We start from the raw sequence: 267464 nt of genomic DNA, 5'->3' as shown, positions 1-267464 counted from the left end.
TTGTAACCGTAAAAGCCTTGGTTTCGTGCATCTTAACATCAGAAGCCTCCTCCCAAAGTTTGTTTTATTCACTGCTTTAGCACATTCCGCCAACCCTGATGTCCTAGCCGTGTCTGAATCCTGGCTCAGGAAGGCCAACAAAAATTCTGAAATTTCCATCCCCAACTACAACAATTTCCATCAAGATAAAACTGCCGAGTTGCAATCTACTGCAGAGATAGTCTGCAGAGTTGTGTCATGCTATCCAGGTCTGTGCCCAAACAATTTGAGCTCCTACTTTTAAAAATCCACCTTTCCAGAAATAAGTCTCTCAATGTTGCCACTTGTTATAGACCCCAATCAGTCCTCAGCTGTGCCCTGGACACCATATGTGAATTGATTGCCACCCATTTATCTTCAGAGTGCGTACTGTTAGATGACCTAAACTGGGATATGCTTAACACCCCGGCCGTCCTACAATCTAAGATAGATGCCCTTAATCTCACAAAAATTATCAAGGAACCTACCAGGTACAACCCTAAATCCGTAAACACGGGCACTCTGATAGATATCATCCTGACCAACTTGCCCTCTAAATACAACTCTGCTGTCTCCAGGATCTCAGCAATCACTGCCTCATTGCCTGCTTCCGTAAATGGGTCCCCGGTAATTTGTAGATCTTTCAGTCGGCAGCCATCTGCACTGTCGAACAAGACCGTTCACTTCGCCTAGCCGAGTTCTGCTAGGACCATACCAAACCTAGTATGCAGACGCCTTAACCCCTACACTTACCCTTAACCATAACCCTCACCGTAACCATTTTAAATGTAAACTTCAACGACGTGATGTCAGAGTTGGACATTCCAAGGACCCCGGATAGCAGGACCCGACCGTTAGACCGATGACGTGTTTCTGCACATGAGCTTAAATAGGGCGGCAGGTAGCCTCACAGTTAGAGGGGCAAGCCAGAAACCGGAGGGTTGCCAGTTTGAATTACGGGTCCGACAGGGAAAAAGAAATATCAGGAAGTGAGCTGGAAACCGGAGGGTTGCTGGTATCAAATCTTAGATTTGTCTGCTATTATACCCTTGAGTAAGGCACTTAACCCCGAACAACAACAACTCCCAGGGTGTCCAATGTAGCAGCCCCTCGCACTGCTCCAAAACCTGTCTTTCGGATCTGTTAGGTTAAAAACGGAAGTCACATTTTGGTTGAAGACCTTATGTGCAATTGACCAATAAAGTGATCTTAAACATTGCCTACAAGTGTGAGCTAGGATTTATATTTAAGAAGCAGTTTCTATATATACAGAGCATTTGGAAAATACTCAGACCCCTTCCCTTTTTCCACAGTGTTACGTTACAGCCTCAATCCAAAATTGATTAAATAAATACCAATCCTAATTAATCTACATACAATAGCCCATAATGAAAAAGTGAAAACAGTTTTTTTTTTATTAAAAGAAAAATGTATTCAAAATAAAAAACATGAATACCTGGTGCATCCTGAATACCAGGTGCATCCTGTTTCCATTGATCATCCTTGAGATGTTTCTACAACTTGATTGGAGTCCACCTGTGGTAAATTCAACTGATTGGACATGATTTGGAAAGGCACACACCTGTCTATATAAGCTCCCACAGTTGACAGTACATGTCAGAGCAAAAACCAAGCAATGAGGTCGAAGGTATTGTCCATAGAGCTCCAAGACAGGATTGTGTCGAGGCATAGATCTGGGGAAGGGTACACAAACATTTATGTAGCATTCAAGGTTCCCAAGAACACAGTTGCTTCCATCATTCTTAAATGGAAAAAGTTTGGATCCACCAAGACACTTCCTAGAGCTGGCCACCCGGCAAAACTGAGCAATCGGGGGAGAAGGGGCTTGGTCAGGGAGGTGACCAAGATCTCGATGATCACTCTGACAAAGCTCCAGAGTTCCTCTGTGGCGATGGGAGAACCATCCAGAAGGACAACCATCTCTGCAGCACTCCACCAATCAGGACTTCATGGTAGTGGCCAAACGGAAGCCACTTCTCAGTAAAAGGCACATGACAGCCTGCATGGAGTTTACCATAAGGCACCTGAAGGACTCTCAGACCATGAGAAACAAGATTCTCTGGTCTGATGAAACCAAGATTGAACTCTTTGCCTGAATGCCAAGCATCACGTCTGGAGGAAACCTGACACCGTCCCTATGGTGAAGCATGGTGGAGGCAGCATCATACTGTAGGATGTTTTTCAGCGGCAGGGACTGGGAGACTAGTCAGGATCGAGGGAAAGATGAACAGAGAAAAAATAACTGTGCAGCGACGCTCCCCACCAACTTGACAGAGCTTGAGAGGATCTGCAGAGAAGAATAGGAGAAACTCTCCCAAATACAGGTGTGCCAAGCTTGTAGCATTATTCCCAAGAAGACTGGAGGCTGAAATTGCTGCCAACGGTGTTTCAACAAAGTACTGAGTAAAGGGTCTGAATACTTATGTAAATGTTATGCAACCTCCTTTGCACTCATTAGTCCTCTTTTCTGGCAGAAGCTTCTCTCCGCTTCACACAGTTGGAAGATTGGCTGTGCCTATCAGGGAAGAATATCGACAGAGCAATGTGCTGTGGGATGGCAAAGATATTTACAATCAAACAATAGCCTAAATGCATATACTGTACATTCTGATGGCTCCGTCTTGGCTTAAGTAATTAACAGTATACAGTAGTTTGATTGGACTATGAGTTGATAAGAGTTCCTACCTGAAGAGTGCAAGTGAGACAGCCACTGGTGTTTCTGGAGAGACCCACTGTCTTTCCATATTGTGTGCAATCAATTGACTTTACCACAGGTGTAAAAACATCCCAAGGATGATCAATGGAAACAGGATGCACCTGAGCTCAATTTCAAGTCTCATAGCAAAGCGTCTGAATACTTATGTAAATAAGGTATGTTTTATTTTTATAAATTAACACATCTGTTTTTGCTTTTATGGGGTATTGTGTGTGTAGGTTGAGGCACTTTCTTTATCCATTTTAGAATAAGGCTTTAAAGTAACAAAATGTGGGAAAAGGGGTCTAACTACTCTCAGAATGCCCTGTATGTGGTGCTACAGGTCACATTGGAAATTGAGATGAGATATGTTTTACTTCATGTTCTGTATTTGCATTGACTGCCATTGAAATATATTGGTAATAGGAAGACTGTAAAGTTGATATTGTGATGTAGCCTAAACAAGCTGACCCCAAATCTATCATGTCTTGTCCTGACCTATATAGCCTGAGTGAAGCAGAGAATGATCTGTGGGTAATCACTTCCAAAGCTTGTATTCTGCCTGGATACAGATGCAACTCTCAAACAAACTTCTATACTACACATTATAGCTATATACTGGAGTAATATACCGATAGGGATATAGACTACAACCAAACTGGACTGTTAAATGTGCATGTTCTGTGGTTGATTTGGTCTTTTAATATAGTACCACTTCTGATATCAACCGTCGCAAGTCATTTTTGTGATCTTTAAATGTTTTAATAAAAAATACAAATTACTATTGTATAGTACGAACCCATTCACAAATTACTGTCATATTTGTTACGGTTTCCTCTACACATATGTTACTCAGTATGTTATACGTTGTCTATTCTTAAATAATGTATGGCATAAAGTTGATACATAAAAAAACAGTTGACAAAATAAATTAGCAATTGATATTTAATCTGCCTGTTAGTGCCTTGGTGGTTGTGTAACATTACATAATATTGTCAAGCATTAGGGACTCATCTAGTTAGGAGCGGGGTCAGGAACTTTGAACTCATGTTCCATCATGGACCAGATAATAGTCCAGAAAAGCAGCATTTCAAGCATGACCAATTAATGAATGACCTAAAATCCTAAGAGATCATGTGGTCCAGACAGTCGTGAGCTCTCCCAAACTGGGTCACAATCTGAAGAGGAATATGCTGGGAAAAGGGGTCAATGGAAAGAGAATGTGTTCAACATCAAATAAAATAACACAAAATTCTAGTTTTCATAGCAAGTAAACATATGTAGCCTTTTCTCCATTTCAGAATCCAGAGTTGGAACTCAACTCTTCTTCTACTCCATTAAATTACAGTTTGAACAAATAAATATACACAGTGTACAAACCATGTCAGACTGACCAGGTGAATCCAGGTGAAAGCTATGATCCCTTATTGAGGTCACTTGTTAAATCCATTTAAATCAGTGTAGATGAAAGGGAGGAGACAGCTTAAAGAAGGATTTTTTTACTGTGACTGACTAGGTGCCGAATGTGTTCATTAATGAAATTAGTAGATGTGTAAATGAGTTACATTACAAGATGTGAAACTATGTGCCTACAGAACAGAGCTATACTAATAGGTCCTGTTGTGTAGTGTGCCTATGTGTTTATTGTCTAACTAACACATACATCATGTACCTCATATGTTATGCTTTCAACAGACTGCCCTTTCTATTATGTTCAGGATTGAGTTAGCTACATGACATATTGATCCCATAAACACACAGTGACACACTCAAAGCTCAGTGCACGTGACTGGGGTGAGACCATGAATCAAGAGGGTTGGGCCTAAACCGTGAGTCACAGCTTCTAACTGACTAAGGTATTGTTGTGATTGGCCAGAGTGAGTAGGGGGGCGTGGTAAATACAGGAAGCGGACAGCAGCCTGAGCACTGTGCTCCATCAGCAGGCAGTTGACTGCAGACAAGAAGTCCTCTGAGAGGGCTGGGGCCGACCTCGTCAGGCCCAGCTCCCCCAGCTCTGTGTCCTGTGTCTGTTTCTGTCCGTACAGCTGCACCACAGAGTCCCAAGGCACTATCTTGATGGAGGCCCTGATCCTCAGCTTCCTCAACAGCTCCCGGAAGGTCTCCTCTTTAACCACCCAGCCCTGGTCGCTTGACTCTGCCTCCACACACAGAAATATTCTCATTCTGGCATGGCGCCATCTGCTGGCCATGTTGAGGACACACGCCATCTGCAGCAGGAAAAGGCTGCACACGTCAACAGAGGCTGCTGAGGTGCTGCCCGGACGCAGCAGGTTGAGGGGCCACACGTCGATGATCCTCTCAGCCCCGTCCATCTTGGTCCCCATGCTCTCCCCCTGCAGCTGGAAGAAGTAGCGGCCCAGACACACGTTCTTACTCATCTTGATGGCATCAGAGATGATTCCCACATACTCCTCTGGCGTGAGCCAGCGTGGGCTCTCCACATGGCGAACTGGAGGGAAGTGGGCTTGCAGAGAGGGCAGATCTACACCAAAATCATCCCCTCCGGCCTCTTCTGACTCATAGAAGGCAGGGTCTTGGAGGAAGTAGTCCTCAGGGGTGCAACTGTCGTAGAACCCCAAGACCAGAGTGTTGGGCTTCATGCCGCCTTGAAGAGGTAAAGAGTGGAGGAGGATAATCAAATGGATTAAAGAGTACATTGCTTGACGGGTTAAACTGTTTTATGTTCCATTTTCCAAAGTAGTAATATTATTTTTAATACAGTATGTCATTGCTCTTTACGACACAGTTGTGTGTGAAGAGGAGGAAAACAACAAAGAATGATCCAGAATGGTGAATAGGAGGTTGTGTGACTCACCCAGGCCAGTGATGCGCAGCAGATGCTGTGTGCCCTGCCTCACAGAGGAGGACAGAGTCAGGTCCACAAAGGCCTTCACCCCCAGCTTATCCACCAGACTCAACCAGAAGTTATACTGCTGCTGGACAGGGTCAGAGGGCAGGGTGTCTGAAACAGAAGAGAGGCTGGAATGCCTGGATTCCCAAACAAGAGCAGAGCCAAACTAGTTTCCCTTAAATTTTCTATGGGGTCTGAAATGATTGACACACTTGATAAAGATGAGCAAAAATGACTGAATAAAACAAATAATTCATATTCCTACACTGAGTATACAAAACACCTCTTTCCATGACATAGACTGACCAGGTAAATCCAGGTGAAAACTATGATCCCTTATTGATGTCACTATTGGAGTCATATTTTAAGATATTACAAGGGTCATTTATACAGCTGAAACTTGTTTTAAAAATGCAAACAAAACACATTTTATGATTTTTAATAGGGGAAAAAAGTTGGTTGAAAATACACTTGCACTTACAAGCTTAGGTAGTTTTCAAATTATTCAGGTCTCTGCATATAAATACTTAGGGATATGGTTGGATGATAAACTGCCTTTTAAAATGCATATTGATGAACTTTGTAAACGGTTAAAAATCAAGCTAGGCTTCCTCTATAGAAACAGGACATGTTTGTCCTCTATAAATAGAAGACAAATTGTGCAAGCTACTTTTATGTCTGTTATAGATTATGGGGATATTATTTACATGCATTCTACGGCATCAACACTTAAATTGCTGGATGCTACTTATTATTGCGCACTTAGGTTTATTACGGGTGCTAGCTACAGTACTAACCACTGTGTTCTATATAAAAATGTGGGTTGGACTTCGCTGTCCGTGAGACGAGAACAACATGCTCTCGTGTTTTTCTATAAAGCACTTCATCATCACTCATCAATATTAGAATTAGAATTCCTAAAACCAGGTCTCAAGCATGGATTATTCTTGAGGCCCATGGGATTTCCACAGAGTTGGGTATGGCTGCCTTTTCCTGTTACGCTCCTTGCCCATGGAATAGCCTGCAGCCTAAAGTTAAACTTGAGACTCTTGTCCTCCTTGCCCATTTAAAATATTTATTGGAGGATTTTATTTTTGTATTGCTTGTAACTGTTTCAGGTAATACAAGTTCTTATGCTGTTAGGGGAATAACCTATGTAAATGTAATAATCTGTTTGTCTTGTTTAGTTTCTTAATCATTGTACCTAAACTGTATGTGTAAACAGGGCCCAGCTGTAAAAGAGACATTGGTCTCAGTCTGTGTTCCTCGTTGAAATAAAGGTATAATAACTTGTTAAATCCCATTCAAATCATTGTAGATGAAGGGGAGATAGGTTAAATAAGGATTTTTAAACCTCAAGACAATTGAGACATGGATTGTGTATGTGTGCCATTCAGAGGGTGAATGGGCATGATAACAGATTTAAGTGCCTTTAAACAGGGTATGATAGTAGGTGCCAGGCGCACCGGTTTGTGTCAAGGACTGAAATGCTGCTGGATTTTTGATGCTCAACAGATTCCTGTGTGTATGAAGAATGGTCCACCACCCAAAGGACATCAGCAAATTTGACACAACTGTGGGAAGCATTGGAGTCAACATGGGGCAGCATCCCTGTGGAACATTTTCGACACCTTGTAGAGTCCATGCCCTGACAAATTGAGGCTGTTCTCAGGGCAAAATGAGTTCCTAATATTTGGTATACTCAGTTTACATTTTATGCTCCCCAGAAAATTGGTAAATTATAGTATTTTAAACTAATGCAATTGCTCAGATGGTAGGCGTCAATATGATTGACACCACTTTTTTCAATGCCTGACCTTGTGACCTTTTCAATGAGCCTTTTCTCAAAATGTGTTATGAGCTGGAGAACACTTGGGAAGTGATCTTAGACCATTCCTCCATATAGAATCCTTCCAGATCATTGTTATCCTTCGTCTGTGCTTATGGACTCCCCTCTTCAATTCCAACCACAGGTTTCCAATGGGTTTCAAGTCTGGCGACTGAAAAGGCCATGGCAAAATGTTGATTTTGTGGTCAATTAACAATTTCTTTGTTAGGTACTGATGTGTGCTCTGGGTTATTGTCGTGCTGGAAGATCCGCAAGCGGTCAAGGTTCAGCCTCTGTCCTGGTACTGGGTAAAGTTTATGATGCCATTGACCTTAACAAGGGCCCCACAACCACATTTGAAAGTAGATATGGGTTTCTTTTCTGCTTATGCATTCTTATTATGAAGCCAAACCCACCACTAGTGTGCATGGCCTAAAAGCTCGATTTTTATGTCATCTGACTGTTTCCAATCCAAGTGCCAATGTCATTTAGCAAACTCCAGGTGTTTACATTTGTTGGATAACATAAAAATAGAGCAGCTCTTAGCATTAGTATAGAATATTTTTTTGGAGCATACAAAATCCAGTTTTTGGAGCATACAGTAGCTCAGTATTTGAACTATTGATTTTATACAGTATGTGTTGCACATCTTTTAGCAAGGGTGTCAATCATTTTGGACCCCAGAAATATCACACTCAGATTACTCCTTTTGTAATCAAATAGTGGAAGCTTTAGGTTTCATGCAGTCATGAAAATTACAAGCATTTATTGTAAGAATCATATGATACCACTGGTACCAGAACCCCAGTCACCGTCCCTATAATGTTACCCAGATCTCCCAGCTTCACGTGTCCCAGCACAAACAGGCCGCCCTTCTTCAGCTGATTGACAAAGTTGATGAGCTGGCAGGAGGAGCGAGGGTTGGCCACCATCAACAACACCTGGGGCCTCCAGAACTTCACATGGTCCTTCCTCACGTCCAGCATCAGCAGATACTTACGCACCTACAGGAGAGGGGGAATGGGGGAAAGTAGATTCAAAGCACCAAGAATGACAGCAGTGACACACCACAGGGTCCTGTTTAGTGGGGAACACCATAGCAAAATATTTTGCATCAGAAAACCTACATCTGTTTTCTAAACTGAACACCTTCAGATATTTTGAAACGGTGAAGAACTGTTTCCTCCCTGCTGAACATGACTCAGGAACTGGCCCATGAGCGCATGTTTGCTTTGGTACAAGTATATGCATGTGGTGTGTGTGCACACGTCGCCATGTGTGGGTACCTGATGGAAGATGAGAGCCTGGCTGATGTATCCCCAACTGCTGGTGGGTGATCTGTAGTGCAGGAAGAGCAACAGCAGCAAGAGGAGGATGATGCTGGCTGAAGAGTAGACAGGATTAATGACAAACATCATCACCAGACAGCTCAGAATGCCCAGCAGACATGTGTGCCAGGAGAACACCTGGAAGGTGGGCCTGGGGAGATAGAATGGCAAGGGAAACCGGGGAAAGGTGAAAGACAGGTAAAAACTAGACTGGACAATGATGGTCAAAAGAATTCCAGATAAACGCTACTTCACTAAGGACAATGACATCCAAACACAAAAAGAGGAACATCAGCGCAAGGTCATTGTCTTCTTTTTTAATTTATTTTTATCGGATTGTACAGCATGATACTAGGATCTGATTACCTGAAGTTGGGGGCGGATGCCCATTCCAGAGCCAGACAGGCCAAGTCGACAGCAGCATAGGCCAGCAGGTAGAACACGGTCACAAGGCCAGCTATTGCATTAAGTTGGCCTGCAAACACCACACACTACAACACAGTCACACCAAAGACACTGTCTCAGAGCCTGTTTAAAATGCCAAAAGTAGCACTCCACAGCTCAATACAATACACCCATGTCCTCTCATCACCTGTGCCAACCCCCAGGTGTACAGCACTGCCACCCATGGGTTACCAGAGCTGGAAGTGATAGCAGCAGGAGCCAATGGAAAACCTATGGGTAACATCAACATTACATCAACATTATGCTCCTTATTCTGTGTCAGGCCAACACATGTCCTTTACTCTGTTACACTTTGCGAAACAATTTCAACAACATCCTTACCAAACAGCTGGTCCAGTGCAAGGGCATGGAGGATCCGGGACGCCCCAATCAGAGAGCACATGGCTGCTGATAGGGCGGAACAGTAGATCCCAATGGTTACAAATGGCGGCCAGATGTTTATACTCTGGAAGAACCCGTAATCCTGAACCAACAGGGTCCTAAACAAAATACATGAATTAGTTAACTATTTGAAAGTATATAGTAGCTACAGTATGATGAATAGTCGGGCAGTCAATTATGAGCAAATTAGGGATGACACAGTTCCCACCACTCCCAGCCTCATCCATTCAGACCTTTCACATGTGGAGCTGGCCAGAATGAAGAGCAGGACATAGACTATGCAGGTGTAGAGGACTGCAATAATGGTGCCTTTGGGAATGGCAGCACTGGGGTTCTTCAGCTCTCCTACAGAGAACAGATTAAGGGAAAGATAGTTGAACATGTCAAGTTTGAGTCTGTATGTGAAGCTTAATAAGATGTTAACTAACGGAGCTAAAATATTCCATTAACTTTAGTCAGAATATATATGGCACAGGTAAAGTAACAGCTACACTGAGTATACAAAACTTTAAGAACTGCTCTTTCCATGACAGACTGACCAGGTTAATCCAGGTGTGATCCATTATTGAGGTCACTTGTTAAATCCACTTAAATCAGTGTAGATGAAGGGGAGGGAACAGCTTAAAGATTGACTTTCAAGGTTGTGTATGTGTGCCATTCAGAGGGTGAATGGGAAAGACAAAAGATTTAAGCGCCTTTGAACAGGGTATGATAGTAGGTGCCAGGTGCACCAGTTTGTGTCAAGAACTGCAACACTGCTGGGTTTCACCCTCAACAGTTTCCCGTCTGTATCAAGAATGGTCCACCACCCAAAGGACATCCAGCCAACTTGACACAACTGTGGGAAGCATTGGAGTCAACATAGGCCAGCATCCCTGTGGAATGCTTTAGACACCTTGTAGAGTCTATGCCCTAACGAATTGAGGCTGTTCTGAGGGAAAAAGGGGGGGTATATGATGCGTGTGGAGAGTACCTGACATGTTGGCTCCGGCCATGATTCCGGTACAGCTGGTGAACATGACAGCAAACACGGAAGCGAATGACATTTCTTTACCGGTGCTATAGTCCACAGTGTAGCTCGCTGAAGAGGAAAAAGAGGAAGAACACTGTTGCTATAACAGCTCTCTTTCAAACCATAAAACTAACGACTCTATACATGTACAGTTTCACCTCCCCATCAAGGCTTACTATGCCTATAATGCATCTGAAATATGACCCCAGCCAGACAGTACTCACAGCCCAGGTTGTCCCTCAGTGTTGTGCCGTTGAAGCCTGTGTAGCTGGCATTGTAGGTGAGGGTATGGTTGCCAGGGCCCTGGTGGGAGATGAGGAAGTTTAGGGGCGTGGTCAGTGCCAGGGGGCTGATGTAGATGGACAGCAAGGAGATGGTCACCACCAGCAGGATGAGAAAGGAGGTGCGGGCGAAGATGTGGGCGCCCACTAGGCACACCAACAGAACCAGCAGGAGAACTATGGAAGAGTACATCACTGTGTACCAGTATCCCTGGGGAAGCACCCGCAATGCAGAGGAGGACGCTAGAGTGGGAGGTGGACAAAGAGGACAAGATAAAACACTGGGTGGAATGGCTCATTTGAATGCATGTGGCACCAACATTCTAAGAAATATTATATATAATTTGTTTTCAGCAGAAGTACAAAATCTTGGCATGCATGCTTGGAATTTTAAGTATTAGGGCTTAAACTAGTAATTATAGAATGTCAAGACTAACCTGAATCCTGACCAAATATGTCAAGTATGGCCTCTACCAGACCAAGCACATACACTCCACACGCGCACACCTTGGCAAGGAAGAACATGAGGCCAATGCTTCCTCCAAACTCTGGGCCCAACGATCGACTGATCATGACTGGCAGACATTAGGTCAAGGGGTTAAATATCACTGATCTGGTGTGCTTCATTAATAAAGGTTAGCAAAGTCACTCTGCTCAGCTGGTTAAATCACATGATGCACACCAGCTGTTGTCATCAGTGTATTCAGATTCTGTAATCCAAATCTTCTATCTTTTTGACTACAAAACATAAACACCCGCTGGCACTATGATGATGTTAGGGTGGTTCTGGACATGATGAATATGGGGTTGAAAATGTATTAAATTTCCCGTTAGAGATATAAGGGCTAGAATTGTCTAAAAAATAATGTGGCATCAAGTTTGAATAGTAAGAACTTTTAAAAACTTCACTCATACTTCAGACCAATACACATTTGCAAAATACAATACCTTCAGAATGTATTCACACCTCTTGACTTTTTCGACATTGTTGTGTTACAGCCTGAATTTAAAATGGATTATATTGAGATTTTTTTTGTCAATGGCTACACACAATACCCCATAATGTCAAAGTGAAATTGTTTTTAGAAATGTTTACAAATGAATAAAAACTGAAAAGCTGAAATGTCTTGAGTCAATAAGTATTCAACCCCTTTGTTAGAGCAGTTCAGGAGTAAAAATTTGCTTAACAAAATAAGTTGCATGGACTGTGTGCAATAAGTGTTTAACGTAATTGTTTTATGACTGCCTCATCTCTGTACCCTACACATACAGATAATTCTAAGGTCCCTCTGTCGAGTAGTGAATTTCAAACACAGATTCAACCACAAAGACCAGGGTGGCTTTACAAGGCCTCGCAAAGGGCACCTATTGGTAGATGCCAAAAAAAATAAAAAAAAAAAGCAGACATTGAATATCCCTTTGAGAATGGTGAAGTTACACCTAGTTACACCTGAATACACCTAGTTACTACATAGATAAGGTCCCTACAAAGGTACACAAATTGCGCCGACAGAGGGCTGCCGTGCTTCTAGCGCTTATAAAAAAATCTAAATACTTTTCTGTGTTATTTCTTACATTATTATCCCAGATATATTTTGGTGTTATTGCATACAGTCGGGAAGAACTATTGGATATCAGAGCGGCGGTAACTCACCAGCACTACCAGAATTACGACCAGGAATACAACATTCCCGAATCGGGTACTCTGTTCGTAGACCCCAGGGCAATTGAACTGATTCCAGAGGCCGATCCAAAACACCGCTGGAGGAGGATAGGTACTCGGAGTGGTCTTCTAGTCCGACTAAGGAGGCGCACACACCACCCACCGCTTCCGAGTATATTACTCGCTAATGTTCAGTCTGGATAATAAAGAGCTCAGGGAGAGGATTTCTTTCCAGAGAGACATAAGGGATTGTAACACTCTTTTTCACGAAAACATGACTCTCTCGGGATATACTGTCCGAGTCCGTTCAGCCAGTTGGGTTCACAATTCATCGCGCAGACAGGAATAAATATCTCTCCAGGAAGAAGAAGGGTGGGGGTATATGTTTCAAGAAGAACTACTCATGGTGTGATTGTGATAACATACAGAAACACAAGTCATTTTGTTAACCCGACCTAGAATACTTCACAATCAAATGCCGACAGTATTATCGCCCAAGAGAATTCGCTTCAGTTATAGTCACAGCCGTGTATAACCCCCCCAAGCCGATACCACAAAGGCCCTCAAAGAACTTCACTGTATTTTATGCAAACTGGAAACCATATCCTGAACCCCCATTTATTGTAGCTGGGGATTTTAACAAAGCAAATTTGAGAAAAAGCCTGCCAAAGTTCTATCAACACATTGACTGTAGTACTCGCACTGCTCAAACAAGCAACCACTGCTACTCCAACTTCCGGGATGCCTACAAGGCCCTCCTTTCAGCAAATCTGATCACGACTCCATTTTGCTCCTCACTTACTATAGGTAGAAACTCAAAACAAGAAGTACCCATGCTAAGGACTATTCAACACTGGTCTGACCAATCGGAATTCACGCTTCAAGATTGTTTGATCACGCAGACTGGGATATGTTCCAGGTAGTCTCCGAGAACAATATTGACGAATGCACTGACGGTGACTGAGTTTATTAGGGAGTGTTTGTGAGATGTTGTACCCACTGTGACTAATAAAACGTACCCCAACCAGAAACCGTGGAGAGTTTGCAGCATTCACACAAAACTGAAAGCTCGAACCATCATATTTAACCATGGCAAGGTGACTGGGAATATGGCTGAATACAAACAGTGTAGTTATTCCCTCTGTAAGGCAATCAAACAGGCAAAACGTCAGTATAGAGACAAAGTGGAGTTGCAATTTCAATGGCTCAAACCTGAAACATATGTGGCAGGGTCTACAGAAAATCACGGACTACAAAAGGACACCGAAATCTTGCTTCCGGACAAGTTAACACCGGACAAGTTAACACCGCTTTGAGGATAACAGTGCCACCGATGAGGCCCGCTAACAAGGACTGTGGGCTCTCCTTCTCCGTGGCCGACGTGAGTAAGACATTTAAGCGTGTTAACCCTCGCAAGGCTGCCGGCCCAGATGGCATCCCTAGCCGTGTCCTCAGAGCATGCGCAGACCAACTGTTTACAAACATATTCAATCTCTCCATTTCCCAGTCTAGGGTCCCCACATTCTTCAAGATGTCCACCATTGTTCCTGTACCCAAGAAAGCTGTTCCTGTACCCCGTAGCACTCACTTCTGCCATCATGAAGTGATTTGAGAGACTAGTCAAGGATCATATCACCTTACCTGCTACCCTAGACCCACTTCAATTTGCTTACCACCCCAATAGATCCACAGACGATGCAATCGCAATCACACTGCACATTGCCCTGTCCCATCTGGACAAGAGGAATACCTATGTAAGAATGCTGTTCATTGACTATAGCTCAGCATTCAACACCATAGTACCCTCCAAACTCATCATTAAGCTTGAGACCCTGGGTCTCGACCCCACCCTGTGCAACTGGGTCCTGGACTTCCTGGCGGGCCGCCCCAGATGGTGAAAGTAGGAAACAACATCTCCACTCCGCTGATCCTTAACACTGGGGCCCCATAAGGGTGCGTTCTCAGCCCCCTCCTGTACTTCCTGTTCACCTACAACTGTGTGGCCATGCACGCCTCCAACTCAATCATCAAGTTTGCAGACGACACAACAGTGGTAGGCTTGATTACAAACAACGACGAGACACCTCCCTGTAGGCTGAGGGCCCTCGGAGTGTGGTGTCAGGAAAATAACATCTTACTCAATGTCAGCAAAACAAAAGAGATGATCGTGAACTTCAGGAAACAGCAAAGGGAACACCCCTCTATCCACAATGACAGGACAGCAGTGGAGAAGGTGGAAATGTAAGTTCCTCTGTGTTCATATCACAGACAAACTGAAATGGTCCACACAGACAGTGTGTTGAAGGCGGCGCAACAGAGCCTCTTCAACCTCAGGAAGCTGACAAAAATGTGGCTTGTCACAAAAAAACCTCACTAACTTTTACAGGTGCACAATTGAGAGCATCCTGTCGGGCTGTATCATCGCCTGGTATGGCAACTGCACCGCCCACAACCTCAAGGCTCTCCAGAGGGTTGTGCTGTCCGCACAACGCATCACCGGGGGCAAACTACCCACCCTCCAGGACACCTACAACACCTGATGTCACAGGAAGGCAAAAAGATCATCAAGGACAATAACCCCCCGAGCCACTGCCTGTTCCCCCCCGCTTCCATCCAGAAGGTGAGGTCAGTACAGATGCATCAAAGCTGAAAAACAGCTTCTATCGCAAGGCCATCAGATTGTTAGACAGCCATCACTAGCACAGAGGCGGCTGCCTACCTACAGACTTGATATAATTGGCCACTTTAATAAATGGAATACTAGTCACTTTAATAATGCCACGTTAAGAATGTTTACATATCTAACATTACTCATTTCATATGTATATAATGTACTGTATTCTTCACTATCCTTTCTATCTATTGCATCTTAGCCGCTCTGTCACTGCTCATCCATATATTTTATACCTATATATTCTTATCCCATTCCTTTACTAGATTGTGTGTATTAGGTTTTGTTGTGGAATTGATAGATATTACCTGTTAGATACTGTTGCATTGTCAGATCTAGAAGCATAAGCATTTTGCTACACTCGCAATAACATCTGCTAACCATGTGCATGTGACCAATAACATTTTATTTTATTTGATACACCTGGCTATGAGCGGAGCCTTGTCTGGCAGAAAAACAGTTCATTCAGCCTCATTTATTGCCTTAAAAAAAACATAGCTAATATAGCCGACTTTCTTAATAAACAAATGTGGTTTCTACTGACAATTGAGATGTACAAACTATGTCAGAAGGGGACAACAAGCAGATGAGGCAATCCGTAATTTCGATTAAGACAATGAGCGAGCTAGGACGGACGTAGTCAATATAACTATTTGTTCAGCACTTTTGAAATGTACAGCGACAGAATTCAGAACATGGGCCGTTCTTACAGTGTTCTCCCTGTACACAAAGTCAGAACCGTAGGATAAATAAAGGTGGAATATAAGCAGACAATGAAAGCTATTACAATATTTGATGATGACATTTCTCACAAACAGGTTGTAGGCTACATGTACACCACCAAGTCAGAACAGTAGGTGAAATGAAGAGGTGAAAATAGACCAAATTATTAGGGTGAGGCACAAGGGATACGAATAGTTTACTACACAACATACACTTTGTATTACTTTCTTAACTACAGTATACATATCTCCCTGACATATTACATCATTTTTGCGGCAGCATACAAGACATTTTTGGACTCAACTTGTTGTGCTGTGCTCACTTGAAAAGGAAGGTGGTGTGGCGGTCCTTCGTGGGCAAATTTTGTCATCAAAGTCTGGCATTCTCTGGATTTATGGTGCTTTCAAGACAACTAGGAACTCTGAGAAAAAAGTTGAACCATGATGATGTCAATGATCTTCAGGTCGTAGCTCTAGAAAGAAGCCCGGATTCCGATTTACAATTCCGAGTTGGATGAAAAATCAAAACATATTTTCCCAGTTGTAGCTCGTTTTTCCCCGAGTTCCCAGTTGTCTTGAACTCACTAAAGTCAAGCTTTGCAATTCCGAGTTAACAGTTGTTTTGAGTGCATCACAAATCATGCTTCATTGACAGCATGGCCAATGTTGAATGTTTATAATAGGAAAATATACCCTTAATCCTTGATTTGGGACAACACAGCCACTCCACTGTGAAAAGCTGGCTAATGATTGCGGCTCAACACTCCGTATTTTCTGCTGGCTTGCCCCACCACCACAGAAAGCACTGAGCTAGGCTGAAACACCTGCATGTTGGAGCTGCCTTACTCAGAAAACAAAAAAGAGACCATGTTTGTATGCAGGTATATTAACTATTATATATTTGTATTTGTTTTACATTGTTGGCAAACTGATGTGTGACACGTATTAATGCCAAAAGAACATGCAAAACAGGCAAGACCCCAAACATTTATTATTTATTTTAACAAAAAATGTGGGCCTATAACAGAGCCCCACCTGCCCTGAAAGACGGGTCGCCACTGCTCATCTCATATGTATATACTGAATTCTATCCAACTGTATCTTAGTCTATGCCGCTCTGACATTGCTCGCCCAAATATGTATATATTCTTAAATCCATTCCTTTACTTTAGATGTGTGTACTGTGAAATTGTTAGATATTGCGGTTAGATATTACTGCACTGTCAAAGCTAGAAACACAAGCATTTCGCTACACCTGCAATAACATCTGCTAAACACATGTACATGATAAATAAAATGTGATTTTAATTTGATTTACAGGCATCCTTCCTAACTCAGTTGCCAGAAAGGAAGGAAACCGCTCATGGATTTCACTGTAAGTCCAAATGGTGACTAAAACAGTTACAGAGTTGAATGGCTGTGACAGGAGAAAACTGAGGATGGATCAACAACATTGTTGTTACGCAACAATACTAACCTACTTGACAGAGTGAAAAGAAGGAATCCTGTACATAAAAATATTCAAAAAACATACATCCTGTTTGCAACAAGGCACTAAAGTAATACTGCAAAAAAAATGTGGCAAAGAAATTACGTTTTTGCACTGAATACAAAGTGTTATGTTTGGTCCAAATCCATACACTCCCCCATATTTTCAAGCATAGTGGTGGCTGCATCATGTTTTTGGTGTGCTTGTAATTGTTAAGGACTGGGGAATTTTTCAGGGGAAAAAAATTCACAGAATGGAGCGAAGCACATGCAAAATCATAGCGGAAAACCCGATTGAGTCTGCTTTCCATCAGACACTGGGAGATGAATTCACCTTTCAACAGGACAATAACCTAAAACACAAGGCCAAAATCTACATGGGAGTTGCTTACGAAGAAGACAGTGAATGTACCTGAGTGACCAAGTTATAGTTTTGACTTAAATCTGCTTTAAAATCTATGGCAAGACCTGAAAATGGTTGTTTAGCAATGATGGACAATGCATTTGACAGAGCATAAAATAATTTTGACAAGAATAAATGGGCAAATGTTGCACAATCCAGGTGTATAAAGCTCTTCGAGACGTACCCAGAAAGACTCACAGCTGAAATTGCTGCAAAGGTGCTTCTACAAAGTATTAACTCAGGGGTGTGACTACTTATAGTACCAGTCAAAAGTTTGGACACACCTAGTCATTCAAGGGTTTTTCTTTATTTTACTATATTGTAGAACAAAAGTGAAGACATCAAAGTTATGAAATAACACATATGGAATAATGTAGTAAGAAAAAAAGTGTTCAACAAATCAAAATATTTTAGATTCTTCAAAGTATCCACCCTCTGCCTTGATGACAGCTTTGCACACTCTTGGCATTCTCTCAACCAGGTTCACCTGGAATGCTTGTCCAACCGTCTTGATGGAGTTCCCACATATGCTGAGCACTTGTTGGCTGCTTTTCCTTCACTCTGCGGTCCAACTCATCCTAAACCATCTCAATTGGGTTGAGGTCAGGTGATTGTGGAGGCCAGGTCATCAGATGAAGCACTCCATCACTATCCTTCTTGGTCAAATATCCCTTACACAGCCTGGAGGTGTGTTGGGTCATTGTCCTGTTGAAAAACAAATGATAGTCCCAATAAGACCAAACCAGATGGGATGGCGTATCGCTGCAGAATGCTGTGGTAGCCATGCTGGTTAAGTGTGCCTTGAATTGTAAATAAACCATAGACAGTGTCACCAGCAAAGCACAACCACACCATCACACCTCCTCCTCCTCCATGCTTCACATTGGGAACCACACATGTGGAGATCATCCGTTCACCTACTTCGCGTCTCACAAAGACACGGCGGTTGGAACCAAAAATCTCAAATTTGGACTCATCAGACCAAAGGACAGATTTCCATCGGTCCAATGTCCTTTGCTCGTGTTTCTTTGCAGCAATTCAACCATGAAGGCCTGATTCACGGAGTCTCCTCCGATGTTGAGATGTGTCTGTTACTAGAACTCTGAAGCATTTATTTGGGCTGCAATTTCTTAGGCCGGTAACTCAAATGAACTTATCCTCTGCAGCAGAGGTAACTCTGGGTCTTCCTTTCCTGTGGCGGTCCTCATGAGAGCCAGTTTCATCATAGCACTTGATGTATTTTTGCAACTGCACTTGAAGAAACTTTCAAAGTTTTTGAAATTTTCCAGATTTACTGAACTGTCTTAAAACAATGATGGACTGTCGTTTCTCTTTGCTTATTTGAGCTGTTCTTACCATAATATGGACTTGGTCTTTTACCAAATAGGGCTATCTTCTGTATACCACCCCTACCTTGTCAGAACACAACTGATTGGCTTAAACGCAAGATGGAAAGAAATTCCACAAATTAACAAGAAACACATGTTAATTGAAACGCATTCCAGGTGACTACCTCATGAAAATGTTTGAGAGAATGCCAAGAGTGTGCAAAGCTGTCATCAATGAAGAATCTCAAATATTTTTGGTTACTACATGATTCCATGTGTTATTTCATATTTTTGATGTCTTTACTATAATTCTACAATGTAGAAAGTGGTAAAAATAAAGAAAAAACCTGGAATGAGTCAGTGTGTCCAAACTTTTAACTTGTACTGTATGTAAATTACATATTTCTGTAATTCATTTTTAATAAATTTGCAAACATTTATAAAAACATGTTTTCACTTTGTCATTGCGGGGGTATTATGTGTTGATGTGTGAGAGAAAAAAATCAATTGAACCTATTTTGAATTCAGGCTGTAACACAGCAAAATGTGGAATAAGTCAAGGGGTATGAATACTTTGAGGGCACTGTATATGTTTTTTTGTGGGGTGCGAAAGAACCAGAGTTAAGGATACAATAGGCCCCGCCTCCCTGCACAGCACCATTGGTGGAAATAGCACAGATGGATAAGATGGTGAGGGAGATAATGATGTAGGCTACAAGCAGCATCACAAGACCCTGCAAGAGCCCCGCATGACCAACCACAAACCCTATGGGGAAACATCATTATACAGTATTAGTATTGTTACAGGAACACAATACAGTAGACTAATGCATGTCTATGCAGTAGACATACACCTTCTTAAAAATATCTATCATAGCTTGGAGCCAACAGCAGCTTGACCATCAACAAGCATCACTGTATGTTGCATGGTGAATAATTCCACATTCACAGCCTATATTTGTAATTGTCTGTCATCGATGCTGCACTCACCAGTTCTGAGGAAGAGGACTATGCTGAACATGGAGAGGACGGTGGGCACTATCACCCCGAAGAATGTGTTGAGTTTTCGGGGTACAGCATTAGGAGTGCTGGCCTCCCCAGTGCCCTCTGACCCCCCCATGCCACATACTGCTGTGTCTACAGACAGACCACACACCCCATGGGCGAGGAGGGGTGCGTGTTCATTAGACATGGCCTTCGGGAGAAGCCTATTGTATATTTAGATGGTCTAGACGTCCTTTTTGGTAACCCTGTTAAAATGTTGACAATCTTTGTATAAATTAGATCATAAAAATAAGTTGGTAACAAAACTGACAATTTGACAGATTCCTGAAAACACAGTATAGCTTTATATTTACGAAAAATAGTAGGTTCTGCAAACAAAACAATAACGGGAGGGGGGAGGGTTTTACATTGGAAAAACATCTTCCGACTACGATCCAACAGAAAAAAAAAGTCAGGCATTCAAAATAAATAGCATACTTCAAGGACGCGCGAGTTAAAACACTTGACTACAACACATCATGCAACATCAACATACATCATATTGCATTTGTTACAATTTAACAAGAGTTGAGTTTACGTTTCTTTCATGTATCCAAAAAGGGGAAGTGGAGCTGGGACACAGGACGGTTTTTGGTGAGGTCATTCAACAATTCAAACTCGCAATTCCGTACACTTTGTGTTTGACTGATGATAACATTTTTGTTTACTTTGCAATCATGGCTATTGTAGCTATAGCCAGATGAAAACAGCCACTCACCTATTCTCCGTCAGTGGGAATAAGCGCGCGCACTTCCGGTTGTTAAACACTCACCGTCTGCATCTGGCTGCCTACTGTAGCCCACTGCTCCGTTATTTCAGTTTACAGCTGAATGATCTCTGCAAGTTATCACAAAGTAATATAAAAGCATACACAACTGTGCTTTGTTAGTTGATCTAACTAGATTAGAAAACTACTGGCTATAGTTAGCATAGGCTACAGATAAATTCTCCAATAGCTCATAAAAGGTAGCAATTATAATGCCGCAATCTGACCAGCTTTCATTCAAATCTACATGTGTATTCTCCCTATTACAATGAACATTGACCTACTTGCACACTCATCTAGTTACTTGCTATTTGTTATGTGCTGGTCACGGGACAGTAAAAACTGTTCATGTGACTGCCAAAAAGGGGAGGGTGAAAATCTGTCTGTAGCTAGGTTTCCATCCAATTGGCGACAGATTTTCATGCGAATATTCTAAACTGCGCATAAAAACAATATGCGCATTTTCCCACCAGAGATGTATTTCTATCAAATTGATAGAACATGTGCGTGATGACGTTGTGCACATACAAATACCATGTGCGGTTAAATGGGGTTTCCAACTCTACTGATGGTTTTCTCACAAACGTGCGCTCTAGCTAACAATTGCTGCTAACAAATAGCTAATCTGCACACTTTTGGCTAGAGCGCATGTGTAACCTACATGAGATTATTATGGCCAAAAGAGCGAGATTTTATATTTTTCTTAAACGGCAGCAAAACATCGATTATGTCACCAGAATACAATCATCACCTTCACCACCCTGTGAATGTCATCATCATGTATTTAATCTGTAGTGGTGGAAAAAGTACCCAATCTTCATACTTAAAAAAAAAAAAATGCCGACAGTAAAAGTCACCCAATAAAATACTACTCAGTAAAAGTCTAAAAGTATTACATTTTGAACATACTTAGGTATAAAAGTATAAATAATTTCAAATTCATTATATTAAGCAAAACAGACAGCAACATGTGTTTTTATTTTTACGGATAGTCAGGGGCACACTCCAAAATTCAGACATAATTTACAAACAAAGCATGTGTGTTTAGTGAGACCACCAGTCAATGGCAGTAGGGACGACCAGGGCTGTTCTCTTGGTAAGTGCGTGAATTGGACCATTTTCTTGTCCTGCTAAGCATTCAAAATGTAAAGAGTAGGCCTACTTTTGTGTGTCAGGGAAAATGTATGGAGTAAAAAGTACATCATTTTGTTTAGGAATCTAGTGAAGTAAAAGTTGTCAAAAACATAAATAGTAAAGTACTGATACCCCCAAAAATGACTTTAGTACTTTAAATGATTGTTACATTCACTATATATACAACATTATGTGGAGGAATAAGCAGCCTGTAAGGTACAAAAAGGGGAAGTGGAGCTGTGACGCAGAACGGTTTTTGGTGAGGTCATTCAACAATTCAAGCTCTCTGTATAGATTTACAATTACTTTATTTCCCCAAATGGTTTAATGTGAGTGATGTCAATTCAGGTACATACAAATCCATTGTGCTGATTTTACAATATCCTTTTAAGTGAAATACAGTAAATTTGATATTTTTTCCCACAGATGTGTGGTGTTGCCCAGTCCTCCACCTACCTGTTGGAGTTAAAGACCAGAGAGGTGAATAGCGCAGGTTGGTAGAGAGGAGAGGATGGGTTAGGGGTGCGTTTGACAGAGAGTCTGTCACATCCCACCCATGTGTCCTGTCAAGAGTGCTGATCCACATTGCACAAATAAGCCAAAGTCGGAGAGACACTGTCTGTCTTCAACACATTGCATTTGTTGCAGAGCAAAGATACAGTGCCTTGCAAAAGTTTTCATCCCAATTGGCATTTTTCCTATTTTGTTGCATTATAACCTGTAATTTAAATTGATTTTTATTTGGATTTCATGTAATGGACATACACAAAATAGTCCAGATTGGTGAAAAAAAATAACTTGTTTAAAATTATTATTTTTTTAAGTGGTGCGTGCACATGTATTCACCCCATTTGCTATGAAGCCCCTAAATTAGATCTGGTGTAACCAATTACCTTCAGAAGTCACATAATTTGTTAAATTAAGTCCACCTATGTGCAATCTAAATGTCCTGTCACATGATCTCAGTAATTATACACCTGTTCTGAAAGGCCCCAGAGTCTGCAACACCACTAAGCAAGGGGCACCACCAAGCAAGCGGCAACATGAAGACCAAGGAGCTCTCCAAACAGGTCAGGGACAAAGTTGTGGAGAAGTACAGATCAGGGTTGGGTTATAAAAAAATATCAGAAACTTTAAACATCCCACAGAGCACCATTAAATCCATTGTAAAAAATGGAAAGAATATGGCACCACAACAAAGCTGCAAAGAGAGGGCCACCCACCAAAACTCACGGAACAGGCAAGGAGAGCATTAACCAGAGAGGCAATAAAGAGAACAAAGAGACCAAAGATAACCCTGAAGGAGCTGCAAAGCTCCACAGCAGAGATGGGAGTATCTGTCCATAGGACCACTTTAATTCATACACTCCACAGAGCTGGGCTTTATGGAAGAGTGGCCAGAAAAATGCCATTGCTTAAAGAAAAAAATAAGCAGACATGTTTGGTGTTCCCCAAAAGGCATGTGAGAGACTCCCCAAAGATATGGAAGAAGGTACTCTGGTCAGATGAGACTAAAATGTAGCTTTTTGGCCATCAAGGAAAACGTTATGTCTGGCGCAAACCCAACACCTCTCATCACCCCGAGAACACCATCCCCACAGTGAAGCATGGTGGCAGCATCATGCTGTGGGGATGTGTCTCATCGGTAGGGACTGGGAAACTGGTCAGAATTGAAGGAATGATGGATGGCGCTAAATACAGGGAAATTCTTGAGGGAAAACTGTTTCAGTCTTCCAGAGATTTGAGACTGGGATGGAGGTTCACCTTCCAGCAGGACAATGACCATAAGCATACTACTAAAGCAACACTTGACTGGTTTAAGGGGAAACATTTAAATGTCTTGGAATGGCCTAGTCAAAGCCCAGAACTCAATCCAATTGAGAATCTGTGGTATGACCTGAGATTGCTGTACACCAGCGGAACCCATCCAACTGGAAGGAGCTGGAGCAGTTTTGCCTTGAAGAATGGGCAGAAATCCCAGTGTTTAGATGTGCCAAGCTTTTGAGACATACCTCAAGAGACTTGCAGCTGTAATTTCTGCAAAAGGTGGCTCTACAAAGTATTGACTTTTGAGGGGTGAATAGTTATGCATGCTCAAGTTTGTTTTTTTGTCTTATTTCTTTCACAATAAAAAATATTTTTAATCTTCAAAGTGGTAGACATGTTGTGTACATCAAATGATACAAACCCCACAAAAAATCATTTTAATTCCAGGTTGTAAGGCAACAAAATAGGAAAAATGCCAAGGGGGTGAATACTTTTGCAAGCCACTGTACATTTAAATAAGAGTTTAATAAATGTACTGTAGAGCATATGTGGGAAACAGGAGGGATAAATAAAAGGGTATTACAATCATATACCAAATACACTTCAAATTAGTGGATATTGCTAATTCAGCCACATGACAGGTGTATACAATCGAGCACACAGCAATGCAATCTCCAAAGACAAACAGTAGAATGGCCTTACTGAAGAGTTCAGTGACTTTCAATGTGGCACCATCATAGGATGCCACCTTCCCAAAAGTAATTTCATAAAATATCTGCCCTGCTAGAGCTGTCCCGGTCAATGGCAAGTGCTGTTATGGTGAAGTGGAAATGTCTAGGAGCAACAACGGAGCAGCCGCAAAGTGGCAGGCCACACAAGCTCACAGAACGGTTCCGCCAAATGCTGAAACGCATACAAATATTTTGTTCTCAGTAGCAACCATCACTACAGTTACAAACTGCCTCTGGAAGCAACGTCAGCACAATAACTGTTAATTGGGCGCTTAATGAAATGGGTTTCCATGGCAGAGCAGCTGCACATAAGCCCAAGGTCAACATGCGCAATGCCAAGCGTCAGCTGCAGCGGTGTAAAGCTCATTGCCATTGGGAAAGGGGGATACCTAGTCAGTTGTACAATTGAATGCCTTCAACTGAAATGTGTCTTCTGCATTTAACCCAACCCCTCTGAATCAGAGAGGTGCGGAGTGCTACCTTAATCGACATCCACATCTTTGGCGCCCGGGGAACAGTGAGTTAACTGTCTTGCTCAGGGTCAGAACAACATATTTTTTACCTTGTCAGCTCAGGGATTCGATCCAGCAACCTTTCGGTTACTGGCCCAACTCTCTAACCAATAGTCTCATTGTACTATGGAGCAGTGGAAACGCGTTCTTGGGAGTGAAGAATCAAGCTTCACCATATGGCAGTCCGACGGACAAATCTGGGTTTGGCGGATGCCAGGAGAACGCTACCTGCCCGAATGCATAGTGCCAACTGTAAAGTTTGGTGGAGGAGGAATAATGGTCTGGGGTTGTTTTTCATGGTTCAGTGTAGGCCCCTTAGTTCCAGTAAAAGGAAATCTTAACGCTACAGCATACAACGACATTCTAAACGATTCTGAGCTTCCAACTTTGTGGCAGAGTTTGGGGAAGGCCCTTTCCTGTTTCATCATGACAATGCACAAAGCGTGGTCCATACAGAAATGGTTTGTCGAAATCGGTGTGGAAGAACTTGACTTGCCTCCACAGAGCCCTGACCTCAACCCCATCGAACCCCTTTAGGATGAATTGGAGCGTCGACTGTGAGCCAGACCTAATCACCCAACATCAGTGCCTGACCTCACTAATGCTCTTGTGGCTGAATGAAAGCGAGTCCCCGCAGCAATGTTCCAAAATCTAGTGGAAAGCCTTCCCAGAAGAGTAGAGGCTGTTAAAGCAGCAAAGGGGGGACCAACTCCATATTAATGCCCATGATCTTGGAATGAGATGTTCGATGAGCAGGTGTCCACATACCTTTGGTCATATAACATACTTTACGCCACTGTTCATCTGTAGTCTAATAAACTGCACGCTTTAAAGACGAGTCGTAGTGGGAGGACCACACACCATATCAAGTTTACTTCGATATGATGGTTATTATATCAATATATGCACATAAAGGCTTTTCCACTGCCATTATTCGCATAATTAATTTTACCGACACATAAAGATCCTACTATGCTGAATAAACAAATGATCTGTCAGCATTTAGAAAATTGTACTAAAACGTCCTGTTTCCATCGCAGCTGTCGTGATTATTTTTTATATGGTATGACTTTACCTGCATAAAAACTGTGGATGGAAATGTGGTTTATGAAAACACAACAAATACACTACCAGTCAAAATTTGGACACACCTACTCATTCAAGAGTTTTTCTTTATTTTTTACAATTTTCTACTTTGTTGAATGATAGTGAAGACATCAACACTATGAAATAACACATATGGAATCATGTAGTACTCAATGAAGTGTTAAACAAATCAAAATATATTTTAGGCCTGATTCACAGTCGCCTCTGAACAGTTGATGTTGAGATGTGTCTGTTACTTGAACTCTGTGAAGCATTTATTTGGGCTGCAATCTGAGGTGCTGTTATCTCTAATAAACTTATCCTCTGCAGCTGAGGTAACTCTGGGTCTTCCTTTCCTGTGGCAGTCCTCATGGAGAGCTAGTTTCATCATAGTACTTGGTTTTTGCAACTGCACTTGAAGAAACTGTCAAAGTTTCAGGATTGACTATTTGTTTTTTTATTTAACTAGGCAAGTCAGTTAAGAACAAATTCTTATTTACAATGATGGCCTCGGAACAGTGAGTTAACTGCCTTGTTCAGGGGCAGAACAACAGATTTTTACCTTGTCAGCTCGGGGATTCGATCCAACCTTCAGGTCCAACTCTCTAACCACTAGGCTACCCGACTGACGTTTGTCTTAAAGTAATGATGGACTGTCGTTTCTCTTTGCTTATTTGAGCAGTTCTTGCAATAGTACGGAACTTGGTCTTTAACCAAATAGGACTATCTTCTGTATACCAACCCTACCTTGTCACAACACAACTGATTGGCTCAAATGCATAAGGGAAATAAATTCCACAAATTAACTTAAGGCACACCTGTTAATTGAAATGCATTCCAGGTGACTACCTCATGAAGCTGGTTGAGAGAATGCCAAGCATGTGCAAAGCTGTCATCAAGGCAAAGGGTGGCTACTTTGAATAATCTTTAATCTAAAATATACAGTGCCTTGCGAAAGTATTCGGCCCCCTTGAACTTTGCGACCTTTTGCCACATTTCAGGCTTCAAACATAAAGATATAAAACTGTATTTTTTTGTGAAGAATCAACAACAAGTGGGACACAATCATGAAGTGGAACGACATTTATTGGATATTTCAAACTTTTTTAACAAATCAAAAATGGAAAAATTGGGCGTGCAAAATTTTTAAAAAATACAGTTTTATATCTTTATGTTTGAAGCCTGAAATGTGGCAAAAGGTCGCAAAGTTCAAGGGGGCCGAATACTTTCGCAAGGCACTGTATTTTGATTTGTGTAACACTTTTTTGGTTACTACATGATTCCATGTGTTATTTCATAGTTGATGTCTTCACTATTATTCTACAATGGAGAAAAATCTTGGTGTTACATGATTGTACAAAACACAGGGCCCTAGATGAGCAATGCCAGACAGCAAGGACGGGTAGTATAGCTATCTGCGTTTTATGATGTGTAGAACATATTGTAATAACTATATTTTATCATGAATAAACTGTGTCTTGGGTAGTGTTTATGAAGTCATGTTTTACTGTAACAATATTAAACAAAATAATCCAATACCACTCTGAAAATGTGACTTTTTAGGTAAATCAAAAACATACAACACAAATTTGTTGCTGTTCAAAATGAACAGGCTAATGAAAACAATATACAACAGAAGCATCACTTTAAATACATATTTTCCCTTCAGTTTTGTCTTTATAATTATAGTGTTAAACTGTTGATAAAGATCTGCATGTAATACCAACTAAAATACACTATTAATTTCTGTATTGTGCTATCAACTCAACCAAAGTGTTCTGTATTTCCATTTTACCAGGTGTGTAGTTAACGAAAATCAACCCTCGATGCCAAACTGTTGTATAAACCTTTCCCGGCAGAATCTGCAGACCTGCTCATATCTGTGACTGCATAATGAACACCCTTTTATGCCAATTAAGAACATTGTGAAGAAGCAGTGATTATTATTATTATTATATTATTTACTTGTTTTTTTACCCTCCTTGCTCCCAAAATTTCAGGAGTGCGATGAGCACTAACCCGGACGACGCTGGGCCAATTGTGCGCCATCCTATGGGACTCCCGGGAATGAACCCGGGTCTGTAGTAACACCTCTAGCACCGCGATGCAGTGCCTTAGACCGCTGCGCCACTCGGGAGGCCCAGAAAGGGAAAGGGTAACTAACCACTAGCTTACCTGAAATATATGATTCTTACATGATCAGCTTGTGTACATTGTCAATTAAATAATATTAACTTTGATTAGGGTGAACTTAACACACAAAATTAGTACCATCATATCATGTTTACAAAATATGTTTGTATGAATGTGTGTACCAAATCCATCCTGATTAGGAATCCAGGGACTGTGAGTGGAGGTGTGGCCATGTATAGGAGGGCCCTGCTTGGAGTAGAGACAGTGCCACTACCGGGTGGGGTGTGGTGGGAGCAGGTGAGTGGGTCAGCCTGTGCTTCTTGAGCTGGCCTAGCTCCCTGAAACAGCAGCCACACTGGGCACAGCGGTAGGGCCTCTCCCCAGTGTGGATGCGCTGGTGCTTATGTAGACTGTCCAGGTGTCGGAAACGCTTCTCGCAATACCTGCAGGGATATGGCCGCTCACCCGTGTGAATGCGCTGGTGTGTCTTCAGGCAGTAGAAGCGGCGGAATCCCCGGCCACACACATTGCAGCGATGCACCTTATCCGAGCTCTCCCGTCGGACTTCAAAAGCCCCTAGAAGTCCAGCGTCCCCTGCAGAGGGTGGGACAGACCCCATGAAGTTACCATCATTGTCACCATCATTATCAATGTGAGCTGGCATCGGTGGCAGTTGTTGTGATGACCCAGGGAGGTGGGACTCCAGCATACTTGGGACCTCAGGGTCGTTTTCAATTTTAACTGTTCTTTTAACTTCATCCACCTCATCGAGCACCTGGATCAGGCCCAGGTCATTCACATTGCCTGCTGGGTGACTCTGGCCCATCTCCAACTCAAAGTTGGTAATAGAAGTTCTGTGAGGGTCTTCTGCTGCCACTGTTCCCCCCTCCTGCTCCTGTTGAATTATTCCAGAGTCCTCTCCTCCAGTTGCACGGACTTTGTACTCTGAGAGAGATAAATTATATCATCATGATCAGTAGGAGACTTTTCATTTGTTGAGTACGTGAAAATAGGGGAATTCCATGCCAGCATAGCCTGAATATATTTTTGGTATCTCAGATTGTTCTGACAATTATCACATATAAACTTAATTGGGAAGATGGATGTTTGATATGCTTTTTACATTTGTAATCATGATAAAAAAATAAAACATAAGTGGCAATTTTGGGCCCTTTTTAGACCTATACATGGACCCAATGATCCATGAACCGTACATGATACAGACAACAGCTTAATGTCGTTATACTCCTAATTAGAGTGCTCTAAAATATGGAGAATCGCTATATCATAAAATACAATTTTACACATGCATTTATTCAACATTAAAACTAATATTAATATTTCAAAAGTACCCTTTTTGATTTGGGACATTGTTTTAAACAATATACAAGTATGTCACATTTCCTGAGTGGGGACTGTTACTTTTAAAGTTCTGATAAATGTTATGAACAATACAGTGAATGAAAAAATGGATTCAAGGGGAACACAGTGGTCCTCTGTACCTCAGTTGGTAGAGCATGGCGCTTGTAATGTCAGGATAGTGGGTTAGATTCCCGGGACCACCAACATGTAAAATGTATGCACGCATGACTGCAGGGTGAATCGGATAACAGCATCTGCTAAATGGCATATATTATAACTCCCTCTGATGGTGATTTGCTGAATCCTACAGGAGGGTGGTGGTTGGTTAATGAACTATAATGTCAATTTCTATGTATAAAATGGATCATTTCTTCCAAAGTGGCAGAGCCCACTCTGGAAATGTGATGTGTTTGATGAGTATATTGTTGCAAACAATGTCTAAAAAACAAGCTAAATCAAAAAGAGCATCTTATGTTGAATACATTTGTGAATTTTTTTCTAAAGAATATAGCCACACTCCATATTTTAGAGCACACTATTGGGGAGTATAATGACACACAACATGTCTGAATCGTGTACGGTTCACAAATCATAGTCTTTCAGGAACCGTGTGTCATTTTTTTCTCAAATTGTTTGTGAAAAGGGTCAAACGCATGTGAAACATCCTTTCTCCCAATGAAGTTGTGAGAATTGACTATAAAATCTGAGATACCCTAAATATTTTTGGGCTGAGCTGGAGTGGAATCGCCCAGTATGTCTGTGTAGGGCGTAAGCCTACCTTTCTCTGCAACCCCATCGTCTGTAATGTAGAATTGACCCTCTGTATCCTCCTCAGTGTGATGAGATGAATTTCCAACCTCTAATTGTGGCACTTTGGATGTTTGTGAGGGATTGGTAGAAGAGACAGTGGAGGATGTCCGTATTCTCCTCAAGTTTTCGCTGCTCCTGGGCCATTCATGCTGCACTGTTGGTAAGCAAAGACCTACACTGGGGAGTGACTTAGAAAACTGTGATCGTGTGGATGAGGCTCGAAACGACTTGGGGCCACGGGTCGTGAGCATATTGGAAGGACTCCCCGAAGCAGTGGGGGGAAAGAGAAAATGAGACTCTTCCGAACCAGGTCCTAAAGCACCCGATCTAGGCTGGTTGTGATTAAGAAGTAAACACTGTTTGATGTTCTTCTCGGCTGCTGTCATGTAGTACCGTGTTGCTTTGAGTTCACCCTCAGATACGTCAAGTCTCTCTCTCAAACTTTGGTTCTCACGATGAGACTCAGCAGCAGCAGTCCGAGCTGCGGCCAGTTTGATACCGACTACTCTAGCAGTTTCCTTCAAAACGGCTTCTACTGCACACCTCACTGCCTGTTCGATGGTCGATGCAAGTTCATATTTGAGGAAAGAGACACTGGTCTCCATCGTCAAACTCATGGTAGTGATTAGCTTGATGTTATGTTATCAACAGTTCGAAAAAGTTTCAAATGCAAAATAACAGAAGCCTCGGGATTCAGTCCCTGTTGTTTGGTAAGCAAGGTAACTAACGTTAACTGGCCACCGTGTTAGCTATCTAACGTTGGTTCGATAGCAAGCCGTCTAGTTAGCATCTGGCCAGACAACATACTTACTGTTTGCAATTCTTAAGAAAATAGCTTTTAACTCAAACAAATAAACAGCTAAATGAGTCAACTTGTTTCTCAAACAATCTCACTCAAAAACGTGATTTTTTTTTCTTCCGCCAACTCACCTTCCCACGTATTAGTTTTTGAGTGTCGCATGGTTATGACGTCAAACGGTGTATTCTTCTTCTTTAACAGCGGTTGGCATCCAACGTTATGGTGCATTACCGCCACCTACTGTACTGGAGTGTGGGGCAGAGACAGGGAGAAACTAAATCTCACCTGCCGGCCCCGTTGCTATTAAAAAAAAGATAACAACATATTTGAGACTATATCTAATGACGTTCTACTCAATATACTTTTTAAACTAATTTCCTGTATCCCCTTCTCCCTCATACAAGATCTCAGCCTCTCTTTCCCTCTGATACTGCCCACACTGTAGCAATACATGCTCCACAGTATGTGTTTCATGGCAATAACCACACTTTCCTGTTGGATGCTTTCCTATCACATTTAAGGTGTTATTCAACCGGCTGTGTCCCACCCTTAATCTTGTAAAAATAGCCTCCTCTCTTCTGTCCCTTCCTGTCGTCCTCCCCTCCCCAACTTTCTTCTGTACTTGAAATAAATGCCTGCCCTTAGTATCTCTATTCCATTGCTCCTGTCATCTGTGCAGCATCACTGTCCATAACAGGCTTTTTTCCTCTGCCTTGCTCTTTGAAACTACTTTACTTTATTGACTTTATTGTCCCCATGGGGAAATTGTGTTGCAGTGTCATGCACACGTTTAAGGGGCGTTTAACAACATCAACATCCCCACTATTAAGTGCTTGTGCCCAAGAACACTAAGGTAACCTGTCTAAATGACTACCGACCCATAGCACTCATGTCTGTAGCCATGAAGTGCTTTGAAAGGCTGGTCATGGCTCACATCAACCCATAAACCCTAGACCCACTCCACCAATCAGATGGATCAACACCCTCCCTATCTTTCTGTAGTATCTCAAACACTTCTAGATCAAATACTAGCCATGTTGAATTTACAGGAATAGCTCCCGTTGGACTAAACTCCCTTCCATACAGTCCCATCTCCTTCGCTTAGGCATTACCAACCCACCCAAAACTTACAGTGCCTTGCGAAAGTATTCGGCCCCCTTGAACTTTGCGACCTTTTGCCACATTTCAGGCTTCAAACATAAAGATATAAAACTGTATTTTTTTGTGAAGAATCAACAACAAGTGGGACACAATCATGAAGTGGAACGACATTTATTGGATATTTCAAACTTTTTTAACAAATCAAAAACTGAAAAATTGGGCGTGCAAAATTATTCAGCCCCTTTACTTTCAGTGCAGCAAACTCTCTCCAGAAGTTCAGTGAGGATCTCTGAATGATCCAATGTTGACCTAAATGACTAATGATGATAAATACAATCCACCTGTGTGTAATCAAGTCTCCGTATAAATGCACCTGCACTGTGATAGTCTCAGAGGTCCGTTAAAAGAGCAGAGAGCATCATGAAGAACAAGGAACACACCAGGCAGGTCCGAGATACTGTTGTGAAGAAGTTTAAAGCCGGATTTGGATACAAAAAGATTTCCCAAGCTTTAAACATCCCAAGGAGCACTGTGCAAGCGATAATATTGAAATGGAAGGAGTATCAGACCACTGCAAATCTACCAAGACCTGGCCGTCCCTCTAAACTTTCAGCTCATACAAGGAGAAGACTGATCAGAGATGCAGCCAAGAGGCCCATGATCACTCTGGATGAACTGCAGAGATCTACAGCTGAGGTGGGAGACTCTGTCCATAGGACAACAATCAGTCGTATATTGCACAAATCTGGCCTTTATGGAAGAGTGGCAAGAAGAAAGCCATTTCTTAAAAAGATATACATAAAAAGTGTTGTTTAAAGTTTGCCACAAACCACCTGGGAGACACACCAAACATGTGGAAGAAGGTGCTCTGGTCAGATGAAACCAAAATTGAACTTTTTGGCAACAATGCAAAATGTTATGCTTGGCGTAAAAGCAACACAGCTGAACACACCATCCCCACTGTTAAACATGGTGGTGGCAGCATCATGGTTTGGGCCTGCTTTTCTTCAGCAGGGACAGGGAAGATGGTTAAAATTGATGGGAAGATGGATGGAGCCAAATACAGGACCATTCTGGAAGAAAACCTGATGGAGTCTGCAAAAGACCTGAGACTGGGACGGAGATTTGTCTTCCAACAAGACAATGATCCAAAAAATAAGGCAACATCTACAATGGAATGGTTCAAAAATAAGCATATCCAGGTGTTAGAATGGCCAAGTCAAAGTCCAGACCTGAATCCAATCGAGAATCTGTGGAAAGAACTGAAAATGGCTGTTCACAAATGCTCTCCATCCAACCTCACTGAGCTCGAGCTGTTTTGCAAGGAGGAATGGGAAAAAAATTCAGTCTCTCGATGTGCAAAACTGATAGAGACATACCCCAAGCGACTTACAGCTGTAATTGCAGCAAAAGGTGGCGCTACAAAGTATTAACTTAAGTGGGCTGAATAATTTTGCACGCCCAATTTTTCAGTTTTTGATTTGTTAAAAAAGTTTGAAATATCCAATAAATGTCGTTCCACTTCATGATTGTGTCCCACTTGTTGTTGATTCTTCACAAAAAAAATACAGTTTTATATCTTTAAGTTTGAAGCCTGAAATGCGGCAAAAGGTCGCAAAGTTCAAGGGGGCCGAATACTTTCGCAAGGCACTGTATGCAGCGACACTCCCAATTCAACCTGACGGAGCTTGAGAGGATCTGCAGAGATGAATGGGAGAAAATCCCCAAATACAGGTGTGCCAAGCTTGTGGAGTCACAACCAAGAAGGCTCGAGGCTGTAATCATTGCCAAAGGTGCTTCAACAAAGTGCTCAGTAAAGGGTCTGAATATTTATGTAAATGGAATATTTTTATTTATTTATTTTTTTAAATAAATCTGTTCACTTAACCTGGAAGCCAGCCGCACCAACGTGTCGGAGGAAGCATCATACAACTGGCGACCGTGTCAGTGTGCATGCGTCCAGACCACCACAGGAGTCACTAGGGCGCGATGGGACAAGGTAATCCCGGGCCTATCAAACTGCGATGCAGTGCTTGAAAATTAACCCAATAAAATAAAAAATAACGAGGCTATATAAAGGGGGTACCGGTACCAAGTCAATGTGCGGGGGTACTGGTTAGTCAAGGTAATTTGTACATGTAGTTAGGGGTAAAGTGACTATGCATAGATAATAAACAGTGAGTAGCAGCAGTGTAAAAAACAAACAAATAGTCTGGGTGGCTATTTGATTAATTGGCTTGGGGGTAGAAGCCGTTAAAACCTCTTAGGGCTAGGGGGCAGTGTTCGGAAGTTCGGATTAATGATTTGCCCAAAGTAAACTGCCTGTTACTCAGGCCCAGAAGCATATAATTGGCAACATTGGATAGAAAACACTCTGAAGTTTCTAGAATTGTTACAATAATGTCTGTGAGTATAACAGAACTGATATCGCAGGCGAAAACCGAAAGAAAATCCATCTGGAAAATTATTTTTTGAGGTCACAGTCCATTTCAATGCTTGTCTATGGGATATACAAATAAATAGCTCCACGATTGCAGTTCATATGGCTTCCACTAGATGTCAACAGTCTTTAGAAAGGGTTTCAGGCTTGTTTTTTGAAAAATGATTAAGTAGTTGTAGTTTTTCCAAGGTGTCTCTCATTAGAAATGTAGTTTTGTTGCGCGTGAATGAGGTGGACTCTCTTCGTTATTTATCTTCCCTATTGAAAATACTATTGTCCGTTTTAAGTTTGATTGTTTATTTAGATATTAGAGTACCTGAGTATTAATTAGAAACCTCATTTGACTTGTTTGGACGAACTTTACTAGTTACTTTTTGGATGCGTTTGTATGCATGTTGAAAGAGTGGTTTACTGAATCAAGCGCGCCAACTAAACTGACATTTTTGGGATATAAAGAAAGACTATCGAACAAAATTACCATTTGTTGTGTAGCTGGGACCCTTTTTGAAATCTGACAAAGCGGTTGGATTAACAAGAAGTTAGGCTTTTAAACGATGGAAGACACTTGTATTTTCATGAATGTTTAATATTACGATTTTGTCAATTGAATTTGGCGCGCTCCAGCTTAACCGGATGTTGTCGATTTTGATCCCGCTAGCGGGATCCGTGCGCTAAGAGGGGCCTTTTGGACCTAGACTTGCTTTGAGGTAGCAGAGAGAACAGTCTATGAATAGGGTGACTGGAGTTTTTGACAATCTTTTGGGCCTTCCTATATACAGTTGAAGTCGGAATTTTACATACACCTTAGCCAAATACATTCAAACTCAGTTTTTCTGACATTTAATCCTAGTAGAAATTCCCTGTCTTAGGTCAGTTAGGATCACCACTTTATTTTAAGAATGTGAAATGTCAGAAGAATAGTAGATATAATGATTTGTTTCCACTTTTATTTATTTCATCACATTCCCAGTTGGTCAGAAGTTTACGTACACTCGACTAATATTTGGTAGCATTGCCTTTAAATTGTTTAATTTGGGTCAAACATTTTGGGTAGCCTTCCACAAGCTTCCTACAATAGGTTGGGTGAATTTTGGCCCATTCCTCCTGACAGAGTTGGTGTAACTGAGTCAGGTTTGTAGGCCTCCTTCCTCACACACACTTTTTCAGTTCTGCCCACAAATGTTCTATAGGATTGAGGTCAGGGCTTTGTGATTGCCACTCCAATACCTTGACTTTGTTGTCCTTAAGCCATTTTCCACAACTTTGGAAGTATGCTTGGGGTCATTGTCCATTTGGAAGACCCATTTCCGACAAAGCTTTAACTTCCTGACTGATGTCTTGAGATGTTGCTTCCATATATCCACATCATTTTCCTACCTCATGATGCCATCTGTTTTGTGAAGTGCACCAGTCCCTCCTGCAGCAAAGCACCCCCACAACATGATGCTGCCACCCACTTGCTTTATGGTTGGGATGGTGTTCTTCGGCTTGCAAGCCTCCCCCTTTTTCCTCCAAAACATAACGATGGTCATTATGGCCAAACAGTTCTATTTTGTTTCATCAGACCATAAGACATGTCTCCAAAAAGTATGATCTTTGTCCCCATGTGCAGTTGCAAACCGTAGTCTGGCTTTTTTATGGCTGTTTTGGAGCAGTGGCTTCTTCCTTGCTGAGCGGCCTTTCAGGTCATGTCGATATAGGACTTGTTTTACTGTGGATATAGATACTTTTGTACCTGTTTCCCCCAGCATCTTCACAAGGTTCTTTGCTGTTGTTCTGAGATTGATTTGCACTTTTCGCAGCAAAGTACGTTAATCTCTAGGAGACAGAATGCGTCTCCTTCCTGAGCGGTATGACGGCTGCGTGGTCCCATGGTGTTTATATTTGTGTACTATTGTTTGTACAGATGAACGTGGTACCTTCATGCATTTGGAAATTGCTCCCAAGGATGAACCAGACTTGTGGAGGTCTACAATTTTTTTCTGAGGCCTTGGCGGATTTCTTTTGATTTTCCCATGGTGTCAAGCAAAGTGGCACAGAGTTTGAAGGTAGGCCTTGAAATACATCCTCAGGTACACCTCCAATTGACTCAAATTATGTTAATTAGCAGATCGGAAGCTTCTTAAGCCATGACATCATTTTCTGGAATTTTCCAAGCTGTTTAAAGGCACAATCAACTTAGTGTATGTAAACTTCTGACCCACTGGAATTGTGATACAGTGAATTATAAGTGAAATAATATGTCTGTAAACAATTGGTGGAAATATTACTTGTGCCATGCACAAAGTAGATGTCCTAACCGACTTGCCAAAACTATAGTTTGTTAACAAGAAATTTGTGGAGTGGTTGAAAAACAAGTTTTAATTACTCCAAATTAAGTGTATGTAACTTCCGACTTCAACTGTAGGTCCTTGTTGGCAGTTAGCTTAGTCACAGTGATGTACTGGGCCGTACACACTACCCTCTGTAGCGCCTTAAGGTCAGATGCCGAGCAGTTGCCATACCATGTCACATACACATGGTTAGCAGATGTTAATGCAAGTGTAGCGGAATGCTTGTGTTTCTAGTTCAACAATTCCCCAACAACTACCTAATACACACAACTCTAAAGGTGTGAATTAGAATGTGTACATGTAAGTTCATGGATGAGCGATGGCTGAGCGGTATTTACAAGGTGCAATAGATGGTCTAAAATATAGTATATACATGTGGTATGAGTAATGTAAGATATGTAAACATTATTGAAGTGGCATTATTTAGTGTGCATTATATAAAGTGACTAGTGATCCATTTATTAAAGTGGCTAGTGATTGGGTGCACCGGGGCCTCCCACTCCTCTTTCTATTCTGGTCACCTCCCTGACCAAGGCCCTTCTCCCCCAATTGCTCAGTTTGTCCAGGAGGACAGCTCTTGGAAGAGTCTTGGTGGTTCCAAACTTCTTCCATTTAAGAATGATGGATGCCACTGTGTTCTTGGGGACCTCCAATGCTGCAGAAATGTTTTGGTACTCTTCCCCAAATCTGTGCCATGACACAATCCTGTCTCAGAGCTCTACGGACAATTCCTTCAACCTTATGGCTTGGTTTTTGCTCTGACATGCACTGTCAACTGTGGGACCTTATATAGACAGGTGTGTGCCTCTCCAAATCATGTCAAATCAATTCAATTTATCAAGTGTTAGAAACATCTCAAGGATGTTTCATTTTTTTATATACATTTGCAAAAATGTCTAAAAACCTGTTTTCACTTTTTCATTAAGGGGTATTGTGTGTAGATTGAGTAAAAAATGCATGCAATCAATTTTAGAATAAGGCTGTAACGTAACAAAATATGGAAAAATGGAAGGGGTCTGAATACTTTCCGAATGCACTGTATATGGAATTGTTTTAAGTTGATTTTGAATTTTAAGACCTCTTGAGGCATAAAATAAATATATACAAAAATTATTTGATACATATTTTGGGTCCGTTACTGCTATTAGCCAAAGCAAACGCATTGAATAACAGATTCTCTACATTGAACAACAGATATCCCCCCAAAACAATCTAAAGGAAGTTTCTATCCTATATCTGATAGATATTAAAAAAAGATCAGGAAACTTTTTATTCATTTTTTTTTACATGTATGTAACCCCTTATTTTTTGCACAAAACAGTCTCCATAAATTTCCATATTTTTTTTGACTGGTACCGGGAGACCTTCAGACAACTGTACGTGTTCGTGAGAGAGTCTCACCTTTATACAGATGGGTCATTTTAGTGTGTAGTAGCCCAAACTGTTCGGCCGCTACAGGCAGAAGTTGGCAGATCGGCTGTACCAACTTCAGACAAGTCCCAAGACGCTTGTGGGGGTCGTAGACTTTAGAGCTGTTATGTAAAATGTATATATTTTTTATGCTTGATTATATGCAAAGTTCCATTTCTGAACCATAAATCATCTTTCCTGGTCAATTTCCAAAAGTACTGTACTTATGTATTTCTTCTTCTTAGAATTAGTTCTCGCCCCTATAACACGGATGCCACTTCAAGGGGCCAAGGGGTCGAATACAAGTAAGTGAAGCATTATTCATGACAAAATCCATTGGAGGATGTATTCTCTCCTGCTAAGTACTGAATGAATTTCAGAGGTGAAACAAGCCCCTTTATTGTAATCATTCTTTCAATTAGGACAAGCATCATATTCCCCAGCATCATATTCACCACAGCAGCATGTGGAGGACAGCCATGTATGTAATTCATTCACTTTTCCCAGATCACTTATCCTATCTGTTCTTTTGTGCACAGTATTTCATTTCAATGTACTGTTTCAAACAGGGCCTACATTGAGACACTTCAATGTGCCAAATGATGGCGGTAGACATGAAGGTAAGAACATGAAAGAAAACAGAAAGAAAACAGAGCCCTTAGGGAAGAAGTTAAGGTGTTAAGGAGTGGGCAATCAGGTGAGAACATAACTTGCATATCTATTTTTGGTGTATAATTGTTTTTAGGGGTGTGACAGTGATTTAAGTGCTTATTTTTTTCTATAGGTCCGGGTGGTATCGGACCGATGGGCCAATGGGTCGGTAGGAGATTTGTCCTTGCCTGAAGATTTCAATCTCCCGATGGGGGACCGACAAGGACTGGAGTTGCTGGAGACCAGGCTGAGCCAGGACACCGAGCTCCAGGAGAGACTGTGTGCTCAGAAATGTATATAGCCATTGCTTTTTCCGGGAAGGAGCAAGAGACGTTCAACTTTGACCCTGTTGTTGCGACCGTTGTCTCGGATTTACACATACTATGTTACTTCTACCCCTAAGTCCAGGTTGGAAATGCACATTTGTGACTGCACTGGGCCATTAAGGGTAGGTTTAGTGTAGCTTAATTTCTCCCAGTGAGAAGTAATTGGTAGCTTGGTAAACTATATTTTCAGAGTAGCTTCACCAGCACTGTTCCTATCCTACTCTTACAGTCAGTGTCCTTAGGAACTGGGCTTCATATTGATGTGACCCAACAATGTATCCAAGGACTTCATGGCCATAGTAGGTGACATTCTCATAAAATAGGAATACATTGCATTTTATGAAAATGATGGTCTCTGTTTTGTTGAATGTTCACTGCCACCCACTGTTTAAGCAAAGAACTGAGCATCGAATCAGCATCAGCCTCTCTTGCTTGCAAAAAAAATGGAGAGCGAAATGCACCATTGTGTTTATCTAAAGGTTTAATCAAAGTTTTATGGTGAAAAGATAAGAGCGGTCACCTGGTTTTGGAATTGAATCCAGTTAACAATGCCCTTTTAAGTAAAGCATATTAAATGTGGACTTTGCTCTGATTAGGGTAGACCCTATTGGAACAAAAACATCTGATCATTTATGCTTATGTGTAGTTAAGGAAGAGATTTTTAGTGGCGTGTATAATATTTGCATGCATGTGTATTTTCAATCTGTGGATGTATGGCTCCTTGTGTCCATCTCTTTGCTCAAGCCCTTGCTGTTGCTAGGCAACCTATCCTCATTTACTACAGTCCCTTATGGCCTGCAGAGGGACAGGGCAGGTGGGATATACCATTGCCTTACTTTGTGTAGGGGAAGGATGCTTGTCCCTGCCTATAATATTGCAGCCTCGCTGTTTCACTTCCTTGGATGTCCAAGCCCTATCACCCCTTTGTCTGACAGAGTGCACTGCAGCCAGATCCAGAGATGGTAGAGTCTACTTTATTCTGTTGAACTTCAAAGTACACCTTTCGACTTTTCCAATGACCTTTTGCAATACACTGACACACAGAGTGTCAACAAGAGCAAATAATGCATTCTCTTTAGATGTGTGTTGATCATTTACCTATCCACAGACTATGGCAGATCCTGACTCCCATTCAACCAAAACCAGTCACTAGATTTCTGGGGTCAGCCCCCCAAATCAGATTATGAGTTAGCTTTTTTTGACTGATCGAGGGCCTAGGTAATCCCCCACCCTAGGGCCATTATTATAAATTATCATTAATGGTATGTTTGGTTAAACAATGGTCTGCTCTAGTCAAACCATGGGAATATATTTCTCAGGCCCATATGGCCATTTAGTACCAGCTGCTTGGTTCTGGTTTACTCCTGTCTTACAAATGCATTAAAATATAAGAATATAATTATGATGTATATATTGTGTGTGTGTGTTATGTGTGTCTCTAAGTTTAATGACAGTTTAATGACAGTTTAAAAATGCATTAGATATAAGAATACTGATTATGCATACTATGTAGTGTGTGTGTGTGTGTGTGTGTGTGTGTGTGTGTGTGTGTGTGTGTGTGTGTGTGTGTGTGTGTGTGTGTGTGTGTGTGTGTGGTCACACTGTAACCTTCACACAGTCTTTTGACAGTAAATAAAGACCAAGGTTTTAAAAAATCTGGACAGACAGAGGATTTAGAAATGAGCGGATTACTCACTATCATGAATATAAAACCATGGCTTGATAAAAACCCATCTCTCACCAGCCTATGGCCTTGCTCTCTCACACCCACATCTGCTAATTATAAAATAATCCTTAGGTGTATAGCCTACATCTCCTGGGATAATACAGTGCTTCGGAGTAATTAGTCTACTATGAGGTATTAATTACACAAGTAGTTTAATCAAAACGTGAAGGGGACGAAGTAAGAAATCTGCTATGAGTGATGAATTGAGGCCGATTGGAGCCACTTCAACAGTTCTTTTTTTCTAGGTGGGTGGGCTCTTGTAGTAATTTTCCTACATTGGAAGTAGTTAACGCTATAAGTGCACACTGTACTGTGAGATATAGTCGTAGGCCTAATCAATAACCAAGACACGAAAAGGGTTCTCATAAAGGAGACAAATGCGGCCCTGTGATGTTCAAGATCTGCAGTAGATCGAGGACCATCTGAGAGTCATCCCACCCGTAGCCTATCGAGTAGACATCAGGGGGGGGTTCTAAAATGGTACAGTCTCTCCGAAATGGGTGTGGTTGAATCGTGTTTACGAGATCTAACGTTAGCAAGCGCAGACCGGGTGATTTAATCTGAAACTACGTTATTTTATTATAATACTGCAATTCAGAGCTTTGAATACAAAAACACCTCATGCGAATATGCATTAGGCCTATTGCATGTTTAAAAAAAAAATTGTGTACCAATGGGTGGGTTTCCTGCTCCTCCGGCAAGATAGCCCAGTCGCTTTTAAATTATAATTTAAAATTTTCTCTCAAGAGTTTAAGCCTCTGTGTTTGGCAATTTATTTAATAATTCATTTTTTGACGAGGAGGCGACGGTCATTACGAAGCGAGGGAGTGAGGGGAGAGAAGGAGGAGGAAGATATCCGCGAACTAGCAGAGGAGGAAGGAAGCGAGGATCACGAAAAAACACAATCAAGAGAAAAACTGAGTCACAAAAAAGCTATTTACTAATTTCATATGGTTCAATGCATTTTCTTTGATGCGTGGACAGCTTGCAATTGTGTTCAATCCGCTCCAACAAAGATGTTTTCGAGTTTATGAAGGTCTCGGGCGTAGAAAGGCAAACCATTCTGAAGAGGAAACGGGAACACAACAGCAGAACTCATCTTTTCAAGGGGTCCAGTCAAACGGAGATATGGTGTCTCTGTACTTCGATCTAATATTTATTTGATGTGTAGCCTACATTGGAGATTCACTGAGCAAAAATCTAGAGAAGACAAGGAGCCGAGAGGATATTGAAAATATCTGCATATTTCTGTCCCTATATTGTTTTATTTTCTAAGGAAAAAGGGGCCAATAAACATCCCCAGCCTTTTTGAAACATTAAATCCCGACTGTATTCGAGAAAGACTACCAACCTCATCGGAAACATTACCTAACAGGTAGCCAGCCATCCATTATAAAATGCTGTCAGAATTGTCATGGATGTAAGATGGCTGGATGATGTAGCCTACCAGTGATGGGCCTATTCATGACTAGGCTCATCATTTCGCTGAAATTATATTTCAACTGTATGTTTTGGTAGCCTAAATATAGACATATGGACGAACCTCCCCACTGTACCAAATGTTGTTCTATTTGCATATAGCATAGCTTGCTGTACATTCTTGCGATAACCTATATTAACACAGGCAACCCCGTAAAGTGTTTGCATATTGAGCGGCTTGGAAAAATTACACGGTTGCCAGGGTGTCAGTGCCATTAACCACGAATGCCAGGGGTTTACTGCTATAATCGTGGAATTATGGCCTTAAATTCATCAAGTAGCCTAACAGCTACCTATATCAAGTAGCCTCCATACATTTGTGGGTACTGGGTAGGCTACTGTTGCTTGTAGTGAGGGAGTAGCCTAGCCGTCTGAGCTGCGCCCCAAGGCCGATGTAAGCAACCTATTTGTTGATGAGGGAGGGCTATTCTACAGTGTCAATGCTGCAATTTGACCTTAAAATGGATTTGACATTTTATGCAAGGAATTTATTTAGAATTCTATTATAGAAAATGATGCTGTAATGCACTCAATCCAATAAGGTTAATATAATGTGCTTATTACTTTAGCACTCTTGGTTCGCTGTGAAATGTCAACCGAATAGACCAAGCAGGCTATCGTTTGCTGAGCATGAACATAAGGGGTGGGGCCACACTGTATTTTGCATTAATTTTTTCCAAATGAGAAGCAAGTCTTTGACCTATAGTTTAGGTAGCTTCTGTCTGTCAGTGGTCATGGGTAATATATTGTCTTTGACCTATAGTTTAGGTAGCTACTGTCTGTCAGTTGTCATGGGTAATATATTGTCTTTGACCTATAGTTTAGGTAGCTTCTGTCTGTCAGTTGTCATGGGTAATATATTGTCTTTGACCGACAGTTTAGGTAGCTTCTGTCTGTCAGTTGTCATGGGTAATATATTGTCTTTGACCTATAGTTTAGGTAGCTTCTGTCTGTCAGTTGTCATGGGTAATATATTGTCTTTGACCGATAGTTTAGGTAGCTTCTGTCTGTCAGTTGTCATGGATAATATATTGTCTTGGAGAAAATGCTTAATAAGCTATTATGGTGACATTGATGGCCACCTATTCAGCACAGGACATGTGTTGAGGTCCACAACCACGTATAGTCAATAAGGATCATTTACATTCAGCCCTGCATTGTGTTTTGCATCATTTTATACATCTTTCAAAATGATTTTACTAGTGGACAAACACTTCTTGAACCAATTGTACCAGAAATGCTCCCTTAAAATGATGTTCTTGAGGGAGGGTTAGGAACTGGAACGTGTGTCCAGACAACAACGGAATGGGTTGGTGACTGCCTGACAAGGTGGATTGCATTGCACATACTGTCCAGAAAGCATTGGGGAAAGGAGGAAACCAAAAAAGGGCCATTTCATGATGTCAGTGGGCGATGGTGTATCATCCCATCCCATCCCATGATGCCCAGTCCTCTCCTCTCCCACCCTGGTATCTGATGGTGATGCACCACCACCAACCCCTCAGTGCTTTATTGGCTAAATGAGCAGCTGTGCCAGGAGACTGGGACGCACCAATTTCCCCTGGTCGCCTTCCATTAGTGCTGTGTGATCCATCTGGTTGGAGGTTCCCACCGGGAACAATGACCCAGTTAATTTCTCCTCTCCCTAGCCTAGTAGATGGTGATGATGTGGATGTTCCTGTTTGTTTGTGTATGTGGAGTTGGAGGCCTTTAATAACATGGCACATGTGATGTGAGTGTTAGGTAATGTTAACATTGAGGCACTGGGATTAGAGGAAATATGGAAAATGTGAACACTAAATGTGATATTACCTGACACTGCTGCATGGGCAGTGTACCTGTCTGTGAATGCATTTTATTTTTTTAATATGTGTTTTTTTACAAGTACCGGTACATCGCCACCGAAAGAGGTACAGTATCCACAGTGATGCAAATCGAATGTGCAAAGCAGAGTACAATGGTCAGAGGTGTTTCATCTGTGTCTTAACGGATTTGAATAGGCCCACAAACTCATGCAAATACTAGTGGCAATTTTTGAGTAGGATTTGAATGTGAAACCTCTCTCTCTTCGAATTCCCTGTGCATGTGATTAAAAACACGTCTGTAGTGCTAATCATGTTGATATGGAAGTGTATGGTACAACAAATACTGTTTTGGTGAATTTAAATAATACAAATAGGCCTACCATAGTATTTTCAGTCACATTCAACTGTGACGGTAACAATCGAGGTCTAGCGGGGGGAAAAGGTAGTAATTTGGAAATGTAGTTTGTGATAATGCTAGTGTCAGCCATTTTCAGTGTATTTCACTAGATGATCGAGATCTTGCTATAAAATAGTTTTAATTCGTTTTGATACTGCAGGTTGAACAATGACATTTTGTGTCCACTAGAATCGACCATAATCGCAGCAATGTTGAATCATTAACAAGTCCTTGTTAAAACATAGTAATAGCAAGATAATAACATAGTAATTATGCAAATATCCCACTGGCAAATTCCAAATTTAATGATAGCTATGCTAAATAGAGATTCAAAATGTCATTTTTAACATTTTTATTTTTTCAAGTAGGCAAGTCAGTTAAGAACAAATTCTTATTTATAATGGCGGCCTACCCCAGCCAAACCCTAACCCAGACGACGCTGGGCCAATTGTGCGCTGCCCTATGGGACTCCCAATCACATCTGGTTGTGATACAGCCTAGAATCGAACCAGGGTCTAGTGACACCTAGCACTGAGATACTGTGATTTAGACCGCTGCGCCACCCGGGAGCCCCCTTTTAGAACACAACACAAACACGCATACATTTTGTTCAATGTGCTTGTAATGAATGATAAATGCCTGCCTGCCTGCCTGCAGTAATCCTAATCTTGTTTCTGTGCATTAAGTGGTTCGTGGATATCAGAGAGAGCCCATTAAATGATGAAGCTCTCTCTCAGATTATACCAGATTAGAGATTATTCTCCACAGTTAAACCAGACAAGGCTGTACTAGCATAAATATACAGATTACAGAGCTTTACGTATTTTAGATGTGCTATGTTAGTAAACCGTGCACTTACAATTCTGAATTAAGTATTATTTTATATGCCCAATTTACTCTGATTCTAGCTGCCGCTCTGCAGCCATGTTTGTGATGGTGTTAAACAACTAGCCTCCAGGTGAAATATGCCAAAATGATTAGGATCAGATCAAACCCATTGATCAGGTTGAGACCAGCAGAGGACCACGAGACCTCTGATGTAGTTGGAGTCGATTACTCACCATGATAACACTGCAATCAAATCATGCAATCTGATACGCATGCCATGTACAAACATAGCGCATATTACATTACAAGCAGATTGGTTTGTTCTGACGCAGGCACTGTCCATCATTCTAATTGGACATTTCTGCTCTTAGATGGAGTCCTAATTTTGAACTTGATATCTCAGTCTGGGCGATCTACATGAATGTTTTAAGTTTAAATTCTCATGCTGTTTTTCCATCCTTTGTCCCCACCAGGTGACTGACTGAGTGACAGAGGACTTCGACGAGGCCAGGGACCAATCCAAAATGAGCGAGCTGGAGCAGCTGCGTCAGGAGGCGGAGCAACTTAGGAACCAGATAAGAGTATGTGTGTCAGAGAATGTTACTGATCTGGGCACACATTTACAAAGAGTCCCAAAGGCTAGGCATGCTGATCTAGGATCAGTTTTGCCTTTTCGATTACAGGATATATCCTAGATCAGCAATCCTACTCTGAAACGCTTTATGATCTCAATGAAAGCAGTAAAACCATTGGGTCTAGAAGAGAAGGGGCTTGGTGGAAAAGGGAGTAGGTCTAACACACCATATTGAGGGGTGGGATATTTGCCTGGGTGAGATTGAGAGAGATTGCTGATGCTTGTCTAACCACTCTCTGTCTCTTAGGATGCCAGGAAAGCATGTGGGGACTCAACCCTGACACAGGTATGTATCACAGATACCCACATAAAGGAGAGTATGGCTGTGTTTTGACAGCCAGCCCAATCCTCATCTTTTTTTCACTAATTGATATTTTGCCCAATCAGATCAGCTCTGTAAAAGATCTGATGTGAAAAGATCTGATGTGCGAAAAAAGATCAGAATACCATGCACTACATTGACACAGTAACCCTGTGATGAACTTGTCTTCTTTACATTGCTTTTCTGTGTGTTTGTGTGTCAACCAGATAACGTCAGGTCTGGATCCCGTGGGGAGGATTCAGATGCGGACGAGGCGCACTCTCCGTGGCCACCTGGCTAAGATCTATGCCATGCACTGGGGCACAGACTCTAGGTGGGTGTAACGTTATGCCAACCCATGAGGGGGCTTCTCCCTCTCTTCACACTCTCTCACTCATATACCACACATGGCGGTACAAGTGGTGCTTTTTTTGATGAGGCATAACACAATGGCTCTACCTCTTTGTCTCCGCAGGCTCCTGGTCAGCGCCTCTCAAGATGGAAAACTGATAATCTGGGACAGCTACACCACTAACAAGGTGAGAGCTGCACCCAAATAACAACATCTCCCCTGGTCTCACCAAGGGGCCTGGAAAGGTTGACTCACTCAGCAAACTAGGCAGCCTTCAGGGATTGGAAATGAAATGGGAGCCGACTGTGTGCTTTGACTCATCTCATACTTCTACTTACATCATAACCTACCAGAGTCACTTTGCCATTCAAACATTGTAAATTATATTATGCAATGGCTCCCCCTGAAAAGATCCCACAAATTCAATATAGAGGAAGCACAATGAACTACTATTCTGCTCCTGCTCTGTCTGGATGTGGACTTGGCTCTGGACTCCTGCCTGGCCCCGTTTACGATACTACGCTCTCCTTGTCCATGGCCATGCCTTTATTCTGTGACACACAGTGACCAACTCTTATCCCCCCCTCCAGATGCATGCTATCCCCCTGCGCTCCTCCTGGGTGATGACCTGTGCGTATGCCCCCTCTGGTAACTACGTGGCCTGTGGAGGTCTGGACAACATCTGTTCCATCTACTGCTTGAAGACCCGCGAGGGCAACGTCAGGGTCAGCAGGGAATTACCCGGACACACAGGTGAAGAATAATTACTACACACAAATACCTATGTGACTAAGCTTGAGTCATTTTGTGTTCATTTCTATTGAGAAATCATGGAAGTGTCTTAGCTAGGTTATGTGAGTTTATTTGATCCTCCCTGATTCTAACTTCCCCAGTGACACTGCATATGGTTGTGTATGCAGTTCAGTTGAGTATTCCTACCTGTTTCCTGTCCCACTGGGATCCCCAGGTCCCAAACCCCTAAACAAGGAAGACTTTAATTCACATGGCTAATTAGTCACAGGGCAACACAATTATAACGAGCTGAGACATCAGCCAGAAAACCTAGTGAGTCCCTTAGCTGTGTTACAGCGCTAGCTCACCTGGGGCTTTTAAATTACTCACATTCGGGAGGACGGGTATTGTTGAAATGAAGTCTTCCTCCTCGATCACACCTACAGCATCATTTCGCAAAATGGTACGCAGCATCATCTGGATATGTGTGCAACAAACGTTCCAACATTCACGTTCTGCTACCATTTCTGTCAAGCCGTCTACGCATAGTCTGACGCACGCACACGTTCAATAAATCCAACGTATGCACAGCACAGAACGCACTGCAACTGCCTCTGCAACTCAATGCTGCAAGGCAAACGCAGCATTCCATTGGAAATGAATGTACTTCTGGTGTACTAAAATGTAATGAAGCTGTTGGTGTGATGGAGGCGTTAGTAGGAGCACCATACATTGATATGGTGTGGTCAGTGTTCTACTAGATGTTTTTATTTGTGCTACAGGTTACCTGTCCTGTTGCCGTTTCATTGATGACAACCAAATCATCACAAGCTCAGGAGACACTACCTGGTGAGTCCTGATGGATCGGTAACCAAGGCTGATGGAGAATGCAAATATAAATATACTACAGTATATTGTCTATACGTAACTAGCTATGAGCTAGCCTAACCTTACACTCAAAATGATCTGATAGCAGTTGTTAAATCCAGTGGGTCGCTCTTCTGTTCTCTTACCCAGTGCACTGTGGGACATCGAGACAAGCCAGCAGACCACTGTGTTTTCGGGCCACAGCGGTGACGTCATGAGCCTGTCCCTGTCTCCAGACTTCCGCACCTTTGTGTCCGGAGCCTGTGACGCCTCCATTAAGCTGTGGGACATCAGGGACAGCATGTGCCGACAGACGTTCACGGGCCATGAGTCTGATATCAACGCAGTCTGTGTGAGTGTGCTGACCTGCTTTCTGTTTCATGTCATGGCAGTAAGCCAGGAAACCATACTCTAAGACATGTCACCTTTCCCAAAGTCCTTCATGTTAGCTGCACTAGCTAATTCTGAGTGTCTAATGTACCTAATGCTAGCTGATATAACCCATGGCTGTCACTCCCTCTCTCTCTCCTCTACAGTTCTTTCCCAACGGCAGCGCCTTTGCCACCGGCTCCGACGACGCCACCTGCAGGCTGTTTGACCTGCGCGCCGACCAGGAGCTCAGCCTGTACTCTCACGACAACATCATCTGTGGCATCACCTCCGTGGCCTTCTCCCGCTCCGGACGGCTGCTGCTGGCCGGCTACGACGACTTCAACTGCAACATCTGGGATGCCATGAAGGGAGATCGAGCAGGTCAGTGGGGTGTGGTGGGGTGGAGTAGGAGCGAGTGGCTGTCATTTAGCTGGCAGCCATTGTTGTATAGTTGTGTCTGGCTATGCATCAGACCCGTGACTGAAAACAACTGATAAGTTCAGTTCAGGGGTATTTCAAGATGGTGGATTGATGAGATAACATATGGTGTCCTGGTTAGCTAACACTTGTTTGTTTGTCCCTCTCTGTGTCAGGAGTGTTAGCCGGCCATGACAATCGCGTGAGCTGTCTAGGTGTGACTGATGATGGCATGGCGGTGGCCACTGGGTCCTGGGACAGCTTCCTCAAGATCTGGAACTGACAAGTTACCTGAGCCATGCACACACACACATTACACACACACACATAGACACATACATACAGACACACACATAGACACACACACACACACATACCCACACGCAAACACAATATTGATCATACAAAGTATTCACATCTCACATTTTGGTACACATAGTTTGCACACTGTATTCACACTGTACGTAAAGATGTACACATACACACATACACATTAAAACATTGTACATAATATATATATATAACGCCAATTAGGTATGAGTTTACACAGACACACAAATGCCACTTGCAATTGTACATGTTACCAATCACATTGTATGCAGGAAGAGTCCACCAAAATTACAAACAAATGCCCACACTACCCACAACAGATATATAGGTACACAATACACACACACAGTTATAATACATTTGTAATTGGAACTACCATTAAAGACGTGACCAAATTCAATAAAATCCTGACATATGCTAAACTAAAACACGCATTTGAAATGTCACAATTTACCAGATTTTTCAACACAAATGTGTTCACACACACAAACTTTAAGTGCATGCACACATACATGTGCACACAAACATACAAAAATATATACATGCACACACATCTACAGTACATGTTTATTTCTGAGCGAAACTCCAACTCTTGAGCTAAATGGGGGAGACAATTCTGTTTTTCGTTTGTTTACTCTGAAGTCCCAAATATCCTTAAATCTGATTTTCTGTGCTACAGTAGGTTTGTGTCTCTCTGTAACAGGGTGAAAAAAGTCACAGTTGAAGGAATAGAGAGTGATGGGCTGGAAAAGCATGGTAATAAGTGAATCCAATAACACTCAAGACACTACAGACAGGGAGATAGAGAGCAGAAAGAATGCCCAACTTTCCACAGTGACACTGTTAAAGGAAAATCAAGATAAACCATCAATTCTTAAAGTTTCTTCTGGCTCAAACAAAATGCTATCATGTAGTTACTGTTTTTATAGATATGTACACCCACATATATAAGTAAATATATGATAGTTTTGATTTTGATGTTTTTGTTGTATTAATTTTTTACGCCTATTTTATTCATGTTTTCCCTGTGTGCCTCAGATACACTTTAAGGATAATTAATAGAGAATAATGATGAAATTAAACTAAATGAAATCAATAAAATGAGAGATTCATAAGGTGAGCGAGATTATCAAGAGACAACTCTCAAATAAGCAGGGGGCAATATTCATACTTTGACTTTGTCAATATATTATGTCAACTTTATGATGGTATACATTGTACATACTATTAATAAATACATGTAGCCTCTCTTGCCAGTTTTGGCCAGTTGTGTACTTCTTTTTTAACATGGTAATTTCTGTTTAAAACCATGCATGGTAGTTTTCAAGGGAGATATATGGGGATCCTGTTCAGCACACAACTTCAACATAAACAGTGAATTGTACATGCTTTGATGACCCAATTTAACCTTGATGAAACCTACCTGATGTCCAGATTTCTGCTCTAATTTCTCAACACACTACTTACTATAGACTGATTAATGATATAAATAGTTACTGGTCATTTTTAAGAATGCTCAGATAATGTATTCATGTTGCGTTCCGATTCTTTACCCTTTTTCCAGAAGTGTGCACCCGTTCCCTCCCCCACATGGGGATTGGATTGGTGCATACTAAGACCAGAGGGAGTTCCCAACAATAGTTTATATGTACACTAGATGATAACCTGTTTTGAAGCCACTGTTCCTCCATCTTGGCACACCCAACCGTTGTAAAACATATTTTGGAAGCTAAAGAAATGCATTTATTTAAACGTCTAAATTTGTATTGACAAGTTTATTATATTAGACGCTTTAATGCATACTTATATGTGAGCTAAACATACAAATAAAAAAAATATTCAAACGTTTTCCTTAAAGTATAATTGTTTAAAGTTCTAATGTTACTGTCCCCCACTACAACATGATTTAAATACATGTCATTTTGTCCTTGAAACATTTGATTGAAATACTGTAGAATTCCATTCATTAATTTGGACTGCTTCATCCGGAGTGCCAATATGGCCGACCGCTGGCGTCAAAGCATCTCATTCGCCAATACATAGCATCAGCAATCCAGGGTTTATATACATCATTGGTTTCCACCATGTTCTTTAAACCAGTCTATTCCTTTTAATTCCACAAGGTGGAGTATAAATCCACACTTCAGGGAAATGGTTGAACATTGGACAGCAAGCATGATAAATGTGTCTGTTGGAGTGAAGTCCTGCATGATGGTGGTTGGGAACTGGAGGCCATTTATACAACACATGCTTAGCCCATTCTCTCATTGGATTCATTGTTCCTCATGCTTTACACCCAATCTATGAATACGGATACTATTATAGACCGTTTAAGATGAGATCAATATAGTTTTATTTTTCAAACAATTCTTCATCAAGACTTTTACAGACTCATGAGTTCATTCAACACAATCTTTTAAAATATTAAAGTTCATCAGTCTATTTAATACAATCTGAAGTTAACCACTCAAAACAGAAACACTAAACAAACGTGGTAAAAGACATTTCATTTCTCAAAAACAAGAGATTGAAAAAAAAAAAAAAAAAAAAAGTAGAAGAGATTATAGACCCATCCAAAGAAATCAGCCGTTTCAGCTTTCAGACTTTCACCTGTACTGGTTCCCACAAGCACCTATTAAAAATCACAAATCCATTCATACTTTAATCTTATTCTACAAGATCCAAGATTATGTTGTACAGCAGGGATTCCCAAACTCGGTCCTGGGGCACATTTTGGTTTTTGCCCTAGCAGTACAGAGCTGATTCAAATAACCAAACCATCAAGCTTTGATTATTTGAATCAGATGTGGTAGTACTAGGGCAAAAGCCCTGTTGTACAGTATTACTATATAATATATGTGAATGGAGTGTCTGATTAGTGTGTGACTACATTGGGTGGAGCAGGTAGCAAGAGGCAGGTAATAAAACACTACACAGAAGCAGGAAACCCACCCAACTGATTATCATGTATTATAATTTATCATTCATTTATTCATCCTCCTCATAAAGGCAATTACTGGATAAACGCATCAATGCAAAACTAGCATCACAACTGTTGATGTTTGTGTATTATGCCAACTGTGGATTACAAAGTAGATTTTCTTGGGATTAAGACAAAAAAACAGATTAAGCAGTGTATGGGTATCTCTCAATTATGAGACACAAACAAACAGTCCATCTTACATTCAGTTTGCTAAAGGCCACGATAAACACCCTCCCACCAAAGTCACACAGACAGAGACAGCAGAGAATTCAATTTAACACTCATATTGCTTATGAAGGAGAAGTGTCAACGTTTGATATGGCAAGGACAGCCTTCGTGATATGCCTCTGTTTTGTGGGGCTGAAAAATTGGATTTGTGTAACAAAGCCCATTGTACTGTTACAACTTTGTCGTAACACTACACTTGACTGATACTTTATATTTAGGATTGACAATAGAAATGTTGCTATACAAAAATTAGAAGGCTCACTTGATGACAAATTGTTGACCCTCTCCATCCACCCACCTTTCTGTCTCAGCTGGCTACTCCTGCATCGAACAGTACATGTCCTCAATAGACTGGTCACTCCTAACTAGTAGTCATAGCATGACTACTAGTTAGGCTGTATCAAGAGGAATCTGTACTTCACCTGGAAAGACACGCAGCTCAGCCATCACTCTCATGCATCTGTCACACCCCCCAAAACAGTCCAAACATTCAGTCTTAAGGTACACACCCACATTCATAGCTTTCCCCTCACTACTGTAGATTAGAATACATTGTGCTTAGATGAATTAATATACCAGACAGTAAAGTATGTTATAGAAATCTGTTTTATAGACATACATTCATTTATTTAAATCTCTCAATATAATTTACATATCCTTTAATAAAATAGTCCTTTCAGAATATATTAAGTTGGTTACTTTCCCACTGCATCTCAGCCAGTCCACACACTTGACCACCAGCAAAAACCTGCTTCTTTATCGCCATGTCTCTAGCCCCTCTAACACCACACAACAAAACCCAGGTCACTGGCTTCAGTTTCATTTGAACATATGAAATACTATTAAACTATTCGCAACAAATGTGAAGTAGCATATGGCTTTTCTATGGTATTTTGGCCCCCCTCCCACCGTCTAGAGAACCATCAAAACAAGAGATGCATTTTTATAGGCATATCATTTTCTACATTCCAAATTGGTTTGCTGACATCAACTGCACATTCTCCCTGTGCCTATATTCTAGTCACATGAATGTGTCATACAAGCAGATTGTATGCATTGAATGAAATTGCATGAAATGAACGATGGTTGAAATTCTCTAGAGAACGTTTCCTCTTCCACATGGTGGCAACAGATACAATCCCTGTGAGTCCATTCAATGCTTAAAGAGCAGTAGGTAAACATTGCAGTTATTATGACAGAATGAAATATATAATCATTGACAATGTAAAACATTAAAAGTTGTTGAAACATATTGGGACGTTCTGGTTTCTATTTAAGTGCACTTAATTGGCACAGAACACCATTCTTAACAAGGGAGGCAACTATTGATTATGTTGTTCCGTCTGTCAGTAACACCTCTTCTTCATGAAGTTCAGCGTTAGAAGACTGAGTGGGGGGTCATATTCACCCCTCCCCCAACACCCATCTCCCAGTCTCTTCCCTACTCCAAGGCACTGCTTAAACTGTAAACATGGCAGTTTGGCTAACTAAGATATGAGGACTTTTTCACAGCTGCCAGGGGTACTTGCTGAGTGTGTGTAAAATGTGACATTTGCGATATCAGTCACAAATGGCACACAGCTGATATTGAATGCACTAGGCTGGCGAGAAACTCATCTAAGAATTGATACGGAATTGTGATACAGGATAAATGGCTCAGATATGTGCATGCAAGCATGCTCACATAAGAGTAAAATAGACAAATTGTAACTGAACTAAAAAGTGTGTCAATCGATTCTGTTCTTTACTTCCTTATATATTTTAATATATATTTAATGTTATAATATATATAACATTAATTTAGCATAAACTACATAACATACCCACAGCTTAAGCATTTCCCCTGATCGCTAAAAGAATCAAAGCAGATTCATGTATGTCCAGAGGACAATTGGGAACTTTGGTAGGGAAAACAATAGCAATTACACTATATTCAACAACTTGTTGCCTTACAACTAGTTTAGTAAGATGATAAATTAAAGTGCCCAATGAGTTTGAGTCCTCTGGTTCAGTATTGCAGAGACAAATATGACACAAAACTGGGCCTGGAAAACATCAGTGAGTGGATTTCAACACTGGCTCAAGAATCACACAGCTATTGCTTGGAACCACACTGATAGCGCAGTATTATCCACTGCAGCCCTATCCCTACAAACCAACATCTGAGTACAAACGTAACAAGATCCATACCAATGAACATAAAATACATCAATAACAGAGGTTACAGACAGAGTAGATCTAGCAAGAGGGAACTATTTTTCACTGGATTACAGCCACCAGATGAGAGCCTGAACCCCAGCACTATCCCCCCAGGTAAGGATCATGGAGACCTGCTGCCATTATAATATTCTAACAAGCACATCACTCGCTCACCCAATTCCTATGTCCTCTATATTACGGTCACATCAAAACCTTCATACTTCATCACCCCTCGACCCCCACATCTTAAGTCACCTCACTGCCTACCTCTGGTACAATTTACACACAACAAATTAATTCAACCTAAACTCCCCTCTCGGAACAAGAACTGCACTAGAACAGCATATATATTGCAATATAACGGCAATATAACAGTAGAGAGTAAAAGTAAGAATGCCAGTTAGGCTAATACCAAATACAGAAACAGTACAGATAATAGTGATATTGTTTAAATTCTTAACAAGAGAAAAGTTTAATATCATAAGTCTGTTCGATAGGCTCCTACAATGGTAAATAGCTCCATCCCCGATATGAAACAAGGGGAGATAAAGACATATGAAAGCATGATGCGTGAACACAGCAATATGTTCCATTTTACCAGGGACTAGAATGTTACTATGTTCACATATTGGATAGTCTGTCTTCCGAGGAGTAAAAAAAAAACTCCTTCCAAAAAAAACTCCATCAAAATAAAAACATGAAATCAAGTTTTAATCAAATACCTATTTCTCTTTTTGAATGATGAGTTGAATAATTAAACCATAGGGAATCTGAAGCATTTTGAGTGTTGCAACAATACCTTAGGGTGTGCCAGTGCAGTATATATATCAGGTCAGTGGCCACACCCTGAATGGAGGCGTTATATACACGTCTGCCGGTGACTTCAATCTACCCATGTTCTCTTCCATTTAAACATGTTAGATACCGTCTATTTACAATTCAATCTGGACTTATATTGGTTGAATCTTGCTTTCTTTAAAATGTATTTCACCAGGAAGGAATGTTTTTAACATACCCCTAATAAGAAGGAACTAACTACGGTAGTTTACAACTAAAACACAGGCGCACCAACTGACTGAGGTACAACAATACAGGACAAGTATATACAGTACAAAGTAGAGGTACTACATTAGAAGCCTGTAGTGATGTCTCATAGGTAGCTACCATTCCAGAGGGAGATCAATCAGACCAGGGGAGTCAGAAGATGGCAGGTGAGATGGACTCATTGTCGTGAAGATTTAGGCTGGAATGGATTTACAGTATGCTTGTGTGTTGGCGAGCCGCGCGTGCGTGCGTGTATATATATGTGTATGAGTGTTTTGTGTCTGTGTATGGGACTATGTTGCTTCACCAGTTCATGATGCAGTTCCTGTTCAGGGTCATGAAGTAGACCTGGCTGCTGCCTCCGGAGCGCACAGAGGCAAAGAACACCTGAGACACACATTAACAAGACATGAAGCTTATTACTCATATTCAATGAGACTCCAGTGCCTACAGCTGTACGTACCGGAGGCATAAACATAGATCACTTAAGTAATATTTTGAATACCAATGTGTCTGTGACCCACCTTGTCATTCCTCTCACAGAGGAACTTGAGCCTCTGGGCTCTCTTGTGCATGAAGACTCCGTCCAAGTGGCCTGTCTCTACAGCACGGATCTCAATGGCCTTTTCTCCCCAGCCCATGATCTGGTTAGAGCAGATATGTGCTGCACACAGGGAGAGAGAGAGAGAGAGAACTCAGAACATGCCAATTTCAAGAGAAAGAAGTGTGTGTGCCTGTGACTGCGTGCAGGTACACATGTGCCATACCAACAGAGGTGGGCATCTCGCCCCACTGCAGCACCACATCTTTGATGATGCGTCCGTAGGTGTTGACGTAGACTCCCTCGTCCTCGTAGCACAGCAGCATCTCCATGCCGTCTGAGCTGGGCAGGAACACGATGGCATGTGGCATTATCTGGATCTGGATCTGGGGACACACACAGGGGCGAAGGACTAGAATCTTGTTTTACCTAACAGTTGAATGCACTGATTCTACGTCGCTCTGAATAAGAGTGAAGTGACTAAAATATTAAATATATGTACATCTTGAAAGAAAGTGTTAGAATCTGTGAGGTTTTCACATCAATACCTTTCAGGTCTGGGCATCTAATCAACGAAACGTATCATTATTCATGTTCTATAGATATTTTAGGTGTGAATTAATTCCAAAGCTTTATTTGATTTGGAAGAATTTGTCTGCGTGCGTCTTGTTCCATGAGGAACTCCTCCACTCACATGCACTGGGATGTAGATGTCATAGTTGTTCCCAGAGTCGACATCGATAGCGTGGAAGCCAGCACTGGAGCCGTAGATGACCTTCAACCTCTGTCCTTCCTCCACTGTGAGGTCAACCAACTGGGGCCTGTGGGGCAGGTCACCAAAGGACTAGAGGAGAGTGAGAGAGGCAAAGAGAGAGGAGAACATGGGGTGTTTTGAATGTTGTTCTGGTCGACTGGTTGAGTGGAAATAGAACTCCTGGCATTTAGAACAATGAGGCAGGAAAGGTGAGACCTACCTTGAAGGCCATGAATTTGTGATAAGGCTTGGGAGCCCAGGCGTATACCTCCACCGCGTTCTTCATAGCTATCACCAGGAACTTGATCCTCTCATATTTCACTAGACACATACAAAGCGGGATTAGAGCCATTATGTGCCACTATAAATAAACAGTGCCAAAAAGGCAAAACCAAATGTGTAAATATACATTGTTAAAAAAACAGAATGCATTGATAATAGATACACGGTTCAATAATGGGTCACATCACTGTTACTCCGTCTCCTCCCTTCCTTTACTCACCCACTTTGTAGTGGACACATCCCTCCATCTCCCCTACAGTGGTCCAGCCCTGCTTCTTCTCCACCTCCGGGTCATTGTGAAGGATCTTGTTCCTCAGCCAGGCCAGGTAGTACACACGCACCTTGTTCTTCTTACCTGGGATGGACACACACACAGTTATATAGTGGATAAAGGGCGTAGTAGCAACAGATGGAGTTTGTGATGCACAGGTCCTTTTCCACAGGTTTATTAAATGAAGTGAAACGTTCAGAACGTTGCAGATAGAAATGCTCAAGTCAGAATCCTGTTAGCTCTAGCTGAAGGTTTTGTGACGTTGCACTCTCCCAAACAGACCCCAGGTGAGTGCAGAGCAGTACTAATCAATCACCTGATATGGTGATGAGCAGGTTGAGTCCCTCCAGGACGTCCATCTGTTGGAACCTGCGGGAGTTGATGAGGGAGTAGACCTTCCCCTGACCACTACGGTCCAGCAGCTTCAGACCGTTCTCCGTCCCTACCAGCAGGTTCACACCTAGGGACCACACACACTTAGATACAAATATCCCCCTTAATGCAATCAATCAGGACGTACAATGTGTGAAAAATGTGATATTCAAGCTGGGTGGAACAAAGCATGTTACATGTGGTCATTGAAATGCATATCATTCTATATTTCATTTGAATTCTGTGGCTCATATGATTAGAGTGTGGGCTATAGCCAAGACCAGTGTGCCGTCTGTCTCACCCCAGAGAGCAGCACAGAGGATCTCAGAGTTGAACCTCTTCTTGTACTTGCGGATCTCGGGGGTGTCGCTGTGGGGGCGTGTGTTGGTGGGGTTTACATTCACCATGGAGCCTTTCCTCACCTCCATTTTCAGCTGCTCAAACCTGGAGCCCAGGCCTGGACACAGCAGGAGCAGAGTTTAGAGGGAGGAGAGAAACACAAGCCGTAGTTCTCTATGAATGCTAAAACTTCCTTAAGGGAATGATAATATTGAATCAAGCTACTGTGGGCAACTGCTGCCCTCCTGCTTGTGAGACATTTCCATGAGTTAGATTAACCAACAGCAGTAAGTAAGAGATGCTGATGATTGTGAGCCGAGTACTGAAAATAGAGGGACTAGAATAGGAAACTAGGTAAGGGAAGGTATATAGGGGAACCTCATTTAACCCCTTATGATAATGACCAGTTCTATTGTCTGTACTTACTGCCCACAGAGATGGCATCCACAGGGCCTGGTGGTTGATACATGCCCAGGTCGACAAAGGTGGTGAAGGAGGACTTGCCACTTGACGCCTTGACTAGACCCCTGGACTGATACTGGGGGAAACAAGAAGGGAGTAAGAAATACCACTGGGAATGGGGTTTATGGCAGAGAAACATGTACATGGAGAGACAGATTAACAGTCAGAGACATACAGAGAGACAGTCAGAGACAGACAAATGGTCAGACAGACTTACATCATAGACAGAGTCTTTCCCAGGGGAGGAGTGCGAGGCGGAGTCAGTGGGGGAGTGGGAGGGCTGCACCACGTCAGGCAGGTTGGTGTATCCATTGTGGCTCCGCTTCTCTGGTGTCTGCCAGGCAATGGGGACAAACCAGTCAAACTCCCAACACAACCGCTACATAAGAGTAAGCTAACCACCCACACACCCCCCCCCCCACGTCAGTCCTATAGGTGTGTGTTTAATGCAGATTAGTCCAGTAGGCTACTTCCTGAGAGACTACTTCCTGAGAGACAGATGACTCACCCTCTGCACCAGCATGGTCTGGTCCCCGTAGCCTCCAGCCTGCCCCTCCTCCCCCTCCTCCTCATGAACCACCATGGTGTTGACTGAGTCAGAGTCTGCATCCCGGGGACTAAAGAAAGACAGGAGAGGAAGCCAGGGAGGAAGACGGGAAGGAAACAGAGGAAGGTGACAGAGCAGAGGGCAGTGGAGGATATAGAGTGGACAGGAAAATAAAAAGACAAGGAATGGTCAGGGTGGCGGTAAAAGTGGACAATGGGCTTTCAATAACATTAAGTAGCTATGTCTCTAAAAAGCAGTTCCTTTTTTCTTCTTCCTGTTTGTCTGTGTGCCTCTCCCACCCTGGTACTGACCGGTCTGTGGGGCTGTCCTCCTCCTCATTCCCCTCTCCACTCTCACTCTCCTCACTGCTCTCACTGCCTTCGGAGGATGAAGAGTAGTCGTTGGCCTTCACCGGAGGTCTGGGCTGCTCCTCAGGGCGCTCCTTAGCATACAGCCCATGGTCCTGAACACAAACAGGCACACACGCAGACGACACAGACACGCAACAGACATTAGGGAATCATAGAGCTGGGCGTTTCCTCAATAGTTAACGTACTTTGCCAGCATACCAGTACTATGGCAGGCTTGTGTAACTTTTAACACAGCAGCCTGACATAGTGGAAGCAAAAACATATCACAGCACACACAGAGATACTAACCTCTCCTATTGCTCTCTTGTAACTCTGTGCATTGGAAGAAGCAGTGGACAAACAGGGAAGTGAGTGCAGAGGAAAGGGTGTGATCAACAGGTACAGAAAATAGGATCATAAAAAGAGAGCAACTGTTAGTGCAGGTGTCAATATCCAGGTGTAGGGATTGGGAGTGAGTGCAGATATTACAATAGTGCAGAATAGTCAGTGAAGAGAGCAATATAGATTTCTACAAGTGATAAGTATAAAAGAAGATGAGTGTGATAAGGGTGTATAAAGTGTTGTCTGATTATCCATCACGCAGTGTTCAGAGTGGGGGGGGTTACAGGTGAGGGGTACTTACAGCAGGGCGACTGGGGCGGGACGAGGTGCGAGACTCCCCTGGCTTGTGCCCCTTCATGCGCCCGTCATGGCCTAGTATGGGGGAGTCCATTTTGGAGGAGCCTGAAACCAACACATTAATATCACATCATTGTTGGGGTTTGCTTTCATTTTGTAAGAGGGATCAAGAGATGGAGAGAAAAGCAGAGTCAGCAACAGTGTGATTTACTCACTGAGTATGCGGTGCCTCTCCAGAGAGCCAGTCTGGGGCAGATTGGATACAAGGTGCATGCTATCTCCTCTCTCCCAGCGGTCGTTGCGGCTGAGGTCTGGGTTGCTGTTAAGGAAGACACCAAATCAGTTATCTGGCCTCAGCAGTCAATATCATGACTGTGTCATGATCTACCACCATTCATGTGTCATTATTAGAATCAGAGAAATCTACCCTGACATGCATCTAAAGGTAAATCTGTGAGAAAGGGAGTAAAACAGTTTCTGATGGGTGTGTTGGAACACCGTCAGCTGATTATTTTGATGAATCACGATAAACCAGACGTGTTGCTTAGAGTGGGAACAGGGATTTTAGCCACAAAATATTTTTGTGGAAAATGTCAGATTACCTACCTCCATGTTGTCAGCATGCAGCAAAAAATATGAATAAACATAGGTGGACTTTCTGGAGAAGGAAGGAGGGACTGGGCTTTGGCAGAGGGAGGCACGGGCTTTGTTGAGACAGATTGGGAAGTGTTCTCCTCCAGAACCTAAATCAAGTAGTGGGAACTTGTGCGTTCTTGACACCGAGATTAGACAACAGTAGCTCAAATGTGTCCGCCTGAGTTACCTGGCTCTGACTGGATGCCTGATGCCAGACGAAAGGTTGGTGTTGAGAGCTGTGGCAATGGAGGCTGTCCTCTGGGGAATCTGGGAAAGATACAGTGAAATACCACATTAACATATAGATCTATATACCCTTTAGAGAGCTCCAGACTGTGACCATTTAGTACCATTTTGTGACCCCTCGACTTGGCTGTGCGAGTACATTTTTTTATTCTACATGGTCGCTTCTCTCAAAACGTCTAAACCCATGATTTGGTCAAACAGTAAAGCACATTATCCTTATGATTCCTCTCATTAAAGTGTCTGCCTGCCCCTGTAAACTGGGGCCTGCTGCTGTGTCGAGGGGGGAAAAAATGCTGCGGGATAATTTTTCTTTCGGATTGTATAAGATTTCAAAATCCAATTGCGGGGAAAACACAGCTATCCGGTTGTCACGGTCAAAGAGGTGGTTCTGAGCTTTCTGTAGTATAATTTATATAAACAAGAGATAAAAGTAACAAGTAATTAATGAGCAGCAGTAAAAAGTAACAATATATACAGGGGGGGGCACAGAGTCAATGTGCAGGGACACCGGTTAGTTGAGGTAGTATGTACATGTAGGTAGAGTTAATTAAAGTGACTATGAATAGATCACAGCAGAGAGTGGCAGTGGTGTGGAGAGGGTGGGCAATGTAAATAGTCTGGGTAGCCATTTGACTAGATGTTCAGGAGTCTTATGGCTTGGGGGTAGAAGCTGTTTAGAAGCCTCTTGGATCTAGACTTGGTGGTCTGGTACAGCTTGCCATGCGGTAGCAGAGATAACAGTCTATGACTTGGGTGACTGGTGTCTGACAATTTTTAGGGCCTTCCTCGAACACCGCCTGGTATAGAGGTCCTGGATGGCAGGAAGCTTGGCCCCAGTGATGTACTGGGCCATTTGCACTACCCTCTGTAGTGGCTTGCGGTCGAAGACTGAGCAGTTGCCATACCAGGCAGTGATGCAACCAGATGCTCTCGATGGTGCAGCTGTAGACATTTTTGAGGATCTGAGAACCCATGACAAATCTTTTCAGTCTCCTGAGGGGGAATAGGTTTTGTCGTGCCCGCTTCACGACTGTCATGGTGTGCTTGGACCATGTTAGTTTGTTGGTGATGTGGACACCAAGGAACTTGAAGCTCTGCTCTCAACCTGCTCCACTCATCCGTCGATGAGAATGGGGGAGTGCTCGGTCCTCTTTTTCCTGTAGTCCACCATAAACTCCTTTGTCTTGATCACGTTGAGGGAGAGGTTGTTGTCCTGGCACCACACAACCAGGTCACTGACCTCAGCCTGTAGGGAGGTCTCGTTGAAGTCGGTGATCAGGCCCACCACTGTTGTGTCATCGGCAAATGTAATGATGGTGTTGGAGTCGTGCCTGGCCGTGCAGTCATGAGTGAACAAGGAGTACAGGAGGGGGCTGAGCATGCACCTCTGAGGGGCCCCCGTGTTGAGGATCAGCGTGGCGGATGTATTGTTACCTACCCTTACCACATCCTTAGCTTAGTGATGAGCTTTGAGGGCACTATGGTGTTGAACGCTGAGCTGTAGTCAATGAATAGCATTCTCACATAGGTGTTCATTTTGCTCTGGTGGGAAAGGGCAGTGTGGAGTGCAATAGAGATAGCATCATCTGTGGATCTGTTTGGGCGGTATGTAAATTGGAGTGGGTCTAGGGTTTCTGGGATGATGGTGTTGATGTGAGCCATGACTAGCCTTTCAAAGCACTTCATGGCTACAGACGTGAGTGCTACGGGTCGGTAGTCATTTAGGCAGGTTACCTTAGTGTTCTTGGGCACAGGCACTATGGAGGTCTGCTTAAAATATCTTGGTATTAGACTTGGACAAGGAGAGGTTGAAAATGTCAGTGAAGACACTTGCTAGTTGGTCAGCGCATGCTCGCAGTACACGTCCTGGTAATCCGTCTGGCAATGCGGCCTTGTGAATGTTGACCTGTTTAAAGAGCGTGATCACAGTCTTCCGGTACAGCTGGTGCTCTCATGCATGTTTTAGTGTTATTTGCCTCGAAGCGAGCATAGATGTAGTTCAGCTCATCTGGTAGTCTCGTGTCACTGGGCAACTCTAGGCTGTGCTTCCCTTTGTAGTCTGTAATGGGTTGCAGGCCCTGCCACATCTGACAAACGTCAGAGCCTGTGTAGTACGACTCGATCTTAGTCCTGTATTGACGCTTTGCCTGTTTGATATGGCTTTGAGATACGGAGCGCAGGAGATGCGCATAGGCCACTGCGATTGCACAGGCCTTATGTTTATTGGGACATTAACATTAGATTATTATGTGGCTACTAGCAGTGGATATTATATTTAGAGTTAACGATCTAGCTAATGTGTTTTGAGTTTCCACTTACTCAGGCAGTGAACTAGCCCCAAATAAATTAAAATATTGATAATTCTGTAGCCCTGTTTTAACAGTAAAATATAACAATAGCTTAATTGTCAACCCAAAATGCATGACAATCACTGGATTAGGTTGCACATTAAAATATTTTGAATCAAAACATGAAAAGATGACGAAAAAGTATTTATTGAATACTGTCTCAGTAGTCTATTACACTTAAATAACGCACTGAGAGTGACTTTATAAGATGATCAAAAGATATATATTACATAACGCTGTGAAAAATTGGTGTGACCAAATCCTGGGCTGGTGCCACCAACTGAAAAATGTAGTGGCACAAGCGCCACCAGGGAAAATGTTAGTCTGGAGCGCTGTCTTTAGTCAACATCTAAAGACTAAAACCCAGCAGGTGGTCTCTGACCTTGGGCGGCTGCTCCATCTCTGGCAGGCGGATCCAGGGGCCGCGGTCCTCCCTTGTGCGAGGCTGTGGGGCGGGGCTCTCGGAGGTGGGGTCGGAGTTCTGTCGGACCAGCTCCCTGGAGTGGACAGGGCGGGGGGTGGGGGTAGGGGATAGGTCCTGGGTGGGGAAGGCGGACATGGTCTTAGTGGGCTGGTCACACAGGGACTGGGAGCGGGGGACAGGGGCAGCGTAGGGCTTCAGCGGAACCAAGTGGGCCATCTGGAACTGCAAGGGGGCAGCGGTGAGGAAGGAGGGAAGGGAGTGTGAAGGTGGAGGAGCGGGCAGGGTAAGGCAGTGAGAGCAGGCAGGATAGAGTGGGACAGGATTGTGCATGTTGAGGATTGAGGATTGTGCATGTTTTAAGATGGGGAATAGAGGGATTTTTGCCATTTTATGAAATGGCAATGAAACAATATGAAAGCAATAAGAAGGGGAGAGGGTGGGTCCAGGAGGAGAAGGGAGAAAAGGAAGGTAAATAAGACTGGAAATAAATAAAGTTCAAAGAAGCATTATTAGACAAGGGGTAATGCAGCTCAAGAAAGAAAGACAACGCAGTCGCCACTGTGCTAAACCATTATTTGACCAAAATGTCTGCAATGTTGTAACACGGGAAAACATACAAATAAAGTACACACTGACTAATACATTTCCAGATGAACACCAACACACCTTGCCCTGTCCCCCCTGAGGTTCAACAGGCCGCTGCATAGGCGGGGTCTGAGTAGCCTGGCCCCCTCCGGATTGGCTGATGGAGTCGGAGCGTGATTGGATGGCAGTGTCAGAGACAGTGGTGCAGATTTTGGGTGAGCCCTGCCTGTTGAGCTTACTGCGCTCCTCCACCTGAGACAAAGGGAGAGAAGGGAGGCAAAGACGGGGGACAGGAGACAGGGAGAGGGAGGAAGAGAGCATATCACACAGAGATGTCGATTCAGACTAACTTCCAGGAAAAAAAGATGACACCTAAGGTGATACTACATAACTGCTTGTATATGCTAGCTTGTTACAGGGAAATCGCTAAATGTATTCCACTGGTATTACTCCAGGTTATAAAACACTATGTAATGAAAGGTGTGGTTCCTAGGGTTATCTAAGGAAGTAAGAGCATGTTCCACTGTTCCTGTCTGTGTGGTTATTGTACCTCTCGGGCCCAGGCGGGCTTGTTGTTGGGCTCCAGGTTCTTGCTGTAGTGGTATAGGGGCTGGGGCTTCTTGTCCTGTTGCTGCTGCTGCAGAGACACCAGGTAGGCATGCTCCTGCTGCAGCTGCCTCTGCAGACGCTCAGACTGCCTCTGCTCCTCGAGCTGCTTACGTTTGTACTCCTGCACACACACCATGATACGGTCAAAGCAGACTTACTAAGGACTGAGCATGGCTAGTACACAATACACAACGCTTTGACATGCCCCCAAAACAGACACAATCCCACATACAAAGATGGGGACATCATGCAGGGTATACATAGACAAGGGCTGATTCTCCAGTTCTCTCAAGAAACGTTCTCATCAAGTAAAAAGCAACATACAGAACATGGAGTGTTTGATGCCTCTAGTGGTGAGAGGTGTGAAGTGCCAGTAGGAGGAGGAGGGTAAGGTAAGCCCTGCAGGCAGAGGTAGGGGTAGACTAGGGCTGAGGAGAGGAGGTGACTGCAGGATAAAGGAAGGAAGAGAGTTACCATGAGCAGTGCCTGCTCCTGAAGCAGCTGCTGCTGAAGGATTTCTAACTGCCGCTGTTCCTCCTCTAACTTATGTCTTATGAACTCCTGAAGAGAGGTGGAGGAGGGGTGAAGAGGGAAAGACAATGGAGAAGAGGATAGATATAAATAGACCACGATGTAGAGGGGGGGGGGGGGGGGGGGGGTTTATGACTGTCATACACTAGTTAGTATACAGCCCTAGTGATTTGTCGTGGCTTTAAAGTTATACATTCACACTAAAAGCTAAAATGGTATTAGCTATTTTCTATTGAATATCTACTGTAAAGACTACAATACAGTTCCATATAGGCATCACGTCTATCAGTACTAGATGCAGGTTAGTTATTGTGAAGAAACGGGCCATGGTAGGAGAGGTTGGAGAAAAGAAGACTAGGAGAGTAGATTATAAAACGTAGGTTGACTGTGATATAATGCCAGTCACTGTGTGGTAGAGGTAGAGCGGAAACAGAGCAGCAGAAACTGAGCTCTTGCACAGAAAACACACTAATTTAGATCCCGGCTGCCATGGCAACCAGCACACGGACATTCCACAGCTAGAATGGCTTGCAGTAGGCTGCAGTGTAGGCTACACCCACACCTCTCCCCAATTGGCTGATTGTGCTCCTGTGCTTCTCGTGGTTGGTTACCTGCTCCCTCTCAGCCAGCCTCCTATCCTCCTCCCTCCGTATATCGTCAAGTCTCCGATGGGGGCCCTTTTCTTGCTGTCTCACCATCTCTCGCTCTTTTCTCTGTTGCTGAGAGGGATGACAGGAGAGAGAAATTTGTGTGGAGGCCACATTTTTTTTTACATTAGTTGTGGTTATAATGGATGCCTTGCTTAAACCTTTAGTTTTTTTCCCCCTCCACCGCGAGAGGAAATGGAAAGAAAGAGAGAGGAAATGGAGAGCGAGAGAGAGCAAAAGTAAAGAGAGCGAGAGAGAGCAAAAAAAGAGCGAGAGACAGCGAGAGAGCAAAAGAGTGAGCGAGTGTGAAAGAGAGAAAGAGCATGTTAGTTGTGAGTCACTGCCAGCCCCCGTTACCAACAGCCACTGCAGCCCTGCTCCTCTGCTGAGACCGCACAGCTCCCTGATTCAAACAATTGGCCAGTTGTTCTTTTAATTGTTATCACCCTGAATAGTTAAGCCGCCTTCTGAAAAGACACTCCCTATTAAAACAACTCCCTTAAGAGAGGATGCCTCTTAGAATTAAGATAACACTTGCTAATGACACGTTTTACATTTAAATGTCCGTCTTCTCTTTTGTTGTTGAGAATTAATGATTAACAATCGAGACAATATTGAGCTATCATTTTTAGTTCTCTCCCTGACGCTAAGTTGCTTCCTGACCTTGTGATAATCAATTCCCATCTACTCCACACTGTATGCAGGTAATCCAACATTAATTGAGATTTAAATCCAGTGGAAGTATTTTAATTGGCACAGAAATTGTGCGCAATTATTCATAATTATCATTAATAAAAAATGTATTATAGATATCGTCAAACTGTTGGTGTTACCAACTTGCTAAATTAGCTAGCTTCATATCCTGCTGTATTACGGTATCTCCCTAAACAGTGGTAATGTACATAACAGCTTAGTACAATCCCAGTAAACCTGTCTACTGTGAAAGCCTTAACTTGGAGTGACATAAATAGCTAGATAAAAGGCTTGTGATGATTCATTCTTTGTAAGGTGGGATCAAGTCAGCTGAACCATGTTGGTCACAGGTTTTACCTCAAAGGGTAAAAACGTGGTTTGATTAAGCAAGCTAAAGAACACAAACTGCAGTTGATAAGGTTGTCAGTGAGTGTGTGTGTATGTATGTATGTATGTATGTATGTATGTATGTATGTATGTGTGTGTGTATGTGTGTGTGTATGTGTGTGTATGTGTGTGTGTATGTGTGTGTGTGTGTGTGTGTGTGTATTAGAGGTCGGCCGATTAATTAGGGACGATTTCAAGTTCATATAACAATTGGAAATCTGAATTTTTGGACACCAATTTGGCCGTTTTTTTTTTTTTTTTACACCTTTATTTAATCTTTATTTAACGAGGCAAGTCAGTTAAGAACACATTCTTATTATCAATGACGGCCTAGGAACGATGGGTTAACTGCTTCGTTCAGGGGCAGAACGACAGATTTTCACCTTGTCAGCTCGGGGGATTTAATGTTGCAACCTTACAGTTAACTAGTCCAACGCTCTAACCACCTGCCTCTCACTGCACTCCACGAGGAGATTGCCTGTTACGCGAATGCAGTAGAAGCCAAGGTAAGTTGCTAGCTAGCATTAAACTTAACTTATAAAAAACAATCAATCATAATCACTAGTTAACTACACATTGTTGATGATATTACTAGTTTATCTAGCGTTGCATATAATCGATGCGGTGCGTATCATTGCTCCAATGTGTACCTAACCATAAACATCAATGCCTTTCTTAAAATCAATACACAGAAGTATATATTTTTAAACCTGCATATTTAGCTAAAAGAAATCCAGGTTAGCAGGCAATATTAACCAGGTGAAATTGTGTCACTTTTCTTGCATTCATTGCATGCAGAGTCAGTGTATATGCTACAGTTTGGGCAGCCTAATTTGCCAGAATTTTACGTAATTATGACAAAACATTTAAGGTTGTGCAATGTAACAGGAGTATTTCGACAAATGGATGCCACCCCTTAGATAAAATACGGAACGGTTCCGTATTTCACTGAAAGAATAAACGTCTTGTTTTCGAGATGATCGTTTCCAGATTCAACCATATTAATGACGTACGGCTCTTATTTCTGTGTGTTATTATGTTATAACTAAGTCTATGATTTGAGAGAGCAGTCTGAGCAGTGGTAGGCACCAGCAGGATCGTAAGCATTCATTCAAACAGCACTTTCGTGCGTTTTGCCAGCAGCTCTTCGCTGTACGTCAAGCATTGCGCTGTTTATGACTTCAAGCCTATCAACTTCAGAGATTAGGCTTGTGTCACCAATGTGAAATGGCTAGCTAGTTAGCGGGGTGCACGCTAATAGCGTTTCAAACGTCACTCGCTCTGAGACTTGGAGTAGTTGTTCCCCTTGCTCTGCATGGGTAACGCTGCTTCGAGGGTGGCTGTTGTCGTTGTGTTCCTGGTTCGAGCTCAGGGAGGAGCGAGGAGAGGGACGGAAGCTATACTGTTACACTGGCAATACTAAAGTGCCGATAAGAACATCCAATAGTCAAAGGTTAATGAAATACAAATGGTATAGAGAGAAATAGTCCTATAATAACTACAACCTTTAAACTTCTTACCAGGGAATATTGAAGACTCATGTTAAAAGGAACCACCAGCTTTCCTATGTTCTCATGTTCTGAGCAAGGAACTTAAACGTTAGCTTTCTTACATGGCACATATTGCACTTTTACTTTCTTCTTCTCCACTTTATTTTTGAATTATGTAAACCAAATGGAACAGGTTTCATTATTTATTTGAGGCTAAATTGATTTTATTGATGTGTTAGATTAAGTTAAAATAAGTGTTAATTCAGTATTGTTGTAATTGTCATTATTATATATAAATAAATAAATAAATAAATAAATGCCGATTAATCGGTATCGGCTTTTTTTGGTCTCCAATAATCGGTATCGGTGTTGAAAAATCACAATCGGTCAACCTCTGTGTGTGTGTGTGTGTGTGTGTGTGTGTGTGTGTGTGTGTGTGTGTGTGTGTATGTATGTATGTATGTATGTATATATATATATATATATATATATATATATACACATATACATATATACACACACACACACACACAGTGGAGCAAAAAAGTATTTAGTCAGCCACCAATTGTGCAAGTTCTCCCACTTAAAAAGATGAGAGAGGACTGTAATTTTCATCATAGATACACTTCAACTATGACAGACAAAATGAGAAAAAAATCCATAAAATCACATTGTAGGATTTTTTATGAATTTATTTGCAAATTATGGTGGAAAATAAGTATTTGGTCACCTACAAACAAGCAAGATTTCTGGCTCTCACAGACCTGTAACTTCTTTAAGAGGCTCCTCTGTCCTCCACTCGTTACCTGTATTAATGGCACCTGTTTGAACTTGTTATCAGTATAAAAGACACCTGTCCACAACCTCAAGCAATCACACTACAAACTCCACTATGGCCAAGACCAAAGAGCTGTCAAAGGACACCAGAAACAAAATTGTAGACCTGCACCAGGCTGGGAAGACTGAATCTGCAATAGGTAAGCAGTTTGGTTTGAAGAAATCAACTCTGGGAGCAATTATTAGGAAATGGAAGACATACAAGACCCACTGATAATCTCCCTCGATCTGGGGCTCCACGCAAGATCTCACCCCGTGGGGTCAAAATGATCAAAAGAACGGTGAGCAAAAATCCCAGAACCACACGGGGGGACCTAGTGAATGACCTGCAGAGAGCTGGGACCAAAGTAACAAAGCCTACCATCAGTAACACACTACGCCGCCAGGGACTCAAATCCTGCAGTGCCAGACGTGTCCCCCTGCTTAAGCCAGTACATGTCCAGGCCCATCTGAAGTTTGCTAGAGAGCATTTGGATGATCCAGAAGAAGATTGGGAGAATGTCATATGGTCAGATGAAACCAAAATATAACTTTTTGGTAAAAACTCAACTCGTCGTGTTTGGAGGACAAAGAATGCTGAGTTGCATCCAAAGAACACCATACCTACTGTGAAGCATGGGGGTGGAAACATCATGCAAAGGGACCAGGACGACTGATCCGTGTAAAGGAAAGAATTAATGGGGCCATGTACCGTGAGATTTTGAGTGAAAACCTCCTTCCATCAGCAAGGGCATTGAATATGAAACGTGGCTGGGTCTTTCAGCATGACAGTGATCCCAAACACACTGCCCGGGCAACGAAGGAGTGGCTTCGTAAGAAGCATTTCAAGTTCCTGGAGTGGCCTAGCTAGTCTCCAGATCTCAACCCCATAGAATTTTTTTGGAGAGAGTTAAGTCCGTGTTGCCCAGCAACTGCCCCAAAACATCACTGCTCTAGAGGAGATCTGCATGGAGGAATGGGACAAAATACCAGCAACAGTGTGTGAAAACCTTGTGAACACTTATAGAAAACTTTTGACCTCTGTCATTGTTATATATACCCTTTGTTGGCAAAGTATTGAGATAAACTTTTGTTATTGACCAAATACTTATTTTCCACCATAATGTGATTTTATGGATTTTTTTCTCTCTCATTTTGTCTGTCATAGTTGAAGTGTACCTATGATGAAAATTACAGGCCTCTCTCATCTTTTTAAGTGGGAGAACTTGCACAATTGGTGGCTGACTAAATACTTTTTTGCCCCACTGTATGTGTGTGTGTGTGTGTGTGTGTGTGTGTGTGTGTGTGTGTGTGTGTATGAGTGAGTATGTGTGTATTACCTCTTCCAGGCGGCGGCGCTGTTCTTTCTGCTCCTCGATGCGTTTCTGTCGGTCGTGCAGCAGCTGTCTCTTGTGTTCCTCTGGGTCTCTACGCTGGGCAGCCAGCTGGGCCTGCTGTCTCTTCAGAGCCTCCGAGCGCTCCTTGTTCTCTTGCTGAAGACGCAAGAAGTCCCGCCTCAACGTCGACTCACCCGGCACATTCAGGATGGAGGTACTGGAGGAGAGAGAGGTGGAAGGGTTAGAAAGGAGGATTTAGATATGGAGGAATATAGCAGGATGAGGTGATGAGAGATCATAGTAGAGAATCAGGAGATTGTGTCATTAATCTCAGGACACTATATTATTATCTTACGGGGGTAGTAATGTTATATGGGTAGTGTTGTGTTACCTGGACTCCCTGTCTTCCCCACGGTTCTCATCCTCCTCATCACTGCCACTGTATTCATACTCTGTCTCCTCTGAGACAAAGGGAGTGAGAGAAAGAATTAACAGAAATGAGAAAGTATATCATATAGCAGTGAAAACATACTAGGTAACTGCCAAAAAGGAAACACATGAGTAAATGAGGGATACAAAGTATATTGAAAGCAGGTGCTTCAACACAGGTGTGGTTCCTGAGTTAATTAAGCAATTAAAATCCCATCATGATTAGTCATGTATAAAAATGTCCAGTTGCCCATTATTTTGGCTACTATGGCTAGAAGAGATGTCAGTGACTTTGAAAGAAGATCCTTAAAGGACCGCAGGGGGTTTAAAGGGTGTGTGGTTGTGTCTCAGTCACCAGATCTCAACCCAAATTAACACTTTGGAGCGGTGCCTGAGACAGCATTTTCCACCACCCTCAACAAAACACCAAATTATGGAATTTCTTGTGGAAGAATGACATCGCATCCCTCCAATAGAATTGCAGACACTTGTAGAATCTATGCCAAGGCGCATTGAAGCTGTTGTGGCCCAATGACCTATTAAAGACACTATTTTGGTGCTTCCTTTATTTTGGCCGTTATCTGTATGTACATATAATTACAATAATCCACCCAATCTTCTCAGTCAACCTCAACCCTCCAACCATTATGCACACAGACATGTGCAAAACACAATATTTCATGCCCAACCCAAACAGGCCTCAGTCGGGCCCAGGCCAGCCCTTCCCTCGCTCACCCTTCTCGCCCCTCTTCTTGCGTGTGCGGTCGATGTGGTCTTTGAGCTGGATGCGGACCTGGCGCTCCGTGGGCTGGTCCCGGATGAACGAGTGCTTCAGGAGCTGCTCTGTGGTTGGCCGGCTGGTGTACGTCTTCACCAGGCAGCCCTCTATAAAGTCTATAAACTTCTTAGACCTGGAGGTGGGGTGGGTGGGTCAGGTGAGGAAGAGGGAAGTGTTGAGTAAAAGGTGTTTGGTGGAGAGAGATGGGAGAGCTGGTGTGAGTGGGAATTTTAGGAGGCCTGGTATCTCCTGTAGTTCGCATGTATTTGGGAATGAAAACTATTTCAAGATGAGTGTTCAGAAAGAAAGGAGAAGAACAGGGAAGGTCTGTGTGCGTGGGAGTGAAAGAGAGACAAAAAGACAGTCCGAGTATCCATACATTAAATGTACAACAGTGCCTCTATCGGTAGATTTTTCACTGCTATTTTCATTAGGATGTACTTGGGTGTATCATTTGCAGTAGTTGTCCACATGACTTGTCTGGAGGCCAATAGCTATCACTAAGGTATGTACTATAGGTCAACCAAATGAAACATGTGCATTGAGCAACAACTTCATTCAATACATTCTTGTCTTAGTCATTGAATAATTTGTATGAGTAGTTTAAATACGTGATTTGCAGATGACTCGCTTGTTTGAGGTCTAAGAATGTCTTCCTACATGCCTGGTTTGTCAGGGAAAGAATAATGCAAGTAAAAAACAGGCTACGTTAAAGTTAGGGCTGTTGTGGTGACCGTATTACCGCCACACCGGCGGTCACAAGTCAGGAAGGCAGTCAAATTCTACATGACCGTTTGGTCGCGGTAATTAGGCTTCTCCAAGAACTGATGCTGGTCATTAGTAGCCTACCAAACTTACTAACTTCCTGGCACTCAGCACTATTGTCCCTCTAAAATCATTTCAAATTTTATTTGTCACATGCGAATACAAAAAAGGTGTAGACCTTACCGTGAAATGCTTACTTACAAGGCCCTTAACTCCATTTATTGAACTGCATTTTTGGTTAAGAAAATATTAACAAAATAATGTACATTTAAATTAAAAAAGTAAAAGAAAATTACATAACGAGGCTATATACAGGCGGTATCGAGCCAATGTATGGGGGTACAGGTTAGTAGAGGTAATTTATAAATTGACTATGCATAGATAAACCGCGGGTAGCAGCAGTGTAAAAACAAGGGGGAGGGGGGGGGGGTCAATGTAAATAGTCCAAGTGTTAATTTCATTAATTGTTCAGCAGTATTATGTCTTGGGCGTAGAAGCTGTTAAGGTCCCAAACTTGACTCTCCGGTACCGGTTGTAATGCAGTAGCAGAGAGAACAGTCTATGACTTAGGTGACTGGTGTCTTTGATTTTTTGGGACTTCCTCTGACACCGCCTTGTATAGAGTTCCTGGATGTCAGGAGGCTTGGCCCCAGTGATGTACTGGGCCGTACGCATACCTTACGGACAGATGCCAAGCAGTTGCCATAACAGACAGTGATGCAAACAGTCAGGATGCTCTCGATGGTGCAGCTGTAGAACTTCTTGAGGATCTGGGGATCCATGCCAAATCCTTTCAGTCTCTTGAGGGGAAAAGGTGTTGTCGTGCCCTCTTCACGAGGCGGTATGCAAATTGGAGATGGGTCTAAGATTTCTGGGATAATGGTGTTGTGAGCCATGACCAGCCTTTCAAAGCACTTATTGATGAAGCCAGTGACTCCTCAATGCCATGGGAAGAAACCCAGAACATATTCCAGTCTGTGCTAGCAAAACAGTCCTGTAGCTTAGCATCTGCGTCATCTGACCACTTTTTTATAGACCTGGTGCTTCCTGCTTAATTTTTGCTTGTAAGCAGGAATCAGGAGGATATAAATATGGTCAGATTTGCCAAATGGAGGGAGAGATTTGCATGTGTGTGGAGTTAAGGTGGTCCAGAGTTTTTTCCCTCTGGTTGCACATGCTGGTCGAAATTAGGTAAAACAAATTTAAGTTTCCCTGCATTAAAGTCCCCGGCCACTAGGAGCGCTGCCTCCGGAACAGCATTTTCCTGTTTGCTTGTGGCCGTATACAGCTCGTTGAGCACGGGTATTAGTTCCAGCATCAGTCTGTGGTGGTAAACAGACAGCTACGAAGAATATGATAAACTCTCTAGGTAGATAGTGTGGTCTACAGCTTATCATGAGATGCACGCCTGAGGTAGAGTAAAACCTTGAGTCTTCCTTAGATATCGTGCACCAGCTGTTGTTTACAAATATACATAGACCGCCACCCCTTGTATTACCAGATGCTGATGTTCTATCCTGCCGGTACAGTGTAAAACCCGCCAGCTCTATGTTTTTCATGTCGTCGTTCAGCCACGACTCAGTGAAACATAAGATTACAGCTTTTAATGTCCAGTTGGTAGGATATAGGTGCTTTTAGTTTGTCCACTTTATTATCCAGCGATTGTACGTTGGCCAATAGTATCAAAGGCAAAGACAGATTAGACACTCGTCACCGGATCCTCACAAGGAACCCTGATCTCCTTCCGCATAACCTCTCTTTCTCCTGTGAATGACGGGGATGAGGGCCTGTTCAAGTGTCTGGAGTAAATGCCTCTCGTCCGACTCATTAAAGAAAAATTATTTGTCCTGTTCAAGGCGAGTAATCACTGTTCTGATGTCCAGAAGCAATTTTCAGTCATACGAGACGGTAGCAGCAACATTATATACAAAATAAGTTAAACAATGCAATATATATATATTTTTTTGCACGGTTGGTTAAGAGCCCATAAAACGGCGCCAATACACATTACACTTCACAACGGTCTTAGTGTATTTGAACCATGAGACCTATAGTCCACGATCAATGCAAATGTATTTGAAAATATAAAATCAAACAATGAATGAGAGCCCATGAGCTCATGTTGCGGAGCATTTCTATCCCATCAGTTTTCTATAGACTAGGCCATATTTATCTCTCAGCTTTCCTAATATTAAGCACATTACTTATATTTACAACAGGAGTACAGCCTACCTGGCTGGCAGGAAGAAAAAAGAAACAGGGAAAAGCATCCTCCATTCGCTATTTAAGTACATAGATGACATGTATTTTTCACGCTGACTGTTTCGATGCAGGTGCTTGATAATGGTCCCTTATAAATCAAAAGTGACATATTATTTAGTATATGTGAAGACAAGATTAAACAAGTGTAGTCTGATGGGTGATAATATTAGCCTATTACTTGTGAATTATATATTATCACTTGAGAATGATGCCCAGCATAAGAAACACTGCCTTTTTCTTTGTCACTTGTTTGAATCATAGCCCATTAGGCCAGACTGTTCTAACAAGGTATGTAGCACAACTAAGGTGGTCAAATAACTTCTTAGAATTAAGCAGATTAAGCCGCTTTACAAGGGTTGTAGAGCCTAACTGGCATATATAACAAATACTTATATCTTGCACAGAATAGGTTGACTTTTGTACTATGGGGGACAGTGGATTGACATAGGCTAGTGCTTTTGCTGTTCGTTAGGCCTACTCATCTTGTTGGCTGATGAAAAGTACATTTTGGATAGTTCTTCCAATATCTTAAATATGCACTTCGGAATTGGATGAGGACGCGGGCAGTTGTGTCCCAGATGTGCCTGTCTTAATTTATAGCCTATGAGAAAGACCCGATCAGGTGATGGAGAACCGTGCGAGTGAGAAATGCTTCGGATTGGGCAGCACACTCAGGGAGAATGGCACAACCTTTCTAGGGAGTTTTTCCTAGCCACCGTGCTTCTACACCTGCATTGCTTGCTGTTTGGGGTTTTAGGCTGGGTTTCTGTACAGCACTTTGAGATATCAGCTGATGTACGAAGGGCTATATAAATAAATTTGATTTGACAACGCAGCACTCCGGGCCGCAAAAGGAATGGATTTGTTTAGGGTGCATTACAGCCACAAAGGAGATGCCACCGTGAAATTCGAGGCATTATCAAGTGCTTGTCAAATTGTGAATGGAAGACTATTGGAGTGTGTACAGCCTGCGCAAAAAAACTAAGCAGAGCTCATGCCTTTCAAGAGACTTTTTTCAAATCATCATTAGAGTCGCATCATGCAGCCTTACAATGTATTAAAAATCAAAACATATAGCCCAACGTTTGTAGAACAACTAAAGTTACAATAATAACTAAATTAAGCACATAGGAGTACCTAAACTCAGCAAAAAAAAGAAACGTCCTCTCACTGTCAACTGCGTTTATTTTCAGCAAACTTAACATATGTAAATATTTGTATGAACATAATGTTCAACAACTGAGACATAAACTGAACAGGTTTCACAGACAAGGGGGGGGGGGGGGTCAAAATAAAAAGTAACAGTCAGTATCTGGTGTGGCCACCAGCTGCAATAAGTACTGCAGTGCATCTCCTCCTCATGGACTTCTCCAGATTTGCCAATTCTTGCTGTTTGTTACGCTACTCTTCCACCAAGGCACCGGCAAGTTCCCGGACATTTCTGGGGGGAATGGCTCTAGCCCTCACCCTCCGATCCAACAGGTCCCAGACGTGCTCAATGGGATTGAGATCTGGGCTCTTCGCTGGCCATGACAGAACACTGACATTCCTGTCTTGCAGGAAATCACGCACAGAACGAGCAGTATGGCTGGTGACATTGTCATGCTGGAGGGTCATGTCAGGATGAGCCTGCAGGAAGGGTACCACATGAGGGAGGAGGAAGTCTTCACAGCGTTGAGATTGGACTGAGCTTGTCATTGCAGGCAATGATGCTGTGACACACCGCCCCAGACCATGACGGAACCTCCATCTCCAAATCGATCACGCTCCAGAGTACAGGCCTCGGTGTAAAGCTCATTCCTTCGACGATAAACGCGAATCCGACCATCACCCCTGGTGAGTCAAAACTGCGTCTCGTCAGTGAAGAGCACTTTTTGCCAGTCCTGTCTGGTCCAGCAACGGTGGTTTTGTGCACATAGGCGACGTTGTTGCCGGTGATGTCTGGTGAGGACCTGCCTTACAACAAGTCTACAAGCCCTCAGTCCAGCGCCTCTCAGCCTATAGCGGACAGTCTGAGCCCTGATGGAGGGATTGTGCGTTCCTGGTGTATCTCGGGCAGTTGTTGTTGCCATCCTGTACCTGTCCCGCAGGTGTGATGTTCGGATGTACCGATCCTGTGCAGGTGTTGTTACACGTGGTCTGCCACTGCGAGGACGATCAGCTGCCCGTCCTGTCTCCCTGTAGCGCTGTCTTATGCGTCTCACAGTATGGACATTGCAATTTATTGCCATGGCCACATCTGCAGTCCTCATGCCTCCTTGCAGCATGCCTAAGGCACGTTCACGCAGATGAGCAGGGATCCTGAGCATCTTTCTTTTGGTGTTTTTCCAGAGTCAGTAGAAAGGCATCTTTAGTGTCCTAACTTTTCATAACTGACCGTAATTGCCTACCGTCTGTAAGCTGTTAGTGTCTTAACGACCGTTCCACAGGTGCATGTTCATTAATTTTTTATGGTTCATTGAACAAGCATTCCTTTTTTGCTGAGTTTACTTCTTTGATAACTGCTCAACACAGAATAGTTGCATGTGCGCACGCCCTCAAATCATTGAGAAAATATTTATATTTTATTCAACTTTGTTCAGTTGTAATCGTCATACTATAAAATAATGCCACAGAATTATAGCAAATATTGTCTGCTAAATGAACTAGTGTAGCCCACAGCTATTTGTCATAGCCACATCAGGACCTAACACGGACAACTCAGAGTATGCTATTCTGTTTTCTTCATATCATGCTTCTTTAGAACTGTCTAAAATAAATAATGGATTCATTGTGAAGGTGTAGGCTATATCACATGGATTTATTATGTGTGGAAACTAGGAGATGCTAAATGTGTTTATGTTAATTAACTGTCAACTACCTTAAGATCGACAGTTACTTGCTTGACAATCACCAGCTGATGAAATTTCGTGACCACCACAGCCCTAGTGATAACATTTCTGTCATGCCACTGTACCATGGCCAGCTGGTGTTGGACGTAAATAGCTCAGTAAAACACAGCAGGGCTATGGTAAGGAAGGAATCTTATCACTACAAAGGGAGGGCAATAGAGGGTGGGGAGCCAAGAGAAAATAGCTATGTCCTAAAATAAAACTGAAGTTTTAAGAAAAACAACAGCAGAAACCAAACCGCACACTCACCACTTCTTGGACTTAAGTTTGGGAGGGGGGTTCCTCGGGATGAGGAATAGAGCTCTCATAGGGTGCATGTCACACAGAGCTGGGGGGAGAGAGAGAGGGAGATAATGATGGATTGGTACAAAGCATTTCAATCAAAAGAGCATTTAAATATTGCTTGTAGACTACTATACAGTATAAACATGTAATGATCACATAATCCTTATGCATACAACTGTAGTCCCAATCAATAGAATGTGCTCTTGATAAACCAGATCCTTATCCTTTCTTTGTTGCCTCACACCAATTGCTCCATTGTCTTGTTTGAGCAACACGTACGTATTGTCTTCCAAGCATAGCGAGCTTAACCTGTCTGGTTAGGTTATCAGCACAACAATAAAATGCCCTTTGTTAGGACGAATACATTGACGTTAGTTCTGATACTGCCCAAGGCATTCAGTACTTTCAGTGACTACATGTGGACTTCAGGAAACAGCAAAGGGAGCACCCCCCTATCCACATCGACGGGACAGTAGTGGAGAAGGAGGAAAGTTAAGTTCCTCGGCGTATACACCATGGACAAACTGAAATGGTCCACCCACACAGACAGCGTGGTAAAGAAGGTGCAACAGCGCCTCTTCAACCTCAGGAGGCTGAAGAAATTTGGCTTGTCACCAAAAACACTCAAACTTTTACAGGCTGCATCACCGCCTGGTACGGCAACTGCTCCGCCCACAACCGCAATGCTCTCCAGAGGGTAGTGAGGTCTGCACAACGCATCACCGGGGGCAAACTACCTGCCCTCCAGGACACCTACACCACCTGATGTCACAGGAAGGACAAAAAGATCATCAAGGACAACAACCACCCGAGCCACTGCCTGTTCACCCCGCTATCATCCAGAAGGCGAGGTCCGTACAGGTGCATCAAAGCTGGGACCAAGACTGAAAAACAGCTTCTATCTCAAGGCCATCCGACTGTTAAACAGCCATCACTAACATTGAGTGTCTGCTGCCAACATACTGACTCAAATCTGTAGCCACTTAATAATTAAAAATTGGATGAAATAAATGTATCACTAGTCACTTTAAACAATGTTTACATACCCTACATTACTCATCTCATATGTATATACTGTACTCTATACCATCTACATCTATATTCATCTTGCCTATGCCGTTCGGCCATCCCTCATCCATATATTTATATGTACATATTCTAATTAATTCCTTTACACTTGTGTGTGTATAAGGTAGGTGTTGTGAAATTGTTAGACATTACTGCACGGTCGGAACTAGAAGCACAAGCATTTTGCTACACTCACATTAACATCTGCTAACCGTGTGTGTGTGACCAATAAAATTTGATACATGGTGATTACACGACCAGTTTAAGTATGTCATTCTTGACAATGTTTGTGAAGTATAAAAACAGTTTATGTGCATCTGTGGGAACTTTTTATGGGGATACATGTACCAACGTGCACACTTCACCATTTAGTCACATGAGTTAAATCAGTCTGCTCATGTCAGACCAGAGGGTGGTTTTATCAGGTTTTGAAAAACAACAGCAATGCTAGCTAACAATTAGCCAGTAGCCTCCCAGTCACCAGTAGAAACTCAGTGTTGGTGAGAATGTGAGAAAGTCCGTATTGCATAATTAATTGACAACAGGCATCTGACGACAACAGGCATCTGACGACAACAGCCCTCGACAGTCTGCCTGTCTGGGCTGTGTCACGCATACTGGGTGGGTACAGCAACAGCAGGAGCTCCAGGGAGAGAATCCCTTCTCCAGGCAGGCATCCCACTTCAAAGCTGCCTACGGTGGGAGCAGTGTGCAGTGATATGTGCTTGTGTTATGCGGTTTGATATAGAGAAGGCTCTCTAACACCACAGATCAATAGCCCCCTCACCTCGTATCTTACATGAGCAGCACAGTGGTGAATGAGACATCTCAAACACATGGCTTGATTTATGAGCCAGTGACGAGACAGGAGTTTCATAATGTGGGAGATGATTAAATCTCTCCACTGCAGGCTTATGTTATGCAGAATGTGCTTTTGAGAGTTTAGGAGATAAATATCAGCTGTTTGAGTGTGTGGGTGGGTGTGGATGAAAAGGGTAATAAAGTGGAGATAGATACGTGTGGGTGGGTGTGGATGAAAAGGGTAATAAAGTGGAGATAGATACGTGTGGGTGGGTGTGGATGAAAAGGGTAATAAAGTGGAGATAGATGCGTGTGGGTGGGTGTGGATGAAAAGGGTAATAAAGTGGAGATAGATGGGTGTGGGTGGGTGTGGATGAAAAGGGTAATAAAGTGGAGATAGATACGTGTGGGTGGGTGTGGATGAAAAGGGTAATAAAGTGGAGATAGATGCGTGTGGGTGGGTGTGGATGAAAAGGGTAATAAAGTGGAGATGGATGTGTGTGGGTGGGTGTGGATGAAAAGGGTAATAAAGTGGAGATAGATGCGTGTGGGTGGGTGTGGATGAAAAGGGTAATAAAGTGGAGATAGATGTGTGTGGGTGGGTGTGGATGAAAAGGGTAATAAAGTGGAGATAGATGTGTGTGGGTGGGTGCACTGAGCTGTACTTACGAGGAGCTCCCTCTGCTGTCTCTATGGCTGTGATCCCCAGGGACCAGATATCGCTCTGTGGAGACATGTGAGATTTACTACCCACTCTCACACACAGACAGACACGTTAGGATGGAAAGGGGGTCATTACCCTGTAGTCATAGGTAGAGTCTGGGTTCTCGTCACAGGCGATGACCTCAGGGGCCATCCAATAAGGTGTGCCAATGAAGGTGTTCCTGCGCCCCACGGTCCTGTCCAGTTGAGCACTCACCCCAAAGTCCACTGCACACAGTAGAGGACAGAGACTCAGTATTACTGGCTACATTTACATTTTTCAAGTCTTGATTAAGTTAAGTTGTAGATAAAACCATAATACAAATATGCAGTGTGCTTGATGGTGAGACAATTGAGCACTTTATTCAGACTTAGGGAAGCTGCTATAAAACACAGACTGGAAGATTACATATGGAAACAAAGAGCAGGAATACATATTCATCACAACCAGGGGTTGGACCCGGTTCAGGGAACAGAACCAAAATTTAACTAAAATGTTTGAGGAACAGTAACAGAACTGGGAACGAAAGTGATCTCTAGTGTTCTGGAAGAGAACCGTTATTTTAAAATCTTGAGAACCGATTAATAATGTAATTTTTTTGGTACAAAAATATTCCTGTCTAGTATATAATTGTCATTTGGTGTAGTTATAATACTAGTAATAGCTTAAACACAGTCCAGTTCAAACGACGTCATGATGTTCAGCGCATCAAGCCAAGCCCCCTCCATGTCCACCCCACTCCCTCTCGAGCTCTCCCCACCAGTGAAATTCCAATTGCATCTTGCGTCTGCACTTTTCTGACCAATTAAACGTGTAAACAACTAGCTTACGCGTTCCATAGAAAGCTTCTCTATCTGTGCTAATGGGTCAAGTAAATTAATGAGCCATTTTGTAAAAACGATGTTGATTTCACAGGTTCAAAAAAAGAATGAAAATGTGCTATGAACAGTCACGTTCTCTTGGTTTGAACCAATTTTATAAATGTATTTTCTGTCCGGAAACACTGGAACGGAAAACATACAAATGTTTGATTACAACAAGCCCACACACAGTACAGAAACACATGTAAACAACAAGCAGCAGCAGAGCAAACACATTAACAGTTTAGAATCAATCATCTCACCGAGTTTGACCTCTGCGTTCTCTGTCAACAGCACGTTCTGGCCCTTGATGTCTCTGTGGATGACCTTGTGTTGGTGGAGGTGCGAGAGGCCCTGGGTATTAGAGGGGGGTCAGAGTTCAGTCAGGGGTTTGAGGCCCTCTGGAGGGCGTTTGTAATGGCACTTTTCCAATGCAGGGATTTACACTGGTGCTTGACCTAAAGACTGTTTTGTAATGGTTCTATAGTGGGTGCACTGTGGTTCCTCACCCTGAGGATCTCTCTGCAGATGTAAGCGATCCAGTCCTCCTTCAGAGAGTTGCCCTTGGTATTCTTTACCAGGTCTGTCACTGAGCCCGCCCCACAGAACTCCATCACCAGCTATACACAGACAGGAAGGAACTTAGCACACATAAATACAATGTTCAGTGTGTCTGTAATAAATAATATATGCTGCATGCAATAACCCTAATCTAGTTTCTATGCATTATGGGGTTCATGGATATCAGAGAGAGCCCTATAAATGATGAAGCTCTCTCTCAGATTATACCACCAGACAGGGACATAATCCATCAGACTGACCCAGAGCTGGTCATCATGTCCAGGTGGGCTCTTCTTGACGAAGGCTCCGTAGTAGGTGGCAATATTGCGGTGATGGCTGTACTTCTTCAGCATGTTGATCTCAGCCTTGATCTCTTCCTCTTCCTCCTCAGTCACGTCCATCACCTTGATTGCAGCCAACTGGCCTGTCTTCACGTGACGCCCCTGATTAAAGGCAGAGCAGACTTGATCATCTTATCTGGTCAATCGAAAACGAGAAAATTAAGTGAGTACAAGAGATGTCAGCTCTAAAAAATATATCCTACATTTGAGCCAAAAATCTCTAATAGTTCAACAAACTCCTACCCTGGTTTAATCTGTTTTGAGAGTTATGCTGTGTTTCACCACGTCATTTACTCTTCTTCTCTCCCCTCTCTCCATATTATCTCATTACCACTACCCGTCTCCTGGGCTCCTCCAACTGACAGCCTTAGCGTGGTCCTGCACAGGTGCACTAATCTGGCCTAATCTCAGATTTACTACCACAGCTGGAGTTGGAGACACTCAGGGGAGTAACTCAGACAGCCTCAATCTGAGTTTCAACCAGCTCAGTGGTTCATCTGACTCATCCCCTCAGTGTCTCAACTGGGTCGCTGGCCTAAACTGGGTCGCTGGCCCAAACTCATCTTACCTTGTACACCTGTCCATAGGTCCCATTTCCCACCACCTCCACCAGCTCAAAGATCCCTGCTGGGTCCTTGAAGAAAGAGTGATAGATTCATTAAGATTGGTTGCTCTCTGGCAGACTGAGACCAGAACACCAGGCCAGACAGACTGGGAGACAAGATGCTGAGACAGACATGGTACATTTAAAGAGACTGGCAAATATATAGGCCTAGACCACACAAGCAAGGAGGCCTGAGCGCTATTGAGATGTTCTGAGACACATAGAAGCTCTAGACATCCATCCACCACTTATGTTATAGAACAATTTGCAAGAATGTTTCTATTTTTCCCCACCATAAGATAAAACCACAGGTGATGTTCATAATGGCTACTTCTAGCTAAATGCTAAAATTAGCCATTGCTTTTTTCCCTGGATAGGGCAAAAAGACACCCAGTTCCACTTTCACAGTGTGATTCATTATGGTCTGTGTAGGATCTGTGGGCGTTGGGGCTGCTTTGGGATGGAAGCATACAGCGTGACCATCCTGCTTTCATCTGGTTCCAATAATGGGTCTGTCTCCTGACTTATTCAAGTGTTTGTCTTTAACAGAGAACGCATTTAAGGAGAGGAGAGAGGTGTACAAGAGAATGAGGCATAGATAGATGTGAGCATTAGGGCTAAGGGGGTTGAGAGAGAAATGAAATAAACATAATGGGAATGACAAATCGTCCAATTAGTGCATCTATGCTGTGTGTAAGAGGAGCACAGAGCAGGAGAAGCAGGATCAAACTGACAAAAGGGTTGGAGTAAAAGCACTGGAGTACAAGTGTACAAAATAGAGAGAAAGAATGAGATGACAGGGGTGAGGGGGGGGGGGGGTAAACGATGGTATAGAGGAGGCTAATGCAATTATCCAGGGGGAAGAGAGATGGCAGCATCGCCCACGTCCAACGCAGAGAGGGAAGGAAGAAAGAGATGAAGGTGGGGTGTGGAAGCTAGGGAGTGTGGAGCGCTGTACCAGCAACAAAACTGTCAACATTGATCAGAAAGTGCATGAGAGGAATACACACTGTGGACCTGTTAACGTCACTTCAGTCAACTTAACTTGGGTGCAGAAGTGCAAACTCCACCCATTAATAATGCTGTTGGATCTTTGTGTCTGTCAGAAGACTCCCCCTAATGTCTGTACTTACCTAAAGAAAAACAGTTTTTCCTCTCTCCCTCGACAAATAGGCCTATCAAATTCACAAATCATTTGGCCTTTAGACTCACTGTCTACTATCAAAAACTAAACCATAACAGAAACCATTAAAAAAATGTCAAATCGAGAAAAACAACTGTCTGCAAAGGGGTCGGTCGCTCAAGAAATAGCCTAGAACAGATTTGGAAGTTGGAAGGTAAGCGTTGATTCAATGTGTGTTGACACTTGTCCTACCACCTGACATTTGTTGATATGGGGACTCAAAGAATCCAAGGCATCCCCAAAAAAATCCATTACACAAAGCCTGTTCTACTAGCTAAGTCTTCCACAGAAAACAGTCATGCACTAGTACTATCCTAGATTGTACTTGTAGGCTATGTGAGTATATGTGTGTGTTTATGTGTAGCAGGCAGAGTGGGTGTTATATAGGACAGCCATCAAACAATGAGCTCTAGTGAATCATCCCTCTCAGAGCTCTCGCTCTCATCCCTCTTCTCTCAGAACGGAAAATTAAATAGCATTGCCTGGAGAGGTCTGGCCTGTAACTCGCTGTACTGAAATCACAAAAGTGTGTAGGTGAGATATACCGGTAGATATTAAATCTCCCTTTCTCAAACTAAAGTGCCTCTACTCTGTTGTTACATGCCACTAGTCTTTGTTTTGATGATATAGTGACACTGGATCATGGTATCAGAACGGTCAACCTCCATGACGGTTCACATTACAAATAGATAACTTGAATGTCTATGGTCCTGGAGAATGAGCTCCCAGGTCTGGGTTTATTAATTATTTTTGTTCAACTTCTAATTTTGATGGTTTTGGAATATGCAAAACGGGAGTTTCACAATACACTTGTGGACCATTGTGTGCATTTCAGAGAGAGAGAGTGCAGTCAAAAACTCAGTTGAGTTTTTGAATTCCCACAAATCTATTTCAAATCATGTATTGATAGCTCTTGGAAGAACTGTTTGAGATTACGTTTGTATTACTTCTAATGATACAAAAAAGAAAAGCCTAGAGGAAGTCTTGTAGCACACCACACTGTGGTAAATACACTTGTCAACACCTGTGTGTTGTGGTCTGTGAAGTTGTATGATAATATACGGGTAAAAAGTACACAAGATACAGTTCAACCGTTTGATAGATAGACTAGAAATCGATCAATGTGGGCTAGTTTTAAAATAATAAATGCAACGTATATACAGGCCTGTTTTAAAAGCCATCGATCAAACGAATCAGGCCTTCATCCTACTCACCCAAGCATTTACAAAAATGGACTCAGATTGACCAAGGTGATATGGAAAAAAGCAAGATAGTGGAGTCAGTAGTGACACCCAATAGACTCAAATCTCGCAACCCTCTCTGTGCGTAACCCACAACTAGCCATTTACCTAAATATAACATTAGGTAGCTAACGTTAGTTAGCTCAAGCAAGCACCTCAAAACGTACAGCTCTCGTTGCAAGTTTCCAAAAAATGTATCATCAGTTTACTTTTGTCACGCGCATTGTGACAACTGGCTGCAGCTTTGAACTAACCTAGCGAACTAGATGTACAGTAGCCACTTACCCTCAAAGCTGCGAGGTCTATGTCATCCAAGCTTCGTGTGGTGGCGTTTTCAGACATGCTGGCAAAAGTCGTAGCTAACGTTAGTTAGCTAATAATTTAGCTACAAAATAAAAGCAGCAGCCAGTAGAAAATCCAGGTGGCCCAATGTTTAACTTAACTGTGTCCTGAGCTGTCAAGTCCCGCTCAGAACATCAATCCCTGATGAGACTCGACTTGCTAACTTAACTAGCTAACATAAACAAATGGTTGCAAAAATGGCAAGGTAAAACGCAGTTATCTAGCTAGTATACTAAGTTCAATTGCGTTACAGAGACCCAATCGTGTGCGGCACTCTCTTACTGCGTTCATTCTGGCAATAACGTCACTGCGTATATGCTGTTTGAAGGTCGTCGACAGATCATTTGAATGCTTATAACTACAAATACAATGTAATTGTAATGTTAATGTTTGTGAGATTAAACAAGTAGATAGCTAGCTTGCCAAGTTAGCAGGCTAGATAATAACAGCGTAATACAAAGGTGGTCCGCAGCAGAGCTGTCACTTTTCAGTCTGCCACAACATGAACGCTATTCGCTAGCTAGCTAGCTACCCACGCACAAATCAAAAATAAGATTTATTGTACTTAAACATGGATTTTAACTACTCGCAATTCCCATCCTACAAATACTTAAAATGTTCCACAAATGAAGTAGCAAATGGCGAGCCGCACGATCAATGTGGAATGTACGGCTAGCCACGTCAAATGATCGACATCCGTACACAAACTTTCATTCCTTTCGCGTTGACAGTGATCGCGCCTTGCACTGCCAGTACCGACCGTGAAAAAACAGTTTCTGTGCAGTCCCAATTGACCCTCGATCGATAAGCGTCATGGAGCTGTCTCGTACTTCTACAATAGATACTTTAGCTAGAATAGTTGGTACCAATAATTAGGCAATTAATTTTCCGACAAATATAGTGCATAAACTTATTTCCTCGCCATGTTTTGGTATGGCCCATATGGATAATCAGAGAACTCAACATTGTATATGTTCTATGGCGTCTGTGATCGCATGGGCAGTGCATTCTTCTTCTATGGTATTATGGGGGTCCGTAAACAAATGTTAGAGGTGCATGCCGCCGCCAACTGGACGGAAATACACAAAAGAAAAGGAAATTCGTTACAGGGAATGGGGAAAAAAACATGTATCTCTAAAAAAAAACTACCCAACAATGATCATCAACAAAAATATTCCCACTCCTTCAGATAACTCATTCTTCCCTACTCAGGCTCTAGGGCCTGAGAGGGTGGGACTGCTCGAGACAGTACTCCAAGCAGCTCTTCAGATGTAAAATATTTTAATATTTTCCACTAAGCTATATGGTATTGTTTTAAATCATTTTGCTATTTGATTTGGAATTTTAAGACCCCTTGACGTTTCCATTTATATGTATATATATATATACACACACTATCGTTCAAAAGTTTGGGGTCACTTAGAAATGTCCTTGTTTCTTAAAGAAAAGCACATTTTTTGTCCATTAAATTAACATCAAATTGATCAGAAATACATTGTAGAATTTGTTAATGTTGTAAATGACTATTGTAGCTGGAAACACTCCTGTGTTCCAATGCTACATTGTGTTAGCTAATCCAAGCTTATAATTTTAAAAGGCTAATTGATCATTGGAAAACCCTTTTGCGATGATGTTAGCACAGCTGAAAACTGTTGTTCTGATTAAAGAAGCAAAAAACTGGCCTTTAGACTGGTTGAGTATCTGGAGCATCAGCATTTGTGGGTTCGATTACAGGCTCAAAATGGCCAGAAACAAAGGACTTTCTTCTGAAACTCTATTCTTGTTCTGAGAAATGAAGGCTATTCCATTTCAGAAATTGCCAAGAAACTGAAGATCTTGTACAACACTGTGTACTACTCCCTTCACAGAACATAGCAAACTGGCTCTAACCAGAATATAAATAGGAGTTGGAGTCCTCAGTGCACAACTGAGCAAGAGGACAAGTACACTAGAGTGTCTAGTTTGAGAAACAGATGCCTCACAAGTCCTCAACTGGCAGCTTCATTAAATAGTACTCGCAAAACACTAGTCTCAACGTCAACAGTGAAGAGGCGACTCCGGGATGCTGGCCTTCTAGGCAGAGTTCCTCTGTCTAGTGTCTGTGTTATTTTGCCCATCTTCATCTTTTCTTTTTTATTGGCAAGTCTGAGATATGGCTTTTTCTTTGCAACTCTGCCTGTTATATTCGGCGCATGTGACAAATACAATTTGATTTGATTTGATTTGATTCACACAGTCTCCTCTGAACAGTTGATGTTGAGATGTGTCTGCTACTTGAACTCTGTGAAGCATTTATTTGGGCTGCAAATTCTGAGGCTGGTAACTGAAATCCTCCTTTGCAGCAGTGGTAACTCTGAGTCTTCCTTTCCTGTGGCGGTCCTCATGAGAGCCAGTTTCATCATAGTGCTTGATGGTAGAAGTAGTATCAAATTAACTTTTAACAAGGCACACCAGTTAATTGAAATGCATTCCAGGTGACTACCTCATGAAGCTGATTGAGAGAATGCCAAGTGTGCAACACTGTCATCAAGGCAAAGGGTGGCCACTTTGAATAATCTCAAATACAACATACATTTTGATTTGTGTAACACTTTTTTGGTTACTACATGATTCCATATGTATTATTTCATAGTTTTGATGTCTTCACTATTATTGTAGAAAACAGTAAAATAAAGAAAACCCCTTGAATGAGTTGGTGTGTCCAAACGTTTGACTGGTACTGTACGTGTTCGTCTCATCTTTACACATCGGGGTGTGGTCCAAACTGTTTGGACGCTACAGACAGAAGTTGGCAGATCGGCTGTGCTTTTCCCATTCTTTTAGACAATTGTCCATTCCTCCTTGTTTCCACCGCCATAAGATTTAAGTTCACCATCTGCTTCCGCCATCCACCTCCCATAGTCCTCTACTCCGGAAACCGTCATCCTCCCTCCACATGGGCAGTGCCAATGAGGCCATCTCCATTTTGAAGTAGTCAATGTTCTTCCTCCACTACTTCTATGAGTTGGTTAACAATCTGAAAGGGTGCATACTGCCACCTGGAGTGTGTTGTTTGAACAGTCATAAAGCCAAGGTTGGCGATTTACTGCTACCTGCAGTTATGGAATGTTTTCTCATGAGTGTAATTCACTGGCTGACCCCTCCTGATGACCTGGATGGAATTATGTGATCCTTCATTAACACAAAAATAGCCCCACCCAGTTGAATATTTCAAAATGGTGAAAGTGCTCAATGGCAATGCCCTGCCCAAATGTGCATTTGGGCACTAAAATTCCTCTATCGCTGTTGTACAGCCCTTTTCATCTGTGTTGTCGGCTATTTCATCCCTTTCCAGCAAGTGTGTATACAACACCTTTTCTACTCTTTTATTTGTTCTCTCTTCCCACTCCCCTCTGCCTACTGAAGAGTTCTATGGTACACCATCGGGGACAAATTATCTGAGAGGTGATCAGTAATGCATACTAGTGCGTTGTTCCTGTAGGCCCAGGTAGCCTACTGTTTACCTAGCTGACTAGAAAAATCAGATTGACATGAGACTTCAAAGTCAAAACCAGAGGCAAGTTAACTAATACTGTTCATAATAAAACTTTAAATGTTTAAATGTTAGGATGTTTATTAAATGTTACAAAGATACATTCTCACAGAAGATCATTGAAAAAAATAAAAGCAGAGGCTATAACCTAGTTATTATAATAATTAGGCGATACATACGTGATGCACATTAAAAGGTTTTAAAACATAGTGAAAGGTAGGCCTACACTGTTTAAAAGCAGACAGGTTTGTGAATAGACAGTGAATCTTTAACATTACCATCTATAAATGGGGTTAAGACTCAGCATAAAGTATGAATGAATATAATAACCATTGATAGAGTTGAGAAATGATACATTTTATTTGGTGAAATGAAAATATGAAACCAATGCCAAAATCTAAAACAAAATTAGTAGTAGTTGTAGTAGGCATAGTATCATCAAATTAAATCAAATGTTATTGGTCACATAGATATATTTAGCAGATGAAACAGTAGCAGTAGTAGGAGGAGGAGGAAGAGGAGAAGTAGTAGTGGTGATAGATTAAGTAGTGGTAGAAGCAGTATCACTAAATAAACATTACCATTTCAGTTAGTCTAAATAACTTGGTAAAATAAATTGGTTAAGCCTAATAATTTGATTATGCTGAGATAGGGACAACATGCTAGAATTCAGCATGCACATGAGACTATCAATGGAAACATAAACCTGTTACATGCATATAAACACTATGGCATAAAATAGAACATCCCTGCTCCTTGTTCACCTGTCACTTGATTCCTCCCATCCCAGATTAGAAACGGTGCTTTACAAAAACACTATTTCCTTGCTCCCCTAGCTCAAAATGAAGTGGAATGTTCTGGACCACTGACAACCGGGTAAGTAATGTAACAATAATGTACTTGGTTGCCATGGTGACAGCAAAAATACGCAACAATTAAAGCACGCCAGGTGCACCCCCTGAATATCTTTTTCCTCATTCCCCTCTATTCACTCCATGACTCTCTTATGGTCCTTTGCCTTCCTCTTTTGCCATGGGCTCTCTCTCACATCCATGTCTTCCATATCACCTTCAATCTTTTCATAAACCTGTTTGATTCAGTCCATAGCTCATCGTACTCTGCCCCTGTTTAGCTCTCCTTTCCTCTTTGGCCACAATCTAGTCAGCTCTTTGTAACCGTCACCATAACAACCACAAATGTTCTGACAGATTTGCTGGTACTGCATTGAGAGGATAAGAGAGAGAGAGGCAGAGACAGAAAGAAAGAGGCAGAGAGAGAGAAAGAGGCAGTGAGAGAGAAAGAGGCAGTGAGAGAGAGGAGAGCTATCCACCCACAACCTTGCAACAACACATGTACTCGATGTTCTTCAATCATCTGAGACTCTTGACTTCTGATCTCCATTCCTCCCCCTGCCTATCATACACTGGCATCCTGTTCCTGTTGTGTTCTATAATTGCAGACCCATACCTAAGCCCTTTGAAAAAAGAAATACTCAGGTTCAGTATTATATCAACAAACACATTTGGTCAGTTGAGTATAGCAATGATCCAACATCATAAAAATGTACTTTTAACATTACAAGAGTGGTAATCCTTCAAATAGCTATGTCTCAAAGTCACTTGGAGCACATACAAGGCTCATAATGCATTAGTATAGATTATCATCTAGTGTTTAATTTTTTCTTCCTCCATTTTAACAGAGTTCAAATTCACTCTGTATCATCTACAGTGCCTTGCAAAAGTATTCGGCCCCCTTGAACTTTGCGACCTTTTGCCACATTTCTGGCTTCAAACATAAAGATATAAAATTGTATTTTTTTGTGAAGAATCAACAACAAGTGGGACACAATCATGAAGTGGAACGACATTTATTGGATATTTCAAACTCTTTTAACAAATCAAAAACTGAAAAATTGGGCGTGCAAAATTATTCAGCCCCTTTACTTTCAGTGCAGCAAACTCTCTCCAGAAGTTCAGTGAGGATCTCTGAATGATCCAATGTTGACCTAAATGACTAATGATGATAAATACAATCCACCTGTGTAATCAAGTCTCCGTATAAATGCACCTGCACTGTGATAGTCTCAGAGGTCCGTTAAAAGCGCAGAGAGCATCATGAAGAACAAGGAACACACCAGGCAGGTCCGAGATACTGTTGTGAAGAAGTTTAAAGCCGGATTTGGATACAAAGAGATTTCCCAAGCTTTAAACATCCCAAGGAGCACTGTGCAAGCGATAATATTGAAATGGAAGGAGTATCAGACCACTGCAAATCTACCAAGACCTGGCCGTCCCTCTTAACTTTCAGCTCATACAAGGAGAAGACTGATCAGAGATGCAGCCAAGAGGCCCATGATCACTCTGGATGAACTGCAGAGATCTACAGCTGAGGTGGGAGACTCTGTCCATAGGACAACAATCAGTCGTATATTGCACAAATCTGACCTTTATGGAAGAGTGGCAAGAAGAAAGCCATTTCTTAAAGATATCCATAAAAAGTGTTGTTTAAAGTTTGCCACAAGCCACCTGGGAGACACACCAAACATGTGGAAGAAGGTGCTCTGGTCAGATGAAACCAAAATTGAACTTTTTGGCAACAATGCAAAACGTTATGTTTGGCGTAAAAGCAACACAGCTGAACACACCATCCCCACTGTCAAACATGGTGGTGGCATGATCATGGTTTGGGCCTGCTTTTCTTCAGCAGGGACAGGGAAGATGGTTAAAATTGATGGGAAGATGGATGGAGCCAAATACAGGACCATTCTGGAAGAAAACCTGATGGAGTCTGCAAAAGACCTGAGACTGGGACGGAGATTTGTCTTCCAACAAGACAATGATCCAAAACATAAAGCAAAATCTACAATGGAATGGTTCAAAAATAAACATATCCAGGTGTTAGAATGGCCAAGTCAAAGTCCAGACCTGAATCCAATCGAGAATCTGTGGAAAGAACTGAAAACTGCTGTTCACAAATGCTCTCCATCCAACCTCACTGAGCTCGAGCTGTTTTGCAAGGAGGAATGGGAAAAAAATTCAGTCTCTCGATGTGCAAAACTGATAGAGACATACCCCAAGCGACTTACAGCTGTAATCGCAGCAAAAGGTGGCGCTACAAAGTATTAACTTAAGGGGGCTGAATAATTTTGCACGCCCAATTTTTCAGTTTTTGATTTGTTAAAAAAGTTTGAAATATCCAATAAATGTCGTTCCACTTCATGATTGTGTCCCACTTGTTGTTGATTCTTCACAAAAAAATACAGTTTTATATCTTTATGTTTGAAGCCTGAAATGTGGCAAAAGGTCGCAAAGTTCAAGGGGGCCGAATACTTTCGCATGGCACTGTATGTAAACATCCTAAATGCCTTGCATTTATTTGCATTCTTCAAAGACACATCAGTTAGTGTTTTCTAGCTAGGTGAGTTGAGTATACATTTTGTTCCAATCTTTTGATTTACAATGGAGTGGAATCTGGTCAATGCGATACAAATCTATAATGCTCTTTCCTGCTGGACTGGGCTTTTCCAGTGTCATCTTGGTCCTTGTGGCTGGTAGCCTGGTACTCTTATGTCCAGAGTTCTGTTGGAGCCATGCCCTCCTTGCTGCCCAGTGGGGGGAGCAGATTCTCCTCAGACAGGAAGTTGAGGGGGAAGTGGACCAGTAGCCCCCTGACGGCCTCCAGCTCCTCTTTAGCCTGCTGGGGGTGTTTGTCACACAGGCGCTCCAGGCCTGAATGCTCCTTCAGCTCCCTCATGTTGTGGACAGAGTTGCACGGGAGGCAGCGGAAGACCTGTTCCGGGTAAAGGGAAGGTGAGCAGCAGAGAGGACAGGGAGAAGGGAAAGAGAGAGTGGATGTCATTGAGGATGCACATAAAAGAGAACAAAAATAGCTTTTAGTTCTATTCATACCTTGTCATAAATCTTAGCATTCAGTTTTGCCGTCGTGTTCCACCCCACAAAGAAGAACAGGTCACTGATTGGGTCATCGATGTCGATCTGGGGTTCAGAATCGGCTCCTAAAAGCACCCTGGGAAGTACATGCACATAGAGTTGTAAGTCAGTTACTGCCAAGCAGCTATGTTAACTGCACATTCAAATTGTTGCTAGAGTGACAGTTCGTATTACAGTATCTGAGTAGAGGTTGATGCAAAAATTCATAGAAAAAAAAATAAAAAATATATTTCCTTCATACAGGGAATGATGACCACGCCTGCGCAAAATTGTCGTCTGAGATGGTTCCCTTGGAAACTAGAGGATATACTTGGTAGCTGCTGATTTGAAATGAATAGCTCTGCTGGCATAATAGGCTGCAGACAAGCTCTGTGAGAAGTATGCATATTCTGTCTAGGATCTTTAGGGACAGTGTCAGTGCATCACAAATGCCATCAATTGCTAATCAATAGATTCATCCACTAGCAGTGGAGTCAGCATTATTCGTATGTCAGTGCAGGGACCTTGGTTACAACCTCCCTCGCTAATATAAGGACGGCTATGTGAGAGTGGTTCATCTCATTAGAAACCTTTCATGTCCAAACACCCCAGATTCAACACAGACACACTACATGACCAAAAGTATGTAGACACATGCTTGTTGAACATCTCATTCCAAAATCATGGCCAATAAAATTGATTTGGTCCCCCCTTTGCTGCCATAACAGCCTCCACTCTTCTGGGAAGGCTTTCCACTAGGTGTTGGAGCATTGCTGTGGAGACATTAGTGAAGTCGGGCACTGATGTTGAGAAATTAGGCCTGGTTCGCAGTCGGCATTCCAATACATCCCAAAGGTGTTCGATGGGGTTGATGACTGGCCTGCACAGAACCCTGACAAGTTCTTCCACACCGATCTCGACAAACCATTTCTGTATGGACTTCGCTTTGTGCACGGGGGAATTGTCATGATGAAACAGGAAAGGGCCTTCCCCAAACTGTTGCCACAAAATTGGAAGCACAGAATCATCTAGAATGTCATTGTACGCTGTAGCATTAAGATTTCCCTTCACTGGAACTAAGGGGCCCAAACCATGAAAAACAGCCCCAGAGCATTATTCCTCCTCCACCATACGTTACAGTTGGCACTATGCACTGGGGCAGGTAGCGTTCTCCTGGCATCCGCCAAACCCAGCTTAGTCCGTCGGTCTGCCAGATGGTGAAGTGTGTTTCATCACTCCAGAGAAAGCATTTCCACTGTTGCAGAGTCTGAGCAGTTGTTGCTCCTAGACATTTCCACTTCACAATAACAGCACTTACAGTTGACCGGGGCTGCTCTAGCAGGGCAGAAATTTGAGGAACTGACTTGTTGGAAAGGTGGCATCCTATGACGGTGCCACGTTGAAAGTCACTGAGCTCTTCAGTAAGGCTATAACGAGTGCGCTGAGAGTCGGGAAGCAAGTTCAGGGAGTGAGTGTTTTAATAAATAAAAGAACCACAAACCACGTAACACAAACAACGCACCGACATGAGAACAGAGTGAATAACACCTGAGGAAAGAACCAAGGGGAGTGACAGATATAGGGAAGATAATCAAGGAGGTGATGGAGTCCAGTTGAGTGTCATGAGGCGCAGGTGAGCGAGACGATGGTGACAGGTGTCCGAGATAATCAGCAGCCTGATGACCTAGAGGCCGGAGAGGGAGTATATGTGACAAAGGCCATTCTACTGCCAATGTTTGTCTATGGAGATCACATGGCTGTGTGCTTGATTTTATACACCTGTCAGCAACGAGTGTGGCTGAAATAAACACATCCACAAATTTGAAGGGGTGTCCACATACCTTTGCATATATAGTGTATATCATTCCCATACCACTCAACGTCAGTAAACCTCTCTATCAGTGAACTGCCATACAACTCTCCGTCCGTGGCCTCCAACGGCTCTTAAACGCAAATAAAACTAAATGCATGCTATTCAACCGATCATTGCCCGCACCTGCCCGCCCATCCAGCATCACTACTCTGGACGGCTCTGACTTAGAATACGTGGATAACTACAAATACCTAGGTGTCTGGCTAGACTGTAAACTCTCTTTCCAGATTCACATTAAGCATCTCCAATCAAAAATTAAATCTAGAATCGGCTTACTATTTCACAACAAAGCTTCCTTCACTCATGCTGCCAAACATACCTTCGTAAAACTGACCATTCTACCGATCCTTGACTTCGGCGATGTCATCTATAAAATAACCTCCAACACTCTACTCAGCAAACTGGATGTTGTCTATCACATTGCCATCCGTTTTGTCACCAAAGCCCCTTATACTACCCACCACTGCGACCTGTGCGCTCCCGTTGGCTGGCCCTCGCCAAACCCACTGGCTACAGGTTATCTACAAGTCTTTGCTAGGTAAAGCTCCGCCCTATCTCAGCTCGCTGGTCACCATAGCAGCACCCACTTGTAGCACACGCTCCAGCAGGTATATCTCACTGGTCACCCCCAAAGCCAATTCCTCCTTTGGTCGGCTTTCCTTCCAGTTCTCTGCTGCCACTGACTGGAACGAACTGCAAAAATCACTGAAGCTGGAGATTCCCACCTCCCTCACTAGCTTTAAGATCACTGCACCTGCTCATAGCCCATCTGTATACAGCCCATCTATCTACCTAATTCCCATACTGTATTTATTTATTCTGCTCCTTTTGCACCACAGTATCTCTACTTGCACATCCATCTTTTGCACATCTCCCATCCAGTGTTTAATTGCCATATTGTGATTACTCCGCCACCATGGCCTCTTTATTGCCTTAACTCCCTTATTTGACCTTATTTGCACTCACTGTATATAGACTTTGTTTTCTTTTTTTCTACTGTATTATTGAGACTCTGTTTTGTTCATTCCATGTTTAACTCTGTGTTGTTGTATGTGTCGAACTGCTATGCTTTGTCTTGGCCAGGTCGCAAATGAGAACTTGTTCTCAACTAGCTTACCTGGTTAAATAAAGGTGAAATTTAAAAATAATTTTAAAAAATAAGCGAATTTAATGTAAAATCACAGACAGTGCAGAAGTGCATGGACTCTTTTCCTGAGTCCGAACCTGAAACACTCTTTGCGCAGGGCCAGAGTGAGGGGTCCAGCCTGGTACTCCTCTCCCCCCATAATGGAGGGGATCCTCTCCTCATCCTCCACCAGCACAGCCAGCTCACTGTCTCGGCTCCCCAGCATACTGCGGTCATTGATGTTAGCTGAGCCTGGATGGAGGGAGCACAGAGAGAGTGGAGGGAATAGAAACCGGAGGAGAGAAAAAGAGAGACAGAGCCAGAGACAGAAAGAGAGTTGTGGCACTAATATCAGTGACGATGGCCATAGATGCTGCAGCGACTTGCTTACAACAAAGTATATGAGTTGGTAGCAGCAAACTTTCTTAATACCAAGACAGAGAAGATAGAAGGTTAACAAAAAACATTGTTTATAAAACACCTTTCCTGTGTTTCAAGGACTCATCCTTATCTAGCTGACAGAAGCATCATAATTACTGTACCCTACCCAGTCCCAGTGTAATCATAATAATATCATAGCATGGAGCCAAGCAAGCGCAAGAGTTTCAGTTGGTTGTACCTACATTACACAGTGTGGAGTGCATGTTTTTCTATAACGATTCCAATACAATCTACCTCGGGAAAAAATGCATTCATCTTCAATGAGGGGGGTGCCGTTTAAGTTCCCCTTCCCTCCCTCCCCTAAAGTCCAGTATGTTTCTATAGCTGAATATTTTATTAGCTCTGCATATCATTCACCTTGTGATTATTATGCAGAGACAGTAATTAGCAGCCTGTGATTGATCCCAGTGATGTCACAGTCACAAGCTGCGTTGGAAATGGAACCCTATTGCCTATATACACTACTTTTGGCGAGAGCAAAGGTAGTGTACTACAGTATATAGGGAATAGGGGGCCATTTTGGAAACAGCCACAGCCATCCCGTCTCATCTGTAAGTGTGGCTGTGATGACAGTGGCTCACCGATGATGTAGCGGCGGTCGTCAGCTATGAGGGTCTTGCTGTGTACGTAGATGAGCTCTGTGACCAGGGACTGGGAGAGCTGGGAGTGTGTGCGCAGGCCACACAGGGTGATGTACTCGCTCCACTGGTCCTCAACTGGGGGTAGGGAGACACTGGTTGGCTGACACACTGGCATAGAGCTGAAGCCAATGAATAAATGAACGCTAACGAAACAGGACCACAATTTAAACATGAGAAGACAGATGGGCGTTATAGGAAAAGAGGATGAAATGATTAAGTATGGGGAGAATGGAGAAGTATACTATAGATAATATAGATAGTAAAGTTAGATACCTAGTATGAGCCTTCAGTTAGCGGAAGGGTAAGCCATACACAGGAGAGAAAGAAAAGCAGAAATATTATCAGAGATGAGACAGACAGACGGACAGTAATTCCAGATATTAGGTTGAATTGGAAATAAGGAAACAAAACTCACGTTCTCTCAGTCTCATCAGTATGGAGTACTCTCCACGGCACATGGTCCTGTCGTGAAAAATACATATTACTTACACCATCAAATCGACAACAATCTTTAAAGTTGTTTTCTTAAAACACAAATCTCTACACAAAATGTATGTTTTAAAATTATGCAGTATGATACTGTAAGTGATTGTGTGCTACTTTTTACTGTGTGTGTGTGTGTGTGTGTGTATGTAGGCCCATAAGGGATGGTTCTGACCTGTAGGTGAAGTGTAATATGGCCTGGATGGCTTTCCCACCCCCCTCGCTGATATCTCCTTCAAACCCAGGAAGCAGGGGCACCACCACAAACACCCTGTACTTCTTCTGCTCACTGAGGAACAGCAATAGAGTTAGGGAATGTGGTAGAAGAGGAGAGGGGGTTATATATAATTTAATTCAACATTGTTTTCAGGGAATATTCCATGAGTATGGAAATCAGCTCTCCATCATGGCAGGGATAGTAGTGATCTTAATCCTTATCGACCCATTTCAAGGCTCCGCGTCTGGCGAAGATTCTTGAATCCTGGGTAAATGTACAATTTATCTTTTTTTTTTATCTGCGAAATGTATTTTAAATGTAAACCAATCAGGGTTTAAGCCTGGGCACAGCACTATTAAAGAAACAGCTTTAGTTGTTAATGATCTTTTCAATGCTTTCGACACTAAAATGAAATGTGCTACTTTGTTTGTGGACCTGTCAAAAGCTTTTGATACTCTTGCCTGAGCTCTGACGCAGGGTTCATAGTGTCACGATTATCTCAGTGAAAGAACTCAGGCCATCGTGATACAATACCAGTCAGAAATTCAGACACACCAACTAATTCCAGGGTTTTTCTTTATTTTTACTGTTTTCTACATTGTAGAAAAATCAAAACTATTGAAAAAAACACAGACGGAATCGTGTATTAAGCAAAAAAGTGTCAAACCTTTTTTTAGATTTGAGATTCTTCAAAGGAGCCACCCTTTGCCTCGATGACAGCTTTGAAAACTTTTGGCATTCTCTCAACCAGCTTCATGAGGTAGTCACCTGGAATGCATTTCAATTAACCGGTGTGCCTTGTTAAAATGTATTTACTTCTTAATGCGTTTGAGCTAATCAGTTGTGTTGTGACAAGGTAGGGGTGGTATACAGAAGATAGCCCTAATTGGTAAAAGACCAAGTTCATATTTTGCCAGAACTAGCTCAAATAGCAAAGAGAAATGACAGTCCATCATTACTTTAAGACATGAGGTTCAGTCAACCAACCCGCAGCACACGCTCCAGCAGGTATATTTCACTGGTCACCCCCAAAGCCAATTCCTCCTTCGGCCGGCTTTCCTTCCAGTTCTCTGCTGCCAATGACTGGAACGAACTGCAAAAATCACTGAAGCTGGAAACTCATATCTACCTCACTAGCTTTAAGCACCAGCTGTCAGAGCAGCTCACAGATCACTGCACCTGTACATAGCCAATCTGTAAATAGCCCATCCAACTACCTCATCACCATATTGTTATCTATTTTATTTATTTTGCTCCTTTGCACCCCAGTACCGCTACTTGCACACTCATCTTCTGCACATCTATCACCCCAATGTTTAATTTGCCATACTGTAATAATGTTGCCACTATGTCCTATTTATTGCTTCACCCCCCTTATCCTACCTCATTTGCACACACTGTATATAGACTTTCTCGATTGTATTATTGACTGTAAGTTTGTTTATTCCATGTGTAACTCTGTGTTGTAGTTTGTGTCGCACTGCTTTGCTTTATCTTGGCCAGGTCGCAGTTGTAAATGAGAACTTGTTCTCAACTAGCCTACCTGGTTAAATAAAGTTGAAATAAAATAAGAAAAACTGAAAATGCGGAAAATGGCAAGAACTTTTAAGGTTTTCTCAAGTGCAGTCGCAAAAACCATCAAGCGCTATGATGAAACTGGCTCTCATAAGGACCGCCACAGGAAAGGAAGACCCAGAGTAATCTCTGCTGCAGAGGATAAGTTCATTAGTTAACTGCACCTCAGATTGCAGCCCAAATAAATGCTTTAAAGTTCAAGTAACAGACACATCAACTGTTCAGAGAAGACCGCGTGAATCAGGCCTTCATGGTTGAATTGCTGCAAAGAAACCACTACTAAAGGACATCAATAATAAGAAGAGACTTGCTTGGGCCAAGAAACACGAGCAATGGACATTAGACTGGTGGAAATCTGGTCTCCAAAATCACCCGACCTCAACCCAATTGAGATGGTTTGGGATGAGTTGGACCGCAGAGTGAAGGAAAAGCAGCCAACAAGTGCTCAGCATATTTGGGAACTCCTTCAAGACTGTTGGAAAAACATTCCGCATGAAGCTGGTTGAGAGAATGCCAATAGTGTGCAAAGCAGTCATCAAGGCAAAGGGTGGCTATTTGAAGAATCTCACATAAAATATATTTTGATTTGTTTAACACTTTTTTGGTTACTACATGATTCCATGTGTGTTATTTCATAGTTTTTCTACAATATAGAAACTTGTAAATATAAAGAAAAACCCTTGAATGAGTAGGTGTGTCCAAACTTTTGACTGGTACTGTACATAAAAGGTGAACCACGGGTAGATTATTTCTACATTTATATAAACAGCATTGGTCAATCTGTTAAACATTGTAAACTTAATCTACAGTATATATATTGTGTATGTTTAAATTGGATTATACAGGGTGCATTTGGAAAAGAGAACTAGGTCTCAATATGTCTTCCCTGTTAAAATAAAGGTTAAATAAAACATTTAAGAAATATAAAAACAAGAAACAATGTGGTATTTGTGACATTAACAATATTGAATCATGATTATTTAAGTTGACTCGATACAGACCATCAACTAACAAGCAAGTATAAAACATGTATAACCAGGGGTGAAAGTAAGTAGATACGGTAAAATAAATAGTGTGGGTACGCCATACCGGTAAAATATGAGCCTATCACATTAATTAAAACAAAATAGATATCAAACTGTAAGCTATTACACCATTTTTTATCATTACCGCATGTCAGAGGCATGAACAATTTGAAAATGGACTTGAAAACAGGTGGTATAGCCTACCGTTCAAAATGCAATGTGGTTAGACGTGAACACTGAGATTTTGCCAAGGCAGAGTTGGGTGGCTGACACTGAGATCTACGTGAACAGCGGTGGACTCATAAATTCTGTCCTGATGGCAATCGTCAAATGTCATGACACACTTTGTGGTGTTTTGTGTAACAGATGTCTCTTTCCATTCACCACTTTGCTTGGAGGCTGGAAATATGTTGTGAGTGGAGGAAGGTGCGCGGGGAGCCTAGTGAAGGAGTCCTTTGACGTGACTACTTTGACAATCAGATGAAAACATCAAGATCGATTGTTTATGCCACAACAAAAGGCAATACTTTTTAAAAGTTAAATGACAAGCATTTACGACTAGGCCCACAGAAGTGCTATTGAATGAAAAGGGATTCTGTATGTAATTCTATGATTGGGCGCAAGCACATATAGGAGGTCCCGAACCGGGAAGAAATGAATTCTACTTTCACCCCTGTGTATAACCCAGTGTGATGATCAGTCCAGTAAAATCATGTTATACAGTAAACCCAGCCGTGTGCTGACTGATTAAACCCAGACAGACAGCGCGAGAGACACGGTGGTAGAACCACACCTGTGTGCACGTAGTATCCTCTTCACGATTGCGTCACCGATGCCATTGTGCACGTTCTTCCCATCAGCACAGCTGATGAAGAACTGGTTCTGAGAGCAGAGAGGGGGACATTTGAGAATTTATACCACAACCCATACAACCCATGCATTCAATTGGACTTGATAGGACCATGTGGACTGTGAAGGCATAGGGGACTGCCGTTATCGCAACCTTGAGCTCCAAGTTGACTTTATTACAGAGATACAGTCACAAGACAGCGTGGGGGAGGCCAGGGCACTGAATACCATCTTGCATTACAAAAAACAACCTTGTCTCCTGGTTGATTTCTATGCTTTTACAGCAATCAAACAGATAGGTATGGAAGATAGATATGGCATAGAATTAGCATGGGTTTGACTCTGGTAAATTGGTGCAATGAGTCTGGTAAGAGTCTGAGTCTGAGTCTGGTAAGAGTCTGAGTCTGGTAAGAGTCTGAGTCCGAGTCTGGTAAATGGGTGTGATTAAATAATGTGTATGTGTATATAATGTATGTAGTGTGCTGGTAGCAGAGTTACCTCGATGTAGATGTAGTGTTCGCTGTTATCGATGGTATGGATGTAGGCATTGAGGATAGAGCTGTCACAAGTTCCGGCTGACCAGCGATCCACAGAACGCAACACCTGAGAGACAGAGAGAAGAAAATGAAAATCAATATACAATTGATCATCAAAAAAAGGAGAATGAGAGACATTTCTGTGAGCTTGTATGTGTCCGAGTGTGTTCGTTCACTCTTATGTGTGAACATGTGTACCTGCACGGAGGCCTTCCCAGAGCCAGGCACAGTGAATGGCAGTGCATCAGCAGTACTGTGAGACTTGGGAAGAAGGCAGGGGAAAAACGTGCTTCTAATGTTCTTGTACTTAAAGATCTGTAGGCAGACAAAACAAAGATAATAAGAGCCAGATGTCTCGATCACATAACCCTAGTTGTGTCTAGGGTTGTCCTTTGGAACCTAGTTCAGAAGTAGTGTATGTACATCCAAGTAAAGCCATGAAAGAAAGATCCTTAGGAACCTCTCATTTGACCTCTGACCTTGGCAAAGTTCCAGCGCTGGATGAAGTGGCGGGCTACGTCCCTGGCAGCTTTGCCATGGAGGGCAGCAGACAGGTCACGCCACGGCATACGGGGCACCTCAGTGCGGTCAATGTTGTCTGAGAAAACAAAACACATTAAAATGAAGGATTATCCCTCCGGTGTGTGTGTGTGTGTATGTTAGTAAGTTACAGAGAGAGTGGTAGTGGGTGTTATGAATGGGGGTATAATGTGTGTATGCTGCACCTTCAAATGGGCGGTCCAGTTGGACCCAGTCTCTCTTGATGAAGTTGCTGTAGTCCTTGCCAAGCCACAGCTGGGTGTTGTTCTTCAGATCCTCAGCATTGACCTCTTCCGGCTCTGGATCCTGGGCTGAGTTTGACCCATCCACCTGGTCACCTGAATCAGCTGCCTAGGAGGCAGAATAGGACAGTCTGGCAATAAAGTCACTGCTTAACACCAGGTAACAATATGAACTATGGATTATCAGAACACAGGAGAAAGAGAAAGAAAGATTAATCTTGACTTTTTCTTGAGATGTATCACCTCTGGCTCAGAAATTGGAGCCTTTGGCACTTCTTCAGAGATGTGATTGGCTGTCTCCGTGGGAACTGTATCAGTCAACCGGTACTGGCTGTCGTCCCATCTCCCAAAGGCCAGGTCCAAGCCTCCAACGAAGGCCACTGATTGGTCGATGGCCACCATCTTCTCATGATGGGCCCAGAAAAATACCACAGCGGACATGTGGTTGGGGTGTCGCATCACCTGTTGGAGAGACATCAGTGAAGCTAAGGACACAAATCTAATAATGTTTTTTGAATTTTAAATAATGACACAGTATAACACCAGCAATGAAAGCATGATGATGCTATGTGGGTTGGTTTGTGAGGTGTATAGCACCACCTGATTGCAGAGCAGAGATTAGTGTCTCAGACAGACCTTGATGTTGGGGTGCATGTCCATCAGTGTCTTCTTGCTGTGGCCACTGTTTATACCCAGTGCCATCTCCACCTCCTTGTACAGGAGCACACACACTTTGACACCTTGTTCCTACACAGAGAAAAGAAAGGATGGATATACACAAAAGGTGGGAAGGAGGAAAAGTATGTTTTTGGTTTCAAATTGGTTGTGGGAACGAAGCCCAGTAAAACGGAATGTTTTTTAAATATTCTGAGGACAGAAGTGAAAATTGAACCTGTTCTGGGATTGTTTATTTTTAAGTTGCAGGGAGGTGTGCAGAAAGCTTTACTCAAGTTCATTGAACGTTTTATTAACGTTCTGAGATCTGAAAATATAGGTTATTTGATGGTAATTAAATAACATTCTGAGAATATTCTCTAAATGTTGTGAAAGTTTTGTTATGGTTATTATTGACTCTAAGAACTACATTTTTGGGCTTCCCGGGTGGCTCAGTGGTTAAGGGTGCTGTACTGCAGCGCCAGCTGTGCCATCAGAGTCCCTGGGTTCGCGCCCAGTCTCTGTCGTAACCGGCCGTGACCGGGAGGTCGACGCACAAGGTCGACGCACAAGGTCGACGCACAATTGGCCTAGCGTTGTCCGGGTTAGGGAGGGCTTGGTCGGTAGGGATGTCCTTGTCTCACCAGCAACTCCTGTGGCAGGCCGGGCGCAGTGCGCGCTAACCAAGGTTGCCAGGTGTATCCTCCGACACATTGGCTAGCTTCCGGGTTGGATGCAGAAGCAGTACGGCTGGTTGGGTTGTGTATCGGAGGACGCATGACATTCAACCTTCCCGAGCCCGTACAGGAGTTGTAGCGATGAGACAAGATAGTAGCTACTACAACAATTGGATACCACGAAAATTGGGGAGAAAAGGGGTAAAAAAAAATTTAAAAGAACTACATCTCAATCAATAAGACTTAATTCTCTGCTAGCTAATTTTTCTGAAGATTTCCAGAATATTTCCAGAAATAAATTCTCTGAACATCCCTTAAGTCACATAATTTTTTAGAACATTCCCAGAATGTGGTAAAAATATGACAGTTCCCGCATGGGAACATTTATTTATTTTATTTTTTACATTTGACCTCTTTTTCTCCCCAATTTTGTAGTGTCCAATTGTTGTAGTAGCTACTATCTTGTCTCATTGCTACAACTCCCGTACGGGCTCGGCAGAGACGAAGGTTGAAAGTCATGCGTCCTCCGATACACAACCCAACCTAGCCGCACTGCTTCTTAACACAGCGCGCATCCAACCCGGAAGCCAGCCGCACCAATGTGTCGGAGGAAACACTGTGCACCTGGCAACCTTGGTTAGCGCGCACTGCGCCCGGCCCGCCACAGGAGTCGCTGGTGTGCGATGAGACATCCCTACAGACCAAGCCCTCCCTAACCCGGACGACGCTAGGCCAATTGTGCGTCGCCCAACGGACCTCCCGGTCATGGCCGGTTACGACAGAGCCTGGGCGCGAACCCAGGGTCTCTGATGGCACAGCTAGCGCCCAGGCTCTGTCGTAATCGGCCATGACCGGGAGGTCCGTTGGGCGACGCACAATTGGCCTAGCGTCGTCCGGGTTAGGGAGGGCTTGGTGCACAGCGCCCTTAACCACTGCGCCACCCGGGAGGCCCTCCGCATCGGAACTTGTGGGGTGGAATGATCTGTTAAGTACTGAAATTCCCACAGAAGAACATTGTTTCTTAAAGTTCTCTGAACAATTTGAGAACATGGCTTTAAATAGAACCATGAGGAAACCTGTAGGAAACGTTATGCCGAAAGTACTGAAATTCCCACAGAATAACATTGTTTCTTGACATTCTCTGAACTATTTGAGAACATTCCCAATGTCAAACCATTTGGAGAACGTCCATAGAACATTAACGAAAATGGAATTAAACGTAACCATGTTTGACTTTTTGGAAAACGAATACTGTTAAATTAAATACCAAGTAAATAATGTTTTTTTTTTTTGTGAATTCCTTAAATGTGCTGAGAATGTTCCAAAGTCAAGCAATCACCATTCCCATAAAGTTGGGGAATGTTGTATGCAAAATAACCAATAGGATAACTACACTCTCACCAAGCTCTAAGAAACAAATGGTTCTGAGAACATTAATTATGTGCTGGCTGGGAAGGGATTAACCTTCAGTGCTTTCAGAGGAGAGGAGGGAGGAGGACAGGTATAAGGAGACTATAGACATACAGTGGGCTGGGATTTGGGACATACAAGGCTGGGATTTGATGCACTGCTGATTTTTCAGGTTTTCCTACTTACAAAGCATGTAGAGGTCTGTAATTTTTCTCATAGGTACACTTCAACTGTGAGAGACAGAATTCCAGAAAAATTCCAGAAAAATCACATTGTATGATTTTTAAGTAATTCATTTGCATTTTATTGCATGACAGAAGTATTTGATCACCTACCAACCAGTAAGAATTCCGGTTCTCACAGACCTGTTAGTTTTTCTTTAAGAAGCCCTCCTGTTCTCCACTCATTACCTGTATTAACTGCACCTGTTTGAACTTGTTACCTGTATAAAAGACACCTGTCCACACACTCAATCAAACAGACTCCAACCTCTCCACAATGGCCAAGACCAGACAGCTGTGTAAGGACATCAGGGATAAAATTGTAGACCTGCACAAGGCTGGGATAGGCTACAGGACAATAGGCAAGCAGCTTGGTGAGAAGGCAACAACTGTTGGCGCAATTATTAGAAAATGGAAGAAGTTCAAGATGACGGTCAATCACCCTCGGTCTGTGGCTCCATGCAAGATCTCACCTCGTGGGGCATCAATGATCATGAGGAAGGTGAGGGATCAGCCCAGAACTACACAGCAGGACCTGGTCAATGACCTGAAGAGAGCTGGGACCACAGTCTCAAAGAAAACCATTAGTAACACACTACGCCGTCATGGATTAAAATCCTGCAGCGCACGCAAGGTCCCCCTGCTCAAGCCAGTGCATGTCCAGGCCCGTCTGAAGTTTGCCAATGACCATCTGGATGATCCAGAGGAGGAATGGGAAAAGGTAATGTGGTCTGATGAGACAAAAATGTAGCTTTTTGGACTAAACTCCACTTGCGTGTTTGGAGGAAGAAGAAGGATGAGTACAACCCCAAGAACACCATGCCAACAGGGAAGCATGGAGGTAGAAACATAATTCTTTGGGGATGCTTTTCTGCAAAGGGGACAGGACGACTGCACCGTATTGAGGGGAGGATGGATGGGGCCATGTATCGCAAGATGTTGGCCAACAACCTCCTTCCCTCAGTAAGAGCATTGAAGATGGGTCGTGGCTGGGTCTTCCAGCATGACAACGACCCGAAACACACAGCCAGGGCAACTAAGGAGTGGCTCCGTAAGAATCATCTCAAGGTCCTGGAGTGGCCTAGCCAGACCTGAATCAAATAGAAAATCTTTGGAGGGAGCTGAAAGTCCGTATTGCCCAGCGACAGCCCCGAAACCTGAAGGATCTGGAGAAGGTCTGTATGGAGGAGTGGGCCAAAATCCCCGCTGCAGTGTGTGCAAACCTGGTAAAGAACTACAGGAAATGAATGATCTCTGTAATTGCAAACAAAGGTTTCTGTACCAAATATTAAGTTCTGCTTTTCTGATGTCTCAAATGCTTATGTCATGCAATAAAATGCAAATGAATTACTTAAAAATCATACAATGTGATTTTCTGGATTTTTGTTTTAGATTCCGTCTCTCACTGTTGAAGTGTACCTATGAGAAAAATGACAGACCTCTACATGCTTTATAAGTAGGAAAACCTGCAAAATCGGCAGTGTATCAAATACTTGTTCTCCCCACTGTATGTTGTCAGGAGAAAGGTGGGAAGTAGATTCGTACTGCTTTGCGTTTGAGGATCTGGTCCAGACGCCAGTACGTTCCTGTAGCTGGCCTCTTCAGGAAAACCTCTGGACTGAGCCTTGGAGGAAAAAAAAATATTCACCATGAAATATTAATAATTAACATATTTACACTGTGTCCTGCTGTTTACAGACTAATTAGAAACAAACCTAATAAATGTTGGAAAATGTGGTCTCCGTTGTTATTGAGAGAGTGAAATCAAACATTTGTTTTGTTTGCTGTATGTTCTAATTTAGCTAACGGCAGGGCAGAGCCATGTATACACTATACCATATAGGACTCTGGATAACCTCTCTCTGTAATTACGGAGAGCACTGTGCTTACTGTACATGAAATTTGGAACACAGAGTATTCCTATTAGCCATCAAGAGATAGAATAGAACGTTATATTATACACTATTTCGATTGTGCTAGCTCCGCTCCTCACCACCAGTCTGTAATGAAGATCTCCTCCTTGGCCTGCTCCAGAGCATCAGCCAGGTCTGCAAAGTAGCCACTGCCATTTACATACCTTTAATACAACCAGTTCATAAACAGAGACATTACATTCAAGTTAAGGGAGCACAAAGCTATGGATGTATACAGTATGTACAAATACCACATCATCCAATGCGAAGCAATACACACACACATCTGACCATTTAGTGAGTGTGTTCTCCCGTGGTGGGGCAAAGCCCCCAAAGCGTTGCACCTGGAGGAATTCACAAGGCTCAGCCAGCCTGTTGATCTCATGGCTCCACCAGTGAGCCTGTCTGTAGCTGTTACACTTGATGACCAGATTCCTAAAACACACACACACAACACTCATGTAAGAACACACATACACATATGAGGCAACACAGCGAGGCAATAGGGGAGAGTGGGGTATGTTGAACCAAATAATTATTGAGCCACCCTAATTGTTTCTAGAAAACCATACACAAAATTAATCATGTGCCCAAATATTTAGGAAGAGTTCATCATTTCATAGAGTCTGTGAAGTAAGAAGCCATATGGGGAAAGTGGTAAGCAAGTTAGGTCCAAAAAACAGATTTTCACAAAGTCTAATTAATTTGTGTTATAACTTTCATGATGCTTGTATCTAAACCAAAGTATATAGTTTAAATGTTTTATACATCAGTTGAGACTATAAGCTAAAATATGAGATCCTAAACATAGCATGAAAGTGTATCCATGAAAGTGTATCCATGAAAGTTATGCCAATGCCCATGGGGTAAATTGAGCCAATCTCCACCATACCCCATACATATTATCATCACATTTAGTCAGTTTCGTGCATAATATGCATAGTATTTTTGCAATGTGTCCTGTATGAACTCAAGATGCATATTTTATTGTTACATAGCAGACATCTTCATGCCCCCTGTATACACACGTAAAACAAGCAGGGGTCTGGCCCCCCTTGAGATTCTGGAGAGAGAAGCGAAGGAAGAAGTGAGAAAGGAAGAAGTCCATTTGAGCAGCAGCAAGGGATGAAAAAAATAGACTGAATGACACTGAAGAGGTCCAATGACAAAAACCAAAATGAACATGTACCTGTGCGAATGAGGCTATGATAGAGTAGCAGAGGCACACAAGGTCTTATCTGACGACATGGAGTCTGAGCTTCCTAAACATATCAAGAATCTTGCGGGCCAGTTTCATGGGCTTTGTAGCCTCAAATGCAGAGAACTTACCTACTAATTGACACATTGAAACATCCCTGTCCCAGACAACTGGTCAAGAAATGGAAGGTTAAGTGATATTGAACAGAAATATCTATATCTGAATGTAGGCATACATTTAAGATATACAATACACCACATTAATTAATTAAACGTTGACCTATCAGCACCATTACCCACTGTCACAGGACACCATCAACCACTTTACCCCAAGGTGACTCAACCTACCCTGTCCCATTCTCAACTTACCCCAAGTTGTGCCAAGAGACCACTTTTTTTTGGACAAGCTATGTTTTCAAAACTGTTATGTTTATATGAATTCAGATTATTTCCAGGGATACACAACATCCGGAAATATATGTAGATATCTTTGTTAGAAATAATACTGTATGTGACACGTTCCAGGAATCTATGTGTATGTTGCACGTCACTACTACACAGGAGAGGCATTTGAACGTTTATTCACATTTTTTTTTATCAAAATAAGTTCTGGGGGAGAAATGCCTTCTTGAACATGTGGACTGTCATTTGCCTTAATAACAAACGTGCATGCCATCTGTAAATAAATCAAATTAAAATAATAAATTACAAGCCTAGTTGGTTTAACAACGAAAAAAAGACAGGAACCTTCCTGCTAGCCATGATTGGCTGAGATAACGGATGGGCTGGACATGAGTTCGGATTGGTCTGCCATGTAGTATTCTTCTGTTTATAACACGAGTTGCTCATTATGTGTAGATAATCCTTTCTACCAAGGATTTTTTTTTAAGATATCATGAAGAACTGAAAAAGTGTTGCTACTGCTCAGTGGGAAGAAGTTGTGATGGACTACCATTTGCATTGCTAGTTATAGCCTAATGTTAGCTAACTTAACCTAGTTGGTTAGCTTAAGCTACCTGCAGATTCATGCATGGTGCATGGTAGTATGGGTAGGGATTAAGGGTCTAAACAAAAGACTCCACTATGCAAGTAATCATTTCACTGTACCGTTTACACCTTCGGTATCCTGTGCATGTGACAAATAAACTTAGATTTTATTTAATTTAGTGTGTGTTTACCAGAGACGGTAACGAGAAGAACAACATGACCTGTCACCAAAGTCAGAATAGGATATAGGCCAAGGACTAGATAAAGTATATTTGTACTAATACTTTTTTCTACTTCTTTTACCACTTTCAATCTTAATCTTTGGTTGTTTACTACAATACCTTACTCACTCTGTTAAGTACATGGCCTCAATCCTTAAGATGGGCGGGGCTAAGGCTTATATGGGTGATAACGATGCTGAATGGGTGAAGAAAAATAAGAGCTCTCCAGTTGGTGTAACAACATTTTCTCAAAAGTAGTGTTACAAGTTTATCAACTTTCAAAGCAGAATTACTTTCCCATTGTTCCTCTACTGCAGTGTATGATATACAATGTTCTGAGTCTCTACTTTTATCCAATGTAAAAAACAAATTATAATTTTGCTACATAGAACCAAATCAAGGAGATGGGTCACATACTGTATTCCCCTTGACACAGTGATGCCGAATGTTAAAAAAAATCTAAATTTACCACACTCTCCTCTTCCTGCCTGCACGAATACACACACAGCTAGGGATTGACTCATAAATAAACAATTAGGTATACAAAATGTGTACTTCACAAGTGTGATCTGTATTTGAGTGTACACTTTATGGGTGTGTCTGCCTACAAATAGATAATAACATTTTGGACACCACTGTGGACTTACCTGGTGAAGTTCTGAATACAGACCCCATACTTGGTATCAGTGTATGCACGGCCCACTTGAACTTTGAACTCTGGGTCAAAGACCAGTACAAAGCAGACGACCCCGTTTTCCCGGTTCATATAGAGCAGGAAGGAATCCTTGACCACCAGCCAGCGCTTTGACCAGCGGAAGCAGAACTGGTGATGACCAATACAGTTCAGCCCCTGGATACGATGACCTCCTGACCTTTTGAAGATGGAACCCTCCCTGAAATACAATGACATCACTAACATTGCTCACACGGACAGAGAATTAGTCACATTAAAATATACTGAATAAACACTCACTCTCACTTTCTCGTATACCATCACATACTCTCATAGACTATTAAAATTGCTTACAGGCCTTTGGGTCCAAGCTCACTGACAAAAGAGAGAGCACTGACATCAAGGAATTCCAGCTGGAATCAGAACAAGACAGACAGTGATGACAGCTCATCCTGACATTGAATGATAATTGGTGTGTGTGTGTGTCATCTTCACTCACCATGCCGTGGAAGTTCTTACAAAAGGAATTCTCCAGAAGGCCATTTAGATATTCTTCAAGGTATTTCTACAACAGAGAAATCAGAAATCAGGACTGATAGCCTACTAGCCCGCAGGGGGATATATATATATATATATATATATATATACAGTTGAAGTCGGAAGTTTACATACACCTTAGCCAAATACATATAACTCAGTTTTTCACAATTCCTAACATTTAATCCTTTCTTAGGTCAGTTAGGATCACCACTTTATTTTAAGAAAGTAAAATGTCAGAATAATAGTAGAGAGAATGATTTATTTCAGCTGTTATTTCTTTCATCACATTCCCAGTGGGTCAGAAGTTTACATACACTCAATTAGTATTTGGTAACATTGCCTTTACATTTTTAACTTGGGTCAAAGGTTTCGGGTAGCCTTCCACAAGCTTCCCACAATAAATTGGGGGAATTCTGGCCCATTCCTTCCGACAGAGCTGATGTAACTAAGTCAGGTTTGTAGGCCTCCTTGCTGGCACACGCTTTTTCAGTTCTGCCCACATATTTTCTATAGGATTGAGGTCAGGGCTTTGTGATGGCCACTCCAATACCTTGACTTTGTTGTCCTTAAGCCATTTTGCCACAACGTTGGAAGTATGCTTGGGGTCATTGTCCATTTGGAAGACCCATTTGTGACCAAGCTTTAACTTCCTGACTGATGTCTTGAGATGTTGCTTCAATATATCCACATACATTTCCTCCCTCATTATGCCATCTATTTTGTGAAGTGCACCAGTCCCTCCTGCAGCAAAGCACCCCCACAACATGATGCTGCTACCTTCGTGCTTGCCGGTTTGGATGGTGTTCTTCGGCTTGCAAGCCTCCCCCGCTTTCCTCAAAACATAACGATGATCATTATGGCCAAACAGTTCTATTTTTGTTTCATCCGACCGGAGGACATTTCTACAAAAACTACGATCTTTGTCCCCGTGTGGAGTTGCAAACCATAGTCAGGCTTTTTTTATGGCGGTTTTGGAGCAGTGGCTTCTTCCTTGCTGAGCGGCCTTTCAGGTTATGTCGATATAGGACTCGTTGTACTGTGGATATAGATACTTTTGTACCTGTTTCCTCCAGCATCTTCACAAGGTCCTTTGCTGTTGTTCTGGGATTGATTTGCATTTTTCGCACCAAAGTACGTTCATCTCTAGGAGACAGAACGCTTGTCCTTCCTGACTGGTATGACGTCTGCGTGGTCCCATGGTGTTTATACTTGTGTACTATTGTTTGTACAGATGAACGTGTTACCTTCAGGCATTTGGAAATTGCTCCCAAGGATGAACCAGACTTGTGGCGGTCTGCCATTTTTTTTCTGAGGTCTTGGCTGATTTTTTAAGATTTTCCCAATATGTCAAGCAGAAGCACTGAGTTTGAAGGTAGGCCTTGAAATACATCCACAGGTACACCTCCAATTGGCTCAAATGATGTCAATTAGCCTATCAGAAGCTTCTAAAGCCATGACATAATTGTCTGGAATTTTCCAAGCTGTTTAAAGGCACAGTCAACTTAGTATGTAAACTTCTGACCCACTGGAATTGTGATACAGTGAATGATAAGTTAAATAATCTGTCTGTCAACAACTGTTGGAAAAATTACTTGAGTCATGCACAAAGTAGATGTCCAAACCGACTTGCCAAAACTATAGTTTGTTAACAAGAAATTTGTGGAGTGGTTGAAAAATGAGTTTTAATGACGAAGTCAAGGATCGGTAGGATGGTCAGTTGTACGAGGGTATGTTTGGCAGCATGAGTGAGGCTTTGTTGCGAAATAGGAAGCCGATTCTAGATTTCATTTTGGATTGGAGATGCTTAACTTCTTATGGCTGCAGGGGCAGTATTGAGTGGCTTGGATGAAAGGTGCCCAGAGGTGCCCAGAGTAAATGGCCTGCTCCTCAGTCCCAGTTGCTAATATATGCATAGTATTAGTACATTTGGATAGACAACACTCTGAAGTTTCTAAAACTGTTTGAATGATGTCTGTGAGTATAACAGAACTCATATGGCAGGCAAAAACCTGAGAAAATGTTTGTCGTTTTTGAACTCAGCCCTATCAAATACAATGTGGGATATGGTTCAAGTTGCACTTCCTGGGGCTTCCACTAGATGTCAACCGTCTTTAGAAACTTGAATGAGGCTTCTACTGTGATGTGGGGCCGGATGAGAGCTCTTTGAGTCAGTGGTCTGGCAGAGAGCCAGGTCCTGGTCACGCGCATTTCACATGAGAGTGACCTGCGTTCCATGGCTTTTCTACAGACATTGGAATTCTCCGGTTGGAACGTTGTTGAACATTTATGATAAAAAAATCCTAAAGATTGATTCTATACTTAGTTTGAAATGTTTCTATGACCTGTAATATAACTTTTTGAACTTTTCGTCCGACGTTCAATTGGACCTGCACGAGCGTTTGGATTTGTGTACTAAACGCCCTAACAAAAGTAGCTACTTGGACATAAATAATGGACATTGTCGAACAAATCAAACATTTATTGTGGAACTAGGATTCCTGGGAGTGCATTCTGATGAAGATCATTAAAGGTAAGGGAATATTTATAATGTTATTTCTGATTTCTGTTGACTCCAACATGGCGGATAAAAAAATGTATTCTGAGCACCGTTCTCAGATTATTGCATGGTTTGCTTTTTCCCTAAAGCTTTTTTGAAATCTGACACAGCGGTTGCATTAAGGAGAGGTATATCTATAATTCCATGTGTAACACTTGTATTTTTATCAACATTTATGATGAGTATTTCTGTAAAATTGATGTGGCTATGCAAAATCACTGGATGTTTTTGGAACTAGTGAATGTAACGCGCCAATGTAAACTCCGATTTCTTTTTTTTAAATATGATCTTTATCAAACAAAACATACATATATTGTGTAACATGAAGTCCTATGAGTGTCATCTGATGAAGGTCATCAAAGGTTAGTGATTCATTTTATCTCTATTTGTGCTTTTTGTGACTCCACTCTTTGGCTGGAAAAATGGCTGTGTGTGTTTTTGTGACTTGGCTCTGTCCTAACATAATCGTTCACAGTGTCCTATTTGAAATCGGACACTGTGGTGGGATTAACAACAAGATTACCTTTAAAACGGTATAAGATACATGTATGTTTGAGGAATTTTAATTATGAGATTTCTGTTGTTTTGAATTTGGCGCCCTGCACTTTCACTGGCTGTTGTCATATCGATCCCGTTAATGTGAGTCTGGAAGGAGAGTTTACAGTCTAACCAGACACCTAGGTATTTGTAGTTGTCCATATATTCTAGGTCAGAACCGTCCAGAGTAATTATACTAGTCAGGCGGGAGGGTGCGGGCAGCAATCGGTTGAAGAGCGTGCACTTAGTTTTACTAGCATTTAAAAGCAGTTGGAGGCCACGGAAGGAGTGTTGTATGGCGTTGAAGCTCGTTTAGAGGTTTGTTAGCACAGTGTCCGAAGAAGGACCAAATGTATACAGAATGGTGTCGTCTGCGTAGTGGTGAATCAGAGAATCACCAGCAGAAAGAGCGACATCAGATTTATACAGAGAAAAGAGTCGGCCCGAGAATTGAATCCTGTGGCACCCCCATAGAGACTGCCAGAGGTCCGGACAACAGGCCCTACGATTTGACACACTGAACTCTGTCTGCAAAGTACTTGGTGAACCAGGCGAGGCAGTCATTAGAAAAACCAAGGCTATTGAGTCTGCCAATAAGAATGCGGTGATTGACAGAGTCGAAAGCCTTGGCCAGGTCGACAGACAGACAGTACAGCTGCACAGTACTGTCTTTTATCGATTATGGTTATGATATCGTTTAGGACCTTGGCTGAGGTGCACCCATGACCAGCTCAGAAACCAGATTGCATAGTGGAGAAGGTACAGTGCGATTCGAAATGGTCAGTGATCTGTTTATTAACTTGGCTTTCGAAGATTTTAGAAAGGTCAGGCAGGATGGATATCGGTCTGTAACAGTTTGGGTCTAGAGTGTCTCCCCCTTTGAAGAGGGGGATGACCGCGGCAGCTATCCAATCTTTGGGGATCTCAGACGACACGAAAGAGAGGTTGAATTGGCTAGTAAAAGGGGTTGCAACCATTTCGGAGGGTGATTTTAGAACGAGAGGGTGCCGATTGTCTAGCCCAGCTAATTTGTAGGGATCCAGATTTTGCAGTTCTTTCAGAACATCAGCTGCCTGGTTTTGGGTGAAGGAGAAGCAGGGGGGGGGGGGGGGGTTGGGCAAGTTGCGGCAGGGGGTGCAGAGATGTTGGCCATGGTAGGGGTAGCCAGGTGGAAAGCATGGCCAGCCGTGGAAAAATGCTTATTGAAATTATTGAGAAATAATTATACTAGACCTAGCCTGAAGAAAGCTGATGGGATCCTCCTCTTTTTAAGAGGCCATCACTCTGTTTTTTCACACAATTGCATAGCCTATATAAATGTTGCTCAACATCAGCTCTCATGAAGTGTTGGATTAGATTTTTTGATTACATTTGCATTGATGTCACAGTGATTAGAGGGGCAATAGACTGCAGAGTACCAGGCAGTTAGCAAGTTTGGTAGGCTACTAATGACCATCAGCAGCATCCGAGCTTGGAGAAGCCTAATTACCGTAAATGGACACATGGAATTTGACTGCCATCATGACTCGTGACCACCGGTGTGGCGGTAATACGGTCACGGTAACGGTCCTATGAGCGATCTCTTAATAACTAAATAGATTCCCTGTTGCTATTGACGTCATTCCAAAGGGTCAGTTCAACAGAGAAAAATCAAATGTAACCATACTTTATAAGTCATATATCATCAATATTTAGGCCTGTATAGCATTTGCAAAGTCATCAACAGCTATTGTTTCAATTCAGCTCAGGGTTCAACTAAATATAGACAGTACATATAGGCCTAGGGTTTAAAGCTTTGGTTGTTTTTACATTTTATCTTCAAGTTGTTAATTAATATGTTGGATTCATGTCTCCATCTCAACCAAAAAAATCTATGTTAAAGAATAGGACTAAATCAAACAAACTTTAAATAGACTTTAATTAAGGATTGATTTGATTTAGTGCTAGTCTTTAACTTTGATTCTTGGAATACAAAATATCAATTATTAATTTGTAGACAAACTGGAATTAAAGCCAGACTAAGTCAGTGGAACAAAAGATACAAACTAATGTAACCGTTTTTATTCAACCTTAAAATGAGTAACACACCCATGGTCACATTTTGAGATTACTGTATCTATTAATGTATTATGTAATCATAGAAGGTGTGCATTGTGCATGTCCAAGATATCACGCAAAATGTGCAGGTCTGTGGAGATATTCACAATAATGCTATAATAATCTGTCTAGCATCTTGCACTACAGATGTAGGATCACAATTTGTCTGCACAGCAGGAAATGCAAATTTGTAATATATATAATGTTTAAAAAGGCTTAAAATGTATGTAATTTCCACTTTAAAATTTCAGACTTGATTTTCCCTACTGAAAAATGTATCAACCCCTACAAAAAAAATCCATTAATTATAATCCACATAATAATTCACATTTCCTGTTGCTGCAAGATAATTTTCCTGCTGTAGCAAACTTCCTCAAATTAAGATCCTACATCTGTATATACTTTTTATGTCATCTCAACTGCAATCCAGGTCATTTAGTTGTGCTATTATATGAAGCACATTTTATTCCCATTTGAACATTGTTGTGCTTTTCAACAGTTGAAAGCAAAGTTATAACACATTGGGAATTCAACAAACTTCAGTCTGTCTTGAGTGGGTGCATAAAGGTGGAAATCTCATTGATCAACATCTCAACCAAATATTACCCACATTTCCATGTTGAAATGACATGGTGTGCCCAGTGGAGTGAGCCTTTATGTGAGACTGAGTTATGTGTGGGTCTCTGTCTGCGTGTGTACCATGGTGTTTATCAGAGTCTGTCTTTGTGCATACTGTATACAGTTTGGGTGGGTCAATGAATGTAAGAGTGATACCGGTTTACTGGAGGTTTGTCTCATCCTCTCAGTGCCGTGTAGACTTGGCATCTCCTCTGTCATAGCTCTCAGCTGCGCTCTCTGGGCTGCAAATCTAAAAAGAGATATTTGAATATTCTAAAAATGTTCCTTCTTAAACTCATACAGAAATCACAACAGGCCTTCACTCTTATTTGAATTGCATCCCCTCTAAACAAATTACTCTCCACTCAGATAATGGGTTGCTTTGCATGTCTGAGCTTTGATTGGTGCTCTGAGTCTGACCTTCCCAGAGGCAGGAAGTGAGCCATCATCTTGTGCTTGTAGAGGTCACGATGCAGCTCCTGGAAGTGCTTGTACTTCCTCTTGACCGTCCAGGTGAACTTGCCATGGGTCAGCTTCACAGTGTACAGAGAGCACACACTGACCTGACAGAGAATACAGTTAATGTCATACACCTACAGTTGAAGTCAGAAGTTTACATACACTTAGGTTGGAGTCATTAAAACTCATTTTTTAACCACTCCACAAATTTCTTGTTAACAAACTATAGTTTTGGCAAGTCGGCTAGGTCGTCTACTTTGTGCATGACACAAGTAATTTTTCCAACAATTGTTGACAGACAGATTATTTCACTTATCATTCACTGTGTCACAATTCCAGTGGGTCAGAAGTTTACATACGCAAAGTTGACTGTGCCTTTAAACAGCTTGGAAAATTCCAGAAAATCATGTCAAGGCTTAAGAAGCTTCTGATGGGCTAATTGACATCATTTGAGTCAATTGGAGGTGTCCCTGTGGATGTATTTCAAGGCCTACCTTCAAACCTTGTGCCTTGTTGCTTGACATCATGGGAAAATCAAAAGAAATCAGACAAGACCTCAGAAAAAAAAGTGTAGACCTCCACAAGTCTGGTTCATCCTTGGGAGCAATTTCCAAATGCCTGAAGGTACCATGTTCATCTGAACAAACAATAGTACGCAAGTATAAACACCATGGGACCACGCAGACGTCATACCAGTCAGGAAGGAGAAGCATTCTGTCTCAGAGAGATGAACGTACTTTGGTGTGAAAAGTGCAAATCAATTCCAGAACAACAGCAAAGGACCTTGTGAAGATGCTGGAGGAAACAGGTCCAAAAGTATCTATATCCACAGAAGAACATGTCCTATATCGACATAACCTGAAAGGCCGCTCAGCAAAGAAGAAGCCACTGCTCCAAAACCGCCATAAAAAAGCCAGACTACGTTTTGCAACTGCACATGGGGACAAAGATCGTACTTTTTTGTAGAAATGTCCTCTGGTCTGATGAAGCAAAAATAGAACTGTTTGGCCATAATGACCAACATGATGTTTGGAGTAAAAAGTGGGAGGCTTGCAAGCCGAAGAACACCATCCCAACCATGAAGCACGGGGGTAGCAGCATCATGTTGTGGGGGTGCTTTGCTGCAGGAGGGACTGGTGCACTTCACAAAATAGATGGCATAATGAGGGAGGAAATGTATGTGGATATATTGAAGCAACATCTCAAGACATCAGTCAGGAAGTTATAGCTTGGTCAGAAATGGGTCTTCCAAATGGACAATGACCCAAAGCATACTTTCAAAGTTGTGGCAAAATGGCTTAAGGACAACAAAGTCAAGGTATTGGAGTGGCCATCACAAAGCCCTGACCTCAATCCTATAGAAAATTTGTGGGCAGAACTGAAAAAGTGTGTGCGGGCAAGTAGGCCTACAAACCTGACTCAGTTACACCAGCTATGTCAGAAGGAATGGGCCAAAATTCACCCAACTTATTGTGGGAAGCTTGCGGAAGGCTACCTGAAACGTTTGACCCAAGTTAAGCAATGTAAAGGCAATGCTACCAAATACTAATTGAGTGTTTGTAAACTTCTGACCCACTGGGAATGTGATGAAAGAAATAACAGCTGAAATAAATCATTCGCTCTACTATTATTCTGACATTTCACATTCTAAAGATAAAGTGGTGATCCTAACTGACCTTAGACAGGGAATTTTTACTAGGATTAAATGTCAGGAATTGTGAAAAACTGAGTTTAAATGTATTTGGCTAAGGTGTAGGTAAACGTCCAACTACAACTGTATATACACATTTACAGTTCACACACACACACACACACACACACACACACACACACACACCTTGGAGCGTGTGGTGTATCTCTCAGTGCTGTCCACTCTGCATATGACCTGGGTCCCAGGCAATAATACCGGCACACCTGCCTCTTTTACATCCAGCAGATGATGGACCACCAGGAAGGGACGCTCTTCTTCTGTGTGTGGGGGGGGGGGGGGGGGGGGGGGGGGGGAGCAATCCATCATCAGAGATTAATAAAACACCACAACTGGAGTCTCTCATCAGTCTGATGTGATGTAAAGTTATTTGTATGGAGGGAATAAAAAGATGTATAGGCTATATCAACAACTTATGTCTGTGTTTCCTCACCTCCTTCCTTCATGAGACCATCTAGCTCTTCCTTGCTTAGCTCATAGTTGTCCGTGATGAAGCGCTTTGTCTTTTGGGTCTCCGCCACTCCCCCCTCTGGACTGGAAGGGGTTTTGCAGCATGCTGGTGCTGGACTGGCCATGGTGGTCTATCCCTTTTATCACACAGAAAAGGAGCACTAAATATGAATCACAGTCCATCATCATAATCTTCAAGACATCTAGCTATGGTGTCCAAAATGTTAAAAGCACAGGTGTCTCAACAAAAGTGTTGTTGAAGTTTGACTAAGTTAGGACTGCTACTGCCAAAATATATCTTCAGAGGCTACACTGTTTGCAAGATTAGTTGGAGTATTGTTTTTCTCTATGAGAGAGGGGAAAGCAAACATGGTTAAATAACAGGCCAATAGTGGCACTCTACAACACTACGACAGAGTCATTTCGACTAATTTCAGGCCTGTGCCAATAAGGCAGAGAACAATTTTTCAGACACGTTATGTAGGAAGTACAGTACCGTAAAGGATACATAACACAGCTAAGTAATAAATAGTGGGAACATTGATCTATGAACTAGGAGAAACTGGGGCTTCAAGTGTGTCTAAATATAATCCTTGGACCGCTCAAGTGCCTCAGACACCGCAGTAAACCAGACAGTTCACACCAATCACACCACAGCAGCAAGCAGGTGTAGAGGGACTAGTGTCAACAGCTAAATATGATGTGTGCACAATGACATATGGGTGGGTACTGAGGAGCTGAAGAGGGAAAAAATAAGAGATAACAGCTTTGAACAGCAAATACAGAGAGCAATCACCGCAATCATGTGTTGGTGGTGTTTACCTGGTTTATCATCGACAGTGTGATACATAAGAAGCCTGGGACACAATGAGAGAGAAGAAGGGTGTGTGCAAATGCATGTGGGTTGAGGGATCCGATTGGCTGACAAGATTTGTTTCTTGGGCAACCAGGTTCCAGGTGGAACACAATCCAGAGAGAGAAAGAGAGAGGGAGAGAGAGAGAGGGTGGGGGGGAGAGAAATAGAGAGAGAGAGAGAGGGGGGGAGAGAGAGGGGGAGGAGAGAGAGAAAGAGAGAGGGAGAGAGGGGGGGGGAGAAAGAGAGCGGGGGAGAAAGAGAGAGAGGGGGGGTAAGAGAGAGAGAGAGAGGGGGAGAGAGAGAGAAAGCGAGAGAGGGAGGGAGATAGAGAGGGGGGGAGAAAGCATTGGCAAAATGTGCACCACCGTCTCCTACAAGTCTCTTACTATGCAGAGTATAATTTCTAAAGAAAATATGTACTTTTTACCCCCATATATTTTCCCTGACACCCAAAATTACTAGTTACAATTCGAATGCTCAGGCAGGACAGCAAATGGTCCAATTCACACACACCTATCAATATAACACATTGTCATCCCTACTGCCTCTGATCTGGCAGACTCACTAAACACAAATACTACATTTGTAAATTATGTCTGAGTGTTGGAGTGTGCCCCTGACTATAAATACATAAAAACAATAACATGTTGGTGTCTGGTTTGCTTAATATAAGGAGTTTGATCTATAGCATTTACTTTGACTTTTTCTCAAGTATGACAAGTTTTGACACTGTACTTAAGTACTGGGTGACTTTCACTTGAGTCATTTTCTATTAAGGTACTGTATCTTTACTTTTACTTAAGTATGACAATTGAGTATTTTTCACACAACTGGTGGCTCCATAATTATTGTAAAACAACCAGTACTCCCATGGAACCAAAATCTATGATCAGACAGATATTTGCTTCATTTATTACACCATAACCAACACTTTCTAAAAAGGTTCTATATTCTAGCTAGTTTGTCATTAAAATGACTGACTAGCTAGAAGATTTCCCCGCTTAAGCCATAATTCTTCATAGCACCTTTATTGCCTGTGGAAAGTTTTTGTCATAGCCTCCACCCATCCCAGTTTCACCATTGCAGTTATAGAGTTCCAAAACACTCCAGGGAAAAAACTAAAATCTTGGCATGCGAGCGTAGGAGCAGATTTGGCAATGTGAGACAATAATGAAGGGTCCCGTTGAAATGTCGCATAGGCCCTTTGTAGTAGCAGGCCTATTTACGTGTTGTTTAAAACAATTTCTAAATCACCGTAGTTCCCTTTAAAAAGTTAGAGGGGGTAATTTGGCAGAGGCGTATGCTACTTACTAAAGCGTCACACGGGAAACATCTGAAAGATGATGGTCAAATTCCAAATAATTTCGTATTGTTGAATCAAAAAATCTATGAACTTCTATCGTTTTTCATTCTAGTTCCTCCGTCCTAGTACACTTAACAGTAGTTTTTTTTAAGTAAAAGAGAAGAGACACGCCCGATACCGTAATCACTCTAAATGATGCACGCGTAAATGTTTCTTCTGGCTGCATGGTATGTTCATGCATTATTCATGAAATCGTTCACCGAGACTAGATACTACTGTAGCATAATTAGTCATAAAGGTGTTTCAATATGATACAATAGCGCGCGATTAGTTGTCCGCATAAACATTGCATTATTGTATCAATAATGTATACATTTTCCTTACACATGACCTATCCCATGATCATAGAAAATGTTGCATTGTTGCTGGCATAGGAGACAGCAGCGCTCCTGTTGTAGCCAGGTTGTCGGTGATTGTCAGCACACAACATTCGCCTGCATTGCGATTCTTCTATTAAAGGTCCAATGCAGCCGTTCTTATCTCAATATCAAATTGTTTACTGTGATTGTTTTCTATTAAAATGGTGTAACAAAAAAAAAAGAAACAAAAATAACTTCTTAGCAAAGAGCAATTTACCAAGCAATATTTTTTCTCGGACTATCTGGGAGTGGTCTGAGTGGGGAGGGGGAAACTGAAAACTAGCTGTTATTGGCAGAGAGGTATGGAATTTGGAAATCTCTTTCTTATTGGTCTATTAGCAAATGTACCGCTTGGTGATGTCACCAGGCAGGCAAAAACGCTACCCCACCAAAACAGCTCTTCTCAAATAGCTCCTACACTAAAAGTGCATTATCATAATTATTTTTACAATTTCGCACTATTATTCCAACCTCATAGTGTGGAAATATATATAAAACACAGGGAAATCATGTTTTTGACTGAACTAGGCCTTTAACATTTTGAAGTAACAACTACTTTTAACATAACATCTTTGGGTAGAGACTGCAAATTAGGGTGAACCAGCAGACATTGTCCAGCCATAGTGCTCACATGATGGTCAGTCATTCAAGGTCAGACGGACTGAGCACACCCTGTACACTCAGTGGAAGTAGTAAATAAAATGTGTTCAACCTGAAAATATGTTTTATCTCAGGTTACATTGTTTTAATATTGTAAATACAATACATGATCTTAAAGGTCTGTAGCCTATTCTTATGTCACTCAAAAGTTTCATAATTATAGTGGTGTGAAATGTCTCAGACTTGTAGAGCCTACCCCTATAGGCTAGCACCCATGTGTACTTTCACCGTACACACTACACGCACTGATCAGAAACTGTATCCCATTAATATGCCTTAAGAATACCTTCATCTTCATTCCCAAAGGTTTTAATAATACTCAAGTGAAACAGAAAATGTAAACATTACAGTACTTGACAGTAGTAGACAAAATTAATCAGTACAGCCTTACTTGCATGTGAGTTGTTGGTAAGGTCAGGGGTTGAAGAAATATTTACTTTGCCTTTAATATTAAAACTACCTTCAAACTGTTGTGTTGCCTGGTAGGATGCCATGCTACTGCTCCATTTAATCCCTGGGAAAGCGGGGTTGTGCTTGGATTCCCATGTGATTTAATCCCTGGGAAAGCGGGTTGTGCTTGGATTCCCATGTGATTTAATCCCTGGGAAAGCGGGGTTGTGCTTGGATTCCCATGTGATTTAATCCCTGGGAAAGTGAGGTTGTGCTTGGATTCCCATGTGATTTAATCCCTGGGTAAGTGGGGTTGTGCTTGGATTCCCATGTGATTTATCCTTCCTGTTTGGCCCTATCCGGGGGTGTCCTCGGATGGGGCCACAGTCTCCTGACCCCTCCTGTCTCAGCCTCCAGTATTTATGCTGCAGTAGTTTATGTGTCGGGGGGCTAGGGTCAGTTTGTTATATCTGGAGTACTTCTCCTGTCCTATTCGGTGTCCTGTGTGAATTTAAGTGTGCTCTCTCTAATTCTCTCTTTCTCTCTTTCTTTCTCTCTCTCGGAGGACCTGAGCCCTAGGACCATGCCTCAGGAGTACCTGACATGATGACTCCTTGCTGTCCCCAGTCCACCTGGCCGTGCTGCTGCTCCAGTTTCAACTGTTCTGCCTTATTATTATTGGACCATGCTGGTCATTTATGAACATTTGAACATCTTGGCCATGTTCTGTTATAATCTCCACCCGGCACAGCCAGAAGAGGACTGGCCACCCCACATAGCCTGGTTCCTCTCTAGGTTTCTTCCTAGGTTTTGGCCTTTCTAGGGAGTTTTTCCTAGCCACCGTGCTTCTACACCTGCATTGCTTGCTGTTTGGGGTTTTAGGCTGGGTTTCTGTACAGCACTTTGAGATATCAGCTGATGTACGAAGGGCTATATAAATACATTTTATTTTATTTGATTCTAATCAAGACTTGGACTCAGACAAGCAGTGTTTTGGAGGTGGTCTGGAGCGACCTTAATCTTCAACATTGTCTGATATTTCAAAACCATCTCAAACTGCCATTTCAAGATTGAATAGCCACATCTTGTATGTGCACCCTCTCTACAATGATCCCAACAGTCTTTCGATAAAACATTTATTAGATTTAATTATTACAGTATTAATAACATAAAATACTAATACCACTCATTATACAGTATTTTTTGTTGTTGTCTAAAACAAGTACAACACAGTACTTTCAAGTAATGGTTTGAATCTCAAAAGTTTGTACTGACTCTATGTACCATCCAACACATCCTCTTAATACTAAAACTCAATATATTCAATGTCCATAATGTTAAACCAGGCTGTATCACAGCCGGCCGTGATTGGGAGTCCCATAAAGTGGCGCACAATTGGCCCAGCGTTGTCTGGGTTTGGCCGGTGTGGGCCGTAATTGTATATAAGAATTTGTTCTTAACTGACTTGCCTATTCGAATGCTCAGCTAAATAAAGGTTCAAATTAAAACATAAAAATACATTTAAAAATTCACAAATTATTATATACATTGTTGTTCATGATGATTACATTGATTTGATTTGTGTATGCTATCATCAGCAGAACAGGGGTTTTAATTGTGTAGGATTGTAATTGTATACAAAAATAAATTGTATATTTACATAACATTTTAAAAATGAGGCACAAATTGGACCGAAAGGAAGGCAAGGCTTCTGTTTCTAACTTTTAATTAAGTCTCTGTGTCAATGTGTCATTCTTAGATATTAAACAGAACAATTCACTTAACCATGTAAATGTACTGTGTGTAAATTAAAGTAACTAATTAAATCAAATATTCTTACAGTATATGGTCTTCTTACATTGCATTGTATCCATCAGTAAAGACCTGTGTCACATATACACTGAGTATACCAAACATTAGGAACACTTTCCTAATATTGAGTTGAACACCCCCCTTTTTGCCCTCAGATCCATCTCAATTCGTCGGGGCATGGACTCTACAAGGTGTTAAAAGCGTTCCACAGGGATCCTGGCCCATGTTGACTCCAATGGTTGCCACAGTTCTGTCAAGTTGTCTGGATGTCCTTTGGGTGGTGAACCATTCTTGATTTCTTGATACACATGGGAAACCGTTGAGCATTTAAAACCCAGCACTGTTGCAGTTCTTGACACAAACCAATGTGCCTGACACCTATTACCATACTCCTATTACCATACTCCTATTACCATACTCCTTTTACCATACTCTACCATAAGTCTCTTACATTTTCTTTAAAATTCACCTTCTGAATGGCACACACACACAATCCATGTCTCAATTGTCTCAAGGCTTAAAAATACTTATTTAACCTGTCTCGTCCCTTCATCTACACTGATTGAAGTGAATTAACAAGTGGCATCAATAAGGGATCATAGCATTCACCTGGATTCACCTGGTCAGTCTATATCATGGAAAGAGCAGGTGTTTTGTGTGTTGAGTGCACCATACAGTGAGATTCAAGAAAGACAAGAATTCCGCAGGGTATACTGTAGGTGATCTGCAGCGTCCTCCTAATGTGGTGTGTAAAGACTAAGGTATGAATAAGGTTGAAGGCTAAAATAGAGATCTAACTTTTTCATTTTGTTCTAACATAACAAAGCCCACAAAAGCCCACAGCAGACTTGTTGAATTAATTTCACAACTGCTTTGCCACTAACTGTTCAAGGTTTTTGGCATTTTCATGTCACGGGCCTTATAAAAAATAAAATGCACACATGTAAATCACACATAACAAGAAATGGTTAAGCTAAAACTCAAAACACTATGAAATATTTATCAAAAAGGATTACATCATATCAAGACGATACCATTTTCAGTCATCTACTGCTAAAAAGACAAATAAATAAGTAAGTCAGAGTAAGAAGTGAATAAATCTTAGCTCTCAATGATATGAAGACGATGATGATGTGTCCTATAACCTGTGACCAGGTTAAGGGGGGGGGTTGCCTTGCCGCCCTAACTGGGGAGGTATCGTTTGTTTTCCCCAGGGAATGGAAAATCTGGGACAGAGTTGAAATGTCCCGTGAGGAAGATGGCGACCGTTCCGATGGAGAAGAGAGCCATGGCCACCCAGAAACAAACCTTGTCAATCATCTTCCCAATCAATACCCAGCTCTCCATTTCCTATGGGACAGTTAACAGTGAGTCAGAAGGGGGTAGAAGTGGGGAGATAATAACCCACAATGTTCTATCAGGATTTCTCAACTCTCAGCTCATCGTGGGCCAGTATTCACAAAGTGTCTCAGAGTAGGCCTTTTTAATCATAATTATTTATTTTATCACAAATAAATCTGGATAAGCACTCTTTGTGAACACGGCCTTGCACTGGCTGAATTCAGATGAAATTGTCCCCTGATCCCCAGAGTAAAAGCAATACTTACTGATCCAATGTCATTTGCTTGCTTTGTGCTCTCAGTGATAAAGTTACAAGCATCCACACATTCCTTGATTTCAGGAGCAGCTTGTGCGAGGCTCTTGTACAGGCTGGCTGTGGTGCTCACATCAATCCCATCCACTAGAGAGTAGCAGAGACACATCAATACCATCCACTAGAGGGTAGCAGAGACACACCAATACCGTCCACTAGAGGGTAGCAGAGACACATCAATACCATCTACTAGAGGGTAGCAGAGACACATCAATACCATCCACTAGAAGGTAGCAGAGACACATCAATATCATCCACTAGAGGGTAGCAGAGACACATCAATACCATCCACTAGAGGGTAGCAGAGACACATCAATATCATCCACTAGAGGGTAGCAGAGACACATCAATACCATCCACTAGAGGGTAGCAGTGACACATCAATACCATCCACTAGAGGGTAGCAGAGACACATCAATATCATCCACTAGAGAGTAGCAGAGACACATCAATACCATCCACTAGAGGGTAGCAGAGACACATCAATACCATCCACTAGAGAGTAGCAGAGACACATCAATACCATCCACTAGAGGGTAGCAGAGACACATCAATACCATCCACTAGAGGGTAGCAGAGACACATCAATATCATCCACTAGACGGTAGCAGAGACACATAAATACCATCCACTAGAGAGTAGCAGAGACACATCAATACCATCCACTAGAGGGTAGCAGTGACACATCAATACCATCCACTAGAGGGTAGCAGAGACACATCAATATCATCCACTAGTGTAGCAGAGACACATCAATACCATCCACTAGCAGAGACACATCAATACCATCCACTAGAGGGTAGCAGTGACACATCAATACCATCCACTAGAGGGTAGCAGTGACACATCAATACCATCCACTAGAGGGTAGCAGAGACACATCAATATCATCCACTAGAGAGTAGCAGAGACGCATCAATACCATCCACTAGAGGGTAGCAGTGATACATCAATACCATCCACTAGAGGGTAGCAGAGACACATCAATATCATCCACTAGTGTAGCAGAGACACATCAATACCATCCACTAGAGGGTAGCAGTGACACATCAATACCATCCACTAGAGGGTAGCAGTGACACTTCAATACCATCCACTAGAGGGTAGCAGAGACACATCAATATCATCCACTAGTGTAGCAGAGACACATACAGTTACCTAAAGGTACGCTGATGATGGAGCACAGTGCTAATCTTTATCCCCTCTCCTTTTCCCATTGATTGTGATACATATTTATAATAGCAAATATAACCAAAATGCTTTTTAAAACCAATTCAAATTGAGCCAGACACATCTATTCATAAAAGTGGCTTGCTGGATAATGCACATACATTCCACTCCGTATTTATTTGGACAGGGAGGCTAAAACGTTTAATTTCGTTCTATACTCCATCATTTTGGATTTGAGATCAAATGTTTAATATGAGGCGATAGTACAGAATGTTACCTTTTATTTGAGGGTATTTTCATACATATCTGTTTTACCGTTTAGAAATGAAAGCACTTTACGTATTTAGTCCCCCAATTTGAAGGTGTCATAATTGGACAAATGAATTTATAGTGTATTAATGTAGTCAAAGGTTTAGTATTTGTTCTCATATTCCTAGCACACAATGACTACATCACGTTTGTCACTCTACAAACCTGTTGGATGCCTTTGCAATTTTTTTAGTTTCTGTTTAGGATTATCTTGTGCCCAATATAAATTAATGGTATATAATGCATTGTGTTATTGTGGAGTCACTTTTATTGTAAATAAGAATATAATATGTTTCTAAACACTTTTAGAATAATGTGGGTCCTACCTTGATTACAGAGAATCATTAATGAATCGTGAATAATGATAAATGTGAAGAATTTACAGATGCACAAAGATCATACCCACAAAACATGCTAACCTCTCACCATTACTAATAACAGGGGAGGTTAGCATTTTCGTGTTTTCATATTTATGCTTCTGTAATTTACTCACTCATCATTATTCACAATTCAACATAATCCAAAAACAAAATAAGCTGCAAATACATGCAGCAAGTTTGTAGTGTCACATGTTTGATGTAGTCATTGCATGCCAGGGATATGGGACCAAATACTACACTTTTTACTACTTTAATTAATACACTATAAGTGCATTTTTCCAAATAGTTATGACACCTTCAGATGGGGTGACTAGATACATAAAATGTGTTCATTTCTAAATGGTACAACAGATACAGCATGTATGAAAATACCCTCAAATAAAAGGTGACATTCTGTACTGTCGCCTCAAATAAACATTCCCCCATGTGCTACCCTTCACTCCCTGCCAGTATCTCTTTCCTTAATCTTACCAACGGATCGTGTGAGGCCATGCCTCTCTCTCTGTTTGTCAAACATCATCTCGCTGCGTGGTTGTTTTAGCACATACTCCTCCGCTCTCTGCATCAGGCCGAACGAGCTACGCCGTCGCTCCCTCACTCCATTCACCTCTGCCTCCGCCTCTCCATCATCCACCAGAGGGTCCATACCCAGGAATCGAGGGACAAGCTCCAGGAAGACCTGAACAGAGGAGAGGAACGGTGGAATAGGTATTAGTTTGGCAAGAAAAAAGTTGAATATTCGTTCTGATAAATGAGCATTTTATCATATCGTATTGTTTCTTAATACAGATGACTTTTACTTTGTCCATTCTATGTCTGTTTGGGCCAGTGTTACAGGAGCCTTGACTTTGGTTTTGATTTCAACTTACCATGTTATTACACAGTTACTGTATACATACGTGTTTGATAGTGTGAGACATGGTGTGGGTGTTGGGACTGCGGAGGGAGATGTTGAGCACCACGATTTGGTTGGTGGCGATGAGCGTTGTCACAGACATGACAAAGATCAGGTACCTGGGAAGAGAAGAACAGACAGATGTGGATGGAGACGGGATTGAGCTCTCTTATGGTGTTACAGAAATACTGTGTATGGAGGAAGGCAGTAAGCAAGAGACTGGAGAAATTCTTACTCACTTGCCAATGAGAGGGACATTGAGAGATGTCTCAGGGACCTTCTGAGCAATAAGAAAGAGGAAGACAGTCTGAGCCAGCAGGACAGAGATGGACACAGTCAACTTCTGTCCCCCAGCTGTGAAGGGGACAATGGAGAGTCAGAGGGGTACAGAAAGGAGTGCAGTGCTTTTCCCATCATCATCCTCATAGATGACAACAGGCATATTATACTGTACTCTAGCAATTCCAGACATAACACGAGAGTGCTCTAGTGTTTCCAAATGCTTCCAAGTGCTTTAGTTGGGATGCAGAAACCTATTGACGTTCTATCGCACAGGCTAACCGAATCCAACTAAAGTCCAAACACATACAGTGCATTCTCTAGTTTGAAACTCAAAACCATTATATCTATGTTGGAGCATTTCTTAAATATAAATCATTTGAAATAATAGTCAATATACAAAGCAACACTAGCAACACTAGCGGACAACTGCTAACTTCAGTTGGTGATGGCATACTGCATCATCTTCCTGTTTCACTAACCCTAAGTTACACCCTTATACCACTGACCAATCAGCAGCAACGTTGCCACTGACCCTGTGCAGGTAGGAAGTAGGCCAGGACGACCAAGGAGGAGATAAGTGAGCAGGGCAGAATGATGTTGATGATGTAGAACAGAGGTTTCCTCTGGATGACCAGGTTGAAGGAGATCTCCTGGTACTCCAGGTCATCAGGAGTGTAGCGTGAGTTGATCAGCTTCCTGGCCGGCCGGTGCTTTATGGCCCACTCACCATTCTCTAACAGGTTGGAAACAAAGACACTGGGATGAGTAGAAACCATTTCATTAGGATTTGACCAGTTGACGGGTTGTGTCAGTTGTTTGCAGATAGGTGTAGGCCTACAGATTGATTTTGAGGAACTACAAAGTTTCATATGCTGTATTTTGGTCACACATGCAGGGCCAGAGTAGTAGTGGGAAACTACCAAGGTGGGGTAGTAGGTTTTGAAATAGAATGTATTCAAATCCATAAAAACAAAACATTGCAACATTAGTGTGTGTATACCAGTGAAGGCCTCAGGATCAATGTCCACCCACTCAATGGGCTGTTTAGTCTCCGTGTCAACAGCCAGCATGATTTCCAACTCATTTGCACTGTATGTCTGGGACCTAAAGACTAAAGTGCAGTTCTGGTAGTCAAAGGGGAAGTAGGTGATTTCTATGGCACATGTGCTGCGGTAGATAGCTGGAGGCAGCCAGTACATGTAGCCACTGGAGTAGATTAACACATTGGCATAGTAGGCCACGTCAAACTTGCCATCAATGCTGCAGAGGAGGAGGGAGAGAGGAGAGGGAACGGAGGAGGGGAAGATGAAAAGAGTTCAAGAGTCTATTGGTCAAAACATAGCAGTGCCACAGAAGGGGGGAAATCAGAATGAGGAAAAAAGCCAAAGGAAAAAGAAGTTGAAAGCCCTCCTCTACCGACTCACTTGTTCTCAAGGACAATGTCAGGAAGCCACACTGTGTTGTAAGGCACACGGATAACCTCGATGCCAAAATACTCAGAGGTGTTCCAGGCCAGGCGAATATCATTCCATTGCTGTGGGAGGGAGCAAAGGGTGTAGGCAGAGTAGAGAGCGTGATAGGATCAGAGGGAAATAAAAGACACACAGCTAGAAATCAGGTAAAAGTAGGAGAAAATAAAAAAAACTGAAATAATCTAGTCAAAGACGTATGCAGAAAACACATTATAAACTAATTGAGAAGATATAATATCAAAAAACATTTGGTCAACAATGAGAGAAACACTCACGATCTCAATCCAGACATTAGTCGTGAGAGTCTCTTCCTTTTCGTTCTGTAACAGAGGACATATATAATGGTCTGATGCAGACATTTGTCTACTTTATTTGGGTAGCCTACATAAGCTTACAGGAATACATGTGGAGGTGCAGTGAGATTGTGGGTAGTTGGTAACTGTGGCAACTCTATGGGATTATGCTGGACAGTTTGATATGTGATAGTACTGTAGTGCACCTAGGGCTGTTGCGGCCACACGGTTGCCACCATACCAGCGGTCACAAGTCATGAAGGCAGTCAAATTCCACATTACCGTTTAGTCATGGTAATTAGGCTTCTCCAAGCTCTGATGCTGCTGCTGGTCATTAGTAGCCTACCAAACTTGCTAACTGCCTGGTACTCAGCACTCTATTGTCCCTCTAATCACTCTGACATCCATTCAAATGTATTCAAAAATATAATCAAACACTTCATGAGAGCCCATGAGCTCATGTTGTGCAACATTTATATAGGCTATGCAATTGCAGGAGAAAACACAGTGATGAGACCACTAATAAAAAGGATGCCATCAGCTTTCTATAGGCTGGGCCTACCATATTTATTTCTCAACTTTCCAACTACAGACGGCGCCGGGGAGGATAGCTGCCATTTCGTGGGCTCTTAACCAACCGTGCCTTTCTGTTAGTTTTTCTAATTTTTTGTCATTTGTTTTGTACATAATGCTGCTGCTACCGTCTGTTATGACCGAAAAGAGATTCTGGAAATCAGAACAGTGATTACTCACCTTGAACTGTATGAAGAATTTATCTTTAATTAATCAGATGAAAGGGATTTACTCCAGACACCCGAACAGGCCCTCCTCCCCGTCATTCGGAGGAGAAAGAGACTGAAAAGATATCGCGGAAAGAGATCGGGGTGCCTTGTGAGGATCCGGCGACGAGTGGCTAATCTGCCCTTGCCATCCATACTACTGGCCAGCGTACAATTGCTGGAAAATAAATTGGACGAACTAAAAGCACAGATATCCTACCAAAAGAACATTAAAAACGGTAATATCTTATGTTTCACCAAGCCATGGCTGAACGACGACATGAATAACATACAGCTGGCATTAAAGTGGCCGGGGACTTTAATGTAGGGAAACTTAAAACCCGTTTTACCTAATTTATATCAGCATGTTAAATGTGCAACCAGAGGGGAAAAAACTCTAGACCACCTTTACTCCACATACAGAGATGCGTACAAAGCTCTTCCTCGAACTCCACTTGGCAAATCTGACCATAATTCTATCCTCCTGATTCCTGCTTACAAGCAAAAATTAAAACAGGACGCACGAGTGACTCGGTCAGTAAAAAAGCGGTCAGATGAAGCAGATGCTAAACTATAGAACTGTTTTTCTAGCACAGATTGGAATATGTCCCGGTATTTTTTCAGATGGAATTGAGGAGTACACCACATCAGTCACTGGCTTCATCAATAAGTGCATCGATGACGTCGTCCCCACAGTGACTGTATGTACATACCCCAACCAGAAGCCATGGATTACAGGCTAGATCCACACTGAGCTAAAGGGTAGAGCTGCCGCTTTCAAGGAGCGAGACTCTAACCCGGACGCTTATAAGAAATCCCGCTATAACCTCCAACGAACCATCAAACAGGCAAAGTGTCAATACAGGACTAAGATCTTTTCAAAATATCATTAGAGTCACATCATGCAGCCTTACAATGAATTAAAAATCAAAACATATAGCCCAACGTTTGTAGAACAACTAAAGTTACATGAATAACTCTAAATTAAGCATATAGGAGTACCTATTTCTTTGTTAACCGCTCAGCACAGAATAGCCGCATGTGTGCACTCCCTCAAATAGTTTGGAGAAAATGTCCCTTCTATTTTATTCAGCTTTGTTCAATTGTATTCTTCATACTATAAAATAATGCCACAGAATTCTAGGCAAATCTTGTCTGCTAAATGAACTAGTGTAACCCACAGCCATTTGGCATAGCCGGATCAGGACCTAACATAAGGACAACTCAGAGTATACTATTCTTTTCTTCTGAAATAGACTACATTTTCTTCATATCATGCTTCTTTAGACCTGTCTGAAATAAATAATGTAATGATTTATTGTGAAGGTGTAGGCTATATTACATGGATTTATTGTGAAGGTGTAGGCTATATTACATGGATTTATTGTGAAGGTGTAGGCTATATTACATGGATTTATTGTGAAGGTGTAGGCTATATTACATGGATTTATTGTGGTGTAGGCTATATTACATGGATTTATTGTGAAGGTGTAGGCTATATTACATGGATTTATTGTGAAGGTGTAGGCTATGTTACATGGATTTATTGTGAAGGTGTAGGCTATATTACATGGATTTATTGTGAAGGTGTAGGCTATATTACATGGATTTATTGTGAAGGTGTAGGCTATATTACATGGATTTATTAGACTTTTTTTGTTTTAAATGTACACATTCCAACGGTTTGTGTGTGGAAGCCAGGAGATACTAAATGTGTTTTTGTTAATTAAAGGTCAATTACCGTGAGGCCGACAGTTATTTGCTTGACATTCACTGGCTGACAAAATTTCGTGATCACCACAGCTCGCATGGTTGAAGCACAGGACTGTTTGGCAATGTGTATGGAATGTTGTTGGGTTGCAGCAGGTGTGTAATATGTGTGTGTAATATGTTTGGTATGTGTTGTGTGTTGTTATATGACATTGTTATGTTGCAGCAGTAAGTCAAGTCAAGTTTATTTGCATATGCACAGCAGAGGAGGCTGTTGGAAGGAGCTATAGGAGGACAGGCTCATCGTAATGGCTGGAATGGAATAAATGGAACAGAGTCAAACATGTGCTTTCCATATGTTGGATGTGTTCCATTTATTCCATTCTAGCCTTTACAATGTGCCCCTCCTATAGCTCCTCCCACCAGCGCTCCTCTGATGCACAGGATACACAAGTTAAACAGGACAATGAAATGCTTGGTACAATGAAATTCTTATTGAGATGCGTAATGTGTGTAATGTGTGTGTGTGTACTAAGTGTTGTTGGCGTTATACTGCATTAGGTGTGGTCTGTCTCTCACCAGGGAGATGAGATTGGTGAGGATCAGCTTGACCTGCACCTCCACCTTGTCAGTGGGGTGCGCCGCTGGACGGATGTTCTTGTTGTAGCCTTTGAACAGGTCCCCAATCAGCTTAGACTCTTCATTACAACTCACTGCACAAAGCAGTGAGAGAGAGAGAGAGAGAGAGAGAGAGAGAGAATGAGAGAGAGAGAGAGAGAGAGAGAGAGAGAGAGAGAGAGAGAGAGAGAGTGAGTGAGTGAGTGAGCAAGAGGACACAGCAGAGTTTCATGGCAATATATGATGAGATATGGGTAGAGTAAAACCCATAGGGACTGCAACACATAACACTTACCATTTCAAACGACCCATAACACTTAAAGTGCCAAATTACCTTAAATGGTCAGTGACCGATTGCTTTGCTAAAATCACCCATTGAACCCTTTTCAATTAACATGTTTGACATTTAGGCATGTCAACCCTAACACCAAAAGTTGTAACAATGTTTGTGAAAGTTTTTACAGCGCCTATAAAAACATGAACATGACATCTGCCTCACAGGAACAATAATAACAAGCCCCTAGAAACACCAAAACAACAGTCGCAGACACATTTGGCATGGAGACCGGAATTAATAGTCAACACCGAGAGGTGCCATTGCCAAGAGCCTTGATCCTGGCCATGAGAAAAAATAATCAATATACGCACTTACCTGGTATTGTCACACCCCAGAGTAGGCCTGCAGTTGCAATCAAACACGTCCAAAAGGAGTGCCTTGCCATCGCAAAGTTCATTGCTCTTTACGCACAGTTCCAGATTTGAGTGAAGTACAAATTCAAAGAAAGAGAAAGCGAGAGGTTATTTCCGAATGGTTCGTCGTCTCCCTTCTCCCGCTGCCCCTCGTCTCGCTCCTCCAGCTGTCGCTACCCTTGGCTCGGGTTACACACCAACCGGGAAGCGCTAAACTCGGTCTTAAAGTCACACTCGGGTCGTTCATAATAATAATCATTATCATTATTCTATGGGGTAGTTATGACAATACTCCGATTATGAAGGGGACCTTTTCTGCTTGATATGTCAGCGGGTTTAAAACTAGTAATAGCCCACAATGTTCTGAATGTAGGATGGAATGGGATAGTGTCCATTTAACAAAGTAGCCTATCTCTGTTTTACAAATATTGCATCTAGAGGCCCAATATGCCTAGACCACTGCTGACCACCTCAAAAACGTGTGTGTGTGTGCGTGTGCGTGTGTGTGTCGACGCTACTGGTGAGCAAGGTGAACAGGTGACGGGGATCCAGTTTGGAAGCCGTTCCATTGCACTGCCCCCACTCTCTACCCGGGGAGGGTATAAATAAATAGTGTCTATGCTGCGCTCCTTGCAGTTTGCACTGCGGGGCTCTGGTGAAACGGGAACAATCTCTGGGGGATTTGGGTGGGGTGATTTTGTCACGATGACGGCTGGTTATAGACGACAGATAGGACGGGGTCCCGTGAAGATGAATTATGTACCAGGGCATGTGTGTGTGTGTGTTTTGTGTGTGTGTGTGTGTGTGTTCAGATTGGAGACGCCGGATGCGCCTGTTACATTTCGTTGAGTGACAAAACACCAGCCAGTGGCAGCAGTCGAGAGGTAAGAATCCAATCATCAGCATATCAGCATACAATTGTCGTTGGTATTTGATAACGACGTCAACCAACGTTAATTAACATTTCCATTGAATAAATAAAATAAAGGTCTAATGAACATTTATTGTCGATACCGGGAGGTATAAACCGACATTTGTTGCAGCTTTTGATCAATTCGATTTTTTCCCTCAAATTTGATCATGCAGCTAGCTGGATGTTAAGAAAATGTTGATGAAGTTGTCTATGTTAAACAACAAGACAAGAAGACAATTATGCCTTGTATAATGTGTTCCGTGTGAATTCCGCCGTCTGCGAAGTGCCTCTAAAAATACATGACTGAAACGGAGATGCGCTCCTTTGAGGTAACCGGGACCTCTGTATCTGGGAGACCGATACGTATCTCACGGTCGCAGAGTTCACAAATGCAAGCCACAGAGCAGGACACATGTTCCACATGTCCCACATAACATAGACTATTATCATGCACACCTACCTTCAATGTTGCAATTGTCTAAATTATATTTATACTTTGATTGACCCCATACTCTCTCTCACACACCCCATCTCTCTCTCTCGCGTGCGCTCATACACACACACACACACACACACACACACCAAAAAATGCACAATTATGCCTCCCCCATCCTCTCCTTAGCACATGAGTATGATTAGTCTGTAGCTGTGTTCGAATACTCATACTAACCACACTAATGTAAAGTGAGTATGTAGTATGCTTATTAGTCACAATATGGATATAGTTAGTATGCCAAAGGTTCCCAGATGTTGGGAACATTCGCCAAAGTTTGAAGTATACAAGCAATGGACACTATTTCCGTGCTTTTGGGGCCCATAACACAATGTTTCAGAAAATTGGCATGGCTTCACAACGTTTTCAGATTTGAAGAGAATGGTGGAAAATATGCAGCCGAAGTCCGACGAGAGCGCACACAAATCTGTTGCTTTAACTAATTATGACAAATGTTAAGAAAAGGTTCAGCAATGTAATAAAGTAATGACTTTTCAAATAAGTTACGTTGCATGTCATGTTGGCTGACAATTTGTTAGCTATGCTATCCTTACGAACTGCATTGCATATCATTACAGCAGTAATGTACCGGGTATGTTAGCTACCTACTGTAACGTTAGTTTGCTACTAATACATCGAACTTGCCAGAGTGCAGAATAACTGATGAGTAAAATTGTCAGAGTGCAACTCCAACCGCAAGGCACTACAGAGTGTAGTGCGTACGGCCCAGTACATCACCGTGGCCAAGCTTCCTGCCATCCAGGACCTCTACCAGCCGGTGTCAGAGGAAGGCCCTAAAAGTTATCAAAGACTCCAGCCACCCTAGTCACAGACTGTTCTCTCTGCTACCACATGGCAAGCAGTACCGGAGTGCCAAGTCTCAGTCCAAGAGGCTTCTACCCCCAAGCCATAAGACTCCTGAATAGCTAATCAAATGGCTACCCAGACTATTTGCCGCCCCCCACGCTGCTGCTACTCTCTGTTATTATCTATGTATAGCCACTTTAATAACCCTGCCTGCATGTACATAATTACCTCTATTTTTATTTTATTTTATTATTTCACCTTTATTTAACCAGGTAGGCTCGTTGAGAACAAGTTCTCATTTACAACTGTGACCTGGCAAAGATAAAGCAAAGCCGTACACATACAACAACACAGAGTTACACATGGAATAAACAAACATACAAAAAGTATATATACAGTGTGTGCAAATGAGGTAAGATAAGGGAGGTAAGGCAATAAATAGGCCATGGGGGCGAAGTAATTGCAATATAGCAATTAAACATTGGAGTGATAGATGTGCAAAAGATGAATGTGCAAGTAGAGAAACTGGGGTGCAAAGGAGCAAGATAAATAAATAAATAAATACAGTATGGGGATGAGGTAGTTGGATGGGCTATTTACAGATGGGCTATGTACAGGTCATCAAATCAAATCAAATCAAATGTATTTATATAGCCCTTCGTACATCAGCTGATATCTCAAAGTGCTGTACAGAAACCCAGCCTAAAACCCCAAACAGCAAGCAATGCAGGTGTAGAAGCACGTGAGCTGGTGCAGCTGGTACAGGTGCAGTGATCTGTGAGCTGCTCTGACAGCTGGTGCTTAAAGTTAGTGAGGGAGATACGAGTCTCCAGCTTCAGTGATTTTTGCAGTTTGTTCCAGTCATTGGCAGCAGAGAACTGGAAGGAAAGGCGACCAAAGGAGGAATTGGCTTTGGGGTGACCAGTGAAAAATACCTGTTGGAGCGGGTGCTACGGGTGGGTGCTGCTATGTTGATCAGTGAGCTGAGATAAGGCTTGGCTTTACCTAGCAAAGACTTGTAGATGACTTGGAGCCAGTGGGTTTGGCAATGAGTATAAAGCAAGAGCCAGCCAACGAGAGCGTACAGGTTGCAGTGGTGGGTAGTATATGGGGCTTTGGTGACAAAACAGATGGCACTGTGATAGACTGCATCCAGTTTGTTGAGTAGAGTGTTGGAGGCTATTTTGTCATTGACATTGCAGAAATCGAGGATCAGTAGGATGGTGAGTTTTACGAGGGTATGTTTGGCAGCATGAGTGAAGCATGCTTTGTTGCGAAATAGTAAGCCGATTCTAGATTACATTTTGGATTGGACATGCTTGATGTGAGTCTGGAATGAGAGTTTACAGTCTAACCAGACACCTAGGTATTTGTAGTTGTCCACATATTCTATGTCAGAACCATCCGGAGTAGTGATGCTGGACAGGTGGGCAGGTGTGGGCAGCGATCGGTTGAAGAGCATGCAATTAGTTTCACTTACATTTAAGAGCAGTTGGACGCCACTGAAGGAGAGTTGTATGGCCTTGAAGCTCATCTAGAGGTTAGTTAACACAGTGTCCAAAGAAGGGCCAGAATATCAACCTATCCCTTAACGTAACCAAGACTAATGAGATTATTGTGGACTACAGGAAAAGGAGGCCCGAGCACGCCCCCATTCTCATCGACGGGGCTGTAGTGGAGCAGGTTGAAAGAAATCAAGTTCCTTGGTGTCCACATCAACAACAAACTAGAATGGTCCAAACACACCAAGACAGCCGTGAAGAGGGCACGACAAAGCCTATTCCCCCTCAGGAAACTAGAAAGATTTGGCATGGGTCCAGAGATCCTCAAAAGGTTCTACAGCTGCAACATCGAGAGCATGACTGGTTGCATCACTGTCTGGTATGGCAATTGCTCGGCCTCTGACCGCAAGGCACTACAGAGGGTAGTGTAAGGCCCAGTACATCACTGGGGCTAAGGCTAAGCTGCCTGCCATCCAGGACCTCTACACCAGGTGGTGTCAGAGGAAGGCCCTCAAAATTGTCAAAGACCCCATCCACCCCAGTCATAGTCTTTACTCTCTACTACCACATGGCAAGCGGTACCGGAGTGCCAAGTCTAGGACAAAAAGGCTTCACAACAGTTATTACCCCCAAGCCATATGACTCTTATACAGGTAATCAAATGGCTACATGGACTATTTGTATTGTGTGCCTCCCCTCAACCACCCCTTTTACACTGCTGCTACTCTCTGTTTATCATATATGCATAGTCACTTTAACTATACATTCATGTACATACTACCTCAATTGGGCCGACCAACCAGTGCTCCCGCACATTGGCTAACCGGGCTATCTGCATTGTGTTCCGCCACCCACCACCCGCCAACCCCTCTTTAACGCTACGGCTACTCTCTGTTCATCATGTATGCATAGTTACTTTAACCATATCTACATGTACATACTACCTCAATCAGCCTGCAGACCGCACCCCCCTATGGAGAGCCTTGCAGTTGTGGGCGGTGCAGTTGCCGTACCAGGCGGTGATACAGCCCAACAGGATGCTCTCAGTTGTGCACCTATAAAAGTTAGTGAGGGTTTTCGGTGACAAGCCACATTCTTTCAGCCTCCTGAGGTTGAAGATGCGCTGTTGCGCCTTCTTCACCACACTGTCTGTGTGCGTGAACCATTTCAGTTTGTCGGTGATATGAACACAGAGGAACTTAAAACTTTCCACCTTCTCCACTGCTGTCCCTTCGATGTGGAGAGGGGGGTGCTCCCTTTGCTGTTTCTTGAAGTCCACGATCATCTCTTTTGTTTTGCTGACATTGAGTGATAGGTTATTTTCCTGACACTCACTACGAGGGCCCTCACCTCCTCCCTGTAGGCTGTCTCATCGTTGTTGGTAATCAAGCCTACCACTGTTGTGATCGTCTGCAAACTTGATGATTGAGTTGGAGACGTGCATGGCCACGTAGTCGTGGGTGAACAGGGAGTACAGGAGAGGGCTGAGAACGCACCCTTGTGGGGCCCCAGTGTTGAGGATTAGCGGAGTGGAGATGTTGTTTCCTACCTTCACCACCTGGGGCGGCCCTTCAGGAAGTCCAGGACCCAGTTGCACAGGGCGGGGTTCAGACCCAGTGTCTCAAGCTTAATGATGAGTTTGGAGGGTACCATGGTGTTGAATGCTGAGCTTTAGTCAATGAACAACATTCTTACAATAGGTATTCCTCTTGTCCAGATGGGATTGGGCAGTGTGCAGTGCGATGGTGATTGCATCGTCTGTGGATCTATTGAGGCGGTAAACAAATTGAAGTAGGTCTAGGGTGACAGGTAGGGTGGAGGTGATTTGATCCTTGACTAGGCAGGGCATAACCTTTTGTGACTAGGGGGCAGTATTTTCATTTTTGGAAAAATAACATTCCCATAGTAAACAGGATATTTTGTCAGGACAAGATGCTAGAATATGCATATAATTGACAGCTTAGGATAGAAAACACTCTAAAGTTTCCAAAACTGTAAAAATATTGTCTGTGAGTATAACAGAACTGATATTGCAGGCGAAAGCCTGAGAAAAATTCAATCCGGAAGTGCCTCATGTTTTGAAAGCTCTGCGTTCCAATGCGTCCCTATTGAGCAGTGAATGGGCTATCAACCAGATTACTTTTTCTACGTATTCTCCAAGGTGTCTACAGCATTGTGACGTAGTTTTACGCATTTATGTTGAAGAATCCCCTTAAGTGGCTACATTGCGCAACTGGTCACCTGATGCTCCCAGAGTGATTCTCGCGTAAAATACAGAGGTAGCCATTATTCCAATCGGTCCTACTGAAAAATCAATTGTCCCGGTGGATACATTATCGAGTAGATATTTGAAAAACACCTTGAGGATTGATTATAAACAACGTTTGCCATGTTTCTGTCGATATTACGGAGCTAATTTTGAATATTTTTCGGAGTTTTCGTGACTGCAATTTCCGGGCGATTTCTCAGCCAAACGTGAAGAACAAACGGAGCTATTTCGCCTACAAAAATAATATTTTTGGAAAAAAGGAACATTGGCTATCTAACTGGGAGTCTCGTGAGTGAAAACATCCGAAGCTCATCAAAGGTAAACAATTTAATTTGATTTCTGATTTCCGTGACCAAGTTACCTGCTGCTAGCTGGACAAAATGCTATGCTAGGCTATCGATAAACTTACACAAATGCTTGTCTAGCTTTGGCTGTAAAGCACATTTTGAAAATCTGTGATGACAGGGTGATTAACGAAAGGCTAAGCTGTGTCTCAATATATTTCACTTGTGAATTTCATGAATAGGAATATTTATGTCCGTTGCGTTATGCTAATTAGTGTCAGTCGATGATTACGCTCCCTCATGCGGGATGGGGAGTCACTAGAGTTAAAGCACTACATTATGACAGAAGTGAGTGCTACGGGGCGATAGTCATTTAGTTCAGTTACCTTAGCTTTCTTGGGAACAGGAACAATGGTGGCCATCTTGAAGCATGTGGGGACAGCAGACTGGGATAGGGATTGATTGAATAAAACCAATAAAAGGGCAGGGCAGACTTTGTGGAGTTATTGATTGACAAGCTCATTTGGCAAACTCATTGGCAAATTCTGCAATTTAATCAATTGCAAGAAAATATCCTATGACAAACCTCCTTTGTTGTGTGTGGGTTTTAACATGGTTAGTTAACATCACCATGGCAGCAAAAAACATCTAAGTGAACCCGCTGCTTTCATTTACATGTATCTGCAATTGATTGGTCTTGGCGCATATATTTGGAAACCCAAAACATTGAATTCAGTAGTATGTAGATGACCGTGGGACTCGGTAGTGCACGATGAGTGTGTGGACTGTGTTGACCTGCCATTGGATCAATAGTGGAATTTGAATAGTATAGAGGGCATGATAACATTGTCAGAGTATAGAGTCCACATTGGATGATAAACAAGCAACAGACAGGAACAACAAACAACTTATTTACTTAACCTGGCCTTTATTTACTGAACTGTGACTTCTGTGGTCAATGTGTTCTCTTACACTACCTCCCCTCTGATATATAAACATACTGGTGAATGGGGAATGGGCTGGAGAATGGAGAATGGGTTTTGCTTTGATGGGACAGACCACACATGCTTAATCAGCTAGCGGCTGATTGACTCTTCCATTGGTCAACAAAGCTGAAGACTGACACAGAGAGATCAACAGTTTTGCAAATAAAGAGGGAGCCAGGAAAGGAGAAGGACAGAGCATAGAGAAAGAGAGCAGGACCAGGATGGTTTTTGAAACAGAGAAAAGGGAGAAGTTAGGGTGACAGATTTAGGAAGACAGTGGGGGTCAGAGATAAAGGGGCCAATAGAGAGACAGAAACAGAATCTGAGTGGAGAGATCAAAGAACTCACTCACATGAGGAAGAGGCAGCGGTATGGATAGATAGAGGCTGGCAGGCGTAGTAGCATATTCAGGGAGAGAGGGGTGAGAGAGAGGGCCAGGCTGACTGTGAGCATGGTAGCATGGGAGTAAAGGGCAAGGCAGCTGTGGCCACCGCAGTTCTAATGCTCTTCCTCAGCTCCATGTGGCAAGTGCACGAAAGCCAAAAGGCACGAAAGCCAAAAGGCACGAAAGCCAAAAGGCACGAAAGCCAAAAGGTCACGAAAGCCAAAAGGCACGAAAGCCAAAAGGTCACGAAAGCCAAAAGGGCACGAAAGCCAAAAGGTCACGAAAGCCAAAAGGGCACGAAAGCCAAAAGGGCACGAAAGCCAAAAGGTCACGAAAGCCAAAAGGGCACGAAAGCCAAAAGGTCACGAAAGCCAAAAGGGCACGAAAGCCAAAAGGTTACGAAAGCCAAAAGGTTACGAAAGCCAAAAGGGAACGAAAGCCAAAAGGGCACGAAAGCCAAAAGGCACGAAAGCCAAAAGGGCACGAAAGCCAAAAGGCACGAAAGCCAAAAGGGCACAAAAGCCAAAAGGTCACGAAAGCCAAAAGGTCACGAAAGCCAAAAGGGCACGAAAGTCAAAAGGGCACGAAAGCCAAAAGGCACGAAAGCCAAAAGGGCACGAAAGCCAAAAGGGCACGAAAGCCAAAAGGCACGAACGCCAAAAGGGCACGAAAGCCAAAAGGGCACGAAAGCCAAAAGGTCACGAAAGCCAAAAGGCACGAAAGCCAAAAGGGCACGAAAGCCAAAAGGGCACGAAAGCCAAAAGGCACGAACGCCAAAAGGGCACGAAAGCCAAAAGGGCACGAAAGCCAAAAGGTCACGAAAGCCAAAAGGTCACGAAAGCCAAAAGGGCACGAAAGCCAAAAGGTTACGAAAGCCAAAAGGGCACGAAAGCCAAAAGGTTACAAAAGCCAAAAGGGAACGAAAGCCAAAAGGGCACGAAAGCCAAAAGGGCACGAACGCCAAAAGTAACGTATTTGTCTCAATCCAACACTGAGGGGAGGCTGTATGTGTGGCTGAGCATGTGTCCGGTATAATAAACATTCCATGTGTTAGCCAGCCTATGTAATGTAGCTTTATTGATTTACACATGCCTCACTTGTTTGCAATGTATATAATAATATTACATGGTGCCTGCTGTCACGTTGGTATGAAGAGATTCGGGAGACAGACGCAGGAATGCGTAATAGTTTTTTAATTAAGCCCCAAATTATGGCGCGCCGTGTAAAGGCACGGAGACAAAGACCAAACAAACACGGAACAAAAACACAGGGTTGAAACCCAAACAAAAGAGCGAGGAGTACCTCAAATAAATAACACTGGCGCACAATGATTATCATCTGTGCAATCCACATGTGCACGAAAGTCAAAACACACAGCACAGGTACTCACACGCACTAACAGACATTGTAACAATAATCGACAGCCCAATGGAAACCAAAGGGCACACTTATACAAGTACTAATCAGTGGGAATAGGGGACAGGTGTCCGTAATGAATGTTCCAGAGGGATCCGTGACACCTGCTAACCTAGGAATCTCTAGAAGTTTGGATTTCCTCCTGTGGTGGTTAGGTTGCTGGTTAGGCTGGGTTAACACCACACACCACCACATCTTGCTACTCTACACAATAATCAGGGCAAGCTTTGCCTCTATTCTAACTTCATCCAGCACCGTAACTTTCGTTGCAGTGAGGAAAACATAGACTTAACAAAGGTATTAGAATAGAGAAGGAGATAGGAGTGAAGCACAAAGAAATATTCAATTTCCAAGCAGTTAACTTCAGTTCACGATGCAAGGATGTGTGCTATACACACGTTTGCAATTATCAGTTTGATCTTGAATCTTATTTAGATCAGTAGGGTGGCTGGCCTACTGGTCATGAAAGTGTGTGACAGCTTGGTAGAATGGTCAGGAAGAAGGACATAATCTAATAACTTTGTGATTATAAATCACGTCTGCCTGTCTAACAGAGTGAGGTTTTGTCACTATTCTGAAGGGTTAGATGTATTGGTTGCACTATGTTTTACAGTTCGTGACATTCCGGCGGGCTCATTTTTTTCACTGGATTGCCTTTGTGCACGCGCTTTTAACAGTAAAAATGTATTCCCTTTTTTGGGCTGTCCCCATAGGAGAACCCTTATTGGTTCCAGGTTGAACTTCCAGGTAAAAGCCTTTTGGGTTCCATGTAGAACCCTCTGTAGAAAGGGTTCTACATGGAACCCTAAAGGGTCCTTCTTTGAATCAAATGTTTCTACCTGCAACCGAAAAGGGTTATTCAATGGGTTCTCCTATTGGCACAGCCGAAGAACCCTTTAAAGGTTCTAGATAGCACCTTTTCTTCTAAGAGTATACACAGTCATTAGATATTGGAATGTTGTTATTTGGTTGGGTTGTCAAATCGCCGGAAGTTAAGTCTATCTTACAAACTAATGTAACAGTACTCAACCTTAAAATGAGTACCACATCCATGGTCACATTTTGAGTTAGTCTAGAGTAACTATACATTCTTATGTATTCATAGACAGCATGCATGTTCAAGATAGCATGCACAGGTCACAGGTCTGTGGAGATCTTCACAATTTCTGTAATAATCTGCACAGAATCTTGAACAGCATTGATCACTTGCACCATGTACTTTTAATGTAATCTCAACTGCAATCCAGGCCATTTGGTTGCGCTATTAGATGAAGCACAGTGATAACGCAGTAGCCCTTGTCTGCAGTCAAATGGGTGGAATGTTATTCATATTTGTCATCATTTCCTAATTAATAAACTTTTTTTTTTTTTTAAATGACAAAGATATGGTTTTGTTACATTTCAGTCATTTGTGATGTGTATAAAGTGTAAAATTGGGATGCAAACTCAATATTTTATACATTTCAACTCTACATCTGACATGGTACAGGTGTCTTCTTTTTTTAAGCCCATAACAATGTGTGTGAGGTGTGTACCTTTGTTTGAAAGTAGATTTGTTTAAGACTGCCAAGAAACACTCTGTGTGACCGTGATTTAGCCCACTGTAGTTAAAGGTTTTAAGTTGTTGTATACATACAAAATATCAGATACTGTATTACCATTTGAACATTGTGCTTTCAAATGGTTTAATGTGCAGTGATAACACATTTAGATGACAACTAAACCAAAAATCAGACATTGTTTTTCCATTTGGTTGTGATATTAGATGGGTGAAAGCATAGTGATAACAATATTGAAATATTGAAATCTTTCTCTTTACAGATATTTGGATTTCCAATGGGATTTGTGTCATACATGTTAAAATGAGATAAACAGGGTAAATCAACGAAAGAGAGAGAGAGAGATGTATGGTTAAATACAATTAAAACAATTCTAAACTTATTTGTACAGCTGGGTTTTATATGAATGGACTCAATATGGATAACCAAATTTACTCAAATGAATCTATTACTCTTTTTTTCCCCCTTTCCCCCTCCCTCTTCACCGACAGCCTGGTGTGTGTGATGAACCAGGAGATGGCCACCAGAATGGGGCTGAACAGGGTGGTCCGGGTCATTGGAGAGGTGTACGACAGAACTCAGGGGGCCCTGGAGGAGCATGGCATGAAGCAATCACACAATGATATGCAGTGGTATAATGTACTTAGGTAAAAATACTTTAAAGTACTACTTAAGTAGTTTTGGGGGTATCTGTAGTGTACTCCACTATTTATATGTTTGACTACTTTTACTTTTACTTCACTACATCACTTAAGAAAATAATGTACTTTTTCCTCCATACATTTTCTCTGACACCCAAAAGATGTCGTTACATTTTGAATGCTTAACAGGACAGGAAAATGGTCCAATTCACACACTTACCAAGAGAAAATCTCCATTCATCTCTACAGCCTCTGATCTGCCAGACTCACTAAACACAAATGCTTTGTTTGTAAATGATTGTTTAGTGTTGGAGTGTTGGAGTGTGCCCCTGGCTATCCTTAAAAAAAACATGCCTTCTGGTTTGTTTAATGTAAGGAATTTGAAATGATTTATACTTTGACTTTATTCTTTTACTTTTGACACTTAAGTATATTTAAAACCCAATACTTCTAGACTTTTACTCGGGTAGTTAAAGTACTGTCTGACTTTAACTTTTACATGAGTCATTTTCTATTAAGGTATCTTCTCTTTTACTCAAATATGATTTTTTTTTGATCTCCTGTTGCAGTACTGGTCTATCTCCACTAGAGGTCACAGTGCTATACTACAGAAGCACATCACTCTCACTCAACCCTGAAGTGAGTGACTAAGTCATTTAAATGAGCATTTGTGACATAATCCCTTCTACCTCACAAGCACTCACCACTCACTTGGACACATGCTGTGAATGGCATAATACCACCATTGAAGAGATTTCTGAATGTAAGCTACAATGACTTTTTGACCTCAGAATATATTTGGGCGAATGAACTGTAATTAAAAAAACTATTAATAACCACCAAGTGTCTGACAGTACTTTGATGGTTAGAAAAAACGAAAAATGCTCTTGAGATTGATAATGGAGACAGAAATATTGCTTTAGGTTGTTAATGGAAAGAGTCGACATAAATCACTGTATGTCTGTGAGTCTCTCTCTGTGTGTGTGTGTGTGTGTGTGTGTGTGTGTGTGTGTGTGTGTGTGTGTGTGTGTGTGTGTATCAGTGTGTGTGTGTGTGTGTGTCAGTATGTGTGTGTGTGTGTGTGTGTGTGTCTGTGTTTGTGTGTGTGTGAGAGAGAGAGAGCTGTTGCATGCACAGTATATCAGCCACCTGCGTTACACTTGATCACACTATTTTAAACCCACAAATACCTCTAATGCTATGTAATCCTTGCTCTCTCTCTCCCTGTCGTCCTCCACTGGATCTCATTCCCAGAAAGGATGATCGGAAAGAGAGAGGCAAGGAGAGAGCCAAAGGGCATAGCACAGAGGGGGAAGTGAGGTAGAGAGAGTGAGCGAGAGAGAGAGAGAGAGAGAGCCAGAGAGAAAGCGAGATAGAGAGAGAGAGAATGTGAAGGGTGGTGAGAGTTGAGGTGAAGGACAACGACTGGGTGTCGAGTTCTGTTATAAACTTGTAAAGTGGTCAGAGCAGGGTAGACAAGTCAGAACCACTATGACATTTTAACATCATGAAGCACTGTCCAATCTGAGAACAGAGTCCGAGTCTGACAGTCAGACTCTAACACATTTACTTATCTTGCACCTTTTATCAAGAAAGTGCTAAAATGTAGTGGTGTTTGTTCAATTGTTTCGAGGTTCGAATTATACATTGTAATTTAGGTTATCTGCAGTACAAGCCAATGTCTCCCATGAAAGGTATTTAAATAAAATGTTATTTGTCACATGCGCCGAGTACAACAGGTGTGTAAACCTTACTGTGAAATGCTTGCTTACAAGCCCTTAACCAACAATGTTTTAAGAAAAATAAGAGTTCAGAAAAAAATATTTACTAAATCAACTAAAGTAAAAAATAAAAGAGCAACAATAAAATAGCAATAATGAGGCTATAAACAGGGGGTACCGGTACCAAGTCCATGTGCGGGGGCACCGGTTAGACAAGGTAATTCAGGTAATATGTACATGTAGGTAGGGGTAAAGTGAATATGCATAGATAATAGATAATAAACAGTGAGTAGCAGCAGTATAAAAAAAGGTGGGGAGGGGTGTCAATGCAAAAAGTCTGGGTAGCCATTTGATTAGCTGTTCAGCAGTGGGTATGTGGGTAGAAGCTGTTCAAAAGCCTTTTGGACCTAGAGTTGGCGCTCCGGTACCGCTTGCCGTGCGGTAGCAGAGAGAACAGTCTATGACTAGGATGGCCTGAGTTTTTGGCCATTTTTAGGGCCTTCCTCTGACAAGGCCTGGATGACAGGAATTTATGCTCTGGGTACTTGGCTAGATGCCTTGTCCTGATGTCAGGCTAGGTAAGTGGCCATCATCTGCCAGAGGAGAGCAGAGAATAGGATACATGAGTGTTGGAGGAGCTGCATAGGGATTATCATGGTGAATGAGATTACATTAGATTACATCCATCTGCCTGACGCTACCTCTTGACTCCCCCGGTACCTTACTTCCCCTTTCCCCACTAGGTTGAAAACCTAGTTCCCCCAGAGCCTCAGTATTGGGTAGCTTCGACTTTATACAAAATTAGTTTGGATCATCAAATAGTTTTGTTAAATTGCTGTTGACTTTACAGAACTCATTGTTGAAATATTTGACAATTGACTTGTGAATGATTCTGTTACAGCCCACAATAACAAATACTATAACATACCATGGTATAAACACTATTTTGCAGACTTTACTGTAGTATTGAATGTAGTATACTGTAGTTTATTGAAGTATTAACAGTTAGTAAAATAAAACTGTTGTATATACTATAATAATTAACGTAGTGTTTTTGCTGATTGTAGTATACTATTGTATTTACTGTAGTGTTTTTTTAGGACTGTACCAAGCTGTAGTATTTACTGTAGTGTTTTTGCAGACTGTAGAAATTACTGTAGATATTTTGCAGACTTCACTGTAGTATTTACTATAGTGTTTTGTTTTATTATCTTTGTCATAGAAGTGGAGGCTTCCTCCTTCAGAAAACCAACTAGAGAAATACTGCGGTCTGAATGGATAGTACAGCGCTTCTGCTCTATTCTATAACCTGTAGGGAACACAATAGGGTCTGTACTTGGCATGCAGGTTTCTCACTTATGAGTGGCACAAATTGCGAATTGGGTAAGAGGAATGGGCAGGGTATACAGTGCCTTGCAAAATAATTCATCCCCCTTAATGTTTTTCTTATTTTGTTGCATTACAGCCTGTAATTTAAATATTTTTTATTGGGATTTCATGTAATGACCACACACAAACTAGTCCAAATTGGTGAAGTGAAATGAAAAAAAGAACTAAAAAAATTATAGAAAATAAAAAACGGAAAGGTGGTGTGTGCATATGTATTCACCTCCCTTGCTATGAAGCCCCTAAATAAGATCTGGTGAAACCAATTACCTTCAGAAGTCATATAATTAGTTAAATAAAGTCCACCTGTGTGCAATCTAAGTGTCGCATGATCGGTCACATGATCTCAGTATATATATATATATACATCTGTTCTGAAAGGCCCCAGAGTCTGCAACACCACTAAGCAAGGGGCACCACCAAGAAAGTGGCACAGAGCACCATTAAATCCATTATTTTTAAAAATGGAAAGAATATGGCACAACAACAAACCTGCCAAGCGAGGGCCACCCTCCAAAACACACGGACCAGGTAAGGAGGGCATTATTCAGAGAGGCAACAAAGAAACCAAAGACAACCCTGAATGAGCTGCAAAGCTCCACAGCAGAGATTGGAGTATCTGTCCATAGGACCACTTTAAGCCATACACTCCACAGAGCTGGGCTTTACGGAAGAGAGGCCAGAAAAAAGCTCAAGTTTTCCGTTTTTTTGTCTTCTCAAGAAAAAATATTTTGCATCTTCAAAATGGTAGGCCTGTTGTGTAAATCAAATGATTCAAACCCCCCAAAAATATATTTCAATTCCAGGTTGTAAGGCAACAAAATAGTAAAAATGCCAAGGGGTGAATACTTTCGCAAGCCACTGTATGCTAATTAAATACTGTAGTATTTACTATAGTTAAAAAGTGCTGTGTTTTTGCGGACTGTGGGGTTTTACAGACTTTACTGTAGTATTTACTGTAGTATTCTACAGTATTCTCCACCATTCTATAGTAAGTACTACACATTATCGAGAGATACCACAGTGTCTAGTGTAGCATTCTACAGTATACAACACTTTACTGCAGAATTATATAGTAAGTACTGTAGTATTTTATAGTAAAGTGTAATGAAAAAAATAATGTGGGAGATGTCTGCTTTTACTCTGTCAAGTCTTAGAATAGAGTTTATTTTTATGTCAGTGTTATATTATCCTGGGTATTCTATGTCTGACTGACTGACTGTGACTGAAGGAGGGATGAGGATAGACAGACACACTGAACTGAGATAAATAACTTATATAAAATGAAGAAAGGTAACAAAACAGACAGTCCGGTTGTGTTTCTTTCAATCACGTTTATTGATTTCTCTATCATTTTTTACAACGAACATGAGCAAAAAATATATATAAATACAATAACAGCAAAAAAAGATCCAAAGAAAATAGAATTATCAGCCATTTTCATTTTTTGGTGAGACTATCCCAATGTGTTTCAAAGGATTTCTGCCTTAGATCATTTTGAATTATCTGTCTGATTCAAGATAGTCTTAAATCAGGGATACGTTTGCTAATCTTTTCAGGGTGGACCTTTGTGAAAAGCTGTGTCTTGCTGCTTCAGAAGTGAGTTTGAAACAAATAGGTAGTTCACACTAGTTTGCCACATGCAGTGGTCACAGGCGAGTATTGTGCTGTTTGAGGATAAATCCATTGCAGTTACTGTAAATATGCAGCTTTCTGTTGAATCAGTGTAACTGATCAAACCAAGATGATACCCTCCTTCATCTCATCATACTGTGGCCCATATAAAGACATGCACTGTTCATCTGAAAGAGTATCCAGTAGACAATGACTGAGAAAGAGTGGAGCTCTCATCATTGCAAACATTCCATACTGCAAGGTTGAAAACAAAATAGAGAAAGATGGTAACCAAAAAAGAAACGTGTTCTACATTCAACCATACTTGGTATGTGTTCAACCAGAGTCAAGAGTTTACAGGTCAAACACCTACCAGGTAGCACCCCTGTCTTCTTACAATCCAAAGCTAATACATAATCTCCTCTTTACAACAAAATAACAATAAAAATACTTGATCTCTTTTGAAAACAAAACTGTTAAGTGTTTCTATTGTTCAATCTTGAAGATGTGCATTGGCAGACATATAACTGTATATCTATTTGTGAACATAATATTTACACGTTCTTTCTGTCTTCTTCCTCACGCTCATGATGATTAATGCTACTATAAACATGTTACAGCCATTCCAAGAATAAAAACATCATCAGCAACACAGGAAATGAATATATTGCTTTTTGAAGACATCTCCAAATGATCATATAAAAACGGATATATGGAGACAACATTAAATAACATTCGGCGATATTGGGGAACAACACATCTGTCCACCCACCAGGAGGCACTGTTGTTATTTAGTGACACCTGCTCCTTCTGTGCGTAGCATTATAGAAGAATAGGACTTCCTTCATCCTTCATAAATTAAACCCTTTCTCTTAGAGATCTGTGGTCTGTAGATGCAGCACGATTATTTCATACTGTTAAAATGATCATGAATATCTTTGGTTGGAGGGAATGTGGCAGGACTACTTTTTTGTGGGCAGAAAAGGAAAGCATTAATTTTACAATTGGAATATATCCACATATATGTATTTGTGTGGCTACACACACCATGGATACACATTTACTTGTAGATTGAATTGTGAATGGAATGGGCTCATGGGACAAAACATCTTGTGATACAACATGGCAATACATGGGTCACATGGATAAAACCATGATAATAATAATATAGACCTTAAAGGAACTGTGGAACCAAGCACAGTCATTCCTCACCTGACATCTTTTAACAGAAAGGGTGGATGATTCTGTGTGTGTGTGTGTGTGTGTGTGTGTGTGTGTGTGTGTGTGTGTGTGTGTGTGTGTGTGTGTGTGTGTGTGTGTGTGTGTGTGTGTGTGTGTGTGTGTGTGTGTGTGTGTGGACAAAAGAGAGAAGGAGGGGGTTGACACAGGAAGGAGGAACTACAAAGAGAGAATAAAGTACCTGCTCTAGATTATCTGACCAGATTAAGAGATTACAGTGAAATCTCAGCATGCGAAACAGACTGAGTGGAGGAGGAATGCTAACGAGGAAATAGCACTGTTCACTCCATTGTCTCACAATGTCAAAAACAAGGATTATTGGTAGGCCACACGCAACATGGATGTTTAGCATGGAGTCAATTGACTTTGTGTAGTCATCCTCAACGTGTATTATACAGCTATCAAACTAAACAGATTATTTATATACTGATTATTGTTATACTGTCAAGTGTTCATGATGATGATATTACTGAGGTGCAACTTCAACCAAAATGAAGGAAAATTGATTGATATACACCTTATACTGACTGAGCGAAGAAAGGTCCTAAAAGTCAACCCAACCCTTAAGCTGAGTGAACAGATGCTCGAGTTCTAAAAGTGTCGCTATGACGTTGAAGAAGGATCAGAGTCACATTGCCACAATGTCACAGCCAGTGTTCAGCAGCACTCGCTCAGATCCATAGATTCCTCAACTGGTTTTTCTCATTATGTGTACAGAATCAAGGGCTGGATTCAATCTGTATGCCGAAGTTTAGCGTTACGGATTGAATCCAGCCCCAAGTCAGCAGCACATCCAGGGCATCTGTGCGCCAGCACATTGACCATCATTCTAGAGCAAGTTCATAAACTCTCTTGCACATGCTCAACTGTAGCTGCTTTTAGTTATAGTACACCCTCCAACTACAAGGTTGGTTGGTCTGTTGCACCCTTTTTAAAGCAATGTAATGGTAGAGATTCCTACCAAAATAAAAATAAATCAAACAGATTACCGTTATCACCAAACCAGCCGTACAGACATTCTGGCCAATGTAATCAGATGTTGGAGACAGCCTTCAAACTGAGATGCACTATTACAGCAGTAACAAATCATGTACAACTGATTAAAATGGTACCACATGTTTGAATATACATTTCAACAAACGTAGAAACAAAACAAACTCTCTATTTTTCCTTCTCCACAGAACCATAAGCATCTCCTCTTCACAAGAAAAACACAAACCAGTGCAAATCAATACAAAATAGAAGAACAGCATCTCTTTCTTATATGTATACGAGCATGTCAATAGATGCGATGCACATGCAAAAAACTATGAACAAACAAACTAGCCCTAAGCCTTGAGCTGTAGGAACACCGATGTGAACATAAACCATGTAAGGACAATGAAGTGTATATTCATGTTATGGAAGCCTAATCCGATTTATGACCATGTGCAATTCAAGTGTTTATGACAAAAGAGTCCTGTTGAATGTGTATAATGTGCATGATGTGTCATTCTTAATTGATATTGCACGTTGCATATGCATCTTCCCGACCTACAGTATGCATTCTGTCTTGCAAATGGAATTTGGTCATACAAATTAAATGTACAGTACATACTCACACACATACAAACATACACACGCACACACAGACTCAAAGGTCTTGACCTCTGTAGCTCCCCATGTTGGAGATGCTATCTTCTTATGGGTTAAATTGGATGATCACTGCAGAGTGCAGCGTGGTCCCTCCTGGTGGCCAGCAGTTTAACATAGCCTCGTTTATAATTCCCACATAGCAGAGCAGAGAGCTGAGACATGGGGCCTCCCGCCTTCTTAGGGCACTAAAGACAGTACACACATGCAAAATGTCTCCATCTCTCCCTTCATCCACAAAAATATGTTTTTTCATCGTATGTTTTAGCTGTTGGATTATTTTTTAAGCGCAACAAAATAGACATACTGATATAAGGTTATGATATATAAATAGATATACACGGTTGTATTGTATTTTGTGTATATTTGTATATAGAGGGGCACTCTATAGGGAGGCAGAGATGAAGGAGCAACAGTAAACTGGTAAGAGGCGTTGCTTCTCCTTGCAAACTTTGAAATCATTCATGTTTATGTCCACTATATCCCCTAGTTAGTCATGCAGTATAAACAGACTTCACCTCAAACTAATTTACAGAAAAGAATCAAAGCTCACACACAGAAACAGAGACAGAATTACCACCCGTTTAACTCCACCATTCTGACATCATCACTCCACTGGACATACAATGCCCGACATCTAGGGTAAATTGAAGTTGTAAACATATTCTATTCGACAAACGGAGGGTGTTAATTCTGTCTCTGTATGTGTGTATGTGTGTGTGTGTGTGTGTGTGTGTGTGTGTGTGTGTGTGTGTGTGTGTGTGTGTGTGTACCTGTGTACAGAAGGTAGAGGTGGGTGGACATGTTAGTGAGAGAGAATGTACATCTAGCCTTTAGTGTTGATCCTCAGTTTGAAAGACACTTTCCCCGCAAACTTGTCTCTTACACTCCCAGGAGGAATGTTGTTGGAGATGATCCTGCACTCGATGTTGATGTCTTCATTGAGGGTTATGTTGAGGAACTTGATGGCAACCAGCGGCTGGGAGTAGTTCACCTGGGAGCAGTTAACCATTTTCAAGATATTGTTACGTAAGCTTTAAGCATTCTTTTTCAGCAACATTTGATCTATAACATGTTGAAAGCACAGGCAACATAATGTGTAATAACATTAGAAATGACATTGGAACAAAAGATGAGTTAATCTAACCATAAAAGAAAGGTTTATAAGTGATGATTTCTGAGTGTTGCCAGGTTGGTATATGGGGGGTTCTCACCTGAGCTTTCTTGCCATAGTAAGGGTAGTACATGAGGTTGAAGGTGCCATTTTCAGGGTAGTACTCCACCTCTCCAATCTTATCAGAGTCTTCTTTCTGCAGGGGCAGAGGATCAAGGCCATTAGTTAGAGCATGTTAGAGCGTGTTCTGTCGGAAGTGTGTGGGCGAGCAGGGAAAGACTGCCCAATCTGAAGGACTGGATGAGCTTTGAAAGGACACCATGACAATTAGAGTATACTATGTATTTACATTTACTTTAGCCATTGTGTCTACCTGAATATGCTATGGAATAAAGCTGTTGAACCTCTATATCTTGGATTATAAAATGACGAGGGTGCTAGCGTAGCGCTAGCAACTATACACCACATATCTACTTCTCTATCTGTCACTAAGATCACTACAGTGGCACCCTTACCCATTCATCTTTGCCAACCTTGTACCTCTGAGAGTGTAAGGACAAAATGGACGGTAATAGAAAAGAAGAGAACAACAACAACATACACATAGGGTTTGAAATGAGGAAATGACATTGTGTCATGCAACACAGATGAGCAAAGAAAGACACAGACATGAAGGATGGTAATGGGGGACATAGATGAGAACAAGAGACATGATGGGTTCATTCTGGGGGAGAGAGAGAGAGAGAGAGAGAGAGAGAGAGAGAGAGAGAGAGAGAGAGAGAGAGAGAGAGAGAGAGAGAGAGAGAGAGAGAGAGAGAGAGAGAGAGAGAGAGAGAGAGAGAACTGAAAGAGAGAGAGAGGGAGACAGAGAGGGAGAGAGAGAGAGAGAGCGAGAAAGAGAGAGAGAGAACTGAAAGAGAGAGAGGCTCACCTTCGCTCCACAGGTGACAAATGGAGCCTGGCCATCCTTTCCTGGCAACATCCCAATGACCTAGAATACAGACAGACCAACAGACAGACATGCGTTAACCTGGGAGTTCCACCACCATCCCCACTTCATCCCTCCTTAAAGCGGATCCAGTCAACTGATCATTGTTGTGATTGTCGATATAACAATTTCAAAATTGGCCAACATTGTTTGTATTTAATTAGTATGATTTCTTCCAGGTTCCCAACCATTCACATGACTGCTCCATCCCCATCTCCCTTACGTCTCCTAGCAACATGCCAAGTTCTTCCCTCCCCAGCCGTTCTCTGCTCTCTGCTTCTCCCATACCCGGTTCAGCTTGATGATGATGCATGGTTTGCCAGCCTGGTATCCATAGGTATGGTCATCAAGGCCAGAGCATTTTTCTAGAAAGGTGCGGTTGAACTGGCAGGAGCGCTTGGGGTTGTTCTTCACATCACCACTGTCTGCCTGAATAAAATACTGGTCCGGTGTGCACTCTTCATTCTTCTCAGCCTGCAGAGAGTTGTTGTAGGCTGGATGGGGGAGAAATACAGTTTCACCCTGTTGTTTTCCACAATAGAAATGTGATTTTGTGGGACAGACACACAGAGAGGCTGAGACAAGCTGACAGACAGACAGACTCACGGGAGAGGAAGTTGTCCAGTGTCTTGATGTACATGTCCCAGGTCTCAGTGTTGGTGGTGTTGTAGGAGATCTCCATTGCCTGTCCCCTGGGTCTGATCATCATGCCTGCAGAACAGAGAAGAGAGAAGATGGGGAGGGCTTTTAGCCAACATCACATGTATACTACACTATGTGTGATTGTCCGGGCTGTTACTGACTATACAGTAGCAGTTGTAAAGAGACTTGCCAAAATGTTAGCTTGATTTCTGAGGTTTTAGTGTATCAAAACCTCTTAGAATGTGGTATTGGTGTGTTGGTGTAATAGTTCATCCTACCTGGTGTGCCAAGCCTGTCCTGCCAGGTGGGTTTGTAGTCATCCAAGGTCTGCAGCATGACATACATGGTGAGGCAGAACATGCCTGCTAGGAAGATGTAGAACACTAGGTAGAAGAGCAGGATGAGGCCTGGGAGGGAGACGACCAGCAAACAGATACAGCATTAACATCACACAAGATCAAAGGAAAGGGAACATTCAACAAAATATGGCTATTCCCAAAATGGCACTCTACTACCTATACAGTGGGGCAATTTCAGTTGATGGCCATTCCATATTCCCCACTTATACGGAATAGGGTGCCATTTATTATTTGCCCTGTGTTATAACAAAGCCTGAAATGCTGACAAGTGAAAATGTAATGTGAGTAGGTGTTATGTTGTCTATGATCCAAGTCAATGTTTGGACACTTTCTCTGCATTTATCAAACTATACCACTCTCTCTATATTTATCACACTATACCGTGCCGACGATCAAATACATGAAAAGACACAGGAGGTAAGGAGTAATCCTCTTTACTTCAAACTAGAAGCCTTTACTTCCTTCTATATAGTGTATATATATATATATATATATATATATATATATATATATATATATATATATATATATATATATCGCACTCTCTCTCTCTCTCTCTCTCTCTCTCTCTCAAACATACACTACAAAAAAATGTTTCAATGAATGGATATTGAATATCTATCTAGTTATGGAAACAGTAATTAGACATGCACCCTTCTCCATACATGTCTGAACTCACACTGCCGACAACACACAACCTGCACATAAAGACACACGCCCTTCCCCCAGTCTTAAACCAGGCTGATTAATCCAGGATGAATGTCTGGTCTTTGTCCTAATGAATTATTAAGTAACACTAACAATGAGGGAGTGAGCCGGCGATGAGGGGGAGGGTAAAAGAGAGGGAGGGAGGAGTGGTGACAGAAGTAGAAAGGGGAGGAGGAGAGAAGACCCCTGGAGATTAGGGCAGAGGGTCAGGGGATTAGCTGCCATGCACAGTATTCCACTAACACAAACCGTATGGAGACCAAACCAACACGGTAACATATCAACATTGGGCCCAAAGGGAACGGGTGGCTATTGAACCATTCTGTTGGGTTGATAAGATAAAATCACCACAGCTGCTAAATATTATATGGTCATATAATGAATATAATGAATAAAACAGGTGAGTTGACTGAGCCTATCAGTAGCCCTCCTTCCCTTCCATCTGCCATCTCAGCATTGTCACCTGAGACCAGTCCTGGGGAGTAGGCCTGTTGTGTCTCTGCTAGATGGCCCCCAATGTGGAGCTCCACACCTGGGCCCTGTCAAAGAACAGCATGAGGGTTCCCTCTGTCAGCAGGCCTAGAGCTGTGTGGAGCCATGGGCCTCACAGCACAGCCAGGCTTACAGGGATCCATAACCAAATAGCAAGGGGAATCTCCTCCATGGGATAAAGTTACGAACACTGGAGCTTCTTGGTGAGTGAGAGTGAATGTGTAAGTGTGTCTGTCTGCCAGTCCCCAGGGTGAGGGGATCTACGTAGACATGTAACCTTATAGAGAGGATCGTAAGCAGAGAGGAGAGCAGAGCGGCATCCTGTGGGGTGGGGTGAGATGTGGTGAAGAGAGATAGGGATGGAGCAGGAGCTGTGTTACATAGTGTGTTGGAAGGACAAACTCTGCTGTACAGGCCCTGGGTCTAGCCCTGGCTCTGGTACAACCAATGCCAAGAGGGACTACCATCAGGGAGGGGAACCTGACATTATTTATCTGATCTAACATTATGGGGCGTCATGGTAACCACAGATACCACCCATCCCTATCCCTGTGGGGAGACAGACTGGGTGTTGTGTGCAAACCCAGAGAGAGGGTCAAGAGGAGTGTAGAGAGGGTCAGCTTCCCCCTGACCACACCCAGTTCACTGGCTGTCCTGCTTGACCTCTCATCACCATGTCCCGGCCGATGATGGACACCGTGCCCTCTCTCTTTCACTCTTCCTCCGCATCTCTTTTCACCCCCCCCCCCCCCCCCCCCCCATCACCGGGAGAGTTGAAAGCAAAGAACAAAATGGCGGGGCTGAATAGGCCGGTAGCATCCTGTGCTTTCCCTCCTACAATGGCAACATGGATGTCTCTTTTCTTTTTGTTTGTTTGATTAGCGTTCAAACGCGGTGGACACTGTTTTGAAGCTGGGTTATGAAACAAGAGGCTTTGAATGGAAAATGTGGTAAGGATAAAAGAATATGCATGTGATATGGCTGTTTTAATATTCATGTACTTTTGAAATTGCCGATGGATCTAAGAACTATTTCCATAATTGTGAAACACACACACACACACACACACACACACACACACACACACACTTGCATTTCCACAAGGAACAGCAGTGCCACCATGACTGGGCTGGTTTTCTACCCCGTCTTATCTGAGCAGTGTGCACTATTAGTGGAAAAGTGGCCATTACACTAGCTAGATTACTGTGTGCATAAGATTGGTGTGGTTCGTCTATACGTCTCCATCTTTGTTCTGTGGGCTGTGGAGGAGGTCAGAGCTGATTAAAAGACAGATACATGTGGACTAGCTGGATACGTGGGTCACTTAGGCGCAGACAGGTAATAAGGATGTACTAAGTTCAGGGACCATGTATAGGCTATAAACGTTTTGGCTCACTACAGAAATAGCCTAATTAACAAGCCTTAGAGAGTGCAGCTTAACCAGGCCACCAGTCCTCAAAGCATATGGGACACACTGAGCTGGATGAAGGAGTGCATTCTGGGAGAATTACTGCAAAGGAAACTACAGTCAGTGAACACACCACTCAGTAGACCTATGACTTACATTTCTCTCCATTCATCAATATCGTAGCAAGGGCACGGTTTCTTGTGGAAATGCGAAATGCAATGTGTGTGAGTATGTGTGGGTGTGTGTGTGACATCTCAAATCATTGCATTTACATTAAAGACAGATTACATCCGAAACCATTCTGATTAGCTGTACAATCAATTAAAGAGAATGTTCTGAAATTGATACAGTTTGATTTGACAACTACAATTGATACTCCGCTAGCCAGCCAATGAAGTCATTAGATTAGGATTAAATCCTGCACAGATTTACTCACACTAAGAGAGGAGAGGGCTGGGGGGTTGGAGGTGATACAAATAGAATGTGGCCCTCAGCTTTACCCAGATTAAAACGCCTCAATGTCATTAGAAAAGAGCTATTTGAAATAGTTGCAGGCTATTAAGGGCGTTGTGGTCATCGCTTAAAATCTCGGATGCTAGACTACATTACCTATTTTATTTCAGATCTTGTCAGTGCAGATTATTATGCTGATCTTGACACTAAGCAGACGATACAACTTTAATCTTATACATTTGATTGTTCATTGAAACAAAACGTACATTGTAACTGATTGCAAATAGCCTATAGTTGAAGTGAATACCGCAAACCCACTACATTTGTGTTTGGTAAAGCCAATTGAAGTAACTTTAATAACAGGTCAGGTTAATAACTTCTGAAGCTATTTGAAGTAACAACTGGCCCTCACATCTCAGGAAGGGGTGCTCTGCGCCAGAAGACAGCTTAAGTAAAGACCATTAAATCTAAAGAGGCCTACTGTAGCCTTTAAAAAGTAGGCAACAACAGAGAATGGTATTTAAATGGTGTGCACTGGCATATTAATTTCATTAAAAATATTGGCACTGCCTCCTCCACCCTTATGTCCAGACGCATTGCGCAGGAAAACTCAGTGGCATAAATTAATAAATGAAAAAGAATAATGCAGGGAACATTTTGCCCGCTCCCACAAGGGCAATCCACACATAATGCCCGCATTTGAATTTCAGCACCGCCTTGCACTGGAAAGCGACCAATCTCATTAAGCGATCGCTCGGGTGAGGCTGCGGTTTCAAATTGCGCATTGAATGCTGCACACATTTTACATTTCTGCTGGGTCACATTATTTTACTCTTTACGCATTCATAAGTATTCAAGCAGCACAAATAAAGGGTGCTCATGACATCATTGTGAAACCTGTAGCCCACTAGAAGGTGCTACGGACCTGCAATTATGTTAGAGCAGGGATGGGCAACTCCATTCCTCCGGGGCCTGATTAGTGTCACACTTTTGCCCTAGCCCCAGCTAACACACCTGACTCCAATAAAAACGAATCATATTCAGTTTAGAATGCAATTAGTTTCATCAGCTGTGTTTGCTAGGGATGGGGAAAAAGTGTGACACCACTCCGGTCCCTGAGGACTGGAGTTGCCCATCCCTGTGTTAGATGTAGAGGGGCCATCTGTACTGCATTGCTGCAGGCGACCATTACTAAGTAGAAGACTCACCCCAGCTGCTCCCTGTCCTGCCACAAAATTCTCGGGTCCTGGAGTTCCATATGAAGTCCTTCCAAGTGCTCTTCTCAGCATCCTTTGCCATTTTGCTAAATTTGTTTAATCCACGGACTGTTACCGGGCGTTATAACCTAATGTAATAGGCGTTTTGGTGAGATGTGAAATGTTTTACTCTGATAGGATGCAGAAAGTCGTTAGCGAGCGCACAAATGACGAGCTGTTTGAAAGAAAAGGATGAACAATCCGGCGGCTCCGTGCTACTGTATCTAATTACAGTCAATCTATACTAAACGACGGTGGTGTTGACACTACACTCAGCACAAACCCGGTATCAGCCCTCCCCCAGATCTAGTTAGCATGCCGCAGAGTTTTGATGAGTGATGCAGAAATGTAGTGATACTGCGGTAAAGCGTTCTCTCTCTCTCTCTCTCTCTCTCTCTCTACCAGCCTCTGTCTCGCTCACCCTCACTTACCCCTCAAGCATCACCCCCTCCCCTACCCATCACTCCAACCCATCGGAGGAGAAAGCTACAATCATCCTCCTCCCCTCTCACCAGAGAACACCAGCAGCCAACCAGCTTGCCTCTCTAACCAATCATATGCGCGCTACAACCTGTGTTGCTCGCTTAATGGCAGAACAAGGATTTGAGTGAAAAGCATTCCAGCAAATGATATAAGCTCTTGGGATTCCTCATGCAGCTCGTGCATGTGTGTGAAGACAGTGGTGCTGCTCAGAAATTAGGCTCTTGAACATAGCTCATATAATAACATCCATCTAAACAAAATGTCTCCCCCCTCAGCATCCCCTCCCTGAAACCCACACTGTTGAATAATGCAGATTCCTCTGAGGATTTATTCATTATGTTGCGGTTAATTCCCATGCAGTCCTCTAAACCCGGCTGTCATGAGGGAAGGAGGAGAAGGAGGAAGGACCATATGGTGCTGCCTCACACAATATCAATATGATGCTTATTTGCACACAACTGGCAACTGATGTCTATGAAATAGGGAATGTAGCTCACTGCTTATTTTCGAGGGAGTTGCCTTAGCTAAATTGAGTTGCCTTAGCTAAATTGATGCATTGTGTGGCAGGGGCGTCTGGTCTGCCAGTCAGTCTCATAGCAGTGCAGAGGTCAAGTCTAAAGGCTGTTAGATTACTCTGCTGTACTTCTGGTGCCATAGGATGTGCCACCAGCATTCATTCGCATCTCAGTGTGTGTGTGTGTGTGTGTGTGTGTGTGTGTGTGTGTGTGCGTGCGTGCGTGCGTGTGTGCGTGTACATATACTGAAATGATAGGTACATGAATCTCAGAGAGAGAATAGTAACCGGTACAGTGTATGTGAATGGTGCCCTCACTTGGAGATCTAAGACATTACAACACGTCTGTGTCTGGGCGGTGTCACCGGGTTCAAAGCCTTGCAGCAGAATCCTGTTAGAGTGCATTCTGTCTGTCTGCAATGTTTTAACCAGAGACAATGTTCTACATTCACCACTACTTATCGTACCAATGCTATTGAACGTGATACATAAGAGATGTGCAGAGATAAAGCAAATAGATCATATTTGTCTGCTTCTGTTTGTCATGAAATGAAACATAAAGACATGCAAAAAATCCTGTTCATTATATAAAACTGATTTAATGACAATATCAATGTGAATATAGCACTACAGTGATTTCCAAGGTACACCGTATCTTACCATATCAATATAGTATGGCACTCATATAATGGCCACTGTTTTAGGCGACACGCAAAGCTGACAGCTTCTGTAAACTAGTTTGTAAATGATGCCTAAGTTATCAATTGTTGTAATAAATGTTTAAAAAGATGACTACTTGGTATATCTGAAATACAATTGGGCACACTTATCAATGGGTTTGGGATAGAATCCAAACTCTGACGTTTTCAACGTAAGGAATGCATTGCACTTCCCCTCTCTCCCTCAACATGGTCCTCATCTCTGTTTGTTTAGTTGAAATTATAGTCCAATGGGTGATAATAACCTTGAGTAGCAAAAGGTGAAGCAGTATCTTGGTAACATTGGTGCAATGTCACTTTGGATACTTTTTCACAGGGTGGCACTGGAACTGTACAGGTTGGTGCTAACTAGTAAAACAACAACATCAACCAGGAGACATTCAAGTGCCAGAATACAAGTACAGAGAGATTGACTCTTCACAGTACAAACTTCATCTCACATGGTTTTCAGTAAATCAATTAAAAGTATGTCACAATAAGCACAAGAGTAGTAATGTTAGATATGGTCACAAATGCCATTGTAATTCAATAAACAACAACAGTAGCTAGTAGTAGTTTGAGATAGCAGCAAAGTATTTCAGAAAATGTCCAAACAAATGGTAAAACTGAGTTGTTCAAACCTGTACATAAATTCAATGTATGTAGAAAAGGGCATAAATACAACAACTGTATGTACTGCTTAAAGGGACTCTTGCATAAATATGATACAACAATTGTGAGACTGCCTTTGTCTTGAGGGCTTGTCATGTATTGGTAAAAGCGTACAGTAATGTCTGTGTGGACCAGTTGCAACAGATTAAGTACCCAATTAAAAAAAAGTTTTAAAAAAAATATATGAACAAATACATTTATACATTATATGCTACATTATATTTATTGATTACAAGTATGAAAGTGGAAATAATTGCTACATTTTCAATACAGCTGTACATATCTATTTACATATTATATAGGGATATTCTGTGTTTTTGGGCAGGATCTTCCAGCATTCTGTTTGAGGTGTGTGTGTGTGATGGTGTTGCACTGCCTCATCAACTGCAGCATCTCCTACTATCTGTGTTGATATTATTGTTTTGTGGGATGGGACACTCATCAATAAGTTACTGTGAGTCCGCATGACCGGTGGTGTTTTTTTTTTTCGACCGGCGATGTTTTTTTGTACAATTTTCCGTTTGTATTTCATTTGAGTGTACAGTATGATTTGAGTGTACAGTATGATTTGAGTGCAGATTCCTTAGCCCGCGCTACAGACGGCTTTATCAGTCCACTAATACAAGTCTAGTAAATTCCCAGTGCACTACTTTTGTTACTAATAACAAAATATTAAACCCTCAGCATGCCTACTATGTTTGAGTGTACAGTAAGTGCCATCTGCCATTATATTAACTTGTTCAAAAGATTTCCCCGGCAACACATTCATCTTCTTTACACAACCACAACATAACATTTCAGCAGGACCTTTCACGGTGTATGTAGTGATATAATGGCATCTTCGAGCTCTATGTGAAAATCGGACAATCTCACATGACCATCTCCACACGATAACTTGTAGTCGATTCATTGATATGGTTTTATACAGTACTTTATGCCTGTTCAATGACATGCATGATATTACATGTTAACTATGACTTAAGAGTTCATGTCCGAGATATGTTTTGGCCAGCTGACATGTTTTAATATGAATGTTACGCTCACATTGGGAACATATTGCTGTAAAATTGCAGGAATGCTGAGAAAGTCTGTATATTTACATTACAAAAATGCAAACAGTTAGGTAGTATTTTCCCCCACTTCATCTCCACAATAACAATCTACTGATACCCAGACCACAAGGCAAACCAAACCATCTCATATGCATTCAACATGTTTCAATGTTTCTTTAATAATAAGTATCCTTTCTCATTTTTATCAAAGGCTAGAGAGTATAAAGTTGAAGTCGGAAGTTTACATACACCTTAGCAAATACATTTAAACTCTGTTTTTCACAATTCCTGACATGTAATCCTAGTAAACATTCCCTTTCTTAGGTCAGTTAGGATCACCACTTTATTTTAAGAATGTGAATTGTCAGAATAATAGTAGAGAGAATTATTTATTTCAGCTTTTCTTTCTTTCATCACATTCCCAGTGGGTCAGAAGTTTACATACACTCAATTCATATTTGGTAGCATTGCCTTTAAATTGTTTAATTTGAGTGAAACGTTTCAGAGTGGTTGAAAAACAAGTTTTAATGATTCCAACCTAAGTGTATGTAAACTTCCAACTTCAACTGTAAGTGTGTGCGTGTGTGTGTGTGTGTGTGTGTGTGTGTGTGTGTGTGTGTGTGTGTGTGTGTGTGTGTGTGTGTGTGCGCGCGTATAAAATGGGACCAGAAGTCCCCACAAGAATAGTAGAAAAACAGAAATTTGACCAACTGGGGACATTTTGTTAGTCCCCATGAGGTCAAATGCTATTTCTAGGGGGTTTAGGGTTAAGGTTAGAATTAGTGTTAGGGTAGAATTATGTTAAGGGTTAAGGTTAGGAGCTTGGGTTAATTTGAGGGTTTTGGTTAGGAGTTAGGGTTGGGGTTAGAGTTAGGGTAAGATTAGGGTTAGGAGTTAGGGTTGGGGTTAGAGTTAGGGTAAGATTAGGGTTAGGAGTTAGGGTTGGGGTTAGAGTTAGGGTAAGATTAGGGTTAGGAGTTAGGGTTGGGGTTAGAGTTAGGGTAAGATTAGGGTTAGGAGTTAGGGAAAATAGGATTTTGAATGTGACTAAATTGTGTGTCCCCACAAGGTTAGCTGTACAATACTGTGTGTGTGTGTGTGTGTGTGTGTGTGTGTGTGTTTAAAGTGTCTGTGTCCGTGTGCTTGAACATAAGTTTGTATAAGATGTGTCTTGCTGAGGATCAACCTGAAGTCTCATTCAAACTCTCCCTACCAACAGTCATTTGTGACAGTGGAGGGAGAGAAAATTCATGTAAACTGCAGTTAAGTTAGGGGAAATTAGGCCTAATTATTTAAACCAGCATTGCTCTTATAGGTTAAATTCTCCCCTTTTTTTGATTCAACAAAGTCTGAGTTGACTGGCGTTTAAGAAATGAATAAAGAGTCAAGGAAGGGCTTGTACAATACTAAAACTAAAGTGTAAGAAATCACACTGTACTGAAAGATTGTACATATGTCTCTTCTTGGTTTCAAATTGGATTGGTATATCCCTCAACTGAATCTTCCCAATCTTTGTATATCTCTACAAAGTAGAGTTGATCACTCTTGGCAAAATAACGATTTATGTTTCAGTTCATTATCTCTCTGGCCCACACACCTCAAAAAATCTTATTAACCTTGTAGACCTTGTATCAGATCCAAATAAAGTTTATTTTACTATGTGAGAGCACAAAACTCTCATCTTACTCTCATGTATATTTTCACCCTTCTGTGGAGGTCGGCGGTAATCACACTGTCACTCCTAAGAGAGGAAATAGTCCTCCATCCTCTTTTCCTTTGTAGAGAGGGATTGTCACCATCTCTCTCCATGTGTAAACTTCTTGATTCTCACCACAATCGTACCAATAGTACTTATTTACTTGCCCCTGTTTTTTTACTGTACCTCCGCTGCCCCAACAACCCCCCACTCAGATGGCTGTGTCCCACACCACAGCCTGGGGCCTCTGACAGGGGGGCGTGCCCGTCTTCCGGGGCTCAGGGGTCCGTCTCCAGCTGGGCAGGATGGGCATGCTGTCCTGCTTACACAGGTTCTTTTCTGGGCGGCGGTGGGCCTTGATCTCTTTGCATAGGCAGCGCTTCCTCTCAATGACCTCCAGCAGCTTGCCATCCCTCTGGGTTTGGGCTGCGGACGAAGCAGCGCCCCCGGTGGTGGGAGGCTGTCCCTGGGCCAGCTGGGCCAGGTGTTGGAACTGCAGCTGGAGGTGGTGCTGCTGCTGCAGCTGCTGGAGCTGTTGCTGTAACTGCAGCTGCTGCTGATGGAGCTGGAGCTGCTGCTGCTGTCTGGACAGGATAGGACTGCAGGGTGTTTGGGAGGATTGGGACAGCCCATGCAACTGGACAGAGAGAGGGGCAGGGAGGGTGGAAAGAGAGGAGTTAAATAAATATTTTTTTACCTAAAATCTAATGTGGGGTATGCATGAATACAGTTTGTCTTAGTGTGTTACATGTTATGTCACTCAATTAGCCATGTGGGCTAACAATTTGTTGATTGGTGAGGTCAATGAACCAAATCTCCCTCTAGTGGCATCATGGGTGGAATGTTAATTAAAACAAATAAAACAAACAAATAAAACACACTGAAAATCTGGTGTTTCTATGTCAAACGGTTTTGTTATATTTCAGTCTTCTGTGATGTCTATAAAGACTAATATCGTGATGCAAACTCAAAATGTTATACTTTCAACTCTATATCTGAAATGTATTTGTTTAAGCCCATAACAATGTGTGTGAGGTGTATACTTTTGTTTCAAAGTAGATTTGTTTAAGACTACCAAGAAAGACCCACTGCAGTAAAAGGTTAAGTCTAGCCCGCTATCTAAACTTGTAGTAATCATGGCCAAATAGCAATCTGGCATGCAGGGCATGTGCCCTATTGATTTTGTTAAGTCACTCTCACTCAGATATCATAATAACATGGCATAAGTTATGTCAGAATGAGTATAATTGCATGAAATGTGTTAGAAAATGTACATATATTGTCTCCGCCACATGGCAAAATGTGTAGAACTGCAAATAAAATGTTTTCTCTTCGACGTCACGACGGGGCCAGTAAAATGTTTTGCCCTCAAGGTGGAGGTGGCCCCCAACCAAATCTCTTTTAGGGGCCCCAAAACGCTAGGGCTGGCCTTGGCTAATGGTATAAAGCATTTAGTTAAGAGAGTTAAGTAGTTTAACTGCACAAATCAGTAGACTGCATATGTGGGTATGGATGTGGGTACGTAGACCCGTGAGCCACTGTGGCTCATGATGAGTTCAGATTTTTTTGTGGCCTCCAACCCCATCAAAGTTGCCCATCCCTGCTGTAAACACTGAATCTCTGTTGTAGCACTGAAGACCAAGCCCAGCAACCACAACAGCCATAAGAACGTGTTGCACCCAAGCCTGCCACCAGGCGGCAACGTGACACCATATTAGAGCCTGTAGCTCCCGTGGCGTGCAAGGGAGGGTTACGCAGCAACACGCCAACAGTCTCTGCAGCACAGCACAGCACAGCACAGCACACTCAAACTGCGTCAGCATTTGAGATGCAGCCAAGTGACTGGGCAAAATGCAACGCTATTGGACAGTGTCTCACTGCCCCAAAACACTGTAGAGAAGCATACTTCTTACATCCACGCGTCTCTGCATGCGTCAATTAGAGCATCGCTCTCCCCTGGACTTATTCTTTAAGGCGCAACCTTATTCTGCTCACTGAACATATCTCCACACTATAAATAGCTCAGGAGGAGTGTTGTTGCTATCAGCACAGGGAATAATAAGAATGGCCATATTCTTCAGAATAATTCCAATACTACTACTTGTACAGATGACAGTAATCACAGTAATACCAAAGATCATCGTCATTATAATAATCATCGTCATTATAATAATAGGTATTATTCACCTGATTCAGTACCTCTCGATGGGGCAGGCTGCTCTGCCGCTGAACGTCGCTTCCACCCACCTGTCTCACCCCAGAGGTGGATGATGAGCGGCTCAATCGACCCAGTTCTGGAACAGAAAAAACAAGCACTGTTCATATAGCTGTCTATAACCACAAATCAACTGTGCTGTTCATGTTATCAGGGAGAATGGCTGTGCGTATAAAATGGATTGCATTATTTAATGTATCTATGTGCAACTATGCTTACATGTGGGGGAGGTATGATGTGCCTGACTGTGTGTGTGTATATATAGCTCTGGTACTACATATGCTGCCACTGATGATCTTAACCCATAACATCATGATGATGCGACTGTGGATTTAAGAAATGCACGTAATAGGATCTTCAGATAAATCTGCTGATGTCGTCTCTTTTCTAAAGCGATGTTTGTGTGCTAGTGAAATCCTAGACATACCCCTTTCCTTGAAAATATTCTGGGTGAAGGAGTCTGTGCTGGGTGTTTTAGTGCTTACCTCCATTGCGGCAGGCTGGAAAGGTTTGGCACGGGAGGGGGAGACCCCCTCTAGGCAGGGCTCGGAACCCCAAGGACCCCCCCTCCATCCCAGCCAGGGACTCACTGTGGCCCAGCCCCCTCCCTCCAGTGAAGCGTACTGGGATCCCAGAGTGGCCTCCTCCTCCTCGACGTCCAGGGCCCAGGTCCTCCTTGTCTATCCTCAGGAGGGCATCGGCACTGCCATTCCACGCCCGCCCTTCATCCTCTGAGAGGGGAATGTCAGAGGGAATTGTTGAGTAAACATGGAATAATCGTCTATTGACAAAGTATAGTGTAGTGACAGATGTCACTTAGCTACAGTCTAATAGTCTGATTATCCCTTCCCCAGGGATCTGAGGAACGTCTGATACATTTCAATACTCAATTCAAACCCACGATGCCATCCAGCACATGTTAACTTACTCTCTCTCTCTGTCTCTCTGCTGCCTTGGCTGAAGGACAGTTTCCTCTGCATGGGCAAGTAAGACCCGTCGTCTCCAAAGCCACTGTTATCCCAGGGCATGAACCCAGCCTTCCCCTGGACGGGCCCAGGCACCGTGCTGCTTTTAGAGGCCACATCACCGTGACCCTGGTGGTGCAAGGAGGGCAGATGAGACCCTCCTCGCAGGCTGTCGTACGCCGGGGGTCTCCGGAAGCCCACCGAGGGGTAGGTCCAGAGCAGGGGGCTGTCTGAGGAGGGGGGCTTGTAGGCGGGTAGGCCGTGGGGGGTGTGGTAGCGGTGGAGTTGGGAGCGAGAGTGAGGGCGAGAGTGGGAGGAAGAGGACGAGGACGAGGTTGTGGCTGAACTGGCACTGGTCTGGGATGAAAGGTTGTTTGTGGTGTTCTCAGCCTGAGAGGAGGTAAAGTGGAACCCTGCTTCTCTGTCTCTCTCCCTGTGTCGCTCTCTGTCACTGTCCCTGTCTCTGTCTCTGTGACTGTCCCTGTGACCATCTCTGTCCCTCTCTCTGTCCTTATCCCTCTCTCTGTCCCTGTCCCTCTCTGCTTTGTCTAACTTCAAGCAGAAGCTCACAGACTTTCCCTCCTTGCCCGAGCCCTGGGTCTGGGTCTGGGCAATGGACTTGGAGAAGGTCTCCGAGCCATTCTTGTTGTTGGTGTTGGGGTTGGGCGAGTCTCCTCTTTCTGGCTTGCGGTAGTGGTGGTAGTGTGAGGGGCGGTGGTGAGGGTGGGGATGGTGGTGGTGGTGGTGGGAATAGGGGGAGGTGGACTTAGAGGAAGGGGGCAGGGGTGTGGAGTGGCTCCTGGCCCTTAGCCCTGGTGCAGGGCCGAGCTGGCTGTCTCTGTCTCTGTCCTTAGACTCCTTAGAGCCTGACAGGGGCACAGGGAGGTTAGAGGAGGGGGTGGTGGAGGAGGAGGAGGTGCTAGACGGAGCTGTCATACTGGAGGAGGTCTGAATGCTGATGGTCCCCAGTTTGGCAGAAGCAGCCTTGTGTTGGACCCCGACCCCACTGGAGGCAGCAGCAGGCTGGGGGAAGGCGAGCAGCGGGGGTCGGTGCTGCAGCAGGTTGGGGAAGGGGGCCGGGATCTTACTGTTGGACTCTGTCTCTGATTTGTTTCCCTGGAGGAGGTAGGGCGTAGGGGCTCGTGGGGGATGCGGGCTGGAGGAGAGGGGCTGGGGGACAGGGGTGGAGGAGGTGGAGGAGGGGAGGGGCGAGGAGTGGGAGATGGACACTGTGGCTTTAGGTTTGGAGCAGGAGGGGGAGGAGGAGGGGCGAGGTAGATGGGCGGACGTGCCAGAGGAGGAGTGGTGGTGTTTGGAGGATTTGAGTCTCTCGTGTTTGAGAGGGAGGCGTTTGTGTCCCTCTCTGTCCTCTGGCAGTGGGTACTTCATCTCCTCATAGATGGCCTCGCTCTGATCTGAGTCTGAATCAGGCGTGGTGGCTACGGGTGTGACAGGGTGAGGGGTGGCAGTCTGGCTCTCCCTGGTGAACACTTGGCCCACCATCTCTATGTAGACGGGCTCATCGTCTCCCTGAGGCTGACCCTCACCCCCCTGGATGGGCGTGGTAAGAGGGGGCACACAGGGAGTTGGGGGCTCAAACGAGAGCTGAGTACTGGGGCTTCGTTTGGGTTTCAAAGGCGGCACCTTTTTGGACATGTCCCCTGAGTCAGACTTCTTCATGGCTGCAGGGGAAAGGGAGAGAGCAATGAATGAGAGATAATTCAATAATTACAACAGGAAAAATTATATTAACACACACTTCCCCACTTCACTGCCCTCATTACTGTTTCCATAGCCTACCGTTCTTCTTCTCTGAGTGTTTGGCCTGTGGGTGAGTGGGCGGGGGTGGCGGAGGGGCGTCCGGTGGGGCGTGAGGTGCTCTGGGGTCCGAGGAGGAGCTGAGACGGGTGCTGGGATGGCGTTTGGGTTTAGCAGGGGGGCAGCGCCCGCCGTGCTGTGACTGGGTGTCAGAGTAATCTTCCCCATTCTCCAGACCTGTGTCTCCAGCGCTCACGGCGTGGCAGGACTGGGAGCGGGGAGCCATGGCAGAGGCACAGGAGTGAGGGGACAGGTCCTGGGAGGCAGGCATGGTCATGAAGCCCATGCGGAAGTGGCGCCGGAAGGATGCCAAGTCACGGACCTTGCCCACCGTGGCTGAGGAGGGGTCCTTCTGGCTGGAGCTGAACAACACAGGAAGAACAACATTCCCTCATTCAGCAGTTAATCACGTCCTATTGAAGGACGTTCATTGAAGGACGTTCCCATTGTGTTGCCTTCCCCTTTTCTGCCTCTCTCCTTTTTTCTTTTTCTGTTAAAAAATGGTCTCTACATAGCTTACATTCAATTGAATCTGCAGTCCTATGGCTCCCCTTACTCCTCTGCCTCTCTCAATAACACACACACACACACACACACACACACACACACACACAGCACCTCGTGCATGGATGGCACGGGGAGCGTAGTTTCCCGTTAGAGAGTGAGTGATGAGAGATTGGGCGAGGCAGTGCAGCAGCTGTGCATGCCGGTATCTGCATGGGGGGGGGGGGGGGGGGGGGGGGGGGGGGAGAGGCCCCTCCCTCTTCAGAACTCTTCTATCCTTCCATTTCTATCCCTCCACATCTGCTCCATTAGATCACAAACACATTCAATTAGGAAATTGCTTCCCCTGAAACCCTCCCAAATCTAGCTGCTCCTTTCTGACTATAATCCTCCTGTGTGTAACGTCACCGTGTTACTGGGTTTCTCTAACTAATTCTTTATCTGTTTTATTTCATTGTCCCTTTACTACACTCACCATGACCTCTGCCAAGTATTGTATCTGTTTCCATGGCAACTGGTTTGCCTGTTTATTTGTTTAGTGGTTTGTCTGAAACCTGAGAAAATGCACATGGTATTGCTTGCCAAAGTACTAAACATACTACAAACAAGAGCACAAAGGAAAAAGCACCCCTAAAACATATCATGTGTGAGGGGCGTTTAGTGCCTGAAGAAAGGTGTGGCAGTGCACCATAAAAATCTCAACTGGAGTTTCCTTGACGAAAAGTAAATACATCGGAATCGAATGTATGAACTACTGTACTGTTCCTTTGATTAAACAGACAACTCAATTCTTAATTGCTTTCTAAAGCCAAAAACGTCAAATGGATAATCCCTGAAGATCTTTTGAAGGTCATCATGACCTCATCCAAACTACCATCATGCAGGAATGCCACAGATTCAGAACATCTTTGGTTTCCTAATAGGAGAAACCAAAATCAATATCTCACCAATCAAACTAATGATGGATTACATTTGAGCAGAATACACATACAACGGTGTACCTTAACGGACAATTAAACGGGATGGGGAGTTGCAGCGGACATGGTCCAAATCTGGAGTTATTACATATAGAATATACGGTATAGCTCTGTAAATGAACCTTTATAGAGGTGACTCAGCCATAACAACAGTGGCTGAAGTCAGTAGAAAAACACTGCACAGCAATTACCATGAAAAGACCTCAAAAGGAAACCGTTCTTCACTACAACCGCCTAGAAGGGATATATTGGCTGTATAGCACAGTATTTAAAAAGCCTCTACTTAGTGTGTCAACTATGGATCATCACCATTTCAACCTGTCTCTCCGATTCCAAGACCAGTCCGAGAAGAAGGGAGGGGAGAGGTAGCAATGGTGAGGAAGGGAGGGGAGAGGTAGCCATGGTGAGGAAGGGAGGGGAGAGGTAGCCATGGTGAGGAAAGGAGGGGAGAGGTAGCCATGGAGAGGAAAGGAGGGGAGAGATAGCCATGGAGAGGAAAGGAGGGGAGAGGTAGCCATGGAGAGGAAAGGAGGGGAGAGGTAGCCATGGTGAGGAAGGGAGGGGAGATGTAGCCATGGTGAGGAAAGGAGGGGAGAGATAGCCATGGAGAGGAAAGGAGGGGAGAGGTAGCCATGGAGAGGAAAGGAGGGGAGAGGTAGCCATGGTGAGGAAAGGAGGGGAGAGGTAGCCATGGTGAGGAAAGTAGGGGAGAGGTAGCCATGGAGAGGAAAGGAGGGGAGAGGTAGCCATGGTGAGGAAAGTAGGGGAGAGGTAGCCATGGTGAGGAAAGGAGGGGAGAGATAGCCATGGAGAGGAAAGGAGGGGAGAGGTAGCCATGGTGAGGAAAGTAGGGGAGAGGTATCCATGGAGAGGAAGGAACAAGGGGATGAATGGGTCAGATCTGACTTTCCTAGCAGGACCGGAGGAATGGAGCTGGAGGCGACGACCACCTTTTGTTTCCCTGCTGGGAAAGACTGGGAACTGAGTGCGTGGGTGCACACATATGTGTGTGTCTGATGTGTGTGTGTGTGTATTAGAATGAGAGAGAGAGAGAGAGAGAGAGAGAGAGAGAGAGAGAGAGAGAGAGAGAGTGAGAGATTGAGAGAGAGAGAGAGAGAGAGAGAGAGAGAGAGAGCGGTAAACTGGGTCTCTTCGTGTGTGAGGAGAGGAGGAAGAGATGTTTTGCTTCCGAGCATGCAATCAAAGGCCTCATTTAGGAGGTTATTGCCTGTGAATGATCCCTGAGTGCAGGTTGCCATGTTTGTTTGAGGTAGAGGAAGCAAGAGCGATAAAACGTAACAAACTACACACATCTAAATGCATGCCTTGTTTATAGGTCACAATGAGTAGTCTTGTCCTACTGATGTGCCTTAACTCTGCCATCCTCCCTTATGAAGCAGTGAACCAGCAGGGAGACAATGTCATTGTACACCTTCCTATTGAGAGAGGGGAAGCTAGTGCAGGCAGCGAAAACAGCACTGAGCCTGTTCATCATGGAGAACAGAGATACAACTGTTTTCTGTCTCATTCCATTACGTGAAGAAAAGCCAAGAGCAGAGCTCTGTGTGTGTGTGTGTGTGTGTGTGTGTGTGTGTGTGTGTGTGTGTGTGTGTGTGTGTGTGTGTGTGTGTGTGTGTGTGTGTGTGTGCCTGCGGGTGTGTAAGTGTGTGTACGCTTGCCATAATCTACATAGGCACCAATGGGCCACATTGTCCCTATAATGAAGGCAATAAAGCTCCTCCCTTCTGATCCTCTCTTCTCTTGTTTCTCTACTTCCTTTCGACATGGTTACACATAAAATATGAACGAGAAAACTCTTCCACTTCAGCTCAGAGATTTACACCTCAACTCAACTGAATAATCGCATTCCATCACTCCAGTCCAGCATGCTGCTGTGAGTTGAGATCAGTTCACCTCTCCTCACCTCTTCTTATTGCCATCCTGGTCCTTGTGCCTCCAGTCCAGCCGGCTCTTACGATACAGCAGGTTCATGTCGCCGCGGGGACGCTGCTCCTCGCAACCAATCACAGCACAATGTAGCCGCTTGCCCCGCCTCTCTATGTCACGCAAGAAATGCTCCACCGCCACATCCTGGGCGGAGCCAGAGCTCATGGTATAGAAGACCAATAGGGAGAAGGGGATGGATGTCACTGCAGGCCACACTTCAATCACCTAGACACAGAGGAGATGGAGACAGTGGCATTGTTAATAGTCATCTACTACATGTTGAGCTGACATTACAGTCACTTCCAGTTCTCCTTTTACACAGCTCCCCTACACAGTTACACAGCTCTCATGTCGACATGCTGTATGTAGGGCAGTAGCAGTCACAGCACGATTATAGTACCTGGCTCCTCAGCCTTGTCTCATAGACTAGACGTAACATAGTAAATGTAAATCCGGGACACTCAAATTAGTATGATATGTTACATTTGGTATGGTTACTTAAGACAGATGGCGACTTAAAATTAAGGTAGGATGGTTGGTCGTGGTGGATGGGTAGGCGTATAACGCGAACGTCTAGCAACCACAACAGTTTGAATGAGTTCGAATCTCATCATAGACAACTTTAGCATTTTAGCTAATTAGCAACTTTTCAACTACTTACTACTTTTTAGCTACTTTGCAACTACTTAGTATGTTAGCTAACCCTTCACCTAACCTTAACCCTTTTATCTAACCCTTCCCCTAACCCTAACCCTTTAACCTAACTCTTAAACATAACCCTAGCCCTATCCTAGCTAACGTTAGCCAGCTAGCTAACGTTAGCCACCTAGCCAACTAGCTAGTATTCGTAATAAATCATACGTTTTGCAAATTCGTAACATATAGTACATTTTGCAAATCTATAACATATAATATGAGTTGTAATTCATAATATGTCATATGAAATGTCATCCACAAATTAATACATATAATAAGAAACGTCACATATAATACTAAATGGAGTGTCTCAGATTTACATATAGAATAAAATGAAATACTCCGAGACCAGATTGGGGTCTTCCATACAGGTGAACAGACCAGGAGGGATTCAGGGTAGGAGTTCTGATCAGGAGGGAAAGTTAAAACAGAGATGAGACGCAGCATTATAAACTATGTCTGACAAAATACCTGACCAAAACATGGGAAAGCATCCAGACAAACGGACACTGCAATGCAGGAAACGTTGCTAATAAGGCTCCTTGTGTCATGGTGGATATCCTGTCCTCCAGGCTAAAACAAACTGTGCATTGGGCCAGGCACCCAGGCAGCCAGACAGTAAGGAACAGGTACTGTATGTTTACTCAGCCACTGTGTTGTTTACACCAATGCCCAACCTACAGTGGATCACATGAAAACACTATTTACAGTATATGTTCATTATCCAATTATGACTATCTGAGTAAGCATGGTAACTCAACTGCTGTGTTGCTCTCTGACTGGGGGCCTTGGGGTTGCCTGACTAAAGCTGTCAGCTACCCAGGCAGTAATGTGGTTGGTCATATGTAGCGCACACAAGGCTTCGTGCACATGACATGAGGAGTCAGGCTTGTTGTGAGGCAGATATTTGAATGCCCAACAGTGTTGTGTGCATTGGAGTATGCAAGCACAGTGTTGCGATTGGCTAAGAAAAGCACAGCTGTCAGTGTGAGAGTTCAGGGGCTTTTGGTGGTTTTACTTATACTGCACGGGACTCTTTCCTTGCTATTGGTTTTGGTTTGAGAAGCATCACAAACACTGGATCAAAAGTATGCCAACATCCAATGTGGACAAAATCAATAATGGTCGACTAGTACACATTTAATATAGCACTCAAGGAATCCACCCACACATAACTGTATCAGCCCTTCTCCAACGGCACAGGGAATTAAACAAAATATACTCCATTAGATTATACGTAACTTATTGTACGTCTGTCTCTGTACGTTGTTGTTCATGTTGGACTTTACATCTTTTTTTACAGGTTGGAATAGCCATATGTTGATTCAAATAGAAATTATTATTTGGATATCTTTACTAAAAGAGGCTGTGGAACTAGCTACTCATGCACTGCTTTTGACCTATAACACTTTCAACATACATATTTGACATGCATGACTACATTGTGCATGTTCATTATACAGTAATTATTATTTAACATGTCACCACCTGGGATTTGAACTCGCAAACTCCTGGTTCATGGCATGTCATTCTTCCTGCTACGCCACCATGTCTGTGTCAGCGACGGATTCCAAATGTACTTTTACACCTTGCAATCCAAAGTAAATCTCAGCTTTGTTAAAAGTACTCTAAAGTAAAAGAATTGTATTTATTATAGCGATTAAGGAGTCAAATTAAAACAAAGTAATATGCCCACCAACATTACACAACTAATACAGAAAACCATAAATGCTGAAATAAGTCAATCAAATCAATCAGGAGAGAATAGTCACATTAACTGATAATTGACACAAATAGCAAGAGATATAGAGAGTGAGAAAGGGAGGAGTGGGCATGGGAGAGAGGGAGAGAGATACAGGTGGGGAGGAGGGGAGAGATAAACAGTCCTCAAGAGTAGGATGGATAGAGATGCATAGAAAGACAGGGAGAGGGAACGGGAGGGAGGAAGACAGCTCAGGCAGGAGCTCGAGGGAGAGAGGAGAGGAGGTATTGGAAAAGATGAGGGAAGCCGATAAAGAGAGCAGGGTAGAGATAAACATGAATAGACAAAAAACGAAGTGGGGACAGATTGATAGAGAGAAAAGGAGTGGGGATAAGTAACTGGAGAAAAAGGAGGCAATAGATAAACAGTGAAAAAGGAGAAGCTGGACTGTAAGAATTAGAGAAGAGTCAGATTAATAGAAGATCGGAATGCCATGAACCACATGGTTGTGAGTTCAAATCCCAAGTAGATTGCATATTGAATAATGACTACTGTAAAAATGAAAACAGTGTATGTTAAATGCACTGTTTGTGTGTGTAACCAGTTGCAGACTTTTTTAGTTAATAAAAAAGTTATAATAATAATAATTTCTAGTTGAATGAACATATGAGATAAGTTGCGCAAACAAATCATTTTAAGTTGACTCAATTTTTGCCTACGTTTTCTCAATTTTGAGCTGCCCTGACCCTGAGCCTGTCGTTCTGTACCTTTCGGACTCTGCTCTGGATCACTGACCTCTGCCTACCCTTGACCTGTTGTTTGCCTGCCCCCTGTTTTTGTAATAAACCTTTGTTACTTCGAACTGTCTGCATCAGGGTCGTCTCCTGAGCCGTGATAAGTTTGGGCCAACTACAAATTTTAAGTTTAGGTAACATTTGAATGAAAAGTTGAGTAAACAAAAAAAAGGCTGTGGAACCAATTACTTAATAGTAATAAGTTGAAACAACTACATTTTTTTTGAGAGATCATACAGAACGAGGTGTCATCCCATCATGGTTCTGAGATGGCCCTGTGTGTCATCGTAGCTCCCGTTATTCCTGTTGTCCAGAGCCCTGGCCTCCCTACCCACAATGCCCCGCTGCATGCTGCGGCCTGGCTACCCTCCGTGGTGTGGCGTAGTATGGTGTGGCGTGCTGTGTGACTGAGTGTTAATTAGGTTAGTGAGCTGAGAAAGTGTAGGTCGGCCTTCTGTTAACAGGGCCACTGAGTTGGGCTTCCAGGATTTGGTGGCTGAGCAGGCAGCCCTGCAATTGTCGCATTACAGCTGTTGAGAAGTGTGCAAGTACCCAGGCTGCTGAGGATTAGGACACTGCTTGGGAGATGGTTCATCAGGTTCACTACTCCACCATACAGCAGCACACCATACACACCATGTACTCCTAGAGCATGTTCTTATCAGAGCCTAAATGAACGTGGAGGCAAAAGCAGCATTCACATGCAGTCTTATTCAGCTCTTACACGTGCTACAGTATAAGCACACGGCACGCACACACATGCATGCACACATGTACGGACACTCACTTGTGTGCACGCGCACTCTCTCTCACTCTCACACTCACTCACTCACTCACTCACTCACTCACTCACTCACTCACTCACTCACACACACACACACACACACACACACACACAATATAGGCTATATTGTGTATGCAGCCCACAATTTATATATGCAACCAAAGCCCACACACTGACACATTAAAGCAGCAATTTGGGGATTTTAAAATCAGTTTAAGAGGCATTTACAGGGTCAGAAGTCATTTAAATCCACCTCATTGGAGCTAGGAGACAGATGGAGGCAGATGGAGACAGATGGAGGCAGATGGAGACATATGGAGGCAAATGGAGACAGGTGGAGGCAGATGGAGGCAGATGGAGACAGGTGGAGGCAGATGGAGACAGGTGGAGACAGATGGAGGCAGATGGAGGCAGATGGAGACAGATGGAGGCAGATGGAGACAGATGGAGACATATGGAGGCAAATGGAGACAGGTGGAGGCAGATGGAGGCAGATGGAGACAGATGGAGGCAGATGGAGACAGATGGAGGCAGATGGAGACAGGTGGAGGCAGATGGAGGCAGATGGAGACAGATGGAGGCAGATGGAGACAGGTGGAGGCAGATGGAGGCAGATGGAGACAGGTGGAGGCAGATGGAGACAGGTGGAGGCAGATGGAGACAGATGGAGACAGATGGAGGCAGATGGAGACAGGTGGAGGCAGATGGAGGCAGATGGAGACAGATGGAGGCAGATGGAGACATATGGAGGCAAATGGAGACAGGTGGAGGCAGATGGAGGCAGATGGAGACAGATGGAGACAGATGGAGGCAGATGGAGGCAGATGGAGGTGTGATTCACATAACTGGATCTGCATGCAATGCTGCGAGAGAGAGAGACACACTCCATCTGACACACTGACACACTGACACATGGACACACACACTGAAACATGGACACACACACTGCACAGACACACGGACAGACACACTGACACATGGACACACACACTGACACATGGACACACACTGACACAAGGACATACACAATGACACACACACTGCACTGACACACGGACACACACACTGACACATGGACACACACACTGCACTGACACACACACTGACACATGGACATACACACTGACACATGGACACACACACTGCACTGACACATGGACACACACTGACACATGGATACACACAAAACCCTTCGAGCTATAACCTCAAATGCTCACTGATTAAAAGGTAGAGAACTGAAACAGTAAATTATGTGGAGAAAATATGAAAATGAGATATGCCCACAGTTTGAACTAACCAAACAATAATTACTGTGAGAATCATCTCTGGTTGTAAAAAGGGAGTGGCTAACCTTACAGGCTTACAGTATATTGAGGATCTGTGGTGTCAAAGGACTGTGTCTGTGGCTGTTTCTACATCTCCTATTTAAACTCAACCTTGGATGACTTCTGAATCCACGCTTCGCATTCGCTGCCATCTGGGTTGTTTGTGGGAGACGGAGCTCCCGAGACAATGAGCCCTATATAAACTCCCCCTTCCCATCTCCCGATCCCTGTCTCCCCCTTCTCCCCTCTCTCCCTCCCTCATCCCTCCCTGTCTCCCCCTTCTCCCCTCATCCCTCCCTGTCTCCCCTTTCTCCCCTTGTTCCTTCCCTCATCCCTCCCTGTCTCCCCCTTCTCCCCTCGTTCCCTCCCTCATCCCTTCCTGTCTCCCCCTTCTCCCCTCGTTCCTTCCCTCATCCCTCCCTGTCTCCCCTTTCTTCCCTTGTTCCCTCCCTCATCCCTCCCTGTCTCCCCTCGTTTCCTCCCTCATCCCTCCCTGTCTCCCCCTTCTCCACCTCGTTCCCTGCCTCATCCCTCCCTGTCTTCCCCTGCCACTCCTCCCCTCCCTCCTTTCCTACCCTGCCTCCCAGTGGTGGCAGAGAGAGCACCTGGCTGTCAGGCCGTCTGCTCTATTGGGCCATGGGGCTGCTGTCTGTCACGCCACAGTGCTGGCCTGTTACGGGGCACCACCACACCGCCACACTGTACAGCACCGCACTGTGTGCTATCATGGCTTGACCCCGCGCCGCACGCATCCACACTGTCACCCTCACCACACTCTAACAAGCCCGACTGTACGCCGTGGCAGTCCGACACGCTGCAGCCAATCAGTCTGGGAGAGAAGGACTGGGAAGGAGGGAGGGAGAGGGAGGATAAGAGGGAGAAAGAGAGGAGGGAGGGGGACGGAGATAGATAGATAGATAGATAGATAGATAGATAGATAGATAGATAGATAGATAGATAGATAGATAGATAGATAGATAGATAGATAGATAGATAGATAGATAGATAGATAGATAGATAGATATCGAAATGGAGGAAGGGAGAGAGGGGATACGTAAATGGAGAAAAGGGAGAAAAGAGGAGACGATAGACAAACAGTGAAAAGGGAGAAGAAGCTGGACTGTAAGAATTGGGGGAGGGCTGCCTGTGAAACCAGCCAGTCTCTCATGCCAGTCACTGAGTGTGTGGTCTCCTAGCAACACTGTCTGCATGTGTCTCTCTCCATCTACTAAATATTCACAAAGGGGGATGTTAGCGCTGTCGTTCATTATTATCTGAATGGGAAAGTTAACATGCTACGGATCCAATTTTACCCTGCTTAATTAGTATTTCTGTGTACACCTACATCATGTCTTAATTGTCATGGTATATCTGTAACAAATGGATGCCATTCTTATATATTCTCCAGATAATAGACAGTCAGCTCTCAGGCTACCAGCCAATCACACAAACATGCATTATGGAAATCCATATAGGCCTACTATGAAATTAGATTGGGAGCAACCATGGTTACCATGCTGTATTTGGTGTGTATGGTTGTTGTTGTTTTTGTTGTTGTTGTTTGGCTATAGGAATAGATAATGTACCTTTCTTATGACAGAACAAGGCAAGAGAATACAGTGTGTTGTTGAGTCACTGTGATGTAATGTATGGTCAGAGAGGAACCCTACTGGGATACCACATGGAATTACTGCCAACCACTGGGCTGCTTACACCAAAACAAATGAATTCAAAGACCCAGAAAAAAGCATTCAATCATGCAAAGCTTGGGAAATAGAGTGGTATTGGGTTTCTCCAAAAGAAAAATGAATGCATGTGACAGGCATTTGTATTTATTCAGTGGAACCCATTGAGATCAGGGTCTCATTTACAAAGGTGCCCAGAGGACAGCAGTACAACAATTAAAAATCTTCACCAAATTACAGAATCAACACTACAGTTTCAAACACCACAAGTACACTGATTTACATTCAATCCAAATCGCTGCAATTCTCATTAAATTCATTTAACATTAAAGTCCTAAACTGTCCTAGAGGCACCAGAGAGTCAAAATGTAGGGAGATTTGTCCTCTATCCAAAAATGGGGGGCACTAAACTGAAGGTGGATTTATCCAGATCGGTACGGACTAGTGGAACCTCGAGAGTTAACCATCCCTGTGAATGGGTTTGGTGGTGTCTCATATTTTAAAATGTTAACAGTGAACACACATACACACGCAAACACACGTGCACGCGCCTGCGCACATACAGATAAACACACTGCACACATGTAGTACACCCTCCTTGTTTGGTATATTCCCTCTTCCACCCTGCATTGGCTGCTCCTCTTCCTCTGCATTGTTCAAACTGAGTGACCAATGAATCTTTCCTGGAGTTGGAACAGAAAATATACTCCAAATAAACGTCCTCCTTCCTCCTCTCACCCGGCCGTACCACTGGGTTTCTGTTCCACTAGCACACATAACTGATTGGCAGCAGCTAATGGAGGATGATAATATGGATAACTTTCATTTATCTAATGAGTATTCTGCCAATAACACATTAATATGCTACATATACAGTACCAGTCAAAAGTTTGGACTTTTATACTATTTTCTACATTGTAGAATAGTAGTGAAGACATCAAAACTATGAAATAACACATATTGAATAATGTAGTAACCATAAACGTGTTAAACAAATCAAAATATATTTTATATTTGAGATTCTTCAAAGTAGCCACCCTTTGCCTTGATGACAGCCTGGCACCCTTTTGGTATTCTCTCAACCAGTTTCATGAGGCAGTCACCTGGAATACATTTCAATTATCAGGTGTGCCTTGTTAAGGTGTGTGTTTGAGCCAATCAGTTGTGTTGTGACAAGGTAGGGGTGGTGTACAGAAGATAGACATACTTGGTAAAAGACCAAGTCCATATTATGGCAAGAACAGCTCAAATAAACAAAGAGAAACAACAGCCCATCATTACTTTAAGACATGAAGGTCAATCAATGCGGACGGAAAATATCAAGAATTTTGAAACTTTCTTCAAGTGCAGTCGCAAAAACCATCAAGCGCTATGATGAAACTGGATCTCATGAGGGCCACCACAGGAAAGGAAGACCCAGAGTTACCTCTGCTGCAGAGTATAAGTTCATTAGATTTATCAGCCTCAGAATGTTCAGCCAAAGTAAATGCTTCACAGAGTTCACGTAACAGACACATCTCAACATCAACTGTTCAGAGGAGACTGTGTGAATCAGGCCTTCATGGTAGAATTGCTGCAAAGAAACCACTACTAAAGGACACCAATAAGAAGAATGTACTTTCTTGGGCCAAGAAACACAAGCAATGGACATTAGACCGGTGGAAATCTGTCCTTAGTTCTGATGAGTCCAAATTTGAGATTTCTGGTTCCAACCACCGTGTCTTTGTGAAACGCAGAGTAGATGAACAGATGATCTCCACATGTGTGGTTCCCATCATGAAGCATGGAGGAGGAGGTGTGATGGTGTGGGGGTGCTTTGCTGGTGACACTGTCAGTGATTTATTTGGGACTATCATTTGTTTTTCAACAGGACAATGATCCAAAACACATCCACCAGGCTGTGTAAGGGCTATTTGACCAAAAAGGAGAGTGATGGAGTGCTGCATCAGATGACCTGGCCTCCACAATCACTTGACCTCAACCCAACTTTTATGTAACTTTTATTTAACTAGGCAAGTCAGTTAAGAAGAAATTCTTATTTACAATGACAGCCTACACTGGCCAAATCCAGACAACGCTGGGCCAACTGTGCACCGCCCAATCAAATCTGGTTGTGATACAGCCTAGATTTGAACCAGGATGTCTGTAGTGATGCCTCTAGGACTGAGATGCAGTGCCTTAGACCGCTGCGCCACTTGGGAGCCCCATTTGAGATGGATTGGGATGAGTTGGACAGCAGAGTGAAGAAAAAGCAGTCAACAAGTGCTCAGCATATGTGGGAACTCCTTCAAGACTGTTGGAAAATAATTTCTCATGAAGCTGGTTGAGAGAATGCCAAGAGTGTGCAAAGCTGTTATCAAGGCAAAGGGTGGCTACTTTGAAGAATCTCAAATATAAAATATATTTTGATTTGTTTTTGGTTACGTTTTTGGTTACTACATGATTCCATATGTGTTACTTCATAGTTGTGATGTCTTCACTATTATTCTACAATATAGAAAATAGTCAAAATAAAGAAAAACCCATGAATAACTGTGTCCAAACTTTTAACTTGTACTGTATATTTTACGTTTATATATATGTTTATGTGTGTGTACACTTGCGTGCATAGTAAATTTGTATTACTTTTTTTGTATATTACCTTATAATTATTTTCTATTTTTGCAAGCATAAGAAAATTACAGTAAACTAGTTGTGCATACTCTCTCAACTCTCTCTCTCTCTCTCTATGGTGCAGTCAACATACGAAGGCACTCAGTGACCTCCATCTCCCCCCCTCCCTCCTGCAGTAACCTGCCTTTGGCTTCATCATCTCTGGTTGGAATCTGCAGTAACCTGCCCTTGGCTTCATCATCTCTGGTTGGAATCTGTAGTAGCCTGCCCTTGGCTTCATCATCTCTGGTTGTAATCTTCAGTAACCTGCTCTTGGCTTCATCATCTCTGGTTGGAATCTTCAGTAACCAAGGTGACTCAGTGCACTCAGTACATGAACATTCACGGGCTAACAACACACACGTGAACACACAAACACGTACAAGCATGTGCGCATTCACACACACACATACACACCTTATCCTCAAGAACATTTTTAATGAAGGAGAGGCCAAACACACACAACCACCTCTACTGTCTCAGACAAACACCCTCAGCAAGGAGTCCCAGACAATACCTTAGCTCTGCTTTGCTCTGCTCTGCTCTGCGTGTGTGTGTGTGTGTGTGTGTGTTTGTTTGTGCGTGCGTGCTTGAGAGAGAGAGAGAGAGAGAGAGAGAGAGAGAGAGAGAGAGAGAGAGAGAGAGAGAGAGAGAGAGAGAGAGAGAGAGAGAGAGAGATAGAGGAAAAGAGAGAGGAAAAGAGAGAGGAAGAGAGAGAGGAAGAGAGAGAGGAAGAGAGAGAGGAAAAGAGAGAGGAAAAGAGAGAGGAAGAGAGAGCGTATATACCGGCACTGGAACCTCAGCATGTGTGGTACAGTATGTGCAGCATACGCGCCATGATGAGAGGAGCGGCACAGCAGCACACCACACTCCTTGGTGATACCATTGGGCTGCTGCTGAGTCTCTCATCCAACAGGACAGCCTGCCCTCGAGGGACAGACACAGACACACTCTGCCTCGGCTGGCTCTGTGAGCCTGAATTTACACACACTCTAAACGGAAAGGCCAGCATGACCTGCTGCTGGTGTCCCGCGTTGCCATGGGAAATTTGGTAGCCACCATCATGTCATAGACAGGAAGGCAGACAGACACACACACAAACTCAATCACTCACTCACATGCACGCACACAAATAAACAAACAAAACAGCACACATCATGCAAACAAAAACACACACACACACACACACACACACACACACTGATATCCCTCCCACTTCTAAATCTCTGGGGATCATCTTGGCTGGCTATGTCTGTCTACTGTCATGTGCTGTCTGTGCTGCTGCGTTCATCCCTCCCCTCTGGGTAGCTGAGGAATAGAGAGGGCATGTGTGTGTAGAAAGAGGGAAGGTGTGTTTGTGTGTGTGTGCGAGAGAGAGAGAGGAGAGAGAGAGAGGAGAGAGAGAGAGTGAGAGAGAGAGTGAGAGAGAGAGTGAGAGAGAGAGAGAGAGGAGAGAGAGAGGAGAGAGAGAGGAGGGTAGCAGTAATGACAATGGGAAAAATGCAGTTCCTCAGGGAGGAGGGGGCAGAAGCTTAAAGACGCACACACTCCAGAACACGAAGCCAGCATCCTTTTCTAAACAGGATCTGACTATCCTTTCGTATTTTATGCAAATTAACCTGCAACATTGCCCTGCCCCCTCCTTGTTGCTCTGAACTCCTCTATTGTATAATGCAGAGCATTTGTTTGTTTTATATGCAAACAAAATTGCATGGCAATAAAATAAGCACATTTATTTTTAGGCAAACCTACAATGCCTCTGATATCATTGAAGATATTTAGTAGCATTATGAAGCAATGAACCAGGACTGTATGAATACAATCATCAATCGATCAAATGTATTTATGAAGCCCTTTTTACGTTAGCAGATGTCACAAAGTGCTTATACAGAAACCCAGTCTAAAGCCCCTAAGAGCAAGCAATGCAGATGTAGAAGCACGGTGGCTAGCAAAAACTCCCTAGAAAGGCAGGAACCTAGGAAGACACCTAGAGAGGAAACAGGCTCTGAGGGGTGGCCACTCCTCTTCTTACTGTGCCGGGGGATATTATAGGAGTACAAGGACTTTAAGGCTAGATCGTTCTTCAAGATATTCAAACGTTCATAGATGACCAGCAGGGTCAAATAATAATCAGAGTGGTTGTAGAGGGTGCAACAGGTCCTGTAGTACCTCAGGAGTAAATGTCAGTTGGCTTTTCATAGCATTCAGAGGTCGACATGGCAGGTGCGGTAGAGAGAGATAGAGTGTACCAACCCCTTTAACTTTATAATGGTAGTCTAACATCTCCCCAAATTGCTAACGCATATTTTGTCTGAGAAGACAACAGTGTCTAAGAGTGACAACAAATACTGTAGTTGGGGTCTATTACTGAGAGGAATATATTTACATACTGTATTGCAAACCCAGATGAGATCCATGACAATTAGCATGGTATAAGGAGAAGATAGAGCCGTCCCCCTGCTTATTAAACAGCATGATCATTACACAGGTGCACCGTGTGCTGAGAACAATAAAAGGCCACTCAAAAATGTGCAGTTTTGTCACACAATGCCACAGATGTCTAAAGTTTTGAGGGAGCGTGCAATTGGCTTGCTGACTGCAGGAATCTCCACCAGATAATTTTATGTTCATTTCTCTACCATAAGCCGCCTCAAACATCGTTTTAGAGAATTTGGCAGTACGTCCAACCAGCCTCACAACCACAGATCATGTGTAATCACGCCAGCTCAGGACCTCCACATCTGGCTTCTTCACCTGCGGGATGGTCTGAGACCAGCCAATCGTACAGCTGATGAAACTGTGGGTGTGCACAACTGAAGAATTTCTGTACAAACTGTCAGAAACCGTCTCAGGGAAGCTCATCTGCGTGCTCGTCATCCTCATCAGGGTCTTGACCTGACTGCAGTTCGGCATTGTAAGCAACTTCAGTTGGCAAATGCTCACCTTCAATGGCCACTGACTCGCTGGAGAAGTGTGCTCTTCATGGATGAAGCCAAGCTAGAGCTCTGTTTGAAGTTCACAGCGAATGGGGCAGACATTGTGATCAAGAGACCTTAAGAAAATACGCACATTTTCTCTAACCCTAAATATACAAATATGTATTTTACAGTTATAACGAAGGTGAAATCTTATAGTTAGTTGTTTTGTTAATTGATTATACTACCTTTAGAACAAATATGTAATTCCAAGCCTTATTCAACCAGTTTTGTTCAATAGGAAATACATCATATAAAATATGTCATATTTTATCATTTTTGTACTGTGTACTTGAGCTTGTGTCCTCAAAAGTGACTACGCCTCAGAAATGTAGAACTATTTCTACCAGAAAGGTGAGATTTGAACCTTTCTTGGAGTATGCAGCATTACTAGTTATTGTTTATGGCCCTCTCATAATAAATCATTACTTTGGGGTATTATGTAGATTGCATTTTCGATTACATTTAGTTACACTTAAGAGTTTACTACCATATTTTGTAAGCCAAACTATTTGACTCATATTGTAATTAATTATAGATTATATTTCATAGAAATCTGGAAACACTGGACAGCTACTTTAAATAGGCTATGTTGTGCACTCCAATCGCACAGCAATACTTTATCCTACCCATACTATCACATTTAAATAGGCTACCGGTCTATTTACTTTCGAGTAATGAGCAATGGATAAATGGTAGACTAATATTTGTTGTGTTGCAGGAATAAATCAGTCATGTCAGAAAAGGAGAGACATGTCCTGAAATATTATAAAGATGTAGGCCTATATAATACAAGTAAAATAAACACATTAGGGTTAACAGACATGCTGCTATGTGATCTTCTTGCCAACGCCAAATGAATCAGTTTTATCATTAGGCCTATACGTTTTAAGGTTTTCTTTAGTCTACCATTATTATAATTCCCATGCATCAAACACCTCCATTTCCCTCAAAAGAACAATATTTGCTTGCATTACAGTTGATCAACCACTAGAAGTTGTGAGTACGCATGGTCTGAGATTTTGTGTGGAGATATGCTCACTTTCCAGACAAGTTCAAAATTGACAACAACCTAGAACCTTTGCGGGAAAACTGGCACACGCATGTTTTAGAGTCTTTTCTCTGCCCACGCACTTTGATAAATGAGGCCCCTGAAGTGGAGCGAGCAGCAAGGAGCAGCCTGTCTGACATGTTTACCTCTGCTGTTTCTGGGCCAGCCAGTGGAAGAGAGGAGAGAGGGCTGCTAATGGAGGGAGCTCTGCTGCTCTGCTGTTTCTGGGCCAGCCAGTGGAAGAGAGGAGAGAGGGATGCTAATGGAGGGAGCTCTGCTGCTCTGCTGTTTCTGGGCCAGCCAGTGGAAGAGAGGAGAGAGGGATGCTACTGGAGGGAGCTCTGCTGCTCTGCTGTTTCTGGGCCAGCCAGTGGAAGAGAGGAGAGAGGGATGCTACTGGAGGGAGCTCTGCTGCTCTGCTGTTTCTGGGCCAGCCAGTGGAAGAGAGGAGAGAGGGATGCTACTGGAGGGAGCTCTGCTGCTCTGCTGTTTCTGGGCCAGCCAGTGGAAGAGAGGAGAGAGGGATGCTACTGGAGGGAGCTCTGCTGCTCTGCTGTTTCTGGGCCAGCCAGTGGAAGAGAGGAGAGAGGGATGCTACTGGAGGGAGCAATGCTGCTCTGCTGTGTATGATTCATGTTCCGTTAAACCACTTATTTGAACCATTTACGTCGCTTATCTGTTTTTCCCTATCGCTGTCCTCCTCTGTTCCTTTCAACCGCCTCTGTTGATGAGCAGGGATTGTATTCGAAATCCAACTCTCTACTTCTCTGTCTCCCTCCCTCTCTTGTTTACTATAGTATAAATCCTCAATTAACCTTTTCCCCTTTTTTGAGTTTTTAGTAAATTCATGTGTGAGTTTCGATCAGATGGAGAGGAGCTCATCAACACAAGCTGAGTACTATGAGGAGATGAGAGGGCTGTTAGGAGAGACACACACACAGCACAGTCTCTTATTGAAACACTCATCTCTGTCGTGTTTATTAGTTGTGTAATGGTAGTTATTATGATTGATCTATACTTCCAGAACCTTACAAACTGAGGAGTTTCTGCGTAAACAAATAATTGCCATGTAGTTATGCAGGCTAGCTACTTCTCCTTTGCTATCTAGCCAACTAAATCTTACACGCATCAAGCAGCTGAAATGACAGCAATTTAGTTTGTTTTACCTTTGTTTCTATTGCCATTCATTTGGATATATCCATTATAATGATCCTGATACATGAATTTGCCTGGCTCAGAGAAGCTGTCAGTCTCATCACGTTCATATGCATGGTACTGTGGAGATTGCACTAATCTACTACCAAATCTGGGATAGGTCTTCATCCTGTGAGCACCCAGCACCAGGCTCCAGCTCTCATCCATCCCCAGCTTTAGAGAGGACTACAGCTGGACTCCACAGTCACTCTGCAGTCTAATATTACTGCACCTGCTCTGGTTCCTTAACCCACACTCAGAGACACTCTCTCTCTCTCTCTCTCTCTCTCTCACCCTCCCTCTCTCTCACTCACCCGCTCGCTCCCTCCCTCCCCACAAACAGGGCTCCAAAGCATACTGTATATAATCATACTGCTCACATTCTGGTCCAGTCAAATACAATTTTGAGATTTCAGGAAAGCTGCGGTAAAAGATTCATCGCAGATCAGCCAGATCGGGAGCCCGGCAATGCCAGAATTCTAGTGGAGAAATGAGCTTTAAACGTGAGCATCTGCCATGTCTGTCTGACACTCGCCAGTTCCTCCCTCCGTCTCCCTCTCTGTCTCTCTTTCTCTCTCTCTCGCCCTCTGTATGCCTTTTCTTGCCCCCTGTCTGTTGGGCTCATTTGAGTATCCCTCCATCTTCCAATCACTCGTCATCTCTGGAATCCCACCACGTCTTTGTCTGGAACGACTAGCCCTCATCAAAGGAAAATGGCTAGATAGTGTTTGCCTTTCTCTCTTTCCCTCTCTCGTTCATTGCAGTGGACCCTCGTTTCCCTCCTTTAGTCATCATCCCCACTTGCACACCTATCCACGCCGGTGTTGCTGTTTGCATCCTACTCATTGATATCTTGAAATAAAGGATACCAGAATTATGTGAGGTTTCCAACAATGCTGCTGAAACGTGTGTGTTTTTCATTCATGTTTCCTGAGTGAGAAGCTGCTCAAAATATAGAGGGTTCATTGGGTTCATTGGCACCAACTGTCCTTTCCTAGATGGAAGATAGCATTAGCAATGAAAGCACTGAATTGTGTGACCTTCAGGGAGAAAGTGTTCGGTGGGAATTTGTACGTTACTACTGCATTGGCCACCTTTGTAGTAGGAGAAAGACGTTGGTGCTGTGTTCTTGTCCACCACCACTAGTAGTTGAGATTCTCTGTCTGCTATAATCACTGAACTTTGAAGGAGTTCAGGGACATTGGGTGAGGATGATGATGCTTGTAACTTCTGTTTAAACAATATTGTAGGACACCTTGGTACCTAAAGCACTCTCTAATAGACACACTGACACTAACAGAGATGCAAACACACACAGAAATCTCTATATGGAGATTTATTTTCAAACAGAAATATGATCCAACCCCAACATATACACGTACATCTATAGTATAATACCACTATGTAAGTAAGCTTTCACTATAAAAGCAAATCATAAAACAAACATAGAAGCGAGTAAGGAGTGGTGGGTGCCATCTAGATGCCAGTCAATTCATGTATTGCACTGGAAGTTGCAGTAAATTCAACTGACCAGAAATTCAATGGACACATATTACACACATACACTCCTGAACCTGAGTGTATGTGAACCTGAGTGTGTTTGACAGGATATGGAATTGCAGCCTGGTCTCAGACTAGACGCAACATAGTAAATGTCAATAAGGGACACACTCAAATTAGTATGATATGTAACGTTTGGTATGGTGCATAAGACAGAAGGCTACTTAAGGCAAAAATGAATAATAATAACGCGGATGTCTAGCAACCCAAAGGTTGCGTGTTCGAATCTCATCACGGACAACTTGAACATTTTATCAACTTTTCAACTACTTAATTATTTTTAGCTACTTTGCAACTACTTAGCATGTTAGCTAGCCCTTCCCCTAACCCTAACCTTTAACCCTAACCCCTAGCCAAGCTAACGTTAGTCAGCTAGCTAACATTAGTATTAGCCACCTTGCTAACATTAGCCACAACAATTTGGAATTCATAAACATATCATACATTTAGAAAATTCGTAACATAATGTACATTTAGTAAATTCATAACATATTGTACATTTAGAAAATTCGTAACATATCATATGAATTGTAATTCGTAATACATCATACGAAATGGACATGCACAAATTAATATATACAATACGAAATGTAACATATACTAAATGGAGTATCTCCGATTTACACAAAGAATAATATGAAATGTTCTGAGACCAGGTTGGGAATTGGATTCAGTCAAATAAATTGTTAGCCTAGTAGTGGTGTAGACACCATTGCGCATGTGGAGTTGAGCTTCTTAACTAAAACTCCTCATTACGCTCATACAAATAACATGTAATTATGATTATTATTTATGAAAAGCTTATAATTATTTGCATAGAATGTGTGTGTGTAGAAATGCTCTACATTGCTCTACAAGGGTGGGGACACATGTCTGCAGTCACAGTCACACAAAAAGCCTTGAAATCACCCACCCCACCAACCCCCCTCCGGTAATTTAGTAGGTCTACATTTGGTGCTTATTTGTCAGTCTCAACAACATAAAAAAAATCTGCCTAAAATGTATGTGTGTGAGTGAGCGGGAGTCACGTTTGAGCCCGTATCCAGCACTGAAATGCTACACACACAACCCGGCACGCCTCCACCTCTATGTTTGTCCAATTCAACGACCGTGGATATGACATGTAGCATATGCATTCTCACGTTGGCATTACATTTATTTGAGATTAAATGATATTATCTGAAGCAATAATATAAATAGCTTCACGAACTCCTGAAAACAAATTATCATCCCAGCCAGACGAGCACATCCCCAACCCAACAGCCCAAATGGCAAACCAATTTACCTAACAACGCGCACAGGCGTGCTTAATGTCTACACCAGAATATTTATCCACATAAACAAAATCAACCATGTAATTATTATGATTTCCAATGAAACTATCGGTATGTTTTACGTGACGACAACGTCTGACGAGTGGTTTTCTGACACAGTGGTCCGCTCATATGATTAAAACGATGCCATGCATGGGCTCCATCATCACAAGTCAGCTGATCGACTTCTTGTTATCCTGTGAAATATTTACGAGCACTAGCCACTACTGAATTTAAGAGCTGGGCTACGTTATCTTTATACTTCTGTGGCAAATAAAGCAGACATGCTGACTACAGTTTTTGTGGAAAATTGCATCGCCTACAAACACACGATATGGCCTCTAGTAGACTAGGCTACTTGTGCTACAGCAGAAAGTGCGTAAATTGTTGTGGAAAAACACTTACACCTCTCGCTCCTATAAACATTGACTTCACATGCAATTAAACCGTAGGGTATATCACATGCAATTGCATATCAAGGGAATATGATTTCATCGATGACGTTTGGTTATTCAAATAAGAGGCAACATTTGCTGTTCCTATAACATGTTAAGGGAAATAAATGTAAAGGCATTACCTTGTAAAACAACGGAGGTATGGCTTGGCGCAGGGGTAAGTGCCAATATCCAGTAGTAAAATCAGACAACAACAAAACCACGCCGGGATGTTGATGATGACATTGCCGTCTTCCTGGAAGAACGGTAAAATTAATACACTTTTTCCAGATGTGTCGAGAAATACTGAAAGATAGAATATCGAAATGGGCGGATCTTAGAAGATTGCTGGCTCTTGTTTACATGCACAGCGTTTCTATTTGTTCACCGATTAAATTGGCACTATGGGCTACCCTTTAAGAATTCTGATTGAAATCCATGGTGCAGTTCATTGCGACGTTACAAAATGCTATTCTCCCCCCCAAAAAACCCATTCACAAATAAAATAATGGAACGCTCCTAAATTCTGCACGTTATCTGAACCATCCGATAAAACATGGATGGCTTAAATTAAAAAAATGAACAACTGCACAAATAAACACAAGCGGTGCGCTACCAGATATTTGCATTTATATTAATATTAATAATTGTTCTCCAGAGGAGGCCATTGGTTGATCAAATAGCGGATGCAACGAGGCAGGTTTATGAAGATTCCATAATGCGCGTCTCGCTCAACCGATGTGACGCTCTGTTTTTTTTTAAATTGTCGAGTCGACATATCTGACCGCCTTACCGATTATACATTTTCTAAGTATTTGTTTTCTACATTTCTATGTCTGCCCTTTTCCCCGCCTCTCTCTATCGACTCAGGTTGAGTAGTATTTACAATTTCGTCTGCGGTCTCATTGCAGACGTAAGCAGTCTGGCAGCGTGTGCTTTTTATATCCGAGGTTCACAGCAGCACATCTTTTTACCTTAGAAAATGACAGAGGCTACAACATATATTAATTCACACATACAATCACACACGGCTTGGAAAAAGCACAATGTTTACGGTTGACATGACACATATTTACATGAAACTCATTGAACACTAACAGACAGATTCAAAAAAAATATTCAGAGATACATTCAACCACTTCAAGACTTAAGCAATTCATCAATTTATCTGAATAGGCAGTTATGTTATGAACAGTTATGTTAAACATAGTTATTCACCCTATCACTTCATTGGGTTCTTCCTATTGCGCCCCTTTAGGTCTGTTTTCATATTGAGAACTGCAAACTAAATAGTGAGCAGAGTGAGTTAAATTGGGATTTTATTCGCGGTGGAACTGTCCAAAAACTGTTTTACATTCCACGATCATTTTGAAAAACAGATATCATGTCTATTCAATTACCACTTTATAACAGTTGCCTATTATGCTACAAGTTCTAGGCTGTCTGTCGTGGTGGTATTATTTTAATCCATTCATGTTTCTCCTTGCCTTCTGCCTGCAATAAGAGGTTCACTCATTAGGCTGTCAAAAGTTATCTATTATATTGACAACATAGTTGAGTGACCAGGAGGAGAGATCAGGTGGGACCATTCTAGCCAATGAGAAGGCAGATAGGCGTGTGAATAACAGGCACATTTCCAATATAAAGTAGTTTTTTTTCAAAGTTGCCGAAATGCCATGCGCTTCCACTCATATAAGTGCATTCATAACAACCTAACCATTGCTAAACTTATATTTGATCAAATAAGCCTCACGTAGCATGTTAGAAATGATTTTCTGTTGTTGACCAAATTTAACATTCTCATTGACCATACAGACATTTCTCACCTCGTGGTCGTCTTTTCGTAGACAGATTTGGGGCAGAGTAAACACTTGTTTCGCCTCTTCCTCTCTGGCTATATGAGCTGTCAGGGCAAGGCGCTGTTCAGTGACGGTGGTGCTGAATAAACTGTCAGTCTCCTGTTTAGGCTACCTTATTTCACACTGGTCGCGGTACTGTCCATATTGCTGAATGTTTGTGGGCCTAGGCGCTGCCCTGTTCAGTTGCCGTGTTACTGAATAGGTAATAACTTATTTTCTTTGAGCTGAACTAGCAACTGACCATTTTTCTGAATGCTTGTGGGCCGGTAGGGCACATCAATGACGATTAAAGTCTTGTTAGACTTCAGTGCAGCTTTTGACGTTATCGATCATAGTCTGCTGCTGGAAAAACGTATGTGTTATGGCTTTGTACCCACAGTTATAATGTGGATAAAGAGCTACTAGTCTAACATAACACAGAGGATGTTCTTTAATGGAAGCCTCTCAAACATAATCCAGGTAGAAGCAGGAATTCCCCCAGGGTATTGCCCTTTTTCAAGCCTTACTAGTAAGGCCAGTGTGTCTAGTGTCTATGTATGCGGATGACTCAACACTATACACGTCAGCTACTACAGTGACTGAAATGACTGCAGCACTTAACAAAGAGCTGCAGTTGGTTTCGGAATAGGTAGCAATGAATAAGTTAGTCCTAAATATTTCCAAAAATAAAAGCATTTTATTTGGGACAAATCATTCACTAAACCCTACACCTCAACTACATATCATACTGAATAATTTGGAAATGAAGCAAGTTGAGGTGACTAAACTGCTTTGGAGTAACGCTGGACTGTAAACTGTCATGGTCAACACATATTGAAACAACATTAGCTAAGATGGGGAGGAGTCTGTGCATAATAAAGTGCTGCTCTGCCTTCTTAACAACAGTATCAACAAGGCAGGTCCTACGGGCCCTGGTTTCTACCTTCTTAACAACACTATCAACAAGGCAGGTCCTACGGGCCCTGGTTTCTACCTTCTTAACAACACTATCAACAAGGCAGGTCCTACGGGCCCTGGTTTCTACCTTCTTAACAACACTATAAACAAGGAAGGTCCTACGGGCCCTGGTTTCTACCTTCTTAACAACACTATCAACAAGGCAGGTCCTACGGGCCCTGGTTTCTACCTTCTTAACAACACTATCAACAAGGCAGGTCCTACGGGCCCTGGTTTCTACCTTCTTAACAACACTATAAACAAGGCAGGTCCTACGGGCCCTGGTTTCTACCTTCTTAACAACACTATCAACAAGGCAGGTCCTACGGGCCCTGGTTTTGTCGCACCTGGACTACTGTTCAGTAGTGTGGTCAGGTGCCACAAAGAGGGACTTGGAAAAATTGCAGTTGGCTCAGAACAGAGCAGCAGGGCTTAAAAGTAAAAGTACACTGAGAGCTAACATTAATGACATGCATGTCAATCTCATGACTCAAAGTGGAAGAGAGATTGACTTCATCATTACTTGTTTTTGTAAGAGGTGTTGACATGCTGAAGGTACAAATACTAGCACACAGCTCGGACACCCATGCATACCCCACAAGACATGCCACCAGAGGTCTCTTCACAGTCACACTTCTCAGATTTAAAAAGCAGGTAAAAATACACTTTATGGAACAGCGGGGACTATGAAGTAACAAGAACATAGGCACAGACACATGATAACATACGCACAATACACATGCATACACACACACGTACACATGGATTTCTGCATTGTAGATATGTGGTAGTGGTGTATGGGCCTGAGGGCACACACTTAGTGTGTTGTGACTTCTGTAATGATTGTATTGTAATGTTTTTAAAATTGTATAACTGCCTTAATTTTGCCAGACCCCAGGAAGAGTAGCTGCTGCCTTGGCAATGGAACAAAAATGGAACAAAAATAAGTTGATGCTGGATAGTGAACAATGTCGGAAAAGTCTTTGTGCAAAACAAACTTCCAGAAGTAATCAAGGCACTGCCATGTAGTGGAGCATTTTAAAAACCTGTATTGTTTTACGGCTTAAGAATGAAAAAAAATCTCGGCCTCAGATTCCAGTCATGCAGGCATCAGTCCATTACATGTTTTCTAAGTCTTGACCAGAGAAAATAGTCTTTGCCAGAGAAAATAGTCTTTACCAGAGAAAATAGTCTTTACCAGAGAAAATAGTATTTGCCAGAGAAAATAGTCTTTACCAGAGAAAATAGTCTTTACCAGAGAAAATAGTATTTGCCAGAGAAAATAGTCTTTACCAGAGAAAATAGTCTTTGCCAGAGAAAATAGTCTTTACCAGAGAAAATAGTCTTTGCCAGAGAAAATAGTCTTTACCAGAGAAAATTGTAGTACTTTACCTGGTTCCTCCTGATAAGTTTTTTAAAGTGTTTTCATTGTCTGTATGTAGCCATAGATTCTCCATGATTATATGTAAATATCACTTGGAGAAATCATATCCATTATGTACTGTGTATGGCTAAGCTCCAAAGCAGGGAGATGGAAGAAATTTGAGAAAGCTGAGGGTATAAGTGCAATACCCTTTCTAGATAGATAAAATAGTTATAGGCCTACCTTTAGTGCTTTATTCTCTTTGAAGGACGACAGGTAACGCTAGGCCTGTAGAGCACCAGTTGCCTATTTGAGAATTGCGCCAGAGTTATATGGAGGATAATGAGTAGTCAAATTAATGAGAATCATGTACAAGATAATGTAGCATATAGTGAGTCCCTTTTAAAATGGATTCATATTTGGTGATAAGTCTACACCTTGTTTTTCATATTTCACAACCTCTGAAAGCCAGATGTGGTGTTCAAAACACCCCTTCGGAAGCGCCCTTCTGTCTCTACAGGGTGTAGGCCTACAGCAGGGGTCTTCAACCTTTTCTTGCCCAGGGACCCCCTCCCAGGTAAACCGGCAAACCAGACCCTAGCAAAAAAAAAAAAAGTGCTTCACATCTTGTCTTTATCATCAGGTGAATGATAATGGCAAGGAGAAGTAATAAACATTTTAAAATGAATAGATTTGGTAGACAGTTAATTATTTTGACCTCCAAATTATAATTGGAAGAGAAAGTAGAAACTCTAACATCGCCTATTAGCTAGAAAGTCTCTGTGCCCGCTGTCTACTCTCTACTTCATATGGCACAAAAGCCAAAACGGATCCCCATTTTTTGTGTACCACATCATCCAATTGTGTACCACGTAATCCAATTATGTACTACGTCGGCCATTTCGTATGGCAATTTGCATGTTACAAATCCAATCGTACAATATGTTACGAATTTGCTGTGCTTAATTAAGATCCAGGACTGCATCTTTAACTCTCAAGTAAACAGTAAACAAAAATCTAATTCCTGATTGTGTGTAACTTTATTTGATTCTGTGACAGTACTGCACTGTCACCACCAGGGGGAGGAGAACTGCATTTGTGAGAAACTGGAAAGAGCAAAGCATGTTAGGGACTACTTCCCAATTAAGGTACACTACATGACCAAAAGTATGTGGAAACATCCTCGTCGAACATTTCATTCTAAAAACATTGGCATTAATATGGAGTTTGTACCCCCTTTGCTGCTATAATAGCCTCTACTCATCTGGGAAGGCTTTCCACTAGATGTTGGAACATTGCTGCAGGGACTTGCTTCTCTTCAGCCACAAGAGCATTAGTGAGGTCGGGCCCTGATGTTGGGCGATTAGGCTCGCAGTCGGCATTCCAATTCATCCCAAAGGTGTTTGATGTGGTTGAGGTCAGGGCTCTGTGCAGGCCAATCAAGTTCTTCCACGCCGATCTCGACAAATCATTTCTGTATGGACCTTGCTTTGTGCACTGGGGCATTGCCATGCTGAAACAGCAAAGGGCCTTCCCCAAACTGTTGCCACAAAGTTGGAAGCACAGAATCGTCTACAATGTCATTGTATGCTGTAGCATTAAGATTTCCCTTCACTAGAACTAAGGGGCCTAGCACGAACCATGAAAAACAGCCCCAGACCATTATTTCTCCTCCACTAAACTGTACAGTTGGCACTATGCATTCGGACAGGTAGCGTTCTCCTGGCAGACGCCAAACCCAGATGTGTCCGTCGGACTGCTAGATGGTGAAACGTGATACGTCACTGCAGAGAACGCGTTTCCATTGCTCCGAAGTCCAGTGGCATCGAGCTTTACACCACTCCAGCCGACGCTTGGCATTGTAGATGGTGAATTTAGGCTTGTGTGCGGCTGCATGGCCATGGAAACCCCTTTCATGAAGCTCCTGGCGAACAGTTCTTGTGCTTGTTGTTTCCAGAGGCAGTTTGGATCTCTGTAGTGTGTTGCAACTGAGGACAGATGATATTTACTCGTCAGTCTGTGACCTTGTATGGTCTACTTAAAAAAATAAAGGAGAGCTGCACACTCTAGGTGCTCAGATGCAAAAAAATAAAATAATGTTCCAACGTTTCGACAGACAAGCTGTCTTTATCAGGGTATGATGGAAATAGCTTGTCTGTCGAAACGTTGGACATAAAAATATATTTTTTTTTTTTGCATCTGAGCTCCTAGAGTGTGCAGCTCTCCTTTACTTTTTAAAAGTGTCCACTCCGCTAGCCAGCACCTCACCTGCGTTTCTTTCACCTATAGATTACCTTGTGTGGTCGACCAACGGCTGAGCCGTTGTTGCTCCTAGAAGTTTCCACTTCACAAAAATAGCACTTACAGTTCACCTGGACAGCTCTAGCAGGGCAGAAATTTGACGAACTGAATTGTTGGAAAGGTGGCATCCTATGACAGAAAGTCACTGAGCTCTTCAGCAGGGCAATTCAACTGCCAATGTTTGTCTATGGAGATTGCATGGCTGCGTGCTCGATTTTATACACCTGTCAGCAACTGGTGTGGCCGAATCCTCGAATTTGAAGGGGTGTCCACATACTTTTGTATGTATAGTGTATGTATGGTGAATATGCCAAACTTTCTAAACTGACAGGATTATTTTTGGTCTTAATCATTTTAAACACCCCTCTATTCATTTTACAGCATTGAACACTGTTTCTACACATTAATGTCCCAGCTTCTATTCCTCAATCTGTATCTCTCTTTGCCTCTGCTCAGTAGGTGCTAAAAGTGAGAAAGGCAATGCGGTAGTGATTGTGATAGGGGGCGCTGCTGAGTCTCTTCTGAGTCTGCTTGGGGTCAACACTGCGGTTATGAAGCAGAGGAAAGGCTTTGTCCGGGTGACTCTGGAGTTTGGGTGAGTTATCTATTTTATGAATGGACCTGTAGTGAAAGGCCACAAATTCACAAGAAAGCACAGTGTTGTAGTTATAAAATAATACAACCATACATCCCATAGCTACATTATTGAGCCCTAGGTCCACCAAACTGCCTGGCTTACTGCTTTAGGCTGGGTTTATGAATGACTTATTTGTACATTTATTAGATAGAGACCCATAATAACTCAGCGGGTCAGTTCTAATCTCTCTCGTTGTTCATCAGTGCTGATCTGATGCTCGTCTACTCGTATGGGGAGAACAATATCTTCCACAAGGTGATCTTCTCAGATGGCAATGTGTGCTGGAGGTTACAGCAACTCTTTAAGAAGATAATGGGCTTTGCCCAGTGTCTGTTCATGGGTGAACACTGGTTCTGGATTTCTTACCACTGCCCTGTCACCACTGTTTGTAATTTTGAAAATGTCTTATGATGCACAATCTCTTCCACAGAGTCGCCTTCGGTAACTGAGGTTTGTTTTTTTCTGTTACACAGTAGTGTGCAGAAGTAGTGGCTTCAGAAGTAATTTAGTAAGTTGATAGAAACCTTTGCAATTCACATATTCACAGAAAAACGCTTTGAGTAATCTGATTGTAGAACGCAGTGCTTGTGTAGATTTGAACAAATGCTCTCATTCTCTATGGTGTACAGTATGTACAGCAACATTGTGTTAAATATCTCACTCTGCTTCACCCATTTTTTCATTGTGTATTCCTCTTCAGTGGGTGGTCCTATCCCAGTGCCAAAATGGCCTTCCCCCACTCAGGAGGAAGTGGACCTCTATCATGACCTCTACATGGAGGCCCTAGCAAAGCTCATGGATGGACACAAGGCCAGCTGTGGACTCTCAGACAGCCACGAGCTGCAGAGCATGAAGGCCAATCATTAAAACTGCTCCCACAAGGACTATGTGAATTACCTACTTTGTCATGATGCCCTTCTGTCCCTATCAGTCAGATACTGTAGCCTACCAATCTCCACAGTGAGACTACTTGAATGAAAGGAACGCATTCCAACTCAGGATCTGATCCAGTGATGTCCCAATCATCGATTCCTGAATATACAACGCTGCCAGGCAATTTGTTTTTGACTGAATTTACTGTAAGAATGACTACAAGGGAACAGTGCATGTGCTTAATATGTAGCAATAACTTAGCCATGAATCTGAATAACTCTAAGATGCACTCTCCATTATCTAACAAACAGAGATTGATTGTGTGACTAAGGATTTATAAAATAAAATAAATATTGTGCATACATGTTGAGTACAATCAATCAGACTTCGTAGCCACCTGCAGCATCTGAGCAGTTTATCTGTGATCATAACATTCTTTCACTTATAATAACTCTACCTTTTTATGGAATAACTTCCGCAGTAGAGCTGCCGAGTACTGACTATCTGTAATAGAGTAATATATTGAAAGTATGACTTACTGCTAATATCCATTTCAATAAATATGGTTTGTGGTCAGGGTCCACTTAGACCACAGGATATTGCCACAAGTTCAGAAATTTGTTTTTTGGCTACTGCTCAAAAGTAGCCCGTCTAAAGTGTTTGTAAATATATCGTCTTTCTATTAAAAAATATTCATGGCCCAAGTGCTGGTTTAAGGTTTTAATAATTATTGTCCTTTTTTTGCTTTTAGACAAATATCACTCATACAAGGTATTTTTTGTTGTTGTTGATAAATAAAAAAATTGCACTGAGGCGTCAAAAGTGCCCTGTTAATAAAATCCAGATTTGAATCTATACTGAACAGAAATATAAACGCAACATGTAAAGAGTTGGTCTGATGTTTCATGAGCTGAAATAAAATATCCCCGAAACTTGCCATACGCACATGAATAATATTTTGCTCTAATTTTGTGCACAAATTTGTTTACATGCCTGTTAGTGAGCATTTCTCCTTTCCAAGATAATCCACCCACCTGACAGGTGTGGCATATCAAGAAGCTGATTAAACAGCATGATCACTACATAGGTGCACTTTGTGCTGGGGACAATAAAAGGCTACTCTATAAAACGCAACACAATGCCACAAATTTTGAGGGAGCATGCAATTGGCATGCTGACTGCTGGAATGTCCACCAGAGCTGTTGCCAGAGAACTGAATGTTAATTTCACTACTATAAGCCGCCTCCAATGTCATTTTAGAGAATTTGGCAGTACGTCCAACCGGCCACAAAACCGCAGACCGCATGTAACCACGCCAGTCCAGGACCTCCACATCCGGCTTCTTCAACTGCAGGATCATCTGAGACCAGCCACCCGGACAGCTGATGAAACAGGAGTATTTCTGTCTGTAATAATGTCCTTTTGTGAGGAAAAACTCATTCTGATTGGCAGGGCCTGGCTCCCAAGTGGGTGGGCCTACGTCCTCCCAGGCTCACCGATGGCTGTGCCCTGCACAGTTATGTAAAATCCATAGATTAGGGCCTAATTACCTGATTTCAATTGACTGATTTCCTTTTATGAACTTTAACTCAGTAAAATGGTTGAAATTGTTGCATGTTGCGTTTTGATTTTTGTTCAGTATATGATTGTCAAATTCAGGCCTAGGCTAAAGTGCAGACTCACTCTATGGAGTGAACACCATTCACTTTCTGAGTTATCGCTATCTCATGCAGGGGCTCCCATTAGATCACCACATGCCTGTTGCGATAGCAACAGCACTGTCCCCATTCAGCCACTGTCTGGTGCTATGGAAGGGAGTCATACAGCTCATTCAGACTGACTGGATGGGTGTCATATGGCTCATTCAGACATACTGGATGGGAGTCATACAGCTCATTCAGACTGACTGGACGGGAGTCATACAGCTCATTCAGACTGACTGGACGGGAGTCATACAGCTCATTCAGACTGACTGGACGAGAGTGATATAGTTCATTCAGACGGACTGGACGGAAGTCATACAGCTCAATCAGACGGACAGGATGGGAGTCATACAGCTCATTCAGACAGACAGGATGGGAGTCATACAGCTCATTCAGACTGACTGGACGGGAGTCATATTGCTCATTCAGACTGACTGGGAGTCAAACAACTCATTCAGACTCACTGGATGAGAGTCATATAGCTCATACAGGCTGACTGGACGGGAGTCAAACAGCTCAATCAGACGGACAGGATGGGAGTCATACAGATCATTCAGACTGACTGGACGGGAGTCATATTGCTCATTCAGACTGACTGGGAGTCAAACAACTCATTGAGACTCACTGGATGAGAGTCATATAGCTCATACAGACTGACTGGACGGGAGTCATACAGCTCATTCAGATACTCTGATGCTGCACAAAAAAGAAACCTGTCCTTCAGTTGATGACAGGATGACATATGATCAAGCAATAAAATGAGGCAGCCATTCACACGTACCAACTGAGAGCATCACACAGTCCACTTCAGACACCTGTGAGAGAAGGAGGGAGAGAGGGAGTCATGGAAAATGGTGCTAAATTAAGAGTGGAATAACTCTCACAAGTTCTACCCATCATAGCACTAACAACACTAAACCAAAAGAGAAGAGCCCTCTGCAGCGTCAGTGGTTTTACCTGGTTTCATGATGTGTGCCCAGGCAGCGGACACAGCAGTAGCGTGCCCCACAGGAAATGCAGGTGTAGGGAGACGGGAAGCCACACACGGCACAGAAGTGGCGCTGCGGCAGTTTGGAGGGCTCGGCACAAGCAGTCAGGTAGTTAGGTCCCTCATTCCCACTTAGTTCCTACAGGGAGCAGGTGGGAGAGGGAATGAAACTGAGAAGGATTGTAAAGAGACGGAGCAGATGATTGAAGTGAGGGGAGGAAAGCATAGCTGCAGAGGGGGCTGACTTATGGACCTCACCTCTTCCTCCAGTAGAGCCTGGAAGTTCTTCCGAAATCTCAATTTGAAATGATCTCCTCTTGTCTTCTTCCTCTTCTTGCCTGAAGATATGAGTGGAGTGAGTCATGAATTGACAGAGCAGTCATTGCAAAACGTCTTGGAATATTAGTAATATTATATCTCTGATCTGATTATGTTTCCTTTACCAGACTCATTGCTGTCATCAAACTGAGGGAGCCTCTTGGCCAGCTGGGGTAGGCTGGCATGAGGATCATCCTGGAAATTGTCCTTTTCAAGTGCCTCTAGCTGTCTGGTTAAGCGTCGCTGGCGCGTAGCGCAGTCCAAAACGCGCCGCTGGCCTGGGTCCTGGGATCGCACTGTAAAAAAAATATGTGATAGGAAACAAAATATGAATTTGCAAAAATAACGTATTCAGTATGAATTGTTGTAATCAATTAAGAGGACACGGTACAATAAATATATAAAATATATAAAGTATTGTAAATTACAATGGTGGGTTTTGAATTTGCACCGGTCCGTTACTAACGTTACTGGTCTTGAGATGCGCGCGGAGGATGAGCAACATGCCGTTTATTTTCATTGTGATATCTAGTTGGAGAGTGTGCTAATGGGATCTCACTAGTGTAGCGTAAGGACATGCTGCGAGTAATTTTTTCATTTTAATTGATCACCAACAGCAGAGTAGATCAATCAGTTTAAGAATAAAAACACCACCAAACATTACCTGCTATTTTCTTCTCCACCATCGCTGCATAATAATTTCACCGGTGGGCGTGAGGGACATTTTATTGTTATTGGACCATAATAACGCGTTTTCGATTGTAATAAAACCTCATGTTACTGAAAACAACTGTAGTAAGCATATTATTTATGTAAAATTACTGATATCTCCATGTAAACATGATCTATTTTCCTAACAGCCGTCTAAATATTATGAATACTCAATATTTAGCCTAGTCTAAATTGGCCTACATTACATATACTACTGCATGTGGTAGGGTGTTAGGGAACAAAATTAAACTTTGGTTCTGGTGTTATACTTTAAATTTCAAGTTATAAAGAAGCTTTGCAGTAACACAAAACACTATTTCATGAGGATTGGAGTTACTATTGCAGAGATAACTTATTTTTAAATTAATGGAAAAAGTTGTGGAGAGGTCCGTGTTAATCACAAGTTGGCTCCCGTGTGGCACAGCAGTTTAAGGCACTGCATCTCAGTGCTAGAGGCGTCACAACAGACCCTGGTTCGATTCCAGGCTGTATCACAACTGGCCGTGTTTGGGAGTCCCATATGGTGGCACCAATTGGCCCAGTGTCATCCGGGTTTAGGGTTTGGCCGGGCTAGGCCGTCATTGTAAATAAGAATTTGTTCTTAAACTGACTAGTCAACAATAGCACCAAATCACCTGTTTGGATTTTTTTACCCAACATGTTTTGTCCAATATCTCAGGATAGGATGGTCATATTGTTATGATGATTCAAATAAAATGTATTAAATTAAAATGCTATATAATAAAAATGAGGCATACAAATGACAGAATACATAGTTACAGTTATTTAAGACCAGTAATTGAAGGTAGGGTGGTCATACTATTAACAAATCTTCATGTTTTATTCAAAACTGAGAGTTTGTAACAATTTATGAAATTAGAAAACAACATGTTATACTATTTTATGCAAACGACATACTTAATATGGTAAAGAATACAGCATTTGTTAACATATATTGATGAGTAAGGTGGAACCCATGTGTGTGCACACATACACACACACACCAGGGGTGCTAAGAGAGTACATATAATTGGGATTAAATAATAATGAACAAAAAGCAGAAGTGCGTGTGTAAGGAGCCTAGCAGCAAATATAATAAATGCCCATCCCCCACACCACCTGCAGACAAACAAGATTGAGAAGAGCCAGGGCCTAGCACCAGCAGCACGAGGGTAACATCACAACAAGCACCTGCACCTCCATTACCCTAGCCACTAGCACCTGACGATCTGTTGAATCTAACCAAAACTGAACCAGTGGAAGCAGAGTTCATTGTGGATCACCACATTCTTGAAAAGTGAAATCGCAACCACAGACAGCAACAACACATGCATCCCACTCAGTGTTCTTCAACGATAAGGAGGGCCTTTGTCAACAATGCCGACTGTGCTGTTGGCACTGAAACATGAATAACATTTTTGGGGCATCTACAGCAATGTGCGATAATTCGTTCTCCACCCTGAAGAACGTATTCAGTGAACACGAACTCTGAACACAGAGCATGTTACATTAACAAAAAGCCCAGTTTATCAAGCTGGCATTTGTGAGGGACCTGACAAGTACATTTTACCAGGAAGGGGAATGGAATCCGAAACTTCTCATGAGGTTCAACATAGCATCGAGGAGGCTGCAACTCTTCAAAATGCTAAGCTACAACCTTTATGGCCATGCCAGAATTATGTATTCATTGGTTTTCCCTCATGTAACTGGTTGTTTGGCAAAAAAAAAAAAGAATGTACGGCTTAATTTCCTTTAGACTTGTATATATCGTACTGGGGTGCATATCATTCTTGTGTTATTATATAAAACGACGGTTGTTGGTGTGTACGGCTACGAGTAGTGATTTTAGCATGTAAATCTTGGTGGGGCAAACAAAAAATTGGGGATGCATGCCAGCAAAGCCACTACACAACACAACATTAAACAATATGTTAATTGCACTATAACAGTGACAAACGGTGCCCACAAACTGTTAGGGCCTAAATAAAGCTGTCCCAACAGCAGTCCCAACATCTTACCAATGCTACACCTGGCTATCAGCGGAGCCTTGTCTGGCAGCAAAACAATTCCTTCAGCCTCATTTACTGCATTTTAAGGAAACTTAACTGATATGGCTGACTTGCTTAAACAAACATGGTTTCTACTGAAAATTAAGATGTACACAACTATGGCATAAGGGTACGAAAAGTGGAAGAGGCAATCCATAATTTCGAATTAAGACATTAATGAGCGAGCTAGGACAGACGTAGTCAATATTACTATTTGTTCAACACTTTCGAAATGTTCAGCAACAGAAATCAGAACATGGGCTGTTCTTACAGTGTTCTCCCTGTACACCAAGTCAGAACCATATGATAAATAAAGGGGCCACATAAGCAGACAATGAAAGCTCTTACAATATTCAATGATTACATTTCTTCTTTAAAACAGGTTATAGGCTACATGTGCACCAACAAGTCAGAACAGTGGGCAAAATTAAGAGTGGAAAATAAACCAAATTATTTGGCGTGAGGCACATGGGCTACTAACAGCTTAGAACACAACACACACTTAGTATTACTTTCTTAGTTACAGTATACATATCTCCCTGGCATATTACATCATTTATGCAGCAGCATACAAGACATTTTGGACTCACCTTGTTGTGCTGTGCTCACTTGAACAGGAAGGTGGCGCGGCGATCTTTCGTGGGCAAATTTTTCATCAAAGTCTGGGATTATCTGGATTTATGGTGCTTTCAGGACAACTGGGAACTCTGAAAAAAACAACGTTGAATCATGATAACCTCAGTGATCTTCAGGTCGTAGCTCTAGTAAGAGGCCTGAGGTCCCGACTTACAATGCCGAGTTGGATGACCATTCAAAACATATTTTCCAAGTCGAGCTCATTTTTTCTCAGAGTTCCCAGTTGTCTTGAACTCACTGAAGTCAGATTTCCCAGTTCGGAGTTAACAGTTGTTTTGAGCGAGGCAGATATCATGCTGGATTGACAGCATGGCCAATGTTGAACGTTTTTAAGCTTGGAAAAGAGACCCTTAAACACAGATTTGGGACCACACACTCACTCCACTGAATAGCAGCCTAGTGATTGCTTTGCAATGCTTGCAGATAGCCAATGATTTCCTCCAATCCACTCATTGTTGAGCTTGCAATTTCCAACTTGTTGTGTAATGTTTATTTCCAATGGCCGATGAGCACCGATTAGTTTTATCTATATTTTCTCTTAATTATTTATCTTCATATGACAAGGATTAAAAAAGATTTGCCAGTAGATTGTCGACTTAATTCATGATGATGACGGCTAGCTAAAATTTTGAAAGTATGATGTTAACATGATCAGTCCAATCAAAGCTACCGTAGATACAGTGGGGCAAAAAAGTATTTAGTCAGCCACTAATTGTGTAAGTTCTCCCACTTAAAAGGATGAGAGAGGCCTGTAATTTTCATCATAGGTACACTTCAACTATGACAGACAAAATGAGAAAAAAAATCCAGAAAATCACATTAGTAGGATTTTTAATAAATGTATTTGCAAATTATGGTGGAAAATAAGTATTTAGAAAGCACTGAGCTAGGCTGAAACACCTGCAGTTTGGAGCTGCCTTCCTCAAAAAAGCAAAAAGAGACCATGTTTGTACGCGGCTTTATTAACACAATGATTTTATATATTTTTTTACATTGTTTGCAAACTGTTATGTGACACTTGTAAATGAACTAATGAGGGAATAACACACACACCTGGCCATGGAAAAGCTGAGCAGCCAATTGTCCAATTAATTTTGAGGGGGTGGGGGGTCACATATAAATGTGCTGTAATTCCTACACCGTTCACCTGATTTGGATGTAAATCTGTAAATTTAAGTCTGCACATTCAGCTCACAGCAACTCCAATATGCTGTGGTAGACAGCTAAAATAATAATAACTTGGACAGTGTCCAAATATTGATGGACCTGACTGTATGGAATTATGTAGATAGCAAAAAAGTGTTAAACAAATCAAAATATATGTTATATTTGAGATTCTTCAAAGTATCCACCCTTTGCCTTGATAACAGCTTTGCACATGCTTGGCATTCTCTCAACCAGCTTCATGAGTCACCTGGAATGCATTTCAATTAACAGGTGTGTCTTGTTAAAAGTTCATTAGTGGAATTCCTTTCCTTCTTAATGCGTTTGAGTCAATCAGTTGTGTTGTGACAAGGTAGGTGTGATATACAGAAGATAGCCCTATTTGTTAAAAGACCAAGCCCATATTATGGCAAGAAAAGCACAAATATGCAAAGAGAAATGACAGGCCATCGTTACTTTATGACATGAAGGTCAGTCAATCCAGAAAATGTGTAGTCGCAAAAACCATCAAGCACTATGATGAAACTGTCTCTCAGGAGGACCGCCACAGGAAAGGAAGACCCAGAGTTACCTTTGTTGCAGAGGATAAGTTCATTGGAGTTAACTGCCCCTAAGATTGCAGCCCATAAATGCTTCCATAAATGCTTCACAGAGTTCAAGTAACAGACACATCTCATCATCAACTGTTCAGAGGAGAATGCATGAATCAAGCCTTCATGGTCGAATTTCCGCAAAGAAACCACTACTAAAGGACACCAATAATAAGAAGAGACTTACTTGGGGTCATGCATAGCAATGTTTCAGTAAGACATTGCCAAGTCTCTAATCGTAAAAAAGCAGAATTGAAACGAATAGCTTTAAATTCAACGAAAATGAAGGCTGGAAACACCCCACTCTGCAAAAACTGGTTGAATCAATGTTTTTTTCCATATAATTTCAACCCAGAAAAACTATCAACGTGGAAAAACTGATTGGATTTGCAAGAAATCCTCATAAGGGCAGTCTTTTTTTGCACCCAACTTTTACCCTGTGGTGTACTTACAGTAAGTAGTGTTTTGTGGTATCTGTACTTTACTATTTATATTTTTGACTACTTTTACTTGTATTCCACTACATTCCAAAATTTTAAAAAACAAATGTACTTTTTACTCCATGCATTTTCTCTGACACACAAAAGTGCTTTTTGAATGCTTAACGGGACAGGAAAATGGTCCAATTCACACTTATCAAGAGAACATCCCTGGTCATCCCTACTACCTCTGATATGACGGACTCACTAAACACAAATGCTTCATTTGTAAATTATGTCTGAGTGTTGGAGTGTGCCCTTGACTATCCGTAAAAAAAATTAAAAAACATGAAAATTGTGCTGTTTGGATTGCCTAATATAAGTAATTTGAAATGATGAATACTTTTACATTTACTTTTTTTAAACATTTAAAACCAAATACTTTTAGGCTTGTACTCAAGTAGTATTTTACTGATTGACTTTCACTTTAGTAATAATTTGGTTGATTTCACGTTGGTTGACAACTCAACCAAATGTAAATCAAAACTAGACGTTGAACCCAGTGGTATGTGCCCAGTGGGACTATAATGACCCCATGCTGACTCTAACATACTGTGCAAGTGACCTGTGTCAGCGATTATTTTCTGAGGAAATATGATAAGGGAATTGAAACTTCAACCGTCACCCTACCCCACCCCACCCCACCCACCCTCAATTCACAGGATACATAAGGACTAATCAAACATTGAACCAGTCTCTATCAGTTGCAGCAATCAATGACATGCACAAAATAATTGCTCCAAGAGCTATTCGCTATGGATGAAAATGAAGATAAAGCATGGTGGAGACCAGGTACGGAAATTTACTGTATACTATGTATTGAATAGGAACCTTGTGACTCCAGGATTGCCAAGAAAAGGGACAGGAGATATAACAACAACATCACCATGTATGGGCCAGGGCAAAATGAAAGTTCAAGTATCGTATGTGTTTCCAGAATCCTCTCATGGGTACGTTCATCTGCTGTCTGCTGGCCGGTCCCAGTGGTACCTGTGTGCAGCACTGTGTGTTACCCTCACTCTCTCTTTGTCTCTGCTCATCCTGATGCCAAGTCGGTGTGAGTACTCTACATGATTCCTAAAAAAATAAAGGATATATTATTTTTTACATTTATTTTACCTTTATTCATACAGGTTTTTCTCATTGAGATAACATCTCTTTTCCAAGAGAGACCTGGTCCAATAGCAGCAGGGGGAACAACATTTCAGACAAAACAACTTACATACACTAACACAACATTAAACAAAACTATAAACACACATACAGTACAACAAAAACATTTTATGTAAAAAAAAAACACGAAAGTCTTGACTAAAAACAATTACACTCTTATATGAAATATACATCGATCAAGTGTTTAAACTCCACCAACGAAACTAGATCATAATATTTAAAATGTTCAGGAGAGAATTCCAGGACCACGGAGCTAAGTAACTAAAACTATTTCTACCATGACCTGTTCTAATTGTTGGTACTGTTAGAAGCAAATGAGAATGGGACCGTAATTGATGTGTATTTACCGACCTGACTAAAAAAGAACAGAGATAAAATTGCATTTTACCCAATATGGCCTTATTGGCAGTGTATACCAGTGTTTAAGCCTACGCAAATTAAATGACGTCCAGCCAACAGCGCATATCCCAAATCCGGACATGAGCTCTTACAAATGTTCCTTTTATTACCCATATATAGTCTATCTATATCAACATTTCCTGTTTTATTAACCTGTTTACCACCATGGGAATTTTCTGTAGTTGGCAGTGTGGACAGAAAGTTATCTGATTTGGAGAGATCCGTGTCAAATCTGACTGAATCTGTGTCCCTTCACTTATCAAAACTACATGAGAAAGGTTGGTCCATATTCAAATCCTTATTGATTATTGGTTATCTTGGACATTGTTGTATGTTTTTTTCAGCCTACTAGTCAGTTACAGTTTTTAGGAAACAGAATAGATTCACAATCATCACTACGAATCTGATAGCATAACTTATTATGCAGTTAAAAACAATAGCTACAGGAGCATGAGTGAAATGAGAAAAAAATATATAACACAAATGTATAACATGAAACAACACAACAGTTCAAGTCCATGGTCTACGATCCAATGGTTCAGGACAGAAGGTAGCCGACTAAACACAACGATTTATGATGGAATTGAGCGGACCTATTGTGGGTAGACGAGCGCCGACGTCACATAAAATTGAGCTTTTATCCGAAACTATTGATGACAGGACCCAAATAATAGCACGCTATTACATTTATTTGTAATTGCGGGCTATTTTTTAGGTGTTGAAATCAGTAGTTTTTATAAAAACGTAATTGTATTTAACGTCGGACCTTAAGTCCGCCCACACTAGTCGCCGCGCAATTTACGCTACATCATAAATGGTGGAGTTGAGTTTAATCGGCTAGACAGAATATGACAATGTTTGTGTTATCATCACGTCCATTTTCTGCAGTTGGTAATCTGGAGACGAAGTTATCTGATTTGAAGAGATCAGTATTAAATATGACAGAACGTGTGTCCTTTCACTCATCAAAACTACCGAAGAAAGGTTGGTCCATTTTCAATGTCTTATTAATGGTTATCATGGACATTAGTGTATCAGATTTGTCAGCTGCAGTGCTTGGGATACTTTCTGATTAAAATATGGTCATCATTACTATGATTTGATTTCTGACACGCTCTTAACTCCGGTCCCTAGAATAGTCCTATTCAATCTCAGTATTATATAATAGTCAACTTCATGTGTCACACTCTTCAAATTAACTGTATATAGTGTTAGTGTATCCATCCGTATCTCTCCTACGTGTTAAAGTGGGCTGTCCTGATGGCTGGAATCTTCACAACTCCAGCTGCTACTTCTTCTCGGCTTACCAGGCTTCATGGTACACAGCCAGAGACTCCTGTAGGTCTATGGATGCCACACTGCTCATCCTAACTGACGAAGAAGAGTGGGTGCGTCACAGTTACACACACCTACATCCGTTCTTAGAACTTATTTGGTCGTTGCATTTAGTTCATTTTCAAAGTGGTTCAGTATGGACGCTGAAGATACGGAACTGGCGTAATTCGGGACTCTTGAGGGCTTTACACTGCCCTCTACTGATCATCAAATGCATTTAGACATTGCTTTAGAAGACCCTGTCCTGACACTCATTCCCGCTGTAACAGGTCTTTGTAAACATAATGAGTGTTGGTCGCCCCTTTTGGCTTGGCCTGTCAGACGAGAGGACTGGAGAGTGGGAGTGGGTCAACGAGAGTCCTTACATCATGAACCGGAGGCAAGTAAAATCAAGTCATTATGAGTTGGACAATTTCTGTTCTCATTGTTGTCGGGTGCTTGAATAGTGCAATTACTGTATTTTCACTGTGTGTTTGCAGTAAATGGATGCCAGGCCAACCTGATAACTGGGCGGGGCATTCTATAGGGGGCACAGAGGACTGTGCCCATATCACATCTGGGAAACTCAATGACAACCACTGCACTGTTGCCTATACATTCATCTGCAAAGCCAGACCAGCACCCAACTAATAAAGCTAAACATTTCTAGGCTTTATGATTAAAAATATAACTAACATGATTGGCTTGAATTAAGCAAGTCCTGTTTTCTATTTGATTGTCACGTTTGTTGATTTTTGTATGCCAAATATGTGGTTTGCTGTATTCCTGATCTAATACACCCATATAAAAAATATATATATTTGTAAAAAATTGTGCTAATGTCAAATTAGTTTTTATTGAGGACATTTCTTACAATTCAAGTGTGTTCCAATTGCACCGAGCCTTTGCTCTGCAGACATAAAAAAAATGCTAATGAATCGTTACTTTACATAAGGCGATGAGACAGGGAAATTACACAATGATTAAAAACAAAATAAATAAAATTAATAGTCTAGAAGAAGTCGATGTCATCAGGTGCATCGAGGTCACGATATTCAATGATGTTGCGTGGATCTCCCCGGGACATTCTGAAGGAAACAGCCAGGATGCAGAGCAGAGGGGAACAGTATAGAAATGGACAGAGAAAAATTAACAGAGGTTTCTAAATGCAAGTAAGTCATTTGCAGAAAAGGAGAAGCTAGTGGTGCTATGTTTGTCCATAACTGACCAAGGTCTCACCTGTTGTTGCGGGGTTTACCAGGGTAGCCACCAGCCTGTCCACGAAAGTTGTCATAGTTACCCCGGCCGCCTCCGTACTGGTTTGGTGGGTAAGGAGGTCCACCTTGAAGAGAAAGGTAGTGTCATGTCAGAACACCTGAGAGCTGCAACCAAATTAATTCCATAGTTGTAAACTGCCTTTGAACAAAATGTCAGGACAAGTGCTAATGTAAAAACAGTGGTGTAAGGTACTTACAGTGCCTTGCGAAAGTATTCGGCCCCCTTGAACTTTGCAACCCTTTGCCACATTTCAGGCTTCAAACATAAAGATATAAAACTGTATTTTTTTGTGAAGAATCAACAACAAGCGGGACACAATCATGAAGTGGAACGACATTTATTGGATATTTCAAACTTTTTTAACAAATCAAAAACTGAAAAATTGGGCGTGCAAAATTATTCAGCCCCCTTAAGTTAATACTTTGTAGCACCACCTTTTGCTGCGATTACAGCTGTAAGTCGCTTGGGGTATGTCTCTATCAGTGTTGCACATCGAGAGACTGACATTTTTTCCCATTCCTCCATGCAAAACTGCTCGAGCTCAGTGAGGTTGGATGGAGAACATTTGTGAACAGCAGTTTTCAGTTCTTTCCACAGATTCTCGATTGGATTCAGGTCTGGACTTTGACTTGGCCATTCTAACACCTGGATATGTTTATTTTTGAACCATTCCATTGTAGATTTTGCTTTATGTTTTGGATCATTGTCTTGTTGGAAGACAAATCTCCGTCCCAGTCTCAGGTCTTTTGCAGACTCCATCAGGTTTTCTTCCAGAATGATCCTGTATTTGGCTCCATCCATCTTTCCATCAATTTTAACCATCTTCCCTGTCCTTGCTGAAGAAAAGCAGGCCCAAACCATGATGCTGCCACCACCATGTTTGACAGTGGGGATGGTGTGTTCAGGGTGTTGCTTTTACGCCAAACATAACGTTTTGCATTGTTGCCAAAAAGTTCAATTTTGGTTTCATCTGACCAGAGCACCTTCTTCCACATGTTTGGTGTGTCTCCCAGGTGGCTTGTGGCAAACTTTAACCGACACTTTATATGGATATCTTTAAGAAATGGCTTTCGTCTTGCCACTCTTCCATAAAGGCCAGATTTGTGCAATATACGACTGATTGTTGTCCTATGGACAGAGTCTCCCACCTCAGCTGTAGATCTCTGCAGTTCATCCAGAGTGATCATGGGCCTCTTGGCTGCATCTCTGATCAGTCTTCTCCTTGTATGAGCTGAAAGTTTAGAGGGACGGCCAGGTCTTGGTAGATTTGCAGTGGTCTGATACTCCTTCCATTTCAATATTATTGCTTGCACAGTGCTCCTTGGGATGTTTAAAGCTTGGGAAATCTTTTTGTATCCAAATCCGGCTTTAAACTTCTTCACAACAGTATCTCGGACCTGCCTGGTGTGTTCCGTGTTCTTCATGATGCTCTCTGCGCTTGTAACGGACCTCTGAGACTATCACAGTGCAGGTGCATTTATACGGAGACTTGATTACACACAAGTGGATTGTATTTATCATCATTAGTCATTTAGGTCAACACTGGATCATTCAGAGATCCTCACTGAACTTCTGGAGAGAGTTTGCTGCACTGAAAGTAAAGGGGCTGAATACTTTTGCACGCCCAATTTTTCAGTTTTTGATTTGTTAAAAACGTTTGAAATATCCAATAAATGTCGTTCCACTTCATGATTGTGTCTCACTTGTTGTTGATTCTTCACAAAAAAATACAGTTTTATATCTTTATGTTTGAAGCCTGAAATGTGGCAAAAGGTTGCAAAGTTCAAGGGGGCCGAATACTTTCGCAAGGCACTGTAAGTAAAAATACTTTAAAGTACTAAAGTAGTTTTTTGGGGTGTGTACTTTACTATTTATATTTTGGGCAACTTTTACTTCACTACATTCCTAAAGAAATTGAATGACTTTCTATTCCATGGATTTTCCTTGACACCCAAAAGTAGTCGTTATATTTTGAATCCTTAGCAGGACAGGAAAATGGTCCAAATCAAGCACTTATCAAGAGAACACCCCTGGTCATCCCTACTGCCTCTGATCTGGCAGACTTACTAAACACAAAAGCATTTTTTATAAATTATGTCTGAGTGTTGGAGTGTGCCCCTGTCTATCTGTAAATGTAAAAAACAAGAAAATGGTACTGTCTACTTTGCTTAATATAAAGAATTTGAAATTATTTATACTTTTACTTTTGAGACTCATGTTAAAAACCTAATACTTTTAGTCTTTTACTCAAGTAGTATTTTACTGGGTGACCTCCACTTTTACTTGAGTAACTTTCTATTAAAAAGGTATCTATACTTTTACTCAAGCATGACAATTGGGTACTTTTCCACCATTGTGGAAAAGTCCCTTTTACACAATGTGATTGGTAATATGACAGGTGGGGAGGTAGAGGCTCACCTCCGTAACCCATGACAGGAGGACGAGGCTGACCGGGCCCAAAGCCCATGAGGCCTTGGGGAGGGAAGGGCATGCCTGGAGAGAGAACTCCTACAGAAAGATGGAGAGAGACAAAGTCAGTGGAATAATAATATGGACAAAAAGGATTCAATGATACAGCATCACCTACACCTAAACTATTCTAGAAGCACTAGGGGCCTGTTCAGGAAGATGTAATGTTACAGGACGTTAAAATAAAACTGGATGGTGTAGAACAGATATGACTGTCAGAGAGAACAGGGAATCGTGTCAGGTCTACTGATTCTATTTGTATGTGCAACATGTCTCTCACCTGGTCCTGGGCCGAGCGGAGGAGGGGGCTTCATCTCTGGGAGGGAAGGTCGCTTGGCATCCATGAGAAAGTTGTTGAAAAACATCACCTCCCTTTTCACCTCCTCAATCTTGTCCCCGTGTTTGTTCAGGATGTGCTTGCGCACAAATTCTGGGCCCTGGCCAGGCAGAAGGAACAAATTCATTCACATTTTAATCTGCACCACACCTTGGCAAGGCGATAAAGACCAGTACATGCTCAATGCTCTTTGGGTATGCAATATTTACTATTTGACCAATTTACTTCCATCTTAACACAGACACACAAATACAGATGCACCTTGAACTTCTTGCCACTGAGGGGGCAGAGCCACTTGTCCTTGCCCAGCTCCTGGGTGTTGGCCAACACAAACTTCTCCACCTCCTGCTCCGGGTCCTTCCGGCCCATTTTTCCTGCCTCCTCCTCCGATAGCTTCTCCTTCACACTGAACAGGGGGCTCAGCCTCTCCTCAAATGTCTTCTGCCACTCCAACACTGGGTGCATGACAGGGGGAGACAGTCAGTCAACGGTGTCAGTTTATGATGCCCAGCCAGTGTTGAATATACAGTATTGTGGTGCTCACCTTCCCCGTGTGCGATGCGATTGGGAGGGATGGGCCCACGCACATGGATCATGCCACAACGGTTGGGCATCTCATCCTCGCTGGGGTACTCGCAGTTGTTGTAGTAGTCGATGGAATGGACAATGCGCAGGTACAAGAGAAGACGGTCCAACACCTGGGAAGAGATTAAGGAAATCAAGTCACCATTAGATCATTTACTTTTCCCTTCTTAATTTGACCATTTGACTAGCGTCAGACAAAACCCACACAGTTCACTACCTACAAAGAGCGTGTAAAGCGGCTGTGTATCAGTGTGAGCCAAGGCAGATGGACGGACCTTGACCAGCTTGTCGTCCCTTTCCACAGTGATCTCGGCTGGGTAGCCCTCCTTGGTGCCCTCCTCTGCGTCAGCTCCACCCACACTGCCCAGAAGCTCCTCCTCCTCAGCACTCACCTCCTCTATCAGGTAGTCAGTGATGTTCTTCAGGATGGGGTTCTGGGCCGCCACCTTATACCACATAATACAATATTAAACATACAAGAAACTCATATGTATTGCAAAGACACCCAATTGCTTTCTGTGTGTGTACCTCTACAGCAGACACTGCCTCTCCACGGGACTTGTGGCTCCACAGCCTGCCTCTGTGGTCCAGGGAGTGGATGAGTTTGGCTGACAGCTTGATGTCGTTTCGCAGCACCTGTTTGTGCTGAGTGATACCATTGATGTTGCGGACCCTCCTGGCCAGGTCTCTGTTGACCCCCGGAGCCAGCTCACAGTCACGCAGCTACATGCAGCAGAGAGGGGACATACAGGGTCAGAACACTCACTAACCAGCTGTGTGACTCAAGTGCAATATCTTGCTCATCACCGGGTTCAAGGTCCAGAACTACCTAATGTTGTAGTCTTGATTAGAGGTTGTTAAACTCACTCTGATGTTCTGGAGGTTCCAGCAGGTCTCTTTGATGTTGACACTACGGTCAAACGTCACCCAGCAGCGACGGAAGAACCTGACATTGGATGGAGGTGGTTAAAGGTATACAAACATGAGGTGAATGACAGAAGTTCCATTTTTAACAGTCCACTATTGTCCATTAGCAGCAGAGGGGGTCAGGCTGTGGGTATGGTCAGATGGAAGTGGAACTAACCTGCGCTCTGGTTGGGGATCAGACAAACACACTCGCATGAACCCAGGATATCTCCGACACAGCTGAGGCAGAAACAATAGGTTAGTTCATCCTCTTGGATGCCTAAGGTCATTGTGTGTGTGGGTACAGCTGTATCGGAGTCCTTTGCATCAATGTAACTTTTCATACAGGAATCCAGAATAATTCTGACAGTCCATTCAAGTGTTCAGTATGATTGTACAGTCAGATTGAATGAACTTACAGCTATGATCTCTGCCTTGGAGATGGTGGGGGCGATGCTCCTCATGAATAGAGAGCAGGTCCTGTGGAGAGGCCGGGGTCTCGGTGGCTGGTCCTCCTTGGGTTTCTTCTCTTCCTTCTCCCTCTCTCTTTCCTTTGGTTTCTCATCTTTGATTTTTTTTCTGTCAGCTACACAATTTGTGGGGTGCAGAGAAGGCATTACTAGAGACTTAAAACATTTTAATATTCAAATATATTTTTAACAGTGACCCCATCTCAATCCTGTCGTCGCTCACCTTCACACTCTTCTTCCTCCTCTTCATCCTTGTCCTCCCCTTCCTCACCCTCATCCTCCTTTTCCTCACCCTCCTCCCTCTCGGCAGGTTTATCAGAGGAATGATGGGAGTTGGAGTCGGAGTCTGAGTCACTCTCAGAGGCACTGGCCTCATCTTCACTGTCTCCACTGTGCTTCCTCTTCCTCTTCTTACTCAGCTAACATGTGAAGGAAAATAGGTTGTGGTAATAAATCCATGTCAATAAGCCCAAATCCTAACTTAACCAGTTAGAGCTCTAGGGGCGCTATTTCATTTTTGGATAAAAAACGTTCCCGTTTTAAGCGCGATATTTTGTCACGAAAAGATGCTCGACTATGCATATTCTTGACAGTTTTGGAAAGAAAACACTCTGAAGTTTCAGAATCTGCAAAGATTTTGTCTGTAAGTGCCCCAGAACTCATTCTACAGGCGAAACCAAGATGATGCATCACCCAGGAATTAGCAGAATTTCTGAAGCTCTGTTTTCCATTCTCTCCTTATATGGCTGTGATTGCGCAACGAATGAGCCTACACTTTCTGTCGTTCGCCCAAGGTCTTAGCAGCATTGTGACGTATTTGTAGGCATATCATTGGAAGATTGACCATAAGAGACTACATTTTCCAAGTGTCCGCCTGGTGTCCTGCGTCGAATTCGGTGCGCAATTGCCAGCTGCTTCTACTTTACCATTTGATTCAGGGGAGAAAGCATGTGTCCAAGAACGATGTATCAATGAAGAGATATGTGAAAAACACCTTGATGATTGATTCTAAACAACGTTTGCCATGTTTTCAGTCGATATTATGGAGTTAATTTGGAAAAAAGTTTGCGTTTTGAGGACTGAATTTATGGATTTTTTTTGGTAGCCAAATGTGATGTATAAAACGGAGCTATTTCTAATACACAAGGAATCTTTTTGGAAAAACTGAGCATCTGCTATCTAACTGAGAGTATCCTCATTGAAAACATCAGAAGTTCTTCAAAGGTAAATGATTTTATTTGAAGGCTTTTATGTTTTTGTTAATGTTGCGTGCTGGATGCTAACGCTAATGCTAACGCTAAATGCTAACGCGAAATGCTAACTCTAGCTAGCTACTTTTACACAAATTATTGTTTTCCTATGGTTGAGAAGCATATTTTGAAAATCTGAGATGACAGTGTTGTTTACAAAAGGCTAAGCTTGAGAGATGGCATATTTATTTCATTTCATTTGCGATTTTCATAAATAGTTAACGTTGTGTTATGCTAATGAGCTTGCTGATAGATTTACACAATCCTGGATACAGGGGTTTTTTCATAGCTAAACGTGACGCAGAAAACGGAGCGATTTGTCCTAAACAAATAATCTTTCAGGAAAAACTGAACATTTGCTATCTGAGAGTCTCCTCATTGAAAACATCTGAAGTTCTTCAAAGGTAAATTTTTTTTTTTTTATGCTTTTCTGTTTTTTTGTGTAAATGTTGCCAGCTGAATGCTAATGCTAAATGCTACGTTAGCCATCAATACTGTTACACAAATGCTTGTTTTGCAATGGTTGAGAAGCATATTTTGAAAATCTGAGATGACAGTGTTGTTAACAACAGGCTAAGCTTGAGAGCTAGCATATTTATTTCATTTCATTTGCGATTTTCATGAATAGTTAACGTTGCGTTATGGTAATGAGCTTGAGTCTGTATTCACGAACCCGGATCCGGGATGGGGAGATCAGAAAGGTTAAGATCTGTGTTTAACTCCTGTACAAATTTCTCATTGTCATCAATACAAGACTACACAAACGTTCACACAGATCTCAAGTTAGGATTCGGCCCCTTTAAGCGCACCACATTCATTCTAAAGACAGAAAGAGCGAATAAGACATATGGGTGCTAGATACTAACCTTCTTAGGCTCAGGCACAACCTCTTTGCTTTTCGTCTCTTTTTCTCCTTCCTCCTCCTCCTCTTCTCCCTCACTCCCTCCTTCTGCTGCCTCACCACCACCGTTTGCACCCTTCTCCATGCTGCAGGCATCATTCTCCCCCTGTGGCAGAGTTCGCTTACATTAATGACCAGCTGACAAGAGGGATTCCTGTTCTGAAGGGCAAGAGTAGAGCAGGCCAGGACAAAGAAAAAGTGGTTACGACAAGAGACAGCATACCTTCTCTTTGTCAGCTGGGGGTTTGCTGTCATTGTCCATATCCTTAGGCTCCTCTTTTTTGGGGGGCTCAGTTCCCGGACCCCCAGCTGCCGCCCTGTCAGCTCTCCCTCTTTCCTCTTCCTCCTCAGACGGAAGCTCCAGGATGCGCAGGTCATAATCTGTCCCTCCCTCCATCTTTATCACAGCTAAAGGACAGGGGAAAGGACTGGGTTAGGATATAGAACCTGTTGAGGTTACTAATATTCACCAACAAATACAAACACTTCACTTTTCCTGACACTGCTTAAAACGAAGGTTGACAGCAAAATACTCTCCAACAGAAAGATGAATGAAGCCATTAGAGACACCTCCCAGAGCCTCCCCTCCCACGACTCTACCTGCATCCAAGACCTTCATGATAGCCTGGGACTTCTCTATGTCCAGCGAGACCGTGTCGAACCAGCTGTTCTCCATTAGGAACATGTAGACATTCAGCCGGTTCTGCAGGGCACTGTGGGACTCCGCCTTCCGCCGGCCCGCCTCATCTGGGTGGTACTTGGATCGGAACCTGCGTTTACAACAAATGTCCCCAAAAAGGCACAGGAAAGAGACGGGCAGGGATGGAGTGGAGGAATGTTAAAGAAAGCACTTGTATGCATGGCCAGGCCAAATAAACTGGCCTACAGCACTGAACTGGGCCCTATCTACTTCAGTTCTATACCCAAACAGTAAATCAAACATTACATTTAAAAAATACTAAGGACACCTGGTTTTTCTGAACCTTCCTGAATCCTGCAATGCTTTATTAGGGAGGAAAACAGCATGTCCATCAATTAAATGCAACTAGCTAGGCCTAATCAAGTGACTGCCATATCAAGAAACAGGGCCTGAAAATGCTAGGTGCTTTCTGGGGTTTGAGGTGCTACTGTAGATTTTTCACAAAGTTTGCATGGTGTTATGTTTGTGTGTGGGTATAGCTGTTTGTGAAACATATCAGGAAGCTTTAGGTTAACTCACCAAAAATAAGGCAGAAAGGCAAAAAGGACAAAAAAAGAAAGAACATAACAGTTCAGAATTTTACAGTTCAGAAGGGCAAATTTGCCATGGTGTGGACTAAATTTACCTTTTCTTCTCCCAGTATAACAACACACATATATACTGAGAGGGGTCTCTTCTGTAAAAATGCGCTCCACTTCACCCCCCTACTGTGTTTGTGTGCACACAATTTCATTTTCGGGATTCGCTTTGATCCAAATACAAAAACAAAAATGGGGGAAAAAAGCATCACATACTAAAGAAAAGAAAAAATATTTCCATGCGCGCAAAGTGGTTTATTTGCCTGTCTAGCTAAGATTCCTGGTACTGTACGTCTAAGAGCAACTGCATTGTGCACAGTGCAAGCCCTAGCTGTCTAACAACGATTCCTGTGAAGAGTTCCAGTGTCTCGTCTTCAAAAACCTTGTTGTGAAGGACGGGGGAGGAGTGGGAGGGAAGAAGGTTTGGTTAAGTTAAGAAAACTAAAAAAGGAGCATTGACAATGTATGATCCCTGGACACACCGGTGGAAAAAAATGGTGATAAGCACCAGAGACAACTGTATTCTATTGACAACTGACAATCCAATCAGATTAACTTCAGAGCTAAATCTTTATATCCTGTTTATTAGCTAGGCTATTTACTGACCATCAATGATAGTGCCCAACCATTGTAATAACCCACCATTCTTATCTAAAAGTGGCATGGTATGCATAATAAGCCTACCCCAAAAACTGTTTTCTTAACACTATCAATAATAGATCAAAGTAATTTTGAAAATAATGATGCATGTTCAGGATGCTTTAGATACCCCAATTTGTCCATACCATTTTTCAACTAGACTCAACTCTCACATGTCTTGATATTGCACCCGGTCAAATAAAGGTCTAATATCTTCCACAAACTACACTGTCTTTACCAAGCCATTAACAAAAGGCTCCAATCTCAACTATCAGATCTATTTGACAGAGACAATTTCTGTAAATAGAGGTTGTCACTGTAGACAGTCTAATTCACAGCACACTGATTATTAATACTATTAGTTCAGCAAAGGCTCTGATAAACGTACCACTCTTCATCTTTGTGAGCAAGGAAGAAGTCCTGCATCTGCTGACGTCGGAAGTCTATCTTGTACTCATTATAACGCTTAACTGCCTCAGTCTCATCCACAGAGTCATCCAGGGACAGCAGGAACTCCTTAAAGCTCTTCATCACTGGAGGCGGTGGGCCCAGGTCCATATCATGGATGTTACCTAGCCTAGAAAACATAGGACAGGGTTAAAAAAGTGTGTGAAATAACATTGACCTAAGGGCAAGATAATCTATTTGGTGGAACAGTCCAGTGTTAGTTTTGCCTGCAATTTTAGATTTAGTCTTAAAATACCTTTTAGTCATAGTCATATCTTCCTTCGTTAAGTTTGAGTTATTATCGCCTAAACGCTGGACAATTTTAGTCTAGTTTTAGACAAACATTTCAGGTCACAATATTAAATAATGAATATATAGGCTACCTCTAACTTCCATCATGTGCACATTCAGATAGCCTTGTCCAACTAGGCCTATACTATCCCCTCATATTCCTTAGCTGAAAACATTGAGATGGTGCCAGATTGTAACCAATGCCAGCCATAATTAACCATATAGGTAATAAAGTCTTGGCTCCAGGTTAAACAATTTACAGCTCAGATTTCCTCCCCATCATAACCCTCAAGGGGGTAAATAACATTAGTTTCCTTGAAAAGGAGCTTCAGCATTACAAAAATGCAGAAGTACTACTATACTCCTAATATTCAATTCGCATTTGCAGGCCGCAGCGCGGGAGCAGCAACGCAGAGGAATGAATAACAGCGCACATGGGGAAAATAGAACTAGTGATATGATCTTAAAACAAAAATAGTCTACATGGAAGAAAGAGAGTAAACATGGTTTCTAGTTGACCTTAGTTACAAATCAAGTGTCCTGGCTTCGCATCAGTTCAAAAGATTGAGGAGTGACTGACGTGACCACCAGAGCTGTGTGGGAGAAAACTATATTCTAGTCATGGCTCATCCGAGATAACTACTGCTGTACACACCTTTTCTAGTCATATGCTGTCTTCATACACACAACAATATAAAGTGCAACATGTAAAGTAAATGTAATGTAAAGTGTTGGTCCCATGTTTCATGAGCTGAAATTAAAGATCCCAGAAATGTCCCCATAGGCACAAAAAGCTTTCATTTTTGCCACAAATTTGTTTACATGCCTGTTAGTGAGCATTTCTCCTTTGCCAAGATAACTCATCCGCCTGACAGGTGTGGCATATCAAGAAGCTGATTAAACAGCATGAGTATTACAAAGGTGGTCCTTGTGTTGGGGACAATAGAAGGCCACTCTAAAATGTGCAGTTATGTCACAATGCCATAGATTAGGTCTCAAGCAGGACTGTCCACCAGAACTGTTCGCAGAGAATTGAATGTTCATTTCTTTACCATACTCCTCCGTCTTCAACGTCAGTCGAGAATTTGGCAGTATATCCAACCGGCCTCACATGCGCAGACTACACGTAACCACGCCAGCCCAGGACCTCCACATCCTGCGTCACCTGCGGGATCGTCAGACCAGCCACCCGGACAGCTGACGAAACTGTGGGTTTGCACAACCGCAGAATTTCTGCACAAACTGTCAGAAACCGTCCCAGGGAAGCTCATCTGCGTGCTCATCATCCTCACCAGGGTCTTGACCTGACTGAAATTAGGCTTTGTAAGCCACCTTTGATGGCCATTGGCACACTGGAGAAGTGTACTTTTCACAGATAAATCCCAGTTAACTGTACTGGGCAGATGGTAGACGTTGTGAACAGAGTGCCCCATGGTGGCGGTGGGGTTATGGTATGGGCATGCATAAGCTACGGACAACGAACACAATTGGATTTTATCAATAGCAATTTGAATGGTCAGAGATACCGTGATGGGATCCTGGAGGCCCATTGTTGTGCCATTCATCCGCCACCACCACCTCGTTTCAGATTGCTGATGCACGGTCCCATGTTGCAAGGATCTGTACATAATTTCTGGAAGCTGAACATGTCCCAGTTCTTCCATGTCCTGCATACTTACAAGACACGTCATCCACTGAGCATGTATGTGATGCTTTGGATCGAAAGCATTTTCCAGTTCCCGCCAATAGCCAGCAACTTCGCACAGCCATTGAAGAAGAGTGCGACAACATTCCACAATCAACAGCCTGATCAGCTCTACGTGAAGGCTATGTGTGGCGCTGCATGAGACAAAAAGTGGTCACACCAGAGACTGTTTTTTTTAATCCACAACCCTACCATGTCTGTATTCCAAGTCGTGAAATCCATAGATTAGGGCCTAATTGATTTATTACAATTGACTGATTTCTTTATATGAACTGTCACTCAGTAAAATACTTACATTTTTGTTCAGTGTACATTATATGTATACATTTATATTCCGGTCTCTGACGTTGCGCCTTCTGAAATGTCTTAATTTTTCTGGATTATGTGTGTATTATTTAGTTTTTTAAATGTATTGCTAGGTATTACTGCACCGCTGGAGCTAGAAACAAGCATTTCACTGCAACTGCAATAATGTCTGCAAATGCAACAAATAAACTGATTAAAGAGCCAGGCAGATCAGCCCAATCAGACAGCACAACTGAAAGATATACATTCTGCCAATGAGATGTTTGAATTAAATAATCTGCATGCATACATGTTTAGGATTGGACAAAACAGAAAAGGAGATTCATGTCAAATTAAGTTTCCATTAGTATCATATGAAATTCTCGTCTTGTCACATTTTCATTGACTAAAATGAAAAGAAATATATATATATATATATACACTGCTCAAAAAAATAAAGGGAACACTTAAACAACACAATGTAACTCCAAGTCAATCACACTTCTGTGAAATCCAACTGTCCACTTAGGAAGCAACACTAATTGACAATAAATTTCACATGCTGTTGTGCAAATGGAATAGACAGGTGGAATGGAACAGACAGGTGGAAATTATAGGCAATTAGCAAGACACCCCCAATAAAGGAGTGGTTCTGCAGGTGGTGACCACAGACCACTTCTCAGTTCCTATGCTTCCTGGCTGATGTTGTTTTGGTCACTTTTGAATGGTGGCGGTGCTTTCACTCTAGTGGTAGCATGAGACGGAGTCTACAACCCACACAAGTGGCTCAGGTAGTTCAGCTCATCCAGGATGGCACATCAATGCGAGCTGTGGCAAGAAGGTTTGCTGTGTCTGTCAGCGTAGTGTCCAGAGCATGGAGGCGCTACCAGGAGACAGGCCAGTACATCAGGAAACGTGGAGGAGACCGTAGGAGGGTAACAACCCAGCAGCAGGACCGCTACCTCCGCCTTTGTGCAAGGAGGAGCACTGCCAGAGCCCTGCAAAATGACCTCCAGCAGGCCACAAATGTGCATGTGTCTGCTCAAACGGTCAGAAACAGACTCCATGAGGGTGGTATGAGGGCCCGACGTCCACAGGTGGGGGTTGTGCTTACAGCCCAACACCGTGCGTCCTGCATTTGCCAGAGAACACCAAGATTGGCAAATTTGCCACTGGCGCCCTGTGCTCTTCACAGATGAAAGCAAGTTCACACTGAGCACGTGACAGACGTGACAGAGTCTGGAGACGCCGTGGAGAACGTTCTGCTGCCTGCAACATCCTCCAGCATGACCGGTTTGGCGGTGGGTCAGTCATGGTGTGGGGTGGCATTTCTTTGGGGGGCCGCACAGCCCTCCATGTGCTCGCCAGAGGTAGCCTGACTGCCATTAGGTACCGAGATGAGATCCTCAGACCCCTTTATGCTGGTGCGGTTGGCCCTGGGTTCCTCCTAATGCAAGACAATGCTAGACTTCATGTGGCTGGAGTGTGTCAGCAGTTCCTGCAAGAGGAAGGCAATGATGCTATGGACTGGCCCGCCCGTTCCCCAGACCTGAATCCAATTGAGCACATCTGGGACATCATGTCTCGCTCCATCCACCAACGCCACATTGCACCACAGACTGTCCAGGAGTTGGCGGATGCTTTAGTCCAGGGCTGGGAGGAGATCCCTCAGGAGACCATCCACCACCTCATCAGGAGCATGCCCAGGCGTTGTAGGGAGGTCATACAGGCACGTGGAGGCCACACACACTACTGAGCCTCATTTTGACTTGTTTTAAGGACATTACATCAAAGTTGGATCAGCCTGTAGTGTAGTTTTCCACTTTAATTTTGAGTGTGACTCCAAATCCAGACCGCCATGGGTTGATACATTTGATTTCCATTGATAATTTGTGTGATTTTGTTGTCAGCACATTCAACTATATAAAGAAAAAGTATTTAATAAGAATATTTCATTCATTCAGATCTAGGATGTGTTATTTTAGTGTTCCCTTTATTTTTTTTTAGCAGTATATATATATATATATATATATATATATATATATATATATATATATATATATATACACATACATATATACACACACAGGGGGGCAAAAAAGTATTTAGTCAGCCACCAATTGTGCAAGTTCTCCCACTTAAAAAGATGAGGCCTGTAATTTTCATCATAGGTACACTTCAACTATGACAAAAAAATCTAGAAAATCACATTGTAGGATTTTTTATTAATTTATTTGCAAATTATGGTGGAAAATAAGTATTTGGTCACCTACAAACAAGCAAGATATCTGGCTCTCACAGACCTGTAACTTTTTCTTTAAGAGGCTCCTCTGTCCTCCACTTGTTATCAGTATAAAAGACACCTGTCCACAACCTCACAGTCACACTCCAAACTCCACTATGGCCAAGACCAAAGAGCTGTCAAAGGACACCAGAAACAAAATTGTAGACCTGCACCAGGCTGGGAAGACTGAATCTGCAATAGGTAAGCAGCTTGGTTTGAAGAAATCAACTGTGGGAGCAATTATTAGGAAATGGAAGACATACAAGACCACTGATAATCTCCCTCGATCTGGGGCTCCACGCAAGATCTCACCCCGTAGGGTCAAAATGATCACAAGAACGGTGAGCAAAAATCCCAGAACCACATGGGGGGGACCTAGTGAATGACCTGCATAGAGCTGGGACCAAAGTAACAAAACCTACCATCAGTAACACACTACGCCGCCAGGGACTCAAATCCTGCAGTGCCAGACGTGTCCCCCTGCTTAAGCCAGTACATGTCCAGGCCTGTCTGAAGTTTGCTAGAGAGCATTTGGATGATCCAGAAGAAGATTGGGACAATGTCATATGGTCAGATGAAACCAAAATGTAACTTTTTGGTAAAAACTCAACTTGTCGTGTTTGGAAGACAAAGAATGCTGAGTTGCATCCAAAGAACAAATACTGTGAATCATGGGGGTGAAAACATCATGCTTTGGGGCTGTTGTTCTGCAAAGGGACCAGGACGACTGATCCGTGTAAAGGAAAGAATGAAAGGGGCCATGTATCGTGAGATTGAGTGAAAACCTCCTTCCATCAGCAAGGGCATTGAAGATGAAACGTGGCTGGGTCTTTCAGCATGACAATGATCCCAAACACACCGTCCGGGCAACGAAGGAATGGCATTGTAAGAAGCATTTCAAGGTCCTGGAGTGGCCTAGCCAGTCTCCAGATCTCAACCCCATAGAAAATCTTTGGAGGGAGTTGAAAGTCTGTGTTGCCAAGCAACAGCCCCAAAACATCATTGCTCTAGAGGAGATCTGCATGGAGGAATGGGCGAAAATACCAGCAAGTGTGTGAAAACCTTGTGAAGACTTACAGAAAACGTTTGACCTCTGTCATTGCCAACAAAGGGTATATAACAAAGTATTGAGATAAACTTTTGTTATTGACCAAATACTTATTTTCCACCATCATTTGCAAATAAATTCATCAAAAATCCTACGATGTGATTTTCTGGATTTTTTTCTCTCTCGTTTTTTCTGTCATAGTTGAAGTGTACCTATGATGAAAATTACAGGCCTCTCATCTTTTTAAGTGGGAGAACTTGCACAATTGGTGGCTGACTAAATACTTGTTTGTCCCACTGTATTTATTTTACAGGGCATCTAGTCTCATTATCATAGTTTCGTCAGGAAAAATAGTCAAGAGAAATATTTTTTTGTCAGTTGTGGTTGACAAATTAAGCAATCACAGCACCAGTCAGGGACATGGTGCCATTTGATGGTTATCTGCTTTCCACATTCAACTAAACGGCATCTCCGCATGAACAGGTTGATTGTGCCCAGTCTACTCTCCTCACCTTGCCTGGATGGGGATACCATGGTGAGGCTGCATGAGGTGCAGGTCAGGGTGGCCCCAGGGCTGTGGAGGAGCGTAACTGGGGCCTCCACCACCACCATAACCCAAGTCATACCCCCCATGGTAGGGATCTCCACCATGGTCATCCCTGATCAAAACAGAGGGAGGATTAGATCAAACATTTTAGATTTGAAGACAGTGACGTAGATTAATTTGATTCTCACCAGTCTCTCCTCATGCGTTTTTGTTGGGGACTCATGTCGTGCCTGGGTGGGGAGAACCTCTCCCTTCGACCCCTCTCGTAGTCCCGATACTCCCCCCGGCTACGACGCTCCCTGCCCCTGTCCCACTCCCTGGCAGATGGGCGCCAGTGAACAGAAAAAGCAAAAAGATACATGTGAAATACCATGCATGAAATGGATTGGAAATGTTCTCTCATTTCGAATATAGTCACTTCCCATGTCGAATAAAGTCCATTCCCTCTTCCTCACCTGTCATTCCAGTCATCCCTACGCCTGTCCTCTCTCTCTCGGGAGCGGTCATAGTTGTCGCTCCTCTCACGACGGAACTTGTCTCTCCTTCTGCGATCATATTCATCATCACTGTCTGCCATCGCCCTAAATTTTAAGTCAGTCTACAAATTAGCATAAACGTTCAAATGGTAAATGGCAGTTAGCTTTCTAGGTACCAAGCAAATTAAATATATCAAATTACACTGGGCCGTCCTTAACTAGTAATATCATCAAATGAACATCTACATGACTTTGTCCTTAACTATAATGTGTCGCAAAGCATTTGCCTGCTGATTGATCTCTGCTAGTGCTGCTACTGGGAATCACATGACAAATTATAGTAGCTAATCAACATCTTGTATGACATTTCAAGTAGGTACAAAGATACTAACTAACCCCCTTTAGTATGGTGTAGCTACCTAGCTGTTTATGTTTCTAGCTAACATTTGTGTTTGAGCCGCGTTAGCTAGCTTGAATATGAGTTGCAAAGTAGGTTTAGTGAAATTAGCTAGGTATTATACTTATTGTTCAATGGTAGCCAGTTGTAGCTTAATTGGGTACTTCCAATTTACTAGTATCTTAGTTTACATTTTCAGAGTAGTAAGCTAACGTTAGCTACCTTACCCAACGCTGTAGCTAAGATAGCTAGCCAACTACCGTTAGCCGTTACTATTGTACTAAAAGCGGCAGACGCAAACAAAGCAAGATTGGTGCTTTTACTAGGCCCAGGCCGAATGCCGTTATATTTTAAGTGCCACAAAGTGCCATACGCTGTTACTTCCTATACGTAACATGAACGTTAGTATAGCTACATCCATTGACAGCATGATATTACACTTTATAGATGTACATATACCTATTTCTTTTAACCGTTGTTTTAGCAAACCTTTATGGCCTCTCTTCCTGGCGTGTAATGGCGAAATGGCTTCTACTTCTTCGGTGGGATTTATCGGCGGTTGGCATCCAACGTTAAGGTGCATTACCGCCGCCTACTGTACTGGAGTGTGGGGCAGAGACAGGGAGAAACTAAATCCCACCTGCCGGCCACGTTGCTTTAAAAAAAGATAACAACATATTTGAGAATACATCTAATGACGTTCATTCAATATACTCTTTAAATGAATTTCCTGTATCCCCTTCTCCCTCATACTAGATGTCATCCTCTCTCTTTCTCTCCAATAATGTCCACACTGTATCAATACATTCTCCATGGTCTCTTTTTCCTGGCAATACTCACATTTCCCTGTTGGATGCTTTCCTATCACATGTAAGGTCTTATTAAACTGGCTGTACCCATAATCTTGTAAATATAGCCTCCTCTCCTCTGTTCCTTCCTGCTGCTCTCCCTCCCCAACTTTCCTCTGTGCTTGAAATAAATGCCTAACCCTTAGTATCTCTATTCCACTGCTCCTGCCAGTTCTCCACCATCACTGTCCATATCATGCTTTTTGCTTCTGCCTTGCTCATTGAAACTACCACATCAACATCCCCACTACTTAGTGCTTGTTTAGCCAGTACATCAACTGCCTCGTTCCCCTCCACTCCCACATGAGCTGCTTCACATCTCCTTGTGAAGCAGCTGTTTCTTCTTTTGAGTTTAACAACGGATGGCATCCAATATGTTACATTACCGCCCCCAACTGGACTATAATGTAAATCCATTATAATTTGTGATACTAAATGAGAAAGGAAAAAGGAAAAAATGTAAAAGCAATAATAACAATAATAATAATACAAAAAATAAAACCCTTCCAACTAACCATACACTAAACACCCACTACCAAATTCCACTACTTTGACCATATCTGCTCTGGCATCATCCAAAGGTCTGGGAGGACCCCCACTCAACACACCCTGTAACTCTTCTGAAGTCAAATCCTGTATGCCCAAAAACTTCTCTACATTCTGTGATTTACATTCCATGTCTGTGGTACAGTTGATAACCATTGCTATGAATGCCAAGAAGCCAACCTTACTGAAGCATATATCACTCGTTGGCCTATCCCTCTATGCTGGCACAGATCTACTACTCACATCAGTGGAGGCTGTGGAAGGGAAGACGGCTCATAATAATGGCTGGAACGGCGCAAATGGAATGGAATCAAACACGTAGAAATCATGTTTGATACTCATTCCGCAACTACCACTAGCCCATCCACAGGTGGATTGGAGTCCACCTGTGGTAAATTCAATTGATTGGACATGATTTGGAAAGGCACACAGCTGACTATATAAGGTCCCACAGTTGACAGTGCATGTCAAAGCAAAACCAAGTCATGAGGTTGAAGGAATTGTCCATAGAGCTCCGAGACAGGATTGTGTCGAAGCACAGATCTGGGGAAGGGTAACCAAAAAATGTCTGCAGCATTGAAGGTCCCCAAAAACACAGGGGCCTCCATCATTCTTAAATGGAAGAAGTTTGGAACCACCAAGAATCTTGCTAGAGCTGACTGCCCAGCCAAACTGCGCAATCGGAGGAGAAGGGCCTTGGTCAGGGAGGTGACCAATAACCCAATGGTCACTCTGACAGAGCACCAGAGTTCCTCTGTGGAGAGGGGAGAACCTTCCAGAAGGACAACCATCTCTGCAGCACTCCACCATTATGGTAGAGTGGCCAGACGGAAGCCACTCCTCAGTAAAAGCCACATGACAGCCCGCTTGGAGTTTGCCAAAAGGCACCTAAAGATGAGAAACAAGATTCTCTGGTCTAATGAAACCAAGATTGAACTCTTTAGCCTGAATGCCAAGCATCACGTCGGGAGGGAACCTGGCACAATCTCTACGGTGAAGCATGGTGGTGGCAGCATCATGCTTTGTGGACGTTTTTCAGGGACTGGGAGACTAGTCAGGATCGAGGGAAAGATGAACGGAGCAAAGTACATTTGCAAACATTTCTAAAAACCTGTTTTTGACTTGTCATTATAGGGTATTGTGTGTAGATTGATGAAGAAAAAAAACAATTGAATCCATTTTAGAATAAGGCTGTAACAAAATGTGGAAAAAGTCAAGGGGTCTGAATACTTTCCGAATGCACTGTGTATGCTTTCAGAGTGACGTCAAACGTTTTCAAAAAGGGCAAGTACACAACTGATGTGTTACGCCTTTTTTACTAACTGAATGTATTTTATAAATGCAAAGTAAAAAAAATAAAGTGTGTGGGGGAGCCTTATTGAAAGAAAAACAGTCTGAGAATATTGTAGCCAGACTTGTTGAGCTATGCTCCATGTTAATCAGTGGTTTAAAGTACTACTTAAGTCGTTTTTTTGTGGTATCTGTACTGTACTTCACTGTTTTACATTTTTGCCAACTTTTACTTCACTGCATTCCTAAAGAAAATAGTACATTATTTACTCCGTTCATTTTTTCCTGACACCCAAATGTACTCATTACATTTTGACAGGAAAATGGTCCAATTCACACACTTATCAAGAGAACATCCCTGGTCATCCCTACTGCCTCTGATCTGGCGGACTCACTAAACACATGCTTCATTTGTTGGAGTGTGCCCCTGGCTATCCGTCAATAAAAAAATACAATTGTTCCGTCTGGTTTGTGTAATATAAGGAATTTGAAATGGTTTATACTTTTACTCTGGATACTTTAGTACATTTTTAGCAATTCCATTTACCTTTGATACTTAAGTATATTTAAAACCAAATACTTTTAGACTAACTCAAGCAGCATTTTACTGGGTGACTTTCACTTGAGTCATTTTCTCTTAAGGTATCTTAACTTTGACTCAAGTATGACAATTGAGTACTTTTTCCACCACTGATGTTAATTAGTACTCTGAGGCATACGCTTATAAATTAATTAATGGGTTTTTGACACAGTATAGGAACGACTCAGGCATTGTGACTGTTTCATCCATTGACCATAACCATTCATGGCTGAAATGGAACTGCAGGGCTGGTAAACGGCTGGGTAATAGATGCCAATTCATGCTTATGGTACAGGATGAGTCACTAGATCTGCAGTTAGTTGGTAATGAACAGAACACTTATCTTTCAAGAAATTGCTTTTCAACGATTATTCTGATTTCAAAGACCAGTGTGTATCATATGACCGTTACTCTTCACTTTCCAACTCAGACAGTCAATACACCCTTCCTGTTACTCATGGTAGTTTGCTGGAGGGGGAGGGGTATCTATGGTTTTCTAACTGTGATGTCAATAGGCAGTTGATTCTTTGCTGATAAAAACTCAAGACCTAAAACAGATTGTGTGTGTAAATTTAGTTTTATGGCACCAACTTCAAATGTCACAAGACTCCAGAAATGTTCAGCAAAGTGAGGAAGGTGGTTATGGAAAAGCAGAAATCAAAGATTAACCAACAATGACAAAATAAATGAATGAAGAAGACATACATAGTTAAATATAACTTCAAACTTGGTCCCTATACTTGGCATGAGCACCACAGAAGCTTTTAGCCATGATTACTACTGTGAATATTGTTTTGATTATGCGCTTAAAAGTACATTTTGACAAAATACCTTCATCCAACACAAGTGATTTCAAATATATACATCATGTCATATGGGAGGACAGTTCACAATATAATTTGTCAACAAATAGTTGTGTATTCTGGTATTCCTAGGAAGGCAATGTATAGAGACAATCAATAAAAGGCATACAGAAAGCAATAGATTCATAGCTGTGATGGAGACAACCCATAAATATTTAAAATACTTTAAGTACTGGTATCCCTCTTCTCCTGCTCTTTTCATGGAGTGTAGTTTGATGCATGTGCATATGATCCTATAATGTTATATACAATGCATGGTAATAGTCCCTTAAAATACACACTATCCTCCTAACAATAATATGTACTTCTACAGGTAGACAAAGGATGATGTAAGGAGAGTTTAACCAAGAATTCTGATATGTCAATTCTATAAGGAGTGAACGTGTTCCTATTCCTGAGTTTGTTCAACTTCTTCAGAAAGCAGATGGAATCTCTTTTAAAGAGACCATATTATATATACATATTATAAGTGGAACTACATACATATTATATGTGTAACTACATACACACATATATATATATATATATATATATATATATATATATATATATATATATATATATATACATACACACACAAACACACACACACACACACTACCGGTCCAAAGTTTTAGAACACCTACTCATTGAAGGGTTTTTCTTCATTTTTACAACTTTCTACATTGTAGAATAGTGGTGAAGACATCAAAACTATGAAATAACACATATGGAATCATGTAGTAACCAAAAAAGTGTTAAACAAATCAAAATATATTTTATATTTACCTTGATGACAGCTTTGAACACTCTTGGCTTTCTCTCAACCAGCTTCATGAGGTAGTCACCTAGAATGCATTTTAATTAACAGGTGTGCCTTCTTAAAAGTTGATTTGTGGAATTTCTTTCCTTCCTAATGCGTTTGAGCCAATCAGTTCTGTTGTGACAAGGTAATACTGGGTATACAGAAGATAGCCCTATTTGGTAAAAGACCAAGTCCATATTTTGGCAAGAACAGCTCAAATAAGCAAAGAGAAATGACAGTCCATAATTAATTTAAGACATGAATGTCAGTCAATACGGAACATTTCAAGAACATTTCAAGTTTCTTCAAGTGGAGTTGCAAAAACCATCAAGCGTTATGATGAAACTGGCTCTCATGAGGACCGCCACAGGAATGCAAGACCCAGAGTTACCTCTGCTGCAGAGAATTAGTTAATTAATTACCAGCTTCAGAAATTGCAGCCCCAATAAATGCTTCAGAGTTCAAGCAACAGACACATCTCAACATCAACTGTTCAGAGGAGAAGGCATGAATCAGGCCTTCATGGTAAAATTGCTGCAAAGAAACCACTAATGGACACCAATAGAAATAAGAGACTTGCTTGGGCCAAGAAACACGAGTAATGGACATTAGTTCGGTGGAAATCTGTCCTTTGGTCGGATGAGTCAAAATTTGAGATTTTGGATTCTAACCGCCGTGTCTTTGTGAGACGCAGAGTAGGTGAACAGATGTGTGGTTCCCACCGTGAAGCATGGAGGTGGTGGTGTGATGGTGCTTTGCTGGTGACATTGTCAGTGATTTCTTTAGAATTCAAGGCACACTTAACCAGCATGGCTACCTCAGCCTTCTGCAGCGATACACCATTCCATCTGTTTTGCTCTTACTGGGACTATCATTAGTTTTTCAACAGGACATTGACCCAACACACCTCAAGGCTGTGTACGGGCTATTTGACCAAGGAGAGTGATGGAATGCTGCATCAGATGATCTGGCCTCCACAATCAACCGACCTCAACCCAATTGAGATCGTTTGGGATGAGTTGGACAGGAGAGTGAAGGAAAAGTATCCAACAAGTGCTCAGCATATATGGGAACTCCTTCAAGACTGTTGGACAAGCATTCTTTGTGAAGCTGGTTGAGAGAATGCCAAGAGTGTGCAAAGCTATCATCAAGGCAAAGGGTGGCTACTTTGAAGAATCTCAAATATATTTTGATTTGTTTAATACTTGGTTACTACACGATTCCATATGTGTTATTTCATAGTTTATGTCTTCACTATTGTTCTACAATGTAGAAGATAGTAGAAAATAGTAAAAAATAAAGAAAAACCCTTGAATGAGTAGGTGTCCAAACTTTTGACTGGCACTGTAGGACACCATATCACAGGACCAGCTATACCAAAAATAAACAGAGAGAAAACCAAAAAAATATTACATCATTAAGATTTTCTTTTATAGAAGAGGTTGAAATAAAATGACACTGGACAAATTCGGACCTTTTAAAAGGAGTAAAAGTAGTTCAAAGAAACGATGCTGGACAATAAAAACGTATTACAGTGGGGTTTACAATATATATATTCTCCTTTGACATGCCACAGGATTACTGGTCCAGGGCAAATTAACTGTCCAACAGACCCATCAGAGACGAAGAAAAACTCCATAAAACAGTGAATGAAACTCACCATAGAGTAAATTTAACTCCCACTTACCGACAATATCATGAAAGAAACCAGTTACAGAAATGCATACAGGTTACAGTATACTACTAGCATGGGGAAGATATGTTATTTGTGAGACAGCAGCACTGCAGTTTCCTTTCTGGTGAATGAGTTGAGTCTCTATTCAATCACTTACCAAAGAAAATCATGCTACATTGATTTTACCGTCATCTCAGGTGGGTTATCTCTTGGTATGTTAATTGAAAATAAGAATTTGGGGTATGTCAATTGTCAAGTAGTGCATTGACAGGATTTCTTCAACCAAATACCTACAGTTAAAGAGAAATGTCCAAATGTTTCAACGTTATATTTATAATCTCCGGCACCACCCCAACATCAACCTGCAGTATGTGAAAATGGTACGTTTCTATGTTTTGTAGTAAAAAAGATAAGTGTTTCCAATGACATCATCAACCAATTAGTAGACAATTAGTAAGCAATGCCGACTCATAATTGGTTAAAATCACACAATAAACACTGATGATGTCATTGGAAACAATTTTGTTTTACTACAGAACATAGAAACGCACTATTTTCACATGTTGATGTTGGGGTGGTGCTTGAGAAGAAGAATATGAAGTTGAAAAATATAGAAATGACCTTTTAAGATTGAGACTACCTGGCTGTCACATCATTTTGTGAAAATATTAAGTTCAGGAGGAGGGTAAAGACTTAAAGCAAAATGTTTAACTGATTCACTGTACTTAATGTGTGGCTCATGTTTAAGACAGATTTAAAAAGGACTGCTAAAATCTAGCAGAATCTTGGCTTTATATTACCATCTTAGAGCTAGCAACATTGAGTGACAATAGTGTTCTAGAAAGTCTATGACTGAGACAACTTCATAGCCACAGCTCCATAAACCAGTTTATCTTTTCGTGTGATAAAAATCACACTGGGGGACAAGACTGACCCTTTTCAGCTAGCAGAAAGTAATTTCATCTCATCTACCTCCAGGCTCTCAGACCCCCACTGTGCCCCTACCAATGAGCTGGGCAGTGTCATCGTCTGATGGGTGGGAGTCTACCACTCCCTCCTCAGTATCAGAGTCTGACACCTCCTGAGGGGAGTAGTAGCCCTTATACTCCAGGATGGGCGAGTCGCAGTGAGTGGGAGAGGCTAGGCACTGCGCGGTGGTTACTGTGGTGACAGTGGCAGAATAGGCCCCTGGATGGCCAGAGGGGAAGCCTGGGTTGGAGGGGCGGAGGAGAGGGGTGCGCTCGGTGTCAGCTTCGCCCTCCCCCCTCTCTTCGTCTCCACCACGTGCCCTCTCATCCTCAGACTCGGACTCAGAGTACTCCGGATTGGGCCGGGTTACACGTTGTTTGCACACAGGGCAAGTTTTCTTAGTCCCTGTAAGCCAGGGGTCCACACACTTGCTGTGGTACGCTGAAGAGATGACAGAAATAAAACAGTTACTGCAACCATGACCTTGGAACTGTGAGAAAAACAATTGCGAGTTATACAGGGACAAACATTAGAATTTATAATTACCGTGTGAGCAAGGCAAAACTCGCAGTTTGTCTCCCTCTTCATACTCATCCAGACAAATAGCACAAACATCATATTCATCACCTAGAAAAAGAATAAGATTCACATGTATGTGTAAATGCATTGTAATGCTAACTGTAATGTAACGATAACAGGAGCAGAATGATAACAGGAGCAGACAATCAGATTGGTATTATTGTTATTCGGGTTTCTCAACATTCTAGCGAAGAAATAGAGTACTGCTGTTCCAGAATGTGTTTGACCAGTTATACTGGTGACTGATTCTCATTTTAATGTGTGGTGGGACACTCCCCCTAGTTACCTTTAGTGAACTTGTGAATGGGGATCCTCTTTAGTTGTTCCTTGGTCAGCCTATTTTTCCTCATCCTTTTCCTGTACTGCACACAGCGCACAATCTAAACCAAGACCAGACAGGGAATGAAGAGACAGAAGCTGTGTCCAGATACCCATACTTAAGTTCTAAACCAAGACAAGACAGGGAATGAAGAGACAGAAGCTGTGTCCAGATACCCATACTTAAGTTCTAAACCAAGACAAGACAGGGAATGAAGAGACAGAAGCTGTGTCCAGATACCCATACTTAAGTTCTAAACCAAGACCAGACAGGGAATGAAGAGACAGAGGCTGTGTCCAGAAACCCATACTTAAGTTCTAAACCAAGACCAGACAGGGAATGAAGAGACAGAGGCTGTGTCCAGAAACCCATACTTAAGTTCTAAACCAAGACCAGACAGGGAATGAAGAGACAGAGGCTGTGTCCAGAAACCCATACTTAAGTTCTAAACAGTAGGCAATGAATGCTAAAATATAAAGTTTTATAGTATGTGAAATTTCAAAAAATGAGTATGCTTTAAAAGCCAGGATGTCATTACACATTTTGGCTTTTCAACATCCTAGTTTTTCATCTAGTAGAATTCGCTGCACCCTATTGACAAAAGCTTCCTTTTTCCAAGAGCCACGTGTGTTTGATAACATTATCAGTTAGAGTCACGCCCTGTACCAGAATGAACAAATGGTGGGAATAAATGCAATTGCACACTAGATGACGCACTCCCAGTATTGATGAGCCTAGTATGTTGATATGTGTTGCTCACTGAATTTGATTTAACTAAACAATACATTCTAAATAGTTTGTAGTACGATATTAGTACACAGCATGCTGTTTTAGTAAGTAGTAGGCAAGACAGATTTCAGACATAGCCAGTGACCACACCAAGACCTAAGGATGACAGTCATAGGGCTTTTAATATCCGGGGGGGGGGGGGGGGGGGGGGGGATTTACGAAGTAGCAATGAAATCAATAACTATTCAATTGTGAAATTCCACATTCATTACAAAATGAGGCTGTTCCCCAAGGGCACTTACCAGGAAGACAACCATCACAAGGACGATCATGCCCACCACTCCGGTGAAGGGGATGAGATAATACGAGAGTGGAAAGGCAAATTCCGGCTTGAGGATCACATAGGCCCTGCATACCAAATACAGCACCATCAGCTTTGTATGGGGGTATTTTTCAGAAAAGCGACTATGACTAAGAGGGACAACACTGCCAGACAATACCATCACCAACATGCTGATGACGTGCACATAGGACCAGACACACAGCGGGGCTGACATCATGATGAGTGCAAAGATGTTGTGAAGAATATGACAAAATTTCAGTGCAACTCTAATCAATAAAGGTCCCATCTTCATTACGGTGCAAGACCATTACCAAAGAGCCAATACACACTCATGTTGCATGGTTACATTAGCAACCATAACTCATCAGCAGATAGTTAAGTCGAACCCCCATCTAACATTGTGAATAGCGCTAGAAAGAACCTCTGTGATGTCACTCATGAACAGGTTGTCATGGAAGTTGCGCTTGACAAAAATAATTGAACATCAATGGAAATCACCCTTGTTCAGGAATGATGAAGGTCCTGAGAATTTGGGAGGCGTAGTAGCTGGTGAATACTGAGGGGATCTCAATCTCCTCTGCAATGGTTTCTACACACACAAACAAACAAAAAGGGGAGCACTGTCACTCAGCATTACCAAAGTATTTACTTCCTTGGAGGATCATACTGGTTAAAGACTACTTGAGGTTTTGAGAAGTGAGAACACAAATCAGTCAACCTGGTTAAGGGGAAGTAAACTAACGGAACTGATTCTGTCAGAAATGGGAAAAGGCAGCTTAGGGAAGTTGAAGACGATTTCAGGATCCTCACCATTGCTGTAGTTCATGTTGAGTAGAGTCTCCGAGTACATGTTGTGAACGATGGCTGCACTGAATCCTGCTTGCTGTGCATGCAGCACCTGCATTAAATACAAAATCATAATTCACACTATAATAATTGTAAACACTACACGCAGTGTGGTTTTACACTGAATATGTTGCAATAAATAAATAGGTTGAATTCAAATGGAAAAACACCATATGTCCTAAGCAACCCAACAGACTAACCTTGATATCAAAATTGCAGTCATAGCGTCGGATGAGGACTATGTACTTAGTAGTGGTAGTGTTGGAATCACTAGATGTGGGCCGTGGTGGTGGAGGTTTTATCGGAGTGCAGCCGTTGAGTGGACGGGACTCTACTAACACACCCTTAACGACAAAGAGAAAGAAAATTAGGTAATTTTAGAGCCAATTTATCCATTGGATGAAAGGGAATGTTATCCCCTCCCCTCCTCTCACCATAAGTCCCTCTTTGGGTAGTGATGATCCAAACAAGGCAGACAGGTCCTCAAACAACATGTTAGTCATATTGCTGTAATGCTACCAGACAGAGAGACACAAGTTTTAAAATCAATGCCAGCACACAGGGACTGTAAACTGCATTTGTTTATGACAAATCCAATGGCAAACATCACTTGTAAATCCACAACAAACTTGATCATACAGTTCTACAATTATGAGGACTCACAGCATAGATATATGCGTGCGCAGGTAAGGGAGCCAGTGTGCAGCACAGCACCAGAGTGAGAAGGCCCAGTTGGGCATCCATGCACCACAGACCCAGCATCCTGCCTCACTGTCTGTTTGGAGAATGGGATGAGTACGGCAAGGTAACAGGGAAGCTCAGCCTGAGGAGTGAAAATAATCCCTTGATTATAGTAATCCCTTACAAAAAAATATGTTAGTTTTGAAACTGCAGTAAATGTGCAGTAACTGCAGTCAACTGTGGTATTTTGAACGCAGTAATTGCAGTGTACTGCAAAATTACTGCAGTAAAAAAAATATATATTTTTGACGCAGTATTTGCAGCAGTTATACTGCACTCTAACTGCAGTAATAAACTGGATGGTTCGAGCCCTGAATGCTGATTGGCGACAGCCGTAGTATATCAGACAGTATACCATGGGTATGACAAAACATACATTTTTACTGCTCTAATCACGTTAGTAACCAGTTTATAATAGCAATAAGGCACCTCGGGGGCTTGTGATATATGGCATATATAACAAGACTAGGGGCTGTGTCCAGGCACTCCGCGTTACGTCGTGCGTAAGAACAACTCTTAGCCGTGGTATATTAGCCATATACCACACCCTCTTAGGCCTTATTGCTTAATTATACTGCTCTCTGACTGCAATCTTTTTTCGTAAGCGATTAATAGCATTATAATAAATTATTCCAATACCAGTCCAAATAAACGAAGAAAAAAAATCACAGTATAACGTTAATAGTTTCTATGATCAACGTTTAGATGTGTTGGTGCCTGTATACAAAACACAAATACAGTACAGTAGCTAGCTAACATTACTCGTCAGTGATAACTACAGTAGCTAACTAGTTTATACGTAGCTAGCTAGCAACCTAGCCAGCTAACGTTAAATTAACACACAGCTAAAACACATTTTGGAATCAATGCTTGGGGACAAAAATAACAGATTCGGTCCAGTGGACAAAACTATTATTTTCCTTAATAACTCTGTTAGCTAGCTAGTTTACTTCGCTATTGGCTGAACAATCTGACCTTAGCTAGATAACATTAGGTGTGCTGCTAACAACAACAAAGACGAATTTCATTTACCACGGCACGGATAACAAACGTTAGCTAATGTTCTAAGATTGTAACTAGCGATCTGAAAGTTACAGAATTTTATGTCAGGCAGCTCCTCAATACTGATAATCAGAACAGTCTCAATTAAGGAAATGTAAACATATCTATCTAGCTAGCTATCTGGGGAAAATGGTGTGATCCTTGTACCAGTCAGTGTCTTGTTGTTTGGTCCAATTCTTCACTGCGATAAAGTTATTACCGTTCTCCTAGCAGCAGGATATTATGGCGGTAGCGCGATCGCGGATTTTATGTTTTCAAAATAAGAGTCCCAGCAAAGACATACTACATGTTGGGAATATTGCACTCAATTGCAGTACAACTGTTTTTCACAGAATTTTAAATGTTATTTATACCAACATGTATTTTAAAGTTTACACAGATACTGGTATGTTGAAATGTATTGTGTAGGCTATGTTTAAAGAAATACACGTAAACTAAAATACACATTTATTGTAATGACTGAGAATAAAACATAAATGAGCGAATGTCCACAACAATTCTCAAATCGCTGTCCACCAACCCCAAGGACGCCTGGCACTGAAACATCCCAGCTATTCCATTGATTGACAGACAGCAGGGGGACTGGCATGCAACTTTGCAGGGAAGTTAGGAACCAATATGCACAGGCAGTTAGGAAAGCAAATGCTAGCTTTTCAAACAGAAATTTGCATCCTGTCGCACAAACTCAAAAAAGTTCTGGGACACTGTAAAGTCCATGGAGAATAAGAGCACCTCCTCCCAGCTGACCACTGCACTGATGCTATGAAACACTGTCACCACCAATAAATCTACGATATTTGAGAATTTCAATAAGTATTTTTCTACGGCTGGCCATGCTTGCCACCTAGCCACCCCTACCCCGGGCAACAGCTCTGCACCCCCCACAGCAACTTGACCAAGCCTCCCCTGCTTCTCCTTCACCCAAATCCAGATAGCTGATGTTCTGAAAGAGCTGCAAAATCTGGACCCCTACAAATCAGCTGGGCTAGGCAAATCTGGACCCTCTCTTTCTTAAATTATCCGCCGCAATTGTTGCAACCTCTATTTTTAGCCTGTTCAACCTCTCTTTCGTATCGTCTGAGATCCCTAAAGATTGGATAGCTGCCGCGGTCATCCCCTTCTTCAAAGGGGGAGACACTCTAGACCTAAAGTCTTCGAAAGCCAAGTTAACAAACAGATCACCAACCATTTCGAATCCCACCGTACCTTCTCCGCTATGCAATCTGGTTTCAGAGCTGGTCAATGGGTGCACCTCAGCCATGCTCAAGGTCATAAAAGATATCATAACCGCCATCGATAAAATACGATACTGTGCAGCCGTCTTCATCGACCTGGCCAAGTCTTTCGACTCTGTCAATCACCACATTCTTATCAGCAGACTCAACAGCCTTGGTTTCTCAAATGACTGCCTAGCCTGGTTCACCAACTACTTCTCAGATAGAGTTCAGTGTGTCAAATCGGAGGGCCTGTTGTCCGAAACTCTGGCAGTCTCTATGGGGCCACAGGGTTCAATTCTCGGGCCGACTCTTTTCTCTGTATACATCAATGATGTCGCTCTTGCTGCTGGTGATTATCTGATCCACCTACGCAGACGACACCATTCTGCATACTTCTGGCCCTTCTTTGGACGCTGTGTTAACTAACCTCCAGACGAGCTTCAATGCCATACAACTCTCCTTCCGTGGCCTCCAACTGCTCTTCCTAATCTTACTTCATTTGCACACACTGTATATAGATTTTTCTATTGTGTTATTGACTGTACGTTTGTTTATCCCATGTGTAACTCTGTTGTTTGTGTCACACTGCTTTGCTTTATCTTGGCCAGGTCGCAGTTCTAAATGAGAACTTGTTCTCAACTGGCCTACCTGGTTAAATAAAGGGGAAATAAATAAAAAATAAAATTAACTAAATGCTAGACCCTGTGAAACAAATAAACATGACCAGAAACTCATAAACAGTTACACATAACTGACCAGCAGGGAGAACAAACAAAGATTTGGAGGTCTACTTTGTCTGCACAGGCGTGATGGGGACAGAGTGTCCACTCGTGGCAAAGGGAGTGCAGTCTGTGGCATGGGGCTGTCCCGCTTGTGCACAGGGGATGAGGGCAGGGACAGGGGGAAAAGGATGCGGCCACAGGGGACCTATCAGTGACACAGGGGGTTAAGGTCCCTCGGGTGTCCGTGGGCGAAGAGGCGCCTCTGTATGGGGATAACCTGTCCCGGTGCAGTGCCACCTTTCTCCCCCTGGGAGGCAGCTGGACCTGGTACACCACCTCCCCCATCCTCTCAAGGATGCTGCAGGACCCCACCCAGTGCCTGTCGAACTTGGGGCAACAGCCTTTCTTCCTCAGGGGGCTGTAGACCCAGACCATGTCTCAGCCTCAAAGTGCCTCCCCAGGTGTACACAACGTAGTTTATTTTCTGCCTCACATCTGAATTCCCCAGATTCTCCCTAACGAAGGTGTGGGCTGTCTCAAGACAGTCCTGGAGTCTCCTGGCTTATTCTGGCACCAGTGGAACAGAAGGGCTATCAGGGGGTCGGCCCAAATGCCATCTCTGCAGGAGTGCGGATCTCTCTCCCCAGCATGAGTAAGGCAGGCATGCAGGAGGTGGAGTCTTGGACAGCGGTGCAGCATGCCACGAGGACCATGGGCAGGTGCTTGTCCCAGTCACGCTGGTATCTGGCAGAGATGATGGCCAGCGTTTTGTTGAAATGCTCCATGAGGCCATCACTCTGTTGGGGAAACGGTCTTGTGCACACCCAGCCGTTCACATATGGTTGCAAACACAAAGGACTCAAAGTTTCTGCCTTGGTCGCTGTGAATGGACTCTGCAGCGCCAAACCTGCTGTACATACCCCCTGTGATGGCGTTGATGGTGGTCTTTGCTTTCTGGTCAGGCAGAGCATTGACCCCAGTGCACAACTGAGCAAGAGGACAAGTACATTAGAGTGTCTAGTTTGAGGAACAGACACTCAGCATCCCGGAGTCGCCTCTTCACACAGTATATTTTACAATAGTTATCTTTTGTTTGTTTTTAGTCCCATCCTTAAGCTCCACTTAACCATTCCCATCTATCTCTGAACAACATCCAGTTTTGATTTCTGTGTGCCATATATTTTTTAAACTGTTCTGTGATGTTACACAACATTTCTGAACCTTTCTATTCTCATACATTCTACATATTGTAAATTAAATATATTTTTTTTTGCTAAGAGTATTATTATATTATTGATCGATTGACTATTACTTTTTAAATCACCCAGCAGTGCTATCTGCAGAGGGGGACATAACTTGCAGGGGGTCTAGGGGTCCTCCCACTACGTTGCCTAGAAATTGGCCTAAATATTGATCACCCATATCTCTCCAACTCTGCTCTCTTCAATCTACATCTAGCATATTGACTGATATAGCCTAGTAATACAATATAAGGGCCATGTGAGAATCTCTGGTCATTTAACCTATTTCTTAATTAAGTTATTTTGTGCATTTGATATGGCCTATAGGGAGCAACATTTCTGGGACCATGGCTGGCAAGTGAGCTACGTCACATACGCCTAACTTAACATTGTGGGACTGCGGTTGGGTTTGGGACCAGTCCTTGCAGTAGCAGATGGGAGTCGGACAGAAAGCCAGCTTGGACAGAGGAGGGATGAAGAAATCGGTCCACGCAGACCTCTACTGTGCACCATGACACTGAAGCCTGTAACACTTTAGAGCTGTTTATTATTGTGTCAGCGTGAAAAGTAGGGACTTAGCTAAGGAAACTGACAGATCAATAACGTTACATTGACATACTGGCTAATATAACTCACTTTGCACTGAAAAAACATCAAAATGTCAATCTTCAATCGTTTGGCAGATGGTTTCATAATTTCAGGTCTAGTTTGATTGAGGCAAAAAATAATAGCTAAGCCAACTTTTGGCCAGCTCTCTCTGTAACGGTTCATCAACGGTGAAAGCTTGCCAAGTTTATTTACTTCTGTAATGTGACAAAACAAAAGCTACAAAACATGTTCATACAAACAGCTGCAGTTACATAGTAATAATAGCCACCTCATATCGCTATCTGACAGATAACTAGAGGCTAGAGCTGACCTGGCTGTGGTATCTACTCACTAGTGTATTCATTCACCTCAGTCGAGAGGGGATGAAACATTAGCTAAAGTTACAATACTAGCTCAGCACTATGGGCTCCTAACCAACTGTGCTGTTTTGTTTGTTTTTTTGCATTGTTTGTAACTTATTTTGTACATAAAGTTACTGCTACCGTCTCTTATGACCGAAAAGAGCTTCTGGACATCAGAACAGCGATTACTCACCCCGAACTGGACCAAGATATTTTCTTTAATGAGTCCGACGCAAAGGATATACTGCTTCCCTGAGACCAGGCCCAAATCCCCGTCATTCGTGTGAAGAAAGGACGGGGATACAGGGGGAGAAGGTCGGGGTGCCTTGTGAGAATTCGTAGGCGAGTGATTAAACCACTGATACCATCCGTTCTATTGACCAACATGCAATCACTGGAAAACAAACTGAATGATCTACGGTCGAGACTATCCTACCAACGGGACATTAAAACTGTAATATTTTATGTTTCACCAAGTTGTGGCTGAACGACGACATGGATAATATAGAGCTGGCTGGGTTTGTGTTTCTATTTGTCAATAACAGCTGGTGCGCGATGTCTAATATTAAAGAAGTCTCTAGGTATTGCTCGCCTGAGGTAGAGTGCCTCATGATAAGCTGTAGCCCACACTCTCTACCAAGAGAGTTTTCCTCTATATTATTCGTAGCCATCTATATACCACCACAAACCGATGCTGACACTAAGACCGCACTCAAAAAGCTGTATAAGGCCATAAGCAAACAAGAAAAATGCTCATCCAGAAGCGGTGCTCCTAGTGGCCAGGGACTTTAATGCAGGTAAACTAAAATCAATTTACCTCATTTATACCAGCATGTCACATCCACTCCATCCAGCCAGCTCCATGCCCCAGGTAGATGGGGGGAGAGGGGAAGGGTGTTCTGGGGCCGTCCTACCAACCCTGCTATGCCCCTCCAGAAGGACAGAGTCAATCATCCAGTCATCCAGCCCAAGCTGTAGTAGGCCTAAGCCAGCCCTCCACACTTGCCTGGCTACCCAGACATTTGCGAAAACATTCAGGGCCATCTGATTGGTCCAGAAACCATTGGGCCAGAGGCTGAACACACATTAGTAAAGCGGCAGTTTGAACATTTGTCATAGGCTTTGATACTCTGATTGGTAAGAGGCGATCTAATCACTGATGACTTTGTTTTGTACAACAGTCCTTGTACCTCTTGTCTCCAGAAACGACTTCAATGATGTCAGTCTCAGACTAAAGTATGTAACGAATGACAGACCTCCAGGCTTCTAGGCCCTATACTCTTGGCCCTGCCTGCCTGCCTACATGCCCTTTCCCTGGGCCTAAATGTCCAGCTTACTCCCCCCCAATAATTCGATTTTTCCTCTCCACATCGAGACCTCTAGGCCTTTTCTCCCTGCCCTGCTTGCCTACCCAGTTGTGTAGCTAGCTAGTGCTGTTCGTTGTTGAATCTCAGATCACGTGCCTGCTGCAGAGCTCTCTCAACACACACACCCCTCTGGTCCTCCCCCTCCCTACCAATGATTGTATATTAAGCTCCCTCCCTACCACTTACTCATTCACTTACTCAGCAACAGCCTGCCTCACTGCCTGATAGTCAGCAGCAGGTCACAGTGAAATTAATATGTAAAAAATGTTTAAAAAAATAAAAATAAAAAATAAATGCCATGGTGGCCGTGGAGCAATTTAGAAGTAGCCCAAAACCCATAACCAATACATTTTCACCCACAACATAGTTCTCAAAGTAGCCCAATTTGCAGTAAAACCATGGACATGGCAACACTGGTTGTGATTGAATGGCAAAGACACACCCAAGAAACACTCACATCAAACCACACCCCCAAGACAACCTTCGTTTGCCTTCAGTCATGGTCGCTAGCGTTTCTTAATGAGCATTGACGAAAAGAGGCCAAATCAGGAGCCCTTTAAGCTTATGGATGAAATTAACTCCACAACTGGGTTATTAGCTACCAGTTCCCAAAACAGAAAACGGCCAGCAAGGTTTGGGGACGTGCATCACAAGAGGTTGCTGAGGGGAGACCATTTCACTAATCCGCTCCAGTCATTACCACAAGCCCGTTCTCCCCAATTATAAGGTGCATGTTACATCTACAATGGGGAAAGCAGCCCCCATTAGGATCAACTTAGATTTACAGGCATTACGGAACTAGATATTGGACAGACAATTTATGGCACTCAACAGTCACCCAGTACCCATTACTGCATTTCTGTAGATAACGCAGAACTAACTGTTTTTCTGCAGCAGCTTAAACTAAAGCAAGGTTTCCTAAACTTGGTCCCCGGGACTCCAAAGTTTTTGCCCTAGCGCTGCACAGCTGATTCAAATAATCAACTAATCATCAAGCTTTGATAATTGGAATTAGCTGTGCAGTGTTAAGACAAAACAACTAAACATGCACTGCTTGTGGTACCGATGACCGAGTTTGGGAAACTCTGAACTAAAAGGTACAAGAGGGTCGTTCGCCTCCAGGCAAAAGAGCTGATCAAGGGACTACAGGAAAAGGCAGGCCGAACAGGCCCCCATTAACATCAACTGGGTTGTAGTGGAGCGGGTCGAGAGTTTCAAGTACCTTGGTCCCCACATCACCAACAAACTATCATGGTCCAAACATACCAAGACAGTCGTGAAGAGGGCACGACAACACCCTTTCCCCCTCAGGAGACTGAAAGAATTGGCATGGGTCCCCAGATCCTCAAAATGTTCTACAGCTGCACCATCGAGAGCATCCTGACCGGTTGCATCACTGCCTGGTATGGCAACTGCTCAGCATCTGACCATAAGGCACTACAGAGGGTAGTGCGTACGGCCCAGTACATCACTGGGGCCAAGCTTCCTGCCATCCAGGATCTACATACTAGGCGGTGTCAGAGGAAACCCCCAAAAATTGTCAAAGACTCCAGTCACCCAAGTCATATAGACTGTTCTCTCTGCTACCGCACAGCAAGCGGTACCGGAGTGCCAAGTCTAGGACCAAAAGACTCCTTAACAGCTTCTACCCCCAGGCGATAAGACTGCTGAACAATTAATAAAATGGCCACCCAGACTATTTACATTGACCCTCCCCCCATTTGTTTTTACAATGCTGCTACTCGCTGTTTATTATTTATACATAGTCACTCTACCCTTACCTACATGTACAAATTACCTTGACTAACCTGTACCCCCACACATTGACTCGGTACCGGTACCCCCTGTATATTCAAACCAGCGACCTTTCGGTTACTGACCCAACGCTTTTAACTGATAGGCATCATACTTTGATCTGCTGTCATCCAAATATGTCTCACGAGTGGCGCAGCGGTCTAAGGCACTGCATCGCAGTGCTACATGCATCACTACAGACCCTGGTTTGATCCCAGGCTGTATCACAGCCAGCTGTGATCGGAAGTCCCATAGGGCTGTGCACAATTGGCGCAGCGCCGTCTGGGTTAGGGGAGGGTTTGGCCGGGGTAGGCTGTCATTGTAAAAAATGATTGGTTCTTAACTGACTCGCCTAGTTAAATAAAGGTTAAATAAAAAAATATCATTCAATTTCATGAAAAACATGATTTTGACTGTTCATTACCTTTAAATTTGGCAGACGCAATCTGGGCCTGGGTAGGGTAGGGCCAGAATGTTGCGGGCATGGGTAGGGATTCAAATGAATGCCCATGCAGGGCTCTAAGGGAAAGTAAGTGTGGAGACCTGGAGGTCCAGGGAGTAAGCTGGACGCTCAGGCCCAGTTTTACTGTGTGTGTGTTGCAAATTTATTTTTCTGCATTTGGTGCATGTGTACTGTGTTTATTGCCCATTCATAATCACTTTACCTCTACCTACATGTACATATTACCTCAATTACCTTGACTAACCTGTGCCCCCGCTCATTGACTCTGACCCAGTACTCCCTGTACATAGCTTACCTACTGTTATTTTATTGATGCTCCTTAATTATTATTAATATTATTTTTGTATTTTTTTTTTACCTCAGTTTATTTACACTTTTATTTTCTTAAAACTGCATTTTTGGTTAAAGGCTTGTAAGTAAGCATTTCACTGTAAGGTCTATTGTATAGACGCATTCAGCGCATGTGACAAATACAATTTGATTTGATTCAAGGGTCAGCCCATGCATGAGTTGACTTGAGGTAGAATATGAGGTCATTGCTGGCAAGTATTTTGATAAAATGTCATGTTGTAGCCTATGCCTAGGCCTCGCTAAAGGTAAAGGCTTAACTATCTTGCAAGTTCACGCACATCAGAACCACTGGGGGAATTTAGACAGGTGAATAATGTTGCAAGTGTAAGGGTGGGGAATTAGCTCGCTGGTTTAGGGTCATGAACCCTAAATGCTATCTAACTGGCTAATGGACAGCCCCTCTGCATTAGGTACTTGAACCACACCCCAGCGCTGGACACATGTAATAGGCTGTAGCAGCCTCCAGACCAGCAGTAGGCTACCATCAGCTACATAGGGATTCAATCCTAAAGGGGCCGTGAAAACCTGTAAGTAAGAGACCTAGGGCTTCAACCTTTAAACACATGGCACTGGCAACTGGAAGGTGTTGGTGGAGTGGAAGAAGGGATTCGAGGCACCAGGAGTTTAAAGTCCTACTCCAGTCTCTTTTTCACCTAATTTAGGACCTGATTTACTTAATAAGAGGCACATCTCAATAGGTGGTCCAGTTGCCTCATGACATTATGGCACAAGTGGGGGGAGGTTTGCTCCTCAAGCAAGGGGGGAGGCCGATGACATCAGCGGGCACCATCAGACCAACTCCTTGAATGCCCTACTCCTTGAAGTTTGCAGTCTAAAAAACACAAATTTGTGCAAAACATATGTTTTTACTCTTTAGTGTGTGTACACTGATGTATTTACACTTGGGATATCGCTTAACAGGAAATGTTCAATAATCTCCGGAGGACATCTTTAAGTTTATTGTTTTTATTTATTTATTTATTGCACCAAAGAGCAAAAAGGCAAAAATCCTGCAGGAACGTTGTACAAGAGACACTGAAAAAAAAATATTGCAGTAATAAAAGCCCAGAAAGGCTACCACACCAAAGAGTGAGCATAAACCTGGTCCTGTATATAGCCATGTTATTGTTATGTAATTTTCTTATCTTACTTATTATATATTTTTAAAACTTTTACTCTATTTAGTAAATATTTTCTTAACTTTATGTCTGCATTGTTGGTTAAGGGTTGTATGTAAGCACGGTAAGGTGTACACGTTGTATTCGGCACATGTTACAAATACAATTGCATTTGTGGGCAGGATGCAGCCAAACTTGCCCCCCCCCCCCCCCCCCCCCCCCCCACACACACCTCTTATTCTCGGAGATCTTCATAAACCTACCAGATAGCTGCTTAAATACCCCATGTGAAAGCTGTGCAAGGGATTTATAGACTTTCACTAGGAGCTGTATCATGAAATTAATAGTCAAGAAATGGATGTTGCAATCCAAGATTGCCCTCTTTTAAGTTCGATAAATTCTTCCAAACAAGAGTGGTGAATAACATAATACCACCATAATGTAACATAACAGGTTTTTTTAACCTCTACTCCTCACAGGAGAACACTAATACACACATTTATTGCATTGTTTTCCCAGTGTATTTATCATCCCATCCACCACCCCTTCATCTAAGCTGCTTTTCTACTATATGATTCTTGCAATTATTATTATTTTTTTTTTTTACTCAGTACTGCCAATTTGATTACATTAACCCCTGCAGTTGAAGGTGTTACAAATGGAAAAGTGCAACAAATAAATATACAGGTAGTTAGATACACAGTTAAGTCATGGAAGGCAGTCCACAGAATCCCAATATCAGGTGGAGGGACATAAGAAGAAAATACCATAAACTGTGATGGTGGTGATGTCTTTATTCACATATGTCCCATGTGTTAATGATCAGAACTGATCTAGGAACTACTCAGTTGTCATAAGAAATGAGAAACACAGCACCTGAAAATAAAATCATGGATTAGTAAATCCACATATTCCAAAGGAAAGTGTGTCCCATTATGTAGTACATTTACTTGATGTGGAACTGTTGAAATATAAACTTACAAGAATCCCTTTCCACAGCCAAGTGGTCCAAAGAACATCTCTGTTGGTAGGCAAACTTTTCGACAGACTCCACTCAGGGTGGGGCAAGAGAAGGGAAATGATGCAGCCTCATTCTGCACAACTATAGTTAAACCAAAAGGAGTACAAATTGGAATCAATAAAACAATAAACTTAAGAAAAACATATTGCATATACTGTATTACAAGCAACTTAGATGTAACTATTGAATGCCAATGCATTCATATCACCATTTAATTTAGAAGTGCTATTTTCATTAGGCATGTAAACACAAATTGAATCCAGACTTACTATTAAGTGATAGGAAAACCAGGAGCACCAGGAAGAGCACACGTTGACAAGACATTCTAGCTGCTGAAGAGGATTATGTTACTACTCCGTCTTTAACACAGAACTGAACTTTGGTCGTGGCCTGTTTTGTATGTTGGTCTTGAGGGAGGAGTGACTTTAATAAGGAACGCTATGGTCACTGTGAGAAAAGCTCAGGATGGAATTATGTGATGTCTGAATAGACATACTGTTCCTAATCACATTTAGTAAAACTGCTTCCCTGTAAAGAGTAGGCTACTCATGATGCAGTAGCATCACAGGACAGGAGCTCGAGAGCAAAAATTGTTTTCACCTGATCTAAAAAATGCTTTAGTCCATTTGTTAACAATTTCCAGGGAATGTTTTTCTCTCTGTGAGAGGCAACAATGTTAGCCTGAAATCACACGTATCTTCAATGTATGTTGTTTATATCAAATATACTTATTCTATATTTGCAGAACATATATAGTCCCACAAGTCTTTGACCTCTGCTGTCTGCCCTTTTAGGCCATATGTTTCAATAGCAGTGAGAGACCTTCAAACTTCTACATACTGTAGGTGAGGTTTTTTGCATCGCTGAAATTTTCATAATGCATAACATTATCACATTACAGTAAACCTCCATAAATGTACGCTGCCTTCTGATGGATCACATAGTTAAGGTTTGTAAAGACATGCCTGTATGGAAGGTAGGACTACTAGGGCCGCATTGTACTAGTTCTGCTTCTTGAGCTGTTCTTATGGTTTGAGGTTTTCTCTTGGGTTTGAGTCGTCCGGGTTTGGCCGGGGTAGGCCGTCATTGTAAATAAGAAGTTAAATAAGTTAAATAAAGGTTAACTTAGCAACCAGCATGTCTTAGCATATAGCTTTTGTTTTTATCAACTCAGTTTTCTTTTTACATGGGCTGATAAATAGATCCTGTGTTCCTTACACAGTAAGTGGAAACAGAGCAAAATGTATTATTGAATAAACAAATTCCCCTACTAAATATGCATCCAGAATGGCCCATTTAAATTTGTTATTACATTTGCAGTGCTGTACAAGCGGACTCTTTACAAGAATACTTCAGATTAGAGGTAGAATAGCTCAAATAAGTTCACTCCATTAGTAATTTCAATCCATGTTTTTTGGCGGTGTTATTTTAGCTCTGATTCTATTGTTTTTAACAGCTTAACTAACGGTGTGAGGGAGAAACAGAAAACAAAGAATATAACTAATAAGCAATAACCAATTCATGTTTAATGATCAATATAACACTACAAGTATTTAACTCTGTATCTGCTGAAAATGTTTTTTTATCTGTGTCCTGATAGGAGTTAGTTTGACACCATATATAATGGGGTTGATAAATGGAGGGATGACAATACTAGCAACCGACATGAGCTTTCCTAATACCTTTGGACCATCCCTGGATCCAAACAGAGCATCAAATATTGTTAAAATGATAAAGTTGACAAGGGCTATTAAATGAGGCAAACAAGTAGACATACACAAAATAAGAAATGCTACCAGTAAATTAAACCACACAAAGAAAGACCCATTGACAATATGTTTAACAATGTCCTCTTGGCAAGCAAGTCTTTCTATCAATGCCCAGTTTTGACAAAAGAGTCGGTCTATGTGTGATCCACAAAGAGGATACCTGAGCATTATTGAAATGGACACTCCTGTTGTACCACAGGGAAACAGCCAAATGAGCAACTTGCAGATGGTTACTCTTGTCATGACAGTTTGATAATGCAGAGGTCTACATATTGCCATGTACCTGTCAAGAGCCATCACAGTTAAATTAGTAAATTCACATAAGGAATATGTCATGATCACAAATATCTGGAGAACACAATTACTGAGTGAGATCATATTTGATCCTGTCAGTGTATACAAGAATGCAGGGTAGAAACCAGTGGATCCACACAGCCCGTTAATGCACAAGTTACACAAGAAAATATACATGGGCTCATGGAGAGTTCTGTGTAAAATTATAATCACAATCAAGGTCAAATTAAGAACAATTGTCAAAATAAATCCCAGGAGGGTAAAAACAAATATTATTAATCTATTTGTCCAAGATTCATCCAGCCCTGAAAATGTGAACATTATTATCGATGATATGTTGTCCATATCTCCCTCAATTTCAATGTTGATGTTTGATGCGGAAATAAAAAAGATTAGCATGTTTCAATCATAGCATTGTTTAAAAGAAATTAAACAAATCACAGATAGATTGCCATAATGACTGTAGTTGACCTGAAATAACGTTATTTCATTAACTTCATTAGCAATACAAAACAAATTAAAATCATGCTGCATTTCACAGAATTTCAATACTACATCTATACCTCTATACCTTTTGTACTTGCCTTTCACAGTGGTTTCCCAAACTGGCTTGATGACAGATGAGTGTGCTTGCATTTATATTACCTCTTCAAGAGGGAGGGTTCCCCGAGTCACCCCTAATTAATTATCTTAAAAAAATATACATAATGAATTGCTACTGTGAGAAAAGAGGGAATTGATTAATCCTTAAGTAAACTACTTGTTGATCCTAACATTGTTGCATTCATAACTCGTAGCCCTCCCCAAGTTGGGAACATTGAGTTTGACCCTGATGAGAACAAGACCACAGTTATGTGGTCTCGAGTGGCCACGAGATCAAGACCGACAAGATCAAGTACATCCACATCCTACTGTGACTCCAATGACCAAATGAGCAAAATGCATATTTAAGACACATAATACATAATCCTATCATTTATGTTACGCTGTTTGGCTGAACATAGGTTATAGTTCACTTTTTTGCACCTTACACTTAGAATTAGGGGTGACTCAGAAAACCCTGGACATTCTCAATGAACCCTGGAGTTCCCTGAAGAACCATTGCAGTCAATGTACCTTTGGTTGGTTGAGGGATTCTTGTAGTAACCTTTAATTTTTCAATGTAGCGAAGGCTACCTGGAGGAACCTTTTTGCTGGCGTGTGCGGAGCACTTTCAATTTCGCCATTGGATTTGTTGCGCTGCCAGACTCAGAAAAATCCTACAATGTGATTTTCTGGATTTTTGTTCTCATTTTGTCTGTCATAGTTGAAGTGTACCTATGATGAAAATTACAGGCCTCTCTCATCTTTTTAAATCAAATCAAATCAAATCAAATTTTATTTGTCACATACACATGGTTAGCAGATGTTAATGCGAGTGTAGCGAAATGCTTGTGCTTCTAGTTCCGACAATGCAGTAATAACCAACAAGTAATCTAACTAACAATTCCAAAACTACTGTCTTGTACACAGTGTAAGGGGATAAAGAATATGTACATAAGGATATATGAATGAGTGATGGTACAGAGCAGCATAGGCAAGATACAGTAGATGGTATCGAGTACAGTATATACATATGAGATGAGTATGTAAACAAAGTGGCATAGTTAAAGTGGCTAGTGATACATGTATTACATAAGGATACAGTCGATGATATAGAGTACAGTATATACGTATGCATATGAGATTAATAATGTAGGGTAAGTAACATTATATAAGGTAGCATTGTTTAAAGTGGCTAGTGATATATTTACATCATTTCCCATCAATTCCCATTATTAAAGTGGCTGGAGTTGAGTCAGTGTCAGTGTGTTGGCAGCAGCCACTCAATGTTAGTGGTGGCTGTTTAACAGTCTGATGGCCATTATCAATATCCATTATTAAAGTGGCTGGAGTTGAGTCAGTGTGTTAGCAGCAGCCACTCAATGTTAGCGATGGCTGTTTAACAGTCTGATGGCCTTGAGATAGAAGCTGTTTTTCAGTCTCTCGGTCCCTGCTTTGATGCACCTGTACTGACCTCGCCTTCTGGATGATAGTGGGGTGAACAGGCAGTGGCTCGGGTGGTTGTTGTCCTTGATGATCTTTATGGCCTTCCTGTGACATCGGGTGGCGTAGGTGTACTGGAGGGCAGGCAGTTTGCCCACGGTGATGCGTTGTACAGACCTCACTACCCTCTGGAGAGCCTTACGGTTGTGGGCGGAGCAGTTGCCGTACCAGGCGGTGATACAGCCCGACAGGATGCACTCGTTTGTGCATCTGTAGAAGTGAATTTCTTCAGCCTCCTGAGGTTGAAGAGGCGCTACTGCGCCTTCTTCACGACGCTGTCTGTGTGGGTGGACCAATTCAGTTTGTCCGTGATGTGTACGCCGTGATGTGTTACTACCCTCTCCACTACTGTCCCATCAATGGATAGGGGGGTGCTCCCTCTGCTGTTTCCTAAAGTCCACAATCATCTCTTTTGTTTTGTTGACGTTGAGTGTGAGGTTATTTTCCTGACACCACACTCCGAGGGCCCTCACCTCCTCCCTGTAGGCCGTCTTGTTGTTGTTGGTAATCAAGCCTACCACTGTAGTGTCGTCCGCAAACTTGATGATTGAGTTGGAGGCGTGCATGGCCACTCAGTCGTGGGTGAACAGGGAGTACAGGAGAGGGCTCAGAACGCACCCTTGTGGGGCCCCAGTGTTGAGGATCAGCGGGGTGGAGATGTTGTTACCTACCCTCACCACCTGTGGGTGGCCCGTCAGGAAGTCCAGTACCCAGTTGCACAGGGCGGGGTCGAGACCCAGGGTCTCGAGCTTGATGACGAGTTTGGAGGGTACTATGGTGTTAAATGCTGAGCTGTAGTCGATGAACAGCATTCTCACATAGGTATTCCTCTTGTCCAGATGGGTTAGGGCAGTGTGCAGTGTGGTTGAGATTGCATTGTCTGTGGACCTATTTGGGCGGTAAGCAAATGGGAGTGGGTCTAGGGTGTCAGGTAGGTTGGAGGTGATATGGTCCTTGACTAGTCTCTCGAAGCACTTCATGATGACGGAAGTGAGTGCTACGGGCCGGTAGTCATTTAGCTCAGTTACCTTAGTTTTCTTGGGAACAGGGACAATGGTGGCCCTCTTGAAGCATGTGGGAACAGCAGACTGGGATAAGGATTGATTGAATATGTCCGTAAACACACTAACCAGCTGGTCAGCGCATGCTCTGAGGACGTGGCTGGGGATGCCGTCTGGGCCTGCAGCCCTGCGAGGGTTAACACGTTTAAATGTTTTACTCATGTCGGCTGCAGTGAAGGAGAGTCCGCAGGTTTTGGTTGCGGGCCGTGTCAGTGGCACTGTATTATCCTCAAAGCGGGCAAAAAAGTTATTTTGTCTGCCTGGGAGCAAGACATCCTGGTCCGTGACGGGGCTGGTTTTCTTTTTGTAATCCATGATTGACTGTAGACCCTGCCACATACCTCTTGTGTCTGAGCCGTTGAATTGTGACTCTACTTTGTCTCTTTTCTGACGCTTAGCTTGTTTGATTGCCTCGCGGAGGGAATAGCTACACTGTTTGTATTCGGTTATGTTTCCGGTCACCTTTCCCTGGTTAAAATCAGTGGTTCGCGCTTTCAGTTTCACGTGAATGCTGCCGTCAATCCACGGTTTCTGGTTTGGGAATGTTTTAATCGTTGCTATGGGAACGACATCGTCAATGCACTTTCTAAGGAACTCGCTCACCGAATCAGCATATTCGTCAATGTTGTTGTTGGAAGCAATGCGGAACATATCCCAGTCCCCGTGACTGAAGCAGTCTCAGATTGGTCGGACCAGCGTTGAACAGACCTGAGCGTGGGAGCTTCTTGTTTTAGTTTCTGTTTGTAGGCAAGGAGCAACAAAATGGAGTTGTGGTCAGCTTTTCCGAAAGGAGGGCGGGGGAGGGCCTTATATGCGTCACGGAAGTTAGAATAGCAATGATCCAATGTTTTACCAGCCCTGGTTGCGCAATCGATATGCTGATACAATTTAGGGAGTCTTGTTTTCAGATTAGCCTTGTTAAAATCCCCAGCTACAATGAATGCAGCCTCAGAATATGTGGTTTCCAGTTTGCAAAGAGTCAAATAAAGTTTGTTCAGGGCCATTAACGAGACGTGGTGTGATCACACGTGGGGAATATATACGGCTGTGATTATAATCGAAGAGAATTTCCTTGGTAGATAATGCTGTCGGCATTTGATTGTGAGGAATTCTAAGTCAGGTGAACAGAAGGACTTGAGTTCCTGTATGTTGTTGTGATCACACCACGTCTCGTTAATCATAAGGCATACGCCCCCGCCCCTCTTCTTACCAGAAAGATGTTTGTTTCTGTCGGCGCGATGCGTGAAGAAACCAGCTGGCTGCACCGATTCCGTTAGCGTCTCTCGAGTGAGCCATGTTTCCGTGAAGCAAAGAACGTTACAGTCTCTGATGTCTCTCTGGAATGCTACCCTTGCTCGAATTTCCTCAACCTTGTTGTCAAGAGACTGGACATTGGCGAGTAGTATGCTAGGGAGTGGTGCGCGATGTGCCCGTCTCCGGAGCCTGACCAGAAGACCGCTTCGTTTGCCTCTTTTACGACGTCGTTGTTTTGGGTCGCAGGCTGGGACCCATTCCGTTGTCCTGGGTGGAAGGCAGAACATGGTGCCTGACTGGTCCCACGCTCCTCACGGCGACTGTCTTGCTCCAGACACCAAACCATCCACTCTACCTCATCACTCCCTTCAACTATCTCACAATACTCCTCACTCAGTCTATCCCAATACTCCTCTTCTCCCTCAAACTTGCCCCTCGGCTTCGCCTACCAACCCACGTGCTTCCTCCAAAACATTTTTTGGGGTTGCCTCTCGGGCTTCCTTTGTGGTCGCGAACTTCGGAGTCGCTATTGGTCCTCCTTCGCTGCCTCCACCTGCTTCCATGGCAGGGTCTTGTCCCCTGCCATCACATCCTCCCATGTCCATGATGTCCTCCATTCACTTTTCTCCCGGGCCCAGGATCCCTGCTCCTCCTGGCCACGCTGCTTGGTCCTCTTGTGGTGGGATCTTCTGTTACGTTCATTGGATGAATTAGACCAAGATGCAGCGTGGTAGGAGAACATCTTACTTTATTTTAAAATGACCACGGAAAAACAACAAAAATACAAAACAAACGTAAAGTTCTGTAGGCTACACAGCACCTATACAATATCAAGATTCCACAAACTAAAGGGGAAAAAAAGGCTGCCTACATATGATCCCCAATCAGAGACAACGATAGACAGCTGCCTCTGATTGGGAACCATACCAGAAAAAAAACAAATAAATAGGAAAACTAGAATGCCCACCCAAATCACACCCCGACCTAACCAAATAGAGAAATAAAAAGGCTCTCTAAGGTCAGGGCGTGACACTTTCCACACCTTTGATTGTGCAACATTTGCCCATTATTTTTTTCAAAATTCTTCAAGCTCTGTCTAATTGGTTGTTGATCATTGCAAGATAACCATTTTCAGGTATTGACATAGAGTTTCTCAGTTTTCTCCTATCACAGTGCTTGGTGGCACCACCAAGCAAGCGGCACCATGAAGACTCTTAAGTAGCATCACCCAAGTGGGTGCTACAGTCTGTTAGTGGAGAGGAGTGGCTATCCAGCTAACCATCTACAAAGCAGAAGGATGGAGAAAGTGAGGGGACAGCGAGGTGCATTGCTAATGCTGTGGACCTGACTGTCTCTATTTTTATGATTTTCTGTATGCTCATGGATTTCAGTTTGTATTGACTGCTACAGTTAATAAGTGTAATAAAAACTTGAACTTGAAAACATAGGCTACTGCTACACAGGGGTGTAGTGCTGCCGGAGTGCACCTGAGCAATGCTGCTTCACTTCTCAAAATGTTGCTTGTACCAACAAACGGGTGTGATCTTTCTACAGTGGTCCCTGCAGCGTATGCTCAAACCAGTGTGATTAGAACGCTTATTTAGAACGTCCAGCTTCGATTCATGCAACAGTCAGCATTTGGCCTGGACACTATTTTTTCACAAACATTTTGCACAAACACAGTCCTTACAAAGTTGTGTCCTGAATATGACCAGTTTATTTTGGGATTGGCTATGAAAAGCCAACTGACATTTACTCCTACACTCTAAAAATAAAAGTTTCCTGGTGTATCCTTTAGGGGTTCTTCAAATTGAAACTGTGGGGGAACCCCTATAAGTTCTTTGAAGAACCCTTGAAAAAGGTTGTTCGAAGCACCCCTCATAATGGTTCCTCTAAGAACCTTTTGGGGTTCATTTTATTTACTCTGGCCACCCTCGCTCCATTATAAAAAATATTTTAATAATAATAATACAAATATTGACTATTGATTTAAATAATTCATTGTGATTTAATATTTACAAAACACAAAATTGCTAATTAAAAAAGAAATCACCTTAGAAAGTCAGTTAAGGACAAATTCTTATTTACAATGACGTCCTACCCCGGCAAAACCCAAATGACACTGGACCAATTTTGCGCCACCATATGGGACTCCAAATCACAGCCAGATATGATACAGCCTGGATTCAAACCAGGGACTGTAGTGATGCCTCTTGCACTGAGATGCAGCGCCTTAGACCGGTGCACCACTTGGGAGCCATGAACCAATATGACACATACTGTGTATATATATATATATATATATATATATATATAAACTCTGCAAAAAAAGAAATGTCCCTTTTTCAGGACCCTGTCTCTCAAAGATCATTTGTAAAAATCGAAATAACTTCACAGATCTTCATTGTAAAGGGTTTAAACACTGCTTCCCATGCTTGTTCAATGAACCATAAACAATTAATGAACATGCACCTGTGGAACGGTCATTAAGACCCTAATAGCTTACAAACAAGCAATTAAGGTCACAGTTATGAAAACTTAGGCCACTAGGAGGCCTTTCTACTGACTCTGAAAAACACCAAAAGAAAGATGCCCAAGGTCCCTGCTCATCTGTGTGAACGTGCCTTAGGCATGCTGCAAGGAGGCATGAGGACTGCAAATGTGGCCAGGGCAATAAATTGCAATGTCTGTACTGAGACGTCTAAGACAGCGCTACAGTCCAGAAAAAAAACATTGCTTAAAGAAAAAAATAAGCAAACACCTTTGGTGTTCGCCAAAAGGCATGTGGGATACTCCCCAAACATATGGAAGAAGGCACTCTGGTCAGATGACACTAAAATTGAGCTTTTTGGCCACCAAGGAAAACACTGTCTGGCGCAAACCCAACACCTCTCATCACCCTGAGAAAACCATCCCCACAGTGAAGCATGGTGGTGGCAGCATCATGCTGTGGGGGTGTTTTTCATCAGCAGGGACTGGGAAACTGGTCAGAATTGAAGGAATAATGGATGCTGCTAAATACAGGGAAATTATTGAGGGAAACCTGTTTCAGTCTTCCAGAGATTTGAGAATGAGACGGAGGTTCACCTTCCAGCAGGACAATGACCCTAAGCATACTGCTAAAGCAACACTCGAGTGGTTTAAGGGGAAACACTTCAATGTCTTGAAATGGCCTATTCAAAGCCCAGAACTCAACCCAATTGAGAATCTGTGGTATGACCTAAGATTGCTGTACACCAGTGGAACCCATCCAACTTGAAGGAACTGGAGCAGTTTTGCCTTGAAGAATGGGCAAAAATCCCAGTGGCTAACCATGCCAAGCTTATAGAGACATACCCCAAGAGACATGCAGCTAAAATTACTGCAAATGGTGCCTCTACAAAGTATTTACTTTGGGGGGTGAATAGTTATGCACGCTCAAGTTCTGTTTTTTTGTCTCAGTTCTTGTTTCACAATAAAACAATTATCTGCATCTTCAAGTGGTAGGCATGTTGTGTAAATCAAATGATTCAACCCCCCAAAAAACTATTTTAATTCCAGGTTTTAAGGCAACAAAATAGGAAAAATGCCAAAGGGGATGAACACTTTCGCAAGCCACTATAAATGAGCTATATGTTTATTTATTTATTTTTATTAAAACAAATAAATAACCTGTTTCTGCTTTGTCGTCATGTGGTATTGTGTGTGGATTTATGGGGGGGGGGGGGGGGGGGGGGGGGACGATTTCATCTATTTTAGAACAAGTGTGTAATGTTACAAAATGTGGAAAAAGTCAAGGGTTCTGAATTCTTTAGGAATGAACTGTAAACACTTGGAGTTTCCTAAATGGCAATGGCACTTGTATTGGAACCAGGAGCTATGGTCATATGAGACGAAAATAGAGGTCTTTGGCCAAACACACCAGCGGTGTTCAGTACATTTAGTAATTGCTTGCTTTTCTAAAGTCTACCAACCTTGCCAACTGGAATGCCATCTCAGATAGTTAGACAAGCTAGCTACTCTAACTTGATTGATAGCCTGAAATGGCTTCTTGGTAGCTAGTTATGAGGTTGGGAGATTGGGAACCTATCTGGGCTTGCTAAAGCCACCTTTATAAAATTGCTAGGTGGCTAGGAATATTACAGAGAAACTAAATGTTCTAATAAAAATAATAAGTATTATTATTTATTTTTTAAACAGGACAAATCTGAGGGAGCATGTGCCCCATAAGGGAATGACACCTCTGGCACAAAGCCTTGAAAACAGGGTTGGCAATCATTTTGATATTTTTGAGAGAAAAATATATATTACTTGTTAAAAAAAATATCTTTCTCTTTTATTAGTATAAAAAGTAATAAATATAGCTCAGTTTTGGTATCATTTAACTACAGTATTTTTTGCTCAACTTTGTCAAGGGTGCCAATAATTTGAGGTGACTGTATAAAACATTGGGCACAGAGGGAATATGGCTCCATGCTCCCTCACCCAGTTCCATCAGAGTTACAAGAGTGTTGTCTGACGGGAGGTCATTACAACTCGCCCTCATCTGCTCACCCTAACCTCCAGACACCAGCCACAAAGAGTTCCATTTGGTCGGAGTGTCCTTTAGGTCTCATCAGTGTGGTTTTAATTGCTTTCCAGGGGATGAGTGGATTAATGACCTAGTAGCCCAGATAGCTAGTCTGATGAAGAATATGGTTGTCAACTAACTCCTAAAATATACTGAGAACAACAAATAATATCCCAAAAGAAACTGAGAATGAAAATAAAACTGAAAAGTGAAAGGTTTATAACTAGACTGCAATTGTAGACCTGCCTGTCAGCATTTTGTCAATATCAAAATGTGCCAAATGTCTACCAAAGACATCAGTAAAGTAGCTAATTACGGAGAATTATTAGTGCCACGTTGAAAATTAAATGCTTAAATACTAAATTGGAATGTGAAAATTATGAATACATTTACATTTTTTGGTAACACTTTATTTGGATAACCTATCTGTCGATGCTCTAGAGACTAATATGTCAACAGCATGACTTTAACCTTTCAGTAGCATTTCAGCGGTGTAGCTCTTCATTTTCAACATGGTAGTCTATAGTCCATCTGTACATGCTCAACAAAGAATCTGTATACTATTTGCAAAGCTTTAACTTCCTAACATGCCTCCCCCTTTGTACTCCAAACATAACGATGGTCATTATAGCCAAATAGTTCTCTTTTTGTTTCATCAGACCAGAGGACATTTCTCCAAAAAGTCTGTTCTTTGTCCCATGTGCAGTTGCAAACCGTAATCTGGCTTTTTTATGGCAGTTTTGGAGCAGTGGCTTCTTCCTTGCTGAGCGGCCTTTCAGGTCATGTCGATATAGGACTCGTTTTACTGTGGATATAGTTACTTTTGTACCTGTTTCCTCCAGCATCTTCACAAGGTCCTTTGCTGTTGTTCTGGGATTGATTTGCACTTTTCGCACCAAAGTACATTCATCTCTACAGAACGCGTCTCCTTCCCGAGCGGTATGACGGCTGCGTGGTCCCATGGTGTTTATACTTGCATACTATTGTTTATACAGATGAACGTGGTACCTTCAGGCATTTGGAAATTGCTCCCAAGGATGAACCAGACTTGTGGAGGTCTACACATTTTTTTCTGAGGTCTTGGCTGATTTCTTTTGATTTTCCCATGACGTCAAGCAAAGAGGCACTGAGTTTGAAGGTAGGCCTTGAAATATATCCACAGGTACACATCCAATTGACTCAAATAATGTAAATTAGCCTATCAGAAGCTTCTAAAATGATATAATTTTCTGTAACTTTCTAAGCTGTTTAAAGGCACAGTCAACTTAGTGTATGTAAACGTCTGACCCACTGGAATTGTGATACAGGGAATTATAAGTGAAATAATCCGTCTGTAAACAATTGTTGGAAAAATGACTTGTGTCATGCACAAAGTAGATGTCCTAAACGACTCGCCAAAACTATAGTTTGTTAACAAAAAATTTGGAGTGGTTGAAAAATTAGTTTTAATGACTCCAACCTTAGTGTTTGTAAACTTCTGTCTACTAGCTCTCTAGAAATACTTTCCTTTGGATAGCTCACTTTCCATGCATGGCAGGACTAGTGTTGTTAATGAAGGTAGACCGTCTCTGATGTTGGCAACATTACAACCAGGACGGACTGTACTATTGGATGCAAAACTGCCGGCACATACAGATGCAGCTCTCATGCAATGCAATTATCTTTTTAATTGCCGTAACGTTAGTTAATAACAGCCAGAACATACATTCACATAGCTATGAGCTAGCATGTTGTAAACTGTAAAGTAAATAGCTAGATGTGTTATCTCCACTAGCTATACATCTTGTTATCGCATAACAAATGTATACAACAAAATATCTCATACATTGCATATTAGTCCACATCTTCTGACATCTGGCTCGTCGTTCTTGCACAGGAAGTGGAGAAGGGGAGACATTTTTCAGTGACACCAGATCACAACAAACAGTGAACAGCGAGGGGGAGAGAAAAATTACGGTTAGGGAGAAATTAACCATATGACCACTAGGTGTCAACGTATACGCACAGATCAATTTGATTTCAACAGTGCTTGATAGAGTCCACAAACTAGTTTGCTGCACTGGTGTAAAATGTAACTTTTGCACATGATTTATATATGAATTTATCTGGAAAATTTGGGAGAAAATTAATGGATCTGTTAAACATATACATGCATCTATGTATTTTCTCTGTAAACTGATTTGATAACTGATCTGCAATTCTGAGGTTAAGTGGGACTAACTAAATGAGAAATGGCATTCTAGGATATATGGAAATACAGCAGACTTTGTGGTATCAAATGCCTTCTTATACTTTAGGATGGGGGATGCAACCCACCTCATATGAAACCATTCCTGTAGACAAATTTACCTAGGCCCCTACCTGCTGAGTATAAAAAATATAGATTATATACCACAAAATAAATTGAATGGGCTTGTCATTCACACAGTAATGATGAAAAATCAAGTGCATTTAATCTAAATATGGGTATATGAGGACCCCTAGTGGTCACTGGGTTTTTCCCCTTTCCTTTGCAAAAAAAAAACAACTAGAGATCGTATGCAGTAGCTTGCAATGCAATGAGATATATTTGACCCCCGTATTTACTCTGCAACATTTTTTGTCATTGACTCAAACAAAATATAATTGTATGAGCTATGCATATGTGTACCGGCATAGCCG

At 42.4% G+C, this 267464-nt stretch overlaps 13 protein-coding genes and 3 long non-coding RNA genes across 38 annotated transcripts; 3 read left to right on the top strand and 13 right to left on the bottom strand.

Moving 5' to 3' along the window:
* Positions 1–3661: 3661 nt before the first annotated feature.
* LOC110537395 (solute carrier family 12 member 9) lies at positions 3662–21411 on the bottom strand. Of its 4 annotated transcripts, none has more exons than XM_021623411.2 (14): positions 20993–21411; positions 20167–20426; positions 19808–19942; positions 11339–11476; positions 10845–11144; positions 10582–10689; positions 9842–9953; positions 9549–9706; positions 9355–9437; positions 9129–9253; positions 8721–8913; positions 8264–8438; positions 5571–5717; positions 4504–5360 (listed from the first exon to the last, which is right to left on the bottom strand). In XM_021623411.2, exons 2-14 carry the CDS (start codon positions 20366–20368, stop codon positions 4504–4506), a joined length of 2733 nt encoding a protein of 910 aa, XP_021479086.1. In that variant the 5' UTR covers positions 20369–20426; positions 20993–21411. The 4 variants fall into 4 exon arrangements, with proteins under 4 accessions (XP_036793265.1, XP_021479086.1, XP_021479087.1 ...); XM_021623412.2 differs by having other exon boundaries at positions 20939–21409; XM_021623413.2 differs by lacking the exon at positions 20993–21411 and adding an exon at positions 20759–20932.
* Positions 21412–27760: 6349 nt separating this feature from the next.
* Positions 27761–31479, bottom strand: LOC110537399 (Krueppel-like factor 6). The gene is made up of 2 exons (XM_021623419.2): positions 30490–31479; positions 27761–29294 (listed from the first exon to the last, which is right to left on the bottom strand). The coding sequence occupies exons 1-2, from the start codon at positions 31136–31138 to the stop codon at positions 28546–28548; spliced, it is 1398 nt and encodes a 465-aa protein (XP_021479094.1). The 5' UTR covers positions 31139–31479; the 3' UTR covers positions 27761–28545.
* A 10298-nt stretch (positions 31480–41777) lies between these two features.
* Positions 41778–51077, top strand: LOC110537401 (guanine nucleotide-binding protein G(I)/G(S)/G(T) subunit beta-2). The gene is made up of 10 exons (XM_021623421.2): positions 41778–42682; positions 46290–46397; positions 46698–46736; positions 46979–47085; positions 47227–47290; positions 47694–47856; positions 48618–48684; positions 48853–49054; positions 49239–49455; positions 49668–51077. Exons 2-10 carry the CDS (start codon positions 46341–46343, stop codon positions 49772–49774), a joined length of 1023 nt encoding a protein of 340 aa, XP_021479096.1. The 5' UTR covers positions 41778–42682; positions 46290–46340; the 3' UTR covers positions 49775–51077.
* A 1073-nt stretch (positions 51078–52150) lies between these two features.
* On the bottom strand, positions 52151–87712 carry LOC110537391 (misshapen-like kinase 1). Of its 5 annotated transcripts, none has more exons than XM_021623403.2 (32): positions 86639–87712; positions 83894–83959; positions 83245–83427; positions 82933–83043; positions 82687–82777; positions 81660–81790; positions 81530–81584; positions 78956–79034; positions 72746–72921; positions 71973–72042; positions 71585–71798; positions 66823–66930; positions 66155–66241; positions 65622–65801; positions 65153–65323; positions 64445–64708; positions 61656–61735; positions 61048–61151; positions 60837–60937; positions 60503–60526; positions 60155–60306; positions 59805–59913; positions 59514–59630; positions 59261–59372; positions 58797–58952; positions 58440–58583; positions 58073–58207; positions 57791–57891; positions 57511–57660; positions 57043–57202; positions 56800–56939; positions 52151–56662 (listed from the first exon to the last, which is right to left on the bottom strand). In XM_021623403.2, the coding sequence occupies exons 1-32, from the start codon at positions 86693–86695 to the stop codon at positions 56579–56581; spliced, it is 3912 nt and encodes a 1303-aa protein (XP_021479078.1). In that variant the 5' UTR covers positions 86696–87712; the 3' UTR covers positions 52151–56578. The 5 variants fall into 5 exon arrangements, with proteins under 5 accessions (XP_021479078.1, XP_021479081.1, XP_021479079.1 ...); XM_021623406.2 differs by having other exon boundaries at positions 64445–64600; XM_021623404.2 differs by lacking the exon at positions 60503–60526.
* LOC118937656 lies at positions 75521–77074 on the bottom strand. The gene is made up of 2 exons (XR_005034943.1): positions 76648–77074; positions 75521–76505 (listed from the first exon to the last, which is right to left on the bottom strand). It is a non-coding gene; the product is annotated as an uncharacterized LOC118937656 (long non-coding RNA).
* Positions 87713–93460: 5748 nt separating the features above from the next.
* LOC110537404 (phospholipase D2) lies at positions 93461–123011 on the bottom strand. 4 transcript variants are annotated; one of them, XM_036937360.1, is made up of 24 exons: positions 122505–123011; positions 120607–120760; positions 120303–120433; positions 118427–118569; positions 118163–118256; positions 112157–112222; positions 112012–112070; positions 111632–111877; positions 108871–109014; positions 108660–108743; positions 108212–108290; positions 104341–104451; positions 103948–104166; positions 103648–103813; positions 103402–103520; positions 103121–103237; positions 102885–102989; positions 102331–102419; positions 98896–99009; positions 98653–98699; positions 98178–98312; positions 97254–97407; positions 94136–94253; positions 93461–94016 (listed from the first exon to the last, which is right to left on the bottom strand). In XM_036937360.1, exons 2-24 carry the CDS (start codon positions 120746–120748, stop codon positions 93792–93794), a joined length of 2907 nt encoding a protein of 968 aa, XP_036793255.1. In that variant the 5' UTR covers positions 120749–120760; positions 122505–123011; the 3' UTR covers positions 93461–93791. The 4 variants fall into 4 exon arrangements, with proteins under 4 accessions (XP_036793255.1, XP_036793254.1, XP_036793257.1 ...); XM_036937359.1 differs by having other exon boundaries at positions 122791–122942; XM_036937362.1 differs by lacking the exon at positions 122505–123011 and adding an exon at positions 121446–121583.
* A 2949-nt stretch (positions 123012–125960) lies between these two features.
* Positions 125961–136810, bottom strand: chrne (cholinergic receptor, nicotinic, epsilon). 2 transcript variants are annotated; one of them, XM_036937365.1, is made up of 11 exons: positions 136278–136810; positions 135587–135720; positions 132501–132545; positions 132178–132287; positions 131754–132013; positions 131286–131486; positions 130711–130825; positions 130476–130590; positions 130048–130255; positions 127671–127804; positions 125961–127413 (listed from the first exon to the last, which is right to left on the bottom strand). In XM_036937365.1, the coding sequence occupies exons 1-11, from the start codon at positions 136357–136359 to the stop codon at positions 127246–127248; spliced, it is 1572 nt and encodes a 523-aa protein (XP_036793260.1). In that variant the 5' UTR covers positions 136360–136810; the 3' UTR covers positions 125961–127245. The 2 variants fall into 2 exon arrangements, with proteins under 2 accessions (XP_036793260.1, XP_036793261.1); XM_036937366.1 differs by having other exon boundaries at positions 132006–132013.
* Positions 136811–136926: 116 nt separating this feature from the next.
* Positions 136927–148409, top strand: LOC110537390. The gene is made up of 3 exons (XR_002475616.2): positions 136927–137199; positions 147421–147576; positions 148140–148409. It is a non-coding gene; the product is annotated as an uncharacterized LOC110537390 (long non-coding RNA).
* Positions 148410–151991: 3582 nt separating this feature from the next.
* On the bottom strand, positions 151992–162996 carry LOC110537387 (sodium/potassium-transporting ATPase subunit beta-2). The gene is made up of 7 exons (XM_021623401.2): positions 162535–162996; positions 158185–158313; positions 157871–157975; positions 157553–157758; positions 157208–157267; positions 156377–156472; positions 151992–156156 (listed from the first exon to the last, which is right to left on the bottom strand). The coding sequence occupies exons 1-7, from the start codon at positions 162623–162625 to the stop codon at positions 155989–155991; spliced, it is 855 nt and encodes a 284-aa protein (XP_021479076.1). The 5' UTR covers positions 162626–162996; the 3' UTR covers positions 151992–155988.
* A 4058-nt stretch (positions 162997–167054) lies between these two features.
* On the bottom strand, positions 167055–195245 carry LOC110537386 (neuronal tyrosine-phosphorylated phosphoinositide-3-kinase adapter 1-like). The gene is made up of 7 exons (XM_036937358.1): positions 194432–195245; positions 176101–176348; positions 172678–173057; positions 170841–172559; positions 170398–170643; positions 169885–169991; positions 167055–168334 (listed from the first exon to the last, which is right to left on the bottom strand). The coding sequence occupies exons 2-7, from the start codon at positions 176286–176288 to the stop codon at positions 167909–167911; spliced, it is 3066 nt and encodes a 1021-aa protein (XP_036793253.1). The 5' UTR covers positions 176289–176348; positions 194432–195245; the 3' UTR covers positions 167055–167908.
* Positions 195246–203584: 8339 nt separating this feature from the next.
* On the bottom strand, positions 203585–205961 carry znhit1 (zinc finger, HIT-type containing 1). Of its 2 annotated transcripts, XM_036937368.1 has the most exons (6): positions 205931–205961; positions 205392–205562; positions 205207–205286; positions 204918–205087; positions 204742–204775; positions 203585–203639 (listed from the first exon to the last, which is right to left on the bottom strand). In XM_036937368.1, exons 1-5 carry the CDS (start codon positions 205950–205952, stop codon positions 204754–204756), a joined length of 465 nt encoding a protein of 154 aa, XP_036793263.1. In that variant the 5' UTR covers positions 205953–205961; the 3' UTR covers positions 203585–203639; positions 204742–204753. The 2 variants fall into 2 exon arrangements, with proteins under 2 accessions (XP_036793263.1, XP_021479072.1); XM_021623397.2 differs by lacking the exon at positions 203585–203639 and having other exon boundaries at positions 203646–204775.
* A 5600-nt stretch (positions 205962–211561) lies between these two features.
* Positions 211562–214611, top strand: LOC110537384 (asialoglycoprotein receptor 1). Its single transcript, XM_021623396.2, has 7 exons — positions 211562–211686; positions 211832–211951; positions 212649–212744; positions 213355–213450; positions 213715–213854; positions 214071–214180; positions 214281–214611. Exons 1-7 carry the CDS (start codon positions 211650–211652, stop codon positions 214429–214431), a joined length of 750 nt encoding a protein of 249 aa, XP_021479071.2. The 5' UTR covers positions 211562–211649; the 3' UTR covers positions 214432–214611.
* Positions 214612–214617: 6 nt separating this feature from the next.
* LOC110537382 (serrate RNA effector molecule homolog) lies at positions 214618–231996 on the bottom strand. Of its 10 annotated transcripts, none has more exons than XM_021623391.2 (20): positions 231863–231996; positions 230956–231081; positions 230689–230817; positions 230466–230612; positions 224282–224470; positions 222577–222746; positions 222200–222384; positions 221942–222082; positions 220049–220244; positions 219775–219941; positions 219534–219595; positions 219317–219395; positions 218978–219172; positions 218725–218895; positions 218409–218562; positions 218126–218319; positions 217808–217964; positions 217477–217566; positions 215020–215122; positions 214618–214904 (listed from the first exon to the last, which is right to left on the bottom strand). In XM_021623391.2, exons 2-20 carry the CDS (start codon positions 231075–231077, stop codon positions 214793–214795), a joined length of 2763 nt encoding a protein of 920 aa, XP_021479066.2. In that variant the 5' UTR covers positions 231078–231081; positions 231863–231996; the 3' UTR covers positions 214618–214792. The 10 variants fall into 10 exon arrangements, with proteins under 10 accessions (XP_021479066.2, XP_021479062.2, XP_021479061.2 ...); XM_021623387.2 differs by having other exon boundaries at positions 230689–230832; positions 231863–231995; XM_021623386.2 differs by having other exon boundaries at positions 230689–230832; positions 231833–231981.
* A 5694-nt stretch (positions 231997–237690) lies between these two features.
* Positions 237691–243793, bottom strand: LOC110537381 (E3 ubiquitin-protein ligase RNF167). 2 transcript variants are annotated; one of them, XM_021623384.2, is made up of 10 exons: positions 243695–243793; positions 242408–242567; positions 242179–242259; positions 241945–242088; positions 241709–241796; positions 241397–241487; positions 240858–240963; positions 239794–239887; positions 239475–239555; positions 237691–239369 (listed from the first exon to the last, which is right to left on the bottom strand). In XM_021623384.2, exons 2-10 carry the CDS (start codon positions 242504–242506, stop codon positions 238942–238944), a joined length of 1212 nt encoding a protein of 403 aa, XP_021479059.2. In that variant the 5' UTR covers positions 242507–242567; positions 243695–243793; the 3' UTR covers positions 237691–238941. The 2 variants fall into 2 exon arrangements, with proteins under 2 accessions (XP_021479059.2, XP_021479060.2); XM_021623385.2 differs by having other exon boundaries at positions 243518–243717.
* A 9751-nt stretch (positions 243794–253544) lies between these two features.
* Positions 253545–254208, bottom strand: LOC110539137. The gene is made up of 3 exons (XR_002475870.2): positions 254061–254208; positions 253752–253872; positions 253545–253646 (listed from the first exon to the last, which is right to left on the bottom strand). It is a non-coding gene; the product is annotated as an uncharacterized LOC110539137 (long non-coding RNA).
* Positions 254209–255006: 798 nt separating this feature from the next.
* On the bottom strand, positions 255007–256439 carry LOC110536843 (olfactory receptor 15-like). The gene has a single exon (XM_021622515.2). It carries the CDS (start codon positions 256251–256253, stop codon positions 255345–255347), a length of 909 nt encoding a protein of 302 aa, XP_021478190.2. The 5' UTR covers positions 256254–256439; the 3' UTR covers positions 255007–255344.
* Between the last annotated feature and the right edge of the window lie 11025 nt (positions 256440–267464).

This window comes from Oncorhynchus mykiss, chromosome 12, assembly GCF_013265735.2.
Source record: "Oncorhynchus mykiss isolate Arlee chromosome 12, USDA_OmykA_1.1, whole genome shotgun sequence".
NCBI classification, from domain to species: domain Eukaryota; kingdom Metazoa; phylum Chordata; class Actinopteri; order Salmoniformes; family Salmonidae; genus Oncorhynchus; species Oncorhynchus mykiss.
Note: the sequence above shows the minus strand (reverse complement) of the source record. Positions and strands in the feature narration are given on the sequence as shown.

Excerpts from the sequence above, each read along its gene's own strand:
- LOC110537395 (XM_021623411.2), bottom strand. The coding sequence starts at position 20,368 with ATGTCTAATGAACACGCACCCCTCCTCGCCCATGGGGTGTGTGGTCTG. Across the intron at positions 11,145-11,338 it reads CATATTTGGTCAGGATTCAG|CGTCCTCCTCTGCATTGCGG; the intron begins GTTAGTCTTGAC and ends CTCCCACTCTAG. Across the intron at positions 9,954-10,581 it reads GGCCGGAGCCAACATGTCAG|GAGAGCTGAAGAACCCCAGT; the intron begins GTACTCTCCACA and ends TGTTCTCTGTAG.
- LOC110537399 (XM_021623419.2), bottom strand. The coding sequence starts at position 31,138 with ATGAGTTTGACGATGGAGACCAGTGTCTCTTTCCTCAAATATGAACTT. Across the intron at positions 29,295-30,489 it reads CGATGGGGTTGCAGAGAAAG|AGTACAAAGTCCGTGCAACT; the intron begins GTAGGCTTACGC and ends TATCTCTCTCAG.
- LOC110537401 (XM_021623421.2), top strand. The coding sequence starts at position 46,341 with ATGAGCGAGCTGGAGCAGCTGCGTCAGGAGGCGGAGCAACTTAGGAAC. Across the intron at positions 47,291-47,693 it reads ACAGCTACACCACTAACAAG|ATGCATGCTATCCCCCTGCG; the intron begins GTGAGAGCTGCA and ends CCCCCCCTCCAG. Across the intron at positions 48,685-48,852 it reads AGCTCAGGAGACACTACCTG|TGCACTGTGGGACATCGAGA; the intron begins GTGAGTCCTGAT and ends TCTCTTACCCAG.
- LOC110537391 (XM_021623403.2), bottom strand. The coding sequence starts at position 86,695 with ATGTCTGAAAACGCCACCACACGAAGCTTGGATGACATAGACCTCGCA. Across the intron at positions 65,802-66,154 it reads AGGAGCAGGCACTGCTCATG|GAGTACAAACGTAAGCAGCT; the intron begins GTAACTCTCTTC and ends GTGTGTGTGCAG. Across the intron at positions 59,631-59,804 it reads AGACCATGCTGGTGCAGAGG|ACACCAGAGAAGCGGAGCCA; the intron begins GTGAGTCATCTG and ends ATTGCCTGGCAG.
- LOC110537404 (XM_036937360.1), bottom strand. The coding sequence starts at position 120,748 with ATGGCCAGTCCAGCACCAGCATGCTGCAAAACCCCTTCCAGTCCAGAG. Across the intron at positions 112,071-112,156 it reads GTAAGAACTTCCACGGCATG|CTGGAATTCCTTGATGTCAG; the intron begins GTGAGTGAAGAT and ends TTCTGATTCCAG. Across the intron at positions 104,452-108,211 it reads AGATCCTCAAACGCAAAGCA|GAACAAGGTGTCAAAGTGTG; the intron begins GTACGAATCTAC and ends TTCTCTGTGTAG.
- chrne (XM_036937365.1), bottom strand. The coding sequence starts at position 136,359 with ATGAACTTTGCGATGGCAAGGCACTCCTTTTGGACGTGTTTGATTGCA. Across the intron at positions 132,546-135,586 it reads TCACCAATCTCATCTCCCTG|AACGAAAAGGAAGAGACTCT; the intron begins GTGAGAGACAGA and ends CCTCTGTTACAG. Across the intron at positions 130,591-130,710 it reads AATGTCCCTCTCATTGGCAA|GTACCTGATCTTTGTCATGT; the intron begins GTGAGTAAGAAT and ends TTCTCTTCCCAG.
- LOC110537387 (XM_021623401.2), bottom strand. The coding sequence starts at position 162,625 with ATGGCAAAGGATGCTGAGAAGAGCACTTGGAAGGACTTCATATGGAAC. Across the intron at positions 157,976-158,184 it reads GGACAGGCTTGGCACACCAG|GCATGATGATCAGACCCAGG; the intron begins GTAGGATGAACT and ends TCTGTTCTGCAG. Across the intron at positions 156,473-157,207 it reads TTGTCACCTGTGGAGCGAAG|AAAGAAGACTCTGATAAGAT; the intron begins GTGAGCCTCTCT and ends CTGCCCCTGCAG.
- LOC110537386 (XM_036937358.1), bottom strand. The coding sequence starts at position 176,288 with ATGAGCTCTGGCTCCGCCCAGGATGTGGCGGTGGAGCATTTCTTGCGT. Across the intron at positions 169,992-170,397 it reads TCCAGCCTGCCGCAATGGAG|AACTGGGTCGATTGAGCCGC; the intron begins GTAAGCACTAAA and ends TTTCTGTTCCAG. Across the intron at positions 168,335-169,884 it reads ATCGAGAGGTACTGAATCAG|TTGCATGGGCTGTCCCAATC; the intron begins GTGAATAATACC and ends CTCTCTGTCCAG.
- znhit1 (XM_036937368.1), bottom strand. The coding sequence starts at position 205,952 with ATGGTGGAGAAGAAAATAGCAG. Across the intron at positions 205,563-205,930 it reads GGTGGAGAAGAAAATAGCAG|TGCGATCCCAGGACCCAGGC; the intron begins GTAATGTTTGGT and ends TTTTTTTTACAG. Across the intron at positions 204,776-204,917 it reads GGCACACATCATGAAACCAG|GTGTCTGAAGTGGACTGTGT; the intron begins GTAAAACCACTG and ends CTTCTCTCACAG.
- LOC110537384 (XM_021623396.2), top strand. The coding sequence starts at position 211,650 with ATGGATGAAAATGAAGATAAAGCATGGTGGAGACCAG. Across the intron at positions 211,687-211,831 it reads TAAAGCATGGTGGAGACCAG|AATCCTCTCATGGGTACGTT; the intron begins GTACGGAAATTT and ends ATGTGTTTCCAG. Across the intron at positions 211,952-212,648 it reads CATCCTGATGCCAAGTCGGT|TTGGCAGTGTGGACAGAAAG; the intron begins GTGAGTACTCTA and ends AATTTTCTGTAG.
- LOC110537382 (XM_021623387.2), bottom strand. The coding sequence starts at position 231,077 with ATGGCAGACAGTGATGATGAATATGATCGCAGAAGGAGAGACAAGTTC. Across the intron at positions 224,471-230,465 it reads GGTATCCCCATCCAGGCAAG|GCTAGGTAACATCCATGATA; the intron begins GTGAGGAGAGTA and ends TATGTTTTCTAG. Across the intron at positions 219,942-220,048 it reads GGAGGAAGAAGAGTGTGAAG|CTGACAGAAAAAAAATCAAA; the intron begins GTGAGCGACGAC and ends CAAATTGTGTAG.
- LOC110537381 (XM_021623384.2), bottom strand. The coding sequence starts at position 242,506 with ATGCTGGGTCTGTGGTGCATGGATGCCCAACTGGGCCTTCTCACTCTG. Across the intron at positions 242,260-242,407 it reads CGCACGCATATATCTATGCT|CATTACAGCAATATGACTAA; the intron begins GTGAGTCCTCAT and ends TCTGTCTGGTAG. Across the intron at positions 239,888-240,857 it reads TTGTGATGGTTGTCTTCCTG|ATTGTGCGCTGTGTGCAGTA; the intron begins GTAAGTGCCCTT and ends GTCTTGGTTTAG.
- LOC110536843 (XM_021622515.2), bottom strand. The coding sequence starts at position 256,253 with ATGCTAATCTTTTTTATTTCCGCATCAAACATCAACATTGAAATTGAG.